Below are 275,269 nucleotides of genomic sequence, written 5' to 3' on the forward strand. Positions count from 1 at the left end.
CTAAAGGCAGAATTCCTTTCTGCTTAGAGCACCTCAGTCTTGTCTTTTAAGGCCTTCAACTGATTAAGTGAGGTCCACCCATATTATGGAAGGTAATCTGCTTACTCAAAGTCTACCAATTAAATGTTAATCACATCTAAAAAATACTGGCACAAGGCAACATCTAAGCCAGTGTTTGACCAAACAACTGAGGGCCATGGCCTAGCCAAACTGACACATAAAATTAACCATCATACTCAGCATATGGGAACATGGCCACTGAAACATAATTTATGGCAACTGTGTTTGTCGTGACTTTGGAGACCTTCCAAAATAATAACTTCATTTTAAAAGAATTTCATCAGGGTGCCTGGGTGGCTCAGTCAGTTAGGCGTCTGACTCTTGATTTCAGCTTAGGTCATGATCTCAGGGTTGTGAGATCAAACCCCGTGTCAGGCTCTGCGCTGGGCATGGAGCCTGCTTAAGATTCTCTCTCTCTCCCTCTGCCCCTCCCCACTTGTGCTCTCTCTCTAAAAAAGTAAAATAAAAAATTAAAAAATAGGTGGCTGGGCGGATGGGGTAATGATGACGGGCATTAAGGAGGGCACTGAATGTAATGAGCACTGGGTGTTATATGCAACTGATGAATCACTAAACTCTACCTCTGAAACTAATAATACACTATATGTTAATTGAATTTAAATAAAATAGATAAATAAATAAATAAAAGAACTTCATCATTATAAGTTCTGACTGCAGTGTGACTATGACCATATAGTGCTATATGGCCTTCTTCCCTTTCCTGTTCCCTCTGGAGAAAGATAGTGATGGGTATACGTAAGTGACATTTATTTTTAAAGATTAAAATCATGTTTAGAGAGGGTTTATTATTCATATTATGCATTTTAGACATCTTACAATATAGCAAAAAGTATTTTGAAGTATTTTGAAATCCTACCATACTGCCCCCACCCAGAATTAATTGCCACCTGGGAGGGCTAAAAGGAGAGGAAGTTATTTCAATCAGAGTGGATGATAGGGTTTCTGTATCAGAGATGAGCCCTTTCTTGGTGATGACGAGGGATGTGCCTGATGACTAAGGTGTGGATGAGTAAAGAGGCTTGGGGGTGAAGGTCATTGAAGATGAAGAAATCCAGAGGTGGGAATCTAGTGTTGTGGGAAGGCATGGAGCAGGGATCCTGACAGGGCTGGGAAGATGGCAGCGTTGGGCTGGAGAACCCCAGAGCCCAGTCCCCGGTGAATCTGGGGGTGTGTGCCTGGGGGGAGACCTAAAGCATCAAAGAGGGCAGAAGGCAGAAAATGTGGCTAGCATGAGCTTCAAGAAGGAAGTGATCGGGGTTAAGCAGAAATGGTAACACCTACCCCACAAAGGTATTGTGAGAAATAAATGAGGTGCTGCATATGCAACACTTAATTCAGAGCATGATGTACAGTAGATGTTCAATCATATTAGTTCGAGAGACTGAGTATACAAATGGGCAATGACCAGATTATATATAAAAATAAAAATCTGACCTACAATCTGCAGCATCCAGTCCAGGAAACCAACCCATTATCTACAGTAACCAGGCCAGGAAGCCAGCCTGCTACCTTTAAGTCAGACCATAGAAAGTCAGTTATAGCTATCACTGGTAACCAGTCGGGAAGCCCAACAATAACCCCTGTAACAACTGACCCCAAATGGGCAGGACTGGATGAATAACTAACTGCTTCCCTCATTTCTGCCCTGTTTCCAACCTAGGACCCACCAGAGAAAGCCAAATATGCACCTCTAACCAATCACATAGGTTACCCCACTTCTAGTTAGCCTGCCTGCAGCTTCCCCATGCCAACAGCCTCCACTCAGGGCACATCTGAAGCCTCCCCTTTTTTCCGCTGTAAAGCTTTCCCAATCTCCGCCTGGCAGAAAGCAAATGATGGTGGCTGGCTCCCTTATTATAGCAAACTCTTGAGTAGGTAGCCTTTGCTTGGTCTTCATTTATTTCCACATGTTCAATTCTTTCATTTATTCATGCAAGCAGTTATTCAATATTTATTGAATGTCTACACTAGCCTCCATGCTAGACCCTGAGAATAACAAAAAGACCCAGATGCCGGGTCTCTGACTCCAAGCTGATTATGGCTCAGTGGGAAAAGAAGGGCAAATAAACAGCAAGCTAAGTGCAGTTTGAAAAAGGCTGTAATGAAGGGCAGGTAAAGCAGACTTGGGGATCAGGGAATGCTTCCAAGAAAAGTGATGTCTCCACAGGAACTTGAAGGATGAGTGTGGCCAGGGGAAAGGGGGTTGGGGAAATACTCAGGAGAGGAGGAAAGGGCCAAGGGAAAGTCCCCAGGTCATAGCATAAACATTGAAGGAAGTGAACGAAAGCGGGATGCTTGGACCTCAGTGTTTGAGCCTGGAGTGGCAAGCCATGAAAGTAGAAATGTAGACAAGGGTCAGATTCCTTCTAGACCCCATGAAGGAATTGGGTGTTTACCTTGAAGCCAGTGGTAGTGATCAAATTTCCATTTTGAAAATGTCACTCAGGCTTGATGTGGAGTGAGGCATGGGGGCGTGCAGGGAGGGGCAGACCTGGAAGCAAGGAGACCAGCCAGGAGACTGACAGACCATGGTGCTAGAGGAGGAGAGAAGAGCTCATTTAGATGGTTCCTGACCTGGATGTCGTGCCTGCAGGTTGGGAGGGTGAGAGAGGGGGGAAAGCCAAAGCTTGGACCACTGAGGAGGAAAGTAAATGCAATCACTGAGAAAATGAAAGTCAGGACCAGGGGCTGGAGAAGAGAGGAATTCTGATGGAAGATGTGCAGTTTGAGGTGTTGTTCCAGAAGAAGATGTGTGTATGAGTCTGGAGCTCAAGAGAAAGGGATGGGTGGAGAGATTTGGGAGTCATAAATGGCTCTTAAAGCCATTTCTGATCACCCAGGGATGGAGGAGCTCATCGAGGGAGAAGGGAGATGGAAGAGGGTTTGGAACACAACTCTGGGAGGCACTGTGTGTAACTGGGAAAAAGAGAGGCACTTGTAAAGCAGACCAAGAAAGAACAGCCCAAGGAGGCAGGAAGAAAACCATGCGCTTGTTGTAACACAGAAACCAAATACTGATATTGTTCCAAAAAAGTTACTCAACCAACAAAACCTTGTTTCTTATTCCCTGTTCCTCCTTCCTTTCCTTCCCCTCCCAGAGAAGGATGGCCTGTGGGACACTGGGAGGGAACTCACTCTTATGAGACTAGTGGAACTGGTCCTGCATTGCCCCACAGTGTTGCCCAAGCTGCATCCACAAAATGCAGGTGTCGGTATGGGTCATAAAGAAAACTGGATGATGAAAGAATAAGAAGAAATGAACGTGCTCAGGACAAAGATTTGCCTCTGAGTTATGCCAGCTAAGGATTGTACCAAGATCTTGGTAAGGCAGGACTGGAAGTTAATTCTGGGACCACAGTGAGCACCTTTCTCCTTTGATGAGTGCACATTACATAGTTAACTATTTAGTTGGTTAGCCCTGGTTATTGAGTGCCTACCCTACAGCAGGTGGGAACGGAAATCAAATTTCCTCTCTCCTCACTAGCCTGTGCGTACAAAAGGGACCACAGAAAGGATAATGATCCATATTTCAAAGACCTCCAACCCTTAAAAGTCTCACCCAGATATCCCTACAGATCTCTCTCTCCCTCTCTCTTCCTCTCCGTCCCTCTCAATCTCTCTCTTTCCCTCTCTCATTATCTTCCTGACCCTCTCCCTTTCTCCCTACCACCTCCCTTCTCTCTCTCTCCCTCACCCTCCCCACTACCTACACCTCCCAACAGCCTTCTGGCTTCTGGGCGCAACCAGAGATTACCCCTCCCCCTATCTCACTGCCGATGGTGTCCTTGGTAACGAGGACGCTTTCTCCTCTACTTCGCAATTCTTTGAACACACAGTGCAGAGCCCACACTCAACCTGGAGAACATCTTCTCCCTGCCCTGTGCACCCACTCCCATGGCCCTCGCGAAAACAGTTCCATAACTTCCTCCAGCAGCCCCCCTCTCCCAGCACGAAGTTCCCAAGAAATAGTCTCCAAGAGACACGATGTGCAATCTCCATGTGACAGTATCATCATGGCCTTGCAAATCAACTAGTTGTGGACAGAATCTAGGATTTTTTTTTTTTTTTGGTAGTTCTGATTGTGTTACCATGTGCAAGAGAAAGAATACAAGTGATACGCTTGATTTTTTATTTTTTTAAAGATTTTATTTATTTGAGAGAGAGAGCACGAGCGAAGGGGGTGGGCAGCAGCAGAGGGAGAGGGAGAAGCAGACTCCCCACCAAGCAGGGAGCCCGATATGGGGCTCGATCCTAGGACCTCAGGATCTTGACCTGATCGGAAGGCAGACGCTTAACCAACTGAGCCACCCAGGTGCACAACGCTTGATTTTTTAAAATGAGGTCAACATTTTAAAAGTTTGCCAAGAGCACAGAACTAGCTGGTAAACTGTGAGAAATGCAAACAGCCCAGTTCTGCCAGGTTGTCGTCCCCCTCCCCCCCACTCCACTGCCACTCTCTCGTTAAAGGGCTTCTGGCCCGAGACGAGCGGGGGCGCCAGGGCCCCACAGCCCCGCGTGCGTCCCTCCCCGCTCTTAGGGGGCTGAGCCCGACCCTCAGCTCCGCCCAGGCCAGGGGCTGCAGGAGTCCGGAGCTGGGGAGTGGATTTCCCAACGCGCGCCCCAGGGAGGAGGAGCGCGCCGCCCCCGCGCTGTGGCAGCGGCCGCACCTTCTGTTCCGCCCCGGGCCTGGGAGAGGGCCGGGAGGATGTGATGGACCCGCCCCTCCTGGGTCACCTGTGTCCTGGGCGCCTGGCGCCGCACAAGATTGGGAACGGACGCGTAGGCTGTGCTGGGAAGGTGTCCCGCGATCCGCGTGGGTACCCAGAGTGAGGCCCCAGCGCATCGCAGTGCCCTTCTCCCACAACCCCCGAAGGTGAGGGCCTAGTGGCCCTTAGTCCTCACAATTCACACACCTGAAATGAGGGAGATGGATGAATCATGGATTGATTCATCCAGTCACTCGCGCATGCCAAAATGTTTCTCTAGCGCCTTCCAAGCACTTGAAAGGAAAGATTTCGGTGCTGAAGACCCCGAACAGGCCGTGGTGGTTTAGAAAATAAGCAATGACCTTAGAAGAGCAAGTATTGATATTTAGTCCTAAGTAATCTAAACCATCTCCTCCTACATACTATTAAAGCAAGATTCCCCTGACAAATTTCTGGTTGAAGGTAACAGCCAGTTCCTGGCAGGATGGCTGAGATGGCAGATGTGGTGACCATAGGTCAGAAGAAAAACCACACATCGGAAAGGCAAATGATAGGGATCCATGAAGGTCCCAAGTGGGAACAACAAGGCTTAATGCCCCAAGAATAATGCCCAGTAGATCCAATTAACAGGGAAGCCTGAGACAATGACAATAGTTTGCTCTATATTCAGTGTGAGAACTAATATATATATATATATATATATATATTTTTTTTTTTAGTAATTTGATACTAGGCGCACATTTAAGAAGCATTCCACACAAGCCTACATTTACACACAGGATCTACATGCAGGCAAAACTACACACCATTTCCTGCAGGCAGGGTCAAGTTCAGAAATTTCTTTATTTTATTTTATTTTATTATGTTATGGTGGTCACCATTCATTACATCACTAGTTTTTGATGTAGTGTTCCGTGATTCATTGTTTGCATATAACACCCAGTGCTCCATGCAGTACGTGCCCTCTTTAATACCCATCACCAGCTAACCCATCCTCCCACCCCCCTCCCCTCTAGAACCCTCAGTTTGTTTCTCAGAGTCCATAGTCAAGTTCAGAAATTTCTATCAGTGGTCCTACCAAACTCAATGCCCTCTTTGTATAACATACTTTGTAAAGCCCCTTTACTATCTAGAAATGAAATTCATAGATAATATAATCTACCTACAGACATAATTGCAAAAACTATATATAAATATATAGATATATATCACTATAATATCTGGTGGTGTCTCCCAGCCAAAGACCCTCAGGAACACAGTTGTAGTTGAACGTTGCAAGGAGGGAGAACTTTGCACCACCTTTCATGTGGTAGAAAGGACTGGTAGGATTTAGGTTTGTGTTAGGTGACTTCAGGGAGGATTCACAGAAGCAGTGCTTTGCTTTGGCTTGGATGCTGTCAGGAAGCAGGAATTGTTCTATAATTGGACCTTTTAATAAATTTATCCAGAAGGAGGGCAGACTAGAGCAAGACTAAAGCTATCATCAGGGGGTGCCAGGGTGGCTCAGCTGGTTAAGCGTCCGCCTTGGGCTCAGGTCATGATCCTGGAGTCCTGGGATCGAGTCCTGGCAACAAGTCCTGCATTAGGCTCCTTGCTCAGCCAGGGAGCCTGCATCTCCCTCTGCCTGCCGCTCCCCCTGCTTGTGCTCTCGCTCTCTCTCTGACAAATAAATAAAATCTTTAAAAAAAATAAATAAAGCTACCGTCATAAAGGAGAAGACCTCACTTGTATTAGCCAAGACCAGGAGATATTTAGTCACTTCTGTGGTTTGGACCATGTTCCTATTTTGTCTGTGCTCAGACACCATTACAGAGTGCTCTTGTTTTTATCTAGATCCATGAAGGTCACAGAGCAGCCTTGTCAAATACTGGTGTTCTGTGAAATTGCTTATACGCAACAGGAGAACATAGTGTGTTCTTAGTGCCAGGCTGGCTCCCGGGTGTCAGGGACTGCTTTTCTCTTTCTCATATCTTAACTGAAATAAAAAGGAGAGATAAAGGTGATCATATTAAAATAATATACATTTCCATATATAAATACTGTAGCATAACTCCACTAGATACATAATAGAGTCAGATGGTTGCACCTCCTTATTTGAGTCAGTTTGGATTTAAAAGTAAGAATATTAGAAGTGTTTCCTTACAGTAAGTACAGAAGAATGAAAGAGAGGTTCCAGTTAAAATCAGAATTAAAGTTAGAATTAAGATAAATAAGGAGCACTTGGGTGGCTCAGTCGGTTAAGTATCCGACTCTGGCTTTCCGCTCAGGTCATGATCTCAGGATCGTGAGATTGAGCCCCATGTGGGGCTCTGCGCTGTGGCCTGCTTAAAATTTTCTCTCCCTCTAACCCTCTCCGGGCTTGTGCACTCGCTCTCTCTCAAAATAAATAAAATCTTTTTTAAAAAGATAAATAAGAGCATGCCATATTCATGTGTCTATGATAACAGAAAGAAGGGATTAACCTTAATGGAAACAGGAATAACATGTTCAGTAAATTACAGGCTGACAAAAATGATAATAGAAGCAAGAACAATAGTGTCATAATAGTGTTGACTTTATTTACATGAGCAGTGATGAAAAAATTCTTTCTACGTGATGTGGAACAAGGTAGTATCTCAGAGATCATATCGCTTGTCTTGAAATTTCAATATTCATTCAAGGCACGCCTTCTAGTACTTAAGACCTTGATGAGCATATACAATAAGCCCTAAGATCATGCATTTTTTAATATAATGGGATTTGCTCCGGGCGCCTGACCAGCACTGGTTCCCAAACCTCAGTCTCCAAACTGAGGCAGACTAAAAAGATAATGACACTTACCCTCCAGGCTGGGTGTTAAGATTAGAGATAATGTTTGAGATGTGCATGGTTCATGGTGCTCTAAAAGTTAGCACTGTCATCTTTTCAGTCTGTGCACGCACGCACACACACACTAAAAAAACAGATGGGGAAAGAGGATGTGTACTCACTTGGGTCTCTGTGACTGCAAGGACTGGGCTTGATTGAATGCGTGTGGTCATGTTTTCAGGAGAGTCCCAGGCAAGGCTGTTGCAGGGCGGTGCGAGCCAGTACTGGGAGGGGCTGGGGGCTGGAGAGGACAGGTTGAACATAACTGAATTGGGACTCGCTCGGATGATATATGGAGAGCTGTGTACAACACGCTTTCATATAATTACCTCTATGCCTTTTTGGGGGATAGTACAGACCTCCTGGAAAATAGTTTCTTTGTTGACATCACAAAGATGCAACCCTACGTTTTACATGGTTGAGTTTCGTACCCCATTTATTTCATTGTGGCCTGGGCTTGTTTTGTGTCATCAGGTGGTGGAGAATAGAGGCTGGATTGGAAAAGAATACAAAACATCTTTGAGAAATTAGACCCTCAAAGGTTGACCTCTTGGGACTGTATCAGAGGAACAGTGAAGATTCTGGAAAACAGCAAGGAATCCAAAGTCAAGAAACTAATACACAATTTTCACAAAATATTTTTCTTTGCATTGTGCTAAACATCTGGTCCTAATTTTTTTTTTTTAAAGGCCTACAAACCCATTGCCAACAAATTGTAGCCGAGGCTCAATCTTTGGTACATGCAATGACATTGGAAAGGGGAATTGTTTTTCTATGGAATTATTTTTAAGGGTTTCGAACACTGTCAACGCCTTTGTAGCCATTGTCAGTAACTTCGAAAATAAATTTCCACTGTGGCCGTTTTCATTCCTTAACCTTCTCCATGTGAGCAGAGAGCTTCCTTATTCTACTGGGGCTCTTGTCTGCTAGTAACAAAAAATGAGCTTGCTTGATCTTGTTACATAGATGATAGTCAACAGCTTTCACCAACTCATCGATTTTTCTTAGAACAGGATCATCAGAATTAGTGGAACAAAAAATCATGTCAACAGGACTTTTTCCTGTTGTTATTCTAGTAACCTGTTGTTTGCTGGTAGTTTGAGTTTCTTCTACTATGGGCTGCCTATTCTATTTGGCAAGCATTTATATTATTCTGAAAGAAAACAGCAACAACTTTACCTTCTACTCAAAGATGTTTGTTTTTTACATCCTGTGAAAATTCTAGATTTCAAACTTTTTCTTTAAATCTCAGATGAATGATAGCCCACCAGCATGATAAATGCATTTCTTTGTAACACCTTCACTGTATCTTGAAAGGCCACTGTTGACTTAAAAAGAACTGCAGAATTGACATGTTGGCAACGGTTCGCATGCAGGTGGATATAAAACCAGATTTTCAGTATTCAATGGAATGTTGTTGGCTGTTTTCCTTTAGAGCTGACATTTTGTCACACGTTAAGTCAGCGTATTACTATGTAAGTGGGGAATCAGCATGAAGAGGACAGCTAACATGCGGATTTGGTGGTTCCAGTAATAAAGAAGGATCGCTGTCAACAACTTTGAACTCAGTGAAGTTTTCAATACAACACAGTACAACCTTCCCTCGACGTACGCAGTTGCTTCCTAGGAAATTTAGTACTCACTAAACCTTGCTTTAAAAAAAAAAAAAAGGCGAAAACAAAAACAAAAGACAAAAACAAACACTTTGTGTTCATTTGTAAAATGGGATTCATTCTGGGCTCAAATAATTATAAGCAAGTGTTTCATCTACATAGTCCCAGGTTCTGTTAGATTCTAGGATTGGATCATTATAAACAGGTTTTTCACTTACATGTGAAAGTCCTGAGGGACACAGGAGAAATCTTTGCCATGCTAATCTGGCCCCACTAAAGGCTAGCAGTAACCCCTACTCATTATGACCAAAAACAAATAAAAATTTTCAAAATACCCCTGGGAGCCATATTGTCCTGCAGAGAACCACTAATTTTTATTAAGATAAAAATCACACATCTGTGGTTTACAATCTAAGTTACACATGATTTATGTAAACATATAATCATATAAACATGATCAGGGCTGTTTTAAGAGCTTTAAGAGGCTCAGGCCCTTAGTTTGGAGGCCCTAGCTTACTTATACCAAGCATATTAAAATGCACACTCACCCTACAGTTAATACCAATAGCCAGACCTGCTATGTGCCAGGCATCATTCTAAGTGTTTACTAACAACCCTCTAAAGTAGGCATTATTATGTCTCTTTTACAGATGAGGAACAGAGAGGTTCAGTGACTTGCCCAAAACTACATAGCTAGTAAGGGGTGGAGCCAAACTAACAAAGCTAGGCACTCAGATGCCAAGATATTGTGGCCTACATAGCTCTTGTAGTTTACATTTAAGAATAATTATCACTGGGGGCGCCTGGGGGCCTCAATCAGTTAAACAGTTAAGTGTCTGCTCAGGCCCAGATCTGGGAGTCCTGGGATGGAGCCCCACATTGATCTCCCTGCTCAGAGGGGAGTCTGCTTCTCCCTCTGCCCCTCCCCCTGCCCATGCTCTCTCGCGTAAGCTCTCTGTCTCGAATAAATAAAAATCTTTTAAAAAAGAATTATTACTTATGAGTTAGTTTAGCCGCAGATGATTTAACCTTTGTCAATTTCAGTTGTAGAGTTTTTGTTTTGTATTTTGAGCCAATCCATTAATGTGAAGTCTCAGACATTATAATCAGGCCTTTTTTTTTTTTATGTTAGTCACCATACAGTACATCATTAGTTTTTGATGTAGTGTTCCATGATTCATGGTTTGTGTATAATACCCAGTGCTCCATGCAGTACGCGCTCTCCTTAATACCCATCACCAGGCTAACCCATCCCCAAACTGTGGAAAGAGCCGAGATGCCCTTCAACAGATGAATGGATAAAGAAGATGTGGTCCATATACCCAATGGACTATTACTCAGCCATCAGAAAGGATGAATACCCAGCTTTTACATCAACATGGATGGGACTGGAGGAGATTATGCTAAGTGAAATAAGTCAAGCAGAGAAAGTCAATTATCCTATGGTTTCACTTATTTGTGGAACATAAGGAATGGCATGGAGGACATTAGGAGAAGGAAGGGACAAATGAAGGGGGGGGGAATCGGAGGGAGAGATGAACCACGAGATACTATCATAAGGCCCCTGAAAGGCCCCAGAGGCCCAGGACCAACCCTGCACTGTCTAAAGCCTACAACAGCACCTTCCATGAAATTGGGAAACCCTCGCGGGCACTCACCTTCTCTCTTCTGTTTTTAATGTGTGTGTGTGTGTGTGTGTGTGTGTGTGTGTGTGTGTGTGTGTACGTGCACGCATGCTGAAAACAATGACAATGGCTAGCGTGCACAGCCCCGTGCCCCTTCCAACTGTCATCTTTAAGTTTAGCACTCACCCTGTAGGGTAAGTGTTATCTCAATTTATAGATGAACAAACTGGTGTCCAAATGACTGACTCGCTGAATGTTCCACAGAGCTTAAGAAATGACAGAGCTGAGAATTTGATCTTGCTCCTTATGGCTCCAAAGCCTCTGCCCTCCCCCCATCCCTGGAGGACTATTTGGGTCCCTTGAGGCTTTCCTGTCTCCTTGCCTGATACCCCTTCCCCAGTAGTGGAACCTCAGTAGGTTCCAGTTTTCCTGCCACCCAGTTCCCATCTGTAAGATTTCGCAGTGCATGGTTCTTTCCGCACAGCTACTATCATCCCGTTCCAGGGCCCCATTAAGCCCTCAGACTCCTGTTAGGGTGCAGCCACCTACAAAGGTTGTTCTGGATGGGGACCCCAGAGGACGATTTTCTGAATGCCAGACCTTATCTGCTCTTCTTGTCCTGGGCACTAAAATCGCCCATCACTTCTCCTGACCGGGCTCTCTTCTTAGAGATCCCTTCCCCCACAACCCCAGAGTCCATGACTGCACCAAGTGGCTCCTCATCCTGGCTGCCTGGACCCTAGAAGATCCAAAGTTTGGGGTAGGGAGGGGCAGATGTTACCAAGTGGTTCCCCTCTCTTGAGACAGACTCCACAGGCCCTTTACCTAGAGGTCTCAGAGAATGAGGCTGAAAGAGCCACCTCTTACTGGGCATGTGGTAGAGAAAGCTCAAGGAAGGGAGTGCAGATGCCGGCAGAGAGAAGCAAACATGAGAGAACTTGCAGAGCCAGAGAGAGGAAGGAGGCAACAAGAGAAACTTGGTCCCCGCCCCTCCAGTCCCCAAACCTTCCCAAGCTCTCCCACCCTTCCTATCTTTAGGCTTCGTGAGATCTGCCAATAACCTTCCAATAAATGCCTTTCTTGCAACCAAAGTTGCCTGCATCTCTTATTCAGCCCTGCTGCAGCCCTAATGTGCTGAACCCCAGAGAGGAGCACAAAGGACCAGCTCCTTAGTCCCGATGCCACCCCCCTCCCCTGCCTCCTTCTGGCAGGTTGTGCCACTAAAGTGATTTTCTAAGAGTCTATCACCTGTTGACCTCTGAGTCACAACCATTTACCCCCAGGGCTTTACCTGGGGGGCTAGGCTCTGCCGCATAGCCCCTCCAGGATGCCCCAAGTCTAGCCCACTGTAGATCCCAGTTCACTTTCCTCTAGGGAAGCCCTGGCCATTGAAAGGCTGGACCTGCTCCTTGAAATCCTGCTTCTCATGCTGACTTTGCCAATTCCAGACTCTAAAGCCTCAGCAGGGACACTGATGGCTCAAGGCCTGCCTGCCCCACCCACGGGATGGTTCCTCTCAAGCAGTCTTTTCACCTGAGCTTGCCAGGCCCACACAGTGGAGCATCACACAGCCAGTTAAGTGATGGTTGCCTGATGATCTGGAAATTATTCACAAATCTACATCACAGAGAGAAGATATGCTTGTAGCCACACACATCTTCACAGGAAACAGCCTAGTAAGTATCATGGCTGATCTTTTCTTTTCTTTTCTTCTCTTTTCTTTAAGAGGGAGGGAGGTAGAAACAGAGGGAGAGGAAGAGAGAATCTTAAGCAGGCTCCACAGTCAGCACAGAGCCCCACATGGGGCTCAGTCTCATAACCCTGAGATCGTGACTGGAGCCGAAATCAAGAGTCAGACACTTAACCAACTGAGCCACCCAGGCACACCTGATTTTTCTTTCTGTTTCTTTTTTTGCTTTAACATTGTTCTGGTTTTACTATTCACCACAACATGGATGAATCTCACAGAGACAATGATAAAAGGAAGCAGACACCAAAGAGTAGATACTATATAACTCTGTGTATATGAAGTTCAAAAACGCAGAAGCAATCTATAAGGATAGGAGTCAGAATAGTAGAAATTTCTGTGTTGACCGGGAGAGGATTGAGAGACTCTTCTGGAGTGCCGGAGATGTTCTCTCTTGATCTGGGGGATGGCCACATGGGTCTCTACATATGTAAAAATCTGTCAAGCAGTACCCTTAAGATTAGAACACTTAATTGCATGTAAATTATACCTCAGTTAAAAGTACAAAAACATTTATCATGGGTTCCTCCCTTCCCCAAGAGTATTCCCTGGTTGGGTATGCTCCTCACCCTGCTGATCTGTCTTCCTGGATTCCTGCGGTCCTTTTCCTCCTTCCAGTACCTGGAAATTGTCCTTTCTGGAAGTGTGGTTTGGAGCTGAGAGCTACCAAACAGAATTAAGATACTCTGAATTGAGGGACCCCAGGTTCTGTGTTCCATGTGCCGGTTATCAAGTTATTCCCTCTCAGCTCCAAGTCGATTGCTCTGTGATAATGGAATTGGACCCTAAAATAGTTCTCCTTTGCCAGCTGCCAGATGCTAAGCTCTCGCAGGAGTAGGCACTGGAAGGAGGCTGGAGGAGGAAGAGGCCAGCCTTCCAGGTTCCAGTGTTCTCCCCTGGGCAGCCTCCAGCAGCCTGAGACTTCGGCAGCGCCTCATCCACCTGCACACATGGCTTTTGCAGGCGCCAGCAGCCAGCACCTCTGCACGGTGAGCTCCAGCCCACCCCAGCCCCACACCCCAGGGAACTGTTTCTCAGTGGGTCCCGCTGGCACAGCCCTCAGCAGAGCTGACCTCCTCCGGTGAATCCTGGCTGCGCCTCTCCCCGATGAGGTCTGGGTCTCAGCCCTGCAGAGGGGGGCCCTCTTGCAGATCTGCTCTGGGGCGGCTGCTCCCTATATCTGCTAGACCCATGTTCGTTTGAGCTTTCTCCACCAATTACTAGCCAGTCTTCCTTTATCCCAATCCCCTGTTATAGCCAATAATTCTTCATAGTGGACTTTCCCTGTTCAAGTCACGGCAGATCATCTTCTGCTTGGACCCTGATTGATTCATATTTCCCTTGTGGGGCTTGGGGTTGGCAAAGAGAAGCAGCAATTGTCTGAGTAGCGATGCATGGAGGTAAAGGGCCCTGCTGTCAAATGCTGTGTGATCTTAATGTCTCAGTCTGTTTAGGCTGCTATAACACAATACCTTAGACCAGGTGGCTTGAATGGCAAACAACTATTTCTCACAGTTCTGGGTGCTGGAAGTCTGTGATCACGGTACCAGCAGGGTCAGGTTCTTGGTGAGCACCCTCTTCCTGGTTTGTGTCCTCACATGGCAGAGAAAGAGATCATCTCTCTGTGTCTCCTCCTATAAAGGCACTAATCCCATTCATGAGGCCTCCCTCCCAAAGGCCCCACCTCCAAATGCCATCACCCTGGGGGTTAGGATTTCCACACATGAATTTTAGAGGGGGACACAAACATTTAGTCCATAACACTGAGAAGTCATTTTTCCTCTCCGGCCTCAGTTTCTCCTTGGGTAAAATGGGGAATGTGTCCACTATCCTCTCCTAACTTTGCAGAGATGTTATGAGAAGAAAGTGAAAGCACTGTGAGCTCCTCGGTGGAAAGGGGCTGCTCAAAGTCCTGGAGCTATTTGTTGTCCCTAAAACCATAAAAGCAGCTTTACTTTCAACACCCACCAGCCCAGGATCATTGCCTATTGAAGTGGCTCATAAAAACAACTGTCCTGTTGCCTGAGGTCTCTGCATTCATCGCCACCTCTCCCGCTACAGGGAAGGAGGAAAAGGGTGGAGGGATGCAAGAAGGCCTGGGGGCCTGGGGAGGCAGCAGGACCTCTGGGAGATTCAAGGCATGGACAGATTTTAAGACCCACACTCTTATCTACATCCTCAGACTCAGCTGATCATAAGGGTTCACTTAGCATCAAATTTGTGACCCTGTTCCACGGTGCTGAAATGTGTTGCTTGTTTGTAGGAGGTGCGCTCTGCACGACTGCAGGTGGTGCCATGCAGCTCATAGCCCCTGGTGTTGTGCAGTGCACAGCCTGTGTGGCCAGACACAGTAGCCCTGCTCAGTTGAGTGAGCCTGAGACCCAAGACGTAAGTCTCCTGTGCGCCATCTTCTCCGAGGTGCTGAAGGAAAGGCCCTTCACGCAAATTTATGACAATGTGTGAGAATTCGGGCCAAGACTCCAGGGGCCACATAACAGTCATACTGATTTCTACCTGACTGCCCATGGCCACCTAAAGGGCACCATACCTTCCCTGTAGTTCTCCCACTAAGCCCACCAACTTCAGGCTCACAAAATTCCTTATCTATTAGTGCAATGTATCACACACACTTACTGCATAACAGGAACCCAACTTATGGCAAAGGAAGTGTGAAATGGACATAGGATCAGAGGATCTGCTGACCAAACAGCCTCAGAGAACATGGGACTGGCCTGTGAAAACCTTGCTTCTGGCACCAGATTGAAGACAACACCCTGTGGGGTTGAGGTGCGTCCTCCGAGGTGATGGAGAGGCCCTGGCCAATGGGTGATAGCTAGTGTTGTTTCGTCACTAGCTGTTCTACATGGGTCCAGGAACCAAGAGGTAGAAGTAGGATTGACCCCTCCCACCACCTGTCCTAGACTTTGTGCTTCCTGCACCTACAGCTTTACGTCTGTTGTGTTGGAAGCCTGGCTCTATATGGGGGAGGGGAGAAAACTCCTGACGGGTCTCGTGAACTTGAAGCAACATCCACTACCTGGACCCTCCAGAATCCTATGCCAGTGGATCAACAAGCAGATTACTGGCAGGGGTGACAGTTGACTCCGACTGCCACAAGGAGCTAGGGTTGCTCTCTGATGGGAGCAGGAGGGACTATGACTGAAACTCAAAGTTCTTTGCCCCGTGATGGTGAGCAGGCAAGGACTGCAAGTGCAGCCCAACAAGGACAAGGTCGCTAAGGCTCAGATCCCTTGGGGTGAAGAACTAAACCTCCCCCACCGGGCAGCCAACCCACAGCAATCAAAGTGCTAGCTGATGGACAGAGGAAACTGTGATGGTGACGGGGGAAGGAAACGATAAATGTCAACATCAGCTTTGGGACCGGCCTCCCCGGTGGGGACCAGAGCTTGCTCCACTGACGTTCTTGTGATACGTTCTTGCAGAGGGTGTAGCTGACCACCTTCTTCATGGGGATGCTGTGCTGGACTGGACTTGATGGAAGGCGAGAGCAGATCTGAGTGATAAAAGGAGCTCTCTTGTGCACCACTTCAAATCCTCTTGGTCACGCCTCTCACTCCAGCCACTGCTTTGACAAGCGGTTTTGCACAGACCTCAACCAGTTCTTTGTGCAACTGACAGTGCCTTGCCTTGGGCCCAGTGCCGCGTACAGCTAGTTCTGTCCTCGATGCTGTTGGCACCTATATATGTACAGGCCAAAATACAGCGGGATTTAAGGCTTATGGAGCTATTCTTAGTCCAGGGCTTAGATCAGTGGAGGATGGAAGCCAAGGATAAATTCTTCCCCTTTCAACCCCCAAGCAGACAGCCCTGAGATGCATTTATGAGGCTTATCAGAAAGTGTTCTAGGTTGAGCACCAGTCATATATAGCAACGGGCAGCTCACAGACACATCCTTCCTTCCTGCTTCACTTCCTTACTCTTCACTCTTGCTCCCTGAGATCACACTCCAAATAAACTGCCCACATGCAAGCCTTTATTTCAATCTCTACTGCGCAGGAAACCAAGATAAGATGCATGGCCACACCTAATAACTGCAGAGGAGTTTGCATCAAGGCCGTCACTGGGTAGCTATGGGTCCAGTCCTGTCCCTTATGGAAGGAGGGAGCGGGTTTTGGTGGCCAGCTAGCAGTCTCAGCAGGGAAGCATGGGAACATTTGACAGGTGCTCCATCTGAAGAGATAAAAATAATAAGAGTTCCGACACTTAAAGAAATGGGTAGTAAAATTACCCCTGTCCTAAGAGAAGAGGACATTCCCTTGGCCATGACCAGCAAAGTGGAGAGAGAAGAGGGGAATTCCAAGAGTCAGATGGCTGGAATGTGACCACACTTAGTGGACAGGAAGGAAAGGAGGAGCCATTAAAGGAGGAAAACACGAGAAGCTTGGGTAAGGCTGAGGGAGGGTGGGCAAAACCAGGAGTAAGGCTGCTACTCACAAACCTACCGTGGCCATAGGTAAACTATAAATTTGGCCATAAACACCATCAATACGAGCATCCTAACTTGCCTCCCTTCCCTGTCAAAACACTTCTCTTTCTTGACTCACCATCTTTGCTTTCTTTTTTGTCTCAGAAAGAGCTGTTTCTTCTTGCTTCCATTCATCCCCTCCCCCAATGCTATAACCTCCCCCTCCCCCAGTGTCTCAGACTCACTTTTTTGGAACTTGCTTCAAATATCCCTGCTCTCCTTCCTGTCTTCGTTTTCAGATTCTTTCTCCTTGTCTGGATTTCCCTCATTCTCATTCCTTTTCCCATTCCCCCAAAATGCCAGACAATGGTTCATCTGCCTTGTCACTGCATCCTCAGCAACCACCCTTAGTTCATCCCAGCCTAGCTCCAGTCCTGTCCCTCAATGGAGACTGTTCCAAGATCAGCAATGACTCTAAGTTGCCACTCTAGAGCTTCTTGTTTGTTTTGATCCTACTGAGCTGTCTACACTGCTTGTCACTCTTAACTTCTCCTGTACTCTGAAAACTCATTTCTTCCTGCGTCTTCCTGACCCTTCTCCTATGTTTCTACCCTCTCCTTCTCATTAGCTCTTCTGGTTCCTCCTGCCCTGTAAATATGGGTTCTCTCAAAGTCCAACCTTCTTGCTGTACATACTCTATCAAGACAATCCTGTCTACTCACATTGCTTCATCTTTGAAGATGGATATCTGGGGAATTAAGATATTCCCCAGATATCCATCTCTACAACTGTATTTCAGAACCACATTCCCAACAACTGTCTGGGCACTTGCCCACAGCAAACCCATCAATATTTCAAACTCAAGGATTTCTTGCAAGAGAATAACCTCTTTTTTTTGCTATATGAGAGTTGTAAATTATACATATTTATTTTATATTTTTACTATAGTGATAAGAAAAGCAAGGTTCAACACATACACACACACACACACACACACACACACACACCCCTTGGGATCCTGAACAAGAGTTTCCAAGCAATATTCTGGATTCCCAGTGCCTGATTTTGTTCTCCATCCTTCTTCTACCATGTATTTCTTGACCATTCTTTAGATTTGCACTTGCTGATAACTAAAGCCACAATGCCGGTCATGCATCCCAGTTTCTGCCTTCATCTTCCATCTTTCTAGCTCTCTCCCTCATTACCCAAACTGCAGCAGTGCTTTGCCTCACAAGGACCTCAGACCCATTGATCCTACTGCCTTTCCCAGTCCCTAGATCCCCAGATGTCCCCTCGTCCCTCCTTGTCAAATTTAAATTCCTCATCCAATTATTATAATTGTTCTACTTATCGCAATCTTAATTCCTTTGCCCCTCTTTCACTTCACTTTTTTGGAAAAACTACAAACCAGGTTAAATCCAGCCTTCCACCTGCTCTACACGTGCCCTCATCCGCCTGAATGTGGCTGGAGAAAAAGACACAAAACTTCTGACTGTTTTCACTCTAAATTTGTAACTATAAATCTCAATCACATCTCTACTGTAACCAGGCAATCATTCTATACATCTTAACCCTTTCTTTTTTTTATGATTTTATTTATTTATTTGAGAGATAGAGAATGAGAGAGAGAGCATAAGAGGGGGGAGGGTCAGAGGGAGAAGCAGACTCCCCGCCGAGCAGGGTGCCCGATGTGGGACTCGATCCCGGGACTCCAGGATCATGACCTGAGCTGAAGGCAGTCGCTTAACCAACTGAGGCACCCAGGGGCCCCCATCCTAACCCTTTCTTTCACTATCCTATAGTCCTAAATGATGATTTGCCACCTATTTCCCCCTCAGATCTTTAACACCTTGTCTTATCTTCACTCTCACTGGTGATCTTGCTTCCTACTTCACTGAGGGAATCAAATCTCTCAAGAGAGACACATCAACCCATTACCACATCTGTGCCAGCATATTCTGCATTACCTCCTTTGATTATGGATAAGCCATCAGTGGTCCTGTCTAAAGCCAACCTCTCACCTACTCAGGGACCTCTGTCCAGTAATTTGACCCTCTCTCTCTCACATATCAGATTTTCTCTCTCTATGAGTCCTTCCCATAAGCATATAACCATACTATTATTTCTCCCATCTTCTAAGGAAAACTCTTTCTTGACCCCTCCAACTATCATCTCATTACCCTGCTCCCCTTCATAGAAAAGTCATTTGAAGGATTACTTGTACTTTTTGTCTCCTATCCTTCTCCAGTTCTCTGTTGAATCCACTGCAGTCAGGCTTTCGTCCCCAGCTCACTACTAAAATGTCTCTGAACAAGGTCACCAGTGACTTCCATATTGCAAAATCTAATGATCAGTCCTCAGTCCGCATTTGACTTGACCTATCAACAGCATCTGGCACAGTTGATCACCCCTTCCTCCTGAAAATGTTCTCTACCAAGACACCACACTCAGAAGAGCAAGACTGCTCCTTCTCAGCCTCCTTCCTGGTTCTTCATCTTCCTCTTCACATTGCAGTATTCCAGGGGACGTCTTCATTTATTTGTCTATACTAACTCCTTTGGCAATTTCATCCAGTGTCATGATCGTGTTAGGATTTTAAATATGCTAAAAATTCCCAAACTTATATCTCTAGTCTTGAACTCTTCCTTGAATTCCAAATTTGTATATTCAACTCTCCAAAAGAGAGTCTTGATTTTACCCCTCCCCCAATTCTGCTCAACCTGCAGTCTTCATGTAACAGTGGTTCTATTTTTCCATTGCTCATGCCAAAAACCTTGGACCTTGAAGCTTATTTTTCTTTTACATCCAAATCCAATCCATGCTTTTGCTCTATATTCAGAATATGTTCAGAATCTTATCACCAAAACTAGTACCACCCTGATACAAACCACTATCATTTCTCAACTAGATTAATACATCAACCTCCTAACTGGTCTCTCTGCTTCCACCTTTGTCTCCCACCCCCATCAACCAAAACACAAGTCAAATAAAATCACTCCTCTGCTCAAAATCTTCTAGTGGTTCCTCAAATCACTCAGAGTAAAAATCAAAGGCAGGTGTTAAGGAGAATAGCTACCATGGCTTCCGTGGTGAAACCTCAGAGGTGGGGACTTCTAGCCAGGTGTCTGTGACTTCGTATTGTTAGAACATTTGTTCTATTCCTAAGGTTACAGCACTCCTCAAATTTGCTATCACTGAACCAAGAAGGAAGACATACGCAGATTTCCACAGAAATTATAATTCCTTGAAAGAATTCTGAGGAGATGAGAAAGGCTGGTATCTTTCAGAGCGTGAAGTGATTTGAAATATAAAGAATTTCTTTGGATTGAGTTCTATGGAAGTTTGTCAGTGACCTATGTTCCTGAATTGTATCACATGTAGGCTAACGAATAGTTTGTCTTGACAAATACACAATTAACAACATCAACAACAAAAACCAAAGTTATTTTGGTGGCTTACTAGGCTCTTCATCTTCTGACCCTATCTCCTGCTACTCCCCACTCTTGCTCACTTTGTTTCAGCCACTTTGGCCTCTTCCCTGTTTCTCAAACGCTCCAGACCTGCTCATGACCTCATGGCTTTTGCATAGCAGTATCTTCTCCAGATGACCTCATGGCTCACCCTCTCATCTCCTTCAAGTCTTGGCTCTAAAGTCACCACCTCAGTGAGGCCTCCCCTGACCACCCTAGTTAAAGTTGCAACACCCCTCCAACATTCCCAGTGTCCCCTACCATCCTCTGTTTTTCATATTTATCAGCTTCTAAAGTACTATGTGATTTATTTATTATGTTCATTGTCTGTTACTCTCACTAGAATATAAGCTCCATGAGATCATGGATTTTGTTTTCTTTGTTGTTGCATTCTTAGTGCCTATAACAGGGCCTGAAACATGGTAAACTTAAATTAATATTTATCCATTGGATGAATAAAGTGGTTGGGTCTTGAACATTTATCGGTCTCAGGATGTTTCAATCAGTTGGGTGCTACCACAAGGGAGTTGTGTGCTTGAGGTGTTTCCAGAAAACAGGACCACTCAGAAATCCACCAAGGAGTATGTATTTATTTATAACAACAATTGCCAATGCATTACCACTTATAAAATATCACCTATGTTGATTTTATCCTCAAAACCTTGTGAGGTATGTATTATTCTTTTTTTAAAAAGATTTTATTTATTTATTTGAGAGAGAGAGAGTGAGAGAGAGCATGAGAGGGGAGAGGGTCAGAGGGAGAAGCAGACTCCCTCCCGAGGAGGGAGCCCGATGCGGGACTTGATCCCGCGACTCCAGGATCATGACCTGAGCCGAAGGCAGTTGCCCAACCACTGAGCCACCCAGGTGCGCGGTATGTATTATTCTTATCATCATATTTTATACATGGGGAAACTAAGGTGTAGAAATGTTAAGTAACTTCTGAAAGGTGACATAGCTAATAAATGGCAGAATTGGGATTCAAATCCTGGCTTTTTTGATTGCATATCATTTCCTTACACTGACCAAATTTTAGCAATGGGGGAAATAATTTTCTACTATTTGGATGAAGGGGAAGGAAGACTGACGTAAACAAAAGTGGAGAAGCCCCAGGAATATGGTATATGCCCAGGAGCCCACATGGACACCTGATAAGACAAGTAGGCAAGAATTTTAGCTTCATATAAAAAAGATGTGGCCTTGCATTCAGCTAAAGAGCACACTTCAGACATGCCCCAAGAGCCAGATAGAGATAGGCCAGGGGCAAGATAGGCCAAAGCCAGGGAGACCACTAGCATAACTGAACACAAGTCCATCTGCCCAGCGCACAGCAAAGTCAGTCACTGAAACATCAAGTTTGCAGCAAGGAAAGGGTTTATTAGAGAGGCAGCCAAATGAAGAGACAGGAAGATGAGCCTCAAATCCGCCTCCCCAAAGGGGGAGAGAACAAGTTTTTTATAATCATAGGGGTTGAGATTATATACATATTGATGATTATATACATATACATATATACAGGGAAACTTATGACTATTCATGAGGAAAGATGGAGCATGCGCATTGAGCAAACATATAAGTAACATACATCCCATATTCACTTTGGGGTGGAGACTTAACACCAGACCAAGGCAAAATTCAGCCCCTGATGTCAGGAGGTCATTTTAGGTCAAGGGAAAGGGGCTGTGGGCATGCTCCAAGAGCCAGGATAAACTGGTTGGGGTCTTGGGCTTATCTTGGGTAAAGAATGTAGGACCTTGCTTGTTCCTGGGCTGGAACCATATCAGTTGGCCTTGAGTCCAGGTTTCTGCAGAAACAGCCAGTGTGTTTGTTAGTGGGAGTCTAAAAAGACACAATAGCTGATTAGGGGGAAACCATTCTCTGAAGACCAAGCTTTAAATTTTCTGCTAGTTTCAACCTCATTAACCCTAAGGAGCACAGTTTCACTAGGTCAGTGGGGAAAGGGATGGGTTTGAGTCAAATGATGTACCAAGAACTTCACATTTATTATTGCATTGAAGTCCCACAGCCAGTGAGGCACAGTAGGGCACTGTTACCCCATTTGGGCTCAGAGAGAGAAGATGACCCGCCAAGGTCACACAGTGGGCTCCACCAATCATGTAGTATCTGTGAGACCAGTACACGTTGGCCTGGTGCCCAAAGGAAGGATTTGTGGGACCACGTCAAGTGTGTTTTTCTCAATCAAAAGTCCAGATTCCAGGGTGACTCCAGACCAATGTGGAACTGATGCATTGTCCGTGCACGGCAGGGTCACCGGAGAGCTTTGACCTTGATTTCAGAGAAAGGCCTAAGACACGGGTTCTTTCAGCTCAAAAGAGGGATCCAGGAGGGCTCACTCTCCTGGCCTAACATTCAAGCCAACCCGTGGGGGGAAAGTGCTGAGCTCAGCCAAGACTGTAACTGCGGGAGGATGGGGCTCTGTGCTGGGATCTCAGCCATGCCTCTGCCTGGGTGTTTTCTCAATGTGCTTGGGCCTCCTTTTCTTGGTAATTCTGCAAGCTCATGAGCAAAGCATGCTGGGGCTTGAGCAGGTAGTCCATGAGGAAATGGAAGAAGACAGAACCACACACACTTGGCAGCGGGGGCTGATGTGGTTCTGAGGGGAATGAGGGTGCAGGGAGCTCAGGCTTGGTTTGATATCACAGCAAGTCCAGTCTAGTGGGCAACCCCGACGAAGGGACTGGTTAAGTGAAGTAGTTTTCAGGACGGGGTAGAAGTAACTTTAAACACCAGATAGCACACAATTATCTAATGACAGGGGAAAGATGCTTGATATAACACATAAGTACATTTTTTGTTAAGTTAAAGCCATTTTTCAGCTGTGCATAGAACATGAAATGTCCGATCCAGCAGCAGGGGCTTCAGGGGCTTCTGTGCCAGCCACCGCCATGGGTTCTGCTGTGAGCCATGAGCTCTTTCCGTTCCCAGGCACAACCATATCGACTGCCCTCTGTCCCAGGAGCGATGGTCAGGACCGCATCCGGCTTCTAGTGGCTCCTATAACCACAGAACCACCTTCTTCGCCTTTCTAATGGGGCTGCTTTTCTTTTAAACCCTCAAAACTCTAAAAGCAGAGATTTCTAATGGAAGGCGGCAGATTAAATATCTCTGTTTATTTCCATTCCCTCCCACATCCTCGAGGAAATTAAAAAGTGAAGGATTAAAAAGCTGATAAACCCACAGCCAGCCACAAGAGAATGAAATGGCCCGTCAACAGACAGGAGATTTCGACAAAATTCCGGAAGATGGGAAGCAGAAGGAGTTGAAAATTCAAGCAGCTGGGTGAAGGAAGATACAGACTAGAATACTGGCACAGAGGAAAAATACTGAAAAGAGCTGTTTAGCCCTGCAGAACATCAGAGAAGCGTGGTTCGCTCAGAAATCAGGTACAGGAACACAACGGAGGACAGGAATGGTACGGGGCTGAGTAAACGTCTATGTGGAACATAAATGATCCCCCACTTCCCCCTTTCCTCCAGTTCCCTTGTGGTCAAAAACAGACATCCGCCCTTCAAGGGAGAGAAGAGAAGCTCCTTCCCAGGAGAAATGAGTCGGCCCACAGGAGCTCATTGCACGTTAATGCATCAGAGGGCCCCTCAGCAGCCTGGCCAGCTCCCGCACAATCACGATACACGCAGGGCTCCTCATAACCTTTTCTGGGCCACCCTCTTAAGCAGGAGCAGTCAATCAAGCATCACTAGAAATTTGAGGAACTCTTCCAAAATGAATAAAACCCAGATATTTTTTAAATGACTCTGAGTTCCCATGGGATACTCCCAAATCCCTACAAATTAACAGGGAGAGCAACTCAAATCACATATAAGCCACATCTAGGCCATAACTACAAGGCAGAGATTCTACAAACTTTAATTTACATGGAAGAGAAAATGAAACACATGACGGGAGCAAAGCCAGGTGAAGACTATGGCAGAAGGAAATGGGCAGTGGGGTCCTGGACATGGAGGAACATGAATAAAAGTCACTGCTTCCAGAAGGAGAGGGTGTCATCTCAAGTGGAGAAATACCGACGACAGGTCTACGACCTGGCTGGCCAGAGCACAGGCTACTGAGGAGTCTTGCCAAGGCTCAGAAGTGCACAGGACTGGAAGTACCAGTTTTGGAAGGGCTCTACCTCCAGGCAACTTAAAGAGGAGGCATTGGGGCACCTGGGTGGCTCAGTTGGTTAAGCATCCAACTCTTGGTTTTGGCTCAGGTGGTCATCTCAGGGTCCTGAGATCCAGCCCGTATCCACTGGGCTCCGCCCCCGGCAGGGAGTCGGCTTCTCCTCAATCTCTCCCTCTGCCCATCCCCCCCACCCCACTCATGCATTCTCTCTCCCTAATAAATAAATTAATCTTTTTAAGAAAAAATGAAGGGGAGGCATTACTTGGACCCTGGGAAGTGAGGAAAAGAAAGGAGGAAAATGGTGGAAAGTAAGAGTCCTATGGAATCAGAATCAGGAGACACACAAACCTCTTCCTCACAAATCACCATCTGTTAAGGAAATCTCGTTTCATTTATCAATACAAGAGGGCACTCTGGAACTAAAAATCTTAGTAAGCCACCCAAGCTCTTCACTTGTTTTTAACAGGCCAGGAAAATTGAACACACTTTTAAATAGACAAATGACAGGTAACATCTCTACCCAAAGCCACTTTGAGAAGAAAAGGAAAAGGAAGATCCTTGTATATTCAGCTGATGAATTTAGCCCCTCCAAAACACCAAAGAACAGATGAAAATCATCACACAATATCCAGCACAAATTGAATATTATTAAATAGGCATTTGAGATATAAATGCCCCTGAAGAGCACACCTCGCAGCGGGAGGCCTGGGCAGCTAGAGGCTGGCTTCCCCCAGGAAGGCCCTTATACTTTGCCCAATACCACAGTTACTGGCATGTCTTTCTTTTTCACAAGAAAGTGAGTTACCTGAGAGCAGGAATACCTACTTATCCACCTTTATATCCCCTCTCTTCTTTATTTTTAAAGTCCTGCAGAGAGTAGATAAAGTTCTATGGAATAAGCTGCAGTCAGTCTTGGGCTCATCCTTTCTGTCGCTCCCATTTTCTGTCCCCTTCTTTCTCTGTTCACTTGTGCATCCCGGAAAGGATGTGCGAGGTCAGGGCTTATCAAGTGAACAAAGCCCAGTCCTGGGGAGAGAGTAGAGGAGAGAGACCACATGCAGTGCTGAGGCCCTCCTGGGAGCCTGGCTGTCTAACTCTCCAAATCATAGCACAGAATACAGATGTACCTACATAATCGTTCGATGCTCTCTATGCTTAAACTTGAGTTAAATGTGAATTAAATTTTCTAGTTTAAACATTTAGCTAGTTTTTACTTATGGAGTTTTCTAAAGGATCAGTGGCTCCCAAAGGAAGACAAATTTCCTCCTTAGTATAATCCAGGTAAAATCTATAGGTTCCCTCCAACGGCTGTACCCTCACCCCTGTGGGTTGTTCCTTGAAAGGGGAGGCCACAGGACGCAGGCAAGGCCTCATCCGCAGAACTGGGCCTGAGGATAACAGTGGGGAGTGGTCCAGGGGCCTTGGGTGCCACGGAGGGGGACTGGGAGCTCGGGGCTCTTCACAGTTGCCGGAGGAGCAGCTCCCCCTAGTGGCCAGAAGTGGAAGCCGCAGGGCTCTCTGCCAAGGAAATGCCAACAAGGGTGTGTAAGGTTTTCCACACACACACACACACACACACACACACACACACAGCCCCTCCACCCCCGCAGACCCTGGGCACTCTTTTCAGAGTCTGGCCTCTGGAAAAGGCACAGGCCACCTGGAGTCTGTGTGTTTACAATCTCCCTGAGTCTTGGGTAGAACCTGCCAGTGTGCTGGACTCTCCTGGCTGTGCCAGATCAGAGCACCCTGCTGAGCCTGCTCTGTGAAGACAGCTGCTTCCTGCCCCGCCCCTTAGGGCACCAGAACCCGGATAATGAAGCTTAAGCTTCAGCCCCTGTCCCTTGCACAAGTCCCTTCTGAGGCGAGGGCAGAGGCCCTAGCAAATGTTCATATGGACATATGTTTATACAAAATCTATAAAAGTAAGGGTTTTTTTGGCATTATTTTTCCTAAAAAGAGTCATAAGCTGTATTAACTTTAGACCACACAAAGTCTCTCTCTGACCCTGATGATCACATAGGGACCACTCGGTCCAGAACCCTCTGAAGTCCTTTAACTCAAATGTCCAGTCTCCAGCCCCACTTCATGCCCTGGAAGCCACACAAAGGACTTTGGGTGGTGGGGGGAGGGCAGTCAGTGCAGGAGTCGGTCAAGAACACGGATTTAGGGGCGCCTGGGTGGCTCAGTCAGCTAAGCGCCTGCCTTTGGCTCAGGTCGTGATCTCAAGGTCCTGGGATTGAGCCACATGTCGGGCTCTCTGCTCAGCAGGGAGTCGGCTTCTCCCTCTCACTCTCCCTCTGTGCTCTCTCTCTCAAATAAATAAAATCTTAAAAAAAAAGAACACGGGTTTGTAGGTCAGACAGATTTAAGTCTGTCCCTAGGCACGATACTTGACTGTGCCTCTCTTCATCTGAAAAAGAGGGATAATAATTTTACTTACTCTTTGGGATGCTGTGAGAATAGAATTAGAGAAAGCATGGTAAGACTTCTGTTCGAGGCCTGGCCTGCTGGGGGCGCTCAAGGAATACTGGCTGTGGGAAGGTCCGTAAATAGCTACCCCAGTCTGGGAATACATATACCCCTAACCTAAACTCAGCTCTCTATATTAAGCCAATCCAAATAAAATTACCAGTATTTCACTGTTTCCTGACCTACAAAAATGGCAGTTTCACATGATTCTGTCTAATAGAACAAATGACAATAATTATAAAGAGCAGCTGGGGTGTGGTTATCAGCAGGGCCCCTCAGGGATCTCATTGGTACATCTGTGTCTTGCCTAGAGAGGCAGAGGGAGGTGGTTTAATTCCTTGATCTCTCCTCCCTCTGGAGCCCTGCTTTGTGACCATAAAGACCTCTGATACAAATTAAGTAAGTCCCGGGGATGTAATGCAAAGCAGGGTGACTATAGTTAATAATACTGAATATGCACACTTGAAAGTTGCTAAGAGAGTAGATCTTAAATGTTACCAACACAAGCAAAAAAACCTGTAACTATGTGTGGTGACAGATGTTAACTAGACTTATTGTGGTAATCGTTTCACACTATACATAAATACTGAATCATTGTTATACACCCGAAACTAACACGTTGTACGTCAATTTTTTTTTAAAGAACTCTGATAATGGGGCGGCTCGGTGGCTCAGTCGTTAGGCGTCTGCCTTCGGCTCAGGTCATTGAGCCCCGCATCGGGCTCCCTGCTCAGCGGGAAGCCTGCTTCTCCCTCTCCCGCTCCCCCTGCTTGTGTTCCCTCTCTGGCTGTCTCTCGCTCTGTCAAATAAATAAATAAAATCTTTAAAAAAAAAAAAAAAGAACACTGATAAAATGACCCCTCCCTGCCCCAGTGCTTTCAGTTTTAATGGTCAAGTCAGTGCGCAGAGACAGTTTCAGCAACTGCGGCCACCCCAGATTCTCATCAGCCAGACCGCAGGGGTTTGCCCCGTCACTCGGCAATGCTGTCCCCTGCTTCCTGTCTCTCGGTGGCACCAGCTGCTCTCTGGAAGGCAGCTCGTGTTTGGAAGGTGCTGGGGCTCTCGCGGCCTCTTCCCACCCCAGCCCCTGGCACCTAAGCCGAAAGTCTCTCCTCCTTCATCTGGCCCTCAGAGAGGCAGGGGAGGGTCTGGTGGGAAGGGAGCCAGGCCCAGATGGAGTCCACACTGCAGAGGCCCCACCTGGCGGCCCAAGTCCTCCGCCCTGAAGCTCTCCCTGAGAACCGCAAATTCATAAACATATCCCCGGCTGCTGGTGCCTGAGCTTCTCCTGTTGAATTCTGTCCCCCTCCTCTCTCCCAGTGGCCCACAGGCCACATACTCTCCGAGAACGCTCGCAAGAATCCTAGAGCCCCTGCCAGAGGCACAGAGCACCGTGCTGACAGCCAAGCTGGGCCTTCCGCTAGTCAGTCAGTCAGACCACAATCAAGTACAAAGCACCTGCTATAAAGACAAGCGCCCTCAGAGATCAGAGGGGACGTGCCAGGCCAACTGTGCCAGTGGAGGTCTCTGAGAGTTGGGAGAGCACAAGTTTCATCAGCAAGTGATGTCATGAAAGAAAGGGGAGGAAAATGGTTTGGGGATCGACAGCCAGCACAATGCCGACCTGACAACCTTTCTGCTACTCCACGGGACCGCTGGGAAAAGATGTCCAAGGTTTCCTATTAGGAGAGTTCCTCACTGGGTAGAAACAGCCAGGGCCTATTCTATCATCAGGCTCAGTCATTGGCTGAGGCCACCCCAAGAAGAGCATGACCTCAGCTCAAAAGCCCAAGCGGACCTTGACGTGGACCCCAATGCTGAGGCCGCCCACTCACCTCGCTGCTCTTGGCTTCTTGCAGGAGGAATGAGCAGCGCGGCTCTGTGTCTGCCACAGTGCGCCGCTCTGCTGCGTGGACCCACTCTCCACATACATGTGGGGAGCAGCTCCCCTTGGGCCCTGCAGGGTCTCTTCCTTAGGGAAACCTACAAGAGGGAAGTTGGGGGTGCCATAGAGACCCCATTCGCCACAGTGGATCTTGGGGCCACAATGGGTACCCATGGTCTTCCTCCTCTGCTATTCATTCTAAAGCCCCTCACGCTCTGCTGTCCCCCTGGTTCCCCTGTAGTGAGACCCACATCCTGGTTGCTGAGGACTCTGAGCCCCTGGTAACAAGGAAGATGCACTATTCAGATCCTCCTTCAAAAAAAGATGTGCTGCTAACTGCAAAGAGGGTGGTGATCTGAGAGCCCCAGCTGCCCATGTCATCAGGGCTCAGTAGCACCCCAAGAGTTGTTTTCTGCTGCAGACGGCATGGCCTTGCTCCAGAATCCTAGAGCCCAGAGTTGCTATATTCTCCCACTGGGGTTTGCAAAAACTTCCTGTGGCATCTCTTCCCACCACCTATACGTCCAACATCATTGGATCTGCCAGGTCACGTGGCCCAAGTGGCAGGGCGCTTGTGCTGCAGCCTGCACCTGCTGCAGAGCTGTTGCCTGCTCTGGGGCCCACTCGAAACTGGCATCCTTTCGTATGGCCTGGTATGTGGGCTAGAATAGTACATGCCAGGAATGGAATATGTTGCCTCCAGAGCCCAAAGAAACCCACTAGGCATTGTGCTTTTTTTTTTTTTTTTGCCAATTAAATACCATTTTACTTAAGACATTGCATTTTCCACTTAACAATACAGTGCTTATAAAGTGCAATGTTCATTTCCTTTCCCTGTGCATGTATTTCATATTCAAGTATCAAGAATGCCCAGTTTATTTACTATAGCAGCTCAACATTAAAACTGCCATGGAATTTGCTACAAATTTGGGTCCTTCGAATATTTTGTGGAACAATGCTAGACCTATTCTCAGGTTGGCTTAATCAACCTCTTCGATGGTGGGTCCAGAGGAGGCACCACCAGATGGAGGAGCTCCGCCACCAGGGAAGCCTCCAGGCATTCCTCCTGGCATGCCCCCTGCACTCTGGTACAGTTTGGTAATAATAGGATTGCAGACTTTCTCCAGCTCTTTCTGCTGGTGTTCAATTTCTTCCTTCTCTGCAGTCTGGTTCTTATCAAGCCAATTGATGATTTCATTGCACTTGTCAAGAATCTTCTGTTTGTCCTCATCATTGATCTTGCCCTGAAGTTTTTCATCTTCAACAGTTGCTTTCACGTTGAATGCATAAGACTCAAGTGAATTCTTGGAAGACACCTTGTCCCGCTGTTTCTCATCTTCAGCTTTGTACTTCTCAGCTTCCTGGACCATGCGCTCAATGTCTTCCTTGCTCAAGCGGCCCTTGTCATTAGTGATGGTGATCTTGTTCTCTTTCCCGGTGCTCTTATCCACAGCAGAGACGTTGAGGATACCGTTAGCATCAATATCAAAAGTGACTTCAATCTGAGGAACGCCACGAGGGGCAGGAGGGATGCCTGTGAGTTCGAACTTGCCAAGTAGGTTGTTATCCTTGGTCATGGCACGCTCCCCTTCATACACCTGAATGAGCACACCAGGCTGGTTGTCAGAGTAGGTAGTGAAGGTCTGTGTCTGTTTGGTAGGAATGGTAGTATTATGCTTGATAAGAACAGTCATGACTCCTCCAGCAGTTTCAATGCCAAGAGAAAGTGGAGTGACATCCAACAGCAGCAAATCTTGAACATTTTCAGATTTGTCTCCAGAAAGGATGGCTGCCTGGACAGCTGCACCGTAAGCAAGAGCCTCATCAGGGTTGATGCTCTTATTCAGTTCTTTCCCGTTGAAGAAATCTTGTAGAAGCTTCTGAATCTTGGGGATACGGGTAGAACCACCCACCAGCACAATATCGTGGATTTGAGACTTGTCTAGTTTGGCATCCCGAAGGGCTTTCTCTACAGGGTCCAGGGTGCCACGGAACAGATCAGCATTTAATTCTTCAAACTGGGCACGAGTAATAGAGGTATAGAAGTCGATTCCTTCATATAGAGAATCAATCTCAATACTGGCCTGTGTGCTGGAAGAAAGTGTGCGCTTAGCACGTTCACAAGCAGTACGGAGACGACGAACTGCCCTCTTGTTTTCACTGATGTCCTTCTTATGTTTGCGCTTGAACTCTGCAATAAAATGGTTGACCATCCTGTTGTCAAAGTCTTCCCCACTTAAGTGGGTGTCTCCAGCTGTGGATTTGACCTCAAAGATCCCATCTTCAATAGTAAGGATTGACACATCAAAAGTACCACCTCCCAAGTCAAAGATCAGCACATTCCTTTCAGCACCAACCTTCTTGTCTAAGCCATAAGCAATAGCAGCAGCAGTTGGCTCGTTGATGATTCAAAGTACATTGAGACCAGCAATAGTTCCAGCATCTTTGGTAGCTTGATGCTGAGAGTCAATGAAGTATGCAGGTACCGTGACAACTGCATTGGTAACAGTCTTCCCAAGGTAGGCCTCTGCAATTTCCTTCATCTTCGTCAAAACCATAGAGGACACCTCCTCTGGATAGAGACTTTTTGTCTCTCCCTTGTATTCTTCTTGGACCTTAGGCCTACCAGCATCATTCACCACCATAAAAGGCCAATGCTTCATATCAGATTGGACAACAGCATCATCAAATCTATGTCCAATCAGGCGTTTGGCATCAAAAACTGTGTTGGTGGGGTTCATCGCAACTTGATTCTTTGCAGCATCACCGATCAATCGTTCTGTGTCAGTGAAGGCGACATAACTTGGAGTGGTTCGGTTTCCCTGATCATTGGCAATTATTTCCACTTTCCCGTGTTGGAAGACACCCACGCAAGAGTAGGTGGTGCCAAGATCAATGCCAACCGCAGGTCCCTTAGACATGGTTGCTTCTGTGTGGGCCTGGCTCAGCTTGAGAATAATTCAGCTGTCTGGTGATTTAGCCCAGCTTTCAGTGAGACCCAGCATTGTGCTTTTTTCTTTGTATGTGGTACAAGATGCAGTCATTTGTCTTCTACTTTGGAGGAACTCTCTCAGCACCCCACTGACCACTGGACCTCTAACAGTTTTACTGATGTGGCAGGTCCTTAAATCTCCGGAGAGTTTATTCTCCCCCCAGTGGGTCACATGTATCTCACCAAGAGCTCTAGTCATCTCCTGCTCATCTGGCTTGATCAGCACAATATCCTAAATACTGGGAATCAATGTGATGTTTTGTTAAATATCTGGACAGTCCAGATCTCTTCAGACTACACTAAGACGGGGCAAACTATAAATGAATATTGCTGTCCATTCCACTTGAATGCCAATTGCTGCTGACCCTCTTTTCCAATGGAGATAGCTAAAAATCTATTTGCCAAATTGGTGGCTGCATCCCTTGTACCCAAGACCTTGTGAATCTGCTCCAGCAAATACACCAACTCTGGCAGAAAAGCTGTGACTGGGGTTACCATTTGCCTGAGTTTGCTGTAGGCTGTATACATTCTCCAGAATCCATCTCATTTCTGTAGAGACCAGACTGCTGATTTAAGTAGAACTAGGACAGGGACCACCTTCTCTGCATCCTTCCAATTTTTAAGCATGGCACTAATTTCTGCCTTTCCCCTCAGGATGTGACAGACATTGTTTTTGACTATTCTGGCTGAAGGGCAGGGGGCAGTTTCAGAGACTTGCATTTGACCTTCGCCATTCTGATAGCTCTTACACCACAGGCCAAGGTTCCAGTGCGGAGGTTACTCCAACGGCCAAGTATGTCAATCTCAATTACATAGATCACCAGATGGGTCTATGGACACAATAAACCCACTATAAGTTGGGTCTTTGGCAAGGATTCCATGTGCTCTTATGCTAACAGGGGACCATGATAACATTTCAAGTCTCTGGATCAACATTAACTCAGACCCTGGGTCCAACAGCCTTTGAAATGTCTGAATATTATCCTTTCCCCAGGGAGTAATTACCATAGTAAATGTTGGTCCCTTTGGGGAAGGACCGGGAACAGTTAAAGGGCACACTTGCGTTGGTATTATGGGGTTCTCCCCTGATGTTCCAGCCACCTCTTCAGTCAACAGGTTCTGAGTCTGAAAACAGGCTCGGGTCCAGTAACCAGGCAAGACATCATGACTTTTTATTGGGGTGACCACCGTTAGCCTCCCACTCTTCATTTTTAGTCTCCTTTGATGACATAGGCATATATATATATACAGTACTCTTTTGGGTGCCCATCTCTTTTCCACTAAGGACACTGTGTTCTATTGACCCTCTTATACCTCTCTAAAGATCAGGCCTCCATGATTATCACACTGAACTTGCCCTCGTCACAGCCATAACTTCAGCGAACCAGGTTCTCTGCCCGCCTCTTTTGGCATCAGTCCTGGCCTGCAGGGGAGGGACACCAGTGAGCAACTTACTCATGGCCTTGGTGAATGGTGTGTTCTTCAGTCTCCCCTGAGAACATTGTCTTCTTGCCTAACGTACCATATCCATTCCAGAGTGCCCGCTCATTTCCCTGAGCCTTTCAGCCCCTTCCTCTACCATCTTTCCTGGCAATTCAGACATTTCAACCTCCCTCAGCCTGAGCTATGGCCTTTGCCTGGCTTCAAGAAGCCATCCTAGCAATAAGCTTAGCCCTTCTCCTGGGGTCCTCGGCAGGATGTGAAGTCCTGTGTCATGCAGCTCCCTCACCCAGTCCTGCAACTCTCCACAAATCCAGGCCCACCAGCACCCCCAGCCCCTGCTGGTGTATGTGAACCAGATCTCCCAATTCCTCTGGGCTCTAGTCCCCTTCATTCTCCATCAGGTCAGCATGTCCCCAGCCAAATTATGCAGCGACTTAACTCTGGCTGTCAGCTGGCAGCCAGGAAGGGAGTTAGAGGTGGAAAAGAATTAGGGACCCCTGTTGCCTTGTGTGAGGGGGAAGACCTCGGTATTGTCTACCCCCATGGGGCTGGGGGCTCACACTCTTGATGTAGCTGGTGAGCCACCTCTGCAGGCTCTGAGGGCCAGAGAATTTCAGGGATTCAGAATCTTCCAGAATATCCACCCGGAAGTCCCTATCCCACATGTCACAGTCCTACCGACCCGCATTGGCTGAGCATTCAACCATCTTTGGTGCTCAGCCCCCCAATTAAATCCTGGGCTTCATTTTCAGCTCTTTTTTCTTTACCAACCATGCAAAATGAAGGCTTCTTTGTAAGGTGCCAAAGAAACCCTCTGGCTCTTCCACTTAGCTTTCAATTTCTGTTAACTGTTCTCAGATTTTCATTATGTACCTATAGATCACCAATGCAACTATCCATTTCCACTTATCCACATGTGTGTATACACTTATAAATATGTTACATATAACATATATTTATCAGTTACATATATATGATTCTCCTCTGCATACCTTCCCAGTGCCAATCTTCCCAATAAGAGAATAATTCTTCTCCACCCACGTTCCCCCAAGTCACCACCAGCTCATGCCGGGCTGTCCATACTCACCTAACTCCTGGGATGTGGCCCCCATTGACAGCTGGGTGATGGGGTGATTGGTCCCCAAACTCCATCTTTATTTACTTACTGAGTTGGAGCTAGGAGGGCCAGTGTCTTGGGGCAGGACTTGTGAGAAGGCAGCAGACGCCAGAGAGGGCGGGGAGAACTCGCCGACTACAACGCAGACCCGCTCTGGTCTCAGCCTGCCCAGCAGGGAGCTCTGGAGCACAGACGCCCACTAGAGAAGGCCAGCCTTGTGCCAAAATGGCCAGCCTTGTAACGCCACCTGAAAAGATGTGGCCTCAGCTGAAGACTGAGATTGGTTCTGAAGGAGGCTACAGCTGAAGCTGTCAGCTCACCACACTCTTGGCAGCGGGGTGGTGAGTGTTTTCTCGAAGAGCTGACAGGAACGTCTCCAAGCAGCCACACAGACGATGGCAAGACCATCTGACAGCTGTTTCTGTGCAAGCCTGTGCAGGGTGCAGTCAAACCATGGGGCCATCTCTCCTATTGTTAAAGTGGTGTTGGGTAGAAGTTTACCAAGACGATAAGGTGGGGAGGGGATTTTGCAGACAGAGGGAACCAAATGTTCACAAACCAACGCAATGTAAAACATGGGAATATTCTCGAAAAATACAGAGAATTTAGTGGAGCTGAAGCATAAATGTTGGCAGGAGGTAGAAATGACTGGAAGGAGTGACTCACTGACTGGGGGATGAAGGAAGGGAGGAGCCTAGGACGATGCCCTGCTTTCTGGCTTGGTCATCCCTTTTAGCTGCTCACCTGCTCCCAAAAGACACTGGTCCATGTGCTTTGTCTTTCTCCACCAATTTCCTCTTCCCCATGACCTATGGTCTCTTCCCCCCTCTGGCCCAGGTCCCTTACACCATTAGACATCCCTCATCCTCTACCACCTAATGCATAAGTATGGGAGACAACACAGGAAATAGGCCCCCCAGCAGAGACTGCCCTGCATTGTCTGGGGGGAGGTGTGGGGTACAGCTCACTTGTTCAGCCCCTGCCCAGACCATCACTTATCCCTGATCTGTGGGGCTCTCAGTCCTATAGAAATGGGTGGTCCAACAGGTAAGGCCCTCCCCAGTCTGCCCAGACCTGCCTGTCTAGCCTCCCCCTCTGCCCATTGTTCTCCTCTTATGATTTCCCACCCCAGGGCCCCCCCTCTGCTTGCAACATCCAAAGCTTCAAGGCCCAATTCAAATGGCACCTCCCCACTGATGTCCCCCACTGTAAGTGTCTCTGTGCCTGATCTGTACTGGCTTCCCACGTTGTCCTCTCCACTCCCAGCTCTGTGTTGTGGGCCTCTTATGCCCTTGTTGGTATCCTTTGCCAGATGTCAAGAACCCAAAGACAGTGTCCGTTCCAGGCAGGGCCGTGCTCTGAGTGGGGGAAGGGGAGTGCACAGGCAGGGGCACGTGCAGAAAGACAGGTCCTGGCCTCTTGGGGCAAGAGAAGCCGAGTGTCAGTGGCCCCACACCACTACCGCCCACCCAGAGATATGCCCAGCCCAGCCCAGCGCCAGCCTCATGGTTCTTAATATCTACAGGGATCAGTGCTCTCCCTTCATGATTAATCACTGCAACCAAGAGCCCATCTCGCCAACAGGTCACACCCTTCCCATGCAGGGCTTACCAAATCCTCTCGGCTGCCTTCCCAATGGCCCCTGGTCGTGCCCTCTTCTAGACTGAGGGTCCCAAAGGATGTGCCTCGGTGTGATCCCAAGGAGCTCACTCACCAAGGTTTGGTTCCCAACCTCGGGGGTGACAAGGCCCCAGGACATCCTTGCACCAGAGGACACCAAGTGACAAAGCATTATGTGGGGTCACTTCTAAAGTGGGCTCAGGAGTTTCTCAGAAGGAGAAGTTGACAGAGAAAGACAGATTGTGGCTGAAAAACATGCACCAGGTTATGTAGCATATTTGCAGCTATGTTCTTTCTTTTTTCTGTTCTTGCAGAGGGGAAAAGATGCAGAAATAAACAGATGCTAGGTATGGGAAGCCCTCCCTTGGAATAACGGACAGTGGCCCAGGTGAAGTCCATACTAACCAGTGACCTCGGGCAGGTTACTACTCTGGGCTTTGCTCCCTCACCCATGAAACGGGCATCAAATGGGTTGTTGTGAAGATTAAGTGAGGTGATGTATATACAAAGTGCTTAGAACAGTGTCTTGGCACGTAATAATTGCCATTATTATTTGTATTGCTTTTCCTAGGATGATTAGAATTGCGGCAACGTGTGTGTGTTGACATATTTAATTAAAGGCCCAGAAAGGTATTGAGAGCATTCGCTTTCAGATCGAAAGGATGATTTAATCCACTCTAGCCTTGTGCAAACCATGAACAATTAAGCAGTAATTGAGAAGGTTAGCAAGAAAGATAATTGAGACTCTGCATGTTTGTGTTCCTTACAATCCTGTGTGTAATGATAGGTTTTTATATTTAGAGCAGAAAATTATATGCTTTCTAATTTTAATGAAAAGTAATTTGTAATTTAAATGAAAATCATATTTGGTGAGGTCATGAGCTGTGAGAAATAAATTAAATGAGTTCAGAAAGAAAAAACGATGAAAAAAATTGAATGGATAGCATGACCCCAACTACCTAATGTTAAAGCTCCTACATTTACATCTGGAAAGTACAGCACGGTTTCTGACTGGTCCAGAGCTAAGGCGCATATATATCAAGAGTCATCTGACATCTCTTCTACAAAAAGATCTATTTAACATGAAGAATGAGAGGCTTGTAATGGTTAATTTTTATGTGTCAACTTGACTGGGCCACCAGCGCTCAGAAATTTGGTTAAACATTACTCTGGCTATGTCTGTGAGGGTGAGACTAGCATTTGAGTCCACAGGCTGAGTGAAGCAGACGGCCCTCCTCAGCATGGTTGGGCCTCATCCCATCCAGGGAGGGCTGAAATAGAACAAAAGGAAGGAGGAATTCACACTCAGTCTGTTGAGCTGGGACATCTCTCTTCTTCTGCCCTGAGACTGGGACTTACACCATTGATGCTCCTGGTTCTCAAGCCTTCAAACATGGACTGAAGCTACACCACCAGCTCTCCAGTTTGCAGATGGAGATCATGGGACTTCTCAGCCTCCATAGTCACATGAGCCAATTCCTCATAGCAAATCTCTATATGCATATATATATGTACATAGTGTGCATATGCTATCTATATAGTATAGAATAGTATATAGTGTGTCTGTATAGTATACAGTATGCTATATGGGGGGGTGTATGTACCATACATGTATATAATACTAACGGTTCTGTTCCTCCGGAGAATCCTGAGTAATACACCTGTGTACCTGTGTGTGCATGTGTGTGTATGTATACAGACATATATGTAAAAACACAAAGAGATGTGTTTTTTATATTATCATTGTTTTCTAAGGTGGAGGTTTAAACATCTGTGGACATTTTAGACAGGGCAGAATGGCTAACAAATGCTGAAATGTGCCAAGGAAATAGGCCCACTCAGAATTTCCCATGATGGAGAAAAAGACTGGTAGAGCAAACCAGGCCTGAAATGATCCCCAAAGGTTGGTAGTGGCTCTGGGTGCAGCATTCATGATACCTGATACTCAAATACACCCCAGCGCAGTCCTCCTGGCCTCAGGGAGATACATCAAGACAAAAAAAAAAAAAGTCTGTGCAGACTAACTGAGTGGATGGTCTACAAAACTCCCATTCCCTTTGGAGTCCCAGCGACCGCTCACACGAAGACAGCACAGGTGGGAGAGGCTCTCCCCATCACTGGTCGGAGTAATGAACCTGCCCGCGGCAGAGGCCGGTGCCCAGCGCTTTGCCCCGGCAGGAGCTTTCTGACACAGTGGGGCCCGGGGCAGCTGGGGCGTGATGCCCGCCATCAGATGGCAGCAGGGGCGGTGTGCCTTGGCATGGGCAGCCTGGCCAGAGCTGTCAGGGCTCGCAGCCGCAGAATCAAGGCTCAGAAGCTGCACCCCTGCAGAGCAAATTGTGGCCCAGTGCCTAGCCACACCTCTGCCCTCACAGACACTGAAAGACCTGGGGAAAGGCGGCTACCCAGGGGCTCGGGAAGGGTTGGGAACTTGGCTGTGAAAGGTGGTGCGCCTGAGTTGTCTTCACGGGCCCGTGAAACCTGGCACTCCAGTTAGAGTAGTGAGAAATGATAAGTACTGTCGAGTCCCGTTCACGGAGTCCTGCCTGCGTGCCAAGTCTGTCCCCTGCATTCTTCCGCGGCCGAGGCTGCCGGAAAGGTCGCGGCTGAGGAAGGGAGCAAAGTCGGGCTGTGAAAGTATCGCTCTATCCTGGGGCCCTGCCTGCCGCGTCAGAGAGGAGCCCAGCCAGTCCTCAGCCGCCTGAGAGCAGACCTGGCCCCCCACCCACACCCCCCACGGGGCCTGTACGCTCCTGCTGTGTGATCTGCAGAGCCAGGCCAGTGGCCTATGCCAACAGTGGAGGGGTGCACATGCCTCGGAGGCAGAGTCACTCGCATTGTCACTCCTACCCCCAGGCCGAAGGCTGGCCAAGGCAGGGGCACTCTGTGGGACACCTGACTCCAGGACTGGTCATCCGTTACATGGGGCTCTACTGTGCAGGGATGGTGTCCCAGGCCCTCTTCAGGGGCCAGAGGCTCCTCTTCCTCCATACCACCAAAGGGGCGGGGCCAGAGGTAGTAGTGACAGGTCTGTGTGGAGGGAACCCTATAGGTGAGAGCTGGCTCTCTCCGAGGAAGAAGGCCTACTCTGCTCTACAACTCACCCCTCATACCTGTGGGGGTGATTTCAGCTGCTGGATCCAAAGCTCAAGCCACACTGCCTCAAACAGGAGACAGGATTTAGTGACCTGAATCACCAAAAGGTCTAGGGCAGAGAGAATGTCCATAGGACGTTGATCCCCAGGCCCTTACTCTGTTTTCCACCATTTCTTTTCACGACATGTGGCAACACTTGCCACTCATATTTTGAATAGGATAATTGAAAGGAAAAACCCCTCGGTATCTTCCAGGATTGCACATATCTGTCCAACAGCATTAGCTAGAGCTGGATCCATGCATCCCTCTTTTGTGTATACGTCTATCATTTCCTGTCTCTTGACTTTCTGTCTGGTTCTCAAAAGAATCCAAGACCCCAAAGAGGTTACAAGCCATTGCCTAAAGTGGAAAAAACATTAGTTCATGATAATTGTCCTTAATTCTAAATGTTGAGCAAATGCTCAAATTCTGTTTATAATCATAAAAATCTGGATGTGGCAGAAGGCTCATTCTGACTCCTGTGGAGGCTGGAGAAATTCTCAGAGCACAGAAAAGGCAAGACAGGGGGCCCTGCTGGAGCAGAGGGAAGACAGAACTGAACACATGACCAAGTAGATTTACTCCTCTTGGGCCTCAGCTAGCTTCCGATGGGAGCCAATGCTTAAAGAGGAAAGATTCAGAGTAGTTTATCAGAGCTCATTCATTATTTGCACTTCTTGTAATACATAAGTATTTCTGTTTATTCTTAGGGCAACTGTATGGGCAGAATAATTCTCAACTTAGCTTTCTTGTTATGTTTGTGAAACCCTAAATTGAAAGAACTCCACATGAAATGCGAATTAAAATCACATTGAGATCTATCTGAATATCTAAAATTAGAGAGACAGGCTCTACCAAACACTGTACCAAGTGAGGATGTGGCAGCAACCAGAACTCTCTACATTGCTGGTGGGGATAGAAAATGAACCAACCACTTTGGAAAACATTGGGACGTTTCCTCAAAAATTAAACATACACCTATTATCTCTCTCAGAAATCTACATTGGAGAAATGAAAGCACATGTCCCTACAAAGACTTGTACACAAATATATATAGCCACTTTATTTGTGATAGCTGAAACCTAGAAGCGACCCAGATGTCTACCAACAGATGAAAGAATACTATTGTGCAATGAAAGGGATGGACGACCGATACAACAGCATGAATGAATCTCAGAATAATAATGCTGAGTGAAATGTCAGACAGAAAAAGAGTACATACTGCATACTTTCATTTACATAAACTTTTAGAAAATCCAAGCTTTTCTATAGTGACGGAAAGCAGACCCATGATTGTCTAGGCACGCGGGATGGGGGGTGGGGTGGAAATTACAAAGGTCCACAAGGAAATTTGGACGGTGATGGATACATTCAATATCTTGATTGTGGTGATGGTATCAAAAGTACATCCATACTTCAAAACTCATCGAGCTGTAGCAGGCACGGGAGCCAGCCTCCGAATGCTCCCCAGCCCCGCTCAGGACCACCCTGGATCCCTGCCCACTTGTGCTTCTCATCCTACCTCTCTGGCCTCCTGCCTCCTCCGAGCAGCCCTCCCTCCGTGCTCGACCTCGTTCCCCAGTGCAAGACGTTGGCCTGATCCACTGCGATGCAGTGCTGAAACTAGATGATGGGCATTTAAACAACTACTTGGGCTCTCCAGTAAGAGATTGTGGTACTTCCCACGACTGATAGTTCCATTTTGTGGGCACATTAAAGCTGGCATGAGACCAGGCAGGAAGGTGTTGGTGGTGGGCACCGTAGACCTCAAGCCGGAGTGCTTTCCATCAGATTGACTTCTGGTGACTCTGAAAACCCTCCCACCAATGTGGCAATTGAACGCAAAGCTGTGTTCAAAATACAAAAATTCCTGAATATCTGAGGAACAGTCAGCCATCCCTTACTTTCCATCCATCCCAGACCAGCCATTCAGGGTGGAAATTCTTTGTGAACACTTACGTTTCAGAGTGTCTGTGGATGGACACCAACTTTTTTATTTTTACCACCACATTCAAACGTTATCTGCAGTTGATACCATAAAGATAAACGGGGACCTCCAGATCACTAAGCTTGGCTGATATCGTTTAAACCATATCTGTTTCAAATAGGATCAGGGGCAACAACTATCTGCCTGTAGGTCCAGAGAAACTGGCCTTGCAAGATCTGGAGATTTTAAAAGAAAATAAAAACAAAAAGCAAGTTTCACTGTCTCTTCCTTCTGTGCAGCTTAAACCCAAAATGACAACTTCAAACTGTGGTTTGCCCTTAGGAAGCTGTCAGAACAAAGACACTGAGCCATTATTTCCAAAACAAAGCAATACATTTATGCTGAATTTTATACAGACTAAACTAAAAAGAAAAAAACCTTATCAAATTGTATACTTTAAATATGAAGTTTATTGGCTATATATTACACCTCAATAAAGCTGTTTGTTAAAAAAAAAAAAAGAAAAAAGAAAAAACCCCAAGAGTGGGGAAAACGGGTGAAGGGGTTAAAAACTACAAACTTCCAACTATAAAATATATAAATCATGGGGATGACACGTACAGCATGGTCACTATAGTGAATAATATTGTATTGAATACTTGAAAGTTGCTAAGAGAAGAGATCCTGAAAGTTCTCATCACATACACAAACACATAATTTGTACCTATGCGTAATGATGGATGTTAACTAGACTGATTGTGGAGATCATTTCACAGTATATACAAATATCAAATCATGTTTTACAACTGAAACTAATATAATGTTACATGCCAACTACATCTAAATTTTTTTAAAGGAAAAAAATAACTCCTGGGGCGCCTGGGTGGCTCAGTCATTAAGCGTCTGCCTTTGGCTCAGGTCATGGTCCCAGGGTCCTGGGATCGAGCCCCGCAGCGGGCTCCCTGCCCTACGGGAAGCCTGCTTCTCCCTCTCCCACTCCCCCTGCTTTTGTTCCCTCTCTCTCTCTGTCTCTCTCTGTCAAATAAATAAAATATTTTAAAAAAGAAAAGAAAAGAAAAAAAGAACTCCTAATGTCCACTCTACCTGTCCCCTTTTCCCTCTCGGAACCTTGCGTTTAGGGTCTTGTTTTAAATTTCCCCCTTTTCTGCCCCATCACTCCTTCAGTTTAAATCATCTGCCTAAATCAGGCAGGACTGTCCTCTCTGGGCTGGGCAGTAATGTCCTTCTTTCACAGCAATGAGAAGACAGTTTCAGGACTCAGTTTCCAGTCACAGGATTCCTTCACCCTCTATGTCCTCTCATTGCACCAAGCAGTACCCGGATGTTAACCCCACCAATTTGGCCCTATGCCAAAGCAGTTGTGCATCTCAGAGCTGGGATGGTTTTCCTGGTGGCAGAGTAAACAGAAAGGAGTCTTTTCTGGAGAGCAGGGTCAAGCTCTGAACAACAGCGATATACCTGTTCCAAGAACAGAAAGTGTTACTGCACCTGTTATTACTTTCCCCAGGGCAAAAATTGTGACACCTAATTGTGCATTTCTTGCGTCATTCAATGTCAAATGGAAACATGTCCCCTATTCATGAAAACTAAGAAAGTAAACAAAGACTGCTCCTAAACAAAGATGGATTTATAAGGGGGAATTACAAGTATTTCCACTATGCCTCTTGCTATACACATTTCAAATAGAAACAATTATCCACTCTGCTAATTCCATCCGCTTCCTATAAAAAGGACAGATTCCGTACATGTGGGTATCAGGAGCCCTCAGGTCAACAGAGGACATTTCCCAAGGTCCACCACCAGAGCCCCCACCCGGCTGGTTTTCATCCTCTGCAAGTGCCCCTCCACTCTGCCCGCCGCCCTCCACCGCGGGGACCTGAGCTTTCTCTTCACCCCAGCCCCGCCCCGGCTCCTGGGGCCTTGGCCCCGCCCCTCCCCTCCAGGGATGCAGCTCGCGGAGGCCGCCGGCAACCCCAGGGTTGCTCTTGGGACCTCTTCTCAGGTCCGGTCCTGCCACCCGTCTGCAGTCTTCCCCCTCCTCCCCCCTCTGCCCTTCTCCCAGTCTCCTTCCCATCGGTTCCTTATTTTATCCCAACTTGGTAAGTAGGGGTAACTTCCTAAATTCTCTCCTTGGCTGGCTTTCCCTCTCTGTGTGCACAAGTTCTTAGTATCTTTTTCCCTCCCCTGCTTCAAGCTTTATGTTATTCAAATGACTCCCAAATCCACAGGGCTAACCCTAAGCTCTCTTTCGAAGCTTGAGATTCACAGATGGTGGACTATAAATAAGGTACATTCCTAAGAAATGAAAGACAAGATATTCTTTTTAATCTGCAACTCAAAATCATGAAGCGGTCCCTTGGGGGATCAGAAACTGGAGAATTCCTGATGGGGTCGGTCGGAAGAAAGAAAACACAGAACAAAACGTGGAAAGGAGAGCCCCATGCCAGAGGAAGGGGTGCCTGGGAGCTGGACGGGGCCAGGGCAACTCAAAGGGAGAACTACCCAGAAGAACAGTGTTTGGTCTCTATAAACCAGCCCCTGCCCACATAAATACAAAGACTCAGCCAGTCAGAGGCCAGCCGGGGAATCTCCCTCCAGGCACCTTGATGTATATGGGCTTGGGTCAGAGAGACAAGGCATTGTGCCATGCCTGCCAGAAACCAGAGTGCCCACACCCACCAGACCAGCCTCTGCCGCACCCTGTCCTCAGGGGACACCCCCCCCCCGCCCCCGCTCCTATGCACTCCCGCCCCAGGCCTGTAGCACACACACAATCTGGGTGACCTCTCAACCCCAACGGCCAGCATAGGCAAAAGTCAGCAAACATTTGAGTAAGGCCAACACCGTGAAAGGAGAACAGACAATAAAAAGGAACTTACAGAAGCAAAGTGTCATCATAGGGAGACTTATATATCATCCAGATCCTCAGAGGAATAAGTGAGGGTCTGGCATTCAAGAAATAAAAGTAGACAGGCTGTGAGGGAAAGGAACAATGGGAAAGGAAGAATTAAAAAGACAGAAATGCAACAATGGAAATAAAAAACGAAGCCAATGAGCTGATAACAAAATAATTACAGTTTACAAGAGCTGCTGAACTGGAAAATTGGGCTGAGGGATTCTTCTGGAAGAAGAGAAGAAGAAAAATACAAATTAATCTATTTCAGAGATTGGGACAATAAAATCTGAAGTTCCAATAGCCCTCTAATAGATGTTCCAGAGGAAGAAAACAGAACAGAGGGGAATTTTTAAAGAAATGTTAAAACTACAAAATGGAACCGAAAATAATATGATACTGTGTTCCCATCAGTCACTACTGACAACTCATACTGTTTTACCAGATGTGCTTCAAGTAATTTTTTCAAAGAAATAAAACTAAAGATAAAGCTGATGATCTGATGGTCCTTCTGACCCTAATTCCTCACCCCCTCTTTGTTCCTGAGGGCAGCCATCCCATCATGAATTTGTCTGTTTATTTCCAGCCTGTTATATATACAAAATGCATGAGGCTTTTGTCTGTGGCTTTAAATTTTACTTAAATTATAGTATATGTACCTAAGTTTGTGCAGTTCGCTATTTTTCACTCAACAGTATGTTTTAGCGCTCTCCGGTTAATTCCCCTGGACTGCTGTAGAATATTTCCTTGTATTACTGACTATACCACATTTTTGAAAGAGCACTTTAGTTATAGATGGACTTAAGCAGTAGTTCCAAATATTTACTATCATGAAACAATGAAACAATGTAATGATATGTGCCTTAGGCACATGGGTGAGGGTTTTCCAAGCATACATCTAGAAGTAGAATTGTAGGGTGATAGGGCGCCTGGGTGGCTCAGTCGTTAAGCGTCTACCTTCGGCTCAGGTCATGATCCCAGGGTCCTGGGATCGAGTCCCACATCGGGCTCCCTCCTTGGTGGGAAGCCTGCTTCTCCCTCTCCCACTCCTGCTGCTCGTGTTCCTGCTCTTGCTATCTCTGTCTCTGTCAAATAAATAAATAAAATCTTTTAAAAAAAAAAGAATTGTAAGGTGATAGTATATGCACATGCCCAATTTTACTAGATTCTGTCAAATTGCTCCTCAGTTTATACTCCAGCAAGCAGGATATGGCTGTCCCCATTTTCCATCAACCTCACCAAGACTTAATATTTTCAGACCTTAATTTTGCCAGTCTGATGGATGAGAAATTACACCTCTTCATAATTTGTATTTGCATGGCCCTGATTTCTCTTAAGTTTGACCATCCTTTCATAGTCAGTTGGCCATTTGGGATTCCTCTTCTGTGATTTGTCTCTTTGAATCCTTTTTTTTTTATTGAGCCATAACTGTCATATAACATTATATTGGATTCAAGTATATGATTGGTGATTTGATATTTGTATATATTGTGAAATGATCACCACAGTAAGTCTAGACAATATCTGTCATCACACAGTTAACAAATATTTTTTTCTTGTGTTAGGAATTTTCAAGATCTAATCTCTTAGCAACTTTCAAAAATGCAAATCAGTATTATTAACTATAGTCACCCTGCTCTACGTTACATCCCGATGACTTATTTATAACTGGAAGTCGGTACCTTTTGACCACCTTCACCCATCTTGTCCACCCACCCCTCACCCCCCCCGAATCATTTTTCAATTCCATTTATAGTGGAGGCTTTTTGGTACAAAAGTTTCTAATTTTAATCTAGTCAGATTTTTTCAATCTTTTGCAAGAGATACTTTTTAAAGAATGGATGAGTATTTGTCAAAGCTGAAAAACTCAAGTCCTCAGAATTGAGAGGCAACACCTAGCGCTAAGCAGGATGAATATAATAAATGCCAATGTAGTTGGACACATTGTAGTGAAACTTCCAAATATGATCGTAGGAAGGTGTTGTGTTTGGGGTGGGAAGGGCCTGTGGTTTGTACCCGTGTTTGCGGTGAGACCAGAGGAGCGGGTACCCGGAGATCTTGCACATTGGCTGGTGTCGAGCTGTCTGTGGGCAGCCGGCCTTTGAGCCAGTCCTGCAAACAGAATTCTGGAGACTCATTAGGGAACATGGATGGAAGGCTTGTGTTTTGTTTAACACAATAACTAACAATTTAGAGTTCACAAGATACTGTTTACATATTAGGGCAAACCATCTGAAATTGCCATTTTTGGACAATAAGGAACAATTGAATGTTGACCATTTCCTAAGATTCAATCTAACACACGATTTCCTTTCATACTCTCAACTCTGTGAGATGCACATTAACTTTTTTTACAGATGAGCAACCAGTGGGGCAGGGAGCTTGAGTCTGCCCATGGGGGTCTTTGAAGACCTAAATGGCCCAGGTTAGTCTGTCTGGCTCCTTCCTGCCGGCAGGACTCTGGGCAGCACTGCCCCCATCTGGGCAATGGGAAAAACACTACATGTTCTCTCCCACAAGAAGATTAACAGTCGCAGGGGCCATCTCTCTTCTAGGGAGATTAGGCTCAAGATAATCAGTGGCAAGAACTGGTTTTCACCGAGAGAAGTTGGTCCTGACATTCTGACAGCAAACTTCAGGCATAACATATGAGCTGGAGAGGTGTGTCAGGGCCAGAGAGCACAGTGCACCAGAGCCCACCCCGTGAGTGAGCGGGGAAGGGGGAGATGGTTGTGTGGGTCCCATGGCTAACTACGGTGCTCAGAGCCCTAAGTAACTGGTGTGCTGTTTCCTTGCACCAGGAGCCTTCCAGGAGGGACCCTTCAGCCTGGATGACAAGTCCGGCAGGCCCGATGTTTTCCTTCTTAGGAGAGGGCCTGTGGTCACTTTGGGTTGCAAACACAGCCTCAGTTCAGAAATGAGAATACTAATGCCAGGTATTCATCAAAACTCTGGACTTATTTTTACCTTCTGTCCTCTCCTCCCCCAGCCCGGGGCCTGCCCAGCTGGGAGCCTAACGTGGGGACAATGTAGAGGACTTGGCTTCTTCTCTTTTTCCAGCCAGCCGCCCCAGCCGGTTGCCATGGCTACGACTGCTGGCGGTCTGTGGGAGCAGTCGGGGAAGGGGCAGCAACAGCTGTACACTGACTTCAGGCTTTCTTGCCAGACAGATGTTAAGCTCTGCCTCTTTCTCACCGAGTGCTTGAATGCCCTCCCCACAGCTTCCCCACTTGGCTTCTTTCTCCTGAGCTCTCTCTCGTACTTGGGGATGTGCCTCAAGTTCAGTCTCATTTCCGGGGTTCATCCAAGGCCCTTTCCTCAGCCCCTTGGCATGCAGCTAAAGCCTTTAGCTAGTTCCCGTACCCCATGCTTCCTGTAGCCCCCAAAACCCTGGGTAGTAAGCTGGTCCCCACGTGGTAACAGCAGCCCTACCAAAGCAGCTAGTGAGAGCACCTTCCAGATCTCCCAGGTGGGACCAGAGCCCAGGCAGCCACACCTCAGCTGCAGAAGTTACACATTCGGCTCTTGGAGTAGCGCCCCGCTGACACTCACCCTCACTAGATCTAAGGTATGGGACCAGGAACTCACCCCGTCCAAGATGGCACTCCCGGCACAGCTTTCTTTCCAAGATGGCGTTCCCGGCACAGCTTTCCTCAAGGAAATGCCCCTGCCTCCTCTATCTCTACCTTCTCAGAGTCTCAACGTGAGCAAGGGGTTTCAAAAGTCTTGGGACAGAGTTTTTGTTATTTCCCTAGAAAAATTTCTCCATGAGGTGACTTGGCATCTTGCTTTGGATTTTCACAACCATAATACATATTAGTGCCTGGTAAAACTTTTAGTTTTAAGGCTCTGTTACATTTATATGCATTGACTCTTTATGTTCATAAGTACAGATAGTATTTTCCACTTTAAAGATAAGGAAAACTCATCTCTAGGGCTTAAAGAGGTAATGCCAAGGTCATCCAAGCCATCAGGGACGTAACTGGGATTCCAATCAGGTCTGACTGGTGTCATCTGGGAGGGTATGCACTCACTAGCCCCAAGCCCAAGCCCAGATGTAGAATTCAGAGACGTGGAGGGAAGTATTTCCTTCATTTAGGACCCAGGCCCCAGGTCACCACAAGAGGTTCCTACATACCATAGAGCTGATGGAGGTCAGGTCCTGTGGCCTGGCCCTGCCCACGTCGTCACAGGACACATTCTGGGACCTAGTTTCCGAGAGAGGGCTGGGAGGACTTGGGTTGTGGGAGAGACCGATAATTATACTGATCTGGCAACTACCCCATCTCAATGTGACTTTGACTCGAAGTAGGGTGCCAGGAGAGCTGACTCACCTAGTCTAGCATCCAAGCCAAACACTGCGAGGAAAGGGCTCAGCTCAGCCAAGACTGTAACTGCAGGAGGACGGGGCTCTGTGCTGGGATCCCAGCCATGCCTCTGCCTCTGTGTTTTCTCAGTGTGCTTGGGCCTCCTTTTCTCGGTAATTCTGTGAGACTCAAAGCCAGGCATGCTGAGGCTTCAACAGGTGGTCCAGAACCACACAGGAAGGTGTTGAGAGGTGAGCGATGGAGGAACTGACTTAGCTGGTCCTTATAGGAGCAGGAGGATAAAACCCTGGCCATCTCCCAAGATGGGCTTTGTTTGGTCTCCAAGGAGGTTCAGTCTGTTGGGAGTTTCCAGCACAGGGGGTTAGTTCATAAACCACGGTCCATCCACAATGAAGTGGTGACTAAACACCATGACATAAAACACCGGATAACATGGAAAGATATTTACAATATATTATTCAATAGTGAAGACTGTGTAGAGCAGGATCCTATCTTTATAAAAGCAGCTTTCTTGGGCGCCTGGGTGGCTCAGTCGGTTAAGCATCTGCCTTTGGCTCAGGTCATGATCCCAGCATCCTGGGATCAAGTCCCATGTAGGGCTCCCAGCTCTGCAGGGAGTCTGCTTCTCCCTCTGTCCCTCCCCCCACTCATTCTCTCAATCTCTCTCTCTCTCTCAAATAAATAAAATCTTAAAAAAAAGAAATATATATATATATATATAAAAGCAGCCTTCTTGCTTGAACAAGGACTTCTGAAGGACTGGCTGGAAATGTGCAGTTTGGGTGCTTGGCTCCATTGATCACTCTCCCTATTTATCCTCAGGCAGACCCAACATGTAGGGTCAGGACACGGTCCAGCCCCTTCCACTTCCTAGAATCAGAGCCACTCACCCCCATCTCCCCTACATCCTCTCCCAGGGATCTGTTGGCCGGTCTTCTACACCCTCCAGATACAAATGGGATTGCCATACCCTGCGCCATGTTCCCAGACAACTGGGCCACTCACTGGACACCCATTAGTTGAATGCTCCCTTTGGTGATTCCAGGAAGCCCCATCCAGTCCCACCCTCATTTCTGTTGGGGACTACATCCCTGAAGCCAGAATGTGTTTTGACACTTCCTGAATGAAGAAAAGAAACACACACACACACACACACACGTTTAAAGTAGGGCAATCTACCTTGAAACAAAAACAAAAACACACATATAAATATTGTTTTGTTTTTGTTTTTGCAGGCAACTGGCTCATAATAGGTACGTTACTCTGCCACTAGGATTAAGCGTAATTCATACTTAGGTCTGAAACATTTCTCCAAGGAAACAATCTGCAGAGATGCCTCACAGCAAAGGTAACCTTTCAATACTTGGTGCATGTCTGCCTGGCTTCTTCCAGTCACAAACCTTGGCACTCCAGGAGAGGGTCTTGGCAAGGCTCACATAACTAAAAACCTGTAGGGAGATTTCTCAGGAGAGGGGAGAGAGGTCAAACAGCCAGCTACTACACACAGAACTGTTCTGATTGTAGCTCCAAAATTACAGGGTTTGGATTCTGTTGGGTTTGTTTATTTTTACTCTTATTCTCTCCATCAGAAGGAAGAACTGACTTCCCCAGATATGTTATGCTTGTATATGTATGCTTAGAAAACATTTTGGAAGGAAACACAACGAAATGCCTAAAGTAGTTATGGCAAGGGCTTGGAATTCTTTTTTTTTTTTAATTTTTTTATTGTTATGTTAATCACCATACATTATATCATTAGTTTTTGATGTAGTGTTCCATGATTCATTGTTTGTGCATAACACCCAGTGCTCCACGCAGAATGTGCCCTCCTTAATACCCATCACCAGGCTAACCCATCCCCCCACCCCCCTCCCCTCTAGAACCCCCAGTCCATTTCTCAGAGTCCATCGTCTCTCATGGTTCGTCTCCCCCTCCGATTTACCCCCCTTCATTCTTCCCCTCCTGCTATCTTCTTCTTTTTTTTTTCTTAACATATATTGCATTATTTGGTTCAGAGGTACAGATCCGTGATTCAACAGTCTTGCACAATTCACAGCACTCGCCATAGCACATACCCTCCCAAGTGTCTATCACCCAGCCACCCCATCCCTCCCACCCCCGCACCACTCCAGCAACCCTCAGTTTGTTTCCTGAGATTAAGAATTCCTCATATCAGTGAGGTCATATGATACATGTCTTTCTCTGATTGACTTATTTCACTCAGCATAACACCCTCCAGTTCCAACCACATCATTGCAAATGGCAAGATCTCATTCCTTTTGATGGCTGCATAATATTCCATTGTGTATATATACCACCTCTTCTTTATCCATTCATCTGTTGATGGACATCATGGTTCTTTCCACAGTTTGGCTATTGTGGACATTGCTGCTATAAACATTGGGGTACACGTACCCCTTCGGATAAGGGCTTGGAATTCTTATTTTATTGTTACCTGTGTTTTCCACAACGAATGTGTTCCTCCTCTACTTTGCCAAAGAAATCGAGGCCATTGGCCTGAACTGTCTTGAACTCGTGTTGCCTTCTCTCCTTGATGTCCACACCCATCTCTGTATCCACATCCACCTTCCCCCTCCTTCCCTCCAGAATCAGAGACCAAGGCAAACTCTCCTGCTGTGTCCTTACTGTCGTTGTGTTCTTCCTCTGCCTACTAGGTAGAACTGCTCTATTAATACATTACAGAGCTGAGATCAGCAGCAATACTCTTGACAAATAAAAATAGCTCAAGAAATGGTAATGATGATATGGTTTGGCCTTCCATTGCCTCAGTTTCCTCATCTGTGAAATAGGGTAAGGATCGTACTCCCTCATCGAATTGCTACAAGCATTAAATGAGTTAGAGTTATGTTAAGCACTTAGAAGAGCATCTTGTACATAATAGGTAGTGTATAAACGTTTGCTAGTATTATTATTCCTAGTACCAATTAGTATCGTTTGTATTTATTAGTACATTCCTACATTTCTGCCAAAACCTTGATTCGTCAATTATGTCCCCCTCCCTCCCACATGTTAAACCTCTCTCTCTCTTCGGATTCCCTCCCTATTCAAAGCCAACTCTGTCCAAACCCCCACCCCAGCCTGTGATTTCAGTGACCTATCTCTCCCCACCCTTCAAGTCCAGGCACCTGGGGAAAGTGGGTTTCGAGATTCACTCCATGTTTGCTCACATTAGCGCACCATGGCTCAGGGTACAATGCAATCTGTGTCCCCTCCCGCCTCTCCAATGACCACAACTGGCCTTCTTTCACCAAATTCAAAGGACCCTATTCAGTTTTTATCTTTCTGGACCCTTCTTCCTTATCTGACCCACTCTCTTTCCTAAAACTTGTTTCCTCACCTCTCCTGTTCACTACCTTCTCTGGACTCTCGTCTCAGCCTCCGTGCCTGGATTCTTTCTCTCCACTCAGTCCTTAGATGTTTGATATCTAGTTCATAAACCACGGTCCATCCACAATGAAGTGGTGACTGAATACCATGACATAAAACACCGGATAACATGGAAAGATATTTACAATATATTATTCAATAGTGAAGACTGTGTAGAGCAGGATCCTATCTTTATAAAAGCAGCTTTCTTGGGCGCCTGGGTGGCTCAGTCGGTTAAGCATCTGCCTTAAGCATCTGCTCCCAGGGGTCTGTCTGCAGCCACCAGCCCTCCTCATTCTGCTGGCCCTCCCCGGGGAAGCTTATGCACTGCCACACCACGTACCCACCGTCTTTCTCCTACACAACCAGATCTTCGCTGTGGCCCTGGCCTCTCTTCTAAGCTGTAGACCCAGATATCCTAGTACAAGCTGGATCATTATACCTAGGGGTCTCACAACGCTGTCCAAAATTAAACTCATCATCTTCTTAAATCTATGTGTCCTTCAGGGCGCCCTTTTTAGACACATCAAATGTCAGGTGGTGACTCACCAGCCCCATCCCCCAGGGGAGAGGCTCAGAAACGTCCTTGGCTTCTCCCTCCAGTCATGCCTCGGTCCGGCTGGGTTCCTATCCCTGGCTTTTGTGAAGCCCATCTCCTTCTCTCCACAGGAGACCACGTCAGATGCAGGCAGTCAAAGCATCATCTCGGTCTTTCCGTCCACCCTTCTCCCAACCTTCTTCCTTTGGCACTCCCCTCTTTCTCCATTTACACATTCAGTCCATCCGTCAGTCAGTCAGTCAACAAACACGGTTGAACATCCACACTATGCTAGGCCCAAGGAATATAGAAAGGAAAAAGACAATGCCCCTGAGGGAGCTCAGGATTTAGGGGGGAGCCCCAGTGTCATGAAATAGGCACACACAAGGAACTCAAGAGTCGTCGTATCTGAACCAACATTCACGCAGATCTGGATTATTATGATTTTTACTGTAACAGTTCAAAGAAGTAAAGACACTAACATATCTTACATTTAAGCCTCCAACCCCCAGTTCTATCGAATTCTGACATGTATCTTTCCCTTGTATGTTTATACTGTGTAAGATATATGTGCAACTATATATAATATCCATGTTTTCAACTTCATGTAAAATGTATCACACTCTATATGTCATTTGACAAAGTGGTTTTTTTTCTTTGACATTAGATTTTTAAGATTTTTCCATGTTTATACATGTAGCATTTTCACTGCTCTGTAGTATCCCCTTTATTTATTCATTCTCCAGTTGATGGATTTATAGATGATTTCCAGTTTTTCCCTAATATGAGCAACATTATAATGGATTCTCACCCATGTACATTCCTCCTTGTGCACACGTGAGGATTTCTCTAGAAATTGAAGAGCTGAGGGACAAGCACATCTGATTTATTAGACATTGCCAAATTGCTCTTCAAAGTGATCATACCAGTTTACTCTCCCTCCAGCAGCCTGTGAGAATTTCTGTTTATCTACTCTACGTCCTTGTAAATGCTCGTAGTATTCCTTTTTTATTGTTGCCAATCTAATAGGTGTGTAATGGTATCTCAGGTGGTTTAAATTTTTATTTCCTCATTTATTAGTGAAGTTGCCCATTCAGATCTCCTTTTCTCTTAGTTGCCTCTTCATTCTCTAGGCATATTTCCCCGTTGTATTGTTGATCTCTTTCCTATATGATTTGTAGGATGTTTTTACAAATTGTAGATACTAATCTTTTGTCAGTTCTTTGTGTGGCAAATACCCTCCCCTGGTCTCAGCCTTGTCTTCGAGTTTATTTAAAATGTCTTTTTTGAAAAGACATCGTTTGTTTGTTTGCTTGTTTTAAAGAGAAGGAGAAAGGAGGGAGGGGCAGAGGGAGAGGGAGAAATAGAATCTCAAGCAGGCTCCACACCCAGCGCAGAGCCCGACATGGGGCTCGATCTCACAACCCTGAGATCATGACCTGAGCCAAAATCAAGAGCTGGACACTTAACCAAGTGAGCCACCCAGGCACCCCAAAAAAGACATTGTTCATTTAAAATAGGTAAAATGTGATTCATTCCTTTTATGATTTATTTTTGTCTCCTATTTAACAAATCATTACCTGCCCAAAGGTCATAAAGAACTCTCCATATTTCTTCTAAAAGTTTTAAAGATTAGCTTTCTGGTTATTTATTTTGGAGTATGGGACTAGGAATCTAATTTGATGTTTTTCTGTGTGGATAATCAATTTTCCAAGCATCACTTATTTTTAAAAGTAATTTCTTTCTCCTGTGGATTTAAAATGCCAGCTAGTATTTCCATATGTGCGTGGGTCTCTTCCTGGGCTCTCTGTTCTGATCACCACCCCACTCTTTAATTACTATTCCCTTGTAACACCACAAAGTCTTGTTATCTGGTAGGTTAAGCCTTCCTTCCATCCCACCTCCTTGTGTTCTTTTCCAAAATTATCTAGTTCTTGTTCCTCATATGAATTTTAAGATCGGTTTGTCAAATACCATAAAAAAAAACTTCATTGGGATTTTAATTGAAATTTAGTTGAATTTATAGATTATTTGGGAGACACTGGAATATTTAGGACACTGAGTCTTCTGATCCATGAACATATGTCTCTTCGTTTATTTTCAGGTCTTCTTTTGTATCCTTCCCACAATGCTTTATAATTTTCTCCATAAAAATTCTCCTATCTTCCATTAGATTAAGCACTGGGTACCTCATACTTTATCTCCATTATGAAGGAGATCTTTGCTTTTCCCATTACATTTTCTAACTGGTCATGATTGATGAATAGGAAGACCAGTAATTTTTCTCTGTTGACCTTGTGTCCAACAATATTGCTGAATTCATTTAATACTTCTAATAATTTCTCTGTAAATTTTTTTAATTATCTATGTAGACAGTTATAGTCTGTAAAAAAGAACACTTGCATTTCTTCCTTTTCAATTCTTACACCTCTTCTTTTTTTTCTTTTACTGTTGCATAGGCTATGTTCTCCAATGTGGAAAATGCATGATGAGAGCAAGCATCCTTGTTTTATTCCTGAGTTTAAAAGAAATGCTTCTGAAATTGTGCCATGTGAGTATGCTTGCTATTGATTATTGGTGAATAACCTTTATCATGTTCAAATAATTTCCTTCTATTCCCAATTTGGTAAGTTTTATCATGAATGGGTGTAAAATTTTATCAAATGCTTTCTCTGCATCTGTTAAGACAATTGTGTATTTTCTCCTTTAATTTTTTAATATGGAAAATCACAATAATAAACTTTCCTAGGTTAAACATTCTTACATTCTGGGACAAACTCTAACTATACTTTACTTAATTCACCTTGCTAGTATTATATTTATGATATTTGCATTTAGGTTCTTAAGTGATGGTATCAGTTCTGTGTCACTGCATAACAGTTATCCCAAACTAACTTACTAAAACAATAAGCATTTATTATCTCTCAGTTTCTGTGGCTCAGGAATATGGAACAGCTTAGCTGGGTGGTTCTGTCTTGGGGTCTCTCATGACGTTGCAGTTAAGACCATTGGCCAACGCTGCAGTCATCTGAAGTCTCGACTATGGCTGGAAGATCCACTTCTAAGATGACTCACTCACATGAACAGCAAATTTGTGTTGGCTGTTGGCAAAAGGCTCAGTTCCTCATGGTGTGGCTCTCTCTGTAAGGATATTTGAATATGCTCATGACATGAACTGCTTCTTCTAAAGTGGACTATCTGAAAAGGCAAGGCAGAGAGACTTTAATGTTTTTTGTTTTTTTATGAACTAGCCTCCAAAGTTACACATTGTCACTTCCATCATGTCCTGTTGGACACACAGGCAAGCCATGATTCAGTGTGGTGGAGTACTACAGAAGGATATTAATACCAGGAGGTGAGGGGTCATTGGGAACCATCTTGGAGGCTGGCAACCAGCGAGACTGGTTTATCATTTTCTTTTCTTGACCTGACCTTGTTTGGTTAGTATCAAGAATATACCTGCCTCAAAAATTAAAATCCCTGGTTTAATTCTCTGAAGCAGGTCTTTGAAGCTTCAGAAAAATCTTCCTGTAAAATTCATGTCTTCTGAAGGGGGAGACGTTTGATTAATTATACAATTATTATTGGTTATTTCAAACTTTCTATTTCTTCTTGGGTCAAGTTTGATATTCACATTTTTTATTATGTTCAGTTAGCCAGCATATATTACATTATAAGTTTTTGGTGTAGTGTTCAAGATTATTCACATTTTTTTCAAAACATATCCATTTCCTCCATGTTTTCAATTCCATTGACATAAAGTTGTTCTTTCTCTTACTATTTTTTAAAATTTCTATTCTATTTCTAGTTATGCTAATTTTTGTTTCTCATATTGTCTATTTATAACTGTTTCCTTTTCTTCCTTGATAAGTTTTGCTGGAAGTTTATCTTTTTGTTATTTTTTCTTTTTCAATGATCCACATTTGGGTTTTTTTCTATTTCATTAATTTCCATTATTTTTACTATTCTCCGCACTCTCCTTAGGTTTACTCTGTTATACTCTTCTAGCTCCTTGTACTGATCGCTTAATTAATTCTAAATCTGTCGTTTGTAATAAATGTCTTAAAATTTAAAATTACTTCTGCTTCACCCTACAAGGTTTGACATGTAGTACTTTTCTTATCATTTGCTTCTGAATATTTGGTCATTTCCATTGTGATATCTTAACTCATTTACTTAGGAGTCACTTTTTATAGTTCTAAACATGTGGAATATTTCATACTATTTTTATTGTTAGTCTCTGATTTACTTTAATTTACAAAGAACACAATTTGCATGATGTTGACTGACATCCTCTCTCATGTGGGTATGCAGCTATTAGTTCATAATTTTTCCATGAGTACTTAAAAATATATATGCTCTGAATTTGTTGCACATATTAGACTAAGCTTAATAATTTTGTGGGGAAAATCATCCATATACTTACTACATTTTTGCCTACCAGATGTAGCAGTATCTGAGAGAAATGTGTTAAATTCTCCTGTTATGAACAAAAAAGACAAAGGAAAAAAATAACCAAAAAATTAAATTTTTTAAAAATTTAGAAAAGGAAAAGCAAAAACAAAAACAAAATAAAATAAAATAAGATCTCCTGTTATGGGATGTGTTCATTTCTCTTCATAATTCCATCAATCTTTGCTGTACTGTTAAGAGCATAGAGGTTCGTGATTGTCATATCTGCTTGGCAAATTGTTTCTTTCCTTACTGTATAATAGGAAAAAATAATGTCCTTTTATTCCTTCACTATTTATGCTCTTTGCCTTGATTTTGTCTGATATTAGCATGACTACACCAACTTCCTTTTGAATAATATTTGCATAATACATGTTTGTTCACCGTATTATTTTTAACCTTTCTGTTTGGTTCCGTTTTGATGTGAGTCTTATAAACAGCCTGTGTTTGGTTCATCTGCTTTTGCCCATTCTGATCATCTCTGAATTTAATTGGTTAACTTAATCCATTTATATAAAAAGTGGTTACTTAAGTATTTTAATATATTAATACCATTTTATTTTGTTTCTGTTTAATAACTTTTTCTCCTTTTCCCTTTCAAAAATTCTTGCTGTTTTCTGCTAGACTGATGAATGTTTTTTATATTCTCTTATTTTTCTTCTTTTGTTTGAAAGGTATATATTGTATTTTAATTCTTCAGCTCATTCTTAATTCTTAATTTTTATATCTAATCATAATTTATTCTAACAAATCTAAAATTGTTCCAATTTCTTCTTCCTGTACATCAAGGACATTATCACACTTTACCTGATTATGACACGTGTCCTTAATCTTTTGTCATCTAGAACAGTGCTGTCCTATAGAAATAAAAAACAATCCATATATGTAATTTTATATCCTCTAGAAACCACATTTTATTTATTTTTTTAAGATTTTATTTATTAGAGAGAATGAGAGAGAGAGAGAGAGATCATGAGAGCGGGGAGGGTCAGAGGGAGAAGCAGACTCCCCGCCGAGCAGGGAGCCCGATGTGGGACTCGATCCCGAGACTCCAGGATCATGACCTGAGCCGAAGGCAGTCGCTTAACCAACTGAGCCACCCAGGTGCCCCCACATTTTATTTTTATTTTATTTTAAAGATTTTATTGATTTACTTGACAGAGAGAGGGAGAGCACAGGCAGGGGGAGTGGCAGAGAGAGGGAGAAGCAGTGTCCCCGCTGAGCAGGGAGCCCAATGCAGGGCTTGCTCCCAGGGTCCTGGGATCATGACCTGTGCCAAAGGCAGATGCTTAAACAACTGAGCCACCCAAGCACCCCTAGAAGCCACATTTTAAATAGTAAAAAAAAAAAAAAAGTGAAGAGAAAGTTACTAATATTTATTTAACCCAATATATCTAAAATACTTTTAATTTCAACAAGCAATCAATATTGTAAAATACTAATGATATATTTTACATGCTTTTATTATAGTAAGTCTCAGAAATCCAATGTGTAAGTGTAATACATCTCATTTTTGACTAGCCACATTTCAGTTGCCCAATAACCATATGTGGCTAGTAGCTACCATACTGAATAGTAAAGGTCTAGGTTTTAGTTTTACCTATTATTTAGGGGGAAAAATTGCATATTTCCATTTACCCCAACTCCTTTCCAAATCTCTATTTTAGAACCTTCTAAAATTGTTTTTTTAAGGGCATAGAATCACAAAAGGAGGGAGACAAAGGGACATCAATAATTTGGAATCTGAAAAGCAGGTGGACAAGGAATAGCAGACCCAATATACCAGAAGAAGCTGATACCAAAGTCAACTATATAGGAAATGCTGGAGCAAACTGAAACAGTGTGCGCGATCCTGAAAATTCCTAGTAACTGGGGACACTAGGTGTCTCTGAGAGTAGGGATGTGGGTGGGACTAAATATAGGATGATTGGTTTAAAATCTGTACGAGAGGAATTATCCCAGTGGGCTTCGAGAACGTGACAGGCAGGCTGACACCTAGAATACTCTCCTCTGGGGAAGATGCCCAACCACAGAGAAAAGACTTGCATATTGACATTTGTGGGCCCATGGGAAAATGACCTAGCCAGACATTCTAGAATGAAACCCACCCAGACAAACCCCTCCCGTGTACACATGGCCTCCAGTCAGCTGTTCAGTGCTTTATCCTAAATATTGACAAGCAAGGATTACCAGTCATGTGAGCTTCCTCTGTGAAGACATATACATACATACATACATACATACATACATACATACATAAATTGAATTTGAGGAAATAAAGGCAATTGGGAACAGGGGGGAAAACTGCTTTAAAAATCTATAATTAATATCCTTAGGGAGATAGGCAGAGATATGAAGGTAATAAAAATATAAGAGAAAAAAATGAAAAATTTAGAAGGAGTTTTGGAAATAAAGCCAAGGAATCTTCCTGAAAGTAGAACAAAGAGAGAGAGATTAAAAATAGGAGAGAAAAATAAAATCTTTAAATGATCAGTCCAGAAGACCCAACTTCCAAATAATAAGAAATTTACAAAGAGAAAATGTAGAGAGAAAAGTATCAAAGAAATAATTCAAGTACAACTCCTAGGAAGAAAGAACATGGGTTTCTAGAATAAGAGTCTCCATGTTCTCAGGACAATTAATTTCAAAAAGACCCCGCCAAAGCTTATAATCATTACATATCAAACAATAAGAATAAAACAAAGAGTCTAGAATTTTTCCAGGAGGGAAAAAAATGTCCTACATAGAAAATCTGGAATCGGGGTGCCTGGGTGACTCAGTCAGTTAAGCGTCTGCCTTCGGCTCAGGTCATGATCCCAGGGTCCTGGGATGGAGCTCCACGTTGGGCTCTCTGCCTGCCACTCCACCTGCTTCTGCTCTCTCTCTCTCTCTCTCTCAGATAAATTAATAAAATCTTTTTTTAAAAATCTGGAATCAAAATAGCAATGAATTTCTTAACAGTAACACCAGAAGCTAAAAGATAATGGAGCAGTGTCTTCAAATTCTGAGAAAATTATTTCTGACCCAGAATTACATTTACAGCTGAACTGTCACTCAAGTGTGACCATGGACTAGACATTTCAGAGATGAAAGCTCTCAAAAAACGTGCCTAGGTCTTATACACCCTTGCTCAGAAAGGCACTGGAGAATACACTCCATCAAAATGAGGGACTAAACCAACAAACAAAAAGACACAAGATACAGGATGTAGGCTAAGGGGTTCCCCAGGGTGATAGAGAATGGATGTTCCAGGAAGACAGCTGTACAGCAGACCTAGAGTGTAGCCAGCCCAGACAGAAACAGGAGAACAGATGGTTCTAGGAGATGTCCCCAAGAAAAAAGAAGAAGTTCATACATTACCTGACATGTTCAGGCATATTGAGAGGAAATGAGTCACCCATGAAATGTAAACAAACGAAAAGATAGACCATTATTATCACCAGAGAAAACAAAAAGTTATACAAGAAAAGAAATGTTATCATAACTCAATACAAGGTTTACAAATAGTATTGATATGGTAATACCAATATGAGCACTGAATAACTAGAAAGTATGAAGGAATTACCTTGAAAGGGAAGGGGTTGGGGATTTGGGAGGGAGAAAAATAATACCATCTTCCATAATAAGAAATCAATATATAATATCTAAAATGAAAAAATAGGGGCGCCTGGGTGGCTCAGTCAGTTAAGTGTCTGCTTTCAGCTCAGGTCATGATCCCAGGGTCCTGGGATCAAGCCCTGCACTGGGCTCCCTGCTCAGCAGGGAGTCTGCTTCTCCTTCCCTCTGCCTCTGCCCCCTCATTCATGCTCACACTCTCTCTCTCTCGAATAAATAAATAAAATCTTTAAAAATGAAATGAAATGAAAAAAATGGGGTGCCTGGTGGCTCAGTCCATTGAGTTTTGGCTCTTGGTTTCAGCTTGTGTGGTGATCTCAGCGTCATAGGATCGAACCCTGTGTCAGGCTCCATGCTCAGCACTGAGCCTGCTTGAGATTCTCTCTCTCCCTCTCCCCCTGCCCCTCCCTCTCAATCAATCAATCAATAAAATCTTTTTTTAATTTCGTTAAAAAATAAATAAAAAGAAAAATAGGAAAAATATAAATAAGGTATATAGAAATATAGAGGCAAATAACAACAAAATACTAGTTAAAACTGTTTGCCTTCAGGGGTTGGGAACTGGGGTGGGGTTAGATGGGACAGGGAGCTGCAATTTTTCTTTTTTTTTAAGATTTTATTTATTTATTTGACAGAGAGAGAGACACAGTGAGAGAGGGAACACAAGCAGGGGGAGTGGGAGAGGGAGAAGCAGGCTTCCCGCTGAGCAGAGAGCCCGATGTGGGGCTCGATCCCAGGACCCTGGGATCATGACCTGAGCCGAAGGCAGACACTTAACGACTGAGCCACCCAGGCGCCGGGGGCTGCAATTTTTCATTCTAAGCTGTATTAATCATCTATTGTTGTACACCAAAACTAATCAGCTTAAAATAACAATAAACATTTCTTCTGTCCCTCAGTTTCTGTGAGTCAGAAAATTCAAGAGTTTCGCCAGGTGGTTCTGGCTCAAAACATCTCCTAGGATTGCCAGGGTTGTAATCATCTGAGAGCCTGACAGAGGCTTGAGAACCCTCTTCCAAAGTGGTCCACTAACATACCTGACAATGAGTGCTGGTCGTTAGCATAAGGCCTCAGGCCCTTGCCATACAGACCTCTCCTTGAAGATGCTTGAGCACCCTCACCACTTGGCAATTGCCTTCCATCAGAGAAATTGAGCCTAGAGAAAACCAGGTGGAAGCAGCAATGCCTTTCATCATTTAACCTCAGATGTCACACCTGTGATATGCAGTAAATAAGCAATATGTTCTGCGACATCCTATTGATCACAAAGCTCAGCCTTATTCCGTGTGAGAGGTACAACACAAGGGCATGACTACCAGGAGGCAAGGATCACTGGAGGCCATCCTTAGAGCCATAGAGAACTAAGTGACTTTTAAAAATGTGTGTATTTTTAAGTAAAAATGAGCATTTTTTGTTTTTGTTTACAATCTATGCTCATTTAGATTTATCAACATATTTTTATCAATGTCTATACTTAACATTGTTTCTTGTATTCTTTCTTTTCTCTCAGGGTTTATTTTTCTTCTTGAAGTACATCCTATAATCCTTCAATAAAGGTCTGTACTCTTTATGAATAGAATGTCCCTTTCTGCCTTTCATTTTAATTATAAGTTAGCTGGGTATAAAAGTCCAGTTGGCACTTTGAAGTTACTCCTCCAAAATTTCTGGCCTTGGTTTCGGCTGAGGCCAGGAGTTCCTCTGTAAGTAATCTGTCTTTTCTCTCGGGTCTATTGTAATGTCTTTCTCTCTTTGCCTTTGATTTTCTGCAATTTCCCAAAGAAAATTTCTCTGCTACTTCTTCCTCATAGACTGCTTTGCTGTGGTTCCTTTCATTTTCTTCTTCTGAAACTCCTATTGGATATACATTGTTTGCATACAAGCTATCCCTCATGTTTCATAACTGTTCTTATATATTTTTAATCCTTATTTTTGTGTACTATGTTAGTATTAATTCTTAAATAATGTTTTCCAACTCTCTACTTCTCTCTTGTGTCTAGTCTACAGTTTATTCTGTCTACTGTGTTTTCTTTTATGGTGATCAAAGTTTTGATTTCCAAGATTCTAATCAATTCTTCTATATCTACTTATTTCCTTTCTGTCTGCCTCCTTCATTTCCTGGTAATTTCCAAAGGATGTTGAGCCTTCATTTGCCTTTTTAAGCATCCTAAACATTATTTTTAATTCTTTATAAGACTTTCACAAAAATAATTTAATGTAGAATGAATGAATTCATATTCCAAATGTTGACTGTTTTTCTTACCAAAAGTATTTTTCATATATTTTGGTTTACAACCTCGGTGAGTTGGAGAATTTTTTTTAATTTTGTTTTTACTTCAAATTTTTGCTCTGTTCCCGTCCTGAGCTGGGACCCCAGGCCCAATTGAAAACCAGGTCCTATAATAGCATTTCAGGGCTCCCACTCTGTTGTGGTATGAGATCACAGATCCAGGCACATAGCCAGAGGGTGGCTTGGCTCAGCTCCTAGTCAAGAGTCTGTCTTAGTCTTCCCACATTTCAAGCCCCAGGCTATACATAGACAGCTGGCTTTTTTTTTTTTTTTTTTTAACTTGCCTCTTTTCACAAGCAGAGGGAGCCTTACCCCACCCCTGGCTTCAAGGAACCTGGCTGTTCTCTGTCTCACACGGAGCCTTTTGTTCATTACCAGGAGCCATGCCTCTGGCTGCTATTGCTGCTTCTAGACCCCAAGTCCTCCAGGCCCTCAAATCCCACTCACCACTTTGCATTTCTGATCTGCTTCTGATATACAGAGATAGCCATCTTGGTTTGGGGCGCAAGTATGTCCTGCTGTTTATCATTTTCTTTCTATTTTATTTATTATTGCTATGTATTTAGAACAGAGGGAGTAGACCACAGCGTGACTCACAATGGCATCTCGGCTAGAAACTGAGAACTGAACTGCATGGCTGCCATACCTATAGAGAAGTCCCATGTCTCCTTCTTGTAAATGGAAGAAGAGAGATCATTTTATAAAAACTCAGTAGGCTTTTATACATGAACTTTGCTGGGAATGCTGTCTGGAAACGAGGGGTCCTGAAGGAACACATTTCATCCTCCAGATAAAGGAGTTCGAGTCCTCAGAGCAGAACCGGGCCTGGAGATAAGAGCAGGGAGGGGCCCTGGGACCAGTGGACCACTGAAGGGGAACCGAGGTGCACCTTCCCCTGGTGGCCATGAGAGGAAGCTGCAGTGTTTATGCCAGGGAAATACCACAGGAGCTAAAGTTTTCCACCCACATCCCATCCAGGCAGGCCTGGGACCTGTGGAAACGGCAAAGGCAGCCCGAATATGTCAGTTAGGCCCCAGGGTGGACTTCTCCCTGCTGTCTCCTCAGCTGTGCCAGAACAGAGCCCATCCTCCTCAGTGCTGTTCTGGGAAGGTGGCTACTTCCTGGCTGGCCCTTCAAAGTATCAGAACCTTGACTCTAGGGGATACTTGGTCTGGAGAGCTCTTTGAATGGGTTCCTTCACTCCAATGTCCCAACCCCCCCATCAAGGCCACACAGAGGACTATGGGAATACAGTCTGTGCAGTGGTCCCAAACCTGAGTTTGGGAATTTGATAGACCTGACTCTGAATCCCACCTCTGTCACTTACTAGCTGTGTGTCTCCAGGCGACTTACTTCACCTCTCTGTGTCTCTATGTCTTCATCTGTAAAATAAGGGTAATACCGTATGTACCTTAATGTGTTGCCGTGAGAATAGAACCAGATAATCAGATAACTCCCTGTCCCCCCGTATGAGGCCCCTGTTTCAGAGGTGCCTGGGCTCTTCTGGCCCCTTCCTATCCCATTCCTGAGACCTGCAGGCTTGGATCAGCTTCCTCTGGGTCTTGGGCAGCAGGAAAGGGGGGAATTTTTGAGCAGGAGCCAGGCCCAGATGGAGCCCACGCTGCAGAGGCCCCACACAAAGGCCAAAGTCCTCCAGCCTAAAGCTGTCCCTGAGAACCACAAACTCACAAACATACCGCTGGCTGCTGGTTGCCGAGGTGTCTCCTGGTTAACTATTTCTCACTCAGGGGACTGCGGACATACTCTCAGAGAATACACATGAAATTCTGGAGCCCCTACCAGAGGCACAATTCCAGCACAGCCAAGCTGGGCGTACAGCAGGTCAGGGAGTAAATTATTAGGCACCTGCCCTGTGTTTGGCGCTGAGGCTCTAAAGAGAAGGAAGGGACTGCTGCCCTCAGGGCATTCACGGCAGGATGGGAACAGGGACCAGCACGCTCTTTGATAACTTCTTTAAAGAGAGTTGTGTGGGGGCGCCTGGGTGGCTCAGTCTTTAAGCGTCTGCCTTCGGCTCAGGTCATGATCCCAGGGTCCTGGGATCAAGCCCCGCATCGGGCTCCCTGCTCAGCAGGAAGTCTGCTTCTCCCTCTCCCACTCCCCCTGCTTGTGTTCCTTCTCTCGCTGTGTCTTTCTCTGTCAGATAAATAAATAAAATCTTTTAAAAAAATAAAAATTAAAAAAAATAAAGAGAGTTGTGTGTAGCAGGAGCATAGATCAGGGCCAGCCTAGAATAGTCAGGGACAGCTTCCCCGAAGAGGGGTTTCCAACTAGGTACTTGACTAGGGAATAAGAATTTGCCAGAAACAAACGTCACCAATTCATGCAACATGTTTTTATTCAACACCTGCCGCCCTCTCCTCCAGTTTCAGTTCTGTGCACTAGGATTCCATGATGATGAAGAGAAAAGCAGTCCCTAAATCTTGGCCTGGCACTCACAGCTAGGCTGTGGTGTTCTCCTGTTGAATATAAACAATTTCACAGAACATCAACATCAGACAAGGCCACTCTGTGACCATGATGAATCTAGACAAAAACAAGCCCAAACCCTATGAGCCCTTTCTGACATCCCCATCCTGAGAAGCCCACATGCCCCGTGGTCTGTGTTCTCCTTCACTGCCACCAGCCATAAATCCAACGTGCCCCACTGCAGATGGGTTCCTGGTGGTCTCTGGGTGGAGGGCACTGACAGTGATGACCAAGAGGTAGGATCTGAGGGAAGACAATGGAAAGAGGGGCGGGCCAGGTGGAGACATGTGGGAAGAATATTCCAGGCAGATAGAATAGCTAATGCAAAGACTCTGAGGTGAGAATATGACTGGCATATTTGGAAAATAGCAAGAAGGCCAATCCAACTGGAGTAGAAAAATCAGAGTAGGCATTCCAGGCACAGGTAATAAACTGGGCAAAACTTCAAGTTCATAGGCCATTTCCTGGCAAGTATGGGCAGTTCCATGTGGTCCAACTAGAAAGCCAACATGTTTTGTTTCGGGGAAGAGGGACAGGTCCAAGGGAAATACAGAATGAAGAGCTTTCATTGCCTTTCTTGAGAGTCTTAGTAAGATAACCATGGATCCTAATGCTCCGCTGGAGCCAGTCCTGATGGCATTTTTTCTTTGGTATGGTAATAAGGTACATAGATTGATACATTCTCTTTTTGAACAAGGGCTACCAAAGGGAATTCCCCTTGTTCATGATGCCCTACTCCTGTTATCACCAAGGGAGAGGAGAAAATAGAGGCCAATTCCCGGGCCTTTCAGGTGACCCTGTCAGCTCATCCTGTGGATGTGTGTCCCCTGATCCATCTGTCCCTCGGCTATAGGTCGAATAGGATTACCCAGGCCAAGCATTTGTGTGGTCCAATGTGATTTAGTAGTGAGGGATATTGAACAGATTTTATCACCAGCTGCAATTTATGCCCCAGAAAGAATACCAGAAAAAAAGAGTCTGCCTTCTTGTTGCTGGCAAAGTAAACCGGAAATTCCCTACAGCAGCTCAGGGCTGCAGACCACAGGTGTGAAGACACACACACACACACACACACACACACACACACACTACACCATCACTGAGCCCCAACCCTAAGCAGCCCAGGGCTCAGGACCGCTCAACAATGAAAGTTTCCCAGAGAAAAGGGGCTGAACGTGATGAGGTGGTAACCAGTGCTGTTTCAGCATTGACATTTAACTGAGAACAAAAGATACCACATGCCTTCTCTCACCAATCTCTTCCTCCTGACTTGTGACCTTTGCCTCTTCCACTCCAGGTCTCTTAAGCCATCATGTGTCTCTTCCCCCACCCCGCCCGGTCCTCCCGGTGCATGGGGCCAGGAGGCAAGCCCACAGGCACGGCATACAGGCCTTGGGTCCCAGGCGAGGGCAATGACCATTCAAGGCCAAGATGGATGGAGTTGCCCACGGGGGTGAGAGGTAAGGCCTGTGGTCTCTCAAGTACTGCCCAAGGCAAAACCACCCCTACAGTAGGCAGACTCTGGGCAAATAAATTTTATGGAGCCCTGTCAACATAAGGAGTTTGATTTTATCAGGTATTACCAAAATGCTGGGGATGAGCTATACTGATTATTGTCCAGTCAGAGTCCATGAAGATTGCCCATAATATACAGGCACCAGCCCTTCCTGTCCAGCACAGGAACCTTCTCGTCATGTTGTTCATGGTCAAAGTTGTCATTCATGGCTAACTTCACGAATCTTCCTGGGAGGAAAAATGTAGCAAGGCTGGTATTTCTCACAACGCCTTGGCTCCTCAGAACCTGTCTATATTGACACAATATAAACCTTCCTGCCTCTGCCATTCCCTAATACCAGGTATTTAATGCCACCTCCATCACCACTCAGGACACTGCGTCAACCACAGCACAGCACTGTGTGCTGGCTTCCAGTGACTCTCTCAAAGGTTGGAATGCTGTTTCCTCAAACGTGGTCACAAATACGAGTCTCACCCAGAGTATGCAAAAAAAAAAAAAAAAAGAGCAACTATTAATTTTCAGATTATGTTAAATTTGCCCCTGGGGATTTTATAGCACAAACAGAGTAGCACATCTTGCAACCACGACTTCTCTAGAATTCTTTAGGTCATATTCACTGAATTCCTAGAATCCTATCTTTTTCCCCGATTGACCACGCCCCTGCCTTCCACACACCATGGGAAGGAAAGGTGAGGAGCCCCATGGCCAGAGTGAAAAGAATAGTCTCATTCACGATCACCATAACCAGCGCAGCAGGTAAAGACTTCCATGGGAAAGGCTCCTTGCGGTGAGCTGGTACTGAAAGTCCTTGGAGGAGATGAATGACATGGGGTGTAGAGGTCCACAGAAGGCTGGGGGGGGGTGATGACCTAGTGCCATTGGTAGGGTGCCCAGGGAACACCTGCTGCCACGCCCACCACCCTTGGGTGCTGCAGCCCTGAGGCAGCCCCGGGACTGGAGTGCTGCTGGACAGGTGAGCCCAAGGGTTGGCAGTTGACCATCGGTAGCCCAGAGCCTTGAATTTGCCTTGTGTCCCAAGTGACTCAAACTCATGCAATCCCACAAAAAAATACTGTGCTGGCTAGCAGGAGGCACCCGCTTACCAGGCTGCCCTCCTAGAAGAAGGGCCCATAGGACACCATTGGTATGAGTTCTGGAGCTCTTCAGGGCCTCTGGTTCACCCACACCTGGAGTAGAGGGTCAGAAACACCACAAAGGAGAGTAATAGGAGCCAGGGCTCCTCTGGGTCCTGGTCCAGGCATGGAGTCTACCAGGAGGGGAGCTCTGGCTGTTCTTGGTCTTCAGAGGGAAACAGGCTTCTGGATACCCTGACCTACACAGGCCTAGTCCCAGCTCAGGGCACCAAGCCCAGTCCAGACACCCAAGCAGGGGTTAAAACATTCTGAGGAAGGCATTCAAAAGCACTGGGCCCTCTGAGGCCCCACCGGGGGCAGGGAACTGCTTCCCCACATCTAAGGGCAGTACTGGCCCAAGGAGAGAGTTTACCTCCAAGCCAGGCTGCCGCGGCCTATCTGTCCAACCTCATACCGCCACCTCATATCCCTTCTCCAACCCCATTCTCCCCCTTGCAACTTTCCACCCCAGGGCCCTGAGGCCTTCCCTTCGATTGCAATGTCTAAAGCTTAGAGATCCTCCAAGGCTCCGTTCAAATGCTACCTCCTCCGAGGTATGCTCTGTTGTCCCAGCTGGGAGCATGTCTCTCCCCAGATCTCCATGGACCTCACATGTTGTCCTCATCACTCCCTGCTCCACGTCATGGGGATTTTAAGCACACCTCCAGTCTCTCTTGCTAGACGATGAGAACCCAGAAGGCAAGATCTCTACTGGGCAGGGCCTTGGTTAGAATGGAGGGTGGGGAAGAGCCCAGGAAAGGAGCAGCAGGGCCCAGAGGACGGAGACAGGAGGAAGGGTACATAGTGAAAGACAGGCCCAGGCATCTGCAGGACAAGAGAAACCAAGGCATCCGTGGCACCCATACCACTGCTGCCCACACAAAAACGTGCCCGTCGCAGAAGGACACTGACCCCTGAGAAATACTTCTGGAGTGCCTGCCTGGCTCACAATGGTGCTCTCTATCTGTGAATTTCTCTGCCCACCTACTTACCCACAGCCCACAGAGGGGGATCCCCAACAGCCACCATTTCCCCCTGTGACTCCATTCTCTGGCTGAATTCCCTCTGCAGTGATTTGGGGCTCACACACAGCCAGGGAGTCTCTGAGCATGGCTGGGACTGAGTATTTGTAACACCTCCCCCCCCCCCGAGCAGTGGGTACACCACCCCGTACTTGGAAAGGCAGCAAAGACCAGTATCCAAAAGAGGGAATTAAAGCAGATGGGCCCAGATGGGGGTATCGGTCAGGTCTCACACAGAAACAAGTGACAGAAACCCAGTTCAAACCAGCTGGAGCAAAAGGGACACTCTGGCTCATCAACTGTGAAGCAAAAGAAGGCTTTGCTTCAGGCGCAGCTGTGCCCATGTGGCAGGGCTCTGTCCCTCTCTTCACCTCTTGACTCTGTTTCGCTCTAGTTCTTCCCCATCAGAGGTGCAAAGGCCCTGGGTAGTGCCAGGGAAAGGAGGATTCCTCCCCTCAAGTCCACAGATCTGCCCACAGGAGGCCAGCCGACAACCCTGCAGTGACCTCACACCGGCCCCGAGCCAAGAGGTATGGGTCAAAGAAGCCTGGTGGATGCCCTCCCCCACATGTCTGTGAGCGGCTGGGACCAGAGTGGGCTGACAGAGGTGCCCCCCCAGTACCAAGAAGGGGTCGGGTCTGGGCAAGCAAGGTGAGCCCCGTTCAGAGCTATACCTGGCTCCTCACAGCCTCAGGAGGCCAAGCAATCCCCTCCACCCCCAAATACATCTTTTCCTTTTGGTTAATCTTACTGAGGATGATCTCTGTTCTTTGCGACCAGAAGAGCAAGACCACCCCAATCATATATGTCTACAGCAGCATAAGAAAGGGTCCAGATAGTTATACCAAAATCTTTTTTTTTAAGATTTATTTATTTATTTATTTATTTGAGAGAGAGAATGAGATAGAGCATGAGAGGGGGGAGGGTGAGAGGGAGAAGCAGACTCCCCGCTGAGCAGGGAGCCGGATGTGGGACTCAATCCCAGGACTCCAGGATCATGACCTGAGCCAAAGGCAGTCACCCAACCAACTGAGCCACCCAGGCGCCCAGTTATACCAAAATCTTAATGGTAGTTGTTTATGGATACTGAGATTACAGGTGATTTTAGTTTTCTTCTTTATATGCCTTTATTTTTCCCAGATTACATTTATTTAACTTTTATTGTATGAGAACTAAATATTTGGTATAGCAAAAACTGTAGAGAAAAACAACAGATGTTTTTCAGCAAGAATCCCGACACTCGTGTATCATGGTAATTGACATCTTGGCTTCTTACCTTATACACACACACACACTCACATACATGCACGCTGTGGCCTGTGGAGTTACGTGACACCACCCGGTAGGTACCCTTGTGCCAACTAAGTTGTCACAAAATGCTTGGAGATATTAAAAGAAGCGCTTTACACCCCATGGGAAATAACTTGAACTCTAATTGTATTTGGGGTTTACATGTGTACCGACAGCAGTAATGCACAGGTGGGTGGGTGGTAAAGAGATCCCACAACAACAGAGGCCCGTAAGTGGAACCCCAGGAAAGAAATCACCACGAGGGAGGAAATGGGCCAGACTCCACAGCACAGTGAGAAGGTCAGGGGCAATAGTGAGATCAAGGTTCCTGGGAGGCTGCTCCTGAGCACTCCAAACTCCCCTCATCCTGCTGGCATGCAAAGATCTGACATAAAGGGGCGCCTGGGCGGCTCAGTCATTAAGTGTCTGCCTTCGGCTCAGGTCATGATCCCAGGATTCTGGGATCAAGCCCCGCGTCGGGCTCCCTGCTCCGCTGGAAGCCTGCATCTCCCTCTCCCACTCCCCCTGCTTGTGTTCCCTCTCTCGCTGTCTCTCTCTCTGTCAGATAAATAAATAAAATCTTTATAAAAAATTTTTTAAAAAAAGATCTGAGGTAAAAACAGAGGGAGGATGTATCATGAGGAACCTACTCAGCTGTGTTACTTTGGAAAGTTACTTCTATGTACCTGGTTTTCCTCATCTGCAAAAGGCGGCTGGGATGATAATACTATCGACCTGGTGTGGGTGTTTGGAGAGTGCTCCTCGGTCCATGGTAACAGTCAGTGAATGGTCATGATGGTGACGATGAAGAAGAAGAAGGCATGCCTCATCCCAGAGACTGCGGAGTAAAACCGGGGCCGGGGGGTGATGGGGGGAGAGGAAACCACCAGTAGGAACTCAACCATGGGACACAAACATAACTTCCTCTTCAAAATGCTAAGCTGAAGTAGGAGGATTGGGAGCCCCAGAGACCGGGGATAGGTGACAAGGCACTCTTAGGTATGGGTGGAAGAGTGAGCATTGCCCCATGACCCAAAGACGGAGGGTGAGAGTGGGTTATCGTCTGCGCATGGGCAGCCCGCACCAGAGGCCGGGTGCAGGGGGAGCCAGAGACCGGAGGTCAGAGGTGACCGGCAAGCAGCAGGGATAGGAGCCGCGGCAGGGTGGTGGGAGACAGAAGACAACAGAGCAGAACTGAGGAGCTGGAGCTTGAGCTGCAGGGGGCTGCTCTAGCTTAACTGGGACACACACACCACCCTTCTGGACCCCAGGACACCTAGAGAAACATGATAAGGAGAAGGCTTCGGCCCTACCTTTTGGCAGGGGATGGCAACTAAACCAGCACACTGAGGGGACGACCCAGCAGCCTTGCCCAGAACCCACAGGGTATTTAGGAGACTTCTGTGGGAGATCCCTGAGCCCTCCAGTGCCACCCTAGGACAATCTTCTCATGGGCAGGACAACAGACTGTGACCATTGCTCCTGGCCACGGCGTACCCAGGGTACCGCACCCTTCCCTGGCAGGCTGCTCGGAGAAGGGCTCTGCACTGAGGAAGAGCCAGTGTACCTCCTGACCAAGCCGTTAAGGCCTGCCTTTCTCCTCATCCCTCGCTTGCAGCACAGTCCCCTGGGGAGCTTTTGAAAGCTGTTGCTGCCAGAACCCTCTCCCACCACCCAGAGACTCTGGTTTCAGGGCCAGGCATAGGTGTTTTAGGAAAGGTCCCAGGTCAGAACTTCTCCTCCACATAATCCATACCTTGCAGACCTCTTGAAGACGTACAACGAAACAGACACGACACGCTAAAGAGTGCCATGAACTGGGTGAGGCCCCATGAAGCCCTCCTCAGGGGAGACCTGCATCCTGGGCACTGAAATCTCTTAAAACTGAAACGATCCTTGAATCCATGTCCCATGAGTCACATTGCATCTGAGCTCTCGCTCAGCCACTTACTAACAGTGTGTCCTTGTATGCCTTATCTAATCTCCCTATGCCTCAGTGTCCTCTTCTATAAGGTGCGAATGACAGTACCAACCCCAGGGCATTGTGGATGGAATGAAGAAAGCGTGGCACAGGGCACACACCTGATGAATGACAGCCATTGTCATTCGTTGTATCTTTACCCCACGCAGGAAGGACAGAATGAGCATGTTAGCAAGGCTGCCATAACAAAGCCCCAAGTACACCACCAGCTCGAGGAGTACGACGGTTGGGCAGTCGGGTACCACTGCCTGCAACGTAGCAGGTCGGGACCAGATGAGACACCCTCCTTTGTACCACTGACGGGCTTGCCCGGATTCATTACTCAACTCTGCTGCCCCCTACTAACCTTTCTCTTCTTATTCCTCTTTCCCCATCTTTACTTCTACTTTCTTCCTTCTCCTCTTTTCTACCTGCTCTTACCCTCTTTGTATCATCGAGTTTTATGAGTTGTAAACAAAAGAAACCAACCCTTCATTAAAAGCCAAACAGGAATTGCTAGGAGAAAGAAGAAGGAGGAGGGACTCAAGGTCTCGGCACCGACATCTGTGCACGTGCCAACGCTGTTGACACAATGAAACGCACTTGCCACGAGCCTCAAACCTCGGTCACATATTCTCATGACTCAAAATCCCAGGAGAGGGTATCCAGTTGTTTAAGCCCAGCTCCCCTGCCCATTCACAGCTGTTCCAAAGAGGGACAAATGGTTCCTTCGGTTGACACAATGGACCGTGGGCATGATTTGATCAAGACCCCTCTGAGTGGAGAACTCAGAGATAGCGGGTGATCTCTGAGCTGGGTGATCACCCGGGTGATCTTCCCAGGAGCGAAGAGGGCTGGGAGATTTGACTGACAGCCTCAAAATAACAAGTGGTCTCTACATTACCATTTTTTCTCCCATTTGTATTAAAGTATAATTTACATACAATAAAGTTCATCCTTTTTAATATTCACTTCTGAGAGGTTTTGACAAACGCACACATTCAAGTCGACACCACCACAATCAAGATATAGAATCGTTTCGTCAGGCCCAAAGAATTCTGCTGTGTTTCTGTGTGGGTGACCTCTTCCCTAGCTCCAGTCCCTGAGAACCGCTGATCTCTTTACTGTCCATATAATTTTGCCTTTTCTAGAATGTCATACATGTAAAAGCATACAGTATGTAGCCTTTTGAGTCTGGCTCCTTTCACTGAGCATGATGAATTTGCGATTCATCCATGCTATTGTTCATATTAACAATTCATTCTTTTTTATTGCCAAGTAGTATTGTCCCATTGAATGATAGACCATGATGTGTATCTCTTCACCTCGTGAAAACATCTGGGCTGTTCCCAGACGTTGACAGTTATTAATAAAGTTTCTATAAATATTCACATACAGGGTTTTGTGTGAATATAGTTTTCATTTCACTAGGTAAATACCTAGGGGTGTAATTTCTCCATTGTATGGTAAGAATGTGTTTAACTTTATAAGAAAGGACCAGACTGTTTTCCATAGTGGCTGTACCATTTTTCATTCCCACCAGCAATGTACAGCAGTTCCAGTTGCTCTGCATCCCCACCAGATGTTTTGTCTAAAACATCTTTTTTGTTCTTTCCTCACTTCATCCATAGACCATCATCACTACAGACAAACATTCCCCGGACATCAGCTGTGTACAAAGCCCAGAGATGAGCAAGGGTGCCCCCTTCTCACCCTCTGCTCTCCCCTTCTATCCAGGGTGCAGAACCCTGGGCCAATCTGGGTGCTGAGGATGCTTGGGTGGGAGAGGCTACCCTCTTTCCAGGGACCCTAAAGGAGGACCACTGCAGCCACAGACAGTTACTGGCTGGCCCTACTCCTTTCCCATGAAATGCAACTCCAAGAACTCTAAATCCTAACAAGCCCAGACACCCGGCGGGTTCATTCTCAGAGATTTATGTTTAAAAAATGCAATTTGTGCTTCCGGATATGACCCAAAGGGAAATACAGAGCTCCTCTATGAAATAGTCCTGTGGAAAACCTGAGCCATAATCCAATCAAGACTCCATACTTAGCTTTTAGTTTATGAGAAACATAGGGGATGGAGAAACAAATTAAAAGGCACTATGAGGAGGCAATAAATAAATCTAGATTGTGGATCATTCTGTAGAGACAGATAATCCGGTGTCTCCCACAAATCAATGACATGAAATAAAGAAAGGGAGGGGCTGAAATAGAATGAAAGGATTTGAGAAACAGTGTAAGAACAAAAGATACTCAGCCAAAGGCACTTAAAGAGGAATTCCAAAGTTAAACATAGAATTATCGTATGATCCTACAATTCCACTTATAGATATATACCCAAAGAATTGAAAGCAGGGATTCAAACTGATACTTGTACATCAAAGTTTATAGCAGCATTATTCATAATAGCCAAAAGGTGGAAACAACCCAAATATCCAACAACAGGTGAACAGACAAACAAAATGTGAAATATACCTGCAGTGGAAACCTTATAAATTTTACACTAAGTAAAATAAGCCCCACACAGAAGGCAAACATTGTACAATTCCACTTCTGTAAAGTGCCTAGAAGAGGCAAATCCAGAGAGACAGAAAGTATAATTAAGGTTATTGGGGACTAGGGGGTGAAATGGGGAGTTATTTTTTCATGGGTACAAAGCTTCTTCTGTTTGGGATGATGAAAAAGTTCTGGAAATGAATGGTGGTTATGGTTGTACAACACTGTGAATGTACTTAATTCCACTGAATTGCACACTTAAAAGTGGCTAAAATGATCAATTTTATGTTAAATATATTTTACCACAAAAGAGGAATTCCATTTTTTATTCACACCTTGAAAAATATTAAAGGACACCCATAAACCCAGTCGACGGTAACATGTTAGAATCTCTGCTCTCCTGTACACTCCCTCTCACCCACATACCACTTCTCAACGCTTCCCACCTCCAGCCCTAGAGCCTTCACCCCTGTACCCTACTTCTCCCACCATGTGATCAGGTAGATTGGCTTAGCTTCACTCCCAGCAAGAAAGAATGGCTCCTCTCTGGGCTGGGAAGGGGAATGCGGATGAGGCTGGGTATGAAGGACTCTCTTTGACAGAGGAAAGGCTGTGGTCACACCCACAGTAATAAGTTTTGTCCCTTCACATAATGGACGCCTGAGAACTCAGTTTCCTCCACCCCAGAATAACTTCACCCTTTCATGGGCATGCAGAGCACTTGACACCTCCCTGATGATTCTCACACCCATCAGATCCAACCATAGTATTGTCACTGAGTGCCAACTCTGTACCAAGCACCTTACATACCTTTCCACGGTCCTTTTAACGATCAGGCAGATAAGCATTATTATCACCATTTTGCAGGAACTGAGGCTCAGTCCAATGTCAAGTGACTTGCCCAAGGTTCACACAGCCAAAGAACGGCAGGCCTTGGATTCAAGCCACTATACCTAGCTGCTGCTAGTTCAAGACTCACTGTGTATTTCTGAGAAGTTTTCACAAACAAGTAACCTGAGGTGATGCAGGTCAAGTGACCAAAAGGGTCATCAACAGAGCAGGCTTTTCTTGCTCCTCAGGTCCCTCCTCCCTACGCCCGCTCCCCACAAGAGCCTCCCTTCTCCTCACAGAAAGTCATCTAATGAGCCCAAATCCACTCAGCTGAGTCTTCTTGGCAACCAAAAGGAATACACATGTTGCAAACTATTAAGGTAACCACAGCTATGCGGAGAGAGCTGGTCCGGCTTTGGAGCAGCTTCTGACTGACCTCAGGGGAAGCAGCCCCTCCTCCCCCGGCTTCGCATCCTGACTCCCTCTGACTGCCACTTTTCAGCTCCTCACGGCTCCCCGCTGCTCCCAACTGTGGTTCATTGTAGGTGTCCCAACTCATTCCCTGTTGCCCCTTACCCTGAAGGAAGAAGGACGGAGGGCCAAGTTGGTCCCACCAAGATGGCACTCAGGCTTCAGCCGCCACCTCCGGCTTCACCCAGATGTGGATAAACAGGAACTGTCTCAAAACTCTGACAATCCGAGGCAAAGCTCATGAGATGTGTGATAATAGGGCCAAGCAAAGAAAAGAGGGATATAAAAATATGAACACAGGGTGAACTCAACAAAACACACACAAGGAAGAAAAGACTTCAAAAAACTTTGTAGGCTCCACAAAGGATTTTTCCCGGGCAAATTTTCTACTTCAAGCAACATTATTTTTATAATTAAAAAAGATGGTTCACTAGAAATACCATCTGCAATGTTCAAATAAATCATGGCATATTAATGTTCAGAAAAAAAATTAGGGGAAAAAAATCAAAGGTAAATGAGGATTGTTGCCGAGTTGGCATTTTAATTTTATTAAGCGATTGCCATTAAATTTCCTTCATTTTACGTTGTTCTGTTTGCCAAAACTTTTCCAGTGAAGAATCATTACACTCATAACCAGACAAAAATAAAACACTACTTTTTTTTTTTAATCCCACCAGGAATTCCCCTCATTCATCTATCTCTGAGGGAAAATAAAAAAGCCGCTCCTGAAGGTCTCCGACGGTGCCACTTCCATTGGTACTTCAGTTGGAATCTATGAGAAAAAAGTTCCTTCGTAATGACCTCAGCCTTGCTTTAAAAAAAAAAAAAAGCCTCTAAAACTCATGAAAAACACAGTTGATGTGAATCATATGTCTGAGTGGCGAAGTTCCCGCTAAGCCGGGAGAGTGCACAGATGTGCAAGACAGAAATTCCCCCTCACACAGCAACTGCTCCTCCGAGGAGCAGCTAAAGGTACATAGCCCTGACCCTCCGTCACTGTTCCTCCCTGGAGGGCTGGCTGTCAAGTCCCCGCTGCCCTCCCCGCCTCCCTTCAGTCATCCATCCTGTACCTTTTCTCTAACCCTCTCCTTGTCAAAAAAGAACAGGATCTGACCGTAATCATTTGTATTTGTTGACTGGTAGATTAGACTCTAGCAGATGACCTAATATCTTAACCAGTCGTTTGCGTTTTAAAACTCCCATCCTCCAGTTGTGGAAAGAAAAACATCTACTAAAGGAATTCCAGGCATCAGCCAGCAGGTGCAGTAATGTTTGTGTCAAGGGGAGAGGGGGAAGGGTCCTGGGAGTAACTCTGGTTTAGACCTCCTGGGACCTGCTGGGGGAGGTCAGGAAAGGTGCTGGGCCTTTCCCCAGGTGGGCTCCCCACTCCCCTGGGAGGACAAGTTGGCACTGGTCTGGTTCCAGCTGCTGGAACCGCTGGGGGAGAATGAGGCATTTTTTTGGCCTCCAACATCTGGAGTCTGCCCTGCTAGGAGGAATCCACCTGGTACCTCCTCCCGCCATGTTTCCTTTGCTCTCTTCTTCCACATTAGCCCCTTTCCTCAGAGTTTCCAGGAGCCCATTTCTGTCTTCGGGCATGGGACTTCTTTAGGTGGCATTCAGTGAGACTTTCAAACTCCAGCCTGCCTGGTCTGCCAACCTGGAAACCTATGTTTCATGTGACATTTTGGCCTCTAACATTTCCAACCACAAAATATGTGCTTAAATTGCAACCTCTGCCTTGGTAGAGTATTTTACTGTGAGGTTCCTTTCCTGAAAAGAACCTCCTGCCTTCTTCCTCCTTTTCCAGATTCGCAAATGCCTGGGTGGGTTGTATCTTGTAAGCAAACTCATGCAGGCATAATTGACCCATTAATGTTTGTGGCCTAATTGCACCTGGCAGTAGATATTTCTTTAACTCTTACTCGACTCATATTTCATCTTTATATAGTATATAATTCAAGCATTAGAAGAGATTTAATACAGTTGAATCAAGAGCCCATCCTCTATTCTTGTGGAAGGTCCAGTTTGCTCCCTAATATTCCAAGGGACTTTGTTTTTTTCAGCATCCCCCCTCGCTCAGAGTTTAGCTATCTACAGACACATAGATTTCACAGGTATCTCACAATTATGGCAGGTCTCTTCCCTTCTCTTCTCCTGACAGGAAACTTAGCTCCATTCATAACTTTATAAAAATCATTACATAGCCCCCATGGTTCATTCCCTCCCCTCTTTCAAGTCTTTATTCAAATGTCAGCCTCACCAGAGCATTCTGTGACCATCCTTATCAAAATAACCCTCAGATCCTCCTCCCCCACTTTCCCTGCGCCTGCTTTTTTTTTTTTTTTTTCCATAGCACCATCCTCTTCTGGCACACTATATATTTGACATATTTATTGCATTTATTGACTGCCTTCCCCAACTAGGTTATAAACTCCATTCAGGCAGGGCTTTTTTTTTTTTAAGATTTTTTATTTATTTATTTGACAGAGAGAGACACAGCGAGAGAGGGAACACAAGCAGGGGGAGTGGGAGAGGGAGAAGCAGGCTTCCCGCGGAGCAGGGAGCCCGATGCGGGGCTTGATCCCAGGACCCTGGGATCATAACCCGAGCCAAAGGCAGATGCTTAACGACTGAGCCACCCAGGCACCCCAGGGCTTTTTGTCAGTGTAATTCACTGCTGATTCCCCAGCACCTAGAACAGTGACTGGCACAATAAAGATGCTCAATAAATATTAATTGAGTGAGTAAACTGCTGTGAGGCATTGGCAGCATTGCCGATTTGCTGAAAATGTGGCGTGATGGACTTGTCTACATCCCTGCAACTTACAGAGGGCCCTGGACCAACAGCAGCAGCTGCAGCCTGGCCTGGGAGTTTGTCAGCAATACTGAATCCCAGACCCCAATCCAGACCTCCAGAATCAGAACCTGCATTTAAACAAGATCCCTGGGCGATTCATATGCACATTAAATTTTGAAAAGCACTGGTCTGTATCACAACAATGTGAACAGCTGAAAGTTGGAGCTTACACATCTGTGTTCTGAAAAGTCTTTCTCATACGCAAGAAATAGGTAACAGTGGGGCTCTGGGGAAGGGACCGGGTTGCCAGGGGAATGAGGATGGTAGGAAGAAACTATTCCCTAGGAATCATTTTGTGCCTTTTGCGTGCAATTTAGCTATTTAAAAGTAATTTTAGCTATTTAAAAGTAAGTAAATTGATTACTTGTAAGATAGAATGCATAATTAAAGGCCTTCTGCTACTTCTCCATGGGATGCTTCTCCCTGGCCTCCTTTCTCTGTAGACTCTTCTCTTGCTGCCTACCATCCCCCACCCCGACTCCCTCTCCAGATTCGTATAAAGAGGCCTCTACCACCACCCACTTAGCAGGCAGGAAGGACTAAGAAGGTCCGGGTTTTAAAGAACAAGTTCCTTGCTTCTTTAGATTCACGTAAGGCAGAATGAAACAGAAATAAAAGGCAACTGAAAACTCCGTGTTCAAACAAACACAGACATAAATGACAAATGCAGTATGGACGCTTCACTCTCTCACATATAACACACTTCAGACGTGCATACGCATGACAACACTCCCCAAAAGCACCCGAAAAGACACAAGCTTGCCCCTGCTTCCCTCTCATATTCCCTCATCACCCCTCAGAGTCGGGGGCTGATCAGGACCTCAGGCCTCTATAGTGAGCACCCGGGCCACCAAGAGCCACCAGGAAGAGCAGCAGCAGCAGCATGCTGTGCATGTGGCTCCTCAGGGTGCCCTTGTCATGAGCGTAGAAAGTCACAGCCATGGCCACCTGTGCCAGTCTCCTGTGCTGCTTCACCAGCCACGCCAGGCTCCTCTGGTCCACCAGCTACTGAGCAGGAAGAACCTGTCCATGGCAGAACCGTCTTCCTAGTACCCGTGCTGAATGCAGATGCAGATCTGCCCCTGCATGGAGAAGGACTCAGTGGGGCGCTCATTGGCAGCTCCCCTTCCACTGTCACCTGCTACTTCCCCATCCCCACCCTCCTTGTCCCACTGCACAACTCAAGAGTGACGAGTCTCTGTCCCTGCAGTAGGACCAGGGACTCAGCCAGGCATGGGGGATTCCAAAAGAGGAGGAGGCTGTGTCTCAGCCAAGGAGCCAGCCGAGCCAAGGCACGAGAACAAGAAAGCGTGGTGAATGATTCCTCCCAAGGGACAGCTGGGGCCCTGGCTGAGGGCCACCTGTGCTGCCCACATGAGGATGGGATAACCTTCAGACCCACCCAACAGCCATCAGCCGAGGAGCTGGGACCCCACTGATGGACTCTAATCAATTTGCTGCAGATCAAATCATTCAATGCCAATCTGCCAAGTTCTCTGTGTTGGTGAGGATTTTTTCAAAACTTCTGGGGTTTTGCCTCCCCTGGCATTCTAAATGCAAAGGGTCATATTTCCCTTGAACGCAATCTCCTGCTTTCCCTATTTGTGCAAATTTACTTGTGTTCCAGCTCCAGAGGTTATCATACAAATACCCTCCACTGGGTCAAGGACAGTCATCACTCACCTCACAAATGCGGATAGACATGTTGCAGGGACGGGACCCAGGGAGGGGACAGGGCAAAAATTTCTAAAACTTAGAAAAACACCCAAGGATTTTGTTCCCCCCAGGGATTTTTAAAGAGCAGTTATCCAGGGGTTGGAATTCTTTCTAACAGGTGACTTTTTCTTTCTTTCTCAGACATTTGTGTATTACCATAATTATTCACAATTTACTTCTGCAGTGAGTAAAAGTAATGCTGGCAGCCTCTTTTGTTCATGAAAACATATATCAAAGGCCAACAGTGTTATAAGGGGGTGGGCTCCATCCTCAGGGCATAATCGTTACACAATCCCTAAGAATTCCTCCCCCATTTGTCGTCTTCTTTTTAACTGAATTGTAACTGGCACACGATATGCTATCAGCTTCAGGTGTACAATACTTCTGTCATCTTTATTTTTTTTTTTTTAGATACTTCTGTCATCTTTAACAATGCATTGCTGGTATTCCATACATATTCCCTTCACACATTGTCTCTGACTACCTAGAATATGATGAGCTAAAATGTGTCCCTTCCAGCCCACCTGGTGAGCTCCCTCCTCTTCCCAACTTTTTATGACTTCATGAAACCTCCCCCTCTGCCTCTTTCGTTGTGTCAGAGAGTCACATTTTTTTCTGTTTCCCATTACTTTTGTAAAAAGAGGTGGAACGCAATAAAACAGTTGTTCAGAAACTTTTCTGGAGGCAACCAATTCTTCCCTGGAACGCAGGCTTTCACAGAAATGGTGCCCAAATGGAAGGAGAGTAGGGCCCTGACTCCCCACTCCCAGGAGGCGCCTGGGCTGCTCCGCCCTCCCGGCCCCATTGCCCCCTTCTGCCCCGAGGGAGGCACCTTCACGGGTCCACTGGCAGGGTGTGAAAACTCTGTTCCTAAGTCATCACTATCGATTATTCAAATACCTGCACAGACACTGCTCACCGCTTGGAGACTTGGCCCCAAAGAGGACTGGTGGCTGCCAGCGGCGGTGCCACCATGCTAGAGCTCCAAGTGGCTGTTCCTCACCTGACACCAAAATCTGATGTGATGTGACACATAAACCTGGCAAACGGTGTCACCGCAGCAGGCGCAGAGGGCCCTTCATAAGTCAAAAGCGGAAAAGTGGAGGGCTGTACATGAAGGAGATTTCTCCTCACTAAACAGACATGTCCTCCATCCCTCCCCTGGCCACACAGAGCCCCCATACGACCTTCCATCTCTTGTTAGCCCTGAGGCCCTGGCAAACCCTCAGCGAAGCAGAAGGCCTGACTGACCCACAGTGAGAGATCAACTGTAAATCCTACCAGCAACTGTTCTGAGCACTGACGTAGGCTACCCAGGAAAATGGGCTTCTCCTCGGGTGGTGGTGATGTAGTTTGAAAGGGAAGGCTCTGAGTCTGTGCAGTTGCCTAAAGGGGAATGGCTGGGGTGCCCTCTTGAGGTCTCTGCAGGTCAGGGCTTCCCGTTTGTCTGCCGCGTTCCTCAGATGCAGGGCTGGCCTTCCATGGTCACCACGCCAACTTCCTGGGGCTCGGCAGGGCCTAGGAACTAGCCAGCCTTGGGGGGGGGGGGGATGCAGGCGATGATGGGAGAGGTGTTTCAGGAACTGTTGTCTGAGGAGAACACTGCTCTGCCCAGGCACCCGGCTGCCATCCTCTGATGCCGCTCTGAAGCCCTGATGGGTCCTGCGGGGCAGGGTCCCGGGGGCAAGCCCATCGAGCCACCCTGTGGACGCTCAGTGCCTCTGCCCTTCCTCCCTGTCTTGTGAGCATCGGTAGCAAATTCAGGTCAAACTGAAGGATCCAAATTTCCTTTTCAACCCTTCTTCCCTCGAAACTCCCTCGCCAGGGAGGACAATACTGTCAGCGCATCCGTTTCTGGGCCAAATCCTCCATCACCCCACACCTGGCCCTGTCCTCTGTTCCCTGCGTTCAGCCCCGTGGCAACACTGCTGCTTTGTCTTCCCGATCTGACCCTCACGATCCCGCCCCCACCCCCAACCGCCGGGGCTCTGGGCCAAGTCCAGTTTCCCCCATCCTTATCCTCCCTACGTCTCCAACCAGCCTCCCCACTCCCTCTGGGCATTCAGCAGAACATCTCTTAATTGAAACCCTTGGCCACACTCTTCCCCAGACTGCTCCCTGCCTTTCATTTCAAACCAGCTCCAGGAACCCTACCTCGGTCACCGTGCCTTTCCTAGTAACGTGCACTGGGCACAGAGCTGCGATTGTCACAGGCTCTGACCGACTCCTGTGAGGGAGATAGCAGTTTTACAGAAAGGAAACAGGGACTCTGGAAGGTTCAGTAACTCAGCTAGTTAACAGCAGAACTGGAGCTCCCACGGGCGAAGACAATAACGTCTTAAGCACGCACAGCATGCCTCACCCTAAACAAGAAGCCTGTGATTGCCCTTTCCCAGTACCCAACTAAGTCATAAAATGCCATAATTCACATTATCCCACATTGTTTATACAGAAGACAGATCTGCAGGTACATACATTGCTAGCTCTCTACCCTGACACTCTTCTTTCCCTCGCGCCCCCCACCCCCAGCTCCGTGGGCATGCCCAGTCGCTGATGGCAGGAAGGGGGAGGCAGGGGCAAGGGTCCTATCTTATTCTGTACATCACTTGGTCCCAAGATAATCTCGGCCAAGAACAGGGCGAGGGCCGATTCCAGTCCACTCTGATCCAGATTTGCCCCCAAACTGGTCTGGAACACAATTCATTTCCAGAAAAGAATAACAGGGGCGTGGTTGCCTCCCTTGAGACACAGAAGATCGAGGCTGGTGGCACTTTTGTTTCTCTCTTTGGAGCCATTTCAAACATGGGGTCAGCAAAATGCCAGCCACGGGTAGGCCAGGGGAAACCACACTTGTGTCGGGCTGCCTGAGTTCTTGAGGCTCTGGTCCACGTCAGTGACAGTCCCGGGCCCCACCGTGACATCCGGCAGGCCAGCCAGCGACAGTGCCGCCCCTCTCCCTCTCCGGTCTCTTCACGCTCCCCAAGGCTCAGGGGGAAGCCCCTGGAGCCAAGGCTCCCACTCTCAGACCTTCTCCACTGGGCCGACTCAGGTCCCTGATCACACACAAAAAAACAATTTAGCCTTGAGACTGGAAAAAAAAAAAGTTTTAATAAATACCAAAATCTCCAATAATGACTCTGCTCAGCTCAGGGGCAGCAGGAGTGAAGTGGGGGGACCCTTGGTGCTGAGTGAGGATAAATTAAAAATCCCAACAAGCCAGTGACGTTATGTACAGAGAGAAAGGGGTTGGGCTTCCAAGGCAGTGGCTGGAGGGTGACAGGGCAGGAGTCGGAGTGGCCGTGGCCTTGGTCTGCCCTGGCTGCCCCTTCCCCTCGTGGAGGTGTGGTTCCCAGAGGTAGTGGGGGGAGGGAGAAGAGGCAGAAAAGAGGGGCCAAAGGCACTGGGTTTCCCACAGGAGAACTCAGGGTCCTTGGCGCCAGTCCTTCCCCCAGCCCAGGCCCCGTCCTCTTGGTCATGCGGCCTTCTGGCTGCTCCCTAGGAGCCTTCGGCTTCTTTCTCCAGCTCTGGAACCGTCCTTGTCTCTGGGGCTGCTGGAGACAGAAGGGAGTAAATTTTGGAGCTGTGTGACCTTAGCCTAGCTGCTTAATTCCTCTGAGCTTCAGAAATCTCACTTGTAAAGAAAAAGTAATCAATACCAAGTCCACAAGGCTGCTGTGTGGTGGAAAGGAATGGCACCGGTGAAGCAGATGGCGCGGCTCCTGGCAGGTGGCAGGTGCCGCCTTCCCTCCCCAGGCACCCCATGGACAGCCCCCTCACTTACGCCGCCGGGGTGCGCAGTGGGGGCAGCAGCGACTCTCCTTCCCTGGACCGCAGGACAGTGGCAGTGAACAGTCATCCCGCTCACAGTGGGGCACCCCTGCCTGGTGCAGGACAGAGCGGATTTGCAGGGTACCCAGAGGCACAGGGACACAGCAGCCTTCAGCCTTTTCGGGGAAGCCCACTCCCAGGAGCCTGCCCTCCCCGGAAAGGTCTCCCCACTCTAGGCCAGGCCCCCAGTGCCCACCTCACACAAAGCACACTCCCCACTCACCCCACATCTGCAGGTGATACAGCTCATCTCCCCAAAAGGAGGCACCGAGGGGTGCCAGCTCTGGCTGTCTGGGAACCACTGCCCTGCAAAACGGCAGCCCCGGGGCCCATCGGCCTGCATGGGGTCCCCCAACTGGGGGTGGGCCCCTGACCCCACTGTTGGAAGGGAGGGAGGGAGGGAGGGAGAGCTCAGCAGATGTGAGTTCTGTGAGGGCCACCCAGGTTTTATTTGTCTTTGAATCTCCAACACCTAGCAGTTTCTGGCACTTAGTAGGTGACAAATTTGGATGAGAGGATGGCTGGCTGGCCGGCCGGCCGGCCGGCTGGCTGGCTGGCTGGGAGGATGGGAAGATGGGAGGATGGGAGGAAGGATGGACGAATAGATGGCTAGAAGGTTGGTTTGAAGGAAGGGAGGAAGGGAGAGAGGGGGGAGTGGATGGATGGGGCAGGAACTGGAGCCCTTCTTAGCCCACTAATAAAGCCATGCACATTCTTTCCAAATGCATTTAGAGTTCTGACTCCAGGCTGGGCATGGAGCAGTGCTCAGTAACTGCTGAATTAGCTGAGAAGTCCCTTCCATCCACCTTCACTATGCATCCCCTCACTGTGTACCCCCTCACCTAGGACAAGGCAGCGAAGCACCTCATCCGCCCCAGGAAGCCTCCGTGCCCACCCCCCTCACCTGGACACTGTTTGCAGCAGTCAGTGGGGTTGGCACGGACAGGCTGGGCGCAGGCTAGCCGAGGACACTGCACCTTCTCACAGTGCACCTCTCCAGTGCCCCCCTGTAGGGATCCATTGAGGGAGGGTGTCAGAAAGGAAAAGGAGCCTCCTGCTTCCTCCCTCTCCTTTTCCATCCCTCAAATGTCATACTGCCATGGCCCTTCACTCAGAGGCCCTGGACTGGTGCTTTATACACCCGAACTCAAATGTTCATGGTAGCCCTGCAACACAGCTGCTCTCCTATCTGCTCATAGGAGTGGAAAGGGGAGTTCAGGGAGGCACAGAAATTGCCAGGGCTATACGGAGCGAGTCAGCAGGCTGAGCCAGAATTCACACCCACGTCAGCCCTTCCCTTTTCCTGCAGGAAGCTGACTCTCAATGCTCAAAGGACTTTTCATAGTGCTTTCATCCTTCAGCCTTCCTTACCCAGGCTGGGCTTTCCTCTTCTGGCAGCCCCCTCCCCATCTCTGCAGACCCTGCTGGGTTATGGCACCAGAGAGGGTTGGGCGGCCATACCTTGCAGGTGCAGACAGCACACTTAATTAAGCCAAATGGGGGCACGACGGGGTGCCACCGGGTACCCGCTGCCCGCCAGCTCCGGTCACCATCAAAATAGCAGCCTGGTTGGGGGGGGAGGGGACAGGGACAGTGCCCAGCTGCCATGAGTACTGAGCTCATTGGCTGGGCCCACAATCAAGGCTGGAGTCTCAGGCCAACCCCACACTAGTCTAACCCCAGGGCCCGTTTGTGGACCAATGACTCTAATGAAGCCTGTCAGATGTCATTTGGAATCTGTGCCCCTCAGCCTCCCTTCACTCCCCCCCCCATATATATTCTCACCCTTTTGTCCCCCTCCTGGTCCCACCCAACAGCTCCGCTGGATTCCCCACCCCTGCATGCACACTTCCGGCTCACCCTCTCCAGGGTCTCTGGTCCGTGAGAGCCCAGGCAGGTCTCTGACATCTTGTTTCTCTGTGGGGCCAGAGAAATAGTGAAGGCAGGGGATGGCCACCCCCCTCCCCCCCCAGAGGCCTCATCCCCCACGGTGGACCCTGCACTACCCGCTCCACTCAGGCAGGACACTCACCTGGGCACACGGGGCAGCACTGGTCCGGTGCCTGCACCGGGCTGGGACAGCTGGGCGGCGGGCACACCACGGGGTCACAGATCACCGTGCGTCTCTGCAAAGAGAGGTGGGGGGTGGGGAGCGGGGGCTTGACTGGGACCCTTGCCCCAGAACCTAGACCTCAGTGCGCCCTTCCGCGGTGTCTTACCTGGCAGGTGCACAGCGAACAGAGCGGGTCATAGTTAGGCGCCCAGCGAGCCCCATGGGGGCGCTGCTGCCCCTCGAAGTAGCAGGTGTTGGGGTCTCGCAGTCGCCCTGCGCCGCCGGGTTTGGCTGGCGCGGGGGCGTCCGGGCCAAGCACAGCAGGCAGCGCGGGCAGGGCGGCAGCCGCTGCATCCGAAGCCCCAGGCGCCCACGCTCCCTCGGCCCCCGCGGCCGCCAGCCGCAGGCCGCCCACCTCACATTGGTTGGCGACGTGCACCTGGGAGGAGAGGCGGGTTGAGGCAACGTCTGGGGCTCCCCCTCGTGTCTCCACCAGCCCCGGCCAGCCCAAGACACCTCCACCTCTGGAGCACCCCCACGCCCCGGGAAGATGCTAGTAGGCCAACAATCAGCCAGCAACCAGGGACAGGGTGGTCTGCTGCCAGCCTGGCCGTGGACCTTGTCGGGCTTCATCCTCCCAACCAGCCGGGGAGGGCGCCTGGGTGGCTCAGTTGGTTAAGCGACTGCCTTCGGCTCAGGTCATGATCCTGGAGTCCCGGGATCGAGTCCCACATCGGGCTTCCTGCTCAGCAGGGAGTCTGCTTCTCCCTCTGACCCTCTTCCCTCTCGTGCTTTCTATCTCTCATTCTCTCTCTCTCTCAAATAAATAAATAAAATCTTTAAAAAAAAAAAAAAAACCAGCCGGGGAATGTGATACCACCGCCGCCAGGGCCCAGGGGCTCAGAGAGCTCGGCGACTCAGGCAAGAGCACACTGTGCCCGCCCAACTCTGAACCATCCCCAGCGGTCCAGACTGCCCGCCTACCTGCCCCCGGAGCTCCCCTTGGGGGCTCCCCTTGGTGGTGATCAGCAGGGAGGCAGTGCCCTGCGCCAGATGCCGCAGCAGCTCAGGTTCCAGGTCCTTTACCACGCCCTGGGCCTGTGCGAGACAGGATAAGGGATGGCAACAAGGTGCTCTAGGGCTGTGCCTACTGTTCTTGATTCACAGATGAGAAACTGAGGCATGGGCAGGTGAAATAAGGTCTTCAGGAAAGTGAAACCCATTAGTGGTGGTGTGGAGCTCAGAAGCCAGGTCTCTCTGACTCCAAGTCCCTGGCAGCCCACCCCATTGGAGGGGGCTTGCTCCATCCCACCTGCTCCTCTGGAGGTCCCGTGCGTTACATACTATCCAAGAGAGAAGGATGCAGGAAGGAGAATGGACGCTAAAGAGCTGAGTCAGATTCATAGCCAGGGCTGTCTGACTCCCGAGCCCAGGTCAGCTCCGCCACGCCAGGCTACCTGCTCTCGGCCTCCCCCCGCCACAGGCCAGCACAACCCTCCATGATTAAAAAAGCAGATCTTTTCCGAGCTGCCTCCACCGTCACGTGCTCACCTCCGGGCCGTAGAATCCCTTCAGCAGCCGCCGGGGCCCTGGCATCCCAGGAGGCCCGAGGAGGTGGGCCGTGACAGTGCCCTGCTCTGAGCCACCAAGCCCAGCCAGCAGCACTTCATAGTGCAGGTGACAGTGGGTATCCAGGGAGAGCCAGGCATGTCCTGCTGCCTGGCTCTGCACAGGGGGTAACACCAGGGCTCCTGCCAGGGGCACGGGCAGTGCTGGATCCAGACAGAGGAGAGGGGACAGCTGAGGAGGTGGCCTAGAGCAGCCACTCCCTTCTTCCCAGTATTCCCCCATCTCCTGCCTCTTCCCCTGACACGCATTCCACACGTGGGCGGACACTGTCCATAGGCACAGGGCTGGGGGGCAGCAAGTTTTAGACCCCTGCACCACGGCCAAGGAGAGGGTCTCCCAGCAGGGCCACCCTCTACACCCCCACCTTCTCCAGATGCCAACCTGGGGCTCAGGCACAAAGAAAGATACACCAGGCTCTGGCCCCCGGCACCTGAGTCCCCGACTCGAGGACACCAGAGGGTGGGCGAAGCCCTGGGGCACTCACTCTCATGGCGGGCGCTGTGTCCACTATAGGGCAGGGCAGACACGTGCCCCCGCAGTTCTCCATCTGGGAAGTCCTTGGTGCCCACGTTCAGGAACAGCTCATTCTGCAGCAGCATATGAACCCCTCGGGCACCCAACCCAGGGCAGATCCCCACAGCCTGGGGGGGGGCAGGGAAGGAGAAGCCCCAGCTGCAGCCTGCCAGATTCCCGACGAACCCCTCATCAGCTGTCACACAAGCCCAAGATTCTGGATGCCTTTCTGTGTTTTGTGCCCCGTTACATCCAATGCACACACACATGACTGGATAGCACCTCACAGGCGCAGGTTCAAGTCCTTCCTCTGCCCCTTCCTACCTATGAAACAGTCTTGAGGAGTTATTTAACCTCTCAGATCCTTCACTCCACCGTCTAGAAAATGGGAACCATGAGGGCCAAAAATAATATAAGAAAGGCAATAGGTGCAGTATGCAGCACAGAGAAAGGCTCAGTAAACGGCACTCATTGTTACCACATTTTTAATTATGTGGTCTCCCTGTCCAACTCCTCCTATTTGATGTGACATTGCTGAGGATGGGGGGCACATCTGATTTTCTCCATATTCCAGTCCCTAGCCTGAGGCTCCCTAAAAATGTGTCCAGGGAATCGGTGTGTCAATGAGAGAACCTGTTAGTGAGTGAATGACCCCGAACCTCCCTGCTCATCCAACCCGGCTTTCCACGCCCCTGGGCACGGGCCCTGTGGCCTGGCTCTGCCGACAGCACTCACTGTGTGTCCTCCCGGCTGGAGTCCGGCCATGTGGCACAGGACCGTGCGCTGGTTTCTCCGCTGAGGCTTGGTCTCCAGCGTCATGGCCACCACCTCACTGCCTGTACCCACCACTTGCACCTGGGGGACAGGGTGGGGGAGGACAAATTGGAGTGGCTGAGAAGGCCTGAGGCCCGAACCATGCAGGCCGAAGCCCCTCTCGCCCATGCCGCTCCTGACTCTTACCTGGTAGATCAGGGAGCCATTTCCTAGCAGTGTAAGGCTGGCTGAGCCAGCTGCACCCGTCTGAACTGGGATCAGGGCATCGGCCCCGCAAAGGACACTTTGCAGGACTGCAGGGGGACAAGAAAGGTGGAGGCAGGCTTGCCCCACGGCTGCTCATCCCTCCCCAGCCCCCACGATTCCTCCTATACCCACCCTGGCCACGTGTTTGTGCCTTTCAGTGTTATGTGCCCGGGGTGCCAGCCCCACCCCGCCTCACCATCGCAGCTCTGCCTGGCAGCGATGTGTCCGCTGATGCGCGGCCCTGGCCCACCTGCCCTCTCCAGGGCCATCTGTAGCTCCCCCAGCACCAGCCAGTCCATCTCCTGGGCCGTCAGGTTGGGCAGCACCTCAGCAAAGCCTGGCTCCTGGGGACAGAGCAAGGTATAGTGGGTGCAGCAAAAGGCCAGGGCAGGTGGCAGCAAGAGCCAGAGCCTCGCTCACCTGGACTGAGGCATTGGCCTGGAGCTCTCGCAGTAGCTGGCCCTGGTGTAGAATCTGGAGCCACAAGGAAACCTGGGCTGGTCCTGCAATGGCCACACGTGTGGATACCTCTGAGGGATCGGTGCTCTCCCTACCCTCCTCACGTGGCCCGCCCCATCCCACTTACCCCCACTCCTGGATTCCAGCAGTCCACGGAAGAGCAGCAAGAAATGCAAGGAGTCCTCCATGTCGCTGAGAGTGAGTAGGGCGATGCCCCCTATGCCAGGCTGTGGGGGACCTTCTAGGGTCAGGATGGCACTGAAGGTCTCTGGGGGAGGAGGAAGGACCATGAGAGCCCATCAGGAAGTCCCCTCCTCGGCCCACTCTGTTCCTGGGGATACAGAAGACTCAGAACTTCACGTCCAGGGGCCATTTGCTCCCCTCACCTGCAGCCAGGGCCCGGTGTCGGATGAGAGGCCCCCAGACCTCCCCTGAAGGGTGAGTGGGTGTCACAAGTGCCACCTGCAGCTGTTCTGCCCTAAGGAGCCGCAGAGACAACCGAGGCACTGCCCGCCACACCCCACAGACCTGGAGCAGAGAGACAAGAAGGCCCCACTCAGACAGTATGCAACACAGGCCCTCTGAGAGGCCCAGCTCCGGTGAGGAAGGAATACGGGAAGGAGCCCCAAGCCCTCCTAGGAAGCTTAGGAAGGGGGCCTTGGAGCCAGATGCTGGGGTCCAAGTCCTGGCTCAACCACTTACTAGCTGTGTGACCTTGAGCAAATCACATTCTGCTACTGAGCCTCAGTTCCCTCATCTGTAAAATGGGCATCACAATGTCAGTGCCTTTCTCTCACTGGGCTGTGGTGAGGACCCACGGAGGCAATGCAGGGCCCGCTGGCAGTACAGGGCCCAGACTGGGTAAGCACCCATAAATGGCATCATCTCACCAGGCCATCTCGCGTGGGGGCTGCAGGGTGCTCAAATAGGACGCTGCCAGCCGAGTCGGAGAAGCGGATTCGAGTCGGGCGGTCCAGCCTGGGAATGAGGGTGTGGTGAGCGTCGGCCAGGAGCAGCTCCTCCAGCCTCTCCCAACTCTCCTTCCCCAGTCCCCAGCTGACCCCTCCTCCCACCTTCCCCTTTCTCACTGCCTGTAGGAGATGGAGAAACGCAAGCTAGAGCGCAGCAGAGACACTCGGGCCCGAGCCACGGCCTGCGACCTCGGCCCTGTCAGCAGCGCCACGAAGTCTGCGAGGAAAAGATGTGCCAGGGTGTCGGCGCCCGCTGCGGCAGCCCGGCCCCGACCACAGCCCCAGCTCCTGCCTGGCCCATACCTACCCGTGTGGCCGTCCCCTCGCGCCCGGTCCTCAGAGCCCGGCTCCCCGCGGTCGCTGTAGCTGCGGTGCTCTGGGTCCCGCGGGTACTCGAAGGCCAGGCCCGTCGGCGGCCTCTCGGGAGCGCCGCGCTCTAAGCCGGGAGTGGGAAACCCGGGCTTCAGCTGGGCGCTACGAGGGCCGGCCGGCCGCTCCATCTGCTCCGGCCGCGCCAGCCGCGGGGCTCAGGACCAAGCGTCACTGCCCTGCCGCCCTCCCCTCACCGCGGCGCCGGCCTTACCCTGGGGGCAGCTCTGGCAGCAGTGTCCCGGCAGCAGCCGCGGCTGCACGCACGCCAGGGCTGGGCACTCGGGTTTGATGTGCTTGCAGCTGACCCTGCCCGGGCCCCTCGCGCGGCGACCCCACTGAGGCTGCTTGTGGGGAAGACGGGAAGAATGAGTGAGTGCCAGACACCAACTGGTGGGACACCCCCCCACACCCGGCGATCAGGGGAGAGTCATGGGACCAGACCAAGGTCATCCCATGGAGTCAGACCGCTCCGCTTCTTAACAAGCTCCGTGACCCTAAACAAACTACGTAACGTCTCTGGGCCTTGGGGTCCCTATCTGGGAAATGGGGGAAGTAATAGTGTGTATCTAGCAGGATTATTCTAGGAGTTAAGTGAGAGACCGATGAAACAGTTGGCAAAGAGCCTGACACATAGTGGGTGATCAACAACAGTCAACACCTGAGACTTGAAAGAGGCGCTTCCTCTCCACTTTCTCCGCCAGAAAGATATACATATATATCTCCGAAATACCTGCAGACTCGCTTCTTTCTGCTCAGCAGCTCCGAGTCCACTCCGACATCCCGGGGACCCGAGCGCCCCCCCACCCGCAAGGGCCCCGGCCACGGCAGTTGGGTTCACTCACCGCCTCGCAGGCGCACAGCACACAGCGCATCACCCCGAAGGGCTCCCCCAGGTCCGGGTGCCACGTCTCGTCCAAGGCATAGACCTTCCCGCCGAAGGAGCAGCCTGCGGGGACGGGCTTGGCTGGCGGCCGCTGTCCCGTTCCTGCGGTGTGCCCGCCCTGGGCGCTGCCGGCCGGGCCCTGGGTGTTCCCCGCCCCCCCCCACCCAGGCCCCCCGCACGCTGCGCCTCGCGACCCCCGCCCACCCTCCCTGGCCGCCTGCCGCGCTGAGCCACCTGCGCCCGGCGCCCCCTCCGGGCGGGCGCAGACTTGCCCAGAGCCGGACTCTCTGCCTGCGCGTCCCCCGGGCCGCCCACCTACCTGCCGCTCCCCGAATGGGCAGCGGCTCCTTCTCGGGCCGGATGGGCAGCGCGGGGGGCTCGGGGCCGGCGCCGTGGGCCGGCGGGCAGCCGAGCAGCAGCAGCCCGAGGAGCAGCAGCGGGGCCGGCGGGGCCGGGAGGCTCGGCATGACGCGAACGGGACAGCTGGGGAGGCGGGAGGGAGGAGGGAGCAGGAGAGGGAGGAGGGAGGTGGGAGGAGGGCCGGGCCGGGGGCGGTACGGCGGGAGGGGGCCGGGGCCAGGGCCCGGGCAGTGCGGCGAGGGGCTCGTCGGGCGGCGGGAGTCGGCGCCGGGCCGGGCTGGGCGGGAGGAGCGGCCGGGAGGAGCGCGGGCGGGCGGGCGCTGACCCGGGCCGTACGCGGCTCTAGTGCCCCGGGCGCCGGCTCCGGCCCGTTTTATGCCCCGCGCCCGGCGCCCCGGCCGGGGGGCCTCCTCCTCAGCAAACGGGGCGGCGGCGGCGGCTCGGCGAGGGGCCGGGCTGAGCCCGGGGGGTCCGGCCCAGCAGCAGCGGCCCGGATCGCGAGTGGGGGAGGGGAGGGAGGGGCTGGGACCGGGCAGGGGAGGAGGGAGGGGCTGGAGGGGAAGGGGGAGCGGAGGGGGTAGGGGGAGGGGAGGGACCAGGGGGCGCGAAGAGGGGAGAAGAGGCGGGTCTGGAGCCCCCCGCTGCTGGCGGCCACAGGGCGGCTGCACCAGGAGGTGCGTGTCCGGCCCAAGACGGGAGCCCCAGGCCAGGGAGGGGCAAAGGCTGGGCCTGAGGCCTGGGCCGGCCACTGGGCTAGTACTTGGTTCCTGCCGGAAAGATGAAGACTTGTCTTTTAAGGATGACAACGTGCAGGAAAGGCCCGTCAACTGATCTCCCCTAGTGTGGGCCCACAGCACCTCTCAAACCCCACACCACCCACACTCATTGCCTGGCCTGTGGCCCTATCTCTTCCCCTAGGTCTTCCCTCACTCTCCTGTTCCCCAGGACAGGAACTTAGCCAGAAAGAGAGTCCCCTTTCTGTCTGTGACAGTGTTTCCCTCCCTACCGTAACCTGTCCCGCAGGCCCATCCAACCATCGCTGTCCCCAGCCTGACATCCTCTCTCACCCTCTTCCCTTCACCCAGGGGACCCTCTGCCTCTCCACCCCACCCCCCAACCTCCTTTTTCTTGGTTTCCTGGTCATGCCTGCCTCCCTGCCCCCCCCCACACCCATTCACCCACCATCCTCCCAACCATCCCAGCACCCTCCTTCCTAATCTTGGGAGGCATCTCGTCTGGCTGAACTGGAGAATTCCGGGATCTAGGCCATACTCCTTAGCTGACAGCCCCATCCCTGGGAGGAGGAGCAGGAGGGGAAGAACTGGGGTGGGGGTGATGGGAACAAGGTCAGGCCAGGAGGCCCCTGAGGACAGAGACTGTGAGGAGACTGGGATTGAGGGGAAAGCAAAGGAACTAGAACCAGGGCCAAAGGAAGAGGGGGGCCAGCAGGAGGTATTTGCGGGGGAGGTTCAGCAGCTGTCTTTCCTAAGACAGGGACACATGGGCCTGGTTATTCCTCTTGTCACATATGGAGTGGTAGGAGATGGAAGGGGGAGAAAGACAGGGCAAGCTCAGGAGAGCTTGGGCACAGAGGTAAGTGGCCTTAGCTGTCTGAATCACTGCCCCCGCCCCCGGCCCCGCAGAGGGGCACCTGAGCCCAGCCTAACCACCCCGCAGTCCTCTCAAATGGTCCAAACCCTTTTCCTATAACACTGACCAATGACGGGGTCATTCCCTAATACAGGCAATACCCACATTCCCACTGGGAAAGGGGGAATAAGACACGACCCCCACAGGATTATAGGAGAGAAAGGCAGGAAAGCAAGAGCCCTAGCGGGTCTCAGTAGCAGGTGTGTTGTCCAGGGAGAAGAAATTTGGCCAGTCAGGAACTGAACAACGCACCAACCTAAAACCAGAACCAGATCTCTGTGCCTCTTCCGCAGGAACAAAAAGATCCTGCCAGATTTCTCCTGGGGAAAAAAGACCTGTTCCCTTCCCATCTCCTCCCCCCAGCCAGGTCCCAGGTTTCCCATCTCCTAGAAAAAGATGGATCCCCCTGTTGAAATCCTCCCTGTGGTGTGTGTGGGTGGAGGAGCTGGGCTCTGCTAGTGGACCATGGTCCAGGCAGGGGCTCCACGTTCAGTGCGGGTGGGAGGAGAAGGCGTCACTTCCGGGGGCCTTCACCAGTATCTGGTGGCTCCCTGCTCTCTGATTGGGCAGAAGTGTCCTGGGCAGGCCTGTGACCCTACTGCTGTGGAGGGGCTGTGCCCCAGCACTACGTGTCTTCCTACCCATCGGCTCCCCAGAGTGCTGCCTGCTGTGCACCTGGGTCCTGGAGTCCTTCTCTACCCGGTGAGTGGCAAGCAGGGTTTGGAGTTACGTGAGGGTAGGAAGGATAGGAAAGAGGAATTGGGCTCACAGCTGGGGGAGGGGCAGGCAAACTGGAACCTACAGGCACTGACCTTTGTCGAGAAGAGTGTGTAGCCTTCCCAGAATGGGAGGAGCAGGACAGAGCAGGGGTAGGGGGTGGGGTGCTGGGTTCTGAGGGACCGATCACAGACTTGGAGGAATATAGCCCTGTCCTGGCGGGCCCTAAGGAAAGGGGACGTGTGCCCCGGGAGAAAATAAGAAAGGTGGTGCATTTAGGGCTTAGGGCATATAGCATCAAGCCAGACACAGGCCCAATCCCCATTCTTACCCAGTTGTTCTTAGTTAGCTTATGGTTCTGAATCCTGGGACTGGGGAAGCTGGGCCCAAGGAGAGGGTAGTGGGAGGAGGGCTCATGCATGTTGACAGACCTACAGGAAATCCCAATATTGAATCAGGTGCAGGCCTCTTTGCACAACTTGTCAAAGAAGGAGGAGGCCATGTGGGGGGTCCTGTGAAGGAACTGGAAGGGGTCTGCTGAGGGGGCAGGGAGGAAGATGTGGGCTAGGAGTTGGATACGGTGGGTGTCCAACACAGGGTAACCATGTAAGGTGGGTGCCTCGCTCAGCAGGTACCTATTGCTGGGCAAATTGCCTTGGGTGGGAAGTCCCAGGACTGTTAGCTCCTCTCTCCGCCTCAGATAACCCAGTATTTTAGAACTGGGAGTGCAAAGAAAAACTCCAAGAGGCTTATGGGTGGGGGTAAATGGAGAGCGAACGAGCGGTTAATTGCTCCCATACCACCTTCTCATAATCTTGTAATCACCAACCCCTAGGAGTACAGTTTTGTTTTCCCCAAGTCCTCCGCCCCACTCCTCCAGCTACCCCTCAACACATTGCACATGTTTGCTAGCTCCTCATGCTCACCTGATATCCCGCTTTCCAACCTCTTCTCCCAGGCTCATGCCACAGTACTCCTATTCCCTCTCCCCATCCCCGATTTTCTCCAACCAAACTGAGGTTGCTCGGAATTTGAGGCCAGTTAGGGTGTGTGTGCGTGCACGCGCGCGCGCGCGCTTGCAGTATTCCATCCTGCTGCTCTCGGCAGGGGCAGGAGCACCAGCCCCACGTCAGACTCACTGAGGAACCCTGACAAAGAGGAGACACCACATGCCGCAGTCACAAGGAGACCTGGGAGCAGTCAGAGCGCTAGCAGTTCTGGGCTGGTCAGCATCTCATGCCCTCCCAGCAGCTGCACCGCACACCGCCCCCCCCCTCCCCGCCACCAGGCAGTCCTTTCCTTGACACCTGATTCAATGTTCATTATTCCTGTCACTTGCAGGATAGATTCCAGACCCTCTTCCTCAGCCCACCTGTGCCCCACCGTGCAAGAAGAGCCGGAGCCCAAGCCGCCTCCATGGCCCCAGGAAGGAGTCAGGGGAGAGGCCCCATCCAGGGAGCCGCTCCTTCCAGACAGCCTGGCCAGAATGGAGCCGACTGGTAAGAACACACCTGCGGGACCTAGGGCCAAATCACAGAGGGGTTCAAGAGGAAAGAGAAAGGAGATGTGCTGCCTCCAGGGTGGAGGGCGGAGGGAACCCAATCTCCCAGGATTTGAGGCTTCTGAAAGGTAAATGCCCTGGATTTCAGGTTTGGGTCCTAACTGGGAATTCCTGGACTACCACCTGACAATGATTTCTTCCTCATCCACCCTGTCAACCTCACTTTTCCTCTTCTAAGAACTGCTCCTCGTGGTCATGCTTCTCCTAACTGCAAGACTGGATCTGTGCCTCCCGGCTCCTCCCGCCTGTGACCCCCGTCTCCTAAATAAACTGCTTCGCGACTCCCATGTCCTTCACAGCAGACTGGTGAGGATCTCCCAGCACTCTCCCCTCTATCCATTAACTCGTTAGATACCCCTCCTCCCATCATTCCCTCTCACTCCCAGACCCGATCACTGTTCTTCCCATATTGTCCTTGGTGGGACCGCCACCTCCCCATCACCACTCCTTGATGAGGATGATGATTTGCGATCTAGTCCACTTATAAAAGCTCTAGTCTGGACATGTCTTACTCCTGGTCACTGGGTCACCACCCCCCCTCCTTTATTTGAGCTCCCATCTCCACCCCACCCCACGACCAATCTTTTTCACTAGAACCAGTGTCCAGACGTTAACCCTTTGTCCACACCTGTCCTGCTGCCTGCTGTGGACTTCAGCTTGGGAGAATGGAAAACCCAGAAGGTAAGAAAGCCATCCCTTCCTTTGGTTTCCCTAATTCCTGTCTTCATCAGTTTTCTACTGCTTCCCATGGATTCTTCAAAATTCCTGAGCTTCCTAAAAATATCTCACCTTGTGCTTGGCCACCCTAACCTAATCTACATTCCACTATGATGATATCCTCTGGACAAGATGGCTTGCAGTCCCAGTATGTGAAAATAGCTTCAAAGCTGAACACCCAGAAAAGCTGGATAGAAGTCTCTCACAGCCATGCCTTTGACCTACTCCCATGCAAACTTCTCAAGCTGGCATGAAGAAGTAAGACTGATCTGTCATCCCCAGATGACACAAAACTGGGAAGCAGAGGTAAAATAGCAAAAGATAGAATCAAGATTCACATTGCTGAAAGGCTAGATCAAAAACAAGGTAAAATTTAACAGAGATATACAACAAATTCTACATTTACTCAAAGTAATCGAGTAAAGTCCTATTCCAGCTTCAGGCCAAAATGCCCCCACTTCCCCTTATATAAACTTCTGGCCCTAGAACTTCCTATGAACAAGATCTGGGAGGACTGAGTTGACCTCAGACTTAGCAGGTAACACTATTAAAGCAGCTATTTTAAAAGCTAGTGATTCTAGGTGGCTTTAGATGTTTAGCATCCACCTTGTGGAAATATTCCTAAAAACCTTTAAGTGGCCTGCACTTAACAGTACTGAGTTGAGTACTGGATACTCTCCTCTAGACACATGCTAATTTATTCAGAGGGACCATATTAAACTGGCATGTGTCCAGAAGGAAGAAGCAACCTGAACAGTGAGAGGTTAGAAAACACATTCTGTGAGGAATGGCTTAAAAAAAAGAAAAAAGAAAAAAGCCTGTCTGATGAATTTGGAGAAAAGTTGTAAGTCTTGTGGTATAGCTGGACATGCTTTAGTCTGAGGCTCAGGAACCTCTGGGGAAGGAGCACTCCGTGCAAGGTCAGCTCTTCTACCCTCAAGAACCCTAGAATCCCCTTTCTTCCCTCGGGTCTTGGCGGGGGCGGGGGGGGGGGGCGCGGAACTGGGCCAGGGACGAAGGGCAATTCCTAGGGATCCCTTGCAGTTCCAGCCCTGCCATTGATCAGAAGCCCCTTTCCTTCATCTTTATGATCTTTGTGATGGTCTCATCTCTCCGCTACGTTTTTTTTAAAAATCATGATTTTAGGATTTTGTAGCAGAAAGAGTAGATTGGCAGCACTAGAACCGAGAGGTTAAAAACTATAATAGTGCAGATTCCAACGTAGTGTAAGGGGGGAAAAGAACCTTTCTGACTGAAGTTAAGGGTAAGACCAGGCTGGGTTACCGGACACTGGAGTTACTCAAGCACAGGCTGATGACCAATTGTCGGGAGACTGTGAAGGAATTCCTGGGCTGGGTGGGACTTGGTCCTGTCCAATTCTCAGCTCCTGTGATTCATTCCGCTGGCTACTCCTAGGGGCTCCCCACCCGCTATTAGCATGCCCTTTGAAGCAGGCCGCTTCTCCCTTCCATCTCTTTTGCAGGAGAAGACCAAGGCACAGGACGTTCTGGGAGCCGCGACCCTTCTGCGGGAGGGAGTAATGGCAGCACGGAGACAGCTGGGACCCACCTGCCTCTCATCCCTCCTGGGACAGCTTTCTGGACAGGTCCGTCTCCTCCTTGGGGCCCTGCAGGGCCTCCTTGGAACCCAGGTAAGTAAGTCCTGAGTCAAGGGAACTACAGAAACTGTCCTTTGCTGACTCAGTCCCTTTAGAAGACCTGAGGGAAAAAGGCAAATTCTGGGAATCATGAGGGTAGCACAGCTGACCAACTAAGGAGTGTTCCCTCCCAGCCATAAAGGGAGCACCTTTATCTTTCCCTGGAGACGAGGGATGGCATGATATCCAGCCCAGGTCTCTGGCCTCAGGCCCATCCTCTGCCCTCAGCTTCCTCCACAGGGCAGGACCACAACTCACAAGGATCCCAATGCCATATTCCTGACCTTCCAACAACTGCTCCGAGGAAAGGTGCGCTTCCTGCTGCTTGTAGTAGGGCCCACCCTCTGTGTCAAGCAGGCCCTACCCACGACAGCTGTCCCAAGCAATACCTCTCTATTGCTCACACTGCACAAGCTCCCAAACAGGACTTCTGGATTGTTGGAGACAAACTCCAGTGTCTCAGCCAGAACTACTGGCTCTGGACTTCTGAAGAGTCTGCAGGGATTCAGAGCCAAGATTCCTGGTCTGCTGAACCAAACCTCCAGGTCCCTAGACCAAATGCCTGGACACCTGAACAGGACACATGGACCCTTGATTGGAACTCATGGACTCTTTCCTGGACCCTCACCCATGGCCCTAGGAGCCCCAGACATCCCTCCGGGAACTTCAGACATGGACTCCCTGGCCCCCGACCTCTGGCCTGGATATTCTCCTTCCCCAACCCATCCTCCTACTGGGCAATATACACTCTTCTCTCCTTCACCCACCTCGCCCACCCCCCCCCGGGGCCAGCTCCAACCTCCATCTCCTGACCCCACTGTCATAGCCAACTCGACCAGTCCTCTTCTAATTGCAGCCTACCCTCACTTCCAGAATCTGTCTCAGGAGTAAGGTACTCCGGCCCTGCCAGCATCAGCACTGTCTCCATGTAAAGTTCCCTTTCCAGGAGGGGAGGCCCTGGGAGTCAAGTTATACCAGATTTCCTGCTTTCACCTGAAACCCAAAGCCCTGCTAACGGGGGAGACATGGGACAGAAAAGGGGATCATTTTTCACTGTATATTGTAAAACTTCAGAAGCTATTTTTTTAAACTATCAATAATATTCACCAGAGCAGCTACTTATCTTTGGTCTGTTTTCTGCACAAATTTACAACTAATTCTCTACATGCTCTTTTTCATACAACAATTCTGCAAAGGGCTGGACCAGCCTGACTTCTGAACGGAGGTAGAGACTAACCTTATGTTTAGAAAACAGGGGAAGAAAGCTTTGGTTTTCTACTCAGAACTAAGGTTAGTCTCTTTCTCCCCTTTACTATCATTCTCAGCGGGACTCTGATCTCCTTTTCTAAGGAGATCCTTACTCTTGAAAAATGAATGAGAAGTAGTCTCTCAGAAGGGCTATCTTTACACAATCAACAAAACTGAGCCTATATAAATAAAGGATAAATAAGAACACCCAAAAGCTAACTGAAAAGCAAGGGAAAGAGGTTCTTCAAGGGGCAATAGATCTCCCCCTTCCCTCCCCTCCAAAAAAGTTAACAGGAAGCCTCAGAGAGCCTCGCACCCCAGGTAAGGCTGTGCAGACAGTTCAGTCAGGACAAAACCTGGACGTGACAGCTGAGCAAACAGCAAGAGCTTCAGCAGCTCAGCAGGAAGCCTCACCAGGCACGGGTTCCTGCCTCCCTCCTGTGGAGGTCAGGGGGAAGTGCAGGAAGTGGCAAGAGTCAGTCTCCCAGGGCTCACACAGCAGGAGGGACAAGTACAAGTTGAAGGCTCATTTCCCAATTCCCAGAAGTCCACAGTATCTAAAAAGCAGCTCTATATGACCACCATGAACTCTGCTAAGAATTCTCTAGAGAAGAAGCCCGGCTTATGGGGCTTTGCAAATAAATGCCACCGTGGTGCTTAGGAAAAGGTTTATGTTGCCCCAAACAAAAACTCCATTGCAAAGGTCAACCCTACATCTAGAGGCTCCTGTAGGAAAACTAACAGAAGCTTTTTCCTCTTCCCTCCTCCCCCGCAACTCCCCAAAGGAGAGGAAAAACTACCATGTAGGTAGAAAAGCCAAGATCCCAGAGTTCCAAACACCGCCACAAATACCCCGGGACCAGTAAAGGTATTCCAAAATAGAAGAAGGAAAGCCAGTGTGCCAAGAGCTTTATGTAGGTTACCTTTTATAGTGCTCACACACCTCTATCAGGCTGGGGATGCTATCAGTCTCAGAGAAGCCAGGCACGTTCTCAGTGCTCACATAGCCTGTGAGCAAGAAAAGAAGAAACAGCCTGGGCTGACTAGAGCCCATACGGTCCCTAGTGTGATGCACTGTCCAATAGATCACTCAGTAATTGTGCTTATTAGAAAAGATGTTCAAGTCCTGAGGGAGGAAATACATCAACAATTAAAGAGTTCTGAGTAGAAAACCAAAGCTCTTGGACGGGGAGACCAATTTAGACATCTCCAGGTGTCCTCCTCTCCCATCATGGATGGAACAGTTGCCACGGAGAAGGAATCGACAAATGCACAAAGCTCAAAAGTGTTGTTCAGATCTCAGAGGGTGTCAGTTTTTGCATGGGAGAGAACAGTTCTTCCACACTATCAATTCCAGCATGCCGTCAAGAGAACGGTAAGTGGAAACTGTAATCTACTGAAATACCAAACTAGGCTAAATGTAATAACCAAATGAAGAACTTTGTGGCCCATGAAAGAGTTAGCACCCGGGACAAGATATGTCAAAGGGACCAAAGGCAAAGGCTTCAGGGTTCTCAGCACAGTCAGATGAGAGACAAGGAAGGCAAAACAGCAAGGAGTATACATCTAGTAAGTTCCAGGCATCCAGGATTGGCATCTGACCTATTTTAGGGCAAATGCAAATAACTCATGGGCTTTTCCAGTGAACTAAGCTGTCCCTATTGAGAATCTAACCCTTCCCAAAACTTCGTCAGGCTGATTCTATCCCTTCTTCCCTTTCCACAAAATGCAAAAAACCATTACAACCAGAACACCCTTCTCTCTATCCGACTGCATGCCAGTTCCCTCTTCTGCCACCCCAGGGCAGCCAGGATAGTGTGCTATGCTACCCCACAAACTATTACTGAGAATTAGGTTCTCCGACTCTAACCTAAGCCCATCCTTCTCAAACACCCCCAAAAATCTGACTCCATGTAAAAGTTCTAGGAGTCCACAAAAGTTCATCCCAACCCCCACTGCATCTTCTATCCCCCCACATAGTAAACCAAAGAAACACCTTTTCCTCCCCCCCTGCAGAGATCATTCATTTTCAGCCCATTTCCCTAAATACTATTTCTAACACCTCATGTAAAGACCTGAAAATGATGGGGAAGGAAACACCCCTGGGCATCCCAGCAGGGGGACAGGCTCCCCAGGCAAAGCCAGATCAAAAGAGAAAACTCCTTAATACACACTCGCCATCTTTCTGGATTGCTACCCTGAATTTCCCAGGGGAAATCAGAGCCCAGGATACTTTCTCAGAGACCTTGACTGCCAGGCTGAAGAGCCAGCTCATATGCCGGAGTCCTAGTAAGCATCACCACTTCCTCAATTTTGTTCTTGCCCAGTTTTAAGTTAGGGACTGTAGTCAGGCTGCTCCTTTGTCCTGGGTACTGCCACTGGACTGCCAACCTCATTGGTATTGCTGCCCTGTCCACTGCACTGGTCTGTGCGGCAGCTGCCTGTTCAGTGTCACTGGTGAGAACCCCCACCCCCACCCACTTACCCTCCCCTCCAGGTCATCAATGGAATGTCAAGCAGACACCTAGCTCCTCCACCTGTTCCTACAACCACCAAATCTGCTCTTCCTACTCTCCTCGTAGTCAGGTCCCAAGCCAGCATCTAAAAGCCTCCACCCAAAGCTTCCACAAAAATGAACATTTCCAGGCTGTGCAAGTGACTCATTCAAATCAACGTGATCTGACTTCCTAAGAGACTGAAAGTGTTGGAAGGACACAAGCAGGGCTCCTTGCCAATTCAAAATTCTATGCCAAATGGGTGGTATCTTCCGGGGCTGGGGTGCCCTCAAGAGCCAAAAGCACAATACTCTCTCTCCCAGAGAGAAAATCACATTGGAGAATAAATGTTGGGGATAGTCAACCAGGAGGCTGAGATAACCCTAAACCCAGATACCAAAAGGTCAGAATAGATCCTACATTGACATGTGATCATCTGGCTGTGGGCCAGAAATACAATATACCACAGGCAAATTGGAAAAAAATGATTTTAGAGTAATGGAAAAGATTTTTTTTTTTTAAGGTGGGGAAAACAGTCTGAAAAAGTAAAGTTTAATTAAAAAATCATATACACAAACAACTTCTGATTCCTTTTAAGCCCTCCCACTGGGTCTTTCACAGGCAAGTTTCCCATTGAGCCCAGGCCACCTAAAGAAGCACCCCCAGTGGCCAGCCAGCCAGCCCTTCCCGAACAGGTGGTCTCAGGCTCGAATGGACGTCCAAGTCCTGAGTGACTAAGCAGCAAGGTTGGCTTCCTGGGTGCTTTAGAAGGCCAGTTTCTTCATCAGCAGATAAACTCTGGAATCCACTTCAAATCCATGCAGGTTGTTGGCATCACCCTGCAGCCTCATGAGCAGGCCACCATAGGACACGTAGGCAGAGCTGAAACAGAAGGCCCCAGTCCCATGAGGTTAAGCTCTGGAGCAGCAGCGACCTAATGGCTCTCCATCCCAGCTTAAGAAAAAGAGGCACCCTTCCAGTGTTCTGTCATTAGGGACCAAAATTCAGACAAGGATGAATGCACAAATTTGTGCAAAGAAGTGTTCTTTTTATCAACAAGAGTGAAAAATGCTACACGCCCACAATAATGGAAATGGTCAAATGAATTAAGATATATCCATTTACTGGAATGTTATGCAGCTATTAAAATGTTTAGGAGAGGGGCGCCCGGGTGGTCAGTTGGTTAAGTGTCTAACTTCGGCTCCAGTCATGATACCAGGGTCCTGGGATCGAGTCCCGCATCAGGCCCCCTGCTCAGCAAGGAGCCTGCTTCTCCCTCTCCCTCTGCTGCTCCCCGTGCTTGTGCTCTCTCTCTCTCTCTCAAATAAATAAGTAAAATCTTAAAAAAAAAAATTTAAAAAAATGTTTAGGAAAAGCTTTAAATTGACATGGGGAAACCTGTTTTACAAAACTTGAAAAAGAGCAGAAGAAAACATTGTAATAAACGTGATCTCAAAGAAAAAAGTACACAGGAAAAACCCTAGAATATTTAAAGATGTTTATGTAAAAGATTCCCTCTGGGTATGGAATTATAGGTGACTTTTTTTGCTTCTTCACATTACTTCTCTGCTTTTCAAATTTCTTACAAAGGGCACATATTGTTTTAATAAAATTTTAAAGAAGAGAAAAAATAGTTGGGCAGGGAAACCAAAGAACTAGGGATTGGATTCCAGAAGAGCAAAACACACACACAAATAAACAAAAACAAAAAAGCCTAGCAGTTTAATCACTTAATGTTGCATCTAGTTCCTGGGGAAGAAACCTTCCTTTGCACTTCACATAGCAAGATCATCAGTTTCTCATTTGGGCCCCTGGGCCCCAAGGTCCTGACAAAGGGCCAAGTGAGCAGCCTACATTTCAGACTGGAAACTGTTCCCACAAGAGTTTCTTTCTGGGTCCCACCTAGGTCTGAGGGGCTTGGGGAGAGAGACCCAAACCAGGAAACATGAAGCATGGCCCAAATTTTCAGAGCAGAGCTCAGGTTATCAGAACAGGGCTGGGGGGCAAGGGTTCTCACAAGACCATGGAACTTACAGACGCGTTGCTGCTTCAGTAGAAGTTTCGTCGCCCTCAATCCTGTATACTTTCCCATACATTACATACTCAAACTGGTCAGCCCTGTGGAACAGTAGTGGCAAGGTTATTCTTCAAAGTAGTTAACAATAACAAGAAGCCCTTTAAAAACGGTAACTGGTAACTAAGTGTCAACATTCTAACAGATGTTTCCCAAACACAATGCCATTTAGTCCTCCCAGGGACCCTATGAGCAAGGTGTGACCATCTGTACTTTACTGACGGGGAAACCGAGGCTGCAAGAGGTTAAGGCTATTCAATAAGTAAGTGGCAGGGCTGAGATTGGAACTCCATCCAAAGCCTTTCCATCACACCAAACTCCCTCTGAAGATGCAAAGCTCATACAGCCTGGGTCACTCAGTGGTCATCTCCTCAGCGATCAATAAGCTACAACCCACAAGCATGTAATCACTGCCCTGGATAAACACCTGGCTGTTTGAATTCTTAAGTGCAGCACTTTCCTTAAGGTTGCTCAGATTCTACTGATAATCATTTATTCCACAAATTAAATAAGGATCTTTCTATACCCCTCATCTACTTAGTCCTCAGGCATATTTCAAGTACTCCCTTCTTCACTTCCTCACCTGGAAGGTCTATCATCTGTGGGGTTGTATTCACCGTCATCCAGGGTACCATCTTCATATAAGGTACTGGCTATGACCAACCGGAACTTGTCACCTGAAAATCATGGCAATATCTGAGGCTGAAGAACAGCTGGAATGAAAAAAAGCCTCCTGCAATTGCCTGTGTTCAATACTTACCCAGGTCCACAGGGTAAATCTGAATGTTTACATCTAAGATCAGGTCCATCTTGAAAGACTCACTCTCACAATGTAGTCGAGACACTGGAGGGAAGTAGAGAAAGAGTGGCATGGGTAATTGCCAGGCCCAGGGCAGACCCTGCAGACCCCACTCTGGAGGATTATATGTAATTGAACACTCATTCTAACCCAGTCTGCATCCACTAGCCTCTCATCTGCTCCCAAAGAAGTGCAGACTCAATCAGAACCAGATATGCCAGGAGGACAGGGGAGAAAACTATGGCAAGTGGACAGAATCTCAGAAAAGAATCAAAGGTCCTCTGGCAATAAATAATATCCAGGTTCTAGACCTGCCTAGGTGATTAAGAAACAACCTGACTGAATGGCCAAAATTAACAAGTCAGGAAACCACAGATGTTGGCGAGGATGCGGAGAAAAGGGAACCCTCCTACACTGTTGGTGGGAATGCAAGCTGGTGCAGCCACTCTGGAAAACGGTATGGAGGTTCCTCAAACTTGAAAATAGGGGCGCCTGGGTGGCTCAGTCATTAAGCATCTGCCTTCGGTTCAGGTAATGATCCCAGGGTCCTGGGATCGAGCCCTGCATCGGGCTCCCTGCTTGGCGGGAAGCCTGCTTCTCCCTCTCCCACTCCCCCTGCTTGTGTTCCGTCTCTGTCAAATAAATAAAATCTTAAAAAAAAAAAAAAAAGTTGAAAATAGAGCTACCCTACAACCCAGCAATTGCACTACTGGGTATTTACCCCAAAGATACAAACGTAGTGATCCGAAGGGGTATGTGCACCCCAATGTTTACAGCAGCAATGTCCACAATAGCCAAACTGTGGAAAGAGCCAAGACGTCCAACGACAGATGAATGGATAAAGAAGATGTGGTATATATATATACAGTGGAATATTATGCAGCCATCAAAAAAATGAAATCTTGCCATTTGCAATGACATGGACGGAACTAGAGGATATTATGCTAAGCGAAATAAGTCAATCAGAGAAAGACAAGTATCATATGATCTCACTGATACGAGGAATTCTTAATCTCAGGAAGCAAACTGAGGGTTGCTGGGGTGGTGGAGGGTGGGAGGGATGGGGTGGCTGGGTGATGGACACTGGGGAGGGTATGTGCTATGGTGATCGCTGTGAATTGTGTAAGACTGATGAATCACAGACCTGTACCTCTGAAACAAATAATACATTATATGTTAAAAAAAATAAAAGATAGTAGGAAGGGAAAAATGAAGGGGGGGCAAATCGGAGGGGGATGGGGGGATGGGTTAGCCCGGTGACAGGTATTAAGGAGGGCACGTACTGCATGGGGCTCTGGGTGTTATATGCAAACAATGAAGCATGGAACACTACATCAAAAACTAATGATGTACTGTGTGGTGACTAACATAATAAAATTAAATTAAAAAAAAAAGAAGAAGAAACAACCTGACTTTGGGCAAGTTACTCATTCATCCAAAGGTTTTGTCTTTCTGTGCCAGGTGCTGTGCTGAGTGGACTATCAGGACTCTTAAGAACTGGTGTTTGTCTTGAAGAACGTCTCAGTCTCCAGGCAAAGGAAGAGACAGACACCAAGGAGGAATGATTACTGATCAATGACAGAATAAAGAGATGTATAGCAAGCAGGCAATTCTAACTCTGAGAGGACGTCACAAAGAGCTAAAGAGTCTTAGGACAATACAAGAATATAGGCTCTGAAGTCGGACTTACTCACTGTGCAGCCTTGGGTAGGTTACTTAACTTCTCGGAACAAAATGGATTAAGACACCAACTACCTCATGGTGGCTCTTGAAAGGAATAGGTAGGACAAAATGTATGTAAGGTGCACGATACAGCGCCTACCACAGAGTGGGGAGCGATTAGAAAAATGCAGTCTACCAGCACCATGAGAAAAGGCCACCCAAGCACAAGGCACAGCCTGTGTGAAGCCAGGCCGAGTTCCGGAGTCTCCGTGTTCCCATCTATACAGTGTTTCCTGAGGGAGATTCCTATGTCAGGAACTGCCTGTAGGGGCAGGTCACGTGGGTTGGGTGGACAAAGGGCCCAGGGGCGTGTCCCCGAGGCGGTTAGCCCCTTCCTCTAAACCGCCCCTACGTCTACGTACACCTTACCTCGGTCAAACTTCTTGCCCTCCGGGTCAATGTCTTTCACATCAAAAATATCCTCAAACAGGATGCCCGCCATGGTGAGGTGGCCACGAGAGTAGCAGAGGGGCTGGGAGCGCGACCACGCCCAGGGGTACGCGCTCCCCCTCGCGTGGAGAAAAGGAGAGAGGGAAAAAGAGAGTGCCTACACAGCGGCAGCAAGGAACTAGAACAACGCATGCGCACGGACATGCAGTAACGCTACCACTTCCGCCGCCTGGCTCTCGGGGCTGCCTAACTTCCGCCCCTAATGATTCTTTCCGAGAGGCCTCAGGATTTAGGGCGGGTCTCATGACCGGATAACTCCGCCCCAGGGCGGGGACACGATTAGTTCCACCTCCGGCCGAGGTGGCGTGGTTCCTCGCTGGACGCTGAGGCTCTACTGCGCCCTCTTAAGAGTCCGGGTCGGGAAGACTGGAATGCACGGGGGGCCTACCCCAGCCAGGGACCTTGATCCTTGGCCCAGAGAAGCCCGGCCCAAGCCGTACACTGCTGGTCTGCGTGCCCGCCTAGGGCACAGTCCGCGCCGAGGGCGGGCGGAACAGAACTCCGTTCCCAGCGCGCTGACCCTGCAGGGCACAGAGCCCCGTTCCCCCAGCTGGCACGGAGGCCTAGCCCGGCCCAGGCCGGACCGGCTTGGCCCTGCTGGATGTCACCCGAGCCGGGTCCGTCCAGTTTGGGAATTTGCCATGATGTCACTATGGGGAAGAGGAAAGCCTGCACTTGTCCCCTCCCCTGGTACGGCACCCTCCCTTACCACTGCCCTCTTCCCCTGGGCCGTACTCTCTTCTACTCTGCCTCTTCAGCCCGGCATTAACGCCAGCCATCACACTGCTCTCTTCCTCGGGAGCACTGGCTCTTCAGCTTGGGACTACCTGCTCCCCGACCACTGCCTTCTCCCTCCGGACGCTGATCTGTGTGCCCCTTCATGTTGGCACTGTCCTCGCCCACGGATACCAGCTCTTCCTTTATACTGCCCCTTCCTCTTGGGTGCTGGCTCCTCACACTGCCCCCTTTCTGGCACTGCCTCTGCCTCCCACATGCCCCTTCATCCTGGTACTGCGTCCTCCCGCACACTCCCTGTTTCCTGGGCACTGGCCTCTCCCCTACCACTATCTCTTACATTGCCCATCCACCCTGTGCTCACCCCACCCTCTGCTCTGTCCTTCTCCAGACCCTGATAGAGAACGCAGAGCCCCAGCAGGCTAGGCTGTTCCCCCATGGTGGCGAGTCGTCAGTAGCTACTTGGGTTTCTCCTCGGGCCCTGCCAGGCAAAAGCGACCTCTGTACCCCCACGCCCATCTTCCAGGAGCGGCCTCGCCGGCACCTAGACATCTCTTCCCTCGGGCCTCACCCCTTCACTTTTCCTCCCCACCTCCACCCGGGTACACCCCCCCAGGCCGGGTTATTCCAGGTGCGACTTCCTAGGGGAGTCGCGGAGAAGAAAAGGAGGAGGGAAGACAATGAGACCGAAGTTCTCAGTTCCGAGCATCACCTCCTCACCCCCGCCTTCTGGGCCTAGCGTCCCCCTCCGAGTCCCCCCAGCTTTGCTCCTCACCCTCGACAGAGCAGAGGGGCCTTGCCAGGCCCGTCTGAGCCGCTGACCCCCCTCCGGAGAAGCAAGAGAGGGCGCCACTCCTGAGAGACTGAGCCCAGAGTCTGATTTAGACGGCTCTGCAGCCCCGGGCCCCAGGCCCTACCGCCCCGGCGTCTCCAGCCCCTCCTGCCCCCGCTCCCCGCGCGCCGCGGGCCGGGCCCGGCCCATCCACGTGCCAGCGGGCCCGCCCCCACTCCGGCACCCCACGCCCCTCTCAGTCCCAGGCCTTCGCGCAGAGGGGGCGCCAGCTAGCACGTTCCAAGCGCCCCCTGCCGCCTCCCCGGAGCCTGGGCGGCGGCCCCAGCGCAGCCCCCCGCCCGGCTGGGTCGGCCCCCGTGGATGGGCGGGCGGGCGGAGCGGCACGGAGGCCACCGCCCTCGGCCCGCCCGCCGAGGAGGGGACGCGAGCGGGAGGCTGAGCCAGCAGCGCCCGCCCGGGGCCCGCCGCACTCTGTACTCGGCCGCCCGGGCGGCAGGGACGGGACGGTTGCCCGCGCCGGCTCTGTGGGCCGGGAACGGAGTCCGGGCCCGGGCCCGAGCCGCAGCGGGAGGCCAAGAGGGCTGTAGGCAGAGATGGCGGCCGCGGGGGCCGCGGCGGCCGCGGAAGGGATGGAGCCGCGGGCGCTGCAGTACGAGCAGACCCTGGTAAGCCCGAGACGAGCCCTCAGGAGTGCGCTCCCGGACCGCTGCTCCGGGTTACCCTTGGAAGCGCGAGGCCCGGGGGCTTACCCTAAGCCCGCCCTCGCCTTCTGAGCTGGGGAAACTGAGGCTCGAGGGCCTGAGAGGCTGGAGGGCTAAAGGGTGGAAAGCTGCATGCAGCTGAGGCGGGGGGGGGGGGGGGGGGCTGCAGAGGACAAGGACTTCAGGTGCTTATCCCAGGAGTCCTTCCCTTTACCACCCCTACGTACACACGTTTTCTTTGCTCCTCTCCCTCACCACCTGGGCTGAGGTCTCAGCACCCCACTACCCCTCCCCAGCACCACTCACACCCTTGAACTTTTTCTCTTTTCCCTCCCATTTCCACCATCCTAGACATTCCCTCTGCCCCCACTAAGTGCGTGGCACTGTGCTGGAAGTAGAAACAAGAGTGTGTAGAAAGATGTTCAGACCCAAACCCAGCCCCAGCCCTTCCACGGCGGGGGGTTGCTGGCAACCCAGCATTGGCAGGAACCGCTCTGGATTCTCTGGGGGAAGAGGTGGCCTGTCACCCCAGCTTTAGGGAGGATGTGTCAAGCAGGAATGGGTGTGGGAATTGGGACCTTTGTCCATGTTGACTCTGGGTATCCAGCCCCCACCCACCTCAGGGGTGTCCCTTAACCTCATTAGAAGCAGGGGTCCTGGGGCTGTGAGCTGACTCATGGCCACCATTGTAACTTAGTGTTTAAGAAGCCTTTTTTTTTTTGCCCCTTCTTGTGGCACCGGGCAGAGGACCCAAACTCGAGGGAAGGGAGTGGGCCCTGTGGCTCCTTTTCACCAGCTTGGGTTGGAATTTGCCCAGGAAGGAGGCAGGAAGGGAATGTCTCCAGGAGGAGGGGTCCTGGGCTATAGCTGGGGCTGGGAGGTGCCCGTTATGAGAGAGAGACTGGATGAAACAGGATGACAGGGAGAGGTGGCAAGGGCGGGGGTGGAAAAGGGAGAGGGGCAGGCCTTGGCGTAGTGGTGCTGCACTGGCTGAGAATGGGGCTTCGGTCAAGGAAGCCAGGCACCTGACCTCTGAAATGGTGTCTCTCTGTTGCACCAGCCACATCTCTACCTCCTCCGCCTGGTCTCTATCTCTGGAATGAATCCTCAGGGTCACGCTCTCTCCCCAACACCCTCTGCTCCAGCCTCCCCCCCCTTCTCCTTCTAATCCCTTTGTCTTTCTCTCACACACTCACCTCCCCCTCCTGCACTGTGTCCGCCTCTTTGTACTCTACTTCTTTCTCTCTTTTCCTCCTTCCTTCTTCCCCTCTCCTCTCCTCCTTTCTCTTCTCTGCCCCTTCCTCTGGCCGCTCCTTTCCCTTTTCTCCTCTCTCTGCCTCCCTCTCCTCCCTTTCCTCCCTATCACTCTCTCTCTCTCTCTGTCTCTGTCTCTGTCTCTGTCTCTATCTTTCCCTCCCCCCCACCAACCCTAGCCCCAACAGGAGCCCTTTGTGTCCCGAAGCTCTGCGGGTGGCAGCCGGAATCCACTCCTCTCCCCACCCCCCCCACACGCCCAGCTTGGCCCGTCTAGCTGAGGCTCAGCGATTCTCCCGTCCCAGCACCCCAACATCCCCAGTCATAGCGCAGCCATCGGCTACCGCCGACCCCCGACCCACCACTGGACTCAGGCAGCTCCAGAGTGGGGCTGAGGCCCCCCAGCACTCTCCGCCCACCCAGAGACTTCCCACTCCCAGCTGGGCTGGCAGTAGGGGCGGAGAACGGGGACAAGGGGATTAAGGTGGGTGGGAAGGGTGCAGCTGAGTGGGTCACAGGCTAGAGGCCCAGCAGGAACGTGATAAGGATTGAGGCCCCGCCTGCTCCTAGGCCCAACTCAGCTGCCCCCAGCTCCCTGAGGCCCTCATTGTTGTTCCCCTTCCGTCCTTGACCATCCCTTATTCTCTGCCTTTCCCTCCTCCCACTTGCAGCCTGCCTTAGGTTTTTCCATCTTTTCCTCCCCTGGGGCCCTCCCTCCCACCCCTCCTCCACGCTCCCTAGCAGACTGGTAAGAAGAGGACCAATTATTCGGCCACCCCCGGCACTATCCCCTGTACCTTGGCTGTCCCCATCACTCTGGCCAGGACAGCCCCCACAGTCTGCAGTGGGCCTTGTTTCCACACCCCAAGCCAAAGTGGGAACTGGGGGTTCAGGAGAGGGCCCATCATGTGAAGGCTGGGAGAAGGGGAGTGGACGCAGTGGTCCCCCGCTCAGCTCACTTCTGCTAATGCCCCCATCTTCCCTCTTGGGCAGATGTATGGCCGGTATACTCAGGACCTTGGGGCCTTTGCCAAAGAGGAAGCTGCTCGGATTCGCCTGGGAGGGCCTGAGACCTGGAGGGGTCCTCCTTCTCCTCGGCCTCCCCCAGAGCTCCTGGAATACGGACAGAGCCGTTGCGCCCGATGCCGCAGTGAGACCTGGGTTGGGGCAGGAGACGTGGCTGTGCATTGTGCAGTGCTGTGCTGAGGGGGCTGGGGGCCGTAGAGCTACCCGCTGGGAGGTGGGAGGTTGGGGGTGGGGACGGAGGTAGGAGCACTTTGGTGCTAGCCTGCCGGTTCTTCCCTTCCCCGCTCGCAGTCTGTTCCGTGCGCTGCCATAAGTTCCTAGTGTCCAGGGTTGGTGAAGACTGGATCTTCCTGGTCCTGCTGGGGCTCCTCATGGCTCTGGTTAGCTGGGCCATGGACTATGCCATCGCTGCCTGTCTGCAGGGTAAGGACAAGGGCTGGCAAGGGGAAGGCTGGGAGGAACGAACCTGCTTCCTCCATGCCACACTTGTCCAAGTGGCTTGGCTACTTGGTCCCTGACCACGTTCCCCAGCCAGCCTGACTGCCCCCTCTTCAGGCATAACCACTGCCCCTCCCATAGGCCACAGGTTCTTGCCTCCCCTCTCCAACCGACCCTTTTACCCGTTGTGATCTTTGTCCCAAAGAATGTCCTCTAGGGCCCCCTCGCTCCGCCTTGTGCCCAGGCTCTCTGCAATCGATATTCCCCGGGACAGCTTGTCATATCATTATGTCCCAGTGGCTAGGTGGGGACTGGGTGTGTGCATCTGGGGTCCAGCAGCTCGTCTTCTCCCCGCAGCTCAACAGTGGATGTCCCGGGGCTTGAACACCAGCCTCCTGCTGCAGTACCTGGCCTGGGTCACCTACCCCATCGTCCTCATCACTTTCTCAGCTGGATTCACACAGATCCTTGCTCCTCAGGCTGTCGGTACAATAAGAGAGAAGGGGAGGGCAGAGAGGGGAACCTCGTGAAATGGGCACATCAAATGACTCTCGTGGGACCATAACCCCTCCAGGGTCCGGCATCCCTGAGATGAAGACCATCTTGCGCGGGGTAGTGCTGAAGGAATACCTCACCCTGAAGACCTTTGTAGCCAAGGTCATTGGGCTGACCTGTGCCCTGGGCAGCGGGATGCCCCTTGGCAAAGAGGTAACTCCGGGTTGGGGCAGGAAGGAGTCCCTCCCAGGGGAGAAAGAAGACAGGCCAAGGTCAGGGTGTGGCCCTTACCCACTCACCACTTGTCCCCACCCCACCCCCACCCCCCAGGGCCCTTTCGTGCATATCGCCAGCATGTGTGCTGCCCTACTCAGCAAGTTCCTCTCCCTCTTTGGGGGCATCTACGAGGTGAGGGGGAGCCCTGGGAGAAGGCAGAGGGGCGGGGCGGCCTGCTGGCCGTGCTGACAGCCCGTTTCCACCTCCACGGCTCTTGCCAGAACGAATCCCGGAACACAGAGATGCTGGCCGCCGCCTGCGCCGTGGGAGTGGGCTGCTGCTTCGCGGCACCTATCGGAGGTAGGCAGTCGCTGAGCCCCGCCGCCCTGCCCGTGGCCTCCCGCCCTCTGCCCCTCTCAACTGGGCCCGGGCCTCAGGCGGCACTCTTGCCCCCGCACAGGCGTCCTGTTCAGCATTGAGGTCACCTCTACCTTCTTTGCTGTGCGAAACTACTGGCGGGGCTTCTTTGCTGCCACCTTCAGCGCCTTCATCTTCCGGGTCCTGGCAGTCTGGAACCGTGATGAAGGTGGGGGGCGGTGGGGGCTGGGGGGTGAGGGGAGCCCCTGGGATGGCCCGGGTGGGGGCCCGCAGCACTGCCCCTGCCTCGGCCTGGTCCTCTGCTTGCCTTTCAGAGACCATCACGGCTCTCTTCAAAACCCGCTTCCGGCTTGACTTCCCCTTTGACCTCCAGGAGCTACCTGCCTTTGCTGTCATCGGGTGAGGAGCTCAGGGAGCCGGGGTGCATCAGGGACCAGGAGGTGAAAGAGGGAAGACCCCCCCTTTGACTCTGCTGCTTCTCCCCTCTCCAGTATTGCTAGTGGCTTTGGGGGAGCACTCTTTGTCTACCTGAACAGGAAGATTGTGCAGGTGATGCGGAAGCAGAAAACCATCAACCGCTTCCTCATGAAGAAGTGAGTTGGATCTGGCGTCTCCTCCCTAGGCCTCTCTGGGTCGTGCAAGGGTGGGAGGGCCAGTGACAGGTGAGATGGCAAATAGTAGTTAAAGGTGCCAGTGAAAGGCAGCACTTCGTTGAGAACATCAGCCAATGGTGTTTTCCAGGATGATTGAACATTTTGGCTTTTATATGGATTACCTCAGAATTGGCACTTCTGAATTTTTAGTCAAGGCATCTTAGTTCAAAGAGGAAAACTTCCATGGAGCGCCCGGCCGGCTCAGTCGGTAGAGCACGCAACTCTTGATCCCGGGGTTGTAAGTTGGAGCCTTACATTGAGTGTAGAGACTACTTAAAAATAAAATTTTAAAATATATATATTTTAAAAAAAGACTAAGCCTTCCTTAGGCTCTTGGCCTGGCTGGATGGCAGCACTCCCTGGAGAGTGTTTGAGCCTTAACTTCCCCCTGTTGAAGCCATGGAGACGGGTGAGATTTTTTTTTTTTTTTTTATCTCCAGAGCATAGCTTTTCTCATTTGTGACCTTGAGGATTAGGAGTGGGGAGGCCTGAGATGTGACTTCTGTTGGGACTGACTCCTTCAGAGAAAAGGCAGCCCACTGAACCTGCTCCCTCTGGTACCTTTGGTCAACTTCTTGAGTGGCCCCAGCTTTCCCCAACACTCACCTTCACTCTAAGTCACCACAGAGAAACAGAGAGAGGCAAAAACTTCTCCACACTCACACAATGCGCCCTTCAGCTGGGGCTTCTGAGAGCGTGGGGAGGAGTCACAGCTCAGAGGTGTCTGAGAGAGGGTTGGGGGGTGGGGGGTGGACCTTCTGCTACCTACCTGGCGAGTCACGAGCTGACAGAAAGGCATTTGGGCTTATAATAACCCCAGATGGCCATCACCCTTGGGGCCATCACATCATGAACAGCAAAGGGGACCTTCTGTCACAACTGTGTGCTTTTATGTAAGGGCCAAGACTACTGTGATCTCAGCCCTGAGGTATGTGAGGGCACCCAGCCTATCACCAGTCTGTAGTAGGTACACCACCCATGTTTGATGCTATAAAACCTACATCTCTAGACGCCTGCTCTTCCCGGCTCTGGTGACGCTGCTCATCTCCACTCTGACCTTCCCCCCTGGTTTTGGACAGTTCATGGCCGGACAGGTAAATCCAGGCAGAACGGACACTCGTGCTCTCCCTTGGGGTACATCCCTTCTAAAGCCAACAGCCTTTGCTCCCCCGTGGGCCCCTTCTCTCCATCCTGGCTGTTCCCCAGCCTGAGGCACACCTGTCCACCTATAGCTCTCACAGAAAGAAACTCTGGTCACCCTGTTTGACAACCGGACATGGGTCCGCCAGGGCCTGGTGGAGGACCTGGAGCCGCCAGGAACCTCACAGGCCTGGAGCCCACCACGTGCCAACGTCTTCCTCACCTTGGTCATCTTCATTCTCATGAAGGTAGGGCTCCTTACGTGTGTATATATAGCTAACGCTGACCTGGGCTTACAAGGTGCCGGACACTGTTCTAAGCACTTTCCAACTTTCCATATAGTAATTCCTCTTAAGCCTCACAACAATGCTATGAGAAAGGGCACCTGAGTGGCTCAGTTGGTTAAGCGACTGCCTTCGGCTCAGGTCATGATCCTGGAGTCCCGGGATCGAGTCCCACATCAGACTCCCCGCTCAGTGGGGAGTCTGCTTCTCCCTCGGACCCTCCCCCCTCTCATACTCTCTCTATCTCATTCTCTCTCTCAAATAAATAAATAAAATCTTAGGGCGCCTGGGTGGCTCAGTTGGTTAAGCGACTGCCTTCAGCTCAGGTCATGATCCTGGAGTCCCGGGATCGAGTCCCGCATCGGGCTCCCTGCTCAGCAGGGAGTCTGCTTCTCCCTCTCACCCTCTTCTCTCTCGTGCTCTCTATCTTTCATTCTCTCTCTCAAATAAATAAATAAAATCTTTAAAAAAATAAATAAATAAATAAAATCTTAAAAAAAATTAAAAAAACAAAACAAAACAATGCTGAGAAAGGTACCGTCAGGAGCCCTGTCCTAAAGATGGGAAGTTGAGGCCCAAAGCGGTTACATAACTGGCCCAGAGCGAGACGGCAGAGTGAGATTTAAACCCAGGCCATCTGGTTCTGGAGCCCTCGTCCTCCCTTCGCTTCTGGGGGATTCTGGGATAGCTGGGAGTTTGTGCCCGATAAGCAAGGTAGGCTCCTCAGGGTGGAGCTGGGGGCTGCGTGGGGCCTGAGGGTGCCTCTACCCATTTGAACTGCCTCCTGCCCACAGTTCTGGATGTCTGCACTGGCCACCACCATCCCAGTGCCCTGCGGGGCCTTCATGCCAGTCTTTGTCATTGGTGAGTCCTCGGCTGCCTGCTCTCCTAGCCTGCACCCTTCCCACCCGCTGGCCGTCCCCTCTCTGCCTGGGAGCGGGTTTTGGTCCAGCCCCAACCCCCACCCCTCTGACTGTCCCCTGTACTGAGTGACCCACTGACCCTCTCTCTTCCTAGTGCCCCCCGCCCTCCCCCTCCACTACCTGTTTCTCTTCCCACCCCCTCCCTGAAGGAGCAGCATTTGGGCGGCTGGTGGGCGAAAGCATGGCTGCCTGGTTCCCAGACGGGATTCACACTGACAGCAGCACCTACCGGATCGTGCCCGGAGGCTATGCAGTGGTGGGTGAGTGCCCCAGGTCCCCCTCTCTCTTGGAAGACCCCCCCACCCCCAGGCCCGGCCACCATGTCTGAGGTTCTGGTGCCCCCTGCTGGCAGGAACCAGGCTTCCCTCAGATGCAGAAGCCAGTCTCCAGGTCTGTACTGGGCGGCCCTGAGGGCCCCCAGAGGACCATCTCTGGGCGGGGAGGGTCATCTGGGGCCTGGGCACCCTGAGGAAACTGAGGGTGGCTATCTCCAGGGGCCGCTGCACTGGCAGGAGCAGTGACACACACAGTGTCCACGGCCGTGATTGTGTTCGAGCTCACGGGCCAGATCGCCCACATCCTACCCGTCATGATCGCCGTCATCCTGGCCAACGCCGTTGCCCAGAGCCTACAGCCCTCACTCTATGACAGCATCATCCGGATCAAGAAACTGCCCTATTTGCCTGAGCTGGGCTGGGGCCGCCACCAGTATGGAGGGCTGGGCGACAAGGGGGGTGCGGGTGAGGGTCAGAAGGACCCCTCAGACCCACCTCCAGCAAGGTCCTCAGACAGTGAAGCTAGAAGACCAGTCACCCTGCTCCCTCCTGGTCAGAGCTGCCCCGTCCACATGCTGGGGGGAGCCATGGCTGGCCCCACCTGATCAGACTCCTTGGCTCTTAACCCTCATGCCCACAGGCTAGGGCCTTCTTTATGGCCCTGGGATGTAGTGCTCTGGGCTACCCTCCCCATCCGGACCACAAACCAAGTGCCTCCTGTCTCTGCCCTCAGGCAGTACCGGATGCGAGTAGAGGACATCATGGTACGGGATGTTCCCCACGTGGCCCTCAGCTGCACCTTCCGGGACCTTCGGCTGGCACTGCACAGAACCAAGGGCCGCATGTTGGCCCTAGTAGAGTCCCCTGGTAAGACCAGGAGGGGACCCCAGTGCTAGGGGCATCTCCCAGGGTTGCCACTCAGGAAGGGGGAGGGCCCAAGGAGCTCAGAACCAGTCTCCTTGGTTCCAAAGGGAGCAGGCCAGCATTTGCCAGCCAGGAGTTCCCGCTGGTGTGTGGCCTACGTCCGAGGCCACACTCTGGGTGTGAAAGAAGGCCAGGGGGTGGGTCGGAGGACCTCACCCCCAGCTCCTGAGTCCTCCCACCTGCTCTGTCCAGAGTCCATGATCCTCCTGGGCTCCATTGAGCGCTCACAGGTGGTGGCATTGCTGGGAGCCCAGCTGAGCCCAGGCCGCCGGCAGCAGTACATGCAAGAGCGTCGAGCTGCCCAGGCCTCTCCACCATCTGATCAGGAGAGCCCCCCTAGCCCTGAGACCTCCGTCCGATTCCAGGTGAGGAGGAAACCCCACAGCCACACAAACTTCCTAAATGTCATGTAGACTGATTGGGAGGGCGACACAGAGGCAATCTGGGGCCATAGCCTCACCAGCCCCTTCCTTGCCCGTGCAGGTGAACACGGAGGACTCAGGTTTCCCTGCAGCCCGGGGAGAGACTCACAAGCCCCTGAAGCCTGCTCTCAAGAGGGGGCCCAGCAACACCATGAGCCTCGGGGAAAGTCCCACAGGTGAGCCTGTCTCCCACTAACAGAGCCAGAACCCAGCCCTTGAGATTTTGCTTGAGCATATCCCAGGTAAGAGGCTGCCCAGATGGGCCAGGGGTAGAACCAGGATACCTCTCCTCTCGCACACAGGGAACATGGAGCAGGCAGGCATCGCCCTCAGGAGCCTCTTCTGTGGCAGTCCACCCCCTGAGACTGCTTCAGAGGTGAGTAGTTGGGAGTCTCTCTGTCTCTTTCTTTCCAGCTCTCTCTCTCTGACACTGAGACCAGCACTCCATTTATCCTGCAAAGCCTGCCTCCATTCTCCCTCCCCTTCTGCCCTCCCAGATGTCAGCTCTGTCCCTGCTGCATGCCCTTCCTCTCAGCTCCACCGCTTACCCTCACCTCCCTCCCTGTAACATCAATTCCTCTTCTCTCTGGCTCTAACAAAGTTGGAGAAGTCGGAATCATATAACAAGCGCAAGCTGAAGCGGGTCCGAATCTCCCTGGCGGTAAGTGCTCCCTTTCTTCCTGCAGCCCAGGAGTACTAACCGGGGAGGGCTGGGGTCTAGCAGCGTCAGCCTCCCCAAGCTGGGGGTGTACACCCACCTCCACCTCCCCCCAGCCACTAGCTGCCAAACTCCCTCCCTCTCTCCTAGAGTGACTCAGATCTGGAAGGCGAGATGACCCCTGAGGAGGTAAGTAGTGTGACTGGACTCTGGACCCTCGTTCTGCCTGGGAGTGTGCAGTCATCATCTTGGCGGCTGTCCCCATGGGAGGGACCGTGGGGTGGGAAAAGGGGCAGGCCAGCTTTCAGGGAGGCGAGAGTAGCTATTGGCACCTTCCCCTAAATCCTCTTAGTCTCATCCTCTCAGATTCTGGAGTGGGAAGAACAGCAACTGGATGAACCTGTCAACTTCAGTGACTGCAAAATTGACCCCGCCCCCTTCCAGCTGGTGGAGCGGACCTCTTTGCACAAGGTAGGGGCCGTGGCCCCTGGTCTGGGGCTGGCCTGGGCTCTCAGGAGCACAGGGTGGGGATCTAGGTCCTCCCACAGTTTGGACGCAGGCCAGTGGGGTAAAACAGGACAGCAGAGGGTGGGCTCTTGGCTGAGATGTTTTTCAGACACACTGCCTCAAAGGATGGGAGGCCAGGAGCCAGGGCCCCTTAGCCTCTTCCTGCCTACCGTGGAGCCAGGCATCATTTTTCCCCTGCTCAGCCTTGCCCCCTGGGAACTCTGGACCAAAGCAGCAACAAAGACAGGGTTTCAGCTGGGTGGAAGCCAGAAGGCCAGGAGAGGGTCAGAGGCAGGCGGGAGACTGCCAGCACCCAACAAGGCTGTTACACCCACGCTGAAAAAAATGGATGAGAAACAAGCAGGACAAGAAAATCTAATAAACAAGCTAACAAACATCCAAGTAGGGGTGGGGACACTGCAGAGAAGAGATAAACAAAGATGAGAAACGCCCAGTGGGGGGCCTGGAATGTCAGACCCCAGAAAGTCTGACTTAATGTAGGCCAAAGGAAAACTGGTAGGGACACGGGACGATAGCTCAGGAGAAGGGCAAACCGGCTTGCAGAAGTGGGGAGAAAACTTGAGTGCAGACAGGTTGGTGGAGGCTGAGGCTGACGCCGGAGGGTGGGGGCTCCCCAGCGTGGAGCAGCAGCATCATCAGGCATCTTCAGGCTTCTAAGGGAATGCAGGCAAACCCGGCAGGGTGCTGGGGTAGAAACCAAGTATTTTAGCTAAATTGTGCACACCTCCAAGGCACGGGGGCTGCCGGCAGCGGAGGAACACTCCCAAGGTCTGCAGCCCCAGCAGCTAGCTGAGGTGCAAGCTGTGCCGAAGAGCCAGCCTATCTCCGACAAGCAGGGGCTGGGCAGAAAGCACAGGGCACAAAGAAACAGAAAAGCAGAAGGCAATAACAACAACAACAACAAAAAAGCAAAAGGCAATAAAGGAACTTACAAGCCTTTGGGTAAAGACCTCAGATCAAAGCGACTAGGAAACTACAGTGCAGTTGCAAGAAAAAAATCTATAGGCCTGAGAATACACTGAGTTTTTATTTAAAGCCTTTCTTCCTAAGACCTCTAAAGCTTTTCTATCATCTCACTTAGTCCTCAAATATCCCATAATGATGATGGTGATAAGAATGTTGCCGTTTTTTTAGTGTCTGCTTCTGTGCCAGGAACTTGCCAAGCTCTTCATGTTTAATTTAATCCTCATAACAAGACTGTGAAATAGATATTGTGATATTCCAGTTTTTACAGATGAGGACGTTGAGATTCAGAGAAGTTAAGCAAGTTGCCCAAGGTCACACAGCTAGTAAGCAGCACAGCTGGACTGGAACCCAAGATGGTCTGACCCAAAAGCCTGGGGACTTAACCACTTTAATACCCGGGGAGACTGAGGCAGCAAGGAGGTCCCTTGCCTGAGTCAATAGAGCAGAGTGAGGCCCAGAGCCCAGATTTCCTGGCCCCAATCCCAGGATTCTTTCAGATGGCCACGTTGTTGTCGCTCTCCCTGTCAATCCACTGTTCCCAAGCCCAAGATGTGCAGGCCCTCCAATGGACTCCCCGGTGTCTAATTAAATTAAAATAAAAAAGAACAAAGTGGGTGTTTGTTACAAACTTAAAAATCAGAGGAAGAGAAGAAGCCTTTGAGGAAACGACCAACAAAAGTACAAAGAACTGGAAGCGATAAGAACATAAAAGATTAGAATTCAAAATGTCCTTGCAGGCCTGAGGAAGCAATTAGTAGTAGCCTAATCAAGTTCAGGAGGAGAGGGAATTCACTGGGAACTATTTAGGAAGCCGCGAGTCTAGAGCTGGCCAGCCATACCAGCTAGATGCTGCATTCATTCTGAGGTCACCCACAGACAAGCAGTGGGGGGAGGCAGGAGAGGCTGGGGTGTCAAAGCTGGGCCAGCCAGGCTTTACCCAAATCCTCAGTCCGCCATGTGTCAGCTAGCTGGGGAGCCTCGGTAAATTTCTTAGCCTCTCTGGGCTTCACTTTCCTTATCGGTAGGATGGGGATCAGTACCCTAGCAGAGGTTTTTCTTTGGATGAAGGACTTGATACAGGATATTTAGAACAGTGCTATTTAGAACTCCTAGTAGGAGTTCTAAAGTTCCATATCTGTGAGGAATGACTCCTACCACTGCTTGTACTGAGAGGCGGACAGTGGGGGACTTTAAAAGGTAGTGTAGCGAGGGAAGGATTGACGTGTGTAAGAAATGGACGTTTTCAGAAAAAAGATGAGTGATTATGTGAGGCTGGAAGCTGGAGGGCCTGGCAGAATCCGAGGCTGGAAAGACCAGCTGGTACGGCTTTGAGAAGGGTCTTGTGGGCCATACTGGGGAGTCTGGGCTCTAACTCAAGTCTGAGAAAGCTCATAGGATGGCAGAGCCAAGTGGGAGGGAAGGGAGACCAAAAACAGACCCCATGAGGATGTTGTGGAGTCAGAGAGGATGGCCAAGATGTTCAAGAAGCAGATCAGCAGCGCTTGGTGACTGCCGGGGACCAGTGGTTTGCAAACCTAAAAGGCACATCGCCTGCCAGAAGCTCATTCTCATTAGGACTGTGGAGAAAAAGAAGAATCCGGGGAATGATTTAGTAGGATACTTGGGAGAAGATAGAGGGATTATTAAACCATAAGAAGACAGAGCTACAGGATTATTAGGACAAGAAATCTCATAACAAAGATGTGTTTCCCTTTGAAGTCAGATGAGGAAATAAAAGGAAAAGTGCAGCACGCAGGATTGAAGTTGGATATGAGGAAGAACTTGCTAGTAACCACATGACAGTTGTGAGAAAGGTATTGAAGGAACACAGAAAAGCTTACTCTAAAACTGAACTTCTAACTGCTTTTATAAGTATGGTCATGCCTTAGCTGGAGAGTTAGTTAAGTTCTGGAAGTCCTTTAATAAAAAAATTCAGCACCTGTTTAAGAAAATATTTTTAAAGCTTTCAGACGGTTATAATGAGTTTGAGTAACTGGTACTCGAAAAGCTGGGTTATTAATGCCCATTTTGATTCAGACACTAAGCCAAGAGGCTTAAAAGTGAACTCAAAACACAGCGATAAGTGATAGGCCCCAAATTCCAGGAAGGGCCGTGTCAGTAGAGTGTTTTTCAAGACATCTGGCCCAAGAAAATCTACTTAGAACACAAGGGAAGCTGGTTGACAATTTCTGAGCCCTCGGGGATTACATGTAAAAGTTGAGGGGGAGAGCCCAAACCAAGAAAAACATGGGAGCATGTGGATGGCTGTCGCTTCCCTGGACTTCAGGCTCCATCTCAGCAGCACCTGGGATGCTACTTGGGCCCCAGAAGAGCCAAACTGTATGCGAGACATAGAGAGCTTCAGGCCACAACTGACGTGTCGGAGCCCAGGGGAGGGGACACTTTAACTGCCAGCCAGCTGGAGGCAAACGGGAAGCATGTGTCAGCCACTAAAGTGGGGCGAGAGGCACGGAACCCAGGGCCGATACCCCTAAAGGCTACGGATACCTCCGTGACTGACTGGACATCTGCACAGGGACTGGCGCTAAGTCTCCTCCTCCCACAGTGTGATGAAAAGCTCCTTCTGGAGCTGCAGAGTCATCGCACCACTGAGCCTCATGTTGCCCCTCCCGTAGAATGGGTATCATTCTCAGAACAGGACTGAAATTAGTTGCTAATTTCAGGAAGCCCTAGCCCAGTGCCTGGCCAATCATTAGATGTCACATTTGAACAGCTGTTCTCTCCTCCATCATCCTCCTTTCCAACATGGGACGAAGAATCCTTCCTCTGTTTCTCCATCAACATAAGCAACATAAAGATACCCATTATCAAGTTTCTGAGGCCTGGCTGCTGAAACATTCTCATTATTCTTTTCCCTCCAGTGGCCCTCCCTTCCCCCCCACCATCTATGGCACCCCTCCTGTTCCCCACCCCCCACCTTGTCCTGGGACCCTCTGGCCAGTAACTTATAGAATTGTGCCCTTGCGCATGACGTCCGGTGTGTTTTCTCCCGACCCCGCAGACTCACACCATCTTCTCGCTACTGGGAGTGGACCATGCTTATGTCACCAGTATTGGCAGACTCATTGGGATCGTCACTCTAAAGGAGGTGAGATGATAAATGGCCATCAAACCATTTCTGCTTCGAAAAAGGCATGCAGGCTTTGTGTCCAGCCCACCTGAGGGTGGAGTCTGAGCAGGGAGCGCAGAGTGCACACATCTGACCCTCTCCCCTCTCCAGCTCCGGAAGGCCATCGAGGGCTCCGTCACAGCACAGGGCGTCAAAGTCCGGCCGCCCCTTGCCAGCTTCCGTGACAGTGCCACCAGCAGCAGTGACACGGAGACCACGGAGGTGCATGCACTCTGGGGGCCCCGCTCCCATCATGGTCTCCCACGGGAGGGGAGCCCTTCTGACAGCGATGACAAGTGCCAATGAACCCCTCAATGGGCGGCCTAGGATGGCAGTGGCAGTGGCCGTGGCAGTTGGCCAATCCTGAAGCTCTCCTATTCCTTCTGCCTTGGGAAAGGAGGTGGCTACACTAAAGGCTGGAGCCCTAGCCTCCCTTCCAGGCCTGGGGTGGTGCCAAGCTCCTCCTGGTTCGTCCTACCTGGAATCTGACCGAGTGCCTACCTGCAGCAAGTATTCCATGGGCAGGAAGATCAGCATCCCCCCTGGCAGGATAGGGGTGGAGTCACTTGACCCCTGCTCCCCCTCTGAGGGGAAAAGGGGTAGAACTAAGATGGGTTTATACTGGAACCTCCTCCAATGACCAGATGTATATAGAGATTTACAAAGATTTTTATATTAATTTAATAAAACAAATTCTTAAATAGAACAAAATAAACACCTAATGAGCCACTTATATATAGAACGCCTGTGCCCATCAGCTCTTGTTCTTACCTTGGGCCCTCTTACCTGCCAAAGCCTACAAGGCTCCGAATTCTGCAGCCACCCACATCCCCCGCACCCACCAAACCCAGAGCTCACTGTCTGTGGAATACGGGATCTACAGAGGCCTCCGCTGCTTAGTTAGCAAAATCCTAGCTAGGGCACAGGCCCTCAGTACTGTAGCTTTGGCCTTTTGTTCAGCCAAGAAAGGCACTACTCTCTTCCCTCCCCAAGGAGAGACACTCCCACACGACCAACCGCCGCTCGTTGGCACCATTTCTGCCGGGCTCAGGCATCAGTAGACAACTGCCCAGCCACCCGTATGGCCCCTTGCGACCCTCTCCGGGAGAACAGCAAAGTCACAGCTCCGAAGCCACCAGAGCCATCCACCCCTTCTGCCAGCTCGGCTCTAAGGAGAACTTGGTGAATGGGGGCAGCCAGGCAGGCTGGGAGCCGCTGGGACCCTGCCCACACATCGTACAAGGGGCCAGGAAAAGGGTGGAGGGTACATGCTTTCATCAATCCAATGCCTCCCAGAGAACATCCGACTGAAAGAACAGACCAAAACCCCTCTTTCTTTAGGAAAAAGAAGAAGATTTAGAGGTGATGGAGAGGCGAAGCACAGCACGAGCCCAGCTGGGTGAGGGGCCCTTGGGGGATGGCTCAATCCTAGGCTCCAGGAGGGTAAGAGCCAGCCCGTCCTGGGGTAGGGGTGATTCTATCGAGCACTGCACATGGACTCAAGAGGTGGAGAGAAGCAGAGAAGAGAGAGGCATGGGGAAGGGGGCGGGGGGGAGGGGCGGGCTCCCTCCCGTTCCACCCCACACGGCCCAATCACAACCACCCCCTTAGGGGTTCACATCATCCAAGGAGGAAATGTGTATGTGGCGTTTTTGATTTAAGAACATGAACATCACTGTCTGCCACAGCTGTAGCCATGCCCCAGGGGCCCCGGGCAACCCCCGGCAAACCCCAGGAGTGGGGGCAGGACATGCGCCCCCAGCCTGGCCCCTGCCTCCTCTCCAAACACTTTCATGCAAAACACACAACAGAGGAGTGAGTGCTCCCAGGAGCCCTCTAGGCTTTGGAGCTCTGCCGGAAGCCTCTCGCCCGCACTTGGGCACAGAGGCTTTGCCCCCAGCAGCAGCCGGGAGACACATGCCACCACCAGGCATGATTTGGGTCACTGTTCCTCCGGCTCTGCCTCGTCCTCGTCTAAGGACACCACCCCCGAAGAAGCCACGTCAGAGGCTTGCCGCTGCCGTTCCCAGCTGCCCGGCGGGCAGAGAGGCTGGCAGTCCTTGCAGGTGGCTGGCTCCTCCTCGGCGGGGGAAAGGCAGGACTCCATGAGGGGCGAGCTGTAGAGCGAGTCCTGGGCCTCCAATGGGCCCAGGCTACGGAAGGCACTTTCCCGGCTGGGGGGCAGTGTGGCGAGGAGCAGCTGGTCGCCCAGCAGCTGGGAGGCCAGGCGGGCTGGGGAGCCCAGCAACCCGTCCTCCAGGCTGCAGAGGCTGGAGCACAGGGTCTCTGGGGACACGGTCTGCGAGCAGTCGCTCTCAGGCTCCACAGAGCCCTGGCGCACAGGCCTGGAGAACCGAGGGCCGGTGAAGAGGTCCTGGAGGTGGGGCCCCAGAGGCAGCTGCCCGGCCATCTCTGCAGGGGGAGAGAAAAAGAAGATAGCCCTACCTGCCCCGTTTCAACGGGCCCACCTGGAGGGAGCCACGTTCTCCCCACTCCACCCTCGGCGCCGCTAGCTCTGGGGGGAGAGGGTAGGAGCTCACTAACTTCGCCTCTCAGCACCTCCCGCTTATTGTGGAGGGAGAGTTGGGGAATCTAATAGACCTACTTATGGGGTTGTTGAGAGAACAAAAGAATGCAGCATGCAGTAAGAGAGCAATAAATGCACAGATACCACACACGGTCATGCCACTGGTTCCCTGCACAAGGGGAGCCTGTCCAAGGCAGTGAGTGTGGACTGGAGTTCAGCCCACACTCTGCTCACCAAACAGCGAGGCCTAGCATCGGGCTGCGCCCACCAGAGAAAGAGGTGCTTTTTTCTAATTTGCACAAAGGTTCTACGTGGGATAGTAGTGGCCTTGGATAAATGTTAGTTGTTATCATCATACCAGGGGTCAAATCAGGCCTGGAACTCAATCAGACAAGAATGTTTGTGGTTCAGGGCTCCATCTTGGCCTCAGGCATCCAAATCAGTCACCTCTGGACCACAGCAGAGGTCTAACATATTGCCAATCTGCTCTACTGTATTGCCCTTGGAGAATCTGTTAATTAGCTGGACGGGTGGGGGCTGGTGGAGGCAATCTTCAAAGGCAAAGAAGTATGGGGCGGTGGGGTGTTGTGAGGCATGAGCCCAGAAGCTACAGAGAAAGTCAGCCATGTGGTCCAGGAAGAATCGGAAGATGAAAGGAGGGCCGTGCACAGCTGCACAGCCCCGCAGGGTCCCCTCTGCAAGCGCTAGCCCAGAGAAAGGCCCAGAGGCAGGTCTCAGATGGAATTCAAGGAGGCTGAGCCTGAGCCAGCATGGCCCTGTGGGCAGTCCAGGCCCAGCACGCCTTCCTGTTTGCCTGGGGCCCCAGCCCTGGGAGGTGCTATGCTGCCGGCTCATTTGTGCTGCCACAGCTGGCCAGAAGACTGCCCCGAAAGGGGAAGGCAAGGCACAGCGGACCCCCCCCCCCACCCGCCCCAGAGATGCAGCTGCCCAGAAGGTGTCAGTGAGGTCTCTGGACCACAAGACCCAATGGCACAGACGGGCAGAAAAGGCTCAGCACGTGGGCTAAAGGAACCACTCCATTTGTAGCTGCTGACTGCCCACCCACGAGCGAGAACAGCCCTCTTGGCCCTGGAAGGTCAAGGCACAGCCGGGACAGGATCTGCCCCCACCGTCCCCTTCCGAAGGCTGAGCTCGGAATCACAAGGCCTCTCGGGCAGGCCCATCCCAGCACTGGCATTGCCTACCCCTTACCTGAGTCAGTTCCTCCAGCAAAGTCCTCATCATAGGATTCATCGGTGGAGTCCTCACCATCCACTGAAGACCAGGCCCGGAGCTTGGCTTCTGCAATGGCAAACTGCTCAGCCACTCCTGTCAGGGAGGCCAAAGAATTTATTAGCAGAGAAGGTTCCTTAGCAGGATTCATTAGCTGAAGGACTAAGACTAGGGCTCAGGCTGGAGACAGGAGAGAGAAGAGATGGGGGTGTGGGAAGAGCATCCCAATGACAAACGTGTGGCTGACCCCTTCCTGTCCCCACCTGCCGCAAAGCGAGCCTCTTGTTCACCCTCGCTGAGGTCCGAATAGGAGGAAAAGGCTGATTCCAGGGCAGCAGGCGAGTCGCTTGGCTTGCTCCAGCCCTTCCACTCAATGAGGTGAGCCACTCGGCCCTGTGCCATGGCGGTGGGCTTGGTCACGTGGTCCTTCACCACCTGAGAAATACCTTCAGGTGGGGCAGAAGGAGGAAGCCTGGTGAGGGCACAGGCCAGGGAGGGAAGTGGAAGGCTGGTGGTAGTTAGGGTCCACATGTGCCTTTGGATGGGAGGAGGGAGCTGAGATTCATCTGAGAAGGGGAGGAAGGGGGAGATCCCCGCAAGAGCTCACAGGATACAGCCCCCAAGGGTAAGTGCAAAAGGAAGAAGGAAGGACAAAGTGGCCAGAGGTATGGGAGGGGGGTGCGTACCATGCAGGGAGGATCTGGCCAGCGCAGCAATCTCCTGGATAGTTAGGGCTCTCCGGGACTTGGGCAGCATCGCGACTGTGTCTCCAACATTCACCTTGGGTGACAGCATCAGAGGGTCAGTGCTCCTCTGACAGCAGCATCCCCCCTCCATGCCCACAGCCCACCCAAGGTGCCAAGGGGGTACGGGAGCTGGGAAGAGATGCCAGGGCAGCACATATGTGCCAGTGGCTGCTGGGGTATGTAAGACGGAGAGTAAGAAGCCAGGGCCAGCAAGCCGTGTCCTCTCAAGGAGCAGCAGAGATTCAGGCTGACCCGAAGGAGCAGAACTGCAGCTACCACCCCCCACCTCCATCTTCCCAGCTCCCAGAGGGGAAGGAGGCAGGCTGGGAAGTCAAGAACCACGGGGTGGGGCCTTTGAGAAGAAAAAAGAGGAAGGGAGAAAGCTACGGCATCAAGGACTTCCTCCAGGTTCCCTCCTCTTTGCCCCTCTCCCCCTCTCAGTCTTCCAGCTGTTTCTACAGCCTACCAGGGTCACACACTCAGCATGACCAAAACCAAACCCAACACCTTTTCCCACATCTGGCCCTGTTTCCTGACTTCCTTACACAGCATCACCCAACCATTTGCCCACTCAGCATGGCTCCAAACCTCAGCATTACCATCAACTGTCCCCTAAGCTTTGCTCATCCTTTCTACCCCCACTGCCACTGCCCTCCCTTCCTCAAGCCCTCAAGACCCCATGTTCAGATTAGCACAGTTGTGGTCCCCCAAGCTCCTTCAATTCATGGAATTTTCTCAGCCTAGAACGTTGTGTAAGTGTTCCTCTCCCTCCTCCCCAGGGCTGGCTGACTCTTTCTCATCTTTTGGTCTTGGCTGAAACATCATTCCCTCAGAAGGCTCTTCCTGGCTGCCCTACCAGTTGTCCAACCTCCCTCTGTAACAAGGCACCATCCTCTATGAACGTACCCTGTGTGTGTAATCATGGTCTACTTCGTGTGTTTCCTTACTGGTCATTGGTCCCCCTCACTGGTCTTTAGCTCTTGGAGGAATTTGGTCTCTTTTGGTCACTGCTGCACGCCAGTCTTTAGGACAGTACCTGGTACAGAGTAACCTTTCTAAATACATCGGCTGAATGAATGAGGCAAAGTATAAATGTAAACAAATAATTTTCCCCAGAGTGTAACTGGTCATATGTCACATGTCCCTATTTAAAATTTTTTCTGGGCTCCTCCACTGCCCAGTGAAGTGCTAGCTTCACAGCCAGGCACTGAGGGGGCCCACTCTGTGAGCCCCCTGCCCCCTTCAGGCCCTGGAATCCACCACCTAGACCCTCTGCCCAGGAAAACCCCACTTCCACCTTCCCTGTCGGCAAACCGCCTTCTTGCCTCCAGGCAAAGGAACCCAGCTCTCCCCTGGGCTAAGAACGCCATCCTTGCCTGACAAAATGCTCTCTACCATCTAAGGCCTGACTCAAGTGTCACCTCCTATTACGTTTTCAGTCCAGTTTTCTCTCTTCTTCAATACCCCCACCCCCACGCCAGCATTGCCCTTGCATCTCTCCTGAGGGATCCCGGGATGGCAGGGCCTGACTCTGATTCACCTGGGATCCTACCTCCACCCTGCACCTGGTTCAGTGTTACTTGGCAAACCTGGAAAATGTTTCCCTCAATGAATGAATGAAGTCAGAGGCACATGCCCCCTCCCCGGAATTGCCTAGCTCTCCTGATCAGGTTCCCACCCCTCACAAGAGGGGCTCCAGCTGCTCCCTTGACCTCAGGCCCACCCTCTGCTCCCCCCCCACCCCCACCTCAGTACCTGGCTTACAGGGGCCCCAGGGTGGCGCCGTTAGCTTCCGGCCAGGCCTGGGGGGAGGAGCACCTGCTGGGTGTTTCCTGGCTTGCTCTCCCTCCCTCCCCTCACTGCCCCCAGCCACTGCCATCCGTGCCGGCGCTCCGCGCAGCTGCGGCCCAAGCCCAGAGAAAAGGTGTGTGTCTCCCTGGCAACCCATCACCATGCAACAGGGTCTCCCGGGATACGGCCTGGGATGCGCTGACGTCAGCGCCCAAGGCGGGAGCAAAGCCCGCCCGCTGGCACGACGCCGAGCAGAGCAGACCGGCGCGGGGGCGGCCTTGGGGCCCCGCTGGCCGGATAGCGCCTCCGCTCGCAGGAAAAGGGAGCCAGAAGCAGGCTGGAAAGGCGGGGGTGGGGGATACAGATCCCCTTCATGTGAATGCGGCCCCCCTTCCCCCTACCAATACCAGGGGCCCAGCACCTCTGGCAAGTCCTGGCTGTCCACGGAGGAAGGGCGGGAGGACCGGCTCCAGCCTCGGAGGGTCCGAGCAGATCCCAAGGAAGATAGAGAGAGGCCCCGAGGAAGTTCGATCCACTCCACAGCCCAAGCGGGGTCCGAGGCCACTGAGGGGTGGGGGAAAGGCTGTTCACCTGGGTTCCCACTTCTGCCAATATCCCCATTTTCACCCGGTGCTGCCATATCATTTCTCCTCACCCCTCCCCCACCCCGCAGAACATCAGCAACCACCTGGTGCTCTCCACAATTCTGAAAACCCCTATTCCACATTCCTGACCTTCAGGCCCCTGGGGCCACTCTGTGGCAGCCCACGGCCCCCCTACCTCCTCTGGATGTATTTTTGCCATCAGAACCCTAGGGATGAAACCTAAACTTTCATAAATTCTCAATCTTGGGTTTCTCGGCCTTACCCATTCCTCTTGCAAAGCACACTGCGTTCTTCCACCACCATCGCCATCCTCCCCCCACCACCACCTTGGACCCTTTACAGGCTTGGTGCCTTCCTTCTCTTGGTTCTTTCCTCTCGCCAGCATCATCTGGTACTCAGCTCTTTACTCTTCTTTTCTAACAAACCCACAATTTTTTCTTACTTTCACCCCAGCCCCCTAAAGCTTTTTTCCTGATGCCCTGTCTGGCCCCAGCCTGGTGGTTCCTGTCTCATCTTGGTTCCCAATATCTAAGCCAGAGTAATTTTCCTTTTGCCACCTGAGCACCCTACTCCTCAGCTTCCCCTCACCTCCCAGATCACAGCTACAGTCCCTGGTCTCACCTCTGCGACTTGTCTGACAAGTCCATCGTCCTCCGGGCCCTTCACGCTGCCACAGAAACATTTTGCCCAGCACAGAAATCATAGGCATGCTGGCTGTGTTGATGCAGAGAACCAAAAGCCCAGAACCGCTCCAGGCTCAGCTCCCAGTTCTATTCTTATTTTGGCTCCGGATGCTGAGCCAGTCCCCTCCCCACTTGGAACCTGTGCCTAGTCACATAAGGAGAACACTCCTTCCTCTTGGCTTTGAGGAGGTGGGAGTACAAGGGGCCCAGCAGAGCTCTCTGGAGCTCAGGAAGCTGAGGCCCATCCCCTAGACAGTGCCAACAGGCAATGTCCATCCCAACTGACCTTTAGCTGGAGCAGCCGTCTCTGTCCCTGAGCCTCAGCCAGCTGGTGGTCCCCAGAAATGCTACCAACCAGAAGGAAGACACAAGGTTACAGGCCATCCCTGGCCCCCAGCTGGTACCTAATCAGGGCTCTCAAAGCCAATCCTAAGGTCAGCCAAACTCTCCCCTGACTACAGGAGGGAATGACTTCCTGAACTCCAAGCCTTAGCAGGGCCAGAGGGACCAGAGCAGCCTGCTGCTTCTCAGCTTCCAAAGTCAGGAGGTTACTTTAGGACTACAAATCCCATAATTCCTCATGGGAACCCAAAGAGAGTACAAATCCCCGCCAGAGTCTTAGCTCCAAAGAATCTCAAGTACCAACCACACTAAGGCCTGTATGACTGACTACCTGCCCTGGAAGCCCAGGACCCATTCCAAACCCAGCCCTCCAACCTGACAAATCCCTGCCTGGCCTTAGGCTTGGAGAAATCCATGACACTTAAGTAGGCTGGCGGACCTCAGATGCATAGGACTGAAGCCAGGCCCCAGCGTGCACCACCATCCATGGGAACCAAGACCCAAGCAGCAGGCATCAGCAGTTGTAAGAAGCCCTAATGGCCTCTCTCTGGGCTCCTCTTTCCCCCCACAAGGTACGATGATTTGTTTTTGTTGGGAGTGGGGTAAGGAACTAAAACAGTTAAGGTGATCAGGTGCTCACAGGTGCCCCAAATGGGGCCTCAGTCCCCTTCATCAACCATCTGACTCTGAAGGGAGGAGTTAAGTTTTAGCCAAAAACTCGGTAGTGGGGTGCTTGACGGGCTTTGCAGGCTACCTCCTTAAGGGGGTTGGAACACAGCTAGGAGAGGCAGGTTCCCAGCATAGGGCCACTCCCAGGGCAGAGGTGAAGAGAGGTGTGGGCCGTGGGGGCGGCGAGTGTGTGGGCGTGGAAGGCCAGTCGCCATGGACACCTTGCCCCTCCCAAGGCTGTGCGCCTCCTGCCCCCTTCAGCGTTGGGAATCCAGGCGGAAAGACCACGAGTCTACCCTGCAAAGCCCAGCAGCAGTCAGGCCGTGGCAGCAAAGCCGAGTCGATTTGGCCCCCTCCCCGCTCCTGCCCTCTCCTTCCTCTTGCCTGGCCCGCCTCCCCGGTGCAGGCTCCTCCCTCTCCCGACACCGGCCCCCTCCTCAAGGCCCCCACCCACCCGTGGCCCGCGCACCGGGCAGCCGCAGCCCAATTCCCCAACCCGTGCCTGGCCTCCACCTCTTACCCTGACCCGCCGGACTCCGAGAGCCGATACAGCCCATGGCCGGGCACCCAGGCACGCTAGCCCGCGCTCGGGGCCCGGGCCATCGCCTGGCAGAGGGTCGGGAAGCGGCCGCCACCGGGGAGGGGAGAGCCCGTGAGAGGGGAGGGGGTGGGAGCCGCGCGTCCGCCGCCGCTCCCCGGAGAGGGAACCGGGCCGATGACGTCAGCGCGGGGGCGTGGCCATCTGCGTCACCATCCAGGGCGGGCGGGGCGAAATACGTCACAGCCACGCAGGGGCGACCCGGGGCCGAGTCCGGAAACACCTCGTCCTCTCCGCCCAGGCCCCACTGCGGAGCGACCCTTAAGGGGAAGGGTGGACGGGAACTCACTGGGCCCCCGGATGCCAGGCACGCCGCATGGGGACGGTCAGACTCCTGCATCCAGCCCCCCCCCCTTTTTTTTAAAACAGATGAGACCTTGAAGCCATAAAGGACTTCTCCGGCTATGAACATCTTGAAACCCAGGGCCTCCTCCACACATAGGGGTCTGCATCAAATTCTGGAAGTACCCCACAGCTGTCTCTTCTCCCCTAACAACCAACAAGGCACCCCACCATGTCCGTTTCAAGGGTCCAGCCCCCCAGGAAAGTGACCCTCCGACCCCCAAAATCATGGACAGAGGAAGAGTCAACAGGGGTGCCAGGTTACAGGGGACAATGCTAGAGTGCCAGCTCTGGAAAGGAGGCTGCCCACCTATCCATACCCCTTCTCCAGAGGGAGCAGGCCATGAAGCAGGGAGGCAGTGAGCTTAATTGAATTCATGTTTAATAATTACAGGCACCGTGCCCCCCCCCTTCCCCCTGCCCAGGCAGCAGCAGGGGTGGTGCAGGGGCTGGGGCATATGCCCCCAGCAGCGAGGACGGCAGTCCCATGAGTGATTTTCAGAAAATAAAAAAAAGACCCCAGGGGCAGGCGGTGGTGCCCCCCCACCAAGACACACCAAATTTCAAGACTTTATATATAATATATCTCTGTGCCCCAGGGGGGAGGAGAGGGACACCTGGCAGCATCCTGGAGGGGGGGCCCCAGGCAGCCCCACGACATCCTGCCTCTTCAGCCATTTTATTAGCTCAGACACATCGCACTACAGGCACCCATTGCCGCCGCCGCCGCTGCTGCCGCCCCCCCCTGCAGTCCGGGCGGGTGGCCGGGTCATCCGAGTGTCCATGGGGCTCCAAGTCCCCCGCCCCACCCGCCCTCAGTTGTGGTCAGACTCCTCCTCCTCCGCCTCACGAAGCCACTTGAAGAAGGCTGTGACAGATTTAAGGGCCACGCCCTTGCCCTGTTGCTCAGCAGGGTCCTTGCTACTCTCCCAGCTGTAGAAGGCATCCTCTTTCACCACATCCTCGTCATACAGCGTGTCAAAGAACATCCGAAGCAGATCTGCAAGCAGGCAGGACAATAGCACTTAAGAGGAGTGCTGCCCACAGCCACCCCATTCCACTCCCAGGCTCCACTGTTCAAACAAGGGCCTGACCCACCATCCCGGTATTTGTGTGTCTGACCATTCCAGAATGACTAGGTGGGTCTCTAACAAGATGTTAACCTCTTCGCGAGATCGGTGCATGGTAATGAGTCACAGAAAAACCTTACCAACCTGCCCAAGCTTCACCTCAGCAGCTTCACTCATGATATATTTAATGAGAAAAACTATACACGGAATTGGTACCTCTCAATTTAAGGAATGACATTAAGTCCCAGATACATCACTCACCAAAGTCAAGCGTTTATAACCTGGAACGTTCACTGGTCCCCATTAGATGCTAGCAAACTGGATCCCAATTTCCTCTTTATTTTCCACACATCTCCTGAACATACACATCCTCTCTGGCCTTGACACTTTTACAGGTGCTGCATCCTTTGCCAGGAACTTCCTTTCTCTTGTCACCTTCCTACTGAATTTCTTTAGGCTCAACTCCAGCACCCCTTGCTCGGACCCTCTTTCTCCCCATCCTGACTACTAGTTAAGCCTTCCCAAGCACTTGTCCTATAAGCCCTAAACACAACCTATCCCATACCCCCACACTGCCCTGCCAAAGGCAGGCCAAGTAGCGAATTCACTGTCTTCTAAAGCAAGCCTTGCTCGAATCTGGAGTCCAGCTCTAGATGAAACGCTGACAGCCATCTATGAGAAGCTGCAAGCCAGTATGTTCCTCAGGGTACACACACCCTCAAATCCACAACCACCGCCCCCCAGACCCATTGTACAGCAGGAGAGCATTTATCCCATTTGGGGATAAATGTGTTAAACTTGTGTTCCAAATTCTATGCACACCCACCCTGGGGACCCTACACAATCAATTATCCACTCTGCCCTATATTTTTGAGGCCAAGTTTCTCCCATCTAAACACAAAAGGCCTCCCTTACAACCACCATCTCCTACAGTCAAACAAAAGATTTTTGTCTTTGGACAAGAAATTAACTAAATTCAAAGATTCTGTCTACACTTGCTGTTTTCCTTTCTTCCTGTCTCAGTCAAGCATTACTCAGTCCTTTCCAATCCAGACTGCCCCCTGCTCTACCAAATATGCCCGAGTGACCTCCGTGTTTTTACACCAAAGGCCCTAAATGTTCAGGTCTGCTCCTATGGAATTCTCAAGAAGCATCTAACGTTACAGACTACTTCCCTCTCCTAAAGTTACTTCGTCCTTTGTTCACACGACCCTGTCGTCCTCTGATCCCTACCTGTGGGTCCTCCACTCGAACGTTCTATCGCAGGCTCTCATCAAGCAATCCCGTATCCTCTGGTAACTTGCATGTGTTGCCCTGTGCCAGCTTCTCACAGATTGGCCACCAACCCGGACCTCTTCCTTTCCAAATGAATTCCCGTACCCAGCTGTCTACCTGACATCGCTGATCACCCCTGCCCAGGGACCACAAACTCATCATGACCAAACTCAACCTGATCCAGTGTTCCCAACCCCACCCCCAAGGCAAATGGTACCATGCCATCCCCTCACCTGCTAAATAAGCATGCTGGAAGTCCTGTAACTTCCCCTCTCTCATGACCTCTCATGACCTCTCCCACCATGCCAGGGTTATGTTTTAACTGTAACCGCACCACTCCCAGCTCCAATGCTACCAGCAAGCTCGAGCCACCAGCAACAGAACCCGCTCCTAATTTGCTGCTCTTGCCATGTTCACATTCAACCCATTCCAAACCACTCTTCCTACTAATGGCCAGGATGATCTAAAAACTAAAATTCCACAAAGCTTTTTCCTGGCCTTAGGCTGAAGGCCAAAACTCGTCCCACAGCTTAGACAGCCCTGCAGGACCTGGCCCATGTCCATCTCTCCAGCCCCATCTTGCCTCACACACAACTAGCTGCTATTTATGCTCGCCCACACTGGCCTTCCTTGAGCACTTCTTTTACCTGTGTCAAGTCCCTTCTGCCTCAGGGCCTGCCTTTACACACAATTCCTTCATTTCAAGTAGCCCCCTCCCCTTTGTCATTGGGCTGACGTTTTGTCAATTCCCACCCCCCACTTGTCATCCCTTACGCTAGGTGTCCCCAGAGAGCACCCCACAGGACCCATCTTCAGCCACTCATCACCTGTTAGACTCCAGGCCAGCATGAGAACCGTGCTTGACTTAATCACTGCCAATGTCCCAGTGCCCCTGGCACAAACCTGTTTGCCGAACGCACAATCTCAGGCATGTTAACCTAAACCTCAGTCTCCCAACATGGAAAAGGGGTAACGGGGACATACTTTAAACAACAGCTGTGAGAATTAAATAAGGCAAGGAAAGAAAAGCCTCTCAACCCCCTGCCAGGCCACAAGAGCACTGGGTCCTTAGAAATCGTTACCGTTTTTCACCTCCGTGCTCCTGGCATCGAACAGCTGGCTGGGTACAAAATGGCAGCCAATTAACCTTCAAGGCTGAGTCTTACCTCCTTCCATTTGTAGGCCAGAAAACAAACCCGTGCAGGGGGAAGAAATCAACCACCAGGGCATTCTGCTCTCCAGGGACCACCCCCCTCTCTTGGGTTGAGACCCTTTCCATGACTGCCCCTGCTCCCTGGCAGCACCCCTACCCCCACGCCCTGCAGCCTGGCTCTTACTGGCGGGCTGTTCTAAGGTCACTACAAGGGCCTGGAGGGCGTAGAGCGCCTGCAGCTCCTTCTGCTCATCACACAGGTATTTCTGTAGCAGTTTCGCTCGCACTTTCAGCACCGTGACATCCACTCGGAGGGGCGTCTCAACTACAGGGAAGAAGACAGAGTTAAGTGGACTAATGCACCCTCAACCTGGTCCACAACCAGGAGGCAAAGACCAAAACCTCCCTCCCTCCATTTGTCTGCTGGGCCCACCCTTGCCCCACCATCTCCCTGGCTCCTCTTACAGATAATTGCAGAATAGCAGACAGTTGTCATGAGGGCTCGAACTAGTGTGTTGGATGCTACCTGCTGCTCACTCAGGTTGGCCTGTGCAGACGAGAAACAAAAGGCCCCTAAGTTCTGAACTATGCCCCTACCCGCACACCAAGAACTGCCTCTCCTTTATCCCTCTCCCCCAATACCCAGGAGAAACATACCTCTATCCAGTCAAACACCCGCTGGTTACTGCTGCCCTCCTTCAGCAGCTTCTCCAGCTGCCTGCTCAGCTCCTCGGAGGAGAGCATCCTTTGGCCAGGGGCTTCTGACTCCTCGCCCAAGGTATACTCCACCTTCTACAAAAAGACCCACAGTCAGGAGGTAAGTGTACCACATGAGTGTTTTGAGGGAAGAGGAAGAAGAATGGCCAGTCCCAAATGCTAGAATTAGCCTAATTCCAGCTACAAACCTGTTCAGCGACGAATGCACTGACATCCTGGCCTTCAGGTAGAAATTCCTTCCAGCTGAGTCCGGCCTCTCGCCACAGCATCCCCACCTTTTTGGGACTCTGGAAAATGCAAGACCAATTCAGCAACCTTCTCTCCCTCCAAGACCTAGCTCCACAGATGTCACCCAACAAATATTTACTGAAAGGCCACTAGGTGCCCGCCAGGGGCTCAGGATGTTACAAAAGTACCAAACAGGCAGTCTCTCCATGCCTACAGGCTAGTACTGGACAGACAGCCAAAAAAATCACCCAAAGACACAAGAAATCATCTACCACAGTGCTAGGAAATGGGGGGGGGGGGCAGCAGATAGCCTAAGAGCCTCTACAGAAGAGGTCAATTAGCTTTCACAGAATTACCTTTACTGAAAAAGGTAAACAACCAAATCCACACTCCTCTACGATTCTTCTTCTAAAATACCTTACTCTTTCATTATTCCAAGCAAACAAATGCTCGGGAGTGGACAACTTCTAACAAATATGCCTTTTTGGTTACCAATTCCAGAAAATTTTAGAAGCAGATATACCCCCACAACCCTCACTGCAAATCAGAATTCCTCACATAAACAACAGGCTGAGCCCATTTTCTGTGAGGGTACAAGAGATTCTGAAGACATTACTCTTTATAACAGCAGATATTCAGAATGATGATAGTGACGCTTAATAGGACTACCGTAATTCACAAATTTTAAAGATGCTCATTCTAATACACTGAGTCTCATCTCACAGTTGATACATTTAAACAAATGACCATAAATCTTTTCTTTATTAACAGTGTAGCAATAACATGTCCTACAACCTGCTGCACCACAGATTCAATGAGATACACATAGTTCAATATACTTTAAAAAAAAAAAAAAAGTATATTGACAAACTACCCTAATACAGGCTTCTACCTAAAAGGATTAATAGGACGCTGAAAAAACAATTCCTTTCCACTCAAGTCTACCTGTCCAGGCCCCAGGGGCGGCTAAACTCCTAAAGTGCTCTTCCCAGCGCTCTCGACCACGGAGTGCCCCACCCACTTGCCTTTCCCGTCTTTCCGTGACATTTGCTAGTCACCACTTAACTTTCACAAAGCAGTTCCAGCACCCTTCTGGGAAAGCTTTCTGTCAGGAACATCACCAAAGAGACACTCCTTTGCAACCTCACAGTACCCAAGACACTCCATTTCAACTATTTCATGCTTTACTTCACATTGTTTTTATTAAGCTGTCATTTCTTACTTTTCTCTTCCAGCTGGCTTCCTAACTGTGTTTTATTCACTGTGGTATTCCCAGTGCCTAATATGTGGTTGGTAAATGTTTAAAAAAAAAAAATGCTAGTTGAATGAATGAATCAATCAATCAAGGACTTAGGGTCTTAGATTGCTGGGGTTTTTTTTGTTTTTGTTTTTATCGTGCTTCTCCCCCAGGCTTGTCCAGAACTCACGACAGGAACCGGTCTGAGAGTGCCAGCCTCGTCGTTTCCTCTCCCAGGTACCAACACAGCATACCATCACCATTAACCCCATCCCACCAAAGGGCCATGAGGCACCAGGGTCACCGCAACCAGCCCAAACCGCATGGTGGGAAGAGAAGTCCTGACACATCACCCCCAAAAGGCTCTCACTTACCATGCTTTTACACAGAAGCCCCAGGATCTCCAGCAACAGGGAAGTCGCTTTGCCCAGGGGTCTCAGAGGTTTTGTAATCTCCCTACAGGGAAAGAAAAATACAGTGAGTGTTGATGGCCTCCAAAGCCCTCTCAGTACACTACCCCATCCCTCCCTAAACCCAGGCATTGCACCTGCCATATATGCCTCCCCTCCCCAACTTTGTCTTTACCTCCCCTGAATCCCAAAAAGAGAGCTTACCTGAACAGCTCCCCCATAGGTATCCCACCTTCCTGAAGGATGGGCGTTACGAGTTCTGCTAGGTAGAGCCACACGTGGGGGATGTCAATTTCCATGTCTTCAGCCAATTCTAAGATTTCATACAGCCTGCAAATGGAATTCAAAGTCAGGGCATTCTAGGGGAACCTGGGTGGCTCAGTCGGTTGAGCATCTGACTCTTGATTTTGGCTCAGGTCATGATCTTGGGGTCCTGGGATCAAGCCCCATGTTGGGCTCCACACTCAGCAGGCAGTCTGCCTAAAGATTCTCTCCCTCTCCCTCTCTTTCTAATAAAAATAAATCTTGAAAAAAAAAAAAAAACGTCAGGGCATTCTAGGAAAGGTAAGCCGGACCCCTACTCTCCTCCCTGGGCAACATGGCATTGTTAAAGGACCAACTGCGGACCCCACGAGAACATTTCCTAAACAGGGGGCAACTATCTCAAGCTAAGGCCACACTCTTGTCCTTGCATGGTACACCCTAGCTCTGCCAAAAGTCACACTGACCAGGATGACTGAGGAACCTACACTCTTATCCGAGGTTGCATGCATCCTACAGAGAAGGGAAGTCTGTGGGTCTGTAAAAGCAGAAGGCCCTCAGAAGCCATACCCTTGGTAGTACTGAGCAGTGGAGAGGTGCCCGGCCAAAAGCAGCTGGTGCAGCAGCCGCCCCATATGCTCACGAGCGATGGTGCTGCGCTCCAGTGTTGACTCAATGCCATGCCGCACGAAGATGAAGAGCAGGGAGGGTGAGGCCAGCTCCTGTACGCACTGCACTGCCTCCTGCAGGGGTGTGGGCAGGAGGGAGAGGGCAGTCACCGTTTGGTCCCGCCTGCTCTGCTGTCCCTCAGACCCCCCCCGCGGAGCCTACCTTCAGGTCATTGAGATGGAGGTATTCCTCAATGATGGCCTTGGATTTCTTCTCCAGCTCTTCCTCAGAAAGCGCAGCCTTCGGGGGGCTCACCGGGGGCAGGGTGGCTTCTCGCTTCACTGAAGGGGAAGGACAGATTGAACACCCTTTAGTTCTTTTTTTCTCTTTTAAGACTTTATTTATTCTAGAGAAAGAAAAAAATAGCTCACAAGCAGAGGGGGAGGGGCGGAGGGGGAGGGGCGGAGGAGGAGGAGCAGGCTCCCCACTGAGCACGGAGGCCAATGTGGGGCTCCGTCCTAACCTGAGCCCAAGGCAGACGCTTAACCCACTGAGCCACCCACGCGCCCCATGGACACTCTTCAGTTCTAATTTTCCTAGGCCCGGAGCTCTGAAGATTGGAGACTGGCTAGACCCAAACCCACACCTTTCCCTTCCCAGCCCCTTACCGGCATCCCGCCCGCGGTCCCGATCCTCTGTGAGGCTAGCTGCCTTGCGGAGTCCCTCAGGCTGGGAGGGCCGCTCTCTACTCCGCTCCTCCACTTCCTTGCTGAAGCTCCGCTTGGTGGCAGGTGTCCGAGAGCGATCAAGCCGGTCCCCACGGTCACCTCCCCGTTCACTCCGCTCTAGGCGGTCTCCCCGGTCCCCAGCTTTCTCACTTCTTTCCCGACTCAAGCTACTCCTAGAGAAAAAAAAAACAGGCACGTCACCTCTCACCTGTACTGCCGAGGTGCTCTCTCGTATAGCTATCATCCAACATGCTGAGCTACCATCGTGCCTAGTTCCTGGCATCAGGAATGTGCCCCAATTTAGCTAGGGGCTCTGAGCAGCACAGGTGTGAGGATTCCTATGGCAACCACCGAAGCCCATCCCAGCACTCCCCGTGTGAAGAATGGAGACACCCAGGAAACCTCACCTCTGTACCACACGTCTGCCATCTGTGCTTTCTGTAGGTACTGCTTGTTGAAGGGCTGAGAAGCGGTTCAAGGTGCTAGTAGCTGGACGAGCAGCTTCTGATGCTGGGGAGGCAGAAAGCCCAGATCAAAATCTCTTCCCACATTCTCCCATTCTGTCTCCTACTTGCCAGTGTAGGACACTTGGTCCTACTCCCAACACAAACAGTTCATTCAGTCCTAGTCCCGAGCATAGGCCTCCTGTTATTACCTAACCACTTTGTACCAAAAGCCTCCCCTACAAACAAGGATCTGCCCTCAAGGAAGAAAAAACAGCCACCCAACTCTTTACAGTGGCCTCCATACCTGCATCGGAGGGCTTGGCTCCTGAGCCCCCACTGCTGCCCTTGCCCCAGCTCAATCGTCCTCCAGGTGCAAAGAGCTGGTTGTTAGAATCAATGGAGCCAGGCTGAGGAAGGAAAGGGAACGGAGACGTCAAGAGTCTGATCTGGCCAAAGCCCACCGCTACACAGTAGCAAATGGCCTAGACCAGGGGCCAGGCAATCTTTTCCTGTAAAAGACCAAATAGTAAATACTTCAGGCTTTGCAGGCCGGACACTTTCTATTTCAACTATTCCACTCAGCCACTGTTGCACAAAAGCACTCACAAAGGATACTTAAGGGGAATGAATATGGTTGTGTTATAATAAAACCAAGAACACTGAAATTTACATTTCGAATAATTTCGTATTACATAATATCATCCACTTTATCTTTTCCAACCGTTAAAAAACCGTAAATGCCACTTGTTAGCTGTGGAATATAGAGAAGCAAGGAATGGGCCAGATTTGCTATGTGGGTTTGCTGACCACTGGCCCAGACAGATGTGAATATATACCCCCTTGAGCTGGCAGTCCCGTCTCTAGCAATCTAACCAGTTAGTCCAAGAGGAAAAATTCAGCCGTCAGCTTTCCAACTTCAGAAAGTGAGGGGACCAAGATCCTAACCTAGGCTCACTGCCTGTTTGATCCCTCTTTACCCTCCCCATGACCACCACCACTCCCTCCAATACACCACCCACTACCTTCGTGATCTTGGTGAGTCGTGAGGTGTCGATAGGGCGGCTGCCCTTGCTGATGGGGACTGTGTTCCAGCCACCATCATCCACAAGTGGGAGGCCACGGCCTGGGACAAAGAGGAGAGACAGCATATTGCAATAATGAGTACCTCCTAGCACCGCTATCGCCTGGGGCTGCCCCCAGCCCCCCTTCCTCAGATCCTCAGTTCCATCACGTGGTCTCAGTGGCCCAGACACGTGGCACTAACAAAAAAATCATCAGTGGAAAGTGTAACCCCTCACTGTGCCCCCCTCCTTAATCTGAGCCTCAGACTCACTAATGGGTGGGCCTGGGGGGCCGCCCCGACGCTTGTCGCTGCCCTTGGCCATTAGCTGCTGCACTTTTACGTGTTCCCAGTGCTCCTCCATCTCAGCCTCCTTGTGGATCTGGTCAATGGTCTTGGGACCCTGGTCCCCGCGGCGTGGCACCCAATTGCTCTGTAGGGACAGAAGACCAGTCATACGGTAATTATATCAGAGGCCCAGACAAAGCAATGCTGGGAACTGGAGGCTATGGCATATAGGCAGCAGACCAGCAGTGGGAAGGAGAGGACACACACCCGTCGCAGATCCAGCACATCTTGCAGCATAAAGCGGATTCGGGATGAAGTCTTCTTTTCCTTAATGATTTTTTCCATCTGGTTGAAATACTGATCCATTCGGGGCTAGGAAGCAGCAAAGGGATCAGGTCAGGAACTTGTAACACCTCACCTCCAAATGCAGACCCGGCCCCTCCTCAGACCCTCAACTCCATCACTGTGGCTCGGTGGCCCACACACAGCAGCCCGGCAAGGAGTTTCTGAGTGGAGAGCAGGCCCCAGGCACTTCTGCCTGTTCCATTCCACATCCCAGGACCCCTACCTTGGCTTTTTCAAAGTCCAGATCTTTGCCAATGGTAGTGAGCAGACGACAAAGGCATTCAAGGGACTCTTCGTCATGGTTCTTAAGCAGTTTAACTACACAGTCATGCATTATCGCCTCTGTTAACATCTTCAGCTTGAACAACTCCCCAATAAACTTGATATTCCCTAAAGAGCGCCGCCGGGCTATGTCTCGAGCCTCTTCCAACTCTTCCTTCAGGCGTCCCCGTTCCTCTGCCTGCCAATTATAGGGCAGAAATCCATCAAAAAGGTACCCAGACACTGGACTAAAACCCTTCTCTCCTCCACTACCTGGATTCCTAACCCTAGCTGCAAGTATTCCTGTCTTAAGGCAGAGAAACCCCCAAAACACCATCACCCCCAACCCCCTTTTACCCCCCCCACCCTATTCTACAGCCGAGTAGCAACTGGGTGGATGGACAGTAGGCTTGGTGGGTTTTCTCTTACCGTAGCAGCTTCATCCATCTCTTTTTGCTTCTTCTCAAAAACCTCATCATCATCCTTGTCTTTTTCAAACTCTTTTTGACATCGATTCAACAACAGTTTTCGGAAGTTCACAGTCACTGTTGGCTTTTCTGTAGTGGGCACTTTCAGCTGTATGTCAAAGAGAACATCACATTTAAGCTGGTCCAGAGCGGGAGGGCCCTCCAAGGGTCTTTAGCTACCTAACCTAGGAAGACCCTTGGCCCCCACTCTGCCACCTCCTGGCTGCCATCAACAGCACAGCCTGGAAGAGAACCAAGCAGCTGGACTCAAGGAGTCCTAGGAAAAGAAGTAGGAAATTAGACCACAAGGTTCAGTAACAGTGGACACTAACCGCCATGAGGCAGCGGCACATGTTGGCATAGGCCACAGAGAAGTTGGGCTCTGAAATGGCCTTCTCGAAGATAAGATCAATGACCCCTTTGAGGCGTTCCTCGGTGTCAATGGCCAGCTGCGTCACCTGCTTCATCAGCTGCTGGAACATCTGGGGTGTCAGCTTATTCAGGATGGAGCGCACCCTGCGGAACAGGTCCTGGGAGAGGGAACAGAGAAGACTCAGAATCCAGTGAGGTTCTCAGAAGAGGTTGCTGGGCGGGATGGGAGAGGTTGTAGGGACTCAAGTAGCCACTGGTCATAAGGACGACAGAAACAAAGAGAGCAGAGCTGGCTCAGAGGGCAGACCTTGAGAAGAAACAGCAAAAGCAGCACTGGCCGGTACCTGGGTTTTGCTGCCGTCAGCATCCTCCTCGCCTCGATCCTTATCAGCAGCCGTCCGCTTGCTGCTGGGTTTCCAGGCTTTCTCCGCTTTGTTCAACTTTATATCTTCAGTCATTAACACTGTAGCAATGATCTTGCGGGGTTCCTTTCGGGGGCCCTGTTGAGATCGCCGGGGTCCCAGACCAGCCTGCTAAGCAAGGGGTGAGGACGAGTGAAGACACAGAGCGAGTCAGCACAACCTGTGCCACCGCTACCGCACATCACCAGGCCGGACTCCCCCTCCCCGCAGCAAGACAGGGGAGCCATTCCCCAACCCCCCCCCACCATCTGTCCCCCTAGCCAGTCCCACTCACCGGCCCTCGGGGCAGCTCCCCACCTGGCCCACCCCTTGGGGGCCCACGGTTGCTAAGGGCTGGTCGGCCAAGGTTGGCAAAGGAAGGAGTGAAGTCTGGACCACAATTGATGCCTGGAAGTCTAGTGGAGTCCTGTGACCGCAGTGGTGTTTTATTGGCCTGCAAAGAGGACAGGGAAGGCATGAGAAATACGCTATGGCTCCTGACTACTCTTTCAGGACCTCAGGCTCCTCCCCAGCCAGCCAGCCAGCCCAAACTGACCCTCCCCCTCAAGTCTACCAACCTTATCCAACACCACATCGCTGATATGGGGCAATCCCTCCGGCTTCTGCATACTGGCAAAGATGAACTGAAAGCCAAGCAGGAACTCACGATCATAACGCTTTTTCTCCTCAAGGTTTAGAGGCTTCCACTGATCTACGAGGAAGACGAGATGAACCAATCATACCTTTGTCTCCTGGGGCCCTGGAAAGAATACCCAACCCTTCTCAACCCTTTCTTCAGAATTTTTTTTTTTTTTTTAAGATTTTGTTTACTTATTTGAGAGAGCGAGTGAGCAGAGAGAGAGACAGAGAGAACACGAGTGAGGGGAGGGGAAGAGGGAGAGGAAGAAGCAGGCTCAGGCTCCCCAATGAGCAGGGAGCCCGACACTCAGCTCGATCCCAGAACCCTGGGATCATGACCCGAGCCCAAGACAGATGCTTAACCACCTGAGCCACCCAGGCACCCCAGCATACCTGACTTATACTCATACTTCTGTTCCCCGGGCTGGATGTTCTCAGCATTGTGAATTTTGTCTTCCTTTGAGTCCCAGGTCTCATCTGCTTCCTCAGGCCTCAGGGGTGCACTGCTGCTCTCAGGCTCTGGACCAGGACTGGTGCCCAGAGGAGGCTGATTCTCCACTTCTGGTACTCCTGGGCTCACCTGTAACCATAGGACATTCCAATTTGGTTGCACTATGACTAGTGTTCATACCCAAACTCTGCTCTTTCTGCTCCCTTACCTCCTTGAAGGCATCTAGAATATCTCCCACAGCCTCCTTCTTATTGAGCTCCTTAATTTTCCGTCTCTTCTTTGGCACAGACACCGCCACTATTTGGGGGATAAGAAAAATGGGAGTAACTTATGGAGTACCCCTAATCCCTGGGGAAATTAAAAAAAAAAAAAAAGTAGCTACTCTACAGTATTTCCTCTTTCCATCAACACCCACTCCAGATTTAAAATCCCTTAATCTTGGAATTTTCTCTCTTGGGTTCCACCAAAGGGCTTCTATGACCCAGACACAGTGGCACAAATGAGAGGTCATCACTACAGAGAAAACCCCACACCTCCCAGCCCACCCCACTTCCACCATCCAGCCACACCTCACCTTGGGTGGCGGCTGCTGCCTCCAAATTCTGAGACAGGTGGGCTGCAACAGGGGTGCTCTCTGGGGGGAGAAGTTCCTCTCCTCCTTTCTGACCTTCAGCGTCTCCTGCTTCTCCTTCTTCTTCCTCTTCTTCTTCTTCCTCCATTTCCTCCTCCTGAGCTGGGGAAGTAGCTGGAGGAGCCAGAGCTGGAGTGGCAGAGAGGACGGTGTGGGAAGCCACTGACGCTGTCACCTCCTTGGCCTGCTCCTTTGGCTCACTGACTGGGCTTAAGTCCACAGCTGGTGGCGAGGGGGCTCCGTTGAGCAGTTCCTCAGGTTGGGCAGTTGGAGCAATGGGCATGGGGGATTCGGAGGGACAAGCTGGGGGAGGGAGAGGAGCAAGCTCTGGGCTCGACTCCACCTCTGGTTCCAGATCCTCAGATGGGACCATGCCATTTGGTTCAGGAAAAATTTCCTCTTTGTGAGATGCAGAGGGGGTGGAAACCTGGAGAGGACTGGAAGAGAACTCAGATTCTGGAATCGGTTTGCTAAGTGTCACTTCTACTTCCAGTATGGGTTCAGCAAGGGGAGTGGGTTCTGGAGAGAGGCAATATGGCTCCCCAGTTTCACGGGGCATAGGGCTGGATTCTTCTACAGACATTTGGATCATCCCCGTTGTCACAGTGTCCCCAGGAATGGAGAGGACTGCGAGATTAGGCTCAGACCCCGGTTCCAAGATTGGGGGTGGTGATGGGGTCGGACAAGGTGATGAAGGCTGGGATTCTGAAGGGCTATGTTCTGGGCCAGGCAGCCCTGGTCGGCTCCCAATGATTGCTCCCTGGGACCGGTCATCTGCGCCACAGGAAAGACAACGAGTAATTAGAGGCACATCTTCACTGCTGTTGTGCGTCCTCCTCCCAGCCAAGACATTCCCAGCCTAACACCCACCCCTGCCATCTTATCCCACCTAAGCCTTTTCCCTTCTCACCCAACATCTGCTCCACTCGCAAAATCCCACTACCTAAAACCTAAGGTCATTCTTCTCTGGCACCCAGGTCAAGTTACTCCAACTCCTTAGCACGTGAAATCGTCACACTCCTTTTCCCCATAAAAGCTCTGCCCCACCTGCTTACCTACCTGGCCGAACAACAACAGCAACCTGGGGTGTCTCCCCATTAGCTTGAGGCTCCAGACCACCTCCCGTCTGCAGGACACAAAGGATTACCAAGTTTGCCCCGATGAGGCCCGCAACCCTTCTCTGTTAGAGCCATTTCTACTTTAACTCTGCCTAAAAACCCAGGAAAGCAGACAAAGAAACCCCTTCGTTGAAAGAAAAGATCAAAGGACTTGGGAACCCTAGTCAGAACAGGCATCCTAGCCAGGGCCTCACTCAAAGATCAGACAATACCTGGGGAGGGGTGGGTGTGGAGGCGGTGCGGGCCCCAGACATGATCTCCTCCGTGATATCCTTCCCTCCTTGGTTTGGATCTCGAATTCGGATCTGGGGAAAGAAAGCTCCGGGATGAATGGGAAATAGGAGGAGCCCACCTCTCCACCCTGCCCCACTCCTAGGACTCCAGGCCAACCCCCCACCCCCCACTGGGAAGCAGGTGGGTGGGTGCCAGAAACCCCATGAGTTCTACTGTCAACCCATCCAGCTCATCTTGTACTCCCTACCCCGGCCCCCACCCCTAAGAGACCCCTGACCTCACAGAGCAGCCCCGTACATCACAATGCCCCTCCCTCCCTCAGCCCTGCCCCACCAGCAGTCCCCAAGTCCCCGGCTGCACACCATGGGGCCCAGGACCCCCACCTAGCACCCATACAGCTCACTTGTGGCTAGTCTGCCTGATCTCTGGGGGCAGGGCCCAGATCCAGTGGGTGGAGCCAGGGTGACTCAGCGGCTTCCCCAGCCCTGGCACCCTATTCTGGGCACCACGCCCAGGGCTTGAGGATTGAGCAGAGGCGGAGGCCTCAAGAGCTTCCAGGACTGGGAGGTGGGGGGTGGGGCCACAGAAAACAAACCATTTCCAAGACCAGCCACCAGAAACCCCAAACCAAACGTAGATCTTATGGACCCCCAGAACCTGGGTCTCTCAGGAACTCCTGCATGAGCCTCTTCAGTCTTCCCATGAGCCACTTCTACACTGAAGTCTTAGTCCTTACAAAGAACCTGAGCACTTCACAGATCTCCATTCTCTAACCACTCCCAGCCGAAGATCTCCTTCCTCAACTTTCTGCTCCCTGACCCACAATGCGCCCGACCTTGATTCTCCCTTTCCCCGATGTCCCAGAGCCCCTTGCTGTTACTCACGGTCTTCCGCTCCCTCTTGGGAGCAATCTGGGGTGGCTGGTTCATCAAAACTGGGGCGGGGGCCACACCAGTGGGAAACTGCTGCACACCCTGGGCTGGGTAGTAGGCGCCAGCTTTTGGGGGGCAGGGGGGGAAGACACAGAAAGGAAGAATAGTGGCAGCGTCAGGGCCCAACCATATACAAATGCCTGCTTGAACGCCTCCCATCCCCAGAACCTCTCATCACCCACAGCCGGCCCCTTGCCCTGCCCCACCCACCTCCCCAAGGGAATTAGGTGTCTATCAAAGCTGGGGAACCAGTCTGAACTGCGTTTACAAGAATTCCTGACACTGACATACACACACCTCGTAGACAGGCACTCCTTCCTCACCACATACCAGCTCCCACTACCAGGACTTCGGTTTCTCTTCTACCCTATAAGGTATTATGTATGCCCCCAACCTCCAGCAACACACACACATGTATTCTGAGGGAGCAGCAACTACTTAACCTGCAACAGAATCAGGTCTTTGGCTGAGAATGAGAAAAACAGATTTGCCAACCCTGTTCCACTCAACCTGAGTCCAGTTCCAGTCTCCAGCCCTTTGCTAAGGGGCAAGGAAACAAAGAGTAACATTATGAACCAGGCCCAGGATGTGGAAAAACTAATTCCTTAAAGCAATGGTCTCCAAAATGGGATGTGTTCTTTAATCTCATCCATAATCTCCACTTGTTTTTGACAAGCAACATTAAATGTGTTGTTTAAATGATGCATACGTATAAACAAACAAAAACATACATGTATTAGAGGTACATACTCAAAATTTTTCCTGATGATCAAAAAATTTTGGAAACCACTGCCATAAAGAACAGACTAATCCTTTCCTAGAATATAAATGAAAAACAGCTACAAAACCTCCCAAATCCATGTTACATGGGCTCCCACCAACCATGGAACAAGTGTCACAGGGAATGTTTACTAAGAGGCCCTCAAAGTTGTGCCTGATCCTAAATTCTTGCAAACAGGGAGGACGCCCAACTCTCATCAATAGGATAAAACGCTCTGCCCTGCCCCCTTACCGCCCCCCAACACCAGTTTCACATTAAGCACCAACCCCTACTACCTACTAACCCTATCATTTCTAGACCAAGAAACAAGCCTAGGAAAGGTCTAGGAATTCGTAGGCGAGTTTAGATGCTCCCTGCGACTCTCTCACCTGACCCTCCCCTGCTTACCGTAAGTCCCAAACTCTGTAGGGCTTGCACCCGGATAGAAGCCTGGGGCTCCTGGCTGTACAGGATACTGCTGTGTCGGAACAACATATGTGGAACGCCCCTGGTGGGGAAGGGGGAGGAGGAGGGGAGAGGAGTTGAGGGAACTCTGAGTACCATATCAGACTACAAAGAGAATGCAGGGCAAGACAGGACAAGCCACTGTGGGCAATGACCAGAAGGGAAGTCACACCTCTGCAGAAAAGATGCGACTGGAGGGTCAGGGTACGGGAGAGGGGGGTTGGGGTTGAAGGTTCCATGGCTTCCAGCCCCCAAGCCTCCAGCCTCACCTGTCCAGGGATGTAGTAGGCCCCTTGGGAGGCTGAGTAGGAGATCTGGGAAGGGATCATCATTACTTGGGATCCAGCAGGGTAGACATGGGCAGCTGGGCCAGGGCGGGCGGGGGCTGCACTCTGCACTCGGGTGGCTGCACTGCTTGGGGGCTGGGCCCGGCTAGGGTAGAAGTGCTGTCAAGAGGGAGGAAGGCAGTTGGCGTTGGGAGAGGGAGGAAATGGACAGCAAAATGGCAACTCCACAATGTCTCTAGTCTGGAGAGAAATACTGGGGGCTTTGCAGCACAGGGGCCAATCCTAACTCACCTGACCAACTGATGGTTAAGCAGCTTCTTGTACTCACACGAAACCTTCACATTCAGGTACGCACTTTGCACACCATGAACATTTACTCCCTCACCGCCGTGCATACTCACGTCACCTCTACCAGGCTACCCTTCTGCAAAGGCTCCCTAACACCCAGATGCATCATGCCTAAGTAAAGCCCTTTTGGGCAACATACTCCCCAACATGCATTGCTCCACCATAAGGTACAGAGAAGCTAACCACTAACATGCAACAGTCTCCCAGTTCTCAGATATGCAGTCTGCCAAGATCTAGCCTCTAACATGCATCGGTTGGCATCAGACTTGAGGACCTCAAACAGCAAACAATGTCCCCACCCTGAAGACCCATCCCTGTGTCTAGCCCTTGACTAGGGTGGAGGTTAAGGGTGAGACCACAAGAGGGTCCAGGATCAGCAAAGGGGTATTACCTGCAGAGACCTGAATCCTCCCTGAGAGCACATGGGGGCAGGAAAGAAGAGAATTATCCCCAAGGTGATGAGGAGGAAAACAAAAATGAAGGAGGTAGGACACGAATGCTCCCACTTAGTGAGGAAGAATTTAGAGAACAGAGAAAGGCAAGAACCACCTGGAGCGTTTATCTTGCCATAGTCCAAAGAGAAAGAAGGGAAGGGGAATGGGGCACTCATGACCTCCCAGGAAAAGGAGGAAATAGGAAAACAGGAGTTGACAGCAGGGCCCAAAGCACTGCTCCCAATTCTCAAGGCACCAGGACCCCTAGTAATGCCACCCCCACTGACTCCATACTCCCCAAGGGGCCAGCCACCATAAGTAATCAACAGCACAAAGTGCAGAGCCGCATGAAAGAACACAGAGCAACTGTCAGGAAATTGGGGCAGGTACACGGCCTCCATAGTTTCCATCCTAGGCCCAAACTGGCCTAAGCTTTCCATGGCTCCCACCCAGGCCCCCTACTCCCCTCCCCACAGCCCCTCACCTGGCGGGGCTGAGAAGGCGTGTTCATTTGTGTCGCTTGTGGCGTACTGAACACCACCGGTGCTGTCTGCCCCGGGGGAAACGCTGGCTGAAGGGGGGAGACCAGAGTTCAGCAAGAGGGGAAACCCGGGTGGGGCAGAAACCTAAGCTGGTAAAGTAAGGGGAGCAGACCTGTGCCAAGAGCTTCAGCAGTCCACATGCCCCCTCTTCCCCATGACAGCCCCTGGTAACAGCCCAGGGGCCCTGTCTCAATTTGGCAGCAGGAAGCTGCACTTTGCCCTGACACAGATGGGGGTGGGAAAATCCAGAGGTTGGAACCTGTTCCTGACCAGCTGCCTGATCTCTCCCACCCCCACCCCAGTCTCTACTAATTCCTCCCTAATTACCTGTGGGAGTCCAGGGGATGGGGCAGGTGGGGGGCCTGTGGGCTGTGGAGCTTTGTTCATTTCATTTGGTGCCACATCAGGGTCCCCCCAGCACCTGTTGGGAAAGAGTGGAGCTCGGAAAGGGGAAGGGACCCAAGCTTAAGGCAAATGGAGTGGGGGAGGGGTTGAAGCAGCAAAGGCTAGGTCCCACACCGAAGTACCAGAGGCGCGAAGAGGGTGAAGGATCCACCTTACGTCCCCACCAACACGTTGTCAAACCCGCATCACCTCCAACCACCCCCCTGGTCTGCTGAAACAGCCCCCTCACTCACCCCCTCGGTTAAGAATAAGTCCACGGTGCGGCCTACAGGTTCTGGGCATCCGAGGGCCTGGGGTTGGGAGGTGAGGGGTATCAACCTGGCTCCGCGGGGCCCAAGACCAACCAGACCGGAAATTCCAGGTCTCGCTGGCACCAGGCTCCCGGATCACAAACGGAGCTAGCAGCTTCGGCCGTGGTGTCCCCACCCCCCACCTGGGGACACCGGGTTCGGGGCCAGGCCCAGGGGCACACAAGGAACGCCTGCTGCGGGTGGCCGCGGGGGCACCCTCACGGGGCCAGACGCGGGGCCTGCCGCCGCCCAGGAGTGGAGGCCAGGAAGGGCGGGAGTCGGGCCGTAAAAGGCCAGGCGGGCGGCGGCCGAAGAAGAGCCGGTTCCTAGCAAGTGAGGGTCGGCCCGGAGGGCGGGCGGGGCCGGGGGCTCCTCCCTGCCCGCCGCTGCCGCCTCCCTCCCCTGCGCCCTCCCTGCGCAGCGCCGGCCAGTGCCAAAGAACAACGTGTCACTTCCCGGCGGCCGGGCCGCAAAGGGGGGAGGGGGCGATGGGCCGGGAGCCGCGGTGCCTGCGCCCGCGGGGCCCCCTCGGGTCAGGCCGAGGTGGCACTTCGCGGCCGGCGAACCCGGCACCCTACCAGCCCGCGGGGACCGCATATTCCGGCCCCGCGCTCCCCCACCCCCACCCAGCAGCCAGGCCGGGCCAGGCCGGGCACACGTGGGCCAGGGATCGGGCCCTGGCGAGCCGGGGCCCGGGCTTGGGCCGCGGGGCCAGGGCGCCGGGGCGGCTGCGCAGGGTGGCCGGTCCCGGCCCGGATGGCGGCGGATGCGGGGGGAGGGGGTGGGGGGGCCGGGTCGGGCCCGGACATGGCGGCTTTACCTTCAGTCTCCTTCAGTCCGCGCGGCCGAGCCCCACGCAGCCGCACAGACGTAGTCCACAACCATTTCCGGCTCCCCGCACAGATCCCGCTCGGCGGCCACCGCTTCTCCGCAGGCGCAGCCGGCGCCCCCACGTGACCGGCGCAGAGGGCGGAGCGCGCCGGGCGCCGCGGAGTACAGATTTGCCCCGCCTTGTCATGTGACAGTCAGTACCCGCCCCCTTGCCCCCACCCGAACTTTGGAACTTCCAGGCCGACCCCCCTCGGCGTCTCTGTTCCGCGGTTCTTAAGTTCATTCATTCTTTGAACAAGCATTTATTGAGTGCATACTAAGTACTGAGTGCTGGCGGCCGAGGCGGGGGGGGGCGGCGGGGGGTTGCTGAGAATACCGAAATTTATTAAAGACTCAGTCCTGCCTAAATAAATCATAATACAAATATGAAAAGAAATACAAATTATGCAGCCTTCGAAAATAAAGTGATTGAAATACCTATTAAACTGAATGCTAGGCTAAAAGGACTGAAACATCCTAAGGAATTAGTACGAGTAAATTTGCGTTACAAACATCAGCCACTCCCAGGGAGAGACAAAAATCCATCATGGAAAGTTCAGAATAATGACGGAAGAAGTAATCCCAAAACTCCTGCCATGCAGCCAAAAGACTTTTGGCACCGGGAGGAATTGTTCTAGAGGCAAATCCACGTACTCAGATAGCCTAGGTTTTAAATCTAAATTCTGCTACTTCCCGGCCATGTACCTATTACCTACCTACTTAATAACTTGTAAAATGGGGAAGATTTGAAACCAGGCAGTCTGGCTCAGTCCGAGCTTTTAACCACGGTGCTTTCTCTCACAATGATAACATCCACACTATTGGACTGTGAAGATTAAAGGAGTTAATTCATGTGAAAAGGGCTTGAAACAGTGCCTACGTACCTGGCAATGACACTCTTGTGCACGATCTGTGGTGGTTGTGGGTGTGTACATGTGCACACATATAATCTCAGAAGGTAAGAAAACATTTTCTCTGTACCAACGATAACGTGGTCACTTAATATATATGACCTATGTGATCTCAATCTTCACAATTTCCTATAAAACAGGTTCCATTCAGGGGCACCTGGGTGGCTCCGTCCTTAAGCGTCCGCCTTCAGCTCAGGTCATGATCACAGGGTCCTGGGATCCAGCCCCACATCGAGCCCTGCATTGAGCCCTGCATCGGGCTCCCTGCTCCGCGGGAAACCTGCTTCTCCCTCTCCCATTCCCCCTGCTGTGTTCCCCCTCTCACTGTGCCTCTCTCTGTCAAATAAATAAATAAAATCTTTAAAAACAACAACAACAACAACAACAAAACGGATTGCATTCTTCCCATTGTATATGAGGAACTGAAGCTCCAAAGGAGAGCAATATAGATTCATGGAGAAGGAAACATAGTGAGAATGAGAATGCAGATCTAGTGTTCTCTGACTCTTCATTTTGGTTCTGTGACTTAATCATGTATGACTCCTTTCTCTACTCTTCTAATTTCTTTCTCCCTAAGCAAACTAATATATAAAAATCAATTACTAAAAAAAAAAAAATCAATTACTTGCCTACATGACAATCTGTTCCTAACTCAGAAACCTCTCTCTCGAAGTCCACTTAGAACAAGGTACCACCTAAAAGACATCTCCACCTGGTCATCCCACAGGCATCTCAAATTGTGTATGCCCAGATAGGAACTTGTCATCTCTCCCTACTCAAGAGTCCTCCACCTCAACCCCATACATGTTGGTGCCCATGTATTCTTTTTCAATGAATAGTGCCCAACCTGAAAATCTGGGATTCATCCTACATTCCTTCCCATCCATGTTCTACCTCTAATCAGTCACCAGGTCCTCTTGTCATTTGGATCAAATTCAAGTACTATTATCTTAAAAAAAAAAAATCTTTCTTCTGCCCTTCCCCACCTCTAATGCCCTAGTGCAAGCATTTATTTCCTTTGCCTGGTCTCCCAGGCTCCATGGTGAGCTTCCTTACCCAGATAACTGATATGACTTTCCTGCTCTCACTCAGTGGTCTCCATTGAGAGAACAACAAAGCTCTTCTAAACCTGATCTGAGCCTGTGTCTCTTTTACTGTATCTCCTACCACACTTTTTCCTGGCCCTGTACACTTGGCCAAAGCAAACTATCTGTGGTTTCTGAAAATAAATAGCTTTTCCGCTTTCCTTCTTTTTGTACTCCCTTAGCGATATTCTACCCTTTTCCTCTGGACAAACTCGTCTTCCTCCAGGTCTCATTTTCCCTCAAAATTTTCTCCTGACCTACCTAGGCACTTGGGCTCTATTTCAATGATTCCAGGGTACTTTCCTCACACCCCAGTACAGTATCGATAACAATATATCACAATTGTTTTCTTTTCCATTAAGTAAGCTTTTTGAGGATAGGGTTTTGTTTTTTTCTGGTATCTCTGCATCCACACAAACTAAAATAATGTCCAATGCAGAGTAAAGCTCCATTGATATTTGTTGCTGAATGAATGACTGAAATGTAAAAGGTTGAGTCATTATGAAAATTTTACTCTAAAGCACAATCACTGATTTGGGAACGAATTATTTAGACTGTTTTGCTACTTACAAATCACTTTCTTTTTTTTTTTTTAAGTAGGCTCCACACCCAGCATGGCACTCAAACTCCCAACCCTGAGACTGAGTCGCATGCTCCACCTACTGAGCCAGCCAGGCATCCCTACAAATCACTTTCTAATTTTTTTTTTTAACATTTTATTTTTGGGGCACCCGACTCTTGGTTTTGGTTCAGTTGTGATCCTCAGGGTCGTGAGATCGAGCCCTGTGTTGGGTCCCACGTTCAGTGCAGAGTCTGCTTAAGTTTCTCTCTCCCTCTTCCTCTGCCCCTCCCCACCACGCACTCTGTCTCTAAAATAAATAAATCTTTTAAAAAAAATTATTTTTAAGTAATCTCAACACCCAACATGAGGCTCAAACCCACAGCCCTAAGATCAAGAGTCACACGTTCCACTAACTGAGCCAGCTGGGTGCCCCTCCAAATTATCTTTACATCACCACCATTGGGTATCAAGGAAGGCAATTACGGTATCCCCATTTTACAGGTAACAGAGGCTCACCAGACAGGCTGATTAGCTCAGGACCACAGATCCATTAAAGGGGTTTGACAGGTCTACTGACTCCCAAGTCCAGTACTTCAACTTTTGTACAGGTTTTATACAGGCTGCCAAGTAAGAAGGGAGAGAAGACAATAGAGACACTAATCCGAAGTTGCCATTCTCCAGCTAGCCAAGACCTTGGACTACAAGGGGGTCTGCAAGGCTCCAAGGCTACAGACACAGATTAACGTAATAACGGCATAGGCTTTGGAGTCAAACAAACTTAGATTCCAATCCTGGCTCCAACACTTACCATGTGACCTTGAGTAAGTTACTGAACCTCTCTCCAAACTTTATATTCCTCACCAAAACACAGGGATAATACCTACCTCTCAAAGCTGTTTTGAGATCTCTGAAGTATGTAGAATAATTATTCTTTCAACATCTATCGAAGACCTAGTAAGTGCCAGGCACTGCTCGGAAGCTAACCCCACAGAGAGTGTTGGTTAGTTACCACGATTACCTGGCAGGGCCCTATGCTCTGCAGCGCATCCAGAGGGGCCCAGGCCCCAGCTGGCAGCATAGCTATACTCATACCAACCCCACCAGGAAGGAGCACTGAAGATCAAAGGTGACTGCATTCCAGGAAGGAGGCTACTCCTTTTTCCCATTGCTACACTAAGACGAAGGTCGGGGTCAACCTTCTTTGGTGCACCCAATTTCTACAAAGACAGCACAGAAGTAGATGTGATCAAATCTCTCCAAGAGCAGCCTTCCAAGAGAGACAGAGGATCACAAGCGATAAAGATGTCCCTTTCAGGGGCACCTGCGTGGCTCAGTCGGTTAAGCGTCTGCTTTTGGCTCAGGTCATGATCCCCGAGCCCCAGAATCAAGCCCCACATTGGGCTCCCTGCTCAGCGGGTAGTCTACTTCTCCCTCCACCCCTCATCCCGCTCTCATGCTCTCTCTCAAATAAACAAAATCTTAAAAAAAAAAAAAAGATGTCCCCTTCATTCAGTAGTACATAAGTTTAGAAAGTAAGGCTGACTCCGTTGCTTCTTGGAGCAGGGATCCTTGGCCCCAAGTCAGGGAATGACGGGGTTGAGGTGGGCATGCATTGGTGGGGCTGGGGTGGGAAGAGGATCCACAGCCCCTTCGAAAGTTATTTGTAACAGTTTGTATTACAATTTGTGTATATGCACCTCCTAGAAAGAAGATCCCTTACACTGATCAGCTTCTCAAGGGTCCATGCCCCTAAAGATGAAAGGAGGTATCCTTGGTGATGGGATTCATCACTATTTTAAGATGATTAGGAAGGAGGGGAGGGGCGCCTGGGTGGCTCAGTTGGTTAAGCGACTGCCTTTGGCTCAGGTCATGATCCTGGAGTCCCGGGATCGAGTCCCACATCGGGCTTCCTGCTCAGCAGGTTGTCTGCTTCTCCCTCTGACCCTCTTCCCTCTCGTGCTTTCTATCTCTCATTCTTTCTCTCTCTCAAGTAAATAAATAAAATCTTTAAAAAAAAAAAAAGAAAGGAGGGGAGAAGGGCAAGGAGTTTAATTTGTTCCATTCAGGACAGCCTCCCTGCTAGCCTAGGCTCAGAGCTGCTATAAACAATGGCTTCTCACATCAACTCCCCACCCCGGTCAGGCCTCCAGCCACAATACCCCAGAAAACACACATAGAGGGACCTTGGGGATAAAGGTCTTTATTCAACAAAGTTATCTCACTCGGTAACAAAATAACAGGAGGTTAACAATTCCCCCAAAGGTCTGGAGCAGCGGCCACGGCTGGCAGCAGGAAGCACAGTCCGCTGACATACCAGTGGCAGCTCAGAGCCCCTGGTAGCCACTTAGAGGTCATAGTTGGGGTTCTTCCGAAGGATAACAAAACCTTCCAGAATGGGGGTGACAGGAAGAAACTCCTCAGTGGCCAATTCTGCCCGTTCCCCGTGGGCCAACAATACTGGGGTTGTGTGTGTCTGGAACCCTGTGATAGTCTTAGGCTTGCCGGCCTGGCCCACCACATCCACTGCCTGTAGGGTGAGAAAATTGAAATGGGGGTGTAGCAGATGGGGGTGTAACAACAACCCAGTGCCCATACCAGTTTCAGAGAAGCAGGTATGTGTGCACTCTCCAAGTTCTGGAGCCCTCCCATCTGTTCAACCCCTCACCTGGCCCACACGGACAGACACTGGCAATGGCCGCAACTCCTCATCGAACGTAACCAGCATCCGGGGCTGCATGGCAGCCACCAGCCCATACAATACATAGTGCGATTTGCCCAGGATTACTGAGGGAAGAACAGAGGACAACAGTCAGATGCATCAAGGTAGGCCTGACCTCAACCTTGGGACCCCACTCCAGCCCTGACTCTTGAACCCCTTATTGGTTCAGCTGAACCCACATCCCTCCCCTCATACACCATACCACATACCAGAGATACTCCCACCTTATTCTGCCCACAGACTACGGACTTAATAATTAATTTCCCTCAGTCACTTAGGAACAGACACTGGGCTCAGCATTTCATCCTCAAAAAAAAAAAAAAAAAAAAACTCTCTGTAGGCCAGATCAAAAAATGTGGGAGATGAGTTTCAGAAGGCCCTTCACAGGCCCAAAGAACATCAGGAACCCAGAGTGGTACGGAACTAACTTGGAGTCTGCTCCTAAATTACAAGGTGGCCCTGGTAAGTAAGGGTGCCACTATAGGAGTCTTGACAGCAACTCACTGTTACGGACATCCAGGAAAGAGACAAGCACTGTGAGTAGCCCAGCCACGGCCACTTGACTCATAAGCTGCCGGTCACTGTGGTAGGGGCAGAGGGTGAGTGTGCCCTTCCCTAAATGTGTCAAGCCCTGGGGAAAAAAAAAAAAGAGAGAGAGAGAGAAAGAGAGAGAGAGAGAAAGTAAAGGTCATATCTGAGGAGACATCACCTAACCTGGCCATATAGAAATCCCACAACTCATTCACATCCTCCCTCCCAGACAAACTCAAGGTCCCCCTCATGTTACCACATCTCCCCCCTTCCATCACCACGGATACCTCCCTTGGCACACTCGGAGGAAAAGAGCTCTACTCTTTACCTGTGCCAGGCGCACCATGAAAAGGTTGTTGGGGTCCTTGGCATGATATTGGGCTAACTGGCGCAGCATCGCAGCCAGACGGGCATTATTGGTACCTGGAAGTGTTAACCAGCACGGACTTGGAAAAAAGGCCTTGAACATTCCTTTAGCTACTTCTGATCTTTTTTTGACCGATACTCACCGCTGCCCACCATGCCCATGGCGAAGATGGAGTTGTAGGAAACTTCTGGGTCAGCATCGTGAGAGAACTTGCTTAGGGTATCCAGGATATTGAGTCGTGGATTTGAAACAGAGATTAGGGCCAGTGCTAAAGGCACAGCCCGTCGGAGAGTAGGCTCCCCATACCTCAGCTGGCGATAAAAGAAAATAACAGGAGCATCACAGGAAGCGCAGAACAAACTCAGCTATAGGAGCAGACTGATGAGTAAAAGGGGACTTAATCACGTTTTGGGGAACAGGCATATCACCAAAAGACTACTTCTCTGCCGAGAAGACCCGTCAGGAAAGTCTCCTCTGGGGAACTCCAGGCACCGACACCAGTATACTCCGGCCTTCTCCACGCGGTACTCACCAGGTGGCCAAAGGTTCGCAGCGCCATCTCTGCACCGATCTCCTCCCCCATGGCAATAAGGGCAATCCCCAGCACAGCCACTCCCTGCGATGCAAGAGACCGCAGAGCCCAGTCAGCTCACCCTGGGCTCAAGCCCCGCGTGAGAAGAAACAGCTGTCCTGTGGGGGCTCCCTCACAGAACGCAGCCTCGCATCCTCTCAACACGCAGCACCACCTGGAGGGGCTCTGAAACGAACGCAGCCCCAGCCGCCCTGCCCGCCTGCACACTTATCAGGAGCACCCGGCTGCCCACAGAACCTGATGCGCCCCCATGTCGGCAGGGCCCTCCTTCTTGTCTTTGTCCTTCTTGTCCTTCTTGTCCTTGTCTTCCTCTTTCTCCTTGGAGTCAAAGTGTTCGCTACAAATATGCAGCAGCTGCTGCACCTTCAGTACGTTCCCGGAGCCTGCAACACGGTGGTAAGGGTGAGAGGGGCTAAAACGAAGGCACCCCCCCCACCCCACACCCACTCCCCCCCCCCCCAAAAAAAGCTTATTTCAAGAACAGGAGCAGCTGAAGAATCTAAAGCAGGTCAGAACAACTGAGAAAGGAGAATAAACAGGAAGAAAGGTCCAAGAGAGAAGTGAGGCGTCACCGGGGCAGCACGAAGGCGCACACCTGCGTAGGCACACACATCCACTAGCGTGTTGGCAAAACTGCGGAACGGCTCGGACACAACCTCCAGCGCCGCCAGGATCGCCTCGATGGCCTCGCCCTTGCCTACAGGACAGATTCAAGGCGTCACGAGGACGCCTGCTCCCATCCAGCAGTTTTTAACACACAAGCCCTCCCTGTTGTACCCAGTTCCTGTCGGCCTTTGCCCAGAGAGATATCCCCTCACCCAGATGGTTGAGGCCCAGTCCGAGAGGAAGCCAACGGGCATAGGTGTCCTTGAGCTCAGTCTCTGACTTCTCCATGATGGTCTGAAGGATAGTGGAAGTGACATCTCCATTGCAGGATCCCACTGCTATCATCCCACAGGCTAGAGCTGTCACACCTGCCACCTAGAGATAGGAAAATCAGTATCATACATGGTAAGCTATTGAAATAGCTGTTTAACTATCCTGATTCAAGACAGCCAATTCCTACAGGCCACACTAGGTAATAATGCCTTTCTGATGGTAAGTCAAAGAAAGTAACAAGAGCAACCACTCACTGAATATTTACTATATATCAGCCACTATGCCAACTGTTCTGTGTACTATAAACAATTAACATTAACATTTAACCCTCACAACCCCATGAAAAAGGTCCTGCTGTTATTCTTTTAATGATGAGGAAAATGAAACCTAAAGGGATTGTGTTACGTGTCCGAGATCACACTGCTTATAAGCAGAGGTGGCATGATTTGAACTGAGGTCCTTCTGACGAAAGCTATGCTTTTAGCCACCATACTATATGTATCCATCACTAGAACGACTGCATAATTAAGAAAATTTAAGGATGGGGGTGCCTGGGTGGCTCAGTTGGTTAAGCGTCCGACTCTTTTGTTTTGGGCTCAGGTCATGGTCTCATTAGTCATGAGACCTGAGCCCTGCGATGGGCTCCACGCTCAGTAGGGAGTCTGCTTGAACTTGGAGATGCTCTCCCTCTGCCCCTACCCCACTCGGGCAAGAATGCGAACCCTCTTTAAAATAAATGTATCTTTAAAAAAAAGAAAGAAAGAAAATTTAAGGTAGCCAATGACTAAAACAATGAGTGAGAAAGAATCAGCCATCCCAAGCTGGATTGAGTTACTCCCCGCTCTAGTCTGAGTACTTCCTCACGGACCCCAAGGGCTGGAACTCAATATCAAAATGTTAGCTCTTTAGCCTCAATACCACCTGAGGTTTAAAATTCCAGCTCCAAAAGATTTCACTGAAGTGATACACACATCCCCCATAAACACCCACACACACTTCTTTCACTACTTATCACAGAGAGTGGTAAGACTCAGAGCACCTTCCCTGCCTCCCCTAAATGTCCAACAGCCTCTCCTCACCTCCATACTAGACTTGGAATCTCCCATCACAGGGAGCAGCAGTGTTAGAACATCTTCACGATTGGAGCCAGCATAAGCCAAGCCTAGCCTGCAAAAGCCAGGAAGAGGCAGTCCCAGACACACAGCCAAAGACAGGACAAGGAAGGTACAAAAAGAGGATTGGTCATTTTTTCATCATTTCAATAGTCACCAAGGGCCAAATACTCAACAGACAGGGTGGTAGTCCTTGGCAACACAAAGGTGAAAAGGACCCAGTTCCTGTTTTCACAAAGCTTACAGGTTGAGTACTCCCACAAGAAGCACCAAGAAGCCTTACCCAAAGATGGAACCAAGTCTCATAGTGTTGCTGTTGTGAAGAACATAGTCTGAGAGCAGTGCCAGAGCGGGGTCACACTCATTCCGGACCCCAGAGTTCACGATGCCACAGGCCAGAAGGGCTCCTGACTGCAAAATGCAAACAGATTCTTCACTCAGGTTACTCTACCTTCCACACCACAACGGACACTGTAATTTCCACCTTACCTGGAGTTAAAAACCAGGTTCACCTTATCAATGAAAAGGAGGCCCTGAGGGCCCTAGAACATGGCAGGAGAATGTCCCCATTAGTGGGCTATGCCCAGACCAACCTTGATGTAGTCCTCAGAGGAGTACAAGTACTTGTCAATCTGGGTGAGGCCACCATCCACATCCCACAACAGAATCATGCCAAGGGATGCAGCTGCACTCAACATTCCTATACCAAGGAAAAAACCTGTCAGTCTTAAAATGGTCCCACCCTAAGAAAGTTGTTACAAAGAGCTCTGTAAAAAAACAGCCCTGGGGATCCCTGTCACATTAACACATGAACCTAGAAGGATAATAGAAATGAACAAGGCAACACAAAGATAAAGTAGCCACAAAGTTATACCATGGTCTTTGTTCTTGTAAAGCCATTTGTTGCCGTCATCAGTCAGCAGCTTGTCCTGGCCAAAGGCGGCGTTCACAAAACCATTCACAAAAGAAGAGGCCAGGTTCATGCGGGCAGAGTCCACTTGAGAGCCACTGCCCCCAAACCCTGCACAGGAGGGAGAGGAAAGAAAAGGAAAAAAGGTAAGAGTAGGGCAAGGAAGGAACACAGCACGGTGGCTGCTCTCTGGCTCTGAACTGGCCACTTGGGATCCTCTATCTATGCCCCCAACGGTGACTTGGAGAAAAGGTACGTGTGAATTTTTAGCTCTATGGGATAGATAAACATGTTGGGCCAAGCCATCACTCCAAATACAAGGGGCATAATTAAGACTCCTCCAGTCCTGGGCGCCTGGGTGGCTCAGTTGGTTAAGCGACTGCCTTCGGCTCAGGTCATGATCCTGGAGTCCCGGGATCGAGTCCCACATCGGGCTCCCCGCTTAGCGGGGAGTCTGCTTCTCCCTCTGACCCTCCTCCCTCTGTCTGTTCTGTCTCTCATTCCCTCTCAAATAAATAAAATCTTAAAAAAAAAAAGACTCCTCCAGTCCTCACACACATGGAGATGACTACTCACTGTTGTTCTCTAGGTGGGTTTTATAGATGTCATCAGGCACCTTGGGCTCCATGATGTCCAGCTGAAGAGAAGTCAGAGAGTCACAACTGCTCCCCCACTATTCCGCCACCACTGTCCCTTCTGCTATCCCACTGAATGGCGATTCTAACCAAGGAGAGTCTAGTCAAAGTTATAGTCAGGGAGGTGAAATGCCAGGTAGAACAACAAACAAACCAACAAAAAAGCCTTGATGGAAAAGGGCAAAGAGTCTCACCTCCCGAGCTAATGCCAAGAAGTTGCTGTTGAGCTGTACATTGGACATGATCTCTGTCAGGTCCTCATACTCCTCCACATCTTCACTAAGCTCCAGAAACACCCCATGCCGGCCAAGCATGAATGCCATCTGCTTCTGTACTACCCTGTGGGAGAGAGCCATCACATCTGCTCAGCCCGCATCCATTAAGAAAAGTCCCTCCAGCCTTAATCAGAAACTACAGGTCCCAGCTCTTCATGCAAATGCCCCATCCATGAGCTCATCTCTTCCTTTGCCAGATTCCTCCCTACATACACATCCTTGCAGGAGGTGAAGATGTCTTCTACCAGCTCCATGTCATTGAGCATCAACGCCAATCTCAGAGCTTCAGGAAAGCGACTGAACTTTCGGAACACACCCAATGCACATCGCAGGAGGGCAGAATTCTCAGGCTCAGGCACGTAATTCACACAACTACAAAGATAGATATTAACAAAGCAGTCAGGAAGTTCCAGACATTCATTTACCCTATTTAATTCGCCTCAAAATGAACACAGAATGCCTACTATATACCAGGCATTTTGCTAGATGCTTGACTACCAAGGAGACATGAAGTCTCCTTCCTCAACAAGCTCACAGAGCTCAACAAATCAACTGCAGCCTGATGCTAATGATGCTGAGAGAACACAGGAGGCACAACTGAGAGAAAAATGCTGGGGAGGCCAGGCCTTCCAGCCACCGCCACCACGTTCACTCACCTGGTAAGATAAAGGCAGACCTTTGCATATGCGTTCTCGTCGATGTCCTTCTCCAGCATATCCACCTGCTCAATTTCCATGAGCAGGTCACAGGCCTCGTGCTCTGCATTGTGGGCCATATTGTAAGGGACGATCTCCTTCACCAGGGTCAGCAGTGGTTCCCGTTGTGTCTTTTCCGCATCATCCAGCTCCTGCCACTCCTTAGCCACTTCCCCTGCGAGATGCCTACGGATAGCCCAAGACCATTAGGGGGGTACAGCTTCACAGGAAGCACTTCCGTGGCCTAAGGAATTCAGTGTTTGGGAAATGCAATACTCTCGTACTCCAAGACAGAACTCACAATTACGTCTCAGAACCCCTTTGGATTCTCAAGAAGGGAAGGTCTTACCTGACATACTCATGACCCCAGGATGCCAATTCCTCCTGGGAACCCACCAGCCGATACTTGAGGCACTCACGTTCCCCACTCATGGTCATGGCCAAAACAGAGATGATGTCAGCAGCAAAACGCTGTAAAGAAACCAATGCTTTCAAGTCAAATCCAGGGTAAGGGGAGTGGACATTATGGAGTTAAGACTACTGTCGCTATTCCCCAAGTTAAGTTGTAACTATCCACCAATCTTTGTGTTAGAAATTTACATACTTTATGTAAGCTAAGCCTCAAGATAACTAAGGTTGGTGTTGTTATCTCCCTTTTAAACCAATATGGCTGAAAAATTATAACAAGGGGAGAATGGAGAAAGATGGAGACTCTTGAGTTTTATCCTAGTTGCAATAATAAACTATTAAAAGGTTTTAAGCAGAGAACATTTTCACAATCTAAAAAGATCCTTGTGACTGCTACATGAAAAACAACCTGTAAAAGTCAAGATCAAAAAGGAGGCAGACAGTTAGGAGACTGCTGCAGTTGTCTATGTTGACTGCAGATTTCCTGGATTACCCCTGTACTAATAGAGAAATGATTGAACTAGGGGTTTGTTTTTTATTTTTTAAAGATTTTATTTATTTATTAGAGAGAGAGAGGGAGTATAAGCAAGGGGAGCGGCAGGGAGAGGGAGAAACAGGCTCCCACCGAGCAGAGAGCCTGACACAGGCTTGATTCCAGGACCCCGGGGACGCTCAACCGACTGAGCCACCCAGGCGCCCCAGGGGTTTATTTTAGAAATGAAACAAGTGAATGCACACGGAGTATGAAGGAAACAGAAAAATCAAGGTTAAACATAAGTCTAAAATAGATCACAAGTGGCGCCTGGCTGGCTCCAGTCAGTAGAGCATGTGCTCTTGATCCTGGGGTGGTGAGTTCGAGCCCCGCCCTGGGCACAGAGATTACTTCAAAAAAAAAAAAAAAAAAGAGAAATCCCAAGATCCACCATAAAAGACAGAAACAGTGTATTTTGAGAAGGCAATCCTCCTGTCAGCTCTTATGCCAGTATTTTGACTATTATAGCTCAGGGCAACCGGCTTGGATCTCAGAGGTCTGTTAGGCTTCCTCTGATTCCCCATGAACCCCACGGTCTAGATGAAAAGGAACTTTTAAGCTAGGCCTCCACCATCTTCTGAAACAGTTTACCTTATTCTCCCCAGGGGCCATGTTCTCATAGATTTCCTTCAGTTTGCCATAGTGTGGACGCAGAAATTTGAGAGGCTTGGGCACTGAAGTCATCGAAGTTGTAGAAGATCGAATTTGCCTCCGCAGTTCCTCCAGGGCTGGTCGGTACAGGGATGTGTCCTTCTCCTGATCAGATGTTAGAGCTCAGAGTCACATCTCTCAAGTCATAACCCAGAAGTGTTTAATTAACAACTCCCCTAGGAAAGTAACTGTGTCTTACTCATCTGTGATTCCCCAACTCCCTGCTCATTGCCTGGTACAAAAACAAATGATCCCAGTTAAGAGTTGAAGAAAAAAGCTACAGAATCTTTCAAATATCCTTTGTAATTCTTTTCTCTCACAACACCGTCACAACGCTAACCCTAAACAGTCCGTCTTTCCTTATATCTCATAGAGCAATTGTTGCCCCCAAATAGAATGAAACAAAACAGGCAGGAAAGATCCAAATATGTACCCACTCATGTCAACACCATGACTCACCCCCAGTCGTTCCACGAGCATCTCCAGTTCATCCTGAAGTTGTTTGTCCTCTTCAGACTGAGGGTTGGGGGAAGAAGTTCATCAAGAGAAGAAATCCCAAACACATCCTCCTCCCATTCACCCTGGGGAAGGTAGAGAGTGAGCCTGCCTCCTTAGGAGGGACCAGGTGGACACGGAAAGAGAGCAGGAATGGCACCCTGGCTGTTCGACCAGGCTGCTTGAATGCCGTACTAAAAACAGGGGTTGACAATGACCAGCCCGGGCCCATCTCACCAGTCGGTGGTGAGGGCTAGTGGGGTCGGCGGAGGCGACAGCGCGGAAAGGAAGATGAGGGGCAGAGAGTGCCAGGACCCCCGAGGATCGCCCCATCCGCCCTCTCCCGGAGGCTGCGGGGCCGTTGAGAGTCGTGCCCAAGGCCTGCGGAGCCGCGGTGACTCAGCCCCGCGGCCTCCTCCGCCGGGTCCCGGGGCCGCGCCTCACCAGCTCCTGTTCTTTGTCCTTGTCGCCGGCATCCCGCCGCTCCTTGCCGCTCGGCTTCTCGTCCGCGACGCCCGGTGCCGTCGCTGGGGGTTGCTGAGGCTGCAGCGGAGCCTTGTCCCGGCCACCCTCCTCCATCTCCGCCGCCACTACCGGCCGGCTGCGCGCGCACTGCTCGCACCGCCCCGTTTCCCATATGGCTTTGCGCACGTGGCCCACGGCGTGCCCGCCTCCTGAGCGCGCCTGAGACCGGAAACGCGCTGGGACCCACCCACTCCCGCCACCTGGGAGACCCCGCCCTCGAACCCCGCTCACCGAAGAAGCCCCAAAAGTACAATTTCTGGTCCCCAGCGCGCGCTAAGGCACTACCCCGGCTTGGACTGTGAGTTTCCTGAAGGCCACGCGACCGTGCAGTCTGTGATCTGAGTCCACTAGCTGCGCTGCGGTAGGAAATGAACAAGCTGCGAGCCGAGAGACCGCTCCTAGGGTCTCCTCTCAGAATAGTACCCACAGTGACACCCCGGTTGGCTGCGTGGTGGGACAGACGAACGAGATTCTTCAAATCTGGCTTGCTTGATTGCCGTCTGTGTGAAATCTGTAATCTGTATCTACTGCCCCCCACACACCACGGCGGAATATTAACCTCATAACGTGTGTGTCGTTCCCCCCCCGCCCTCGTTGAAGGAGAGTGCTCTGATATTACCGGGAGGATACGGCTACCATCTTAAATCCACCTGCGGAGCCTGGTCGAAATCAATAAATAAAATATAGTCCTATGCTCCAATGCTGAATTCTGGAATTAAAAACAGATCAAGGCAAGGTCTTTGCCTTCAATCTCTGTCTTTTGGTCTGCCTCTCCCTGTTTTGACTTAGAAGGGGTGTGACGGACACTGCTTATGTTAGAACTAATTTTGAACGATACATAATGTTCTCACAGCCTTTTGAATTTGGTAAGGCTGTGTCCATTTCACGGAGGAAATCGTGTAGTAAGTAGTAGAATCAGGATTTGAGCCTTGATCATTCAGTGTTCCAAGCTCTTGATTGTTTCAAGCAAACCTCCATGTTTCTTCTTCAGTCTGGGCTATGTGTATGCATCCAGAAGGTGAGAAAAGAGGAAGTAACTCCTCTCCCTCATCTGGTGGGAACACTCACCATTTGGCATGGAGCCTATATTGTGGGTTCTGAGGCATTAAAGAATGCAGAACGTGTTTGTTTTTTAAAAAAACAGCTAGCACAGCATGGTTAGCACTGAATGAATGTTGGCTAAATATATGTATAGATATAAATGTATAGCCCATTTTAAAACCTGTTGTTTTCATTCAGTGCTTGGATTCTGGGGACGACCTTCCATTTCCATCACCAGTGGTTTTCCTGGCCCTGGTCCGCTGACAGAAGTTGGGCAGTCGATGGCTGTTCTACCTATTCTATCTCTGGCTTTAAGATGTCCATACATTGTCATGCTTTCTTCAGTCATCTGTAGATTTCTCCTAAATCTCTCCTTTTTCCATGACTTCCTTCTATTAGATCTCAGATTTTGTCTTTTATACCAGTTGTATCCCAACCAGTACCTTAGAGGAGATCGGGTGATGTTGTGGCTCAAAGCACAGTCTGTTAATAGCAGATGCCTCTGATAAAAAGTATATGTTTGTTGTACTATGTTTCAACTTTTTTGAAATGTTTCAAAATCGGGGGCCTGGGTGGCTTAGTCGGTTAAGCATCTGCCTTCTGCTCAGGTCATGATCTTAGGGTCCTGGAAACAAGCCCCATGTCAGGCTCCCCACTCAGTGGGAAGTCTGCTTGTCCCTCTGCCTCTGCCCTTCCCCCTGCTTGTTCTCTCTCAACCCCCCCCTCTCTCTCAAATAAATAAATAAAATATTTTTTAAAAAAAGAAAGAAATGGTTCAAAATAAAAAGGGTGGGGGCTCAGTTGTTTGGGCGACTGCCTTCGGCTCAGGTCATGATCCTGGAGTCCCAGGATCGAGTCCTGCATCGGGCTCCCTGCTCAGCAGGGAGTCTGCTTCTCCCTCTGACCCTCCCTCCTCTCATGTGCTCTCTCTCTCTCTCTCTCTCATTCTCTCTCTCAAATAAATAAATAAAATCTTAAAAAAAATTAAAAAAAATAAATAAAAAATAAAACCACATGAAGCCTCTCACTAGCTGGGATACTTGGGCAAGCTTCCGAACCTCTCCCAGCCTGGTTTCTGCCTTTATGACATGTGAGTAATAAAGTATCTCCCTTGTAAGTTGTGTGTTGAAAATGAAATGAGACAACATATATAAAGTGCCTCGCTGGGTTTCTGACAACTGGAAAGAAGCCAGTTGTCATTTTCCAACCACCTCAAATCTGCAGGGCAGAGATATTCTTGTCCCCTGCTCCCCACTTCCAAGTACTCAAGCCTCCAATCCTCTCCAGCCAAATACACATGTCTAGCAGTTATTTCCAAGGCCACAGGATAATACTGATGTCCTGCCTCCCTCAAGCTTCATTTCAAATTGCCCTCCCAGAAGCACTCCGTCCTACCATTTGGCCAAACTCCCAGCCTTGTGGCCAAACTGCTCTCTAATCGGTGGCATCCCATCACCTGTCCCTTTCCTAGCACCTTCCTTCAAATTGCATCCAGAAGCTACCCATGCTGTCCCCAAACTCATGGCTTGAGCTGTAGAGCTACACATCTTATGGTTCCATTCATTTGAGAACCCTGCAACCCAAAGCATCATTTACGTAACACCTGAAGTGCTCCTGGCAGGACACAGCATTGCAGCATTTCCACTGGGTTCCTGTTTTCTTTGTGTGACATTTCTCAAATAGATTGCACTGTGACCCTTCTGACTTTTAATCCCCAGGACTGACTGGATGTTACAATCTCCTCTTTTCATAAGTACTGTTACAGCTTCCCTTCTTCAGACTCTCACCTCTCATCATGCCCCTTTCACCTGATCACCCTATCACCATTTCTGAACATGCCTTGCCCCTTCAGGAAGATTGGCCTTTTCACATTGCTATTCCTTCTGTATAGAATGCCCTCCACTGTTTTCTAGCTAGCAAATTCTCCCATCCCCTGTACTACAGCTCAATGTCGCCTGTCTAGGAAGCTTTTCCTGTTCTACTCTTCAGGTTATGCATTTCTTCCCTGTGCTCCCACCATGCTTGATACATCTCTCTCTCTCTCTCTCTCTCTCTCTCTCCCCCCTTAGACTCTGAGCTATTAGAGGACAGGAACTGTTTCTTATTCATCTTTTGTCGCTAGCACCAACCTAATGCCTGGCTTGTGGTAAGCCTTGATAAATATTTATTGAATGAATGAATTCATTTTGCATTCATCTTCAGATCATCTTTACGTATAATAATGGCTCATCGGGGGCTCTTTAGAGCTCGGAGCTGGGCATCGAGAAACTGTTGGGATTCTCTATTTGTGAGTCATGACAGGCCCACTGAAACTGTGCTTATTTTATGAGAGACTGTCTTCCAAACTAAAATTTCCAGAGTGCTTCCAAGTGTGAAATCACACTGTTTGACATATGTTGCCTTATTTTGCGTGGGAATTGGTCAAACTTCTCAATGGGACAGTGTAGGGTATGGCCCAGCACCTTACCAACAACTGCTCTCATGTGTCCACCCAGGAGCACCACCCTTTTTTCCCCCTTCTGCTTTAACACACCAGAGCATATCACAGATGCATATTCATCAGTTTGTCAGGGCCACTAAGGGTGAAGGTTACATCTGTCAGCTGAGGTTCACCTTGCCTTGCCTCTGGAACCAAGCACCTGCAGAGTGTTCAACAAACAGGTGCTACCTGGCTTAATTTCAGCTCAACATGTGTTTAGGTTTCCTGCAGCTACCTGGTTGTCACATATGCCTGGTCAAGGAGAACTGGGTGACACGGAAACGCACCTGCTAGTGGTGGTCTGTGCAATGACACTGACCAGAAGACAGATTTCTATGCATAAGTCTAAACTCAGTCATGACCTAGAAGAATAAATGGTGGAGATTAAGAGCATCCAAGTTCCACATCTGACTTTAATGCAATCTGTCCTATCTGACATTGGAAGTTATGTAATTTTTTCTCTTAGTTTCTCCATTTATAAAATAGACGCAGTTACAGAACCTTCTTATAAGTTGTTGTGGGAACTTAGTGAGATGATTTTAAAGTGCTTAGCACAGGCTTAACAAAATAGGGACTCAGTAAATGAAAGCTGACCTTTGACCTTTTTGGAAATAGGGAGTTTCAATGCATAGTGGCCCACTGGTCAGCATCCTAAACTGGCCTCTAAAATCAGTTGTAGGGGCGCCTGGGTGGCTCAGTTGGTTGGGTGACTGCCTTCAGCTCGGGTCATGGTCCTGGAGTCCCGGGATCGAGTCCCGCATCGGGCTCCCTGCTCGGCAGGGAGTCTGCTTCTCCCTCTGACCCTCCCCCCTCTCATGCTCTCTCTCTCTCTCTCATTCTCTCTCTCAAATAAATAAATAAAATCTTTAAAAAAATAAAATAAAATAAAATCAGTTGTAAAGGGATGGGCTGCCAAGCCTCTCTCCTCACTCATTAAGATCTCTGACATTATAAATCTTATTCTCTCTGCAACACCTAAACTTCACATGGCATTTCTTAATATTTGCTAACCCCATGAATTCACTACTTAAAACACTAATGTTGAACTGGTCCTTGGAGATCATCTCATCTAACCTACTTATTTCACAGAATGCTAAGGATACTGAGACCTGAAGAGGGGATGAGCCATGCCTAGTATCACACAGCTAAGAAGTTGCAGAGCTGGAGCCAGAACCAGGTTTCCAGATGGGATGGCTCTCCTCTTTCCAATACACTTTGCTGTCCCTCCCAGAGTCATGCTTCCAGAGGCTCAGCCATGTTTTCCCTCGGTCTTAGGGTTCCTGAGGCCACGGTCTTCTTTTCTGAGCAGCCAGCGCCTCCAAGTATGACAGGGGCCGACATACAGCTCTTGATGGGGCTAGGACACAGGGGCAGGAAACAGACTGTGGGACACATGTACCATCACCCAGGGCCCCAGCAGTAATCACTGCCAAAGCTTCACTTACCCTCAACAGACCCACTCCTACTTAGATTTTGGAGAACACTGAATTTTAAAGACAACTGAGATGACTCTTTTCCACCGTCACTGTCTTGCTCTGGTTCTCATTTTACAGATAAACTGAGGCTCAGGGAGGTGAGGGAACAAGCCCAAGCTCATAAAGCTATTCAATCTTCGAGTTCAAGCCAGGCCTCTTTGACTGCAGTGAAGTGCTGAGGGTTAGATCTGTAAAATGGAAACTAGAGCACTTACAAAATATGGTTGCTAGGAGGATCAGATGAGCTTGTGAAGGTGAACCTGCCAACAGAAGAGCCACCTAAGGGAAGGAACCATCTTATTCATCTCTGCATCACCAGTGCCTGGCACGCCGTTGGTAATCAATACATTTTTTTTTTAAATCCATGAATGCATAAATGAATGAATGAATGAATGAATGAATGAATAAAAAAAAATGAGCCACCTAGCAGAGGTGCCTGGAACACACGGGATATTGAATAAATGCTCCTGTCCCTCCCTTGCTCCGAAGGGTGGCAGCCAGACCCACAGTCTCTGTGCCTGGCACTTGGTAGGCCTTGATGAGTATGTGTGGTGGGGTAAGTGACTCTCAGGAGTACTGGGCATTCAAGGCCATGGGGAAATGTGTGTCTTCTCAGCCAGAAGCGGGGGTGTGTGCTCTGAGCCGCAGGTAACGGCATGCCGCCTTGGCCAGGGCTTCCCTCCATTGCAGGGTAAGGGCCACCCATCTTCCAAGCTGACCTTGGCCCACTATTAGCCAGGCTCAGTGTTAGGCCTGGCTGCATGCACCAGTGGAGGGCAGAGGCAAATCCTTCCAGCGGTAGATCAGCCAGTGACGGGGATATGACCGCCCAAGGAGGTACTCCACCCAGGCCAACTCAACTTCATTCCGTTCTTCATTCCTGCTTCTCCTTCTCTGTTTCCTTGAGGCTTCACATCTCAGTCCCCTGCGTCTGGTGACTGAGTAAATGAGTATCTAGAAGAGTGCCTGGCATAGAGTAGGCGCTCAATAAATATTGGTGGAATGAGTGAATGAATCAACGAAAACAGGACTGAAGGAAGAGACAGGCTGACTGATGTGTGTGTATTTATTGGCATAGGGTCCTACAGGGCCAAGATCCCGCCCTCCCCACCCTCTTCCCTGTAAAAATAAACTCTGTCCTTCTCTCTCCCTGCTCTATCTGCTTTTCTGCTTGGGCCAGGGAGGACCGGTACAGCCCCTGTGACCCGCATCTCCTTTACATACACACCATACATAGTTCCCCTCTGAGCCCAGGGAAACTGGGAGGCAGCAGGTGGGCTTGTAAAGGCCCTCAGGCTTCCACTAAGAGCTGAGGACAGCTGGTCTGTCAGTGAGCGTTGGCAGCGGCATTGGGAGAAGCAGCATAAGGAACATGGGTTGGGGAGTAGCCCCTGAGAGTGGAGCTGAAAGGGGCTGGGTCCACTCCCAAGTGGGCACTGAGCGGGCCTCAGGGACAAGTTCGAGAGGCACACCACCCAGGCCCTGTGTGGTCCGAGTGTGGCAGGCACAGCAGGCCCCGAGGCCACCAAGTCAAGTGATCTTAGGACTAGAAGAGGCAGACTCCTTTCTGTGGGAGCCGATGTCTGCCTCCCCCCGCCCCAGGCCTCTTCCAGGCAGGGTGACATGGAAGGATGTCACAGTGAATGGTGGGGGCTCTGCTGGAGGCAGGGGGTACCCCCAAAGCAGAGGCACAATGTGGTGTTTGAGGGAGGACCGGGACTCATGTCACCTGTGGTGTGGAGGGCATTTGCCTTCTCTAAACCTGGAGCAAACAGCCTTGCTGGGCGAGCTGCCCCAGGTCCTGGCAACAGCGAGCTCTTTCTCCCTAGCCCCAGGTCTACCACACCTCACACAGCTGCCCTGGGTTCATGGGGGAGCCAACAGGGCAGCCGAAGTGCCGCAGGAAGTCACGGGAGTTGGAGAGAGTGCCCAGCACACGGAAGCGGGCAGGGCTGTGGGGGTCGGTCACCAGCCCCTCGTGAGAGCTCTCGGGTGTGCGGACTGAGCACCACACCTGCGGGCCAGGACAGACATGGGGACATATGGTGTCTAGTGCAGGCAGGGCCCACAGACTGGGCTGCAGCAGAGCCATCCTGGGGACACAAACCACCGCTACCCCAGCCCCTCCGCTCAAGAGGCCTCCAGGACACACCAGCATCTCAGCTACAACCCCTTGCTCTCGGCACCGAGGGAGGGAAATGTGCCCTCCCTCTCAAATTCCTTGAAGGCCTTTCAAAGATGCCCTGGACACTGGGTTGCCAAGGATGGATGCATCTGAGGGGGAGAAGGACGCCCCCCCAGAGGCTGCCTGGGGTAGTGCAAAGTGCCTTGAAGAGACCCTACCTGAGTCCTTGCTCTGCCACTTACTTTATTCCTGGGTAGCCCTGGATGGACCACTTTGTCCACAAGCTTTAGCTGCCTCCTCCAAAGCTACCTCACAGGAATGTGGTGGGGATCAATTCTGTGCCCTACCCGCTGCCCCTCAAGCAGGGCAGCCCTCCCCTTTGGGATCTACAAAAGCCTCCTAAAGAGTTGTCCTTCCTCGGGTCTCCTGGCATGCTTTCATGAGCCCCCACTGAGAAGCTCTGGGCACCAGACCTTCCCAGACCACCTTCCACACCCCACCTTCAGCCCCATTTCCCAGTCCCTTTCCTGCATGCCCCAGACGTCTAATGACATGCCCAGGAGGGAGTGGGAGAGAGGCAGGCCCCAGATCTCCTAGGAGGGCAATACCTGGGCAAATCCCACAAAGAAGAGCTGGTGATTGGTGAGCCCCACAGCTGGCAACCGCTGTTCCTCCCCGTGCTTTCTCAGCCACGCTTTGTAAGCCTGGGGTCAGGCACAGGGGAGGCAAGTCCGTCAGGGCTTGCCCACCACCTCCACCCACTGCCCAACCCCCCCACCATCCCACCTGGGCAGGTGGGCCTCAGCCGCCAGAGGCCGGCCAGGCCACTCACGTTATAGGCAGCCTTAAGCCCCCCGTTGTCAGCGATGTTCTCCCCCAGTGTCTGGCGGCCGTTGAGCCTCTCCCCGTTGACCTGGTACTGGCTGTACTGTTCCTCCATGCAGGCCGTGTGGTTCCGGAAGGCCGCCAGGGACTCGTTCTGCCACCAGGGCCGCAGGTTCCCTTCCTTGTCGTATTCGCGCCCTGAGGGGGGGAGAACTAACCTTTGCACCTCGCCGAGACTAGAGCAGCCTTCCACCAACAGACTCCAGGCTCCCGGGGGCCGCTCCCAATATTCCAAGGCCTTGCAAGAACCACTGGGAATTCTAAGCTGAAGGGGGCAACTAACTCCAGGGGCCTCTACCTTGGTCATCAAAGGCATGTGTCAACTCATGGCCCATTACCACGCCGATGCCACCAAAGTTCAGGGCCCTGGTGGGTGAGGAATGCTGCATGAGGACATGGTGGGGGAACTTCCGGACCCCACCTCCAGCCCTGTGCCCGGCTTCTCCACAGGCCCAGGCCCCAGCACCCAGCCCCTCCTGCCTCAGACACACTTGGGGTGGTTACGGGTGTAGAAGGGGGCCTGTAGAATGCCGGCAGGGAAGACGATTTCATTCTTGGTTGGAAGGTAGTAGGCATTCACTGTCTGGGGGGTCATGCTCCACCTGGGAGAGCAAGAGGGAGAGGCTGAGGCTCCTGAGGCTCCTGACGCCCCTCCCGGCCCAGCAGCCCTGACCTACCTCCTGCAAAGACCGACCTCCTGCAAAGACCTTGTGCTTCTGGTTTGAGATGTCTTGCCACCCCCTTCCCCAGCCCTGGAAATCTCCCCTCCCTCTCCTGCTGCCCCAAGTGTCTACAGCCCCCCATTCTCACTGGTCCCGGCTGGGAGGCTTGCGGAGCTGGTCAGCCATCACCTTAGCAGAGAAATTGTACAAATTCAACATGTTCTGGAAGAAGGAATCTTCAGAGACTTCATACTATGGGAGTGGTGGAAAGCAGAAAGCAAGCAAGACAACATGTTAGAGAAGAGAATAGTCCCAGTTTGGCTGGGACTAATTAGCACCTCTCTGAGCCTCAGTTTTCCTCAATGGCAAAATAAGAGTAAAATATTTAGGAAATAATAAGCGCCAATACTTAAAAGAGTATTTATGTTGCTGGTGCTTTATTGTTTTACATCCTGCCTCCTTCTTTTCTCACAGCAACCCTATGAGGTTGGTACCAGTAGGATCCCCATTTTACAAATGAAGACACTCAGGCCCAGAGAGATTATGTAACTTGTCCCAGGTTACACGGGTAGGTAGGAATAGAACCAGGATTTGTGAACACTGCATTCTACTGCTGCCTAGCCTGCAGCCTGGCACAGAGCCAGCACGTGAACAGCGTCCATTGCCCGCACTTGCCTCTGAAAGGAACCAACAGGCACCTCCTTCCCTTCCAGGGCTTGAGCCCCAATTACTGACCGAGAATAGAGCCCTGCCTCCCACCACCGCAGGGATGAAGTTCAGCACTGGTGAGCCCAGGTACTCACCCCATCATAAACATCATCCAGCTCTTTGGGCTCCAGGATGAAGTCCGGGAAACCAATCATATCATAGATAGCGTCTGCCTGAAGAGACCAGGTTAAGGGTTTCCCCTCCCCAGGCTCCCCCCCAAAAAACTGTACGCTCCACCTCCACCTGAAGATGGCACCCTAACCCTGGCCACGGCTCACTTTCTCCTTGGCTGCCTGGCGGGTCTTCTCATCCATCCAAACCAGCTGCCCCAGGGCCTCCTCAAAGGCAGTCCGGATCTCGCTGATCATCCCCTCAGCCTAGGAGGAAGGGGGCGTAAGCTGGCCTCCCGCTGCACTGATGCATTCTACCCCACACCCGCTTCCCACCCCCCCCCCGCCCCGTCCACCCCAGTGCCCCATCCCTGTCCTTCCAGGGGAGTGTGTGGGAGGGCCCCCAGACTCGAAGTAAAGCTGAGCATCTTGGGAAGATGAGAAGGAAACACCATTTGTGAAAGTACTGAGATGGCGGGTGGCTTTTTCTCTAATTAATAAAAAAATTTAACTGACAATAAGTTAGTTGAATTAATATAATTTAATATAGTGCATTGATTTTTATCTGATTATGGAAGGAAGGCATTAATAGCAGAAAATTTGGGAAATTGAGAAGAGGTGAAGAAGGAAACAGACCACTTATAATCCCATCACTCAGAGATAACTCCTTTTAACATTTTGATTATCTACTTTGAGAGTCTGTTCCTGCCCTGATATACATATATAACATGTAATTATGTTGTGCAACATACAATGGTAGAAACATTAGATTGGCAACAGACCTATCCACAGAGACCTGGTATCTTGTAAACTACTCTCTTTTTTTCACTTAACAATATATCATGAGTTTTAGGCTGCCTCATAATTCACCCTAACCATAATCTTTCTTCCAGTCCCTATGATCAGACATTTCAGCTGTTTTCATTTCTGCCTATTATAAACCACACTGCAAGAAATATCCTTGCAGATAATACTTTAAGCACGCTCATTATCATCTCCCAATAAATAAATACTATTTTCCTAACTCTATAGGCAACATAAACTCATTATAGAACATTTGGAAAAGACAGGGAACTTTAAAAGACAAAAAGAACCCCTCCTAATCCTACCACCCAAAGTAATTACTGTTCACTTATTGATGAATTTCCATTCAGTCCCCCCCCGCCACCACGTGCACACATGAATGAATAGTGGATTTGAACTAACACAAGGACACTAGTTAGAAAAACCTCGAAGACTCACAATTTCCTTGCTTTGCCGGTCAAACGTGGCCTTCACAAAGAGGGAGCCCAAAGCGAAGCCAAGTGCATCGTCTGTGTTGGAGATGCAGGTCTGCCACCTTGGCATGCAGGACTGTAAGGGACAAAGAGCCAGGCCTCCCAGAGATGGCTCTGTTCTCCAGTCTGAGGGCCCTTCTCTTCTCTGTCTCTGGAGCCAGCCCTCTCGGCTCTGAGCAATGGCAACCTGGGCTTGGGGTGCTGCCATCTCTCCCTCAGACTCCAGGGAAAACAAAGGGCAGAACTGAAAAGTGTGTCAACTCCAGCAGCAAAACCTCAGGAGGAATATGTGTGCTGCCCACTCTGTGCTCAGTACTCTCCTCCTCTTAAGTGTCCAAGGGCCCCACTGGGGGCCAGAAGTTTCTTTGCTCAGCCCCACATCCCAGTCTTATAACGAGTCAGTCCCGCATGCCAGAAACCCGCAAGTCACCAGCTTCCTCCATCTCCCTACACCTACATTCAATCTATCACCATGTCTACTACCCCGACTTCTTGGTCCTCTCCCCTATCCCTCCCTTTGCCACTTCCCTTGCCTACAACACTACCACCTCTGGCCCAAAGATTGCAGTCACCTCCTAACTAGACACTCTGGCTCCCCTCATCCCCCTCCCATGTCCCTCCGCTCCATCTTCCATTTAGCTGCCAGAAAGATCATCCAATACATAAATCTGACTGGGTTATTCTGCTTAAAATCATCCCATGGTTCCCCATTGCTGAAAGAATCAAGGCCTGACTCCTTACCAGAGCACTCAGGTCCCTTCATGTCCTGCCCCAGGCCTACCTCACCGCCCTCAGCCTCTAAGTCGGCCTGTTCCCAAGCTCATAACAGAACACATGCTGTTCTTTCTGCCTAGAATGCCCGTCTCCCTTGCTCCCTTGGTGAACTAATTCTTCAAATGTCACCTCTTCATAAAGGACTGTCCTGATGCCTCCCCCTCCCCCAGGTAGGATGTGCTATCCCTTCTTCTGTTCTGTAGCACAAAGGTCTTTCACACAATGTGAGCCCTCATCACCCTAAAATACAATGTGTGTTTACATGTCCACGTCCCCCACTTCACGGGGCATCTTGAAACTAAGAACTACATTTATCCCTCTTCTTAAGCATCACCATCAAAGCTGAGTGCCTCTGCATACAATGCACTGGCGCTTCACTTACATCAGCTCAGTCCTCAAGACAAGCCTGCAAGCTATTCCTATTTCACACACCAGGAAACGGAGAGACCGGGTGACATGCCCAACCAAGGTCCCGTAGGCCAAAACATGAAGGCGCTGGGATGGTAACCCAAGTCATCTTGATTCCTATGCCTATGTGCTCCACACTCTACCATGAGGCCATGGTGCCTGACACACAGGCACATTAGGCTGGACTGGAAGGTGGGGCAGAGTCAGAAATCCCACCTTCTTGGTGCCATAGAGGGTCTCCAGCAGTTTCTCCTGTGCAGACTCAAAGCGGTGGTCCAGGCTCGAGGTTGTCTTCTGCACCAGGTTCCAAATCAGGTAATTGTTCAGGACGCTGGCATCCAGACCAGAATGTAAGGAAAGGGCAGGTGCAGTACCATTTCCACCCCAAATCTGCTCCATGAATGTGCAGGCAACAGAAGTCCTGAGAGGCATATGTAGGAGCTGTCCCAGAATCCCTCTGTCTCGCCCTGGGACCACACACCTGCCTGCAGAAGTCAGCTTGGAGCAAGGTGTGGGAATAAAGAGTGTAAATGGGCCCCCTGAAGCCCCAGCCTAGGGGAACGGCCTGCAGACATTCTCTTTTGATGTCTGGAAGGTCCAAGGCCTTGTCAAATGCTGCTCTGTGTCTGGCTGTGTCAGACCCCATGCCCAGTGCCTGCATGGACCTGCGTGGAGCTCTGAGCCCCACCTCCCACACTTTGGGCTCTTCCCAACCTTGGCTCTGTGTGGTTGATGAGCTCTGACACCTGCTGCAAATAATCCGTCCCATACACCACCACGGGCTCAGAGTCTCCCAGCTCCAGCGGTGACAGCAAGAAAGACAGAAACTCCAGCCAGTCTATGGAGGGCGCCAGGGCCTACAACCAAAAAGAGAAAAAAAAAAAAAAAATCTCAAGCCTCCTTGCCTGTCCTCCTGGCTGCCAGCAGACCCCACCCCCATTGATATGCCAGAGCCTGGGAACACTTCCCATTGCCATGGCAACATCTAGTAGCTGCTTGGTAGCCCCTTCCTGCAATAAACCTTTTTCCAGACCCAAGTGCTCCTCAATCTGGGAGCCCCATCACTTATTATACAAGAAAAACCACCCTATATAATATTCAGCTGGGGCACAGATATTCAAGTATTTTCACAACAGTTGATAAAATCCAACTCCCTTGACACCATCCAGGGTCCCTACATAACTGGTCTCTCCTTCAGAACTCCCCCCACCCCCCGCCTTACCCAGCCTTTCCATCATCCAGCTGAAGGGTTGGTTCCTGGCACAGTAAGGACCCTCCAGGAGATGCTTCCAAATTTCTTTTGATTGTTTTGCGGACATCTTGTACAAACTGTTATAGATTTTTACCATAACCCCTCTGTGCATTCCCTAGGCAACACGAAAGGGGACCAAGGGATGGTCTAGTGAGAGGTGACCTAAACTGGATAGTAACAGAGCAGCTGGGAAGCTCTCAGGAAAGCAAGCAAATGCGGAAAGGACTGGCTGCCTCAGGAAGGCGGCAGGAAGGAGGGCGGGGAGTTCTGCTCCAGGGGCTGGGCCCTGCTGGCTGACTCTGCTCCCTGCCTGCCCCACCTGCAGCTCCACGATGCTCATCTTATGGTAGATCTTCTCCTCGTCCCGCCTCTGGTCCTGGGGCACTGTGATGTTGGCCAGCTGCATCTCCAGCTCTAGCACCTGCCGCATCTGCTCCCGTGTGGAGGCGGGCCGCCCGCCCAGCAACATCCCCAGGTCCTCCATGTAGTCCAGGTAGGCGGTAAGGACCTGGCAAGGCCTGGAGTCATCCTGGGAGCCCAGCAACAGGTCCTGCCCAAGGCTGAGAGGGTCTGTTCTGGCCCCCACCTCTACTTATCACCTCCTCTGCTGACCCTCCTCTCAGAAGCTTTCTTGGACAGTCCTGTTTTGTTTCTGTTATACTGCTTACCACCATCTGCTAGGATCTTGTTTATTTATTTGTGTCCTTACTTATCATCTATTTCCCCAAAGAGAAGGTAAGTTCAGGAGAGCACTGTTGCAAGTTATAGCAGCTTATTCACCCCTCCACCCCTAGGGCCTAGAACGGGGTCTAGCACAGAACAGGTGTCCCGTAAATATTTGTCCGGTGGATGGACCTGCTTCCCAGATTCCTCTGCCTTCTCATTTCCTAAAGCCCTTCTATTTTTTTCAGCACATCGATGACCACATGCCTTCACTTAACAGCTGAGTAGACCCCACAGTGAATTCGGTCCATAGCAGGTTTAATGGCCTTCCATCTCCCATCCAGCCAGGCCTCAACCTTACTGCTTTCTCAGCTCCCTTCTAGTCTCCAAGGGGGAGCAAGGTGCAGAAGAGAAATACTTAATGACCACACGTCTACACATGTATCAGACTTTGCTGGGGCCCTACAGGTAATATATCTTTCTTCCCTCTCATAGCAACTCCATCAAGTGGGTATTAGTCCCACTTTACAGATGAGGAAATGCGCTTGAGAAGGTTACATGACCTGACTCCTACCACAAACTAGCAGGTGGCAGAGTCCGCATGTGGCTCAGGCCTGGCAGTTCCGACCATGGCCCCAGCACTACGTGGGCCCCGTGTGAACTCATGTTGCTTCAGCACCTGCTGGCACTCCAGCTCAGGTGAGGTAGGGGCTGTTTTTCTTTGTTCTCCACCGTAGCCTTCGGCTCTAACATAGCATCTGGCACATAGTAGGTGCTCAATAAATATTTGTTGAATGAAGCGATGAGAACCTGCAAACAGACCCTCAGCACTGCTCAGCACCAGCTCCCTGGGGCCCTCCTCCCAGGGGCCACTACTCACTCTGCCCCTGAAGCCCCACCCTGGGCTCCCTTAACCGCCAAAGGCCATTTCCTCTTCTACTCAATTGAAAAGTTCCAGATCCTTTAGCATCCATCCCCTGTACTTCAAAATTTCTTTCTCCCACCTCTCCTCTTCCTTGCTGCCGGTGTCAGAGAAAGAGATGTGAGGGCCAGCCCCAGTCATCCCAGCTCCCGAGGGGTTGGTTGGCTCAACCCGTCATCCTGACCGTGCCCTGCCACCACCCACCTCACTTATCCCTTTCTCTCCCTGCCTTTAGCTGAAGACTTACGCTGAGACTTTCCTGAACCCTGTTTTACTCCTCAGTTCTTCTCCTATGTGAACCTTTTATGCTGCAGCTTCCCTTAGACGCTGGCCCAGACTTCCTGCCTGAGACAACCAGCAACACACAGAGCTGAACTGAAGCTTTCTCCTGCCGATTCCCAATTGTTGAACCATGTGGTTCTCTCCAGCATTCTCAAAATTCTCTCCTCTCCTGACTCAGGTGATGTTAAACCACACACCTGTTCGTGCCCCTCCTTTTGCATTTCTTTTGGGATAAATGCTAAATCTGATCCACAGTGTCCATGCATAATATGAATCTACATCCCTGCCCCGAAGGACTTGGCCCACCCACCCCCACCCCACTCCCCTCTCTGGTCTGTCAATGGCTTACATGCCCTCCCACCTCAGCGCCTTTGCATACGCTCTTCCCTTTGACTGAACCCCCTCCCTTCATGGCAGCCTGCCCTTATCCCTGGACGAGGCTGGTCCCCTGTGACAGTCTGGGAATGCCGCACTGCCCTCTGGGACAGTCCCAGCAACTGCACACAGGATACACCAAGCCGCTTCATGGCTTCTCCACCACTTCGAGGGCAAAGGCACTGTCTTGTTTACCACATGCCTGGAGGAGGGTCTGGCTGAGAAATGCTCAGTGTTTGAGAACCAAAGAAAGGGCCAATGACTCTCCTGGCAGTGTTACTCCACGGCGGCCTACCTCGCTGGCTCTCTTCCTCCTACTATCCTTAAAAGGCAAGAATCTGCTTCTTTCCCCTCTATATTCTTCTCCTGCTTCTCACTTCTCCCAAGCCTTTGTCTACATTTTTAAGGAGATGCCCCACAAGCCCTCGACTCCCTCCAGCCTCATCCTCTCTCCGGGACTTCACCCAGCTTCCACAGTTGCCTGCTGACCTCCCCAGATAGAAGGCACCCAGGATGCTCACAATCACACATCTAAAATGAGTGGCTCCCACTCCCTGAGTGTCTGCATAAGCTTGTGTCCCCTCTTTCCCAGATAGACACCATAGGAGGTAAATGCTATGATCCCCATTTTACAGATGAAGAAACAGCTTCACCTTGCACCAAGCCACAGGGCTGGGATCGAAATCAAGGTCTGACCCCAGAGTCTGCCCTGTTCCTGTGACGTCACACTGTCTCCTCTTCCCCAGTGTGCTCTGAGCCGGTTCTTCCTCCAGGCACCCCTGGTTCTCCAAGGACTCCTCCACTCCACCATCGCTCCAGCTTCCAGCCTCATCTGTCTTTATCTCTTCCTCCTACTCCTCTCTTTGAACACCCAGTAACCCACAATTCATGATTTGCCCTTGGTTATGTCTCTTGCATCCCCCCCTTCCTAATATTCCCTCTGCCACTTCCCACATCTGGGCCCTTACAGGCTCAGAGCCTAGAGTACCACTGCCTTAACTCATCTCCAGGCTCCCTCTCTTGCATCTACTTGTCACATCTACCTGTCACTCCAGGCTCCCTCTCTTGCATCTACAAGCACTGCTTACTGGGTTGCTCCCTTCCTGCTCTGGAACATGCAACAGCTCTCAGAGGCCTATGAAATAAAACTCAGTGTTTTATTGTATAGGATTCCAGGTCCCCTCCACAGCTCATTCCTACCCACCTGTCCAGCCTGTCATCTGCTTGGAGCTCTACATTTTGCCAAACTGGACCCCTTCTCGTGGTCCAAACATGCCTTAGCTGTATCTTTCTTCAAGACTTTGTTTAAACTCTTCTCATTACCCAGCATGCCCTCACCCGCTCTTAGATATTCTACGCGGCCCGGCTCAGATGCAATCTCATCAGGAAACCTCTGACTACCTGAGTCTCTCCTGAAGCCTAGAGACCCCTTTGAAGCTCATTCTCAGCTATCTAGGTCCATGAACCCATCTACACTGCAAGCTTTTTGGGGCAGTGGCTCCAGAGGTACATCTCAGAATTCCCCCATTGCACCTGGCACACGGTAGGTGCCTACAAAATGTGGTCCTAGAAGAATAAGGGGAAGGAAAGAAAGAAGGGGAGAAGGAATGGAAGGGAAGGAGGGAAGGAGGGAAGGAAAGAGAGAAGGGTGAGAAGGAAGGCTGGGAGGGAGAGAGGGAGGAAATGAGGGAAGAGTGAAGAGATAAAGAAGGAAGGAAGGGTAGTTGGCTCACTAGGTGACAGGACAGGCTCACCTTCCCCACTATGACTCTGGGCAAAGGAAAAGTAAACAAGCGTCAGCCCAGCTCAATAGAGGGGTGGGGTTGGGTGTTCTGAGGATGCTCCTTACTTTCTCATTGGCGGTCCTGTTTAGGTAGTAATCTCGAGAGGGGAGAAAGAGCCCAGATTGGTCCACCTGCAATAGCAAGTCATGGGAGTGAGCCTTCCCCCAACACACACCTGGTCTCCTGTACAGGGGTGGGGGATGGAGCCACCCCAGCCTGCCTGTCATAGGGGAGGAGAGTCTGGGCTCAGCAAAAGGTCTATAAGTTCCCCCCAACCCTTCTCCAGACTGGTACCTGGATAACATTGCTGTTAGAACTCTTGGAGTCGGCACTGACGTAGACAGTGAAGAAGGGGGTGGCCCTGTAGGTCCCTGCTACTGCCTTCAGCACTTCCATGAAGTTGTCCTGGTCCCAGGGCCCCGTAATGTTCCAACCACCAATCTGAGTAGAGACCATAGTGGAAACTATAGCACAGGGGCCCCCAAAACTTTCTGGGGCCACATCCTCTCCCAAGACCTATCTTGACCTCCCCCAGGGGTCCCACCTTGTCAATGAGGTCTCGCAGCGGCTGGGCTCCCAGTTCCTCGATGCGCTCCACCTGCAGGCAGGATAGGTAGAAACGCTGTGTCTTCTGCTCAGCTTCGCTGCTGGAGTTGAAGGTGGCATTTTCTGTGGGGTAGGACACAGGTCCAGTTGGCAACTATGCTAACTGCTGAGAGGGGTCCTGGGCCCTTGCTTGGTCCTTCTCCTTGCCTTGTGAAGGCTCAGCCCTCCTAAAGTAGACCCAGGAAGACTGTCTGAAACAGCAAAGTGACTTCCTCTCCCCTGTCCATGGAAACCCTCAAAGACTCTAAGCACCACAGACTCCCTGGTGCCTACCACACCTCAGCAGTGATCCAAGCAGAGTGCAGAGGACAGTCCCTTCTTTATATACTCAAAGATCTGTCCCCTCAAACCCATCTCCACCTCTCAGGATCCCCCTGCTCTCTGCATCCCCCACCCGAGGAGAGTTTGCAGTCATCCACTTATTCATTCAGTCACGGACATTTATTGAGTACCTAAATGCAAAGCCCTGTTCCAGGTGTGAGTTTTACTTGGCACAGTGCCTCCCCGACAGCTCCACTCACCAAGCAGGTGCTTCAGTATGGCCTGGTTCTGGTCCCAGAGGCTGTTGAAGGTGTTCCAGCGAGAACGCCCATCAGGCAGAGGATTTCTCTGAATCCAGCCTCCACAGGAAAACTGGTAAAAGTCCTCACAGGGACTCACCCCACGGTCCAGAGACTCCAGGATTTTTCCAGCCACTCGAATGCAGGCCTCTGTGAGGCAGGTGCTATGGGATGGGTCTGTGGCAGGGGACATGGTGGGGGTGGGGGTAGGGGACTGTCAGTGAGTCTGGGAAAGGCAAATGCTTTGGGAAGGGCCATGACAACAAGAAGGTTGGGAGGAGAGAGAAAAGCTGGGGAAAGACTGGCCTGACCAGAAAAAAACCTTAGTGGCCCTTGAGCCCCTGGACACCCCCACCCCCACAGCTAGGAGGGCTGGTGACAGGTGTGGGCCCACCTACCTTTGTGGTACTGGACCCCCAGGGCCACCAAGCAGCCCAGGAGCAGTGCAGCCAGCAGCAGAGAGACAGCTGCTAAGACCAGCTCCAGTGGGGTGTGGGAGCCCAAGAAGTCTCTTGTCCTCTTCCGGAATCCCACCTGGGGAACACAAGGTGTCAGTGAGCTAGCAAGCTGCCGGTGGGAATCCAAGATCACAGAAGTCCTCCCAAAGGGTGAAGACACAGGCAGTTTCCAGAGCCATGGAGCAAAGACGTTAAAGGGGTTGACTTTGGGCACAGGGGCAATGAGGCGGTCTGAGCTGAGTCCTGAGCCCGCTTTGTGCAACGTCATGGCTTAGAGTCGCCTCACCATAGTTCTAGCGCAGAGGCCAGAGATGAAGCTGAGGTGGGGGCAGGTGACCCTCCAGGTCAGCCCAGAGCTCCTGGGTCTGCCAGGCGTCACGTCAGGGCTGGGGCCTGGTGAGAAAGGGGGAACCCCCTTGCCCACCTCCACAGCGTCCGGGGAGGCCCCGCCCTCTACGGGGGTCTCCGGTGCGTCTTCCTCCCGCAGCGTGGTCCGTTTGTACTCCACCATCTGCCAGACAGTCGGGGGCGCCAACCGGGGTCAGGCAGAGAGGGCCCTTTGCCCACGGCCCTGCCCCAGTGCCCCTGGCCTGGCCGGGCCCCCTCCTGTCTGCAGGGAGGAGCCCCCCTCGCTCCTGCCGGGCTCTCCGGCCCGGGGCCCCTCCGACCCGCGCCCCCTCCGGCACGCAGCCCCTTCTCGGCCAGCCCGAGTCCCTGCCGACGCCTCCTGCCCCCTCGGCCGCAAGCCCTCCATGCAGTCCTCTCCCCGGAGCCCGGGGCCCCCACTCACGTTGCCGCCGCCGCCCAGCTCCTGCAGCGCGACGTTCATGGTGGAGTAGGGGCTGGCGGCACCTTAGAGCTCCCGGCGGCTGGCCCTTGCCCAGGCCGCGGCCTCGGCCCCCGGCCCGGTCTCGCCGCCGCCCGCCATCAGGTCGCTGCCGCAGCCCCTCGCTCCGCCGCCGCCGCCACCCCCGCCTGCCCGAGCCCCCTCCCGCCGCGGCGCCGCGCCTGGGGGTGGGGGGTAACGTGGGGGGAGGAGCGCGCCGGACGCGGCCCGCCACCCGCCCTGTGCCCGGGCGTCGCTCTGGTGCCCGCGGCCGCCCTCCGGTGACGCCCGGACCCCTGTCCTCTTCAGGATTAGCCTGCCCCCCTCCTGGCATCACCCTCTTGCAAGCCACCCGTAATTTCCATGCCTTTGACCCAGGCCCAACCCCTGGTGGTATTTCATGGCCCCATTCCCCACATTGCAGGCCCTCCCCATCCCCCTTAAACACCTTTAGGAAATGATGCTTTCGGGAGGAACATCTGCCCGCAGCAGTCCACACAGCCCCTCTTCAGCCAGCACATGAAGAGCAGCACACGGGGGTCGACCCACATACAGGGTGTCCACACAGTATCTACCCAGAGAGCACACAGACCCAAAGTACACAGGCAGGCACTCAGCCCAACACATGGTCCGCACACACACAAGACACACACACAGTGTACATACACACTGCACACTCACCTTCTGTACCTCTTCGAGGCATCCCGAGCCAACACACGAACTACACTGTCCTTCTGTACGTACACACAGCCCACGCGGACAGCACACACATAACCCACACTCTGACTACTCTTCCCGTTGCTTCCAGACTGCACTTTTACTCCCCGAGATAATCGTTGTCATCAGATCATCTCACAAAGGGAGGGTTACAGATGGTGACAAATTGGCAGGGAAAAAAACAGCCATGCACGAATATTTAAAGAAAAGACGTGCTAACACTTCTAACTTGAGGAAAGCAAACCATTTTATTTGGGAGGTTTACAAGAAAAAAAAAAAAACCAAGCAATATTGAACTGAAAGGCAATAGTGTGGCGTGTCCATGCCTCTGCCATCTGCCTTCCATATTGTCATTCCTTAATCAGGCCTGGTGGTGTTGCAGTCAGCTGCACTGAAAGAGTGCCTAGTGGGTTTTTTTGCCACAGTTTTTTTAAAAAGTGCCTCATCCTCCTCCCCCTTCCCCCAACAGAGTACATGAGTTTGACCTGAGAAGGCTCAGAATGGTGGCAAATCCATAATCCATTTCTCGACACTCACCTCAGTCCTCAGCTTGCTGCATGAGGTTCTAATATGGGCTGCTCTTATGGCTGGGAAGGCGGGTGGATGATGAATTGATCAGGCTGAGAATGTTGGATCGCTTTCTTTGGCATTTACACACACACACACACACACACACACACACACACTGCCAATTTCATGTTCTCAAATAGGAGAGAGTGTAGTGTTATAGGTAGGATGAAGGAGTCTGGATTCACACTCAATGTCATCACTTGTAAAATTGAAATGAGAATAGTACCCATGTCAAAAGACACTGTCTGGCATGTAAAGGGCACTCAATGTGTGAGCTGCTATTTTTGTGTTACTGTTGTTAAAATCCTATGGATAGAAATGAGAATTTTAATGTGGAAGGAAGGCTGTTCTATTCCTCCAGGTAGATGGGTTCTAGGTTAATTAGGGGTTCCCTAGTCAAGAAGCTTTCACATTCAGCCATACTGGGGTCTGCAGCAGCAAGGCCTTGGAATATCCACTTGGGACAGTTTTCTGAAGTTGTTCTTGTTCACTCTGATGACAGTGTGGTATCACAGCACTCACCTCTTTCCCTTATCACCCCCAAAGCTGGATGAAGGGGAACATGGCAGCAGGGGCAGTCTGGTCCATGGGAAATTCCACCATGGCATGACCATGTGAGTGTAACCAAAGCTACTATATAAGAACTTCCTGGCAACAGGCTCCTTAGAATTAGTCGTGTGGCTCCATGCCACAATGGAAATAGCAAGCTTTTATAGCACTTTAGTATGTGCCAGCCACTGTTGTAAGTCCTTTACATCTAGGTACTCTTTTACCCTCACGGCAATTATGAAGCCATTTTACGGATGAGGAAACTGAGGCATAGAGAGACTAAGAGTCACACGGTTAGTAAGTAGCAGAGCTGGGATTCAAACCCAGGCATTCTGGCTGCTTTCTGGAGAGCACTTTGGCAACAGGAATCAAAAGGAGGATATACTTCCTCCCAACATTAGTTGTTGGTCTTCTTTCACATTTCCTCTGCAAGGGTAAGGGGAAACACATCAGTTTTCAAGCCAGACAGAACTGGACTCAAATCTTGATCAGCTGTATGATCTTTATCAAGTTACTTGAAAGCTCAGACCCTTAATTTTCTCCATCTGTAAAATGGGAACAGTCATCGGTGTCTCAGAGAGTTGCTGTGACAATTACATGCAGCCACTTAGGAGAGAGCCTGGCACCTAGTTTTACAGTGCTCTCAGTTTCACCAGGCTTGCCCTAAATGCACACTTCCTTTCCATGTCTCTTTCCTGATTCAAATCATTTATCAGGCTCATAACTATTCCTGATTACATGTTAAATACCCTAGTATGAGAGGCTTGGAGGTTGCTCTATTCTATAATTCTATTTTCTTTCCTCTATGTTTAACACCTTTGTCTCTTTTTCCCTCTCTCGTTCTATTATTTTTTTCCTATCTTTTCTGCTCTTCTTTTCATATTCCTAAAATAATCTTTCTTTTGGTCTTTTTTTTTCCCCTTCTAAATTGATTTTGAATTGAGAGGAAATGGACAACAGTTTATATGCTAAACTTACAAGGACAATGTAGTCATCAAGATAACAAGACACATTAATGTCCAGTATTGACAAAGATGGGAAATATGGGCACTCTCTAGATTGTTGGTAGTTTATAAATTGATATGACTTTTTTGGCAATATGAGTCAAAGGGTGTAAGTGTGGGCACCTGGGTAGCTCAGTTGGTTAAACGTCTGCCTTTGGCTCAGGTCATGATCCCAGGGTCACTGGATGAGTCCCACATCAGGCTCCCTGCTCCACAGGAAGTCTGCTTCTCCCTCTGCCCCTCGCCCCACTCGTTCTCTCAATCTCTTGCTCTCTCTCTCTCAAATAAATCAATAAAATCTTTTTTTTTAAAGGTGTAAGTGTATATACTCTGAACCAGAAAGTCTAATTCTGGGAAATTGTTCCAGGAAATAAGCATTATCTATAGGATGTTTGTATTAGTTAGTTTTTGCTGCAGAACAAACCTCCCCAAACTTTGTGGCTTAAAATAGCAAACAATTATTATTTCTTATGTACTTCAGGTTGATTGGATGGTTCTTCGGTTCCACGTCAGCTCAGCAAGAGCTGGATGGTATAGCTGAATGGCCTCACTGTCATGTTTGGGCCTCATTTGGGATGACTGGGCCCTGGCTCTATGTGGTGTCTCCTCTAGTAGTCTAGCCCAGCCTCCTTCATAGGGTGGTCTAAGGATTCCCAGAAACAAAAAAACAGGGCAAGCCCCAGTATGTAAACGGTTTTCAAGCCTCTGCCTGTCCCACATATCCTAATGTCCTGATTGGGCAAAACAAGTCAGATGGTCAAGCCCGGATTCAGGGAGGGAGAAATAGAATTTACTACTTGATTGGAGGAGCTACAAAATATTGGGACCATTTTTTCCCTACAAGATTTATTCATCACAGCTCGGTCTGTAATAACAACAAAAACAAACAGGGGCACCCGGGTGGCTCAGTCGGTTAAACAACTGATTCTTGATTTCAGCTCAGGTCATGATCTCAGGGTCCTGGGAAGGAGCCCCACTTCAGGGCCCCGCTTCAGGCTCTGCACTCAGTAGGGAGTCTGCTTGAGGATTCTCTCCCTCTCCCTTTGCCCCTCCCCCAGGTCTCTCTCTCTAAAATAAATAAATAAATCTTTAAACAAACAAAAAGATTAGAGGACTAGAAAAAAAAAGAGTAGAGGTCTTGTTGAATAAATCAAACAGCCATACAATGGGATAACAATGTAACATTTACAAAGGATGGAAAGGAAGAGTTAATGCTCTGGGAAAATGTTCTCTGTATAGAATTAAATGGGGGAGTAAAAGGGTTACAAAATCTCATTTTTGTGAAGCAAAAATGTATAAAAGCCCAGATTTTAAAAAAGAGATCGGAAGGACAGCAACAAAATGTTAACATATCTAATGATGAGATTACTTTTAATTTCTTCCTTATGCTTTCCTGAATATATAGCTAAAAATTCTATTGTCTTGCACGTACCTAAGGACTTTACATATGTTAATTTACTTAATCCTCACAATGACCCAATAAGATATAGTCTAGCAGTATCATTGTCCCTATTTTACAGATGAGGAACCTAAGACACAGGGAAGCTTACCAACATACCCAACATCACACATCAGGTAGAAGGCAGGTCCTTGATTTGATTCTAAATTCCATGCTCTTAACTAGTATTCTTTCTTCTAAGTCAAGTGACTTGTCTGGGACCAGAGTGTGATGTTTGGTAAATGGACTATATCATTGGTTTTAAACCTTTAAAAAAATCATCAAAAACTTTTTATTGCAAAAGTAATATACTCCATTAAGTATATGGAATAAAAAGATGAAATTCCACCTGTGAGGATCCCAGTACCATCCTCAGAGAAAACCATTATTAGCAGCTGAGTATGTATCCTTCTAGATCTTTCTTTTATATGCATTTACATACCTAAACACACAGTGTGTATGTGTGTGTGTGTGTGTGTGTGTGTGTAGGTGTGTATGCATAAATGTGTGTGTATACTTTTTCCCCCATATATGAAATCACACTCTACAGTCATTATTTGGTGACATTTTGGCAGGCTTTGGAGATCTTACCATGTCAATCCACACAGATCTGCCTTATTCTTTTTTGTGATTTATCAGCCTCTGCTAAATAGAATGAGTCCCAGAAATACCCTCCTGGTATGGACTTCCTTCAACAGGGTGAGAGCAAAGGGCCCCAGAGTTTAAGGAAGGAGAAACATAGTCACCAGAGATGTAAAAAGATGAACCTAAAATATTTGTAACAGGTTGCATTTGTTCCCTAGGATTGCTGTAACAAAGTACCACAAACTGAATAGCTTAAAACAACAGAAACTTATTCTCTCACAGTTCTGGAGGTGAAACGTCCAAATAAAAGTATGGGCAAGGGCGCCTGGGTGGCTCAGTTGGTTAAGCGGCTGCCTTCGGCTCAGGTCATGATCCTGGAGTCCCGGGATCGAGTCCCGCGTCGGGCTCCCCGCTCTGCGGGGAGTCTGCTTCTCCCTCTGGCCCTCCCTCTCTCATGCTCTCTCTCTACCATTCTCTCTCTCTCTCTCAATAAATAAATAAAAATCTTAAAAAAAAAGTATGGGCAAGACCATACGCCCTAGGAAGGTTCTAGGGAAGAACCTTTCCTTGTCTCTTCCAGCTTCTTGTGGATCCCAGCAATCCTTGGCGTTCCTTGGCTTGTAGGAACTCCTATCTCCCCTTACTCACATAGCCTTCTTCCCTGGGTGTATGAGTCTTTGTGCATCTGTCCTCTTATAAAAACATCAGTGACTAGATTCAGGACCCACTCTAATCCAGTATGACCTCATCTTAATTTAACTAATTACATCTGCAAAGACCCTATTTCCAAATAAGGTTACATTCTGAGGTTCCAGGTGGATGTAAATTTTAGGGGGCCCCTATTCAACCTACTACACAGGCCTAAAGTTTCCACCTGAATAAAAGTGCTATTATTACTCAAGTGTCAAAAAGCATAGTATTCTGTTTAGAACATACAGATCAAGTCCACTAGGTTTTGAGAGACTTTCAGTTGAGAAATTCAATGCACTGTCACAAAAATCCAAACAAACGTAATTTCATTTTAGCTGTGAAAATGAATTTTCATCTCATGGACAGTGATGCAGAACTTCAGAATTTTAAGTAGAGGATCACAATTTAAAGAACACCCCCCCCCCCCGCATTTTTACAACATAGCTGTAGCTTATATCATTCTGTATCTTTACAATTTTGTACTTAGGTCTTTTGCTTTAATCATGATCTACCACACACAACAGGGACAGGAATAAGATTATTTAAGAAGGAGCTAACCAAATGAATTCCAAGTTCAACGGTTATTTCTCCAATCTTTTCATTCTGGGAGTAGACAAGAGAAAAATTTCAGTTCCCCACCAGCGCTCTCATCTCATCCTTGGCAAGAACTCTCATGGTCCCTTTAGCACTTTTAGTGAGGGACAGCTCATCACCTCCTGAGACAATCCACTTCATGTCAGGACAACAATTTCATCTACAAAACTGTCCTTAATGTAGGTTCTATCATCTCTAATGCTTCAGACTAGAAAACGGAGGCTCGGAGAGGTATGCATATTATGCAAACGGATGAGGAAAAGCTTGGAGGGATATCTATCAAAGGTTTCATGCAAGTTTCTATATTTTCCTAAAATGTTACAAGTGAACATGAATGAATTTTTTTTAAGATTTTATCTTTAAGTAATCTTTACACCCCAAGTAGGGCTTGAACCTACAACCCAAGATCAAGAGCGGCACACTCCACTGACTGAGCCAGCCAGGCACCCCTAAATGAATGTACTTTTTAAAACTATAATTATGGGGCTTTCAGTTCAAGGTCATACAGAAAGTGGCAGAGCCAGGATTGGAACCCATTTCTAGATAACCTCTAGTGGGGGTAGAATTTTCTGGACTTTCTCCTAGTGACCCTGAGCTTCAGCATCTCTTGTCCCTCCAGATCTCAGGGCTCCTTTCATTCCAGCTGGGCCTCCAGGTTTGGCGCTCATCCCAGAGAGAAGGATGCAGCTGAGGAGGACTTGATAGGGATGGGCCTCTAGGTCTGAGGCCTTGAGTGAATCTTGCACAGACGTATTCTCTGGCACTACTCCCGTCGCCAATCCTGGTCCCTGAGGGCAGCCACCATGGCATTAGCCTCTGCATCCCTGGGACTAACACTTGGTGAGAAATTGGAGGAAGGAGACCCAGCACCAGGCAGCTTCACTAACTGTGAGATTTGAAGGGAAGGAGGTAAAGCGCTTCAGGGACAGTAGAGACCCCCTCAGCCTCGGGTATGGAGTGAATGTACGGGAGGCTTATTATCCTAATCGTTGCTGTCGTCAGCTACGCCAAGTGTGGGACCTCCCCCCACCCCCAAGGCCAGTGATTGCGCCAGAGCCCCTGCGCGCTAGCAAGCAGGTGACGCGGCTGCTGACGGCCCGCTGGGGGTAGGGGAGAGAGAACGCTTTCCCGTCTGTGCAGCGGGAACTGTCACGTGACCCCCCACAACGCGGGCAGACGTACCCTCTGTCCCTCGTCTTCTACCTCCGGATACCCACGGGCGCGCGCCGCGTCCTCAGGCGCTCCGGGCTTCCCCGCGTCACCTGCAGCCAGGGCGCCCGCCGCGACGCCACCATTCATTCTTTTTACACAGCGCGCGCCGCGCGAACCTCCAGGGCCAGGAGAACTGCGGTGCACGGGAGGCGCTTTGAGCTCGAGTTTCGGCGCCAGCAGCAGGGGTGGGGGGTCTGCCCTGGTGCGCGCGCGTCGGCCCAATTACCGAGATTCCTCCTAGGAGAGACCGAAATACACAGACTCAGGAGATGGTTACAGTGGCAAGTAGGTACGGGGGCCAAGCATGGAGACATACAGAAAGGTAGAGACATTCCTAAGAAACAGAAGTAGACAGAGACTGTGACACAAAGAGATACGGGGCGCAGAAACAGATACAGACACAGAGAGCTAGACTGATACATAGATAGGCAGACAGACACAGACCGGCAAAGAAACACTCCAGATAAACAGTTAAGACCCAAAGACCAATCCGACACAAACGCGCCAACCGCGGTGACACCAACCCCCCGCCTGAGCTATTCTCGCATCCGCGGGTTCGCCACAGTCCAGCACACCTAAGCGGTATGGGACCCTCCCCCCCCAGCTTATTTCCGGAGTCCCCCCTTTCGAATGCTGTCCAGACTCCAGGCTTCTGGCCCCGCCCCACCCCCCAATTCCCAGTTCCCCTTCCTCGCCTCTAGAAGACTACTTGCCTGACCCTCCTCCCGCCCCTCGGGGGCCGGTCTCCCTCCCGCCAACCCCCCCTCCCACCCCCCAGTCCCGCCTCTCCCAGCCAGATCCTGCACCCGTTGGCCCGTACAATTCGTCCAGCCGCCTCTCCCGCCTAGTGCAGGACCCTCCCATTAACGCTCCCAGCCCTCGGTTGAGTGCGGGGCGCGCTCCTGTTCCCCGCCCCCCTGCCCCGCCTCTCTCCCCCGGCCGGTGTCCGCTCCACCTCCACCGCGCCCCGCCTGCCGCGCTCTGCGGCAGTCGGGCGCTCATCGTCATTCCGCTCTTGCCGCCGCCGCCACCCCCGCCCCCCGCGCACCGCCCCCGCCCGGTCCCCGTCACCACCTCCGCCGCCGCCGCCGCCGCCGCCTGCCCAGCGGCCCGGGAGGCGGAGGCGCGGGGGAGGAGGCCCCGCTTGGCTCCGCAGCCCCGGATGCTGCATGACTTCATCCTTCCGCCGGCTCCCCTGCTGAGCTAGGGCCGGTCCGGCAGCTAGCCCGCCGCCCGCGCCCCGCCGCAGTCCCGCGCCCACCCCGCGCCCGCCATGTCGGAGATCCTACCCTACAGTGAGGACAAGATGGGCCGCTTCGCCGCCGACCCCGAGGGCTCCGACCTCTCCTTCAGTTGCCGCCTGCAGGACACCAACTCCTTCTTCGCGGGCAACCAAGCCAAGCGACCCCCCAAGCTGGGCCAGATCGGCCGAGCCAAGAGAGGTATGCGGCCGGGGCCCGGAGTCGCCGCTTGACCCAGAAACCCTTCGCCGGGCGCCCCCCGGCTGCCGTTCCCCGCCAAGCGCCCGCAGCTCTTGCCGCAGACCAGCGCAGCCAGCCGCTCGCCGGCCGGGGTTTGGGGGGGGGTGCCCCCGCTGCAGTCTTGTGTCCCTCTCTTCCCCTCTCCCGGGAACGCAGTGCCCCGGATTCGATGCTCGCCACCTCTGGAAGTAGAGCCCTGACACCCGGGCAAGGGGGAGGGGCCGGCCGGGGCATTTGGGGCTACCTGAAGTGGGAACGTGGGGCGACTGGCCGCTTCTTCAGGATCAAACGCTGTGTCGGTGGATGCTTCAGAAGAACCTTCGGGTGGGAAGGGACGTCCGATTGGAGAGAGGACAGGGGGGCCGGGGATTCGATTGTCCTCGTTGTTTGCATGGGGAGGGGGCTCTGTTGGTGCCAGCATCGGAAGAGGGGTTCCAGCGGCGAGAGGGTTAGGGTGGAGAGAGAGTTGGACGAGGTGAAGATTCTGTTTGAGAAGGGGGTTCTGTTGAAGAGGGGGCTCCCACGAGCAAAAGGATGATCAGCTTGGATGGAAGAGAGCTCAGGCGGCGGGAGGGTTTGGACTGGGAGGTTGAACTGCTGGTTGGAACAGGGGGCGTTCCTCCATAGGGAGGGGAGGAGGGCCTGTGGGAACTAGGCTCGGCTGTGGGTCCAGTCGGCAGAATTCGGATAGGGAGGGCACTGTGGCACGGGCGTCCGAGGGGCGTCACTGAGCCACGGGAAGTAGCTGTTCGGGGCGCGAGGACGCGGGGCCCATTCTCGCCGCCGCCGCCCCCTGAGGCCGCGCGGCTGACGCGCTTTCTCCCTGCGCAGTGGTGATCGAGGATGACCGGATAGACGACGTGCTGAAGGGGATGGGGGAGAAGCCGCCGTCCGGAGTGTAGACGCGCCGGCTCCGGCGGCAGGCTCCGGGCCCAGCCCCGCAGCGGCCAGGAGCGCGGGCCGGCTATGCGGCTGCCGGCGCCCCCCGCCCCGGCCCAGGCGCCCGCGGGCGGGGGCTGCAGGGCCGCGCCGCCTTCGGGTTGGAGTCGCTGCCGCCGCCGCCTGGCACTCCGGAGCTGTCCGCTTCAGCACCACGGCGGCGGCGGTAGCGGCGGCGCGGACCGGCCCGGAGCCCGCCGCCGCGCTCATGCACTTTAGAACCTCGGGCCGCAGCCCCACCCCGCACACCGGAACGGACACAGAGACCCGCGGCCCTCAGCCCTTGACCCGCCCCCTCCCGCACGGCTCCCCTGCCCCGCCCCTCTCCGGCCGGTCTGGTCTGCAGAGCCCGCTGCCGGCCGGTGTCGAACCGCGCGCGCAGCCAGGAATGTTTGGCTGCGTATTTGCATGAGCTTCCCACCCACCTGAGCCCAGCCCTCCAGGCCGCTCCCTCACTCCCACCCCTGTCTGGCGTGACCCCAGCCTCAGCCTCTTTCTAAGGGACTTCCTCAGCACATTTGTATTTTTATATCCGACTCTTTGTTTACTGGCTCCCCTCATGGTTCGTGCCTCCCCCTCCCCCCCGAGTCTCGGCCACGCTCTTCTGCGCCTGGCAGATAGGATGGGTGTTGAGTCTGAGATGGAAGGAGCCCCCAACATGGTAACCAACCACATGGTCAGTCTGCTCAGGCCTGACCCCAGGCGACTCTCTGGCAGACCCCTCCTCTCAAGGTATCACCTTCCAAGGGCCCAGGTCTGATTTTACCTTGGACCCCTGCATCCTGCCCCTGGGAACCCAAGTGAGGACTGCTTGGCACCTTTGGATGACACCCGTGGCCCTGGAGATGTTTTCAACCCAGGGGTGTCCTTTGTAAATGTTCCTCCATCCTCACTGTACCAGGAGTGTGTGAATAAACACAGACCTCCCTGCGTGTGTGTGACCACTGCTTTGGTCTGCTCAGGAGCCCGACCAAAATGGCTCCAACCCCTTCTGGGGAGGGGGCAGAGACTCGGGAGTCTCAGGTGCACGTTGCTGGCAGGGAAGGGTTGCCAAGTAAACAGGCAGGCCAGCCTGGCCTGAGAAGTTCATTGCAGTGTAGCTTCTTTGGGTAAATATACAACCCAAGCAGGATAGGAGACTAGAGTTGGAGCTGAAGCTGGGATCAGAAGCATAAAGCAATCTTGATTCAAAGTCTGCAGCCTCCTTTGGATAAATCCCAGTTGAATGGGGGTCAATAATAGGCCCCAGGGATGCAGGTCTCGGAGTCTGGCTGGCATGTGGAGGGGTTGTGCTGAGCTTTGCCCTAGGGGATGAATCACTGGTGATTCAGTATGGTAAGGGAGGAAGTTGGGGAAGCCAGGGAAAATCTGAGGAACCTAAGAAGGAAACCAGAAACCTGGGGTCTGGGATCTAGTTTGACCTGGGCTGTATTGTTTCATGTGGGGTTGCTCCCATCAGCTCTATCTTAGGCGTGAGCCCTCTGGGATTGTGAACACCCTGAATCAAACCCTAAGCCCTGAGTCAGGAATTCTTGAAGAGTCCAGGGCAGAAAGGCAGGGAGGGCCAGAGGACCATGCCTCTGGCCTCACAGCTGAATGGCATTGAGGAAGTCCTCGTGATCTGAGTCCTGGAGGAAGCAAGGTGCAGTGGGAGGTCTAGGGGGTGAGAGGACCTGGGTCCCAACAGCCAGCTGGGCTATAGTGAGCTCTCTGCCCTTCTGCATGATGTAAAGATGGAAGTGGAAACCGCTGCCATAGGTTGCATGCCTCAGGGACCAGCCATATCGGGCTTGGGCATAGTGTCTGATCCGAAAGTGGGGAGCAGCTGAGGTCAATGAGATGAACCGGCCTCCATGGACCAGCACCCGGCTCACCTGCAAGGCAGACAGAGAAGTCACTGGTGAGGAGTCCATCTCCAGGTTCTCAAAGGTCAGTATGGCCCCAGATACCCTCGCAGGTACCACCCTACATGCCATAGCTCAGGGCTCTCCATGGTAAGAGTGAGCCTCCTCTCTGCTCCTAGTCTATTCCATGGAGTAGGGCTATATTCTACCCAGGCAGGAGCACGGGAATGAGGTTAGGTGCAGGGGCACGGCTTTCCTGTCAACTACTCACTCTCCTAATCTGTGTTACCTGTCTGGAACCTGGCTGCTACCTCATCCCCGTGACAACCCAGTAGCCAATCATCTGCATCTGTGAGCCTGGCCACTCCAGCCCCCTGTGATCTTGCCTCGGCTTAACCACCCCCTCCCTCAGGTAACTGCGGTCCTGAAGGTGACCCACCACCTGCTCCAAACTATGCCTCCTTCCAGCTTTTGAGTTCTTCCAATCTCCCGAAACCCCAATCCCTTCCTTCCCACCTCTCGGTCTGCCCTCCTTGTTGCTTCCCTCACCTCACTTAGCACCTGGTCCACGGTGTGGACACCTTCAGAGGACACATTCCAGGGATCCTGTTCTCCAGCTAACAGGGCATCCAGCATGCCCTTCTCGAGCACCACGTCAAAGGAGCCACTGGGGAAGTCCAGTGCTCGCACATCCATGGTCTCCCAGCGCAGCGTGGGCACATGGGCATATCGAGCCCGCATCACAGCCACCACTACTGATGAGTAGTCCACGCTGGTCACATCAGGGAAGCCTCCAAGGAACAGCTCGTAGCTCAGGGCACTGTTCCCACAGCCTGGGGTGGGAAGGAACGGGATGGGTGGCACAAGGGCTAGGTTAGCTTTGGTTCTCACTTCCCCAGTTATCCATCCTCTCTTGGCCCATTTGCTCTCAGCCTAAACCGTCCCAATACTGAGGGAGAAGCAGCATGTACAAAAAAGCACGAAACTTGGAGTCATACAGAGCTGGGCCCATGGCCTGCTCTAACATTCCTAGCTACGTAGACTAGGGGCAAGTTGTTTTCATACCAGGAACTTAGATTTCCTATTCAGAAAAATGAAGATGGCAATACCTAGCCTACATGCAGGATGTGATACATTAAATTTAAAAACTAAAACAGCTGGAGAGTAGCTGAAGGAGCTCTGAACCTCCGAGTTCAAAGATCTAGATTCTGATATCTCTAGTCATACAGCCAAGGCAAGTCATTCAACTCTGAGCTTGTCTCCTCATACTCGGAATGGGGATACTACTGGCATCATTAGGACCACCACGTTATTATTAGAATACTAGTACTATTATCCTAATCCCTAACCTCTCAGAGAAACTTTGATGATATCAGCCCTGGGAAGACTTCATGTGAGGGCTTCCTACCCTACTTCGGTTTCTGGGAAAGAATTAACAAGTGTAGGGGAACTCGATGGGGACACACAGTGGAGCTGATTCCTTATAATTCCTTAATGTATTGAGCAGTACATTTGGGTTCTGCAGATGAACAGGGAGCTCATGCTCTGGTGGGAAGAAAAGATGTGTGTTCACGTGATTGCCACATAATGCAATGAGAGTTTCAGTAGGGATGGGCTGTGGAAACACACAGGATGGCTCCTGTCCCCTCCTCTGGTGGGTCAGCCAAGGCTTTCAGGGAAGTTGACAACCCAATGAGAGCCTTGAAGGATCCTAACACTCTGGTGGGAAGTCCCAGGAAAGCAGTCCCAGGGGGCAGAGTATGGTGAGAGAAGGGGTGGAGATTAGGAGACAGGATGTGAATCCACAACACAGTAGGTGTGACTTCCTAAGAAGGCATGCTGGCCCTCTTGTGGTCAGTCTCAGCCTGGGAATGGAGCTGGGGGACAGTTCTGGTGACCCCACAGGGGATTAGATTGGCTTTAATCCCCATTTGCCTCCCTAAGAGGATCACAGGATCAGCTGTTAGGATAGCCCTAATCTAATAGGGCTTGGCACCTGGGGGGGGGGCACCCAGAGGCTGCTGGCTGGTCCTCAGCTGCCCCTTCCTGTGTTCCTCCTCAGGTGCTACAGCTGAGGGACAGTACTATCTTGCCTGGGAAAACCCAGTTCATGTTTTTCCACACTGGAACCAAAGCAAGTCCGGGGAGACACACCACATGGGATGAGAGGTGAGGGTGGTTTTACAAGAGACCCTAAGTCAGTTCAAGTTGAAATCCCGCTGGGTTCTCTGACCCACGATCCCTTCACCATCCCACACCTGACCTCATATGCCCTCAGAGCTCTGCCCAACAGTGGACAAACCCAAATTTCCTTCCTTTGTTCCTCTTGGTACAGGAATGGCGGCTTCCAAGAGAACTTTACAAAGGATGAAGCGAGAACAAAACCTGACCACAGAGCCAATCATGCTTACAAAGCAGTGATTTCTGATCCTGCTGCCTCAGTAATTGGAGGCTGGCAACTAAGAAGGGCCTTGGGAAGGTCACTGCCTTCCCGGGTGAAGCTTTAGGAAAGCAGAGCCCTGGAGAACTGAGCCACATCCAAGAACCCCTTACATGGGAGCCCAGAGCTATGTGGTTGCTATCCCAATACCAAGAGACAGAGGTGTAAGACAAAATGCCAATTCATTAACTTATAATAGGAAAAATAACCATCATAGGGACTGAGTAGGCTGTCAATCCTCTCTGGTCAGTCCCTTCTCTCTCTATAGGAAATACAAATTGAAGCCAAATTAGGCTCAGAAGCATAGAATCAAACAAGGAGAGAGAATCAGAGTTGTGTGATACTGGCAAAGCTGGTACAGCCATACGCCTGCATCTGCCATGAAGATCTTTCGGCCATAGGTACCAGACACACAAGCCCTCAGGCAGGGTACTCTGTTCTCTGGACAGTCCTGGATAAACTGCCCCTGACTCCCATTTTCAATAATAATGATAGCTAACAGTCACTGAACATTGGGTTCTATGCTAAGCACTTTATAAGAATTATCTCAGTTTATCTTCAAGGTAGCTCCATATAGAAGATACTGTTATTACCATGTTCTCGATGGGGGGAAAATGAGGCTGCCCAAAGTGGATAAGGAACTTTCCCAAGGTCACACAATCAGTGGTAGAGCCAGAATTTGGATACAGGTCTCACACCAGAACCAAAGCTCTTAAACCACTATGCTAAACTGTCTCCCAGTTTTCAAGAGGTCTACCCACCTTCGGTAGTGACATTCCGTCTTTAGCTACAACAGCATGACCATTAGGCTTTCATTCACAATGTGGCCATTTTATCAGTCTCAACAGAGTTCAGATGCCTCTCTATGCCCATCTGTGTTGTGCAACAAGAGAAATAGAAGCTCTGGAGTCAGATGGCACCCTTCACCACTTACTTGCTGCATGACAGTAGTGGACACTGTCAGTGCTCTGATTCGATCCCCTTGGAGTGCTCCTAGGTTTTGGCATGTTTGCTTCTGACATTTTGCATCTCTGACATGTCGGGCTGAAACTACCCTCAGGGATGCTTTGCCTATGATCACAATCTTGCTTGGCCTTTTCCACTTCCCCGTTCCCTCACTCTCTTACCAATTTCTCCTGCAAGCACTTTCCTAATAAATGACTGGGACATGAATCTTCATCTTGGGATTTGCTTCTGGGGAACCCAACCTGAGACAATGACCTAGAGCAAGGTCACCAAATCCAGCTTGCCACCTGTTTTTATAAAGTTTTACTGCTACACAGCAGTACATAAGACATTCACTTATGTATTGTCTATGGCTGCTTTTCCAGTATAACAGCAGTACTGAGCAGTGGTGACAGAAACTAAATAGCCTGCAAAGCCTAAGATATTTACTACTTGGCCATTTTCAGAAAAAGTTTACCAACTCCTAACCTAGAATAAGTCTTCTAATAATTATCACTCACCTCTATGGGTTGTTATGAGGACTAAATAAGTTAGAAGGGGCCCAGCACACTCCCTAGCACCTACCAGGTGCTCAACTTACATTTGCTGAGGTGGAATGTAACATAAGGTACTCCCAAGTCATAAGTCCTGTTCTTAGATTTGGGGAATCTTGCCAGGAAAGTTTTCCTCTGATTTTTAGATTTTTCTCCCCTCTATCCAGAAAAGGATAACTCTCGGTCAAGCAGATTTTAAGGCAGTGTTATTCTGCCAATCACCAGCATGAGAATCAGCTGTGGATCTGTTGAAACTACAGAATCCCGAGGCCCACCTGAGACCATCCCTAGAATTAGAATCTCAGGGTAGGGTACACCTTTCCAGGTGATTTTGATGGACACTAAAGCTTGAAAAACATAGATCTATGGTAAATTTAGAAATAAATACAATGGTTTAAAAGCACACAATTCAAGAGAGTTTTTACCCCTGGGAAGAAGGGGTTTGGGGGACCACACAGAAAACCTTGAATATACCTGGGGCCTTTTATTTTGCTAGGCATTGTCCCAGATGTCTTTCATACTCAATCATTTAAAAAAGCCAATAAATAAACACTCTTATTTTTTTAAGGCCGAGAAAATGAAAGTGCAGAAATTTAGGTGTTTTGTCCATGATTCCACAGCTAAGATTCTATGCTTTTGCCCATGATTCCACAGCTAAGGTTACATAAGCAAAGATTTCAACATAATTAACTCCCTCCAGGGTCCAAGTTCTTAAGCACTAGGTTATACGTCCTTTCTAGTCCTAGGAATGTTCTATTTCTCAAACTGAGTAGGGTATACAAACGCATTAATTTATTATTTATACTTTACACATATACTGTATTATAGATGTCTCATATATATATGAAATATTTCATTTAAACATACACATGCTTTTACAAATACCAAAATAAAAACTAAATTAGAAGGAAACCTGTTGCTCAAACTTCACTGGAGCCCCCAGGGGCGGCAGTGGGAGAGAACCCCAGGGTGCTGCTGGACCTCTCAGAGCCCCACCTTGCACCCCTGCATTTGTACATTTCGCTGTGGAGGATCCCACCAATCTTGGCTGCAATCTCCCCTCCGACCTCAGAGGGCACTGTCCTCGCCCTCACTGCACAGGGGACCTAGGATCAAGTTTCACGTAGGGCTGGGAGTGTGGAGAGAGGTCTCTCCAGGTGACAGTGGCTTCCGGTGCCCATGGCGGTAACAGATAAACGCTAGGCAGCAATCTCCCCTCCGACCTCAGAGGGCGCTGTCCTCGCTCTCACTGCACATGGGACATAGGACCAAGTTTCAGGTAGGGCTGGGAGTGTGGAGAGAGGTCTCTCCAGGTGACTGTGGCTTCCGGTGCCCCTTGGCGCTAACAGATAAATGCTAGGCATCGTGCTCGAGGTGCCTGAACGTTCCTCATCCGCCTTGAGCTCGCAGTTCCATTTGTAGAAGTGACTCTGAAGCTCAGAACTGAGTTCACAACTTGTCCTAAGTCATACAGCCAACTAGCACTGAGACTTGAACTAGGTCTTCTGAGCTCTCCAGGGCTCGAGGCTGTCTCCCCGAGGGTCTGGAACAGGGTCCTAGGATACCTACAAACTCAGACTCAGAGACTGTCTTTCTCCGGGGGGGTGGGGTGGGGGTGGAGAAGCTTGGACTAAGAATCTCTTGACTCCCGTTGCCCTGGCTAAATCCTGCCGAGATTCTGAAAGTACTGGATCTTGGCTCCCGAGAGGGACAAACAGACTCGAGGACAGCGGACAGGGCCGGGGCGGCTCCAGCCCGCTCCACCTGGGCTGGTGAACGCCGGGACTACCCACCTAGCACGAGGATACGGTCTTCGGGCCGCAGCTCAGGCTCCAGGAGGGCACGGAAGGAGGAGTAGTCCCCGAACCACTCGTAAGGGGCTGAGTCAGCCGCATTCCGGTAGCGCTGGTCCCAATACTGAACCTCACGGTACCTGCAGTTCTGCTCTGGTATCTCCGGCGGGGGGGCTCGGGCCCGTGGAGAGGCCATGCTTGTAGCAGCAGGGCACACTGCCAGCACCTTTGGACCGGGCTTGGTGCCCCTTGTAGCTAATAGGGATGGTATCATTCGGGAGGCGTGGCCCTTGTGTCTCCGCCCACCACCTGCAGTTGCTCAACATAAACACGTGGAACTTCCGTCCTCTGGTGAGAGCTCTTTGAAGAATACTCCGGGTGGGAAAATCCTATCGTTCAGAGCTTGAATCCTCCAACTGTACTGCTCCCTCGCTTCTGAGAGCCAAACTCATAGTGTCAGACTCACTCGGCTCATCACTGCTTATTTTCAGTTTGGCCGGCTCCTTCCATTAAGAAGTTAATGAAAGATTCATTTCTACCCAGTTTTGAGCACGCGGAAGGCTCTGAGAGGAGGTAGGAGGGGCACGGCCACAGGTCTTGCCCTCCAGGAGACACTGGCGTGAAACAGAGACGAAGTGTGATGCCATTCAGGGGAGAACACGAATAGGAATGAATGTTGCTTTTCTGGGCAAACGTTCGATCTACTTTAGCGCCTGTGTGCTCAGAACCAAGTATGTACTGAGGAGTAAAACTATTCCTGCACGTCTGGAGTGTGTAGTGCATCAGGAAAGATGTGGAAGAAGTAAATTTTAGTGGAGTAAATAGGACACGAAACAGGACAGCGATCAGTCTGTTGGGACAGCCGGCGCGGGGAGCGGAACTTAAGTGCTGAGGGGTCGGGCTTCCGGGGTGGCGGGCCAACAGGAGCGGCGCACCGTCAAGATGGCGGCGGGCCTACGGAAACGCGGCCGGGCCGGGCCGGCAACCCGGGCTGCGGGGCTCTGCGGACAATGGCTGCGGCGCGCCTGGCAAGAGCGGCGCCTACTGCTGCTGGAGCCGCGCTACACGCTGCTGGTGGCCGCCTGCCTCTGCCTGGCGGAGGTGGGCATCACCTTCTGGGTCATTCACAGGGTGGCATGTGAGTGCGCCGAGGAGGAGAGGAGGGGAGGGGAGGGAGGGGGACCCGAACCCCCTACCCAAACTGGGACCCAGATTCGGAACTGAAATCCAGATCCAATCAGTCATCAGTTGCAGACGATAATTTTTACCCACGTCCCAAGCCGGCTCCATAAAACCAAACCCTGTCTTAGTCCCTCCCCGATGATGGAAGGGGCGACCCTAGAGATTGGCCCTCTGCCCTGACCATACAGCCTTCCAGGCTGAGAACATAAACCAGCCTGGAAATCAAAAGACCTGGGTCCGACTTAATGTACTACTGCTCCCTCTTGTCTCTGTGCTTTGGACATGCGCCTTCCCCTGCTGGATCCAAATTTTCTCATCTGTTCAATTCTGAGGTCTCAAAGTTCTCTTGTCAACAGTGTCATTTTGTGACCGCTTGAGTCCTTTGGGTATGATTGGGGGCTCCTTTCCGGCCTGAATCTAGCCACTGGGCTTAAGGCTTTCTTGCTAAAGATGATTAATTTAACACATATTTATTGAATGTTTATTGTATGCTTAACACTGTGCTAGGTGCCAAGGGTACAGTGGTGAAAAAAATAGACATTTTCTATTTGGGTGTATCGGCCTGGACAAAAAGAAGTTAGTAGAAAATGATAGTGGATCAGATTCATCATGATAGTAGGAAGACAGGGAGCCATAAAGGACACAGGAGGGCACTTAAGCCAGACTTGAGTCCCCCTTGAAAGGTAAGAGCGAGCTAATTGAGGAAAGAGAAAAGGAGAGGAGAAAGAGCACTCTAGGTAGAGAATCCTGTAACTACAAACCTCCAGTCAATAGAGAGTCTGCTTCCTTTGAGGAACTGAATTTTTTTTTAGAGCTGGAACAGAATTCAAGTGAGGGTAGCAGTGAGAGATGAGATTGCAGAAGTTGAGACCGGATTGTGGAGCAGTCTGTCAGTTGTGTTAAGGAGATAATTAACATGGTGGTTAAGAATTTAGGACCTCATGGAGTTCCAATCTCAACTTTACCCTTCTTAGCTCATTGATCTTGAATTAGTCACTTAACCTCCTTAATTCATAGGTTCCTCTTCTAAAATTGGAAATAATAGGATTTGGTTTTTATCTTAGGAGCCTTGAGGAATCATTGAAGGGTTTTAAGCAGAGAGATCTGACATGATTTCTATTATAGGAAGAGCTCTTTTGTTGCAGAGGTGGGAAATATATTGTAGTGAGGTAAAAGTGGAAGCTGGGAAACTAATTAGGAAGCTGTTGCATCATTGAGGCTAGAGATTATGTTAGGTCTGAATATTAGTATGTAAGAGCAGAAAAGGATGAGAGATAGTAGAGTTATTTAGGATGAAGAATAGGCAGGACTCGGTGACTGGGTGTTGGAAATGAGAAAGAAGTAAGTGTCAAAGATGTTACCCAGGTTTGTGACCTGGGCAGCTGGGAGGTTGATGGTGCCGTTCATGAAACCCAGGAAGGAGAGCAGATTTAGAGTGGACGGTTTGAGTTCAATTACAGACATGTTGAATTTGAGATGTTGGGTTCACCCAGAGAATGCCAGATGAGCAGTGAGATAAGGGGTTGTGATAGAAGTCTTGGAAAAGAGCTGGAACTCTGTGTTTTGAGGGGCTGGAGGTGTGTGTGTGGGGGGGGCGGGCAGACAGATTCTGAACTTGGAAGTAACCACAACGTCCTGTCCTTTTCCAGATACAGAGATTGACTGGAAGGCCTACATGGCCCAGGTGGAGGGCGTCATCAACGGCACCTATGACTACACCCAACTGCAGGGTGACACTGGACCTCTTGTGTGAGTGGTGGTAAGGGCTTCAGTGAGGACCTGAGGGGCTGCCTGGATACCAGGCTGGGTAGCCTGACCCAGACTCCTCTTCCAGGTACCCAGCTGGCTTTGTGTACATCTTTATGGGGCTATATTATGCCACTGGCCAGGGCACTGACATCCGCACGGCCCAGCACATCTTTGCCGTGCTCTACCTGGCCACCTTACTGCTTGTCTTCTTGATCTACCACCAGACCTGCAAGGTGAGTCCATGCTACCGGGAGCAGGGGGCCCCAACTGGCAGTGCTGGGGAGTAGGGATGGCTCAGGGTTGGTGAGCTGACCTTATTCCCCATGGTGCCCACCTCTCAGGTACCTCCCTTCGTCTTTTTCTTCATGTGCTGCGCCTCTTACCGTGTCCACTCCATCTTCGTGCTGCGGCTCTTCAATGACCCGGTGGCCATGGCGCTGCTGTTCCTCAGTATCAACCTCCTGCTGGCCCGGCGCTGGGGCTGGGGCTGCTGCTGTTTCAGGTCAGCACCCCTCCCTTCTCCCCCCTCCCCTTCTCTCATTCTGTATGTCCATCATTTCCTCCCCCAGTTGCCTGCAGCAGAGGAAGTAAGGGAGTAACCAGACAATATGGATCAGTCAGGGCCCCACTAGATAAGTCTAGGATCTGTAGAAAGTCTCTGCCCCCACCCCCGAAACACACACACCCTCTACCCTTCCTTCTAGACAGCATCTATTGTTGGAGTCGGTCCTCGCACATTGTAAATACTCTAAATATGTATTTGCTGGCCCAGTCTGAGCATAGAGACTTGTTATCTGCCCCTTACCCTCAGCCTCCTCCCAGGCTGCTTTACCCTCCTTCCAGCCATTCTGAGTGTGGGCCCCATCCTGGAGCTTGCTGGGCAGGGGAGGGGAGGAGTTGCTGGTGTATGTCGAGGGGAGATGCATCTTTGGGTGGGGTAAATGGCCCTGGAGCTGATCTCCGCCCTTCATTTCCCTTACCTACCCCAGCCTGGCAGTCTCTGTGAAGATGAATGTGCTACTCTTCGCCCCTGGGTTGCTGTTTCTTCTCCTCATGCAATTTGGCTTCCGTGGAGCCCTCCCCAAGTTGGGCATCTGTGCTGTCCTTCAGGTACCCCCACTACCTTCCCCTTCCTAATGAAGGGAAGGCTACTCTCTGGCCTCCTTCCGTCGTTGAGACTTCCTCAAAGCTAACAGATAGGGTTTGGGATTTGATTCCAGGCTTTGCTTTTATTAGCTGTAAAGTAAGGGTGTTGAACTAGATGGTTTCTGAGGGTCTCTCTGATTCTGCCCTTTTTTTTATTTGTTTTTATTTTTTAAAGATTTTATTTATTTATTTATTTGAGAGAGAGAATGAGATAGAGCACGAGAGGGGGGAGGGTCAGAGGGAGAAGCAGACTCCCCGCTGAGCAGGGAGCCCGATGCGGGACTCGATCCCGGGACTCCAGGATCATGACCCGAGCCGAAGGCAGTCACCCAACCAACTGAGCCACCCAGGCACCCCTCTGATTCTGCCCATTTATGACATGGGGAGTTCAAACTTAAAGGACTGTTACTCCCTGCCTTCTCAGCTTCTTTGGCCCCAGGCTCTGGCCTGGATGTGGAGGCTGGCTTTCCTGCTATTCCTGGAGGAATTTGAGAACCTCTGAGACCTACGTCCTCTGTCCGCTCCCCTCGATGATTAGTATGAAGGTTCAGCTTGAGCCTGGGCACGTCTGCTGACATCACACCTATCCTCAGGTGCTGCTGGGGCTGCCCTTCCTGCTGGAGAACCCCATTGGCTACCTATCCCGCTCCTTTGACCTTGGCCGCCAGTTTCTCTTCCGCTGGACAGTGAATTGGCGCTTCCTCCCGGAGGCCCTCTTCTTGCATCGTGCCTTCCACCTGGCACTGTTGGCCGCCCACCTCGCCCTGCTCTTTCTCTTTGCCTTCTGCAGGTGGCACAGGTGAGAAAGGGGAGCAGTGTCATGGGCAGAGCTGGGGGAAGGATGAAGGGCCTGCTTGGAGGAGATGTTGAGTTCGTGGGGGTGAATCTAGAGCTTGCCCAGGATGGGGGCTTGATAAATGTTTGAATGGCTTCTCCCCAGGACAGGGGAAAGTATCCTGTCTCTGCTAAAGGATCCCTCCAAAAGGAAGGTTCCACCGCAGCCCCTCACACCCAATCATATCCTTTAAATCATGGGAAGGTAAGTCTTGCCCTCTACAGGTACAGTGGGGGTCCTGGTCAGTTAGCCCTGGATGGCTGGTGACCTGGGGGAGGGAACAGGAGATACCAGAAATAGCTACAGGCCCTGTTCACGGGAGTAGAGCTGTTCCTTCCACCACTCTGCGCCACAGTGCTAAGCACTTCACATATTTAAGTGTGTTTTATTCTTAATTCTAAATATTATTTGACTTACCATTATGAGTACTCACTCTCTGCCTGATGTTGTCCTAAGAGATTTACGTACATTCTAACATTTAAAGCTCGCAAGAGACTCTGAAGTAGGGAGGTATTATTATTATTATTGTTATTATTATTATTTTATGCTTTTACAGATGACAAAATCAGGACATTAAGGAGTTGAAGTAACTTACTTAGGTCACTCAGCTTGTAAGTGATGAATTTAAACTCAGTAGGCTTTATGGCCCTAGTACTGTTGTCTCCACATTAGACTGAGGAACAGGTCTGGAGAAGTTAAGAAACTCATCCAAAAGGATGCATCTCGGAATGGCAGAGCCAGGGGACTGTCTGACCCCAAAACTTTTTGCCCCTTTGCTTTGGGCCCTCCCTGCCCCCCACCCCCATCCCAACTCCTGGCCCTTCTGCTCCTGCCCTTGGCCTTGACCACTGCCTACAGATCATCTCTACCCTCTTCACCTCCAACTTCATTGGCATCTGCTTCAGCCGCTCCCTCCACTACCAGTTCTACGTCTGGTATTTCCACACACTGCCCTACCTCCTGTGGGCCACGCCTGCACGCTGGCTTACACATCTGCTCAGGTACTGGCTGGGACAACTTGGGTGAGTGGGAAGAGCTAGGGAGCTCCCCATCCGAAGGCTAACTGTGGAGGGTTGGGGGCGAGCTGAAGGGCTGCAGGCCTAGAAACCGGGCAAAACCTGAGCTTTGCTCTCATCTCCAGGTTGCTGGTGCTGGGGCTTATTGAGCTCTCCTGGAACACATACCCATCCACGTCCTGCAGCTCTGCGGCCCTGCACATATGCCATGCTGTCATCCTGCTGCAGCTCTGGCTGGGCCCCCAGCCTTTCCCCAGGAGCATCCAGCACAGCAAGAAAGCCCACTGAGATCCAGCTCCTTTCCCCTCCAGCCCACTCGTAGGACCCTCGATGGGAATAGACTCTGCCCTTCCCAATAAACCATACCAAGCCCACTTCTGTGCAGCTTGCATGGAAATGCCTGCACCAAGCTGTGAGGGGCATGCACACTGCAGATAAAGAACTCATTTGGGCAGTCCTAAGAGGCACTTTATTGCATAGAATTTGGGGGCTGTGGCTCTCTCCTCTTCCACTGCACTGCACAGAGCTCAGAAGGGAAAAGGCATGGGATGGGGGGAGTGGGAGAGAGAGCGCACAGGCAGGCACTTTCTGTGAGGGCAGGGGGGTTCTGGGAAGGGAATGAGAAGCAGTGGGGGTCAGGCGGACACCAGCCTGCCCCTCCCAGTACCGAGAAGCCCGCCCTGGGTGGCAGTGACTTGAGTGTGTGGGGCAGTGCCAGCCAGAGCAGTGGGCAGGCCCTCACACATTTGCCGGGCTGTAGCACAGCAGGTGTAACTGCAGGTTCTGGTCCCAGTGGCGGAGCAGCAGGAAGAGACCCCGGGCGGCTGCTTTGAGGGCAGCCAGGTCAAGGCCATCGGGCAGGCGCTGGGCCTGCAGCCAACAGTCCGCTTTAGCCGCTGCTAGTTCCCACTCGCCGAAGGCGGCCGCGCAGCGGTGCTCCAGCCACGCGAGTGCCACGGCCGTGGCCCAGGTCCGGCCCCGCAGGTCGGTACCGCCCAGCCCTTCCATGCCCTCCGAGGCCTCAGTGTCTGAGCCCCTCCCGCTGTCCACCTGGCCTGGACCCTCGGAGCCTGAGCTGGGGGATGGACTGCAGGAGGCCGTGGCACTGTCCCCCCGGCCCACCCCAGGTCCCAGGAGTGCCCAGGGAGAGGAGGCCAAGGTGGGGCTGAGGCTGGCACGGTGCACCGCAAAGGGCGAAGCACGGCACAGGCGTTCCTGCGGGATGCGCACGGCCGCACAGAAGGGCGCGTCCAGGCGGAAGCAGCCGGGTGCCTCCTGCAGCCGCACCTGAGGAGAGAGGAGGTGGGGGGAGAAGCGAGCTGAGACAGTGCCCTGGCCGTGGCAGCGCCACCCTCCACCTCCCGAGTCCTCACCAAGGGCAAGTAGTCGTGGTCGCTGCCTCCACTGTTGCTGTCGCTAGGCTGGCCCCGGTGGGGGCTGCAGAGTCGGGGGCCATCAGAGCCTCTGGCCCTCCCACCACCCAGGCTGAGCCTAGAGGGAGGCTGGGGAGGAAGGTGCTGAGGACTTCTGGTGGCCGACTTGGGTTTGCCATTTTGGTTCGGGTTCCAGCCACCTACCAGAGAGCCTCCCTGAAGTCCTGCAATGGAGCCAGTCAGTGCCAGCCGTGGTCCCCAAGCCTGGCTGCTCCCTACACTTGCCTGGACTTTGAGCCTTACCTGTAGAGTGCACAGCTGTGGGCAGAGGAGTTGCATCTAGATGGCCCTGAGGGGCAGAAGTGCTTGGGGGCTCAGCTAGCTCTGTAGGGGCACAGGAGACGGGGGTGAACCGGGAGGGCACCCAGTGAGATGAGGGCCGGCACCCGAGAGGTCACCCAGGAGGGACTCTACCTGAGCTCCACACCTGCAGGGCTGAGGGTAGGACCTCCCTGGTGGTAGCGTCCACAGCTACCGGGCAGGTGAAGCAGGAAGGGGCTGAGCTGACCTTGCTTGTCTGAAGGGCTCGGAGCCAGGACCTCCGGGCATGGCCTGTTGAGAGCAGGGAGTGGCACGCTAAACAGGAGCAGGGCACTTCCCCCACTCTCCCTGTACAGAGGGCTTTAGAGAAACAAATCTCAGTGTTCTGCATAGCTTTTCCCTCTGTCCACTTTGTGAACAGAGTAGAGTTCCTTCTAGGAGCCAGCTCAGACTCCCCAGCTTTGACACGTAGTTAGGCTGAAACCTCAGCCCATAGCGGGGCTAGACCCTCTTGCCACCCAGAAATCGAATGTTTTGTTCACCACCCAAAGGAAGCACTAACTGTGGTGCCTTTTCTGTCCACTCATTTCAGCACTGTCCAGTAGAACTTTCTGCAGTGAATGAAATGTTCTAGGTCTCCATGATCCAGTATGGTAACCACTAGCCACATGTGAGTGTTAAATACTTGAAGTGTGGCTAGTGCCACTGAAAAACTGAAATGTTCACGCTTTGATTTAATAGTCCTCCTGAATGATAGATTTGTTTTTATGTTATAGGCACTGTGAGTCATTAAGATTTCCCTCTGTGTTGGCTGCTAGGAAGCTTGCCAGTTTTGGGTCCCATGCTCGCAAGGGCATATACATATAACCTCATGGTGTGCATATCTTTAACCTGATTCTCCACTTCCTTTTATTATCCCATTGCCCTGCTTTTTTTTTTCTTGTCAATATGGGTGAGCCACCCCAAATTGTTTGTGAGCAAGATGGGGTATAGAGCGATCAAACACACAGACCTGCACCTCCGCCACTCTCTGCCCCATATGGGCTCTGGGCCCTCCCTGGGCCCACCAGCAGCTCACCTCGGTCAGCCATGGCCTCAGCCCCTCCACGGAGAGCCAGCTGCTCATTGTCCCGGACCACGGAGGCTGCTGTCAGCCGATGGAGTGCTTGGTCCCAAGCACCTTCTCTTTCAGGGGGTGACAGAGGCGGTGAGCCAGCATCACCAGGTCCCCATAGTGTCTCTAGGCCAACACCCACCTCCCAGCACATAGGCTGCTCCCCACACAGGGCCCGGATCACCACATGGCAGCGTGGAGCCTGAGGAGGCAGTGCCTCTGCTGGAGGGGCCGACTCCCCACTGGGGGGCATAGCCGTGAATAAGAAGGGGGGTTCCATCAACATGTCCCAGTCCATAGGGGCCGGGGAGAGCAGGTTTCCTGGAGGGAGACAACCATAAAGGCAGGGGCAGTGTGGTACCCTAGGCCCCACCTCTCTGAGACCTTCTGCGGTCTCAGAACGCAGCTCCCCATCCAACCCTTACCTGAGTCATCCAGGCCCTGTCCCAGCTGCTGCCCTGATTCAGGGCCTGGCCCACCAGGTGCTGTTCCCAGAGAGAGGTGCTGGGGATAGCCAGGGACTGGGTTCACCTGGCCTGGGGGGGATGAGAGGCTCCGGCCAGCCAGAGCTGCTCTGTGTCGACGACCCAGCACCTCAGCACTCAAGGCCCCAGACTGCACATAAGAAGTGGGGTCCACCGGTCAAGAAACGCAGAGCTCCTGGCCATCACACATGTAGACACAACTGGCCACAGAGCCCTTCGTCTGAAACGGTGGGTGGCTGCTCACCACCCTTAGGAGCAAGGCCACTCTTTGTGGCCCGTGGCCCCCTCCCAGCGCTGTCTGACTCTGTGCCCCGTTTCTCACTTCACGTTGTTCCTCGTCTCTGATTTTGTTCGTGTCTTCTCCCCCTTTGCCTGGCTAGCTTCTACCAGTTCTTCCAGATGTGGCTCTTGCTCTCCTGACTCCCGCACACAGCGTTAGCCGTCTTGACTCTGACCCTCCCCATAATGCTATGTCCCTGTGCTCACCACTGTATGTCACATGGTATCCTTATAGATTTACCCACTTATCTCTTCAGCTGGACTTAATAGTAACCACTGCACAATTTATGGCATATAGCAGATAGTCAATAAACATTTGCTGGATACCTAGTAGAATACATGTGGGCTGAATCTCACCTTGACTGGAGCCAGTGGGGGTGGAGGCAGGGGGCAGGAGCGGGAGCCCGCAGGTTCTCCCCAGGCCAGGCTGCGGCAGCCCTGCTGAGAAGGGAGATGCAGGGGAGCCATGCCCTCGGGGGAGCCAGGGCCCCGGGAGCCAGGGGACTCGCTGCTGCCTGTGGAACCTGGACCCGGCTCTGGGCTGGCGGAGCAGTGGGTGAGCACATACTGCTCCCGGATGTACGATGACTGGAAGATGCGGCGCCATATGGCTGTATCAGAAGAGGTGTTGGGTCCAGGGTCTGTGACTGGGTCTGTCAGAGCATCGGCACCTGCTGGGAGGCAAGAGAAAGGATCCCAGCCCCGGCCTCTCCCATGGCCCGCTCCTCCAACACAGCTGCACACCACGTGCAGGTCCTCACTCTGCTCTGAGTCCCCAGCAGCCCACGGGCTGGACAGCTCCGCTGACACAGTGCCTGTTCCCAGCAGCTCCGAGGTGCCAGTGGGCTCAGTGCCAGGACTGGTGGCAGATGGTGCTTCCTCTGGGGATGGGAACGCAGAGCCTCCCAAGCTCTGCCAGCCAGCTTCTGGGCCCTAGAGAGCGAGAGGCATTGGAGAAAAAACTGATGGTAGTTATATGCTGCCTCTTTCCAAACAGGATTTAAGATGTCTCACCACAAGAGGCAATAAAGTTAATAAACCAGAAATGAAAGCATGGTACTGGGGAAGGAGGCAGCATACATGCTAATCAGAAGGTTAATAGAGCTGCTGTGGCTGAGCTTCAGGTTTGGCCCTGAGCTTCCTGGCAGGCAGGCAAAAAAGCAAACCCTCCATTATGTAGCGCTGGGGATCAAAATGAAGTGGGTGTATTTCTTCTAGAGAGAGAAAACTTTTTACAAATCAGAATAACTACCATTTCTTAAGCTCCTACTGCATGTCAAGTATCCTACCGAGTGTGCGTGTTGGGACCTCTAATTACAACAACCCTATGACAAGACTCAGTATGAGGAAATGTGCTCCGAGAGGTGAAGTGACTGGCCCCAAATCGAATGGCTAGTACATGCTAGAGTTGGGATCTGAGATTTCATCTAGACTATGCTCTGTCTGTTTCTGAGTGTTACAGGAAACAATCCAGACGGTGCTTTCTGTAGGGCACTGTGTGAAGAAACGAGCGAGTTTCCACAAAACCCTCAGACCGAATGCTAGAGCTGTCTTCCGTGGCCGTGTGCTTTAACAACCTCTGGTAAAAGCCAAGGACAACACTTCATGGGACAATTCAGTAGAAGACCTCATAAAGAGGGCAGGCTGCCGTCACCTTGGGGTGCCCATTGGGGTCCCTGGGGAGGCCTAGGGTACAGTAGGAGAGCTTGGCAGGGAGAGACACAGGGAGTGGGAGAGTTTTGAAGACATGCAGGGACTTGAGGCAGCCCAGGCCTACCCCTGGGGCGCGGGGCCGAAAGCCGTCCACCCTGAAGAGTGAGCAGTAACCGAGCAGCTGGTCCCCAGGGTAGAGCGCTGGGATCTCCCGGGGCGTCAGCAGTGCCTCCACTGCATCCGGCACAAACCAGTCCACAGAGATGTCACTCAAAGCTGGCTCCAGGGCCTTCCGCAGAGCCTGCACCAGCTGTGAGGAGAGGTCAGAGGGAGGACACGGGAGGACAGGTGCCACACAGCCCACAGCGCGGGAAGGCCACCCATCCACTGATGCCATTTGCCCAGCAGGGTCAGGCTGGGGTCCGGGGAAGGAATGGGGGTAGGAATAAGCAAGGGGACTGAGTGCTCAGTCCTCAGGGTTGGGTCTGTCTCCTGGCCTGAGCCAAGCCTGTGGCTGAGGCAGCATTTGTCGAGGATATGGTTCAGTACCAGGAGAAAACAGAATAAGATTGGGGGGTGGTCAGAGGGCCACGTCCCCCACACCTTTGGCCTCCTGCAGCACCCCACAGCAACCCCAGCAGCTCCTCTCCTGACTGGCATCTCAAAGGAGGGGAGGAATTGGAATGGGGGAGGAGAAGTCCTGATCAAGGGTGCCAGGAGACCCCACGGCTTGGCTGGGTTGTGTTGCAGGCTTAGGGTAACTTGGGGGAAGGACTTCTGGGAGTAGGGAACAGGGCCCAAACTCAAGCTCACCATGGGCTGCAGCCTCTCCCCAGGCCTTGGGAAGTAGGCCCGGCCCCTGCTGAGGGCAGACAGACCCTGAAGCAGCTGGTGGCAGGCAGGCCCCAGCCCAAAGGAGAAGCACCTGATGAGGGAAGGGAAGCAGCTGTGATCTTCAGGAGCCTCTTGGGGGCGGGGGTCAATGTCAGGCACCTGGCTCAGCCCATACCTGGCTGCCCCCCTGTGCCACCTCATGAGCTCCAGGGTTTGATGGGTAGCAGCGGCCAAGGGCGAGGCAGCAGTCAGCAGGAAGAGCTGCCTGGGGTGGGCCCTGTGCTGGGGCTGCCCCATGGCCCAGGTCAGAGCAGCCAGCACATCTGGGGGGCCACCTGCAGCCTGCAGGGTCTCAACATTCTCACAGATCAGCTGCACGGTGCCCTGGAAAGAAAAGGCATGCTGTGGCCACAGCCAGGCTGAGACATCTTCACCAGCTCCCCTCCGCCACCCGGTTCCCCGGACCGTACTCACATCACTGCAAGGCCGGCTCTCTGGGAAGAGGGGCTGCACCGCCGTGCCAAACACGGCCAGGTTGATGAGCGTCTGTGGTGGCAGGGACTTCACAGCCAAAACAATGGCATCCTGGGGAGGGCGAGGGAGGGCAGCGTGAAGCAGGCCCCAAGGGCAGTGGTAGGGATGCCAGACTGCCTGCCTTCTCCAGGCTGTGTGAAAATGAGGAGCTGGCGTGGGGGTCTGGGAGAGACTATGTGCATGTGAGGCTGTGTGTGAGGCCGGCTAGGAGGGAGCCCCTGGAGTGTGTGGGAAGCTGAGTGTGTGAGAGCCCCTGGAGGGGTATGTGAAGCCTTGGGTTTGGGCTAAAGGGTGACTGAATGTAACTTCACAGGTGAGAGAGGCTCTTGGAATCCAGGAGTCCCTACCGAGTGTAAGAGGGGGGTGCGTGTGTGCATGCGTGTGTGCGCATCTCCGAGAGGCTGCCCTCAGCCCACCGCAGACCCACAGGCCCGCCCACGCCCTGCCCCCACAGGCCTTGTGTGCTACACTGCTGCCGTCCAGCAGGAAGAGGAGCTCCCGGGTAGCTGTGCCCAGGTTTCCCGGCCTGGAGCTCAGGTCTGGGCAGAAGCTCAGCACCAGCACGGGATTCAGCAGGATGTCCTTGTGGAAGCGGCGTTGCAGGAACCACACCTGAGCATGGGGGACCCAAGTCACCCTGGGCCAGGCTTAGTGCAATTCCAGCCTGGGCTGGCAGCAGGACCTAGCCCTCAGCTGGCTTCGATCGAATACACCCAGAGGGGGCACCTTTTTATAGTCCTTTGAATAAAGGCAAGAGCAAAGGCAGGTGGCTGTCCTCTGCCTGTCAGTCTTGGCCCCCATCCTCTGAGACACACCCCAGGGAGACTTGCATGCTCCCTCCTATGACAGTACTCATCTGCCCTCTGGGATGGTGGTGGCAGCTACTAGGAGGTCCTGCTAAGAGCAGAGCTCCCCCCCCACCCCCCGCAGTCATAACACGAGCCTGCTTATCTATTCCTTGTGCACAAATGCAGAGGGTGGTAGGGTCGGAGGCCAGGCCAGGACCCCGGGCAGCCATACCTGCCGGTCCCCATCACTGTCCCTTCGCTGCAGCCTCTGGAAGTCCCGGCGGGCCCTCACCCGGGCCTCATATTCTGCTGAGCTCAGGCTGCCAGCCTCTAGCATCAGGTGTGGCTGGTGAGGCTCTAGGGAAGAGGGGACACAACTATTAGAACAGTCCCTGTCTCTGGACCCCAACTCCTCAGTCCCACTGTCCCAGGAGGACCTTGCGAGCCCAAGCCTCCCTGTACCATGGGGCCCACCCTCACAGATGACTCAATTCATCTGGCTTGGGACCCAGAAATCTATACTTGAAAAATGCTACCCAGGCAGTCCTGAAGCAGGTCAGAGCTGGCCCGCTGTGTGCCCCAGTCTCTCACCACTGGGGTACAGCAGGATCTCCAACGCCCGGTCACAGCGGTGGCCCTCTGCTAGTGTGACACGGATGGTGGCCGCAGAGCTGGCATGAGGTGGGGCATCTGCCCGCAGAGCATGAGAGGGGCTGTCCAGGCCTGAGGGAGAGAGAGGCAGGGAGAGGGGATGATCGCCCCACCCCAAGCCAGTCCTAAAGCACGAATATTGCCTTCTCAGACAACAGTGGTGTGGGCAAGAATCATGACTGATTCAGCTCAGCTCTCAGAGCCTGATCTATAGGGTTGGGTGGACAAGGGGAGGGATTTTTCCTGCTTTCATGGGCTGGGAGGTGGATTCCCAGTTCCTGGCTGATCAGTTATGTATCAACCACCTGCTGATTTAGCATCCTCCCCTACTTCTTGCACAAGGAAGCTCCACTTCATCACTTGGACTGGTCTCAATTTAATCATCTTTCTTCCCATTGGTGAGTGGAGTGGGATATAAATAAATTACACTGACAAACCTGGAGGGGGGGTGTTGTGTAGAAGTGTCCAGGGGATGCTCCACCCAAAACTGGAGGTTCCTAAGGCTTAGGTCCTTGGTTGTTTTTTTGTTTTGTTTTTTTGGTCCTGTGTTCCCCCCAGTTCTGAGCCCTGAATTATCCCCCAGTCAGCTACCCTAGGAGGGGCACCCACCTGCCAGCAGGCATGGCCCAGTGACCAGCATCTCGAAGGAGAAGGTGTATGGGGCAGGGCAGCGGGCAGGGCCTGAGAACACATCCTGAGGGGCAGCTGGCTCCTGCCCGGCCAGGCCTTCCTCCTGAGGGCTGCCCACCCCGAAGCAGCTGGTGGGGCTGGAAGGAGAGTCATGGTGGAGGAGAGTCATGGGGCCACCACCAAGGCCCCTAGCCCCGCTGGCTGAATGGCCCCAGCCCTTCCCCACCCTGCCCATCCCCCAGGGCACTCTACCAAAGCCCCCTCACCCGCACTAGACCCAGAGAAGCCGAGGGAGGGACGAAGAGAATCACCATAGGCCCAACCTGTCGTCACAGAGCCCCGGAGGCCTGGGGGGCCCTGGTGGGCCTGAGGAGGCCAGTGGGGTGAGCACAGAGGGCAGAGCCACGCGCAGCACCCCATCAGGCCTGGAGGGCAGCTCCTGACTGCTGCACAGGGTCACCGTCATGGTGCCGGCCGCATTGATGAGGCCTGTGGGCAGCACCAGTGTGGACCGGGCCTGGGCCAGATCCAAGACAAGATGACCTAGGATGAGTGAGAAAAGGGGTCAGAGGGGGCTGGAAGCAGAGGAGATGGGGGAAATAGGAAATGGGAGCAGGCACTGAGGCAGGGGAGCCTGGGCCAGGGGGACTTCACAAAGTTGGAAGGATACGGGGCTAATGTGCTGGTGATGCAGAATGGAGGCGTGAGCTGAATGATGGCTGAAGGAGAGGCAGGATGGTGGTAGAAGGATCTGGCTGTCATCAGGAAAAGCAGTGACATCCTGCTGATGGAGAGCTGAGGAGAAGGGGACATGTCCACACCACCCCCAAGATCCTAGGGGACCCATACCCTCTGGCCTTCCTCCCCTGCCTGCTCATTCAACCCTTGCGTATCATCTTCCTAAGGACCCTCCCTCATGGACTGACATCTCCCATAGCCTGGGATCCAGCCTGCTCATAAGTCCTCAGCTCATGAACAGTCAGGGGCTCCCCACTGCCCACTAGGAGTGGCTCCAGAATTTTCTACCCAAAAGGAGTTTAGGAGCAGTGATCTGCTTGGAAGCTGGTTAGAGGACATACAACTGTACTTGCATACTGACCACACCATTTTACTCATATTGTAGGTTTATCAGGGGACTGGTGGGATCATGGGAGTCACTGCTGCTGAAGGAAAAATGGCCAGGCGTGTACAGTGGCAGTCAAGGCCTTACGTGGTCTGGCTCCAGTCTACCTTATGGCCCTTCCCCACAGTAATCATTTATCCATTCTTTTGAGAAATGCTTGCAGAATAAGGAAGGGAAGAAGAAGATGGAAGGAAAGGGAAAAAAAAGGGAGGGAAGAAGGAAGGAAGGGGCTTCTATCCTAACCAGCTGAGGCTTGAGGACAGCCTGATACAGTGGAGAGCACAGGATCAGGTTTTGAGTCTCAGCTCTGTGACTTCTAATTCTGCCCTTTGGTAACTCTCTTGTTTGGAGGAGCCTCAGTTTCTTCATCCATGAAATGGGAGTCGTAATAACTGTATCTCAAAGACTGGTGAGGAATGAGGTAATGTATGCATAGCATCCAACACCTAAGAGGCTGTTGCTATTATTTTCACACCTATAAAATGGGGATAGAGAACAGCACTTGCATTACATACCTCTCTGGATTCAAATGAGGTAGTATCAGTGACTGGACTTTGTCAACTGTAAATTACTACAAATACGAGGCATTTTATTACCATCACTCAACACAACTTACTTCCAAACCTTTGCTTACACCATTGCCCCTGACTGAAGTGCCTTTTCCCTCCTCTCCACTTCACCAGTCATACCCTTCCTTTTGGTCACATGCCGGCTCCACTTCCTTCTGGAACATTCCTGGGGCCTCAGCCCAGAGTTCACTCTGGCCTCTAACTACTTGCTGGGCTTGTACCAACTCTCAACACCACTGGATTCTGTCTCTCTTACCCGGATGGTAAATCCCACGTGCAGGAATCAAATGAATGTACAAATAAATAAATGAAAGAATGAAGTGCAAGCCACAAAACCTAGCACAGGAATGGGCTTCCATTCCTCAACCCATATGGCCACATTCTGTGCTGGGGCTTTGAAATGGCCAAAGCCCGGGCCCAGGCTCAGGAGCTAACGCTCCAGAGGGGGAGACAGACGTGTGGACTGCCTGCTGCGTCTGCCTCCCGGGCCGCAAACCTCAGGTCAGGCTTGGGTCACATTGCCCCTGGCACCCGGCGCACGTGAGGCGCCTAGTCTGGGACTGTTGAATAAAGCTATGAATTAATGAATGAAAACATCAGTGGCTGGAGGGGGCGCGGGCAGGGGTGGGACGCAGAGCGGGGGCGGGAACCCGAGTGCGGCTGCCTTCCGCGGCGGGCGCCCGGCACTCACCCTGCGCGCAGCGGCGGGGCGTAGAGGCCCCCCACCCGGGGCCCAGCGCGCGGCAGCAAGCGGCCTGTGAGCGTCGCCGGCTCTGCAGCTGGAACGAGACGCGCCGTCCGGCCGCCTCCGCCTCAAAGCCCGAGACCACTTCGGCCTCCGCCAGCGGGTACACGAACACGCCTGGGGCGGAGTGGGGGGGGGCGCACAGACGGCGTCGGACCGCGCGGGGCCCCGGGGGGGCCCCGCAGCCCCGCGCCCGGCCCTGGCCTCACCTTCCACCGGCTGCGGCTGCGGGTTGTGGTAGGTGAGCCGGGCCCGCAGGCTGAGGCAGGGGCCGTTGGCGCAGGCCCGGACCCAGGAGTCGGTGAGGGGCAGCGGCGTCCAGCTGGAGGGGCAGTACAGGCCGGGCATGGCGCCCCTGGGGAGGGGGGGCTCGATGAAGGGGGCCGCAGGGTGGGGCCCGGGCGCCCGACCCCGCCCTCCTGCAAGCCGCGGGGCGAACCGAACTCGGGCACTGGGACGCGGAGCAGCCGGAGCGCCAGGCTGAGCCGGGGGCTGCGGCCGGACCGACAGGTGGCGAGGGGAGGGAAGAGAGGGGATGGCGTGATGGGCATCCGAGCCGGTTACCTGGGAAGCCGGGGCGGAGCGCGGCTCGGAGCCGCGCGGGGAACCGGGGAGCGGAGGGTTAATGATTAACTGGCGCTCCGGGCGCCCAGCACTCCCGCCGCCTGCTCCTCCAGGGGCGAAGGGTGAGGATGTGGGGAGGGGGGGGTCACAGCTGTTCCATCACCCGCTCCCGGTCCTCGCCGCCGCCCCCGTACCTGCCGGCCCCCCCGCGGCTCCCCGCGGCTGCCAGCTGTCGGAAGTGGAGCGGGTAGCGAGATGGAAGATGCTCTGGGTGAGGAGCAGGGGGCTTAAAGGGCCAGCATCCTCCTGGATGTCCCCAGCCCAGAGAGGGACCTCAGGGGCGGGGTGGGTGGGGGAGCCGAAGGACCGTAGTCTTTCCCCTCTCCAGCGCCTCACCTGACTGGGGCGCTGAGAGGGGCTGCAGGCCGGAGGGGAGGGGGTTGGGTGGCAAGAACGAGACAGGGAAGCGACAGGACATGGTCTTTCGGAGGCAAGACCGGGAGAGGTGTTGGGGCAGAGGGATTCCGTGGGATCCGTGCAGGGCACCCACCTCTCCCCACCCTGGCAGAACTGATCTGAGATAGGCGGCCCCACAGCCGAGCTGTCAGAGGATGCGGCGGGCTGGGTCTAGGGATCCTCACCCTCCCGGCGGGCAACCCCAGCCTCACCGTCGCGTCCTCTGCGGAGTTCTGGGCGCCACAACTGGAGCGGGATAGATAGGACCGCCTCTGCGTTTCGGGCCGCACTCAGTCCCGGCACCTGCTGGGCACCGGCTCCGGACTCCCGCCGCGGCCGCTCTGAGTCCGCGCAGGGGCGTCGGCTCTGCGGGTGCTGGTCCCGCCCCGCTCGGGAAGGCCGCCCCTTCAGCCCGCCCCGGCCCCGCCTGCCGCTGCGGCGGGGCTGATGCGCCCCTCGCCGCCCCTGCTTCGGGCGCGGTGCCGCCTCCGCGCCAGCCTTGGCCGTTCCAGCTAGACAGGGCACCGCAGTGCAGGGACCGCGTCTCCGCCGTTGCACAGCTCCCTCACCGAGGAGGGACCCGGGCCTCCAAAGCCCCACCCTTTCCGTCCTTCAGGAAGTGAAACGTTCTGCAAGTGCAGCAGTGGGCTCAGTCTGCAGCCCACCCCCAACACTGCAACGACTCCAGCTTTCCCAGTATCACCTCACTTCTCGCCCTGGCTATGCTTTCCCTCAGTGCAGTGACCCTCTTTCATCACTGCAGCGATCCCAGAGCTTCATCACCGCAGGACGCCCCCCCCCCCGAAAAAGCCAGCCCTTTGCCTTTGCAAAGTACTCCTTCATACTGCAGAAATCTTCTCCCATCCCTGCAGCTATCTTCAGCTCTCGTGATCGCTTCAATGACCACTCACTCCACGTAGGGATCCCCCATCACTGCAGCAAGTTCCCCCCACCGGCAAGCAGCCAGCATTCCTATCGCTCCAGTGCTATCTCCCCACATTTTGTGCGGGTGGAGAGAGTAGGCAGGATCAGCTCCTCAGGCCTATAACTCCCTGCTACCTTCGGTTGCCCACCGCCTTGGAAGTGAGGCCTTCCAGCCTGCAGAGCCTTTTCTTGGCTTGAGACTGCCCATCGTTAGCAGTGACCCCTACCCCACCCCATCCCTGCAGCACCCGCAGAAGAAAATATACCTGCGTATAAACAGGTCCCTTGTTATTGGCAGAATGTTCATGCAGGTGGAGAGTGTCAAGGTGCAAAAGATTAGGGAAGTCTGTAAAACCTCTCCCAGGATTCCTGAGGGAGTCTGGGAATCCTGGGGAAGTGACCATGTTTGGGGGTCACCCATGCAAGCTTTCTTGCAGAGGCCACACTCAGATTCTGCAAAAAGAGCTTTGAGGAGAACTGGGGGCTGGGCATGGGACAGCCAGTGGGAGTGGGCTTTCAAGCCAGACTCAGGGTCCTTACCCCTCCCCTTTACTCTTCCCTTCTGATTCTGGTCACTATCATACTGCCTGGGGGGCATCCCCTGCCTCCTTGAGCACCTGAGCTCTCAAACCCCAGCCCTTTCTTTTGGGCAAACTACTTAGCATGGTGGAGATAGTTTGGCCTTTTCCCAGGGAACTTCATGGGTGGAACATTCACAAGGACCGTACAGGAAGCATGGACATGATTGCAAGGAACCATCCAGCTCACAGGGAGCTCCGGCTCGGTCCCAGGCCTGTCCTCCCCACACCATCTGAACCGCGGTTCCATTGACCCTTCCCCTCCCTTCTCTGCTGAACCTGCCCCCAGCCTCATTCCGAGTTAGGGTCCCTTTTCCAGGCTTAGGGGAGAAACATGGTGAGTGGATGGTGAGTGGGCTGGTTTGCCCTCTGGGAGGACCCAAGTCTCCAGCCAGGACCAGCCTGGCCCTGAGGTCTCCATGGAAGTCCAGGCAGTGGCCACCTCCTCATTGGCATTTTTGTGCAAATGGACCAAGAGAAACATGTGACCCACTCAGGCCAAACACAAAGATGCAGGGAGAAGTCATTAGGGAGACTTAAATATATGGAAATGGAAAAAGACGTCCTTGGTTTGGGTTCTGAGGGGGTCTGAGATGTTAAGACCTTCTCTTAGGAAGGTAGCGTCCCTGTCAAAGACTAGACAACATATTGGTAGAAGCCGAGCTTTGCTGGGAAGCTGGGCCATCCCTGAAATCCTGCTGGAAAGGCTGTCTTAGCTGAGGCAAGTTCATCAAGAGGGCAAGAGGGCTAAAGCATCCTGCAGGATAGGGCTGGGCAGTGCAGGCTGCTGGGCCCGACTGTGGAGGGGGCTCTGTAGGCATAGTAAGAAGGTCTCTGAGGCCCAGCGGGGAGGTGCTTTGGTGGTGGGGCTGCAGTATGACAGGCAGCTGAGGACAGAAAGGACAGCAACAGTCCCAGAGGGCCCCAGAACCAGGTTCCAGGAGATGGAGGAGATCCTTGGCAGGGGTAAGGAATGGCACAGAGCTTGAGGTTGGCTATGTGCCAGGAGGAGGGGAAGGAGTGGAGGATGAAAGGCATAGCCTCTGACTCGAAAGGCTCCCACTTAGTGAAAAAGACAAATACATAGTTACTGTAGATTAAGATGAGTGCTGGCTTAGAGAGATACAAGGGCTATTACAAAGCTTTTAACAGGAGATTTTAGGGGAGGCACCTAGGGGCTCCTGGGTGGCTCAGTCGTTAAGCATCTGCCTTTGGCTCAGGTTGTGATCCCAGGGTCCTGGGATCGAGTCCCGCATCACGCTGCCTGCTCAGCGGGGAGCCTGCTTCTCCCTCTGCTGCTCCCCCGCTTGTGCTCTCTCTCTCTGTCAAATAAATTAAAAAAAAGAAAGAGGAGAAGCACCTAACTTGGTGGTGGTGGTGGGTGGGTTGCCATTTAAGCCAAGTCCTAAATAGAAGCTAAGCAGTGAAGGAGAAGATATTTCAGGCAGAGGAATCAGCTCACTAAAAGGTGAAAGAGCCAGAGGGACTAAGGAAAGTATAAGTACGTGAATGTTTTTCCTCGTAGTTAATGTTTATCGATCACTTACTGTAGGCCAGGTACTGCATGAATCATGGGTTACCTCCTTGAAACGTCAAAACAGCCCAAGAGATAGATATGATTATTATCTGACAGATGAGAAAACCCAAGGCGGGACCGGATCAGTAACTTGCTCATCATAAGCTAGTAAAGTGGTGGAGCCAGGGTATTGATCTCAGATGGTCTGGCCTCAGAACCCTTGTTTTTAAACCACCACCATACACAATATGGTTTTCTTGATGTTTATTTCTTGGTTTATTTCTCTTTGATTTTCCTGAAATCTCTTTTTTTTTCAGTTTTCTTGAGATATAATTGATGTATAACATGGCATTTGTGTTAGGTATATAACATACTGATTTGATATATGTAATATATATTACAAAATGATTACAATGAGTTTAGTTAACATCCATTTAGACTACCTATGTCCCTTTTTTTCATTTAAATTCAATTAATTAACATATGTATTATTTGTTTCAGGGGTACAGGTCTGTGATTCATCAGACTTATATAACACCCAGTGCTCATTACAACACATACCCTCCCCAATGTTCATCACCCAGTTACCCCATCTCTCCACCCCACGCCCCTCCAGCAACCCTCAGTTTGTTTCCTGTGATTAAGAGTCTCTTATGGTTTGTCTCCCTCTCTGGTTTTGTCTTGTCTCATTTTTTCCTTTCTTCCCCTTTGATCCTCTGTCTTGTTTCTTAAATTCCACATATCAGTGAGTTCATATGATAACTATCTTTCTCTGATTGACTTATTTCATTTAGCATAATACCCTCTAGTTCCACCCATGTCACTGCAAATGGTAAGATTTCATTTTTTGATGGCTTCTTAATATTCCATTCCTTGTGTGTGTGTATACCACATCTTATTGTTTTAAATCTTTTTTAAAAAAGATTTTATTTATTTATTTGACAGAGAGAGACACAGCAAGAGAGGGAACACAAGCAGGGGGAGTGGGAGAGGGAGAAGCAGGCTTCCCGCTGAGCAGGGAGCCCAATGCAGGGCTCGAGCCCAGGGCCCTGGGATCATGACCTGAGCCGAAGGCAGACGCTTAACTGACTGAGCCACCCAGGCGCTCCACATCTTTTTTTTTTAAGATTTTTAAAAAAATTTATTTGACACAGAGAGAGAGGGAGAGAGCAAGTACAAGCAGGGGAACGGCAAGCAGGGGAGAAGCAGGCTCCCCGCTGAGCATGGAGCCCTATTCGGGACTTGATCCCAGGACCCTAGGATCATGATCTGAGCTGAAGGCAGCCGCCCCACTCATTGAGCCACCCAGGCGCCCTGTATACCACATCTTCTTCATCCATTCATCTATCGATGGACATCTGGGCTCTTTCCATAGTTTGGCTATTGTGGACATTGGTGCTATAAACATTGAGGTGCAGGTGCCCCTTCAGATCACTAAATTTGTTAGATTCCCTATGTCTCTTAATACACTTCCTTTTGAAAATACTCATCAGTCTTAGCTGACCTTAAAAAAAAAAAAAAGGAACAGGAAGAGAAAGGGTTTGTCCCACTCTCACTAAGAAGACCTAGTGCCAAGCCAGTGGGCAGATGGGGAAGCTGGTGGGCCCCAGGCAGGGAATGAGACAGGCAGGGGTAGTTGAACCCATGAGAGCCCCTAGGAGTGACTCCCTCATCCTACCACACAGCTGGGAACACAGCAGCTGCCCAATAAACATTGGTTGACTCAGGTGCACTGATGATGTGAGGAAACCCACTGGCTATCAGTCAACTTGACCCAATTTTCTAATCTCTGTGTAGGGTAGGCAGCTGGGCCACTGAAGTCCCTGTCTAGGACATCTGCTCACCCTAGCCCCCACCAAGCCGGCCTGCAGGTGCTGCTTTCCCTCCAATCTGGCCCAAGAGGGAGGATTCAAACTCACTCCTCTACTCAGGCTAACAGTGCCCAGGTGGGAACTGGAACATGCCAACAAACTTTACCAAGGGGTAGGAGGCAAAGAAAGGGTAAACCCGAAGGGAAATGGCCTCAGAAAATGACACTCATCCAGGTCACCTGGTGCAAAGCACAATTCAATTGTCTTCTGCTTGTGGGCTGCCTCCCTGCCTTTGGGGACAATGGTCTTGTTTCCCCAAATCCCAGAAGCATCTACACTCTTGGATTTGAGCTCTGGAAGAGTTAGGCTTAGAGAAAGAGAAGAATTTTGCCTCCTGCCTGTCATAAGCTTGATTCCCCAAACTCCAGCTCCAGTCTGAAGCCCAAATTGGAAGATGGCTTAGTTCATGAATTCAACTTATTCACTCAATAAATAATTCTTGTTGTAGCCTCCTGTGTGCTAGAGCAGACAATATAACAGGAAACAAGATGGTGGATCCTTCCCTTCATGAAAGACATCAAACAAATTATACAGTTAATTTTTAAACTTCCTACTTGGACATAATTTCAAAACTTATACAAAAGTTGCAAGAATAGGGGTGCCTGGGTGCCTTAGTCAGTTAGGTGTCTGCCTTCGGCTTGGGTCATGACCCCGGGGTCTTGGGATCAAGCCCCACGTCGGGCTCCCTGCTCAGCGGAGAACCTGCTTCTTAAAGATTTTATTTATCTATTTGACAGAGAGAGAGGAAGCAAGCACAAGCAGGGGGAGCGGCAGGCAGAGGGAGAGGGAGAAGCAGGCTCCCTACTGAGCAGGAAGCCCAATGCGGGGCTCCATCCCAGGACCCCAGGATCACGACCCAAGCCGAAGGCAGACACCTAACTGACTAAGCCACCCAGGCACCCCTAGATAAATAAAATCTTTTTTTTTTAAAGATTTTATTTATTTATTTGAGAGAGACTGAGAGATAGAGAGCACGAGAGGGAAGAGGGTCAGAGGGAGAAGCAGACTCCCTGCTGAGCAGGGAGCCCGATGTGGGACTCGATCCCGGGACTCCAGGATCATGACCTGAGCTGAAGGCAGTCGCTTAACCAACTGAGCCACCCAGGCGCCCATAAATAAAATCTTTTAAAAAAATTTGCAAGAATAGACTTTATTTCCTGAACCATTTGAAATAGGTGTACACGCCATGCCTTTTACCCCTAAACACTCCGTCTGTTTCTGAAGAACAAGGACACTCTTCCATCACCACAGGATAGTTGTCAAATTCAGGAAACCTAACTTTGAAATAATGCTATTAAACTACAGTCAATATCCCAATTTCATTGACTGTTGCAAAAATGTTCTTCATAGATACCCCCCTTCCCCTATCCAATCCACGGTCACGCACTGCATTTAGTTGATAGTTCTGTTTATAGTCTTTTATCAAAAATAAGTTTCTCTTTCTTACTGTCTTTTACAAAGCTGACATTTTTAAACAAGAATACTCGTCAGTTGTTTTGTAGACTGTCCCTCCATTTGGGTTTGTCTGTTGCTTTCTCGTGATTCAGAATATTTACTTTCGACAAAATTACCACATAAGTGATGGGGTGTCCTTCTCGCTATATCACATCAGGATGTGCATATCAGTTACCATTACTGTGATATTAACTGTAATCATTTGCTTAAGGTGGTGTATTAGGGTTCTCCAGAGAAACAAAACCAATTGAGATAGATCTATAACCATATCACCTATAATTTGTGTGTTTATATTTATTTTTTAAAGATTTTTTATTTTATTTATTCGTGAGAGACAGAAAGAGAGAGAGGCAGAGGCAGAGGGAGAAGCAGGCTCCCCACAGAGCAGGGAGCTCGAAGTGGGACTTGATCCCAGGACCCTGGGCCCATGACCTGAACTGAAGGCAGACATCTAACCGACTGAGACATCCAGGCACCCTATGTTTATATTTATATTACTTATTTATTATAAGGAATTAGCTCACCCAATTATGGAGGCTGGAAAGTTCCAATTTGCCCTATGGGCTGGCGGGCTGGAGAACCGGGAGAGCTGATGGTGCAGATGTAATCTGAAGGCAGTCTGCTGGAGAATTCCCTCCTGCCGGAGAGGCTGGTCTTTTTGTTAAATTCACGCTTTAGGGTGAGGCTCACCCACATTATGGAAGGCAGTCTACTTACTTCAGTTCACCAATTTAAATGTTAATCATGTCCAAAATCACCCTCCAAGTTGACACATGAGGTGGTCACAGGTAATGTCTGCCAGGTTTTTCTACTCTATTGCTACTATTTTTCTTTGTGTAATTAGTAAGTATTTGTGAAAGGAGATAGGTTGATATCTTCATTAAAAGCTCAGTTACAAGTCTTAGCATTTATGAATGCTCCAATTAATATTTTATGTCAGTTTTATTGAGGTATAATTTACATACAATAAAATTCACCATTTTTATTGTGATAAAGTACACATAAATAAAATTTACCATTAGTGGTATTTAGTACATTCACAATATTGTGCAACCATCACGACTGTTTAGTTCCAGAACATTTTTACCACCCCAAAAGGAAACCCCAAAGCCTTTAGTCACTCTCTATTTCGGCCTCCTCTCAGTCCCTGGAAACTACTGATGTGCTTTCTCTCTCTCTCGACTTCCTTATTCTGGATATTCCATATAAATAGAATCATATAATATATTACCTTTTGTGTCTGGCTTCTTTCACTTAACATGGTATTTCCAATGGTTCACCTATGCCGTAGTGTGTATCAGTCCTTCATTCCTTTTTGTGGCTGAATAATATTCCACTGTAATGATAGATATTCACATTTTGTTTATCCATTCATCAGTTGATGGACACCTGGGGTTTTTCCACCTTTCGGCTATTGTGAGCAGAGCTGCTATGAGTCTTTGTGTACAAGTTTTTGTTTGAACACCTGTCTTCTATTCTCAGTTCTTTTGGGTACATACCCAGAAATGGCTTTGCTAGGTCATATGGTAATTCTATGTTTAATTTATTGAGGTTTTTCATACCAGCCGAATAATGTTACATTCCTACCAGCAGTGTACAAAGGCCCAGTTTTTCCACATCCTTGCCAAAACAAATCAAAACCTCAATTTATGGGTTTTTTTCTTTTTACATATCATGCTTTTGGTATTATGTTAAGAACTCTTCACCAAACCCTTGCTCCCAAAGAGTTTCTACTATATTAGTTTATAAACATTTTATAGTTTTACAATTTTGCATTTTAATCTTTGATCCATTGGAAAAAAATTTTTATAACGTGTAAGATTTAGGTCAAGATTTTTATTTTTCATTTCTGGCCTATGGATATTCAATTGCTCCTGGTTGTTGAGAAGACTGTCTTTCCTCCATTGAATTACTTTTGCATCTTTGTAAAAAATCAGTTAGCTGTGCTTGTGTGGAGCTATTTCTGGGTTCTCTATTCTGCTTCATTAGCCTGTATGTCTGTTCCTCTGCTGATACCAAGCAGTCTTGATTGCTCTCTCTATATAATAAATCATGAAATTGTGTAGACTGCTTCCTCCCACTTTATTCTTATTTTCTAAGTTCTTTTAGTTATCCCAGTTCCTTTGCTTTTTCATCTAAATTTTAGAATAATCTTGTCTATATCTACAAAAAAATCTTGCTAGGATATTGAGAGGAATTGCATTAAACCTGTATATCTATGTTGGGAGAATGAACATCTTTACTATATTGAATCTTACAATCCCAAACACAATTATGTTTCTCTATTTGTTTAGATCTTATTTATAGATTTTTCAACCGTAATTGTGATAATGGCTAGAAGAAAGTACAAGTTTCTATGCAATTATCATGATAAGGGAACTTGACCTTGTCTTGTGGGAAGAGCCAAAGATAGCTACTCTGAACACTGAAATTTGAAGCAGTGAGAATTAGCTAGGTAAAGAGGATGAGGAGAAGGTTCTTGGCAGAAGGAACAGTATATGCAGAGGCCATGAGTTGGGAGAAAGCTTGGAGCCTTTACAGGGAATAAAGGAAAGTTTGTGCAGTTGGTGATCTGAAAGCAAGCAGTGAGTGAAGCTAGAGAGTCTGGAAGGGTGCCTGGGTGGCTCAGTTGGTTGAGTGTCCGACTCATGATTTTAGCTCAGGTTGTGATCTCATGGATCTTGAGATCAAACCCAGTGTTGGGCTCCGTGGTCAGTGGGGAGTCTGCTTGAGATTTTCTGTCTCCCTCTCCCTCTGCCCCTTCCTGCCCCACACACCCCACTCTTTCTCTCTCTAAAGTAAATAAATAAATCTTTTTAAAAAGAGAGAGAGGGAGTCTGGAGAGGTCAGTAGTTACTGGGTTGGTTATTCAGGGCTTTAGAGCCTTCTTAAGGACCTTCAAATTTACTTGAAAACTAGTGGAAAGGCATCAGAGGGCTTTTAATCTAGGTAATGATGAGATCACACAGGGTTTATTTCAACTTAATCAATCAATTAATATATTTTTATTCTTTACTTTTCAAAATTGTAGTAAAATATACATAACATAAAATTTACCACCTTAACCATTTTTAAGTACACAGTTCTGTGGCGTTAAGTACATTCACATTGTTGTGCTTTATTTTTAATTTTTATTAATTTTTTTAAGATTTTATTTATTTGAGAGAGAGTGTGTGTGGGAGAGAGCAGGGGGGGAGGGGCAGAGGCAGAGGGAGAAGCAGGCTCCCCACTGAGCAAGGGCTCATCCCAGGACCCTGGGATCACGACCTGAGCTGAAGGCAGACAATAACCAACTGAACCACTCAGGCGCCCCTATTGTGCTTTATTTTTTAGTATTGTAAAATTAACACACAGGATATAAAGCCTTTTTTTTAAAGGTTTTATTTATTTATTTGAGACAGAGAGATTGAAGCACAAGCCGGGGTGGGCAGAGGGAGAGAGAGAAGCAGACTCCCCACTGAGCAGAAAGCCCGATGCAAGGACTCCATCCCAGGACCCTGAGACCACAACCTGAGCCAAAGGCAGATGCTTAACCAACTAGGCCACCCAGGTGCCCCAGGATATAAAGTCTTGATGAGTATTCAGTGAAAACTAAAAAGTGAGCCTCTCTTTCTTTCCTCTGGACCACTCTTAGAAGTAATCACTGTTGGAGCGCCTGGCTGGCTCAGTCGGTAGAGCATACGACTCTTAATTTGGGGTCATGAATTCAAGTCCCACGTTGGGTGTAGAGATTACTTAAAAAAAAAAAAAAACTTAACAACAAAAGAAGTAACCACTGTTACCACTACTTCTTATGCATCCTTCCACCATACATCAGGGAAGCTATCCTACAGAAATAAATACACTAGTGTGTAAGGAATATAGTCAAGGACACAAACCTGTGTTTAGGAATGAAAAGAAAGAGGGAAACAACCTGAATGTTCATTAGGAGGAGAACTCCTGATGAGTTGAGTAAGTGAAGGTGCATCCATATCATGAAATATTGTGTTGTTTTGTGATGTTATTAAGAAGAATGAGTTCTGGGGCGCCTGGGTGGCTCAGTTGTTAAGCGTCTGCCTTAGGCTCAGGTCATGATCCCAGGGTCCTGGGATCGAGCCCCGCATCGGGCTCCCTGCTCAGTGGGAGACCTGTTTCTCCCTCTCCCACTCCCCCTGCTTGTGTTCCCTCTCTCGCTGTGTCTCTCTCTGTCAAATAAATAAATAAAATCTTTAAAAAAAAAGAATGAGTTCTACTTATGTATACCAAGAAAAGAAAAAAGCAAATTGCAGAATGATGTGTGCAGTATGACTGCATTTTTGTAAAAATAAGGAATTATCAAAGTCCTCCACAGATAGGATCAGGTAGTGCAAAGGCCCTGCTAGGAGAGGAATTAGCAGAATGGAAGGGGACTGAATCACCTGGGCAGTCACTCCATTTCTTCTTTCTAAAACCCCAGGGCTGATAAATTACCCCCTCCCCTCCTGCTTCTTCCTAAGGGGCTAAAAGTTTAAACATCTGGGTGGATGACAGCTGCTAGAAGTGAATAATTGTGGTGTTTGTGGTTCTCTCTGCCCTAGAGTCTTCCCCTCCACTTTCCTTGAACTCACGAGGACCCCATGGACTGAAGTGGACCAGCAGACTCTTCCCGAACCTTACTAGACAGAATGCTGATACTCCCAGGGGGATAGGAGCTCCCAGGCCAAAATGATGGGACACCTGAGGAGTCCAGGTGAAAGACAGCAAACTAGACAATATATCCTTTCTAAAGGAGAAGTATTCAAACAGATGAATCAAGAATTTAGAATAGGTTTTGATAAATACGTAAGGAGAGAAAGGAAGATATCAGCAATATAAACGAAAGCAGGAAATCGTTAAAAAAAATAACCAACTGGAACTACTGATCCATAATCCCTTATCAACAATCCAAAATAAAAACAGCAACAACAAAATGCTAAAATCCCAGCCTTTTAGGAGCACCTGGGTGGCTCAGTCGGTTAGGCATCTGACTCTTGATTTCAGCTCAGGTCATAATCTCAGGGTGGTGAGATCAAGCCCTGTATCTGGCTCCTTGCTCAGTGGGGAGTCTGCTTGAGATTCTCTCTCTCTCCCTCTCCCTCTGCTCCTCCCCCTGCTTGCACTCTCTCTAAAATAAATAAATCTTTTTTTTAAGATTTTATTTATTTATTTGACAGAGTGATAGAGAGAAGAGCACAAGTAGGCAGAGCAGCAGGCAGAAGGAGAGGGAGAAGCAGGCTCCCTGCTGAGCAGGGAGCCTGACTCAGGACTCAACCCCAGGATCCTGGGATCGTGATCTGAGCTGAAGGTAGACGCTTAATGACTGAGCCACCCAGGTGCCCCAATCTTTTTTTTTTTTTAGAGATTTTATTTATTTATTTGACAGAGAGAGACACAGTGAGAGAGGGAACACAAGCAGGGGGAGTGGGAGAGGGAGAAGCAGGCTTCCCGTCGAGCAGGGAGCCCGATGTGGGGCCTGATCCAAGGGCCCTGGGATCATGACCTGAGCCAAAGGCAGACACTTAATGACTGAGCCACCCAGGCACCCCTCTTTTTTTTTTAAAGGACAAAAACCAACAACATGTCTTTGAAAGATAAACATAAAGAAAAGTCAAAAGAAGTCGTAACCTAAGGAAAACTGGAGTAGCCATCTTAATATCTGACCAAGTAGAATTTAAATTTTAAAAAATTTACAAAGAGGGGTGCCTGGGTGGCTCAGTCAGTTAAGCGTCTGCCTTCAGCTCAGGTCATGATCCCAGGGTCCTGGGATCGAGCCCCGCATCGGGCTCCCTGCTCAGTGGGGAGCCTGCTTCTCCCTCTCCCTCTGCCTCTCCCCGTGCTCGTGCTGTCATTTGCTCTCTCTCTCTCTCTGTTAAATAAAAATAAAAAAAGAAACATTAAACATTTAAAAATTTACAAAGAAAATAATAAATATAAATAAAGAAAAATAAATAAGTAAATAATTTACAAAGAACAAGGACATTGTATATTTATTAAGAAACCCAACAGAACAACAAGATATATATATATATATACATATATATATAATATGAATATAACAACAAAGTCTCAAAATATATTAAACAAGAGCTGGTTGACCAACAAGAAGAAATAAGTATAACAACAATTATAGTTAGAGATTTAATACGTTCTCCTTGTAAATTGATAGATTAATTTTTAAAAGATTTATTTATTTGTTTATTTGAGTGTGTGAGAGAGAGACAGAGAGCAGGGGGAGGTGCAGTGGCAGAGGCAGAGGGAGAGAGAGAATCTCCAGCCGACTTCCCACAGACCATGGAGCCAGGCTCGATCGCATGACTGGAGATCATGACCTGAGCCGAAGTGAAGAGTCGGAGGCTTAACCAACGGAGCTACCCAGGTGCCCCAAACTGATAGATTTTAAAAATTAAAAGAAGGAATATAGAAGACCTAAAATATATAAGTTTAGATACATTTATTTATTTCACAAACACTAGATCACACTTACTATTTGTCGGCATGGTTCTAGCACTTTACGAATATTAGCTTGTTTAATCCTGTAACAACTCTAAAAGGTAGATATTGTTATTACTCCCATTTAGTAAAGAATCTGAGGCATGGAAATTAAATAAGTTTCTCTGAGTTCATACTGTCATTAACCTATAGAGCAAGATTTGAAATTAGGCAATCTGACTTTAAAGCCTATGCTCCGAACCATCATGTTATGCTTCATTCCACAAACAGGGAACACTCTCTTCATGTGCATTCAAAAGATTTACAAATACAAGTCATGTATTAGGTCACAAAAAAAGGCCAAAATTCATTCCAGTGTATCAATATTGTTATGTTCCCTAACCACAATGCACTACAACTAAAAATAATACAAGGGAAACTTTAAAAATACAATAAATAACCACCACATGCCTTTTAGAATGGATAAAATCCCCAGTTCCATCTTATACAGCTATAAGAAAGAATGTGGTCTTGGGCACCTGGGTGGCTCAGTCGGTTAAGCGGCTGACTCTTGATTTCAGCTCAGGTCATGATCTCAGGGTCCTGGGATCGAGCCCCACATCGGGCTCCCTGCTCAGCGGGGAGTCTTCTTCTCCCTCTGCACCTGCACTCCCTGGCTCGTGCTCCCCCCCATCAAAAATAAATAAATAAAATCTTTAAAAAAAAATGATGTCTTGTCTTTTGTGACAACATGGATGGACCTAGAGGGTATCATGCTAAGTGAACTGAGACGGAGAAAGACAAATACCATATGATTCCATTCATAAAAGGAATAAAAAAAACACACATGGGGCGCCTGGGTGCCTCAGTTGGTTAAGCATCTGCCTTTGGCTCAGGTCATGGTCCCCGGGTCCTAGGATCGAGCCCCGCATCTGGCTCCCTGCTCCGCGGGAAGCCTGCTTCTCCCTCTCCCACTCCCCCTGCTTGTGTTCCCTCTCTCGCTGTGTCTCTCTCTGTCAAATAAGTAAATAAAATCTTAAAAAATTTTACCACATGATAAACAAAAAGCAGAATCAGACATATAAATGTGGAAAACCAACTGATTGTCAGAGGCAAGTGGGGTGAGAGGCTGGGCAAAATGTGTGAAGAGGAGAGTTACGGAATGAGTAGGTCACAGGAATAATAGGCACATCATAAGGAATACAGTGGATGATACTGTAATAGTGTTGTAATGGACAGATAGTAGCTACAGTTGCGGTGAACATAGCACAATGTTTAAACTTGTCAATCACTAAGTTGTATCCCCGAAAATAAAGTAACATTATGTGTCAACTACATTAACAAAACAAAACAAAACAAAAACCTGAACTCCAGTTGCTGACAAGAATGTGAAGCAGTAGGAATTTTCACTGTTGTCAGGAATGTAAAATGGTACAGCCACTTTGGAAGGCAAGTTGGTAGTTTTCTCACAAAGCTAAACATAGTTTTACCCCACAATCCAGCAATCACACACCTAGCTATTTATTCAGCTGATCTGAAAGCTAATTAGTTGTTATTGCAACTAGTGAGAGAAATCAGCAAGGTAGCCAGATTTAAGGTCAATCTACAAAAATCAGTAGAATATCACGACCGGAGCCAAAGGCAGACGCTTAACGACTGAGCCACCCAGGCGCCCCTAGCTTAATTATTATTTTTTAAAGTAGGCTTCACGCCCAACATGGGGCTTGAACTAACAATCTTGAAATTTAGAGTTGTGTGCCCCCCCGACTTAACCAGCCAGGTGCCCCATTACTCCACTATTTATACAGAGAAATAAAGTTTCCAAATTAGTAAAGTCGGTATACAGAAAGTAGATTAGGGGCACCTGGGTGGCTCAACTGGTTAAGTGTCCGCCTTCGGCTCAGGTCATGATCTGGGGATCCTGGGATTGAGTCCTGCGTGGGGCTCCCTGCTCTCCATAGAGTCTGCTCCTCCCCCTGCTTGTGCTCTCTCCCTCTCTCCCCCTCTCTCAAATAAATAAATAAAACCTTAAAAAAAAAAAGATTAAAGAGTAGGGCTTACTCTACCAGATTACAAGACCACAGTAATCAAAACAATGTGGTACCGTTTCAAGAACAAATAGGCCAATAGAGAACCTAGCCCACGTGTAAAATATAAATGAGAACACAATATGCAATACACGTGGCACCAACATTACTGAGAAAAGGTCGTTTAGTAGATAATGTTAGAAAAACTGGTTTACTATATGGAAAAAAGGTGAAAATCATATTCCTATACAGCAACACATATAAGAGTGAATTCTAGATAGATTAAAGCTAAATGAAAAGAAGTAAAACTATACAATTATTAGAAAAATAATGTTAGGGCACCTGGGTGGGCTTGGTCAGTTAAGTGTCTGACTCTTGATTTTGGCTTGGGTCATGATCTCAGGGTCCTGAGATTGAGCCTTGTATCGGGCTCTGTGCTGAGCATGGAGGCTGCTTAAGATTCTCTCTCTCCCGGGCACCTGGGTGGCTCAGTTGGTTAAGCCGCTGCCTTCGGCTCAGGTCATGATCCCAGGGTCCTGGGATCGAGCCCCACATCGGGCTCCCTACTCATGCAGGAAGCCTGCTTCTCCCTCTGCCTGCCGCTCCCCCTGCTTGTGCTCTCTCCCTCTATCTCTGTGTGTCAAATAAATAAATAAAATCTTAAAAAAAAAAAGATTCTCTCTTTCCCTCTCCCTCTGCCCCTTCCCCCGCTTTCTCTCTCTCTAAAAAAAATTAATTAATGGAGATCCTGGGTGGTTCAGATGGTTAATCGTCTGCCTTCGGCTCAGGTCATCATCCCAGGGTCCTAGGATTGGGCCCCACATCAGGCCCCTAGCTCAGCGGGGAGTCTGCTTCTCCCTCTCCCTCTGCATGTGCTCTTTCTCTCTTTCTGTCAAATGAATAAATGAAATCTTTTTAAAAAATTTATTTATTTAGGGGCGCCTGGGTGGCTCAGTGGGTGAAGCGTCTGCCTTTAGCTCAGGTCATGATCCCAGGGTCCTGGGATGGAGCCCCACATCGGGCTCCCTGCTCATGCAGGAAGCCTGCTTCTCCCTCTGCCTGCCATTCCCCCTGCTTGTGCTCACTCTCTTTCTCTGACAAATAGATAAATAAAATCTTTAATATATATATATTTATTTATTTTAAAAAAGAAAAATAATGTGGCAAAAAATCTCTGTTACCTAGGGGTAGTGGGCAAGAACTCAGACCCTTTATTGATTGATTAAAAGATTTATTTATTTGAGAGAGAATAAGAGGGAAAGAGAGAATCTCAAGCAGGTTCCCCACTGAGCTCCCTGCTGGGCACAGAGCCAGATGATGGGCTGGATCTCATGACCCTGAGATCATGACCTAAGCTGAAATCGAGAGTCTGAGCCACCCAGGCACCCCAAGAACACACACCCTTTAAAAGAACAAATCATTTTTGCAAAACATTGATGATTTTGCTGTATTTATTTGTTATTTTTTATTTATTGAGTATAGTTGACACACAGAAACATTGATAATTTTGATTACATAAAGATTAAGTATTTCTTCTCCACAAAATACTAATTAATTACAAAGGGAAAAAATGCAATTTACAGCATAGCAACCTCCAGATACCACCTTAACCAAGTAATCAAAATTAACATCACCAGTAATGGGACAAATTGACATCACATGCCTCCTGATAAGACGCACTGAGAAGGCACAGCCTCACTCCTGTGATATTCCTGCCAAAATAATAGCCTGAATCTAATCATAAGGAAACACCAGACTAACCCAAATTGAGGGACTTTTTACAAAATAATTGTCCTGTACTTTTCCAAAATGTTAAGGTCATGAAAGATGAAGAAAGACTGAAGAGTTGTTCCAGATTAAGGAGGCTAAAGAGATAGGACAATTAAATGCAATGTGTGATCCTGGATCAAAAAAGTCTTGTTTTCTTTCTCTATAAAGGAAATTGATGGTACAACTGGTAAATTTTGGATAAACTTTATCGATAATGATACTGTATCAATGTTTATTTCCTGATTTTGATAACTGTACTGTGGTCATGTAAGGAAAGTCCTTGTTTTTAGAAAACAACATATTGGCGTATTTAGAAATAAAGGAACATCATGTTCACAACTTATTCTCATACAGTTTAGGAAAAAATTATACACACACAAATATACACAGAATGATAAAGCAAATGTGGCAACATGGTAACATTTGGGGAATCTGGCTGAGGGGAAGAGCAGAATGCTTTGTAACATTTTGCAACGTTTCTCCAAGTCTGAAATTATTTCAAAATAAAATTTTACAAAAATTAAGGATTTCTGTTTAGTGAAGGAGAAAGTTAATAGCTGGCACAATGAGAGAGAGTGTTTCTGTACATATAAATGTATATGTTTACATGTTCATATGATTATAGATGAAGTTTGGAAAGATGTCTAAGAAACTGGTAACAATGGTTTCTTTATGGAAGAGGGGACTAGAATTGGGAGGGAGTGGGGGTGTTAACTTTATTTGAATATACCACTACACTCTTCAACTTGTTCCAACACTCATGTATTACTTTTATATTTTAAAGATATTTTTAAAATTTGAAACAATCTCAAGTATATAGAAAATTTGCAGTACAAAGACCCCCCCCTTGATTTAATGTGTATTTTCTACAAAGACATTCTTCTACATAACTGTGGTACAACCATCAAAATAAGTAAATTAACTTGATATTATTCTACCATCTGATCCTCAAACCCCAATCCAGTTGTCTAGTGTCCCAATAATGTCCTCTGTAATAATAATAATAATAATAATAATAGTATCCAGTTCAGATCATATGCTGCATTTTCTCATATCTCTGTAGTCTATTCTCTCTGGAACACTTCCTCAGTTTTTCCTTGACTATCATGACCTTGACATTTTGAAGGAGTACAGGATAGGGGCACCTGGGTGGCTCAGTTGGTTAAGCGTCCAACTCTTGGTTTTGGCTCAGGTCATGATCTCATGAGATCCAGCCCCACGTGGGGCTCCATGCTCAGTGGGAAGTCTGCTTGAGATTCTCTCTCCCCCTTTTCCTCTGCCCCCCCACCCTGTGCTCTGTCTCCAAAATAAATAAATAAATCTTAAGGAAAAAAAGTATAGGATATTTATTCTGTAAAATGTTCCTCAGTTTGGGTTTGTCTGATGTTTCCGCATGATTAGATTCAGGTTATGCCTCTTTGGCAGGAATATTGCAGAAGGGATGCTGTGTTCTGATTGTATCCTATTAGGTGGCACAAAATTCTGATTTTACATTACTGATGATGTTGACTTTGATTACATGTTCAAGGTAATGTCTGCTAGGCTTCTCTACTATAAAGTAACTCCTTTTTCTTTTATAATAAATGTTTTGAGTGGAAGTATTTTGAAAATATGTAAGTATCTCATTCCTCGCCAAATGTTTTAAAAAATATTTTATTTATTTATTTGAGAGAGGGAGAGAGCACAAGCAGGGGGAGCAGCAGAGGGGAAGAAGAAGTAGACTCCCTGCTGATCAGGGAGCCCTACGTGGGGATCGATCCCAGGACCTCTGGATCATGACCTGAGCCAAAGGCAGATGCTTAACAACTGAGCCACCCAGGTGTCCCTTCTCACCAAACTTTTAATTTATTCATGTGTTTATACATATCAGTATGGATTCATGGTTTTCTATTTTATACAGGGGTTATAATCTCTTACTATCATTATTCATACTGATGCTAAAATCATCCCTAGTTTGTCCAGTGGAAGTACTTTAAGCTGACTTTTGTGTCCTTCTTACATGTCCCAATCATTCCTTCCTCATGTCTTTGCTTTCTAGTACAAGATTTCTAGACTCATCTTGTATCTTTCCTCCCTCAGCCCAAGAACCAGCTTTTTCATGACAGAGCTCTGAGACTTTACAGTGGGGAATGGTATTTAGAAGCCAGGATTCGGGCACTCTGTGTGCTCACTGCAATTGGGATGGAGGTGTCATGTCTTTAAGGCCCTCTCAATAGCCAGGGCTGGGACAGAGCTACCTGCACACCTACGTGTATGTATTTCCATATCTCTTTGTATTGAAAACCAGGAGTTTACAACAATAGCTCCAACTTTCATCCAGCATCACAATGTTTGTTCTAGTTTTCTCTCTTTCCATATTGTCATATCCTTCTCCAACTGTGAGAAACCTGGCTCCTGTTTTCCCTAATATATTTATTCGTATTTTTAGTCCCCCTATTGCTGCATCCGTCTTCCATATCTGGATGCCCTTCTCACTCCGCTTGGTCTCCAACACTCTGCATTGTGTTGCTGTCCTCCTGCCCCCTCAGCAAAAGCCCTCCCCACTCCAACCTTGTCCAACACCCTGTCCCGGTCTTCCCTCCTCAAGAGTACCCTCCTTGCCCTGCTTGGGCTCTGACTCTCCACCCCAGCTGCACTCCCACCCCTATTACTGCAGGTACACCATCTTAACCCTGTTGAGTCTCTGATACCTGCCACAGGCTATTCCCATGCATGCATGTCCTCACCTCACTCGGGCGCTGTTGCTTCCCATTGGGCAACCTTCTTACACAGATGCCCTCCTCATCCTATTCGGGTTTGGACATCTGCTCAGGGTCACCGAGGTAGACCCCATCCTAGTGTGAACAACTACCATGATCTACCTCATTTAACGGCTTTAGGACTGAATTATTCAAGAAGGGAAGGGAAGGAAAGGAGAGGACTTTTTTAACTTTTAAAAGTAGTCTTATGATACTATAATGGTGGATATGTGTCATTATACATTTGCCAAGCCCATAAAATGTATAACACCAAGAGTGAGCCCTAATGTAAACCAGGGACTTGGGGTGATAGTGATGTGTCAATATAGGTTCATTGATTTTAACAAATGTACCACTCCCATGGGGAGGATTAAAAATAGGGGAAGCTATGCATGTGTAGCAGCACGTGGTATATGGGAAATCTGTGTATCTTCCCCTCAATTTTGCTGTGAACCTAAAACTTCTCTAAACAATCAATTTTTCAAAGGTTAGAATTTTACTTCTTGTAAGAAAAGCGTGTGTTTACACATTTATGCAGCAGTATCTACAATCGCCAAATTATGGAAGCAGCCTAAGTGTCCACTGATAAATGAATGGATAAAATGTGAGGTGTATAATATACATATGTGTGTGTGTGTGTGTGTGTGTGTACACATAACACTGGAATATTACTCAGCCATAAAAATGAATGAAATCTTGCCATTTGCAATGACATGGATGGAGCTAGATAGTATAATGCTAAACGAAATAAGTCAGTCAGAGAAAGACAAATACCATACGATTCCACTCATGTGTAATTTAAGAAACAAAACAAGCAAAGAAAAAAAGAGGGAGAGAGAGACAAAGAGACAAACTCTTTTTTTTTTCTTTTTGAACAAACTTAACTATAGAGAACAAAGTAATGATTATCAGAGGGGAGAGGGGTGGGACAATGGGTGAAATAGGTGAAGGGAATTAAGAGTACACTTTTTTAAAAAATGATTTTATTTATTTGACAGAGAGAGACAGTGAGAGAGGGAACACAAGCAGGGGGAGCGGGAGAGGGAGAAGCAGGCTTCCCTCAGAGCGGGGAGCCCGATGTGGGGCTCGATCCCAGGACCCTGGGACCATGACCTGAGCCGAAGGCAGACGCTTAACCAACTGAGCCACCCAGGCGCCCCAAATGTACACTTATTTAAAAAAGATTTAATTTATATATTTGTTTGTTTATTTATTTATTTAAGAGTGCAAGTGGGGATGGGAAGGGGGAGGGACGAGCAGACTCTGTGTTGAGCACAAAAGCCTGTCACAGGGCTCCATCTGATGACCCTGAGATCGTGACCTGAGCTGAAACCAACAGTGGGGTACTTAACCAACTGAGCCACCCAGGTGCCCCAAGAGGACACTTATCAGGATGAGCACTGGGTAATGTATAGAATTGTTGTATCACTACATTGTACACCTGTAACTATTATAAGACTGTATGTTAACTACATGGAAATTGAAATAAAAAACAATAAAAAAAAGGATTTTACTTCCTACAAGAAAATTGCATCTCTATGATGTGTTGACTTATATAATATAATGGTGATTACTGAAGAATAGCTGTATGAGTAACTTGACATTTTACACTACTAATTCTATTAGAAAACCTTTTATAAACTGCAAAGAAAATGAAGAGAAATAAAAAACTGAGCCTTATCCTGTTGTAAATATCAAAACTATCACAAAATAGCAATTAAATATTACATTCATCCTGATGGGAGTATGTAACACTGTAAGTATTTTCCTGGGGTGGGGATGAAGCACAGCAAATTGAGGGAGGGGAGCAGGATTCACAGGGCAGGCAGGATATGGGGTACACATGAAACAAGATTGGCCTGAACCATGAAGGGTAACTGTTGAAGCTGGTAACATGTACGTGGGGTTCATTATTCTGTGTCTCTTCTCTTGTATATGTTTGCAATTCTCCATAATAAATTGTTTAAAATATCTACTGCAAAATAAAAGAACATAGGGCATCATTTTTTTTAAGTTCAAGATCAAGCCTTGAAATGCACAATTAATATCATCACTAGCAACCTGGGTGATAGGGATGTCCACATAAATGCTCTGGCATATTCTAAGTCCCAGAGTTGCTGCACCATGTGTTCCAACCAAAAGAACCACATATATCACCAAATCATGCGAATACTCCTATGGACTTGCTGGGATGCAGGCCAGTAAGGCCAGTGACGTGTAGCTATGGAGAGAAGAATGTTCCTTTCCACAAACCTTTTCTGAGATTAGTATTGTGTACCTGACCCAATGCTGACCCTCCCTTGTCCTGCAACTTGGACAGATGGATGCTCCTTTCTTCTTCTTCTTCTTCCTCTTCTTCTTCTTCTTTTTTAAAGATTTTATTTATTTGACAGAGAGAGACACAGTGAGAGAGGGAACACAAGCACGGGGAGCGGGAGAGGGAGAAGCAGGCTTTCCACTGAGCAGGAGCCCGATGCGGGGCTCGATCCCAGGACCTAAGCCGAAGGCAGATGTTTAACTGACAGAGCCACCCAGGCATCCCAGTGATGCTCCTTTCAAGGCAGAGAACACATTCTGCCCTCCAATGGGTTGGAAGCCAAGTGCCTTTGGAATCCAGGAGAAAGGGGAGATTATTTCAGGAGGAAGGTGTTTTTGTAAGTAGATAGATAGACAGATAAAGTTATTTTGAGACAGATTATGCTGCTTCCCTTCTTTATCAGGAATTACCCATATCTCTGTTTATTTTCCTGACACTGTCTACCTTGTACCATGTTCTGCAAGCTCAACTGTTCTCTGAGTGTGGGTAATTTTACCTTTGCTATACAGCTGAATGCATTTTGCTGCACAAAATTTGTCTATATTTCCACTGTCTCAGAAACTTAAAATCTCCAGTGCTCAATAGGCTTTAGGGAATACAATGCCAAGACAGAGATAGAGAGCTGATATTAAAATTCCTAGCATAATAAGTTCTCTAAACAAGATTTCTAAGATACTGTAGAAAAATAAAGCTACTGTATATAATAAGAAAAAAATTTCAGGAAAGTTAAAACGAAGTGTGAGTGAGATAATGAGTGCAGAGTTGTGGAGGTGATGAAGGATAGTTGGAAGACAGGCAGGTAGGGACAAGGGGCCCCACCCTGAGAGGAAAACACCCTTAGGAGGATTTTACACCATCCTGGAAGGAGCCCTCCACCCTTTCCCATAGGTGACAAAAACCTGATGGATGACAGGCGCAGGGAGGGTTCATCAGATGAAAACAGCCCGCCAACAAGCCCATAAAAACCCCTAGACTTAGAAACTCCCTTGGCAAACCTCTCAGGTCCCCTCCCTCCTCGGGAGCTTTGTCCTCTCACTTTATTATCGCTCAATAAACCTTGCTTTGCTGCCCACCACTCTGTCTGGTCTACCTCTTCATTCTTCGAAGCGGCGTGACCAAGAACCGTGGGCACCGATGAAGGAAAAAATTCTGTAACAGAGGTTCTTTAATGAATGACTACAGCCTTGATACATCCCTTCAGATTCTATAAAATTTCCTTGCTTCTTCTTCCTCTCTTGAGAGTCCTTAGCCCGTACACAAAAGAAAGTTTGGTCCAAATCGGTATGAATTAAATTCTGATAATAGTGACCACCATTTGTTTTGTACCTACTGTATGTAAAGCTCTGTATCAAGTGCTTTATACCCCTTATCTCATTTATTTTTATTAAAATATTTTTTTGAAGATTTTATTTATTTGACAGAGAGAGAGAGAGAGAGACAGTGAGAGAGGGAACACAAGCAGGGGGAGTGGGAGAGGGAGAAGCAGGCTTCCCACGGAGCAGGGAGCTGAGGCAGGGCTCGATCCCAGGACCCCGGGATCATGACCTGAGCCGAAGGCAGACGCTTAACAACTGAGCCACACAGGTGTCCCTGTTTTTATTAAAAGATTTATTTATTTTGAGAGAGAGAGAGAGAACAGGGGGAGGGGCAGAGGGAGAGGGAGAGAGAATCTCAAGCAGACTCCCCGCTGAGCAAGGAGCCCGATGCAGGGCTCGATCTCACGATCCTGAGATCATGACCTGAGCCGAAACCAAGAGTGAGACCCTTAACCAACTGAACCACCTAGGTGCTCCCACATTATCTCATTTAATCATTACAGCTCTTTGGTGGAAATATTTTAATTCCTATATTACCAATTAAAAACTCAGAGGGGCGCCTGGCTCAGTCAGCAGAGCGTGCAACTCTTGATCTTGGGGTCGTGAATTCCAGCCCCATGTTGCCTGTAGAGATTATAAATAAACAAATTTTAAAAAAAAATCAGATAGTGTGCACAGAGATGTTTATTGTAGCATTCATCCATGATAGCGAAAAGTTAGCAGCAACTCAAATGTCCAACAACAAAGAAAAGTTTAAGCTACTATACATCTGCTCAGTAGACTATTTTGTAGCCATTGAAGTTTTTAATTATGAAAACTGTAATAGCAATTACAGAAAAGAGTTTTTGATATAAAAATAATGTTAACTTTATTTTTCAAAAGGCTTTATTAGAGAGAGAGAAAGCACGACGGAGGGGCAAAGGAAGAGGCAGAGGGAGAAGCAGACTCCCTGCTGAGTGGGGAGCCCACTTCGGGACTCGATTTCAGGACCCAGGGATCATGACCTGAGCCGAACGCTTCACTGACTGAGCCACCCAGGCGTCCCAATCATGTTAACTTTAAAGGCAAATACAAAGCAGCAAGGGTCCCATGACAGTAAAAATGCAATTATATGTAGTGTGTTCATGAATAAAGATCTGGCAAGATACAAATGAAGGCATTGTGAGTCATTTCCCTCTCTGCTTTCAAATGCCTTTGCTATGTTCCCTTCATAATAAAAAGGGCAGGGACTGATCATTGGGAAGCATGGGCTGATATTGAAGAAGGGGAGCACGAGTGGAGGGAGCCACTGGGAGTTTGGCTGGGGTAAGCCCACTCTGTAAAGGAAGAACTAGCATAGAAGTAAATGGGGTTGGTTGTGGTTAGCCTCCTGCATCAACTTGACTGGGCTAGAGTACCTGGTTATATATAATCAAACACTAATCAGTAAAGTGCCTCTAAATTTAAATAGGTCCGTGTTAATGTGAAAAGAAAAAAGTGACATTCACATCACGGAGAATCCAAAAAAAGCCTGAAAATGCAGGGAAAGCAGTGTATCTATTGTCTAAACCCTTAGGTTCTCTACAAGTTCCTAGCAGCTGGGCCCTTGTGTTTTCATTCCTGTGACCCTGCCTGGCTCAGAACTCCTGCTTCCTTATTTTATGTTTCACACTGCATTGATCTGGCTCCTTCCTTGACTTCAAAAAGCAAAAATACAAGCAACAACAACAGAAGTCCCTTATGAAAGACAAATAACTGGAAGAAGCTTTTGCATCTCAGAAATGCAAATAGCTTCAAAGAATTGACCCTTATGGTTCTTAGAAGTCCTTTGGCCGCCCCACCTTTGGGAAATGCACTGGTTCTCAGGAGGTAAGAAGATCAAACCCAGGACACATGCATCTCTTCTCTTGTCTCCCTCCCTCCCCAGTGACATCCTAACTCCCTCTTCCTACCTCATTTGGCAAAGCCATATTGCTCTGTTCTCCTTCCCTGAAGCTCCCCAGCACGCAGAACATTAGGGCTCTCTTCATTTAATGGAACTCACCCTCCTTAGCAGGCATTTCTCCTGGCCCAGGTGGGTTAATTCTATGAATCTTTTCAATGATACTTTTTTTTCACTTTTTTTAAAGAAAGATTTTATTTAGGGATGCCTGGGTGGCTCAGTCAGTTAAGCGTCTGCTTTCAGCTCATGTCATGGTCCCTGGGTCATGGGATGGAGCCCTGCGTCAGGCTCCTTGCTCAGCGGGGAGTCTCCCTCTCCCTCTGCCTGCCACTCTCCCTGCTTGTGCTCTCTCTCTCTGACAAATAAATGAATAAAATCTTTAAAATAATAAAAAATAAAGATTTTATTTGAGAGAGAGCGAGCTCACACACAAGTGGTGGGGGAGGGGCAGAGGGAGAAGCAGACTCCCCGCTGAGCAGGGAGCTGGATGGATGTGGGGCTCAAACCCAGGACCTTGGTATGATCTCAGCAGAAGGCAGATGCTTAACTGACTGAGCTACCAAGGTGCCCCGGATTTTTTTTTTTTATTTAAGTAATCTCTACATCCAATGTGGGGCTCAAACTCACCACCCCAAGATCAAGAGTTGTATGGTCTTTTTTTTTTTTTAAGATTTTATTTATTTATTTGACAGAGAGAGACACAGCAAGAGACAGAACACAAGCAGGGGGAGTGGGAGAGAGAGAAGCAGGCCTCCCGCCGAGCAGGGAGCCCGATGTGGGGCTCGATCCCAGGACCCTGGGATCATGACCTGAGCTGAAGGCAGATGCTTAACGACTGAGCCACCCAGGTGCCCCAAGAGTTATATGGTCTTCTGAGCCAGCCAGGTGCCCCAGTCTTTTTAGTGAGCTTATGCAAATTATCCTTCCATCTTGTCCAAAGGAGAATTGTACTCTGAGAAGTTAGAGAACTTGGACTGAGGCACTGAGCTGATAAGTGGCAGGACCAGGTGGCAGCCAGCCCTGTCCCAGTCCTGGGCTCAGGCTTTGGCCACATCTTCCCTAATAGGCCAGCTTGGGGGAGCAAGATCCTCAAGGGATCACTTCATGAACACAGAATCAAAACAAGGGGGGGTGCCAGCATGATTAGAACTTTGATGGCACCAGACTCTGATGGCCTGACCTGTTCATTTTCACAGGAAAGGGTCTCCTATTAGGAGCTCTGGGACTTGAAGCAGCCTCTAGGCCACCCTTCTGGGTGGTGCTGGGATAGACACTGTTGGTTGATACATCCCTCTTTTAGGAAGTTTAGACCACCTAGTCTATATTCTCTCTCTGGTCCATTAGGAGCTGATCATTCAGTTTGATTCTCAGAAGGTAGCTTATACCCTCATTTCCAAGTTCTTGGGGGGGCCACCCTGGGGTTACCTCCATCAGCTGTTTTCAGTGGGGCTGTCTGGACCTGAGCTAGTTGCTCCCAGACAGGCCCCCTCTAGAGAATTGGCATGGCACACACCCCACAAAGGCGTGCAGAAGTTGTTCTGTGAAGAACCCTCCAGTTGTCAAGGGAGGGGGCCTCTCTGAGCTTCACCTCTGGACAGTGCTCATGTCAGAATACTGAGTAAATCAACCCATGGACAGGGGATTGGCATTCCCATTTTATAGAGGGGAAGGCTAAACCTCAAGATTAGCTCTCTGGTAAATGTCAAGTCAGATGGAATGCTGTTTCCTCGGACACCCAAACACCCCAGACTAAAGCTTCCCGGCTGTCCTGTTCATAAGCATATCATTGACGTGTAGAGTCCCAACATACATTTGCCCAAATGGTTCTAGGTGAAGTAGCCAGCATCCAGAGAGGAAGCCTTGTAAAGTTCAGGCAGCAGTCCATCATTTCCCAGGGCACTAACACCCCAGCCTGGGCTCTGAGAAGACAGTAAGACGGGAGCAGAGACATTATCCCTGAAGAGAGGCTAAGCTAAATAAGTGTTTCTTCTTGTGACGCCTGGGTGGCTCAGCTGGTTAAGTGACTGCCTTCGGCTCAGGTCATGATCCCGGGGTCCCGGGATCGAGCCCCACATTGGGCTCCCTGCTCCGTGGGAAGCCTGCTTCTCCCTCTGCCTGCCCCTCCCCCTGCTGTGCTCTCTCTTCCTCCCTGACAAATAAATAAAATCTTAAAAAAAAAAAAAGTGTTTCTTTTCTTTTGGGGCCAGAATTAACTAACTTGGGTTGGCAACTGTGATTATTTAAGGCTGATCAGAAACTGTGATTAGTACCATATTATGTTTTTGATTACATATTAATGGGAAAATTATTATTTAACAAATTAGGTTTGTTTCATATTACCTTTTAAAACATGGCAGTATGCACTAGGAGGGCTGGCAAACTGCTCAGATGTGGCCCTCCTCGGGCCCCAGTACTTGCTGAGGTCACCATAGCACAGAGCTGCCCCTCACCACCTCAGGCACTAAATATCAACGTGGTCGAGGCGCCTTGCCGTGCTAGAGTGGGCGAGCTAGAGCTTTGGGCTCCCCGTGACCTCAGCACGAGCCCAGCTCAGAGTCTCACGAGCTGGCTGGACCTGAGCAAGTTTTCTTTTGCTTTTTGAATTTTTTCTAGGCCTCCATTTTCTCACTTATAAAGATAACCCATACCTCACTGGTTTGTTGTGAGATTTAGTCAATTCATGTAAAACACTTAGAACAATGCTTGGTACATAGTGCTCTGTATGTTATTATTAGTTCAAGCCACAGTCTCAGAAGAGACTGGTATATAAACCAGATGTCAGTTTATTAATGTGTCATTAGAAATGCAGCTGACAGGAGACCTGAAAATCCAACTTCACTGGTCGGTACATCCTCTCTGGGTGAGAAAGGCCACACAAGCCAAGTCCCAAGCCAAGGAACCCAGATGAGGTTGGAATGGATTGGGGGAATTAGTGGGGAAGGTCTGGGGCCTGTGGTGTCAAGCTCTGATGGACCCGGGCATCCAGGGCCTCTCAAGCAAGATCTGCTAAAAGGTCAAGTCACCAGGTAGAGTCTGCATCTGCCCAGCAGGTCTGGGGACCCACTGAAAATGCTTGGTCTCTCATCCTTTGTCTTCTCCATTGCAGGATCCTGGCACTCTTTTTTTTTTTTTTTTAAGATTTTTATTTGCCAGAGAGAGACACAGCGAGAGAGGGAACACAAGCAGGGGGAGTGGGAGAGGGAGAAGCAGGCATCCCGCCGAGCAGGGAGCCCGATGCGGGGCTCGATCCCAGGACCCTGGGATCATGACCTGAGCCAAAGGCAGACGCTTAACGCGTAATGACTGAGCCACCCAGGTGCTCCCAGGATCCTGGCATTCTTGATTCCAATCACTTATTCTTCCTTGGCTAATTGTGCCTCATTCACCTCATAGTTCTTAAATGTTCTTCCAACCCTGACACCAAACCACAATGTACAATCTCTTGAATGACTTCCACATCTCAACCATTGTTTATTGGTTCTTACAAATTTTACTCTAAGATAACTCTACTTCCAAGTCCTGGGTGTGCCATACATCTGTTCTGACTATAGAGTTTGTGGAAGAAGAGGAGGAAGAAATCTTTGGGGGTAAGAAGGTCTGAACCTTCTTACTTGACTATACTCAAAGGTCACTAGCAGTCAAGAAAAACCTAGACTCCTCTACTGATGGAGAATTCCCAACTTGGAACAAAGTATTGAGTGATGGAACAGATTGAGTGTAGAATATCCAGAAAGAACTAGAGGGGGCACGTGTGTGTATGTGTAGAAGAATCTGGAGGAAAAGTCTTTGCAGTGGGAGAGGAATCCAAGAAGGAGTCCTTTCTAGGCCTAAGCACACAAAGTTGGAGGTGTAGGTACCCGTCATTTTGGTCGAGGCACCACGACTAAATACAGTGGTTTTTAGCCACAGGGCATCATAAATATTACCTCACTAAAAATCAGTGAAGCAGTGAAAGTCACAACAAATATTAATTATAATGGCTAACATTTATGGAACTAGTGGGCCCATGATTGGAGTTTTGCTTGTATTATCTGATTTAATATTCACAATAAACCTATAGTGTAAGGACCATTGCTGTTCTCATTTTATAGATCAGGAAACTGAGGCACTGAGCAGCTTCACTTGCCAAGGTGACATAGCCATTCAATGATAGAATCCAGACTCAAATGCAGTTCTGATTCTAGAGCTAGCTCCCTAATTTACAAGTTAAAACAAATCAGACTCACAGTCACTTACCCTCATCCGAGGTTCAAATGCTTCCCTAAGAGGACAAAAGGGCTCCTGACCCTGGGCATGCTCAGGAGAATGTCACCCATTGTACAAAGAGCAGTGGAACAAAGCTATGAACAGCTGATCTGGAGAGATGTGGCGAGGCTGGAAACCCACTTTGGTTCTCAGCCCTGCTCTGCATGAAAACAGGTATCTGAACCTGAGCAAGACACTTTACATCTTTCTGCTTCACACTCCTGTTCTGTAAAATGGGAATAACTCAGCAAAAGCCATTTAACACAAGGTTAGTGGGAGGACAAGACCAAAAGAGAGGGCACCTGGGTGGCTCAGTCGTTAAGCATCTGCCTTCGGCTCAGGTCATGATCCCAGGGTCCTGGGATCGAGCCCCGCATCGGGCTCCCTGCTTAGCGGGAAGCCTGCTTCTCCCTCTCCCACTCCCCCTGCTTGTGTTCCCTCTCTCGCTGTGTCTCTCTCTGTCAAATAAATAAATCTTAAAAAAAAAAAAAAAGACCGAGAGAACATCTGGGAAGCATCCCTCAGGGCTAAGGATGCTGTAGTGTCGGTTGACACGCATGTACTCTAATTTAGGGTTTCAACGGTCTCCCTATACAGTAAAGCAGGAATCACGTCCACACCACCCATTTATTTAACATAAGGAAAACAGAAACCTAGAATTACTGACAGGGCATGACGTACACATATTATAATGGGCTTAAATTACACGGTGATTTCTGCCCAACCCCATGCAAGTCAGTGGGTGCTGGGCGGTCTCAGGCTGCATTCCTGCACACATGCTTTCTGATGCCTGGCGCAGCAGACAAGGAGGGCTGTGGGGTGGCCCTCCTGGGGTGACATCCTGATGATGGCCCTGAGCATGTGTGTGCTCATGTCTGATTCTTTGTCTCCAGAGGAGACTCTAGGCTGCTGCCACATCAGTTCTCCCATGAAATGATACCCTTTGGATCCACAGCGCTTTACAGTTTATGAAAAAATTTATTGTTTGTACAAGACCTTGTTTCAATTAATCCATCCAACTACCCAAAGAAGCAGGCAGGACAAACTGCATTATGCCCATTTTACGGATAAGGAGAATTTACTCAGGAGAGGTTGACTTGCCCAAGATGCCCTCCGTGGTAGAGCTGGGCTAACGGACCCCACGTGAGACTCCTTGCTGTGCAGTGTGTTTTCAGATCACGTAACGATCCACTGAGCACCTAGCATGTCAGCCCCTGTGCCAGGTACTCCCGCTCATCAGCTTGTGCTCCTGAGAGAAGCTTGTTCAAACCTCACCCCTCTCCTGCCCCTTGCAATGAACGATGAGTTTTAAGCGTTGGAATTACGAACCGGACCGTTCAGTCTGTCACAGCAGGAGCTAAGTGGCAGCTTAAGAGCTGAGGTCTAGAGCCAGCCTGGCCTGAATCCCAGCCCTGCTACACACTGTCAACTCTGGTTCCTTATCTGTAAAATGGGGATAATAACTCTGCCAGTTTGTTAGGGTTGTGAGGACTGATTTAGGGCAAGTAAAGCACTTACAATGGTACCTGTTAGAAAAAACCCCAATAAATATCAACCGTTAGTATTTCCTTAGCATTGTGTGGAAAGGAACAAGGGGAGGTTCAAAAGGATCTCTTTTTAACCTTAGTGTCGCAAAGCTTTCATTTCATTTCACTTATTTCAAGACTCAGGCCCAGAAAAAGGAGCCCTCCCTCATTTGGGCAGAACTCAAAACCTCTTGCTGAGTCTGCTCACCACCCTCCCTGGTCTCACCTCCACCTCCATTGTCCTGACCCCATGTCCTTAGGGCTGGACTTTGGTCATGGCCTCCCTGCTGGTCTCCTTGCCTCTGCTCTCTCCTCCTCCAGCGTTCTCTACTTTTTCTCAAACCAGTGTTCCCCAAATATTCACTTACCAAGCATTTTAATTGAGCTTGGAAGATGCACAGAAGATGCAAAAACGAGCAAGCCGTTCAGGGATATCAAGGCAACCTGGGAACTATGATCTTAATAATAACCACATGCAGCTTGTCATGGAGGCAGCACAGAGTGCCAGGAAACTCACCCGGAGGAGCGTAGGGTTGAAGTGGAGTCCATTGCTCCAGGTTTGAAAACCACCCCCAGCCCTGCAGCTGGGTTATGACCCTCCTGCCAGTCCACCTGGCACCTCCTGGAGGCTGTCATCCAGTCTGCACGCTCAGGCTGACGCACAGCCCTGGTGCTCTGACGCTAGCAGGGAGTTGTTTGGCTTGTATCTGTGGGTGGGCCCAACCAGGCCTGGGGAGGAGCTCCTAGCAGGATGTTCTGTCCCAAAATGACAGATCTGGCCGCGGCATGGCCAGACAGGATAAAAGGCACCTTCTCTCCTATTCTGTGCTAAAATTTACCTGGAAGCAAGTGAGAGCTTAGTAGAATGTCTACATCGAGCAAATCTCAAGACAGTTCAGATCACACTGGAATAAATAATTCTGTGACTGGCATCTTTGAACAGCATGCAGATTGGTACAGAGACCCATCGCACCCCGGTCCACTGGGAACCGGCCAGGTTGTCTGAGAAGGCATTGGTGAGTGTGGGAAGGCCAGCAGAAGCAGGGAGGCCAGGATTTCAATGAAGAGCCTGCAGACTGAGGCCTTTCAACCCCACCAGCTTGGGACTGGTTTAAAGACCTCACGTGGGCAGGGCAGCTCCAGCACCAGCAGCTGTGGAAGGATCAGCTTCCCAATGGTTGGGGTTAGATAGGGTCTCCACAGCATGAAAGGGGTGGCTGCCATGATGGGCTACCTGGAATGATCCAAGGCAGTCTTCTGTGTCACCTTCCTCTCTCCTCCCTGCCCTGTGCTCTCTAGGATGGAGCTGGGGTGACTCTGCCCACATTTTCCATCCCTCAAGACAACCATCTTCTGCCGACTCCCCTTTCCTAATTTTCAGAAGTTCACTTTACACTTACTCTAGGGTCTTTCTCAGCTCCTGCAATTCATTCGTCCTACCTTTCTGAAGTATTGCAGCATAGGCTTATATTGTCTTATATAAAAGCTCTTCATGTTTCTTTCATGGAATCATAAAATTGGAAGCCAACCCGGAGGCTATCTAGTGCTCCTCTTACGAGAGTGCCCTTCTCCAGAGCCTGGCAGGGCTGAACAGTCTGAGATGGGGAACTCACTCTCAGAAAGCAGCCTGAGCTATTTAAAAAGTTTTCCTTTCTTTGAGCCCAAACTGGTCTACCTCTGGAGTCATTCAAGAGAAAATTTACCTCTTTTCTCAAATAATAGTCTTCAAATCATAGACTGGTCGCCCAAGAATCATTTTCTGAGTGCTTATGTGTTATGTGCTTGCCAGCTAATCCTCACAACAATCCTATAAAGAAAAACCAAGGAGGCAGGTGTTCAAAAAGGTTCAGCGATTTGCTGTGGTTACACAGCTAATGCTGGTGGTTCTCTCTATGACTAGTGATGTTGCTGGGACTTGATCTCAGGCCCAGCTCCAATGCCTGTGCTCTCTGTACACAAAGCCACCTCCAAAGAAGCGGACTCTGTGTCACAGAACCCTTCCACTGCATTCTTACTGACTGAGGAGTTGAAGACTCCTACAGGGATTCACAAGTTACTGAGGGGTGAAAGGGCTGAGAGCCTGGCCAACAGGCAGGCACGGAGCCCACCCCAGATGGCCCCCAACTGGCCCACCTGCAGGCCTGAGGTTGGGAGTCTGGTGGGGGCTGTGAGAACACTCTCAGGACTCTGAGGGTGCGCATGGCCACAGACATGGGAGAGGGAGGGAGGATGAGGAGGCTGGCTGACGAGTGACCCTTTGGCCAGCTTCCTGCGTCCATCAGCGCCTGCTCTGTACTTAACAGAGCCTTCCTGTCTTTATTCTCCTTTCCTCCAAAACAGGTTCTTTCCCCCAGCTACCTACACACCACGATAACCGCAGGGGCTAAGAATCCTAGGTTGAGCTCTGTGACTACAATTCGCCATGAGGCCAGCCAGTTCCTTCTGCGGACTCTGGTTTCTCCGTTATCTTTCAGGAACGCAAGGTTCCTATTTTAGTGGCTCCTAACAATTACATATAGCAGCGGAGTCCTCAAGAAACAATTTTATAAGCCATACAACCTCTGTTAAACATCTCCTCTCCGAGATTGCTTCATTTGAAAACAAAGTGCTTCTTCCCACTCGACCCCATTCTCAATTCCCTACTTCCCAGGCCCCTACCTATGTGGCCCGAGGGAAAATAAAGAACATGAAACCACCCAAGCAAAATGGGGACAAAGATAGTTTCTTGGTTTCTCTTCAGCTCCATCTGAGGGTCTAGCTCAGAGAAGCAGGGTGAGCCTAAGTCAGAGACCACTGGACTAAGCTGTTGACAAACCATGTTGGAGACGAGCTTACAGCATCAGTTCATTCCCACAAGCAGTGGGGTTGAGGCAGCAGAGCCCAAGCCCCCTTCAGCTAAGGCTGAGCCTGGGCTATGGGGAACAGCACCCCAGTGATGTACTACGCTGCCCTTCGGCCCACCTGAAGTCAGGCAGGTGACCTCTGAGCTCCAGTGGCTTTAATGACGTCTCCTTCCAGAGACTCGTTCTGCCATGGCTTCATCTGCATGACTGATAAAAGTGTTACAAAAACCCCAAACCACAGAGCCCACACCCCCTAACAGTGGACAAGTACTACAGTCCTGCCAGGGAGCAGCAGAGAGGAGGCCAGGGAGATGCAGGGGGAGATTTAATTTACACAGCAGCCACTTGGGGCCCAGTCAGAGCCAGGACAGTGGGGGGATCTATAGCCAGAGGGCACCTCCCACCCCTTCCCTTGAAGACCAGTCCTCACAGACACTTAGATGGGGCTCCCTGGGTTGTGCAGAGGATGCTCCAGTCAAAAGGAGATTTGGAGATAAGGCTGTCCCCAAAGTCGGGGGAAGTCCGTGGCCTGGAGATGGTTGCCTACATGGTGGCCCAGGGGTCTGAGAGACCAGTCCACGTCCTGGGCACAGTCCTCAGGCTGTGGCCCTAGAGGAAGCCCTCACGGCGGAACTGTTCCTGGAGAAGGGCGCGGTACTGGTCAAACCCCCCCTCGACCCGGGTGACGCCGCCGCCTTCGCACACCCACAACTCCCGGCACACCAACCGGATGAAGCGCTCATCGTGGGACACCAAAATCACACCGCCCTGAAAGAGAGGAGACCAGGAGGCACTCGGGGCAGGGGGGGCCCTCAGGGGTGCTGAGGCTTGGGGAAGAGTGGGCAACCTGAAGGCACACTCACCCTGAAATTGTTGAGAGCACGGCCCAGAGCCTCAATCGTCTCCATATCCAGGTGGTTTGTGGGTTCATCCAGAATGTAGAAGTTGGGACTGGAAGGCAATACCCAGGGAGGCAGGCAGTTATGGGGGTTGGGAGAAAATGAACTCCCCTGATACGAAGACAAGACAAACATTTCCTATTAGGCAAGATGGGGAGAGGAGAAGGCAAGAACTCACCAGGGCATGGTCATCTGAGCAAAGGCTACCCGGCTCTTCTGGCCTCCAGACAAGCTGGCAACAGGGCGCACGGCCAGTTCTCCAGAGACGCCATACCGGCCCAGCTGGTGACGATACTCCTCCTCAGGCCGCCCTGAAACAGGCCTCACCCCATCAAGTGGGTTCTCGACCCGATTCCCTCCCTTCACCCTCCCCTCAGCCTTACCTCCAAGTGCCCATGTCCTTAACCCTAGACTCAGGGCTCGCTGCTCAACACCCCACCCCAAGGTAGGCCTAGCTGTAAGGGTCACCTCTTTTCTCGACCCAAATCCCTACGGTACCGGGAAACTTGCGGGCCAGCAGTTCCACAGCACTGACACTCAGGTCCAGCTGCTCCACGTGGTGCTGGCTGAAGTAGCCGATCTTCAGATTCCTACAGGCAGAAATAGAGGGGGAAAGATGGGGTGGGAGGCGATGCCCATAGAGGAGTGTAGCTACACAGTCATTGGGGACCGGGGGCTTTACCTGTGAGCATGTCTGATGCCCCGAACAGGTGCCAGGTCCCCCATAAGCAGCTTCAGCATGGTCGACTTCCCAGCCCCATTCTCCCCAACCTGTCCAAAGAACCATGAGAATGCTGCAGAGCGGACATGTGCAGAACACAGAAGCAGAGGAGAGGAGAACTGACTCTGGCCAGTGACTCCTTCATAACAACTAAAAAAAATATTAAGAAACTAGACAGAAAAACAAAGGAACTAGTAAAAATGTAAAGGGAATTGAGAGCTAAATACCTACTAAGTACAGGGGACCGAATCCTCCCAGTAACCGAGTGGTAGCTGCTATCTCCACTTAGTAACCGAGCTAGCAATCGGCAGAGTCAAGACCCGAAATCTGACCCTGATTTCTCCCTATTCCGTGGTTTGAGAAAACTCAGACCTGAGACTAGGAAGATAAAAGTCTTGCTCTACATATTCATAAAATACCACCAAACAGGTTTTCTATCTCTGCAGGGAAGTAGAGCAAAGTCCTTGGCCCAGGCCAACTCCTGCTCCTGCATACCACTTCCCTTTGCAGCTGGAGGATCTGGGCCAAGCCACCCCACGTGCTGGGATAGGAGAATCCCAGCTCACGAAACAGAGAAACAGCAACCATACCACACAAATGCGGGACTCGAGATCAGCAGAGACAGAGAGACGGCTGAAGATGACATGCTTAGGATCATAGTAGAAATCCACCTCATCTAGTTGCAGAACTGGTGGTGAGAACTTCTCAAATCCATCGGGGAACCTGCAGGAGGTGGTGGTGAGGAACATGGAAGCAGCCAGAAACACGAGCTCCCCACCAGCCTCTTGGCCCAGCACTCACTTCATCACCACCTCCAGCTCCTTGTCCACAGGTTTCAGCTCTGGTCTGAGGAGAGAGGGCACAGACTAAATTTATGGCTTTATTTATTATTTTTAAAGATTTTATTTATTTATTTGATAGAGAGAGAGACAAGAGAGGGAACACAAGCAGGGAGAGCAGCAGAGGGAGAGGGAGAAGCGGGCTTCCCGCCGAGCAGGGACCCGGATGCGGGGCTCAATCCCAGGGCCCTGGGACCATGACCTGAGCCGAAGGCAGACGCTTAAAGACTGAGCCACCCAAGCGCCCCTAAATTTATGGCTTTAAAACTAACTTTATTTGTTCTTATTATACAAGTAATATATATTCAGAGAAAACTTAGAGAAAGCTTGTACTCCCACCATCCAAACTACATTCTTATTTTAGAGTACCTTCTTCTAGTTCACTATATGCTGAAAAAATAGGGTTATCCTTTTTTTTTTTTTTTAAGATTTTATTTATTTATTTGAGAGAGCGAGAATGAGAGAGAGAGAGCACATGAGAGGGGGGAGGGTCAGAGGGAGAAGCAGACTCCCTGCTGAGCAGGGAGCCCGATGTGGGACTCGATCCCAGGACTCCAGGATCATGACCTGAGCCGAAGGCAGTCGCTTAACCAACTGAGCCACCCAGGCGCCCAGGGTTATCCTTTTTGTAGGTTTTTGGTCTACCAGTTAAAATACCGTGATAAAGGGCGCCTGGGTGGCTCAGTTGGTTAAGTGACTGCCTTCGGCTCAGGTCATGATCCTGGAGTCCCGGGATCGAGTCCCACATTGGGCTCCCTGCTCAGCAGGGAGTCTGCTTCTCCCTCTGACCCTCTTCCCTCTTGTGCTCTCTATCTCTCAAATAAATAAATAAAATCTTTAAAAAAAGATACCATGATAAATATTTCAATATCACAAAAACCTAAGCCTTTGATTTTAGGCTCCCCTCCCTGCCCTCCCCCAACCAGCACCTCTAGGAAGGTTGCTTTAAGATTAAGCCCCCAATGTTCAACATCATTAGTCATTAAAGAAACGCAAATCAAAACCACCGTGAAATATCACTCACGCCCACTAGGCTGGCTAAAATTAAAAAGAAAGATAATAAGTGTTGGCAAGGATGTGGAGAAATTGGAACCCTCGTACATTGCTGGTAGAAATATAAAACTGTACGGCTGCTTTAGAGAACAGTTTGTCAGTTCCTCAAAATGTTAAACATAGAATTAATTATCTTGTAACCCAGCAATTCCACTCCGAGGTATACACCCCAGAGAACAGAAAACATATGTCCATACGAAAACTTGTACACAAATGTTCATAGCACTGTTATTCATAAGAGCCAAAAAAGAGGAAACTTCCGATATCTCTTGACTGATGAAGCAATGGACAAAATTCTGTATGTCCTTACAATGAAATACTATCTGACCATAAAAAGGAAGTACCAATATGTGCTACAGCAGGAAAGAACTTCAAAAACATTATGCTAGGTGAAATAAGACAGGCCCACTTATATGAAATGTCCAGAATAAGCAAATAGATTAGAGAAAGTAAATTAGTGGTTGCATAGGCCTGTGGGGAACAAGACTAATGGCAGTGTAAAATGCTCTGCTTTCCTGTTGGAGAGGAAATTAAAGCTGGTTTCTAGAAAAGGGGAGATCTAGAATGGGAGGGTAAAGGGTGGCCCACAAAGTGAGGGAAGAAATTAAGAGACTAGGAGTCAGGGCCCGGTCAAGGGCACTGTACTCACAGCTTCTCCAGCATCTTAAGTTTACTCTGCACTTGAGAGGCTCTGTTGGCATTGTAGCGAAATCGGTCAATGAAAACCTGTGGGTGGATGAGTGTAGGCACTGGTCAGGTTCCCTCACTCCGGCAAAGTCTGATACCCACAGGGCGGGGCCCCCAGCCTGTCCCCATACCTGGATATGCTGGCGGTACTGCTGCTGTGCCTCATATTCCCGCTGCTGGTTGAGCAGCCGCTCCTGCTTGCTTTTGATGAAGGTCTCAAAGTCTCCCCGGTAGCCATCTAGTCGCTGGCTGTGCAGGTGGATGATGTCTGTGGCTATGGCATTCAGAAAGTTGCGGTCGTGGGAGACAACGAGGATTGTAGAAGGCCACGTCTGAGGGGTCACAGGATGGCAGGCCCAGTTAGGGAGAGCAGTCAGTTTCCAGCCCCCCAGGTGTCTTAGAGGCAGACCTTCCCAGACCTACTCTAACACCTATAGGCACTCACTTGCAGGTAATTCTCCAGCCACAGGATGGCCCTTACATCCAGCATGTTTGTGGGTTCTGGAAAAGTGGGGGAGGATACATTTGGGATTGAAGTGCTATAGAACCTGGATGTCGCCATCCTTCCCCACCCCAAAGTCAGGGTGCCCCTTTTCAAACTCACCATCTAGCAGCAGAAGATCTGGCCTATAGAAAAGAAGAATGTAAGCCTTGAGGTTTTAGGTCAGCAGCTCATGACCTCCCACGAGCCAAGGCCCATCCTCCACAGTATCCATACACAGGCCCAGGAGACTCACCTAGCAAACAGAGCCCGGGCCAGCGCCAGCCTCATCCTCCAGCCACCTGAGAACTCCCTAAAGAAACAGAGATCACATCGGGGTAGGTGTTCACCAGAACAGGCAGAGACAGAGCCAACAGTGTTCACAGCCAAGAATGGCAAGGGCCACTCACCGGGTGGGCTGCTGCTGCATTTTAGGGGTAAAGCCAAGCCCAGCAAGAATGACTGATGCCCTAGAAGTGAAGAAATGGAAGAACTTCGTTGAAACAGGTAACAGAAGGGAAAGGTGAAATCTGAAGGAGGGAAGGGGAATTTTAAATACCTGGCAGGTGCCTTGTCAGCCTCAATCTCCTCCAGTTTGGCATATATTTCCGCCAACTGTGCAGCTTCTGAGCCCTCAGCCCTGGAGTGGGAATGGAGGAAGAGTGCTCAGCCTGACTGGGGGCAGTCTAGGCGGAATGCCCTGGACTCTATGCAGTTGGAGAGCAGGCCACTGACTGCCTTGTTGCCAGGACAGGAATGGACTACAGGAAGCACCTGCTCAAGTCAGGGAGGGCAGTGGGCACTGTGGAAGGAACAGGGCTTTACAGCTCCACAGCGCCAGGTTCTAAGCTCTGCTGCTTACTAGGATGAGCGTGCAAGTTATGGATTGTGGCAGTATGACAGGCACTCTCTGAAGAACTGTGGCTGCTGGTTATTCCCCATCTGGAGCCCTTACCTGCCAGTGGCAATCTGGGCACTGAGCTCCCGCTCCCTCTGCAGAAGGTCCTCTCTCACGGTGTCACTCTCTAGCACACTCTGTAGGGCAGGGGTGTCATCTCCAGCAACCTCCTGCTCCACGTGCAGCAGGGAAATGTGAGCTGGAACTCGCAGGCTCCGAGTGGCCAACATCTTCAGGAGTGTCGTCTTCCCCAGCCCATTTCGACCCACTAGCCCATAGCGGCGGCCCCACGCCAGGTTCACATCTGCTCCAGCCAGTAGTACCCTGTAGGGGTAGTAGGAAGAAGACAAAGGGTGCTGCTCTAGAGACAGGTATACAGCAAATTTAACCACAAAAAACCTAATGTTATTTTAAGCCCCATTTCATCTATCCCAATTCTCCTTTAATTGGAAAAAGAAAAACGTAACCCCTCCCCACTGCCACTCCCTCACCTATCGCCAAAAGACACATCAAAGTTCTCAATTCGCACATCATATGATTTGTTCTTGCCAGATGATTCCAACCGACTCTCCTTTCTGCTGCCTGCCTGGCTGGCTGATGCCTCTTCCAAGACCCTTTCAAAGGGAGAAATGAATGGCTTTTAGCATTCCCGGCCACCCTTCCATCCCAATAGAGACTGCTCTATTCTCTTCTCAGCCCTTCTTGCTAAACTCACAGAGGAGTGCTGGTCTTGAGTGTGTCCTTCTCTGAGCGCTTCTCCTGCTTTGCCTTCAGTCGAGCCTCAGCCTTCTCTAGCTTCTTTGCATTCACTGTCTAAAGGTCCAAACACAACCATTTCAGCCTAGGTTGTAGGCTCAGAAAGGAGCCCCAGAAAGAACATCTTAAGTTACCCTGCTTTCAGCAAAAGACATAATCAGAAACCCCGGGAAAAATCCTCCAATATTTAAAGACGGTCAACTTCCACCCCGACCACAGACACAAACTCCTCCCTTTCTTCCTCCTCCTCACCGAGGACTGTTCCCTCTTTAGCAGTCCTGGAAGTTTGGTGCCACAGTCTGTAAGCGATAAGAAAAGCAGTCACCTTCTCCCTGAGGGAAGGGAAACTAACATTTTGAGTAACTAGTATGAACCAGACACAGACATAGACATTTAAAGGAAAGCCTTAGGATCCCAGAAATAGCTATCATCCTCCCCATGTTTCAACCAAAAACAAAAACAAAAAACACTTCCCAGATTAAGAATAGAGACTGAGGCAGATAAGCAACTCCTACAAGCTCATGCAGTTGATTAGAAAGTCACAAAATGTACAAGTAAACCTAAGTCTGTCCAGCCCCAAGGCCCATAAGCTTCCTACCCTACCTAAGAGCTTGGAAAACTCTCCAACCCTACTCCCTTCAACAATGGCCTCTTTTGCCCTCAGTAAAGACATCAACTAGCTTCTACATCCTTGTTCTGTTGAAAAGGGGTACCAGGAGTCCTGGCCTCCAGGGGAAGGCCCGCTGGGTGGGGGGTGGAGGCTGAGACAAGGGCAGAGAGCAGCTAGTTCAATCTTCCCTCACTCTCACCGTAGTTTTCTGTTATCTTTGACAACTGGATGGGGGTGTCTAGTAGCACCTGGCTGTTTCCCTGGGTCGGTGGCTCATCCCTTTAGGGTAGGAACAGAAAGCACAGAGTTAGGAATTGAATAGAAAGCTCTACAGCCATCAGACCTTCTTCCCTTACGTCTTGTCTCCTTACCGTCCGCCCTCCCATCGTCCCCACGAATCCCCCTACCCTGGCACGTACAGGCGCAGAGTGTTGTACATGCGCTGGCACACAGCCCTGATGCCCGCGTCATCCTTGCTGTCCCCGGACACCTCCTGCAACAGTTCCCCCACCGCTTCCACCAGGTCATCCACAGACTCGAAGTCCGCGCTGCCGCTGTGCAAGACGCCTGGGCCGGGCGTGGCAGGTCGAGGAAGATACCGGGTAGGGTAGACATACAAGCCGTTTTAGTCCCCGAAACACTGCCCCACTCCGGGCTCCAGACCTAACCTGCCCTCGGGACAAGAGGTCACGCAGAGGAGAGGCCTAGCAGCGGTCCCGGCACTGCCCTCCCTTAGTCTTTCTCCCAGTGACTTCCATTTTGGCCTCCCCAGAGCGCAGATTCGGTTCCGCTCACCCGTCACGTAGTCGAAGACCTGTCCGTCAATTTCGGGGAACTCGCTCCGCAGGATTTCAGCGCAAGTCGCCATGTTCCAGTCGGGCTCCCGTCCGCGCAAGCGCCGTTAGACGGCAGCCAAGACGCGCCTCCTGCCGGTCTCCCAAAAGCTCGCCCCTCCTTCCAAGGCGCATGCGTAGTGGTGATGTAAGAAAGGCGCGGAGTTCCCGGAACCCGGTGGACCGGGTGAACGGGGCTGGAGGAACCGTGCGCAAGCGCCGCTCAGAGCCTACGCTCCAGCTGCTCTCTCTGCGCTTGCGCAACGCTGTTTCCGCTGAAAAACTAGCCACATGTGCGGTTCTCGCTGCCTTCTGGGAGGTGGAGCTCCGAAAGGCGGCGGCGGGGTGCAGGGGTGCTCGCGGTTTATCAGGGCACGAGATACCCGTGGTCCCGCGAGTGGGAACCTCCCAAGAGACAGGCGGTTGATAAAGCACACGGGACTCGCTAGATCTCTGCGTTTCCTTGAGGCGCGCCTGTGTCAGCGCGCCCGGCCGGGTCCATTTTAGAGGCCACCGAGAGCTCTGCTGACTCATGGTCAGTCCCTGGCCTCAGAAGCTTCCTGCAGTTCTGGGCGGCCCACGGGTTTTGTTCTGGTTCCCAAGGCCTATGGGCTTTTTGTATTAGCCGGGCGACCAGCCTCAGTTCTCTCACCTCTGACAGGTCAGCAGACGGCAGCAAATTGTACTCACTCAGTCCTAACATCACCCCAAGGCACAAGCTCACTTACCGCCAAAGGGCAAGAAAACGAGATCGGCCAATGCAAATTCATCGGTATTTATTCCCTACCCAGACACCCAAAACAGGCTTCTCTGCACCAGGAAGCTCAGTAAATGAGTGTATAAAGCTACTTTCACTGATTCCCTCTAGAAGTTAGGCATTTTCCCCAAATGATGCTACTGCTTTACATTTAACATGAATATTCTTCCAACCTTAAGATTTTCACCTAAGATCCATTATCCTTTTGCCATCTAGAAAGATCAATCCAACTTCTTAAAGTTTAAAAATCCTGCGGCACCTGACTGGCTCAGTCAGAGGAGCATGCAACTCTTGGGTCCCGAGTTTGGCCCCACCTTGGGTGTAGAAATTACTTAAATAAAACTTTTTTAAAAAAAAGTTTAAAAAGTTAAGCTACTAAATCTAACAACCACTTCATAGGCAACAGATGGAAGAGGAATTTTTTTTTTTTTAATATTTATTTATTTGACAGAGAGACAGTGAGAGAAGGAACACAAGCAGGGTGAGTGGGAGAGGGAGAAGCAAGCCTCCTGCAGAGCAGGGAGCCCGATGCGGGGCTCGATCCCAGGACCCTGGAATCATGACCTGAGCTGAAGGCAGACGCTTAACGACTGAGCCACCCAGGCGCCCCGGAAGGTTTTTTAAGATTTATTTATTTGACAGAGAGAGAGAGAGAGAGAGAGGGAACACAAGCAGGGGGAGTGGGAGAGGGAGAAGCAGGCTTCCCGACGACCAGGGACCCGATGCGATGTGGGGCTCCATCTCAGGACCCTGGGATCATGACCTGAGCCAAAGGCAGACGCTTAACGACTGAGCCATCCAGGTGCTCCTGGAAGAGGAATTGATGGGGAAACTACAAACGATGGCTTCTTCAACAACATTCCAAGAGCCGAGAGAGAACCTATGGTTTATAGGATTTAAAAAGTGAGGGGCGCCTGGGTGGCTCAGTTGGTTAAGTACTGGACTCTTGATTTCATCTCAGGTGGTGATCTCAGGGTCATGAGATTGAGTCCTGCATTGCGCTCTATGCTGGGTGAGGAGCCTAATTACGATTCTCTCCCTCTCCTTCTGCCCCTTTCCCCCTCCCCTGCCCCCTCTCAAATAAATAGATAAATAGCATTCACTGACCACAACAGACCTTGTTTAGATCCAGACACAAGTTGTAAAAAATTCCACAGGACTCTTGGATTATGTGTGAACACAAATCATGAGATACTAAGGAACTGGCCATGAGTTGATAATTGTTAAAGTTGAATGACAGGACACGAAAGTTCATTATATCTCGATACTTCTGTTTATATTTGAAATTTTCTCTAATAGATTTTCTACGTTTAAAACGGCTGAAACCAAACAAGGAAAAGATGGCGAGGACAAATATGCTTTTATCTGCTCCAACACACCAGCAGGGTATGGAATAGTCCCCTTAAGGACAAGCTCATCACAAGATTCTTTGGAGAGAGGAAGTTACCGAAAAGAGAATCCCTTTTATCATCCACTCACCAATGTTTGGAAAGCCTGGGTAATTGGGAAGAGGACAAAACTGAGATGTCAGTTTCTCAGGATGGTGGGAAAATCCAAATGTAAAACTTGCTTAATCTTTGCTAATTACAAAATACCTGCCTAAAGCTGAAAGTGAATTAGGGAAAGAAGCTCTACCCTCAGGGGACTGGGACCAGGTGGAGCTGCTTGCCCTTGAGGTTGTGTTTTGGGGAGACAGGAGACCTGGGGTAACACCAGTCAGGATAAGGGCTTGGATACTTTTGAAGGGCCTAACAATCGACACAAGACAAGAGTCTTAAGAGAGTCCAGAATGTAAAATTCTACTCATAGCAGGCAGCGTGAGATTTGGGAAGAGCAATCCCAACAGTCCCCCTCCCCATCGAGCTCCCGCATTAACACTTAGCAACTCCGTTCTACAGGGTTTATTGGGTTTATAACTGGACAAAGTCACACGTGTACAAAATGAAGCTCACACTATCCCAAAGCAGAGTAGGGATTGAGGGCTGGGGATCCGTTACTGGCCTTTGGGGGAGCTCCGAGGTGAGGGGCAGCCAACCCTCCCACTCCAGAGAGATGTGGCCACAGGGGAGGGGAGGAGAGGGAGCCCAGCTGGCTTTGGTCACAGAATATAGAGCCTGGCATTGGGCCAGGGCAGACAGATGGATGGTGGAGTAGGAGTCCCAGAAACCACCCTGCCCAGGGAGCCCAGGGACTGCTCCACCAGTCCCGCTCGCAATGTGGTTGGTCCAGACCTAGACTCAGGGGCTGGTGCAAAGGGAAGGCAGCAAAGCAGGAGGGAGGAGACACTGAAGTGTGGTGGCCCAGGGCACCCAGACCTGTGGAAAAGGGCGGGTAGGGAGACAGGCTAGCTGCTACTAGGCAGCTAGCAGCGGGTCTCATAAATGCCGCTGCGGCCAATATAGCGCACCCATTTGATGACATCATGGTCGCTGTAGTTCAGCTTCGGTTCAAACACCTTCAAGTAGCGCACCTTGAGGCCAGAGGGTGCGAATGGCACCTGGGCAAAGGACAGCTCCAGTTAGGAATGTGGTCTTCCTCTCACAGCTGCTCTCCTCTGGGAAGTTCTGTAGCCCTGACCTACTTCATCTCTCTCTACTATAGGTGTTTGAATGCTTGGGGTCCTGAAAGAAGCTGGGGGAAGCTTAAGAAGAGTCTTCTTAAGAGGTTACTAGAGAAGAGAGCATATCCAAGAGTAACTAATAATCACTTGGGTTTGAAGTCAGACCTTGCCTGTGATAACCTGAATCAATTCCTTTAATCAGCAGCAGGCAACAACCAAAGACCCACTGTAGAACACACTTATCCTGCTCAATATTATGGGCTTAAAAAATAAGGTGGAGAAAATTATATGTCTAGCATGCACAAAGCAAAGTCAGCCCATTCTCCTGTCTGTAAATAAACTTTATGTCTTATTTCGCATTCAAGCAATCTAAATTTTTCCAAAAAACTGTTTTATGATAGCTTTAGAAGTCAAAGGTTTTTGTCAGTGTGAATAGCAATTTCTAGTAAGAGGCCTGAAGGGGGAAGGAATGGGTCTACGAATTAAAAGTCACTTCCCCTCTCTCGGTCTCATATGCAGGTAGTAATGTACAGAGGTTGACCTGAACAATCCTAAGATCTTTCTTAGTACACCCTTCCATGGCTCTAGGCCCCTCCTTTGCCATACCTCAAAGTTCATGGAAATGGGGGGTCGAGCCCATTTCTTCTTGTCATTGGTGGGCAGAAGTTCAATCTCTGCGCTGATCTGCGATTCCTTCATGCCTGCCATGCGCTTGATCCTGGGAACAGAAGGGCAATAAGCAGGAAGTGCCCCTGCTAGCTTGGAGGAGTTTTAAGGTGGAGGGTGCCTTTTTGGAGGGGTCGGGGGAAGGGAACTGAAGAGCTTGGGGGAGGTGCCAGGATAAAAAGTATGGGGAAGAACCTGATAACCACTTGCTATGGAACGTTGGGTATGCTATTCCTTTAGCACTGTTGGCTGCAGTTTCAGCTTAGATACACAGGCATGCTATCCCCTGCTCTCTATTTCACAGAAATATTACAAGGGCAAACAGGGAAAAACACGGAAACATTTCGATAAATAAATGCATGCACGCACCCAAGTACAGGCATGTGCACACTCAGAGGTATAGGAGTGAGAGCACAAGCAGAGGTTCCTGGAGAAAAAGACAGGCACCCTCCCCCCACCCACAACACACACACACATTCTCTCTCTCAAGACAATGAAGGTAAAACTTCAAAGAGGGTACACCAAAGCATCTTGAGCCCTGCAGTGGCCTCGTGAAGGAGACTCACTTCCACACGATGGCGTTCTCGCTGGCCTTGTACTTGGCCTTCCCCTTCATGCAGATCACCTGTACCCCGCTTGTGTTCAGTGGGGTTGGGATCCTCACCTAGAAGTGATACACCTGTCAAGGCGCTCTGTCAAGCCCTGACATCAGCTGCTTTTGTACCTGGAGACAGTGCTTCCTCCTCCCCAAGTTCCCTGTTCTCACCTCAATCTTCTGAGCCAGTAATGAGGGCTTGAAATTGGACTTGATGACCACCTTAACCTCCAGCTTGGTGCGTCCCACTTCTCGCACTAGTGGGATCACCCGGAAAGGAAGGATGATGTCCTTGGTGGTACGATACCTTTAGGGGTGGGGAGCAAGGTTGGCACAGGAGCCTGTCCTCCTCCCTCTCCCCCACCTCTCTTGGCCAGCAGCACCCCCTGCCTCCTCACACCCAATGGCACCTCATTAGCTCAAACTCTCCATCTGGTGGGATGAAGCTGATGCTGCGTTCAGAGTCAAACTTGCTGAGTCGCACACACTGGTGGAAGGTGCAGTCATCGATGGCAATTGATTGCTTCCCACTGCGAGCAGGGGCAGAAGGTCTCCTTGTTGGTACAGGAGTGTGGCAGGAGAGAGTTGGCTGGGAGGCTGTCCCACCCCCAAAGGCTGCCACATCCTGGGTGAGGCCTGCGCTACAGACTATGGAAAGCTACCAGAATGGAGAAAGCTGGCAACCAGGCAAGCACACCCTCGGGAAGAGGGAGTCTGCATTACTGCAGAAATGGTATCTTGAAGGAACCTGTGATAGACCAAGCCCTGCTCAGCCCTCCAAGGTCCACCCTCTCCCACCAGCAACCCTGCTCAGGCACCTCTTGCTTGTTTCATCAGCTGTGCCTTTGCCTTGCTTCTCAATGACAATCTTGTCATTCATCCCAAACTTGCACTCAGGCATGCCACTCAGGTAGCTCTTCATCACCACCCGGCCTGACACATGGGCGCTCAGCACCTGCCCTGGTGATAGACAGATACATGGGAACATCTGAGTTAGGACGAGAATCCTGCCCTGATCCTGCCCCTCTAGCTTCATCATGAGAGGGCTCTCACCCTGGGGGGACATGAGGAGGTTCACACTCTCCAGCACATCCAAGAAGAGCTCATTCCGGCGATACTTGATGCCCTCCCGCCGCCAGCCAATCTGCCCGGTCACCTGGCTGGTGATCTGGGATTGCTCTTCTTTTGTCTACATGGGGGGACAGAGAAGAACACTAATGGCCTCATTCCTTTCCACCTTCAATGATCCTGTCTCTATCCCCACTCCAGTCTCATTCCCCCTCCCTTTTAGTCCCCACCCTGTAATTCATCCTCCCCATGAGCTCCATGCGGCAGGGCCTGAAGAAAACTGGAGCAAAGCTGTAAAGGTGGAAGCTGAGGGAACAGCTTACCTGATGCTGGAGGCCAAAGGGCCAATGTGATGCCCACAGGAAGCAGGAGGGGAGCACAGACAGGAAGCAGCAGGCAGAAAAGAAGAAGGCAGCTATAAGGCCTGGATCCTAGAGGAGGGCCCACGCTCTCTCCTCCTGAGGAACACCAGGCCTCCAGGGCAGCCCACACCCTTCCTTCCCCCAGTGCAGAAGGAAACTGCTTGAATTGTATTCCCACTAACAGAGATGCTGAGTCAGCTGCTCCTAGGGTGGAAGGCCACATACAGCAAAATAGGCCCGCAATCACGGTAGAGGGCTCAGGCCAGCACTTCCTGTCAAAGCCGGGCTCTTGAGTCAGCTGGGACAAGGCTCAGGGGGCTCAAGGAGGATGGGCCCCACCCTTGCTGTGGCTGTCCCACTGAGTACCTGGCTCTTGATACCCTGCTGAGTGATGAAGGTTTTCAGTGCTCCTGTCTCTGAATTCTGTGGATAGCCAAAGTCCAGGATCTCTGCAAAAGGAAGGGAACCATCAGCCCCTGGAAAAAACTGAAGGCTTCTTCAGTCCAATCCCTCCCCTGGCCTGGACCTATCTGGCCAGCACAGCCCTAGAAGAGTATGGGATCATCTGCAGCAATGTCCTCTAGCTTTGTAGCATTTACTCTGGGATTTGTGCTTCATAAGAAAACATAATTAAAACGTCAGATTTTTTCCACAGAGAAAATCAGAAGAATCTCATGGCCAGTGGGTAAGAGATCAAGAAGCACTGAGTCCTTAGAAAACAGACTCTGGGAAGGTGGAAAGACTCTTGTTGCCTTAAATCATACCCTACAGAGGAAAAGAGATAATGCAACCCCAGCAGTCAGTAACATCTCACCCTCCTTCAGGCTCTGAGGCAGCTGTTGAGATAGAAAGCTGGGAAGGACAATCAGTGAACTAAGGCCCAAACCACAAAGGTAAGAGGGAAATGTGCTTAACTGCAGGAGGCTACCAAGCCCCACAGTTAGGTTCCTAGCCCCCCGAAAGATCTTTTGGTCCTCCGCCCTGTCTCCCCACACCTCCACTCGCTAGCCTATTTCTGTGTTCTACTTCAGAGCAGCCTTTAGGGCTGAATTTAGACTGGCCTTTTCAGGGCTCAAAAGACCAGACAGTCAGGAAATGAAGTTCACAGGACACTGGAGGGAACCTCACATGTGCCCCTACCTCCAGGCTAGGCCCCATCAGGTCCATCCCCACCCTGGGCCCACCGCCCTGCCAGCCTCACCATCCAGCAGCTCATATATGAGCACAAAATTGTTCTTGATGTTCTCCTCACTGATCTTGCCGAAGTAGGCAGCCATTACGTCACACATCTTATAGAGGAATTCGAAGACCATGGCAGCATTGACATTCTGCTTGGTGACAGCTGCCAACCAGATGTTGGACCGCTTAACATGGAAGAAACTGGTGCGAGCGATGTTGGTGACGGGGCTGCGAACCTGCTGCCGGGCGTGGATAACATTGACCCGAAAGGCATCCACTGCATTCCTCCTGAGGGAAAAGGTACATAGGGGCTGCTCAGCACCCCGTCAAACCTCACTCCATGGGGATCGACCACAGCTGCTAACAACCTTTCCCCCTTTCACTGCTTAAGTCTGACATGTACTCTGAAGCCAATGCCTAAACCACTGGGGCAGTTCCCTTGTGGCCCCCAGCAGAGGCATGGGAGTAGGGCCAGAGCTGAGCTGGTGTCTGAAGGCCACCAGAGACAGGGAAGTCAGGTGGGAATGATAGGAGGACAGGTGTAGTGTTAATAAAGTAAAGTCCATCAGGCTTAAGGAGGTATGTTCCCGATTCCCAGGCCTGGCCCCAATTTCCCAGCTGCCACCTCTCTAACTTCTCATTAAGCTCCAGGCCCAAATGAGAAAGATACCCTACTCCTTCTTCAGTTCTCCCACTTGTGATCCTACCAGTGGGGAGGCGTGGCTCTTCTAGAACTGAGACAAAGCCACTGTGACTTCGGAGAAGGCTCTAATCTACTGAGGAAGAAGCACCAAGGGGCCATGGAGCTGGGCCATTCATTCCTGTCCAGGATCCAATTCCAGGACGAGTTCAGGGAATGAAAACAGATGAAGAAAACAATGATGGGGGGGCAGGGCCCCCCACCCACCTGTGCCTGGGCGGCAGCTTGATAGGCTGCTTACCTATTGCTACGGCAGCCAATGAGATGGGATGAGAGAAATGACGCCAGCAAGAAGAGGAGAGTGACAGCAACAAGAGAGAGGATTAGACACACAACACACTGGGGTGGGCAGCACACACCATGAGGTGGAAGCTGACGAGCAACAGGCAAGGGGTGGGAAAGCACAGCAAGGCATGCAAGACAGTATGTGCTCTGGCTTAAGCAGGTTCATCCAGGGCAGGAGGGAGTGCGGATGGGTGTAGGCAGCCAGGTTCAGGCAAGCCAGGCACTCCCACAACTCTAGTTCATGCCCACCACCAGCCAAGGGACAAACAGCCACAAAGGCCAGGCCAGCCCACTAGCCAGGGAGCTGGGAGCCAAGGAGTTCGGGCACTGCAGCAGGCCCATTCTATAACTGTCTATCCTAAGCTCTTAAAAGGAAGAAAAACAGGGCAGCATGAACCAGAGGAGCCTAATCTCATTAGAGTTGCTGAGGCTAGGATGTGTCCCCTCACTCAGGAAAGAACAGTGGCATGCAAGATGGGGCAGAATGAGAAGGCAGGCTGTGCCTCCCTGTTAAGGTCTGAGGGACCCAGAACAAGGAGCTCTTCCAGGTTTACTCTGATAGGCCAGAAAGGGCCACATGGCTCCCTGCCCTTCCCTCAGTGACCCGGAGAGTGCCTGAGGCTTGCTCACAACGCCTCTTCTAGGAGTGGCCCCAAGGAACTGAAAAGAGCTGAGTCAGCAGCCTGCCTCCTCCTGAGAAAGGGAGTGGGAGAGGATTTGGCAGCCTGGAGAGGCTTTCAAGAGAATCCAGTGAAGGCTCTCACCATGAGAAGGGCTTCTGAGAGCAAGACTTAGACAGACTAGTACCACGAGCCTGGCCACTAACTTCACCCCCTGGAGAAAGATCTCCTTCCTCCTCAGAGGAGGAATTAATCTGCCAGAGCAAAAGCACTCATTTCCAGCAAGTAGGTCTGTCACTAAGGGAGGGAGAAGGCAGGAAGGGCAGGAGTTCCTAAGACTGTAGGGGCCACACCATTCCACAGGTCCCGCCTATTGCCAGGCCAATGCCACCAGACCTAATGGGAACCAGGCTGTATTAGCTGAGCTTCTAGGATGCAGCAAGGGATGAGGGTGGTCCAAGTCAAGTCTCTGGTAGGAACGGACCCGGTCCTGCATGCTGGGGAGGAGGGATGAAGGGTGGGGGCACAGCTGGCTCAGCCAGGGGACTCACCCGATGTCATCTCGGTAGACCCGGGAGATGAGCACCTCCCCCTTGTGATTATAGATGAATAAGCCTCCAATCATGGCGGCAGCTCAGTCTCCAAGGCCCATCGCTCTGAGAACAGACCTAGGACAGGCGGAGGCAGAGTAAGGGAAGGCCTGAGAACCTCTGCCAACATCCTCTGTGGGGCTGTGCAGGTCACTGGCTGGGCTTTTTTTCCTGACTCAACCCTCCAGTAAGTGACCCTGAAGCCCTCCCCAGGCATGCCCCTCCCCTTAGCCAGGCTCCAGTTCCTGTTTATCCCACACTGGAAAGGAGAAAGAAATGGAGGGACTTGGGCCCAGGATTCTAAGGCCATTTGGACCCTCCCTTTTCTGGGGCTGAGCCCAGAGAGTAGCCCCCTCCCCCTCTTCACAGTGCTGACCTCAGCATGGATCCTTTTTGGCCCCTTCCTGTGCAGACTCTCACTCAGACTGTAGCCGGTGAGTCACTGTGAAGGCCTGCCTGCGGCTGCAGGAATGGCGGTAGGAATTACTCCACTTTGTTCAGGCCTGGGGCCCCCAGGCACAGCTTTAGGAGCACCCGGTCTCTCAGGCTCCACTACCCTCCTGAGAAGACTGCAGGGCCTGAACCTGCTGCTCTCTAATTCACAGAAGTCTAAACATTCCAGGAAAGGGTGTGGAGGGCGTGGGGAGGAGAGAAGGGAGGCCTTAGGCCCTGACACGGACCCAGGAGTGTGGCTCCAACCAATCCCAGGCAGTCAGATAAGCAGGCAAAAGAGCAGGGTAGAAAGAGGGTAGAAAGGCCCCAGCCCTGGCGGACTACACTTCAATGACCCAAGCTGCTTATGAGTTATTTTTAACCACCTCCCTTTCAAAAAGGGAGGATCCCTCTCAGCTCCCAAATGCAATAAAAATAAGGGGGGGAGGGTGAGGGTACAGGTTCATAAAACGAAGAGATCAATCCAGCTGAAATTCTATGATTCCAGACCCATGACATAACTCATTTCTGGCCTGAGTACCTACAAGAAAGGGGCGGAATATGTGAATTATTCAAATTATTTGGGTCAAACTAATTTAGACTGTTTGCAAGGAGAAAAAGGGTTAATTTAGTTCTAGATTTCCTGAATTAGCTCTGGTATTAATTTCACAGGGCAGAGGGAGTTTAGCAGACTTTTGTAAACTGGAAAATAGAGCCCATTACTGTGGCCATCAGGGTCTCCCAAACTCAGTGAGAGGTCTCTCAAGGTGGTGGTGAACACATTTCACCCTTCAGTCCCAAAGAGGCTGGGAGAAGAAATGCAAAATGGACGTAGAGCCCTGAGCAAAGAAGCAAGTTCACAGGTATCAAGTGGTAGGGACCTCAGAACACCAAAGAGCAGAGGTGGGGCCCAGGGCAGGAAGGGAATACTGAGTTAAGGGGAAAGACTGGTAGAAACAGCCAGGCGGTCTACTTCAGGTGAGCCTGCAGCAGCAACAGGGCTGGGGGGTGTGGGGTGGGGGGAACATCTGGAGGAAGGAGTTTCCAGTGTGGCAAGGGTACGGCTTTGAAGAGGAAAAAACACTAGGGAGAGACTGACAGTGGTGAATAAGGGAAAGCTGGGGCTGCGTTAACTTGCTTTGAGGTTCAAGCGTAGAGGCATGAGCGGGTGGTGGGCTTTTCGCCCCGGGGAGGAAGACATCGCGGGAAAAATATGGCTCCACGGGGGTGCGGGGGCTATCACAGGCCTGAGGAAGAAGAGCCGCGGGGTGTCACTCAACTGGGAGGAGGGGGTGCCGCAGGGTGGGAGGCTTGTCATAGTCCAAGGAGGCGGCACAAGAGGGTGTCACTGTCCTAGGAGATGGGGGAATTGTCCTTGCGCTGAGAGGAGGAGGCGCCAAGGAGCAGGGGGGGTTGTCACGATCCCGGGTAGAGGGGTGCCGCGTGGCGTCCCCGCTCTGGGAGGATTCCAGTAAGTCTCCCTCTCACGGGAGGCGCTGGACGGGTCAGGTGGAGGGCGCCGCTCCTGGCCGGTCCTGCAACCGCGCCCCGGGCGCCCCCGCCCCGCCGTCAGCTCTCTCCCGATCTGAAGGCTGAGGCCAGTCCCGGGTGTGGGCAGCTTTCCGCGTAGCGCAGTGCAGGGAAGGGCAAAGCTGGGCAGCGTGGTAGGCGTCCTCCCTCACCCTTGGCCAGATCCCGAGCTTACCTGGTGTCCGCGGCCCCCTGCTCGGCCCGCCCGGCCACTCTCCAGATCCCAAGATGTCCGCCCGCCCCCTGCTCGCTTGCCCGCTGCCTCGGCTTTCACCGCAGTGCCGCGGCCCCGCCCCGAACACAGTTGCGCGTGCGCGTCCGGCGATCGCGCCGACTACATATCCCGTCAGGCCCCTCGACCTTCTCGCTTACAATTTTAAGCTTTCTAGGTTCAGCAAAACTACAACTACCCGAATGCCTTCGGCTGGGAAGGCGTGCCTTGGGAGAGGGATAGGCGTGGCCTTATCCTCCCTTTCACGAAATACACATCCCATCATACGCCACTCCACTCACTTCACTTTCCCCACTGAGCATTCTGGGAATTGTAGTCTGCAATCCATCCTGTTCCTATTTCAGTGTTTAGGAGAGCTTCAGAGGATTAATGCCATTTGTTGAAGCCCATTTGTCAAGCCTGAGATTGCTGTAGGCCTTTTCTGTCTCCGGAGTCCGAGGACAGGCTGTGCTCACTTTACACACACATGCCTTGGCAGAAGTGTTTGTACTGAATTTCCTGCTTTCTAACACCACCTCTGATTCTCCCAAGAGTTTTTCATCA

At 50.3% G+C, this 275,269-nt stretch overlaps 13 protein-coding genes, 3 non-coding genes and 2 pseudogenes across 36 annotated transcripts; 5 read left to right on the forward strand and 13 right to left on the reverse strand.

Moving 5' to 3' along the window:
- Positions 1-29,879: 29,879 nt before the first annotated feature.
- Positions 29,880-31,971, reverse strand: LOC114207061 (heat shock cognate 71 kDa protein pseudogene; annotated as a pseudogene).
- Positions 31,972-39,109: 7,138 nt separating this feature from the next.
- LOC114207091 (galectin-related protein pseudogene) lies at positions 39,110-41,400 on the forward strand (annotated as a pseudogene).
- Positions 41,401-84,050: 42,650 nt separating this feature from the next.
- On the reverse strand, positions 84,051-92,750 carry CHRD (chordin). Of its 3 annotated transcripts, none has more exons than XM_028101147.2 (23): positions 92,603-92,750; positions 92,243-92,346; positions 91,612-91,741; positions 91,336-91,464; positions 91,146-91,245; positions 90,948-91,035; positions 90,444-90,585; positions 90,185-90,325; positions 90,019-90,101; positions 89,795-89,942; positions 89,539-89,645; positions 89,314-89,433; positions 88,550-88,706; positions 87,988-88,208; positions 87,421-87,534; positions 86,603-86,875; positions 86,416-86,509; positions 86,244-86,300; positions 85,845-85,948; positions 85,288-85,390; positions 84,607-84,761; positions 84,337-84,436; positions 84,051-84,103 (listed from the first exon to the last, which is right to left on the reverse strand). In XM_028101147.2, exons 1-23 carry the CDS (start codon positions 92,748-92,750, stop codon positions 84,051-84,053), a joined length of 2,871 nt encoding a protein of 956 aa, XP_027956948.1. The 3 variants fall into 3 exon arrangements, with proteins under 3 accessions (XP_027956948.1, XP_027956947.1, XP_087874404.1); XM_028101146.2 differs by having other exon boundaries at positions 84,051-84,106; XM_088018278.1 differs by having other exon boundaries at positions 84,051-84,106; positions 91,612-91,744.
- A 1,939-nt stretch (positions 92,751-94,689) lies between these two features.
- Positions 94,690-99,836, forward strand: THPO (thrombopoietin). Its single transcript, XM_028101176.2, has 6 exons — positions 94,690-94,995; positions 96,352-96,509; positions 96,750-96,877; positions 97,166-97,252; positions 98,772-98,939; positions 99,174-99,836. Exons 2-6 carry the CDS (start codon positions 96,497-96,499, stop codon positions 99,834-99,836), a joined length of 1,059 nt encoding a protein of 352 aa, XP_027956977.2. The 5' UTR covers positions 94,690-94,995; positions 96,352-96,496.
- Positions 99,837-103,226: 3,390 nt separating this feature from the next.
- Positions 103,227-107,866, reverse strand: POLR2H (RNA polymerase II, I and III subunit H). The gene is made up of 5 exons (XM_028101196.2): positions 107,653-107,866; positions 105,523-105,606; positions 105,346-105,439; positions 104,723-104,806; positions 103,227-103,570 (listed from the first exon to the last, which is right to left on the reverse strand). Exons 1-5 carry the CDS (start codon positions 107,723-107,725, stop codon positions 103,453-103,455), a joined length of 453 nt encoding a protein of 150 aa, XP_027956997.1. The 5' UTR covers positions 107,726-107,866; the 3' UTR covers positions 103,227-103,452.
- Positions 107,867-109,854: 1,988 nt separating this feature from the next.
- On the forward strand, positions 109,855-124,290 carry CLCN2 (chloride voltage-gated channel 2). The gene is made up of 24 exons (XM_028101108.2): positions 109,855-109,926; positions 112,210-112,366; positions 112,534-112,665; positions 113,038-113,166; positions 113,255-113,388; positions 113,506-113,583; positions 113,673-113,751; positions 113,852-113,977; positions 114,084-114,168; positions 114,261-114,362; positions 115,432-115,516; positions 115,655-115,810; positions 116,641-116,710; positions 116,919-117,029; positions 117,264-117,477; positions 117,778-117,911; positions 118,161-118,333; positions 118,452-118,566; positions 118,693-118,766; positions 118,992-119,051; positions 119,199-119,237; positions 119,415-119,519; positions 123,565-123,651; positions 123,784-124,290. Exons 1-24 carry the CDS (start codon positions 109,855-109,857, stop codon positions 123,976-123,978), a joined length of 2,712 nt encoding a protein of 903 aa, XP_027956909.1. The 3' UTR covers positions 123,979-124,290.
- Positions 124,291-124,335: 45 nt separating this feature from the next.
- On the reverse strand, positions 124,336-132,970 carry FAM131A (family with sequence similarity 131 member A). Of its 5 annotated transcripts, XM_028101111.2 has the most exons (8): positions 132,789-132,970; positions 131,544-131,604; positions 130,391-130,533; positions 129,085-129,214; positions 128,119-128,212; positions 127,696-127,878; positions 127,412-127,528; positions 124,336-126,084 (listed from the first exon to the last, which is right to left on the reverse strand). In XM_028101111.2, exons 4-8 carry the CDS (start codon positions 129,130-129,132, stop codon positions 125,615-125,617), a joined length of 912 nt encoding a protein of 303 aa, XP_027956912.1. In that variant the 5' UTR covers positions 129,133-129,214; positions 130,391-130,533; positions 131,544-131,604; positions 132,789-132,970; the 3' UTR covers positions 124,336-125,614. The 5 variants fall into 5 exon arrangements, with proteins under 5 accessions (XP_027956912.1, XP_027956915.1, XP_027956911.1 ...); XM_028101114.2 differs by lacking the exons at positions 129,085-129,214; positions 130,391-130,533; XM_028101110.2 differs by lacking the exons at positions 129,085-129,214; positions 131,544-131,604 and having other exon boundaries at positions 132,789-132,969.
- A 603-nt stretch (positions 132,971-133,573) lies between these two features.
- Positions 133,574-153,014, reverse strand: EIF4G1 (eukaryotic translation initiation factor 4 gamma 1). Of its 2 annotated transcripts, none has more exons than XM_028100875.2 (33): positions 152,893-153,014; positions 152,016-152,072; positions 151,705-151,798; positions 151,320-151,406; positions 150,036-150,212; positions 149,710-149,809; positions 148,494-148,606; positions 147,588-147,680; positions 147,317-147,383; positions 146,201-147,031; positions 145,835-145,923; positions 145,569-145,755; positions 145,115-145,248; positions 144,832-144,990; positions 144,480-144,665; positions 144,096-144,293; positions 143,726-143,872; positions 143,259-143,495; positions 142,958-143,062; positions 142,676-142,835; positions 142,365-142,465; positions 141,647-141,749; positions 141,304-141,406; positions 140,837-141,069; positions 140,391-140,509; positions 140,130-140,302; positions 139,503-139,628; positions 139,263-139,344; positions 137,612-137,710; positions 137,364-137,498; positions 137,172-137,253; positions 136,891-137,031; positions 133,574-134,208 (listed from the first exon to the last, which is right to left on the reverse strand). In XM_028100875.2, exons 3-33 carry the CDS (start codon positions 151,762-151,764, stop codon positions 134,024-134,026), a joined length of 4,812 nt encoding a protein of 1,603 aa, XP_027956676.1. In that variant the 5' UTR covers positions 151,765-151,798; positions 152,016-152,072; positions 152,893-153,014; the 3' UTR covers positions 133,574-134,023. The 2 variants fall into 2 exon arrangements, with proteins under 2 accessions (XP_027956676.1, XP_027956675.1); XM_028100874.2 differs by having other exon boundaries at positions 144,480-144,668.
- On the reverse strand, positions 142,549-142,625 carry LOC114207206 (small nucleolar RNA SNORD66). Its single transcript, XR_003608805.1, has one exon. It is a non-coding gene; the product is annotated as a small nucleolar RNA SNORD66 (small nucleolar RNA).
- LOC114207207 (small nucleolar RNA SNORD66) lies at positions 143,130-143,206 on the reverse strand. The gene has a single exon (XR_003608806.1). It is a non-coding gene; the product is annotated as a small nucleolar RNA SNORD66 (small nucleolar RNA).
- LOC114207208 (small nucleolar RNA SNORD66) lies at positions 146,077-146,145 on the reverse strand. The gene has a single exon (XR_003608807.1). It is a non-coding gene; the product is annotated as a small nucleolar RNA SNORD66 (small nucleolar RNA).
- A 4,670-nt stretch (positions 153,015-157,684) lies between the features above and the next one.
- PSMD2 (proteasome 26S subunit ubiquitin receptor, non-ATPase 2) lies at positions 157,685-166,919 on the reverse strand. Its single transcript, XM_028100995.2, has 21 exons — positions 166,746-166,919; positions 166,266-166,322; positions 165,747-165,911; positions 164,565-164,686; positions 164,177-164,401; positions 163,734-163,892; positions 163,440-163,584; positions 163,187-163,247; positions 162,575-162,721; positions 162,294-162,400; positions 161,984-162,111; positions 161,668-161,755; positions 160,528-160,690; positions 160,305-160,406; positions 159,947-160,092; positions 159,650-159,733; positions 159,260-159,428; positions 159,079-159,173; positions 158,724-158,850; positions 158,166-158,284; positions 157,685-158,027 (listed from the first exon to the last, which is right to left on the reverse strand). Exons 1-21 carry the CDS (start codon positions 166,878-166,880, stop codon positions 157,845-157,847), a joined length of 2,727 nt encoding a protein of 908 aa, XP_027956796.1. The 5' UTR covers positions 166,881-166,919; the 3' UTR covers positions 157,685-157,844.
- Positions 166,920-173,658: 6,739 nt separating this feature from the next.
- ECE2 (endothelin converting enzyme 2) lies at positions 173,659-204,131 on the reverse strand. 7 transcript variants are annotated; one of them, XM_088025190.1, is made up of 20 exons: positions 203,854-204,131; positions 198,671-198,954; positions 186,097-186,183; positions 185,613-185,748; positions 185,176-185,391; positions 184,593-184,717; positions 184,343-184,489; positions 184,114-184,179; positions 180,342-180,530; positions 179,485-179,627; positions 178,987-179,101; positions 177,554-177,664; positions 176,480-176,578; positions 176,297-176,374; positions 175,642-175,745; positions 175,323-175,433; positions 175,130-175,197; positions 174,779-174,969; positions 174,555-174,650; positions 173,659-173,835 (listed from the first exon to the last, which is right to left on the reverse strand). In XM_088025190.1, the coding sequence occupies exons 1-20, from the start codon at positions 204,125-204,127 to the stop codon at positions 173,659-173,661; spliced, it is 2,817 nt and encodes a 938-aa protein (XP_087881316.1). In that variant the 5' UTR covers positions 204,128-204,131. The 7 variants fall into 7 exon arrangements, with proteins under 7 accessions (XP_087881316.1, XP_087881319.1, XP_027956987.1 ...); XM_088025193.1 differs by lacking the exon at positions 186,097-186,183; XM_028101186.1 differs by lacking the exons at positions 198,671-198,954; positions 203,854-204,131 and adding an exon at positions 186,463-186,501.
- Positions 195,131-196,240, forward strand: CAMK2N2 (calcium/calmodulin dependent protein kinase II inhibitor 2). The gene is made up of 2 exons (XM_028101189.1): positions 195,131-195,299; positions 196,170-196,240. The coding sequence occupies exons 1-2, from the start codon at positions 195,131-195,133 to the stop codon at positions 196,238-196,240; spliced, it is 240 nt and encodes a 79-aa protein (XP_027956990.1).
- A 627-nt stretch (positions 204,132-204,758) lies between the features above and the next one.
- ALG3 (ALG3 alpha-1,3- mannosyltransferase) lies at positions 204,759-210,235 on the forward strand. The gene is made up of 9 exons (XM_088025222.1): positions 204,759-204,991; positions 206,685-206,784; positions 206,870-207,017; positions 207,126-207,286; positions 207,774-207,894; positions 208,524-208,729; positions 208,871-208,946; positions 209,621-209,766; positions 209,907-210,235. Exons 1-9 carry the CDS (start codon positions 204,796-204,798, stop codon positions 210,067-210,069), a joined length of 1,317 nt encoding a protein of 438 aa, XP_087881348.1. The 5' UTR covers positions 204,759-204,795; the 3' UTR covers positions 210,070-210,235.
- Positions 210,236-210,448: 213 nt separating this feature from the next.
- Positions 210,449-221,228, reverse strand: VWA5B2 (von Willebrand factor A domain containing 5B2). Of its 6 annotated transcripts, none has more exons than XM_028101162.2 (19): positions 221,090-221,228; positions 220,827-220,997; positions 218,767-218,986; positions 218,423-218,580; positions 217,754-217,885; positions 217,395-217,519; positions 216,831-216,986; positions 216,315-216,425; positions 216,016-216,224; positions 215,820-215,931; positions 215,131-215,316; positions 214,115-214,286; positions 213,711-214,024; positions 213,015-213,204; positions 212,554-212,910; positions 211,629-211,766; positions 211,458-211,538; positions 211,155-211,378; positions 210,449-211,068 (listed from the first exon to the last, which is right to left on the reverse strand). In XM_028101162.2, the coding sequence occupies exons 1-19, from the start codon at positions 221,226-221,228 to the stop codon at positions 210,520-210,522; spliced, it is 3,744 nt and encodes a 1,247-aa protein (XP_027956963.1). In that variant the 3' UTR covers positions 210,449-210,519. The 6 variants fall into 6 exon arrangements, with proteins under 6 accessions (XP_027956963.1, XP_027956964.2, XP_087881329.1 ...); XM_028101163.2 differs by having other exon boundaries at positions 213,711-214,027; XM_088025203.1 differs by having other exon boundaries at positions 218,423-218,640.
- Positions 221,229-251,962: 30,734 nt separating this feature from the next.
- On the reverse strand, positions 251,963-263,241 carry ABCF3 (ATP binding cassette subfamily F member 3). Of its 2 annotated transcripts, none has more exons than XM_028100975.2 (21): positions 263,113-263,241; positions 262,725-262,884; positions 262,517-262,596; positions 261,960-262,006; positions 261,667-261,764; positions 261,443-261,565; positions 261,009-261,275; positions 260,613-260,693; positions 260,464-260,523; positions 260,310-260,366; positions 260,177-260,199; positions 260,018-260,073; positions 259,704-259,904; positions 259,535-259,611; positions 257,795-257,839; positions 257,584-257,716; positions 256,955-257,043; positions 256,771-256,862; positions 256,451-256,583; positions 256,237-256,324; positions 251,963-256,141 (listed from the first exon to the last, which is right to left on the reverse strand). In XM_028100975.2, the coding sequence occupies exons 1-21, from the start codon at positions 263,183-263,185 to the stop codon at positions 255,983-255,985; spliced, it is 2,142 nt and encodes a 713-aa protein (XP_027956776.1). In that variant the 5' UTR covers positions 263,186-263,241; the 3' UTR covers positions 251,963-255,982. The 2 variants fall into 2 exon arrangements, with proteins under 2 accessions (XP_027956776.1, XP_027956777.1); XM_028100976.2 differs by having other exon boundaries at positions 262,737-262,884; positions 263,113-263,240.
- Positions 263,242-265,793: 2,552 nt separating this feature from the next.
- AP2M1 (adaptor related protein complex 2 subunit mu 1) lies at positions 265,794-274,776 on the reverse strand. 2 transcript variants are annotated; one of them, XM_088025223.1, is made up of 12 exons: positions 274,670-274,764; positions 272,909-272,994; positions 272,494-272,610; positions 270,360-270,625; positions 269,525-269,607; positions 268,782-268,917; positions 268,547-268,688; positions 268,139-268,258; positions 267,900-268,035; positions 267,700-267,797; positions 267,074-267,185; positions 265,794-266,404 (listed from the first exon to the last, which is right to left on the reverse strand). In XM_088025223.1, exons 3-12 carry the CDS (start codon positions 272,565-272,567, stop codon positions 266,270-266,272), a joined length of 1,302 nt encoding a protein of 433 aa, XP_087881349.1. In that variant the 5' UTR covers positions 272,568-272,610; positions 272,909-272,994; positions 274,670-274,764; the 3' UTR covers positions 265,794-266,269. The 2 variants fall into 2 exon arrangements, with proteins under 2 accessions (XP_087881349.1, XP_027956784.1); XM_028100983.2 differs by lacking the exon at positions 272,909-272,994 and having other exon boundaries at positions 274,670-274,776.
- Between the last annotated feature and the right edge of the window lie 493 nt (positions 274,777-275,269).

The sequence above is a fragment of the Eumetopias jubatus genome, unplaced genomic scaffold (genome assembly GCF_037043125.1).
Source record: "Eumetopias jubatus isolate StellerSeaLion01/CBP00866 unplaced genomic scaffold, mEumJub1_p1.0 scaffold_1, whole genome shotgun sequence".
In the NCBI taxonomy this organism is placed as follows: domain Eukaryota; kingdom Metazoa; phylum Chordata; class Mammalia; order Carnivora; family Otariidae; genus Eumetopias; species Eumetopias jubatus.

Coding starts and splice junctions, on each gene's coding strand:
- CHRD (XM_088018278.1), bottom strand. CDS start 92,750: ATGCCGAGCCTCCCGGCCCCGCCGGCCCCGCTGCTGCTCCTCGGGCTG. Junction 92,347..92,602: donor GCCCATTCGGGGAGCGGCAG/GTAGGTGGGCGG, acceptor CCGTCCCCGCAG/GCTGCTCCTTCGGCGGGAAG. Junction 86,876..87,420: donor AAGGGGAGCTCCGGGGGCAG/GTAGGCGGGCAG, acceptor CTCTCCTCCCAG/GTGCACGTCGCCAACCAATG.
- THPO (XM_028101176.2), top strand. Junction 96,878..97,165: donor ATGTCCTTCACAGCAGACTG/GTGAGGATCTCC, acceptor CTTTTTCACTAG/AACCAGTGTCCAGACGTTAA. Junction 98,940..99,173: donor AGGGCCTCCTTGGAACCCAG/GTAAGTAAGTCC, acceptor CTCTGCCCTCAG/CTTCCTCCACAGGGCAGGAC.
- POLR2H (XM_028101196.2), bottom strand. CDS start 107,725: ATGGCGGGCATCCTGTTTGAGGATATTTTTGATGTGAAAGACATTGAC. Junction 104,807..105,345: donor ACAGATGATAGACCTTCCAG/GTGAGGAAGTGA, acceptor ACTGTTCCACAG/GGCTGACCAGTTTGAGTATG. Junction 103,571..104,722: donor ACTGAAGCAGCAACGCGTCT/GTAAGTTCCATG, acceptor CTTCTGTTTCAG/CTCTGCCTACGTGTCCTATG.
- CLCN2 (XM_028101108.2), top strand. CDS start 109,855: ATGGCGGCCGCGGGGGCCGCGGCGGCCGCGGAAGGGATGGAGCCGCGG. Junction 112,367..112,533: donor CCGTTGCGCCCGATGCCGCA/GTGAGACCTGGG, acceptor CCCCGCTCGCAG/TCTGTTCCGTGCGCTGCCAT. Junction 114,363..115,431: donor AACCGCTTCCTCATGAAGAA/GTGAGTTGGATC, acceptor CTACATCTCTAG/ACGCCTGCTCTTCCCGGCTC.
- FAM131A (XM_028101109.2), bottom strand. CDS start 131,283: ATGCCTATGATTTCTGTGCTGGGCAAAATGTTTCTGTGGCAGCGTGAA. Junction 128,213..130,390: donor ACAGCCAGGACTTGCCAGAG/GTGCTGGGCCCC, acceptor CTGTCACCCAAG/GTGAATGTTGGAGACACAGT. Junction 127,879..128,118: donor GGCCAGATCCTCCCTGCATG/GTACGCACCCCC, acceptor CCCCACCTGAAG/GTATTTCTCAGGTGGTGAAG.
- EIF4G1 (XM_028100874.2), bottom strand. CDS start 151,764: ATGAACAAAGCTCCACAGCCCACAGGCCCCCCACCTGCCCCATCCCCT. Junction 143,873..144,095: donor TGTGCCGCTGCCTCATGGCG/GTTAGTGTCCAC, acceptor TTTGACATACAG/CTGAAAGTGCCCACTACAGA. Junction 137,032..137,171: donor CTGCTATTCTGCAATTATCT/GTAAGAGGAGCC, acceptor TCTTCCCTGTAG/TTGAGACGCCCCTCCGAGTG.
- PSMD2 (XM_028100995.2), bottom strand. CDS start 166,880: ATGGAGGAGGGTGGCCGGGACAAGGCTCCGCTGCAGCCTCAGCAACCC. Junction 163,893..164,176: donor GTCTGCCTTTATCTTACCAG/GTGAGTGAACGT, acceptor CTATCTTTGTAG/TTGTGTGAATTACGTGCCTG. Junction 159,734..159,946: donor CCGACATGGGGGCGCATCAG/GTTCTGTGGGCA, acceptor CTTGCATCGCAG/GGAGTGGCTGTGCTGGGGAT.
- CAMK2N2 (XM_028101189.1), top strand. CDS start 195,131: ATGTCGGAGATCCTACCCTACAGTGAGGACAAGATGGGCCGCTTCGCC. Junction 195,300..196,169: donor GATCGGCCGAGCCAAGAGAG/GTATGCGGCCGG, acceptor CTCCCTGCGCAG/TGGTGATCGAGGATGACCGG.
- ECE2 (XM_088025190.1), bottom strand. CDS start 204,127: ATGATACCATCCCTATTAGCTACAAGGGGCACCAAGCCCGGTCCAAAG. Junction 179,102..179,484: donor ATCAACCACACAGAGCCAAG/GTTGGGAAGAGC, acceptor TCTGGATGCCAG/CGTCCTGAACAATTACCTGA. Junction 176,375..176,479: donor GCCAGGCAGCCAAGGAGAAA/GTGAGCCGTGGC, acceptor TGGTCTCTTCAG/GCAGACGCTATCTATGATAT.
- ALG3 (XM_088025222.1), top strand. CDS start 204,796: ATGGCGGCGGGCCTACGGAAACGCGGCCGGGCCGGGCCGGCAACCCGG. Junction 206,785..206,869: donor GGTGACACTGGACCTCTTGT/GTGAGTGGTGGT, acceptor CTCCTCTTCCAG/GTACCCAGCTGGCTTTGTGT. Junction 208,730..208,870: donor GCCTTCTGCAGGTGGCACAG/GTGAGAAAGGGG, acceptor GCTTCTCCCCAG/GACAGGGGAAAGTATCCTGT.
- VWA5B2 (XM_088025203.1), bottom strand. CDS start 221,228: ATGCCCGGCCTGTACTGCCCCTCCAGCTGGACGCCGCTGCCCCTCACC. Junction 218,987..220,826: donor GCCCCGCCGCTGCGCGCAGG/GTGAGTGCCGGG, acceptor CACTCATCCTAG/GTCATCTTGTCTTGGATCTG. Junction 217,520..217,753: donor GATCCTGCTGTACCCCAGTG/GTGAGAGACTGG, acceptor CCTCTTCCCTAG/AGCCTCACCAGCCACACCTG.
- ABCF3 (XM_028100975.2), bottom strand. CDS start 263,185: ATGGCGACTTGCGCTGAAATCCTGCGGAGCGAGTTCCCCGAAATTGAC. Junction 261,566..261,666: donor CTCAAGACCAGCACTCCTCT/GTGAGTTTAGCA, acceptor TCCCTTTGAAAG/GGTCTTGGAAGAGGCATCAG. Junction 260,074..260,176: donor AGATCTTCTGCTGCTAGATG/GTGAGTTTGAAA, acceptor CCACTTTTCCAG/AACCCACAAACATGCTGGAT.
- AP2M1 (XM_028100983.2), bottom strand. CDS start 272,567: ATGATTGGAGGCTTATTCATCTATAATCACAAGGGGGAGGTGCTCATC. Junction 268,259..268,546: donor GCTGATGAAACAAGCAAGAG/GTGCCTGAGCAG, acceptor CCCTGCTCGCAG/TGGGAAGCAATCAATTGCCA. Junction 267,798..267,899: donor TACTGGCTCAGAAGATTGAG/GTGAGAACAGGG, acceptor TATCACTTCTAG/GTGAGGATCCCAACCCCACT.